The 240,808-nt window shown below is 45.8% G+C and overlaps 2 protein-coding genes across 6 annotated transcripts; both read left to right on the top strand.

Annotated features, from left to right (window-relative positions):
- Window positions 1-18,270: 18,270 nt before the first annotated feature.
- Window positions 18,271-109,005, top strand: slc17a8 (solute carrier family 17 member 8). Its single transcript, XM_072269313.1, has 12 exons — window positions 18,271-18,347; window positions 32,861-33,119; window positions 42,987-43,105; window positions 62,298-62,412; window positions 66,872-66,959; window positions 73,379-73,465; window positions 78,049-78,191; window positions 82,702-82,851; window positions 89,277-89,409; window positions 95,456-95,566; window positions 99,873-100,000; window positions 108,652-109,005. The coding sequence occupies exons 1-12, from the start codon at window positions 18,271-18,273 to the stop codon at window positions 109,003-109,005; spliced, it is 1,764 nt and encodes a 587-aa protein (XP_072125414.1).
- Window positions 109,006-142,427: 33,422 nt separating this feature from the next.
- nr1h4 (nuclear receptor subfamily 1, group H, member 4) lies at window positions 142,428-240,427 on the top strand. Of its 5 annotated transcripts, none has more exons than XM_072267373.1 (10): window positions 142,428-142,530; window positions 161,744-161,865; window positions 178,053-178,415; window positions 200,360-200,500; window positions 204,555-204,688; window positions 206,651-206,746; window positions 208,400-208,499; window positions 210,662-210,808; window positions 234,288-234,401; window positions 239,823-240,427. In XM_072267373.1, the coding sequence occupies exons 2-10, from the start codon at window positions 161,802-161,804 to the stop codon at window positions 240,059-240,061; spliced, it is 1,398 nt and encodes a 465-aa protein (XP_072123474.1). In that variant the 5' UTR covers window positions 142,428-142,530; window positions 161,744-161,801; the 3' UTR covers window positions 240,062-240,427. The 5 variants fall into 5 exon arrangements, with proteins under 5 accessions (XP_072123474.1, XP_072123477.1, XP_072123476.1 ...); XM_072267372.1 differs by having other exon boundaries at window positions 142,429-142,530; window positions 206,648-206,746; XM_072267376.1 differs by lacking the exon at window positions 200,360-200,500 and having other exon boundaries at window positions 206,648-206,746.
- The last annotated feature ends 381 nt before the right edge of the window (window positions 240,428-240,808 follow it).

Below are 240,808 nucleotides of genomic sequence, written 5' to 3'. Positions count from 1 at the left end.
GAGGGGGCGCTATAAGGCTGACGACCACGTTCAGTATCGTTTATTTCAGCGTGAATCATTCTGGGGAGGCTTAGGTCTTATGTAAACCAGGCTGGGAGACCAGATGGATGTTTAGTGTAACCCAGTAACATTAAAATGGGAATGGAACTCACATTCCTGGATTGCGGATCTACTAATCTGACCACTGAAGAATGTGGGAGGAAACCAGAGTACCTGGACGGGACGAAATCTACGTGATCATGGGGAAAACGTACAAACTTCTTACAGATGGCATCGGAATTGAACTCTGAACTCTGACGCCCTGCTCTGTCATAGTTCACACCAACCATTATGCTCCTATGGCACCCACAATACGTGTTACTCTGGATTTCCAGCATCTGCTGAATCTCTTGTGTTTAAAATATCCCCGTCATCTTATCAACCTGTGCTGCCACCTTCAGGGCTTGTAAGACTTGTGTACCAAGGACCTTCAGCACCACATAGCGACTAATCTTTTTGTGCATTAAATCCTCCCAATGTGTACTGTTTCTCACTCATCAGAATTAAATTCCATCTGTCACTGCTCTGCCCACCTTAACACTGATCATTTATCCATCTATCTATCTGTCTGTTTAACCATCTATCTGTCTGTCTATCTGTATCTATCCATCTATCTGTCTATATCTATCAGTCTATCTATCTATATGTATCTCTCTGCTTGTCTGTCTATCTATGTATACCTATTTGTTTACTTATCCATCTATTTACCTGACCCCCGGTTCCTTTCCTCCTCTCTCTCTCCCCTGACCTCTGGTTCCTATCATCCTCTCACTCTCTCCCAGACCCCCAGTTCCTTTCCTCCTCTTTCTCTCTCTTGCCCCCCCCGACTCCCACTTCCTTTCCTCCTCTCTCCCCCACCGAGCCCCGGTTCCTTTCCTTTCCTCCCCTCTCTCTCCCCATGATTCCCAGTTCCTTTCCTCCTCTCTCTCCCCCAACCCTACTTCCTTTCCTCCCCACTCTCCCCCCAACCCCCAGTTCCTTTCTTCCTCTTCCCCTTGACCCCTGGTTCCTTTCCTCCCCTCTCTCTCCCCGACCCGCTTCCTTTCCTCCTCTCTCTATCAGAATCAGAATGAGAATCAGGTTTAATATCACTGACATACGGCATGAAATTTGTTCTTTCACAACAGCAGTACAATGCAATACATCATTTAAAAACTATAGATTGGGATAAGAAAGATATACAGTGCATTCCGGTTAATTGGGCCAACAGTTAATCAGGACATCTTATTTGGGACAACTCTTAAGGAACAAAAATTAATTGAGAAAATAGCTGGGATTCCCCCATTTATTTGGGACACTATGCTGCTTAATTGGGACAGCTGACTGTTGCCAAACAGTTTCTATCTAGTGTCAGTCGCATGAACTTGTGTGGTCATTAGAAACTACACCATGCTCAAAGCAAACAGGTTTTAAATAGCATCAGTCGTATGTATTTGTATTCAAAAAGCAGTGATTTTTGTCACTGATAGTTGGTGAGAAATAAGCAGTAAGATAATTTGCTCACTGTGAGTTCAAGTTTTCAGGCTTGGAGATGCCAGAAATGGCCAGGAGTGAAAATTAGGTGACTTCACTACTTCAACACATTAGTAACTATGAGGAATTTGAAGGTATCGATAATCATCTTGAATATGAAGATTTGAAGGATGCAATTGTTGAGAGGATTGTATGAAGGCAGTCCATTATCCGCACGGGTGTCTGCGTGCTAATTTTGCATCCTGTGGAAGAATCTTGGCCTGAAACATTGACTGTGCTCTTTGCCATAGATGCTGCCTGGCCTGTCGAGTTCCTCCAGCCCTTTGTGTGTGTGTTACTCAGATTTCCAGCATCTGCATTAATTTTGTTCAGTTACAGTCAATTAAAAAGCATGGTTGTCCGTCATGTCCAACAATGACAGTGAAACTATGAGGGAGAATTGTCAAAGTGGAAAAGCCACTGCAGGGGAGCCGTTCTATTCTCCTAACGTTGGCAGTCGTGTAAGGGAAATCATCACAAACTGGGTTCTCCTTGGCTGCAGCAGATGACCATAACTTCTCCTGTGCCTTGTCATGCTCTTTGTTCTGCTTGAACTGCTTTTTTTGGACGTTAGGTTTTGCTGGCAATCTCATCTATCCAGTCTGCCATTGTTGGCTTCGCATGCTAGGACAGTCATATCCCTATCTCAGTGGGGTATGGGGCCCATTGGCCACCCTCACCTGGTTTAACCCGCCTGTTCAAAGTGTTGTTCCGGGGTGTGGCTGCTGTCACATGCAAACGGCTACTTGGAGCCACAGGTGAGAATGGAGTGTCCGGTGGGGACCCAGGGTGAGTGAGTCACCCTGGAATGGACAGGGAAAGCCCCTTCACTGGTGGTGCTGGACACCCCATACACAGCAGGGTACACAGGATGAATTCCTCCATCAATAAATTATAGGAACGAATACACAGTTTTATAGTGCTGTAATAGCATTTGTATAGTTCCAGTTGTTCTCTATTTCATTTAAGTACATAATTTGTTACACAGTTAAATAGTAGTTTGTCTTTTTTAACCATTGTCATGAAACTTCAGCCAATTGGGCCAAAATGTACTGGTTCTGATGTATCCCAATTAACCGCAAACCACTATATACAGTATATATAAAAATTAAATTAAATAATAGTGCAAAAAGAAAAAAATCAAACTGAGATACTGCTCATGTATCTCCAGTAATCTGATGGCAGTGGGGAAGAAGCTGTTCCTAAAATGTTTCATTTATTTACGCTATTTATCTATCTATCTCTCTCTACCAATCTATCTATTATTAAAATCTTTATTTTATTTTAAAATTATTATCCTGTATCCCATTGCTGTCCTTCTGTAGAAGGAGTGGCACAATAACATTGTGCTTCACAGTGCCAGTGACCCAGGTTCAATTCCCACTGCTGTCTATAAGGAGTATGCATGTTCTTCCAGCAACTGTATGGCTTCCCTCCCAAAGTCCATAGACATACATTTTGGGTTAGTAAGTTGCGGACATGCTACGTTGACACTGAAAGCATAGTGACACTTGCTGGCAGCCCCAAGCACATTCCACAGATAGACTCTTCCTTGGGATTTGCTCCCGAAGCCTTCCCCGTGAGTGGGTATAGGCGTAAGTCAGCAGAGGCTTGAGCTCAGAGTTTTCCTGCTCTTAGATGAGCTACCAACCACGGTTGACGAGTCCCATTTGTTCCTTTTCCTGTCAGTAGAAACAGTTCTGCCGGGCTTAGTTGTCAGGGGCTATTTGAGACGCATGTTGTTGGGAGCATTTAGTCATAGTCATAGTCATAGTCATACTTTATTGATCCGGGGGGAAATTGGTTTTCATTACAGTTGCACCATAAATAATTAATAGTAATAAAACCATAAATAATTAAATAGTAATATGTAAATTATGCCAGGAAATAAGTCCAGGACCAGTCTATTGGCTCAGGGTGTCTGACCCTCCAAGGGAGGAGTTGTAAAGTTTGATGGCCACAGGCAGGAATGACTTCCTATGACATTTTGTGTTGCATCTTGGTGGAATGAGTCTCTGGCTGAATGTACTCCTGCGCCCAACCAGTACATTATGTAGTGGATGGGAGACATTGACCAAGATGGCATGCAACTTGGACAGCATCCTCTTTTCAGACACCACCGTCAGAGAGTCCAGTTCCATTCCCACAACATCACTGGCCTTACGAATGAGTTTGTTGATTCTGTTGGTGTCTGCTACCCTCAGCCTGCTGCCCCAGCACAGAACAGCAAACATGATCGCACTGGCCAATACAGACTCGTAGAACGTCCTCAACATCGTCCGGCAGATGTTAAAGGACCTCAGTCTCCTCAGGAAATAGAGACGGCTCTGACCCTTCTTGTAGACAGCCTCAATGTTCTTTGACCAGTCCAGTTTATTGTCAATTCATATCCCCAGGTATTTGTAATCCTCCACCATGTCCACACTGATCCCCTGGATGGAAACAGGGGTCACCGGTACCTTAGCTCTCCTCAGATCTACCTCCAGCCCCTTAGTCTTTTTCACATTAAACTGCAGATAATTCTGCCTACACCATGTGACAAAGTTTCCTACCGTAGCCCTGTACTCAGCCTCATCTCCCTTGCTGATGCATCCAACTATGGCAGAGTCATCCGAAAACTTCTGAAGGTGACAAGATGGGTAGCGGGAGCTCATTCCCACTACACCTCCACTATGACAACTTTAAGAGAAAAGACCCCATCTGTGCCGCTCATGGTCATTGTTCCGTCTAAGGTGTGTGCCTGTGTGCGTGCACTCATCTTAGCTACTAGTGCACAAAAGGTTGTCACCTTTACCTCATTGGCATGTTGAGTATATTTCATGATCGTACACAATCACATTTCCTTTTCCAGTTTCTGATGCAGACAGTGTTGACAAAGTGGAGTCTGCGATAATTTGTCTGCAGATTTTAGAACTGGCCTATTTATATAGTTTTTATTGATGAAATTATTTAGTCAATTTGTCGAATTCCGAAGAGGCAAAGGGCGTGAAGTGTGAAGGAATTGCTAATTCATTTAAAGTGGTATGGCTTATTATCCTTAGAATAGCTTCAGGTTTACTTCCGCTTGAATACTCAGAGCGCGCATGTTGTTGTCACTGGGCAAAGATTTGACAGCACGAGATTTTTGCGCACACTGGTCATTACAAATTACAGGGAAGATTGCTCATCATTCTGTACAGCTGAATTAAGGTCACCCCTTACCATCTAGGGAATAAAGCTCTAACTTATCTCACCTTTTCCTGTAGCACAGCCCCTCAACTCCTTCCAGCATCCTTGTAAATCTTTTCTGCACACTCCGCGAGTCCGCTGGGGAAGTCCTAGCCCCAGTGCCTGCGAATCCACCAGTGTGCCGGAGGCTGGAGGCCTGGGGGTGAATGACTGTATGTGTGTGGGTGGGTAGGTGGGTGAGTGGGAGGAAAGGGGCTTGTTTTGCTGTTGTTGTTTTGTTACTTGTGTTCTGTATTGTTCGGCCAAGCATTGTGGGGATGCTATGTTGGCGCTGAAATGTGTGGCGACGCCTGCGGGCCTCCCCCAGCACATCATTAGACTGTGTTGACTGTTAACGCAAACAACACATTTCACTGTAAGTTTTGATGTTACGTGATAAATAAATGCATCTGAATCACTTCCCAGTTTAATAACACTGCTGGGACGTGGGCCAAATGCAGGAAGATGGGACTATCTCACGTAGGCATCCTGGTCAGCATGAGATGGGTCAAAAGTTCCCAGGTTGTATAACTCTATGACCCTATGGTAAGACTGGCTGAACAGTCACTTGTGGCATTTGGGCTGTGACATCATGTCTATTTACAAATGGCGAGACTTCAAAGTCAAAATATATTTATTATCAAAGTACATATATGTCACCATTAACAACCCTGAGATTAATTTTACTTACAGGCAATTACAAGAAAATAAAGATATACAATAGATATTTTGAATTGAATTGACTTTATTACTTACATCCTTCATATACATGAGAAGTGAAAATCTTTACGTTACGCCTCCATCTAAATGTGCAATGTGCAATTTATAGTAATTTGTAATAAATAGTACATAGAACAGGACAGTCAATATAACATAGAAATACAATTGTATCAGCGTGAGTTGATCAGTCTGATGGCCTGGTGGAAGAAGCTGGCCTGGAGCCTGCTGGTCTGGTTTTTATGCTGCGGTACCGTTTCCCAGATGGTAGCAGCTGGAATAGATTGTGGTTGGGGTGACTTGGGTCTCCAATGATCCTTCAGGCCCCTCTTACACTCCTGTCTTTGTAAATGTCCTGAATAGTGGGAAGTTCACAACTACAGAGGCACTGGGCTGTCTGCACCACTCTCTGCAGAGTCCTGCGATTGAGGGAGGTACAGTTCCCATACCAGGCAGTGATGCAGCCAGTCAGGATGCTCTCCATTGTGCCCCAGTAGAAAGTTCTTAGGATTTGGGGGCCCGTACCAAACTTCCTCAACCGTCTGAGGTGAAAGAGGCGCTGTTGTGCTTTTTTCACCACACAGCTGGTGTGTACAGACCATGTGAGGTCCTCGTGATGTAGATGCTGAGGAACTTAACGCTGTTCACTCTCTCAACCCCAGATCCATTGATGTCAATAGGGGTTAGCCTGTCTCCATTCCTCCTGTAGTCCACAACCAGCTCCTTTGTTTTTGCGACGTTGAGTGAGAGGTTGTTTTCTTCACACCACTGTGTCGAGGTGATGACTTCTTCTTTGTAGGCTGCCTCATTATTATTTGAGATTAGGCCAATCAGTGTAATGTCGTCAGCAAATTTAATTAGCAAATTAGAGCTGTGGGTGATGACACAGTCATAGGTATACAGAGTGTAAAGGAGGAGGCTTAGTACACAGCCCTGAGGGGCACCTGTGTTGAGAGTCAGAGGGGTGGAGGTGAAGGAGCCCACTCTTGCCACCTGCTGGTGATCTGACAGGAAATCCAGGATCCAGCTGCACAAGGCAGGGGGAAGGCCGAGGTCTTTGAGTTTCTAGTTGAGCCTGGATAGAATTATGGTGTTGAATGCTGAACTGTAGTCCAAGAACAGCATTCTCACATAAGTACCTTTCTTCGCCAGATGCGTAAGGACGGTGCCTATTGCATCATCTGTCGATCGAATGTGTCGGTCGGCGAATTGTAGGGATCCAGTGTGGGTGGTAGCAAGCTGCAGATGTAGTCCTTGACCAGACTCTCAAAGCATTTGATTATTATTGAGGTGAGTGCAACAGGACGCCAGTTGTTCAGGCATGTTACCTTGGTCTTTTTAGGTACCGGAACAATGGTGGATATTTTGAAGCAGGAGGGCTCTACAAATTATACTCAAACGAAGTCTGACAAACAACTAATGCACAGAAGAAGAAAGTAATGCAATTACAGTAATAAATGAAGAATGTTGAGAAGATGAGTTGTAGAGTCCTTGAAAGTGAGTCTATAGGTCGTGCAATCCATTCAGAGTTGAGGTGAGTGAAGTTATCCATTCTGGCTCAGGAGCCTGATGGTTGTAGGGTAATAACTGTTCCTGAGCTGATAATGTGGAACCTAAGGCTCCTCGACCTCCTGCCTGATAGTCAAAGTGGGATAAGAGCATGCCCTGAGTGGTGGAGGTCCTTGATGATGTGCTCAATAGTGAGGAGGGATTTGCCTGTGGTGGACTGGGCTGTATCCATCACCTTTTGTAAAAAATGTACTTAATTTATGTTTTTCGAGTAAATGCTACTCATCTGATGTCATGTGCCATCAGCCTTGCTCCTGCTGACACCTCCCAACCTGAACACGCCACCATCTGTCAGCTTCCACCCAGCTGATAGGATTCACCTGCCACTCACTCCAGACTCGTCACCAGCAGCCTATTTAACCCCGGTTCTCACCCACAGATCCTGTTCACTCATCGAACAAGCTGACCACAACCAGTTGCTCCGAACTTTCCCTCTCACTGCCTAAAGTTTAACTTGTTGCCTGTTTTGTTGAGTTTCTCTTCTCCCTTGTTTTGTGGCCCCTTGTGGCTTGGTATTTTGTTGTTTATTGTTAAGGTTATCGTTTATCACTGAATCGTTTCCTCTGCTCTGCTTTTGGGTCAAGCCTCCTCTACATTCCCTGACAGATGCACCGCAGCAGAAATATACTTGTACATAAGGCAGTAAACTCAATTTGAGATTTGATATACTGGTGTAAAGAGCACTGTCATCAGAAGAGGGCACCAGACAGGAGAGAAGTTTGGCCTATCTACCAGGGCGGTTCCCAGTGGAAGTCCATTGACAAGGATGCTCTCCCCTTGCACATTGGGACCTGGGTGCAGTGTGCCGCGCAGAGCAGTGCCCTATAACAAGCTTTTAAGTTTGTCCACGGATCTCCCAGCTACTGTCACTCTGCGGGCTGGAGGAGACCATATACCATATCTACGTGGAGTGTATGAGGTGGCAACCCCTGTTTGAATTCATGAGGTGGGCTACTCCTCACCTTCTGGCTGCATTCAAGAACAGTGCATTGAGGATGTTACCATAACGAACCTCATCTGGCTGAGGGCAAATCAAACACTATGGCTTACTGCAGAGGCCAGTGCCAGGCGGCGGGATTGTGATGCTGTCTTTGGATCAGAGGATGCAACAACTCTCAGGGAAGCAGGAATTGTGCTTTACAGCTCCATCAAGGAGGTAAAATGGGAGGATTCTCAGAGAATTTACAGTCACTTCTGCAATAGCAGAGGCACGAAGCGATGTGGCAGGGAATTCAGAGGATTACAGACTACAGGTCTACCCTGCACGCCAGTGACCAAGTCGCCTCACTCCCCGGCAGGCTGAGTGTGTTTTGTGCCCGGTTTGGTGCACAGAACATAGTGCTGGTGAGGAAGGCACCCCTCTCCCCAGGGGAGCAGACACTCCGTCTGGCTGAAGCTGAGGTGAGGAAAACCCTGGTCAGAGTCAACCCACACAAAGCTGTGGGCTCGATAACATAGCAGGTGGGTTCTAAAGACTGCGCAGCCCAGCTGACGGAAGTGATGACAGAAATATGTAACATCTCTCTGGAACAATCCACTGTCCCCTCGGATTTCAAGGCAGCAACATCATTCTGGTGCCATAGAAGATGACAGTAACCTGCCTAAATGACTATTGTTCGGTAGCATTAACATCAAATGCTTTGAGCAGCTGGTCATGGAGCACATTAAAGCCTTTCTCCCGGTTACACTGGACCCTTTCCAGTTCGCTTATCACTCAAACCGATCCACTGATGATACAATAGCCTCTGCCCTACACTCTGTCCTGTCCCCCGTGGAAAATGGGGTCTCATATGCCAGACTGCTGTTTATAGACTTCAGTTCAGCGTTCAACACCATCATACCCCAGAAACTGGTGGGGAAACTGTCCTCGCTAGTCTCAACACCTCCCTCTGCAATTGGATTCTGAACTTCTTCACAGTAAGGCCACAGTCAGTCCGTGTGAGCAGCAACGTCTCTGGCCCCATTACGCTGAGCACCGGCGCTCCCCAAGGCTGTGTGTTCAGCCCACTGCTGTTCACACTGGCGAAGCGTGACTGTATCACAGGATCCAGCTCATCGAGCTTGCGGATGACGCAACAGTGGTTGGCCTTATCAAGAATGATGACGAGACGGAAAATGGAGGGAAAGTGGAGCGGCTGGTGGATTGGTGTGAGAAAACAACCTAAACCTGAACATAGAGAAGACAAAGGAAATCATTGTGGACTTGGGAAGGGTCAGACAAACCGTCCCCTCTGCAAGTACATCGCTCCTTGTAGAGAGAGCGAAATGCACCAAGTTCCTGGGAGTTCACATCATGGCTGACCTCATTTGGTCCCATAATATCACTTCCCTGAACAAGAAGGCACAGCAGCAGCTCCACTTCCTAAGAAGATTGAGGCGAACAAGGCTCCATTCTCCTATATTACCTGTGTTTTATGGGAGCACCATTGTGAGCATCCTGACAAGCTGCATCTCCATCTAGTATGGGAGTAGTCGAGCAGAAGTCCCTACCAAGGACCGAGCACAGCTGAGAGGATCATGGGGGTCTCCCCAAAATCCATGGGGGTCATTTATCAGGAGTACTGTGTACACAGGGCCCTTAGTATTATTAAGGATCCCACCCATCCATCCAGCGTCCTCTTTGACTTTCTACCATCAGGCAGGAGACTACAATGCATAAAGACAAGACCGGTCAGGATGAGAAACAGTTTCTTCGTCAGACATGATTTTCCTTTCACAAATCCATGCTGACTTTGTCCGAGGATTTCACCGCTTTCCAAATGTGCTGTTATCACATCTTTGATAACTGACTCCAGCAGTTTCCCCACCACCGACGTTAGGCTAACCGGTCTATAATTCCGTGGTTTCTCTCTCCCTCCTTTTTTAAAAAGTGGGGTTACATTAGCCACCTTCCAATCCTCAAGAACTAGTCCAGAATCTAAAGAGTTTTGAAAAATTATCACTAATACATCCACTATTTCTTGGGCTACTTCCTTAAGCACTCTGGGACGCAGACCATCTGGCCCTGGGGATTTATCCGCCTTTAATCCCTTCAATTTACCTAACACCACTTCCCTACTAACATGTATTTCCCTCAGTTCCTCCATCTTACTGGACCCTCTGTCCCCTACTATTTCTGGAAGATTATTTATGTCCTCCTTAGTGAAGACAGAACCAAAGTAATTATTCAATTGGTCTGCCATGTCCTTGCTCCCCATAATCAATTCACCTGTTTCTGTCTGTAGGGGACCTACATTTGTCTTAACTAATCTTTTTCTTTTCACATATCTATAAAAGCTTTTACAGTCAGTTTTTATGTTCCCTGCCAATTTTCTCTCATAATCTTTTTTCCCTTTCCTAATTAAGCCCTTTGTCCTCCTCTGCTGAACTCTGAATTTCTCCCAGTCCTCAGGTGAGCCACTTTTTCTGGCTAATTTGTATGCTTCTTCTTTGGAATTGATACTATCCCTAATTTCTCTTGTCAGCCACGGGTGCACTACCTTCCTTGATTTATTCTTTTGCCAAACTGGGATGAACAATTGTTGTAGTTCATCCATGCAACCTTTAAATGCTTGCCATTGCATATCCACCGTCAATCCTTTAAGTGTCATTTGCCAGTCTAACTTAGCTAATTCACGTCTCATACCTTCAAAGTTACCCTTCTTTAAGTTCAGAACCCTTGTTTCTGAATTAACTATGTCACTCTCCATCTTAATGAAAAATTCCACCATAGTATGGTCACTCTTACCCAAGGGGCCTCTCACGACAAGATTGCTAATTAACCCTTCCTCATTGCTCAATACCCAGTCCAGAATAGCCTGCTCTCTAGTCGGTTCCTCGACATGTTGGTTCAAAAAACCATCCCGCATACATTCCAAGAAATCCTCTTCCTCAGCACCTTTACCAATTTGGTTCACCCAATCTACATGTAGATTGAAGTCACCCATTATAACTGCTATTCCTTTATTGCACGCATTTCTAATTTCCTGTTTAATACCATCCCCAACCTCACTACTATTGTTAGGTGGCCTGTACACAACTCCCACCAGCGTTTTCTGCCCCTTAGTGTTATGCAGCTCTACCCATATCGATTCCACATCCTCCCGGCTAATGTCCTTCTTTTCTATTGCATTAATCTCCTCTCTAACCAGCAATGCTACCCCACTTCCTTTCCTTTCATGTCTATCCCTCCTGAATATTGAATATCCCTGAATGTTGAGCTCCCATCCTTGGTAACCCTGGAGCCATGTCTCTGTGATCCCCACTATATCATATTCATTAATAACAATCTGCACTTTTAATTCATCCACCTTGTTACGAATGCTCCTTGCATTGACACACAAAGCCTTCAGGCTTGCTTTTACAACTCTCTTAGCCCTTATACAATAATGTTGAAAAGTGGCCCTTTTTGATTTTTGCCCTGGATTTGCCAGCCTTCCCCCCCCATCTCCCCTTCCCCCTTTCCCCACCTCCCCCACTCCCCCTCCATTCTCCCCCTCCTTCTCCCTCCCCCTCTCCCCCTTCTCTCTCTTCCCTGCCCCTCCCTCTCCCTCTACCCCTCCCTCCCCTCTCCCCTCTCCCTCCCCTCCTCCTTACAGGATAACCAAAGAGATAGAGGATGGAGCTAAAATCAAGTCAAATTCAATGTCTTTTAACTATTTGCATGTATATAATACATGTAACCAAGTAATGTATATAAAAATGAGATAACCTTTCTCTGAACCAGGGTGTAAATCACAGTAGTACACATAACACACAATAACTTATGAAGGTAAGGATAAACTCTGGAGATGAATCACACATAAATAATAAACTAATGTGCATTAATATTATATATTGTAAGGCACGGAACAAATTAACCGGTGACACTTCAAATACAATTCACCAGGGACTTCAGAATTTAATGTCGATATATGTGAGGTTATCCACTTTGGTGGCAAAAACAGGAAAACAGATTATTATCTGAATAGTGGCCAATTAGGAAAAGGGGAGGTGCAACGAGACCTGGGTGTCATTATACACCAGTCATTGAAAGTGGGCATGCAGGTACAGCAGGCAGTGAAAAAGGCGAATGGTATGCTGGCATTTATAGCGAGAGGATTCGAGTACAGGAGCAGGGAGGTGCTACTGCAGTTGTACAAGGCCTTGGTGAGACCACACCTGGAGTATTGTGTGCAGTTTTGGTCCCCTAATCTGAGGAAAGACATCCTTGCCATAGAAGGAGTACCAAGAAGGTTCACCAGATTGATTCCTGGGATGGCAGGACTTTCATATGATGAAAGACTGGATTAACTAGGCTTATACTCGTTGGAATTTAGAAGATTGAGGGGGAATCTTATTGAAACGTATAAAATCCTAAAGGGATTGGACAGGCTAGATGCAGGAAGATTGTTCCCGATGTTGGGGAAGTCCAGGATATGTCCTAGTTAACCCAGTGATCTTGGAAGTCACCTGTCCTCCAATGTCGACCTCAATGACAAGATCCAACATCATTTTAAGTGCGCTGGAACAGCTTTTGGACATCTCCGAACAAGAGTCTTTCATGATCGTGACATCCGAACAGACACCAAAATGTTAGTGTACAAAGCAGTGGTAATCCCAACGCTCCTGTATGCATCAGAAACCTGGACAACATACCGACGACATCTGAAGGCACTTGAAAAGCTCCATCAACGCTGTCTTCGAAACATCTTAAATATCAGCTGGGAAGATGAGAACAAAGTCAGTGTGCTAAATGAAGCAAAAACAACAAACATTGAAGCCTACGTCATCAAGAACCAACTAAGATGGAGCGGTCATGTTGTTCGGGTGAAAAACGAACATCTGCTGAAACAAATCTTCTACTCCCAGCTTAAGAAGGCAAACGTAAAAGAGGTGGACAACAGAAGAGATTCAAAGACGTCTTAAAAGCCAACATGAAGAAATGTAACATTGACATCAACAATTGGGAAACCAATGCCAAGGACAGGAAACTCTGGCAAGCCATCATCTGAGAAGGAACAGCAACTTTCGAAGCCGACAGATGTGCAGAATTAGAAGAAAAGAGAAGAAAATGGAAAGAGAGGCAGCAACAACCAAAGCCCGATCTGCCATCTGGAACTACCTGTCCTGAATGTAGAAGAACTTTCAAAGCCAAGATTGGACTCATAAGCCACTTGAGAGCCCATAAGTAGATCAACGGAACGAAGACCATCATCCTCGACCTCGAGGGATAGCCTCGACGACGAGCTAACCTGCTCCTGGGCTGGCTATAACAGCTATCCATGGGTCCTGGAGTTGGACAACGGAGGGTTCATCCAGGCTCACTGACTGGCAATGTACAGGGCGCAGGTAGTTGTAGGAAGATAATACCTGGCATCGATGGGCAGCATAGAGGTGTCTCAGAATTGTTGGACACTGTGAGTGTAACAAGGGGTGGTTGCCAAGCTGAGTAGAACTGGGGTAGTTATCTTTAACCCACAGACAATCAGGAAAGACATACACCAGGTGGACCCAGGTGTACAGGAGACTAAAGACGAGGATGAAGAATGAAGAGTCTTTACTTGTGGATTGGTTTGTAGAGAACTCGAGAACCAGCACTCACACAGAGTAGGTAAACTCAAGACTGGTCAAAGGCCAACTAAACAGAGGGAACTTAAAAAGAGAAACAATTCAGAGTCACAGGTGCACTGTAACTAAAACAAAATACTGATGAAAATAATCAATTAATAATCGGGGAGGAGGAATGTTGGAACCTGAAGGACTCCATCCCCACCTGGTGCTCAGATCAAAGTATGACAGCAGGGATAAGTGCCACCGTCGATAAGGATGGAAATGTGTTAGCTTAGTCTGTGTTAGTCATGATTTTGTCACAATGGGGGGGCATTGGGAGCAAGGGTGGACCCAAATGCAAGACACATCTTGTGAGGTTAATTAAATTGAGTTTATTGTCTGATACCAGGAGAGTAAAACAGAAGCAGGAATAGTGAACTGGACAAGGACTCTGGACTACGACTAGGGTGGGTCTAGGGGTCTGGGCTAGGACTCGGAATTGGATCCCGGAACTAGTAGCGACATGAAGAGGCTACGGTATGGACTCCGAGCCAGAGACTGGACAAGGACCCAGTACCTGGGTCTTGCCCTGGGCTTGGATCCCAGAACCAGCCATGGACATGACATGGGCTAGGGAGAGAAGGAGCATGGAAAAACAGAGTCTCGGTCTTGGGAGAGCAGGTACATGGAACCATGGACTCACACACAGAACAGAGAGCCGGGACCCCTCCTTGGGTACAGGATAAAGGGCCGGGACTCATGTCCCCCCTCAGGGCAATGGCAAGATGGCCTGACTTACCCACGGAGGCGAGGACAAGACACGACAAGACATGACCCCCCATGGGGCAACGGCAAGATGGCCAGACTTACCCCACAGAGGCGAGGACAAGACAAGACCAACACGAAAGAACACCAGACAGTACCCATCTAGCTCCGGCAATAGAACTAGACCAAGGTGCAGGCGAGGGCTGCAGACGAGGGCTAGAGGTGAGAGGGGCAGAGAAGGGATTCAGACAGGGGGGTAGGACAGGAATCACAGACCACCAGGGCCAGGACTTGACTCGGTACTTGGATGCCACCAGGGCCAGGACTTGACTCAGAACTTGGGTGCTACCAGGGCCAGGAATTGACTCGGTACTTGGATGCCGCCAGGGCCAGGACTTGACTTGGTACTTGAATGCCCCCGGAGCCAGGACTTGACTTGGAGTATCCGGGTAGTGGCGAGCTCTCGACTCGGCCCGGGAGCAGTAGACAGCAGTTCTTGATTCCCTCCGGCGGGTTAACTGACGGACCCACCTCGGTGAGGAAACTTTGCAGGCTCGCTTTGGCGAGGTAACGCTAGGGTTGCTTCGGTGAGGAAAGGCGAATTACCTGCACTCGCTTCAGGCGGAGACTAGGCTTGCTCCGGCCAGATGACACTGGCACGCCGTACCTTGGTGACTTTGCAGACGCTCTCGCGCCGAACGGCTGAAAGCCGGAGACTATAAACTACCGGTTCAGCCAAGAGTAAATTGCCTCTAATCACCAAGGCCGAGGGACACAGGAAACAGGGAACCAAAGGGAAACAGGGAGTCAACGGTCCAGATCGTAACATAAACAAAGTAAATTTAAAGAGACCCCGATCCGGACCATGACAGATTTGTTTTTGTTTGTAATGTGATTGTACAATAGTACTGTAGTGGTTTGAATTTATAATAAATGTATTAAAAAAAAAATCTGGTCCTGAAGAACATCCGAGAGACAAGAGGCGAGATGCTCTGGAGCATCACACTAAGTGCCAGAGGAACTTAGCGAGCAGGCAGCATCTGTGGAGGCAAATGGACAGCTGAACGGTCTCAGACCAAAAAACATTGACTGTTCATTTCCCTCCACAGATGCTGGCCGACCTGCTGAGTGTCAAGAAGCATAGAGTATCGGAGACCATTCAGCAATGAAAGATAACTTTAATAGTAGACTTTAATAAGCCACAAGGGGGCACAAAACAAGAGAGAACAGAAACTAAACACAACAGACAACAAGGTCAACTTTAGGCAGGGAGAGGGAAAGTTCGGAGCAACTGATTGAGTCTGGCTGGTTCAATGAGTGAACAAAGACAGTGGATGAGAATGGGTTTAAATAGGCTGCAGGTGATGAGTCTGGAATGAGCGGCTGGTGAATCCTATCAGCTGGGTGGAGACTATGAGATGCCGGTATGTGCATATTGGGAGGTATCAGCAGGAACAGACTGGGAGATGTCAGCAGGAGCAGATTGAGAGGTGTCTGCATGTGCAGACTGAGTAATGTCTGCATGTGCAGATTGGGAGGTGTCAGCGGAGCGGATTGGGAGGTGTCTGCGGGAGCAGATTGGGAGGTGTCAGCGGAGCGGATTGGGAGGTGTCAGCGGAGCGGATTGGGTGGTGTCAGCGGGAGCAGATTGGGAGGTGTCAGCGGAGCGGATTGGGAGGTGTCTGCCTGTGCAGTCTGGGAGGTGTCTGCATGTGCAGACTGGGTGGTGTCAGCGGGAGCAGATTGGGAGGTGTCTGCGGGAGCAGATTGGGAGGTGTCAGCGGAGCGGATTGGGAGGTGTCAGCGGAGCGGATTGGGTGGTGTCAGCGGGAGCAGATTGGGAGGTGTCTGCGGGAGCAGATTGGGAGGTGTCTGCGGGAGCAGATTGGGAGGTGTCTGCGGGAGCAGATTGGGAGGTGTCAGCGGAGCGGATTGGGAGGTGTCAGCGGAGCGGATTGGGAGGTGTCAGCGGAGCGGATTGGGTGGTGTCAGCGGGAGCAGATTGGGAGGTGTCTGCGGGAGCAGATTGGGAGGTGTCTGTATGTGCAGATTGGGTGGTGTCAGCGGGAGCAGATTGGGAGGGTTCCAAACACAATTACCGGTAGTGCTTCAACAGTTTCATTACCGAACTAATTTCCGAGATGTCTCCTAACCATCACACTTTGTAATTTTGCAGGGGCGGGAATTGCCGTTTGTTGATTTGGATCGAGAGGGAAAAATGTTTTTTTCTTGACAAAAATCTGATTCAATGTCTATAAAAGAATCGAACGCAGAAAGAGAAGGTCTTCGCTCTCTGTGGTATGGAACTCTTGTATCTCACTTCCACATCTTGGGGAATTATTCACACACACTCAGAAACTAATAAGACTTGCATTATTAAATGATTCCGCCATCTAGACTACCGCTAAGAGATGTTACCCGAATCAACGTGCGAATTTTAAAAATACGTATTCGTTTAAATAAACTGTCCGAAGTCATAATTATAACGTATAGTTTCGGTACATATTGGAGTTCCTGCTCGAGCTCTCAGGTCCTCTTCCGCTGGTCTCTTAAATTTAAACAATCTTCCTCTGGGTGCTCCGGTTTCCTCCCAAAGTCCAAAGGCGTACCGGTTGGTAGGTTAATTGGTCATTGTAAACTGTCCTGCGGTTAGGCTAGTTGCTGGGCGGCACAGCTCGAAGGGCCGGAAAGGCCTGTCCGCTCTATATCTTAATAAATAAATAACTGGCAGATCTGCTGTTTCAGCTACACTCCTAAACTGTGGAATCCGATACCTAAAATCATAAAAGATACAGACTCAGTTGACACTTTTAAACACCAGCTCAGAACCTACTGATTTAACTTTGCTTTTAACTAACATCTCTTTGTCATTTATTTTCACGTTTGCACTTTATCCCAATGTAAAGACAGTTATCTCGTTTGTATATGAAACTGGTTTGTATAAAGTGCTCTATAAGTGAGTTATTATTTTAATATATTTTTTCTCAGGTCAAGCTGATAAAACCTGAGATTAGGGTACAGCCAAGCACACCCATTTCTCAAATGTTAGGAACTTCCAGACTGTTCCAGAGTTGTTTAGTATTGTGGCTTTCTGGAGATTTACATAAATATTGCTGTGTAGGCCTAATTGTTTAATGTAGTGAGTTCGAGATGACATCGGTTATAGATTAATGTTGTTGTTGTTGGTGTTATTATTACATTGACACGGCGCAGCCGAGGGAAGTGATGGGGCGGGATGGCTGATAGGACTCGGCTGCGAAATAATTTATTGTCGGGAGGAGTGTCTGCGTGTGTCTGAGAGACCGATGAGATGTTCTATCAATACTTCGTCTTAAAAGATTCATGCACGTTCCACTTCAGGGCTGTGGGATTTCACAACGCGTTTCCATTCTGGGTGTCAGTTACACGGACACCAGAGATACAAGCCAGGGTTGCTATCACACCGGACCCGCCTCAATGAGAAGAGCTGCATCACCGTCAATTTTTAATGAAGGTCCCGTCCACCTCCGCTCTCCCGCATCTTGCGTTCTAACAAGGATTTAGGAGGTAGACAAGATCTCCGGCGGTGAAGTTCTTCTGAACCACTTGGCTTATTTTTTTTTGTAGAGGCGGTGGGAGGGCTTTGGCGATCTGCTAATTCTCTGTTGCTCAGTCTCTCCCCGGAGAGTCTCAACAGTCCACACAGCCGATTACTGTAGAAACTGTAACTTTGTCTGGATTCCCACTGTAAACTTCCCAAAGCAACTGGTTGGACAGGGAAAGAGAGGAAGAGAGGGACGGATAGACAGAGAGGGGGAGGGAGAGAGAGAGAGGGGGGACTATCTCACTGAGAACAGTATTCACACAGCAGCTCTAACAAAAGGACCATGGACAGCGCCTTTACACGACCTGTCGAGCATCACTACTAGTGGAGGATAAGAGGAGAGGCTCCTTCCGCGTCAAGCAGCAACGATGTCGTTCGATGGATTTGCAACTCTCAAGGAGAAAGTCAAGTACACGGTGGGAGATTCCTTGGGCCATCTCCGAAGGTACTGAGAGAGAGAGTTTAAAACTAAGTTTATAATGTTGCAACTGTTATAAATCCCGCAGATCCATATCGTCCGGTCATAATTCGCGTTTTATTTATTTGAACAACGCCTTTCTTTAACTGCAGACAGATGATCTTCACAGAAGTTTGTACAATTGCATCGGTGTGATCATAAAACGAACAGACATTCGTAGGAGCAGAATTAAACCGTTTAGTTAATCGAGGCTGCTCGGCTAATTTACTATCCTTCTCAATCCCATTCTCCGGCCCTCTCCCCGTAACCTTTGATACCCTGACTAATCAATAACCTATCAATCTGCGCTTTAAATACATCCAATGACTTGGTCTGATCTCCACGATTGTCTGTAACAAATAATTCCACAGAATCAACACCCTCTGGCTAAATAAACTCCTCCTCATCTCTGTTCTAAAGGCTCGTCCCTCTATTTTGAGGCTGTGCCCTCTAGTCCTAGACTCTCCCACTATAGGAAACATCCTCTCCACATCCACTGTATCTCTGTCCTGCAATATTTGATAGGTTTCAATGAGATCCCCTCTCATTCTTCTAAATTCCAGCCAGTACAGGCTCTGAGCTGTCAAACGTCCCTCATACATTTACCCTTTCATTCCCTGAATCATCATCTTGGTAGAAATCTGTACAAACGAACCGGTGTGTTCACGGTCCCACTGCAAGCGTACATAAACACCAAGACAAAAAGGTAGGAAATGACCCCGTGTACTGCACAAGTTCTCCTACATTTTAACTGATTTATTCACGTGTTTTACCTCAAAAGACAAATATTAATCCTACTCTATTTCTGCTTAAAATAAAAATGATCTAATCTGTAGTCGTTTCCTGTAAAGGAAATGCTTGTAATTGAATGCATTTGAAGTCTAAGCATTTAACCTAGACCATAAAACCATTAGACACGGGAGTAGAATAAGGCCATTCGGCACATCTAGTCTAATCCACCATTCCATCATGGCTGATTTATTATCCCTCTCAACCCCATTCTCCTGTTTCCCTGTGACCTTTGATACCCTTACTAATCAAGAACCTGTCAACCACTTTAAATATCCCCAAAAACTCGGCCTCCTCCTCATCTCTGTTCTAAATGGATGTCCCTCTAAGGCTGTGCCTTCTGGTCCTAGACTCTCCCAATCAACACCAATAATAATCAAAAATCTATCAACCTCCACTTTAAGTGCACCTAGTGACTTGGACAGTCAAAGTTTCAGTTCAAGACCCATCATCTGGACTAAGAGATGGTTGAGGAAGACTCAGTATTAAACTTGGACTAGATTTTATTTTTAAATTAACAGATAATTTAACCAGATAATTCATCCTCTGAATTTTTGGATGGGCACTGAACCCAAGTACACTACCTCACTTTTTTTTTCTTTTTCTTTGCTGTCTGATTGCACTATTCATTGAATTTAATTATAGGATCATAGAAAGGTACAGCAGAGAAACAGGCTCTTCAATGCATCTAGTCCGTGCCGAACCATTTAAACTGCTGACTCCCAACGACCTGCACCTGGGCCCTAGCCCTTCATAGCCCTACCATCCATGTACCTATCCAAACTTCTCTTAAATGTTGAAATCGAGCTTGCATGCACCACTTGTGCTTTGTAGCTCATTCCACACTCTCACTACCCTCTGAGTGAAGAAGTTTCTCCTCATGTTCCCCTTAAACTTTTCACCTTCACACTTAACCCATGATCTATATACTAATATATAATCGACTTTAATAAACAGTGCAAAAAAGAGAACAATAATTGTAGTTAGTAGTTTTTTTCATTATTATGTATTGCAATGTACTGCTGCCACAAAGACGACAAATTTTACGACAAATGCCAGTGGTATTAAACCTGATTCTGATATTACTTACAGGCTGCTGAGATGCGTGAGTAGAAGTGTTTGAATGCAAGGTTATAATTAGATCAATACTAACTGAATAGATTTAGAGTGACAGGGTTATAAAACAGGTAAACAGGCCCTTCAGTCCATCTCACCCATTCTGACCAAAGGTCATCCTGTTTGTCCATGTTGGTCCATATCCCTCCAAATTTTTCCTATTCCATGTACCTGTCCAATTGTCTTTTAAATGTTGTTACTTGTGACAAAAGGTCCTTTTTTGTGCTATAGTTTTCTGTGACTCTATGACTCTCTGGCTTTTAAAGTTCTTGTCCTTGTTTTTATTAAACTCATCCATGATTTCTGTCCCTCCTTTTCTGAAATCTCCTCCACCCTACTAAGCTTTCATGAACTCTGAGTTCCCCCAATTCCAATCTCTGATCATTTCTGAACTAAACCAGTGGTGACTTTGCCCTCAGCTGGCTTCAGTCTGTAACATCTCCCCCAGCTCTCTCTTCCTTTGAGATTCTCCGGCTTGCTGCCAAGTTGGAGCATTCTGTGAAGCTCCTTGGGACATCTCTCCAGCAGCAGCATGTGAAGTTGCTGTTACTGTATTAATGATATTTGGAGTTGGATATTTAAAATGAAATTGATATGTCAATTTGTCCAGTTGAAATAAAGTTGCAGCAGTTCTCCAATGCCATCCAAACCCTGGAGTGTCTTATGCTCCTGAAACCTGCACCTACTGGTGCTATTTATAATTCATAAGTGTTCAGGATGGGTTTCTTAAGGTTGTCATAGCTGGGAAGGTTATTTAATTAACTATTAAATAATCCCAATGGCACACATCTCAAGTAGCCTCTGACAAACAAGCACTAGTCTTCAGGTGTGGCTTAGCTACTAAGCCTGCTGAAACCATTTCTGCTGACAGAAGAAGACCATAAGACCGTAAAACATAGGAGGGATTAGGCCATTTGGCCCATCAAGTCTGCTCTGCCATTCAATCAAGTCTGATCCTTTTATCCCCTCCTCAACCCCACTCCCCGGCCTTCTCCCCATAACCTTTGATGCCATGTCCAATCAAGAACCTATCAATCTGTACCTTAAATACACTCAATGACCTGGCCTCCACAGCTACATGTGGCAATGAATTCTACAAATTCACCACCTTCTGACTAAAGAGATGTCTCTGCATTTGTTTAAAATCAACATCCTAAGGCTGTGCCCTCTTGTCCTAGACTCTCCCACCATGGGAAACATCTTTTCCACATCTACTCTGTCTAGGCCTTTCAACATTTGAAAGGTTTCAATGAGATCCCTCCTCATCCTCCTAAATTCCAACAAGTACAGACCCAGAGTCATCAAACGTTCCTTATATGATCACCCTTTCATTCCCAGAATCATCCTTGTGTACCTCCCTGAATTCTCTCCAATGCCAGCACGTCTTTTCTTAGATGAGGAGCCCAAAACCATTCACAATACTCAAGGTGAGGCCTCACCAGTGCCTTATAAAGCCTCAGCATCACATCCCTGCTCTTGTACTCTAGACCTCTTGAAATGAATGCTAACATTGCATTTGCCTTCCTCACCACCAACTCAACCTGCAAGTTAACCTTTAGGGTGTTCTGCACAAGGACTCCGAAGTCCCTTTGCCCCTCAGATTTTTGGATTTTCTCCCCATTTAGAAAATAGTCTGCACATTTATTTCTTCTACCAGAGTGCATGACCATGCATTTTCCAACACTGTATTTCATTTGCCATTTTCTTCCCCATTCTCCTAATCTGTCAAGTCCTTCTGCAGCCTACCTGCATCTGCAAAGGTGGGTTACTGGCACTTTAAAACCAGTCATTTCAGGCAGAAGGGGCTTGTCAGTTGTGGTTGGCAGCTCATCTAGGAGAAGGAAAACTCTCATCTCAAATTCCCAGTACCTTGCGGCTACACTCATGGCGAAGGCTTCGGGAGTAAACCCCGTGGGAAAAATCCGGAGCTGGAGTCCCTACATTGAGCTGAACACTGACTGGCAACTCCTGCAAAGCCGCTGGTGCCAGACTGTTTTGGTTTCTGCTGTTCGTTTGGATTCAGCAGCTGTATGGAGAATGTGAGCCTGCTACAGGGCAACAGCTTGCTCTGCATATTGTGCTGCCCTGGCTTGTGTATCGACTGCATGGAACAGTAAGGACACAACATCCGTGGTCAACCCTGTTTAAGACGATTGTTATATCCCATCCCATGGGAACCCCAGCTGTTTCCGTGCAGCAGTGTCTGTTCAGATCTCTGAGCCAGCGGTTCCAAACCATGTAAATGACACCCCTGGATCAGTACAGTCAGTATAGCCCCCACCCCGACCCCCGTCAACACCTAGTGACAACACAGACACAGGAGACCACAGGTGCCGACATCTGGAGCAGAAAAGACAAACTGCTGGAGGAACTTGGAACAGCTGGACTATAGAGGTGTACAAGATGGAGGTGTAGAAGACAGTTACCAGGATGCTGCCTGGATTAGAGAGCATGAGCTATTATGAGAGGCTGGACAAACTTGGGTTGTTTTCTCTGGAGTGGTGGAGGCTGGGGGTAGCTGATGGAGGTTTACAAGATTATGAGGGGTATAGATATAACAGTATCTTTTCCGCAGGCTTGAGATGTCTAATACCAGAGGATATCCTTTGAAGGTGAGGGTGGTAATTTTAAAGGAGATATGAGAGGCAGGTTTTTTCTTACATATAGAACATAGAATAGTATAGCACAGTACAGGCCCTTCGGCCCACAATGTTGTGCTGACCCTCAAACCCTCCCATATAAGCCCCCCACCTTAAATTCCTCCATATACCTGTCTAGTAGTCTCTTAAACTTCACTAGTGTATCTGCCTCCACCACTGACTCAGGCAGTGCATTCCACGCACCAACCACTCTCTGAGTAAAAAACCTTCCTCTAATATCCCCCTTGAACTTCCCACCCCTTACCTTAAAGCCATGTCCTCTTGTATTGAGCAGTGGTGCCCTGGGGAAGAGGCACTGGCTATCCACTCTATCTATTCCTCTTACTATCTTGTACACCTCTATCATGTCTCCTCTCATCCTCCTTCTCTCCAAAGAGTAAAGCCCTAGCTCCCTTAATCTCTGATCATACGGAGACTCGTGGGTATCTGGGATGGTGGTAAAGGCAGATACAGTAGGGATTTTTAGGAGCCATTTAAACAAACACCTGAATGTGAGGAAAATGAAAGGAGATGGACATTGTGTAGGCAGAAGAAATTAGCTCAGTTAGCCATTTGATTATTAACTTAATTGGTCCAGCACAACAGCCAAAGGGCCCTTTCCTGTGCTGTACTGTGCCCTATGTTCTATTTTCCTAAGATGATAAGGGCCATCGATCGAGCAGACAGAGTGGAAATGGCTAATATGAGAGGGCATAATATAAAGTTGATTGCAGGGAAGTTCCGGGGGGGATGTCAGGTGTAGGTATTTCACAGAGAGCGGAATGAACTGGCAGGGCTGCTGGTGGTAGATTCATTTCAGAGACTCTTAGATAAACACATGGATGATAGAAAATTGGAGGGCCATGTGTGAGGGTAGGATTAGATTAACCCTAGAGTAGTTTAACAAGTGGGCATAACATTGTGGGCTGAAGTGCTGTAACGTTCTATGTTCTATGAAAGTGTTTGGAAACAGAATTAATAGTTGTCTATAATAGTTGGATGATACAAGTGTAGATGAAGGAAAGGATGGGGAACTAATTGGAAGAGGGCCAGTCTGAATGTTATACTCTCTCAGCTCTTCCACTCTGTTAAGAATCTCATAATTCTCTCCTTCCCCTTGCCTCTTGTATTTGTAGACATAGAGTCATAGAACGCTACAGCACAGAAACAGGCCCTTTGGCCCATCTAGTCCATGCTGAACTGTTTTCCTGGCTACTCCCATCAGCCCGCACCTGGACCATAGCCCTCCAAACTCCTCCCATCCATGTACCTAATGAAACTTCTCATAAATGTTGAAATCAAATCACATCCACCGCTTCCACTGGCAGCTCATTCAACCCTCTCACCACCCTCTGAGTGAAGAAGTTCCCCCTCATGTTCCCCTCATACATTTCACCTTTCACTTGTGACCACTAGATGTAGTCTCATCCAATCTCAGTGGAAAAAGCTGCTTGCATTTACCCTACGTATACTCCTCATAATTTTGTATACCTCTGTCAAATCTCCTCGCAATCTTCTACACCCCAGGGAATAAAGTTCTAACCGATTCAACCTTTCCCTATATTATAAGTCCCAAGTTCTGCAACATCCTTGTAAATTTTCTCTGCACTTTTTCAATCTTATTTACATCTTTCCTGTAGGTAGGTGACCAAAACTACACACAATAATCCAAATTAGGCCTCACCAATGTCTTATACAACTTCAACATAACATCCCGTCTCCTGTATTCAATACTTTGGATTATGAAGGACAATGTTCCTTTGCAGTTAAATGGCTCTCTTCTAGGGGTCCTAGTCAAGATGTCATATGTCAAAGTTCTGGAATTACTGAAGTAACAACTGAAATTCCATTAGGATTTTCGAAAGGACAGGTGCTTGGGAACAAGAAAGGAAATGGGATTCATTTCAAAGAGCCGGTATGACCACGATGCTGTGTGACCTTCTTCAGTGCTGTCAGATAATAGTTGAGTGGAATGAGTCCAATTGAGATCAGCAGTTGTAGAAAGTCCCTCTGTGCTTGCCTTACTGTCCATACTGGTGGGGATATGGAATGAGCTTTCAGAAGAGGTGTTTGAGGTGTGTGCAGCTACAAATGCTTAGTGGTTAGCATTACACTATTACAGCGCCAGTGACCCTGGTTCAATTCCACCGCTGTCTGTAAGGAATATATACATTCTCCCTGTGACTGTGTGAGTTTCCTCCGGGTGCTCCGATTTCCTCCCACATTCCAAATGTACGGATTAGTAGGCTAATTTGTCACATGGGTGTAATAGCACTGGGCGGGCTTGTTTTATTTCTAAATAACTAAAATAGAAGACAGTTTGGACAGGTACATGGAAAGGAATGGTTTAGAGGCATGTTGGCAGATTTGGGCCCTTTAGGGTGTGCTGTCTGGCATTGGAGAGGGTCCAGAGGAGATTCACCAGAATGTTCCCAGGAATGAAAGAATGAAAGGGTTAACATGCGAGGAGTGTTTGATGTCTCTGGGCTTGTTCTTGCTGGAGCTTAGAAGAATGAGGGGGGATCTCATCGAAACCTATCGAATATTGGAAGGCCTAGATAGAGTGAATGTTTCCTACAGTGGCCTAGTCTAGCACCAGAGGCACAGATAGAGTAGATGTGGGGAAGATGTTTCCTATCGTGGGGAGTCCAAGACCAGAGGGCACAGTTTCAGAATAGAGGGGCATCCAGTTAGAACAGAGATGGGGAGAAATGTCTTTAGCTAGAGGGCGATGAATATGTGGAATTCATTACCACAGATGGATGTGGAGGCCAAGTCATTGGATATATTTAAAGTGGAGGTTGATAGATTCTTGATTAGTAAAGGCATCAAAGGTTGTGGGAAAGGGCAGAAGAATGGGGTTGAGAGGGATAATAAATCAGTATTGATGGAATGGTGGAGCAGACTCAATGGGCTGAATGGACTAATTCTTCTCCTATGTCTTATGGTTTTATATGGGCCAAAAAGTGACAAACAAGGCTTGTTCAAGTAGACAACCTGATCAGCATGGAAGAGATGGACAAAAGGGCTATAGACATCAGAGATATTGTAGATGTTGGAAATCCAGAGTAACGCACACAAAATGCTGGAGGGACTCAGCAGGTCAGGCAGCATCTATAAACCGTTGACGTTTCAGGCCCAGACCCTTCTTCAGGACTGGAAAGGAAGGGGGAAGATGCCAGAATAAGAAGGTAGGTGGAGGGGAAAGGAGGACAAACACGAAGCCAGGTGGGTGGAGGAGTGGGGATGAAGTAAGAAGCTGGGAGGTGATATGTGGCAAACGTAAAGGGCTGAAGAAGGAACCCGATAGGAGAGGAGAGTGGACAATGGGAGAAAGGGAAGGAGGAGAGGCACCAAGGAAAGGTGACAGGTAGGTGGGGGTAAAAGGGCAGGTAAGAGAAGGACCAGAGTGGGGAATTGAAGAAGAGGGAAGGGGGAGGGAGAAGGTTACTGGAAGTTGGATTTATACTGCAGCATGTTCCAGAGCTCTTCATAATCAATTGATTAGTTCTGTTTTGGAACTGTGGTTGATGATAGAAAGTGGGAATGTGTCAGGTGACTTTCACTCATGTACAAGTGGTAAAAGCCATCACTGGCTATTGTTAATGTGCTTTCATAAATGCCCACTGATTTGTGACAGCACCACCAATGGAAAGAGTTGACTCTACTTAAGCCCAGAAGACCATTCAGCCCATCCAACCTGCTCTGCCATTCCATCAAAGCTGATTTAATTTCCCTCTCAACCGCATTCTCCTACTTTCTCCCCATTTTCTTTGTCACCCCGACTAGTCAGAAACCCATCAACTTCCGCTTTAAATGTATTCAATGATTTGGCTGCCACAGCCATCGAAGACAACGAATTCCACAGAGCGGGGTTACCATCCTATGGGTCCATGGCATAAAAAAAGGCTGGGATCCCTCGCCATGGATTCACCATTTTCCGTCTAAAGAAATTCCTCCTCATTTCTACTATAAAAGAACTTCCTTGTATTCTGGCGCTGTGCCCTCTGACCCTAGACTCCCCCACTAGAAGAAACATCCTCTTCTCATCCACCTTATCTACGTCTTTCAATATTTGGTAGATTTCAATGAGGTCTCTGCTCATTCTTCTAAACTCCAGTGAGTACACTCTATGCCTTTTCTTATCTTAAATTCCTTCAGCAGGTTCCCTCACCAACTTCCCCTATTCCAAGGCAAACATTCCCAGTTACTCTATTCCATCCACAGAACTAAAGTCCCTCAAACCTGGAATCACTTCAGTAAATTATTTCTGCAACCTTTCCAAAATTTTACATCCTTCCTAAATTGTGGTGGCCAGAATTGGATCTAATACTCCAGATGTGACTGAACCATTTGGCGTATTGGGTGCAGTTTTGCTCACCTACAGAGAGCAAAGATATCAATAAGATTGAAAGAATGCACAGGAAATTTACAAGGATGCTGCCAGCACCTGAGGAGCTGAGTTATAGGGAAAGGTTGAACAGGTTTGGACTTTACTCCCTGGAGTGGAGGAGAATGAGGGGAGATTGGATGCAGGTATACAAAATTATGAGGGATATAGATAGGGTAAATGCAAGCAGGCTTTTTCCACTGAGGTTGGGTAAGACCAGAACTAGAGGCCACGGGTTAAAGGTGAAAGGTGAAATGTTTCAGGGCAACAGGAGGGGGAATGTTTTTGCTCAGAGGGTGGTGAGAACGTGGAATGAGCTGCCAGCAGAAGTGATGGTTACTGGTTTGATTTCAACATTTAAGGGAGGTTTGATTAGGTACGTGGATGGGAGGGATATGGAGGGCTATGGTTCCAGGTGTGAGAGTGAGAATAACAGTTTGGCATGGATTAGGTGGGCTGAGGGGCCTATTTCTGTGCTGTAGTGCATTAGGGTTTCTTAAAGGATATTCAAGACTTCATTGCTCTTCTATAAAGCCCAGGATCTGCTACTTACTTCTAACGACTTTCTCCATCTGCCCCACCCCTTTTAAAGTACTGCAGACACATGCCCATAGATCTTTCTGTTCTATTACCCATCATTGACCCTCACCATCTGGGACATGTCCCCTTCCCATTATTACCATCATGGAGGAGGTACAGGAGCCTGAAGATGCATTTCAGGGACAGCTTCTTCCTTTCCACCGTCAGATTTCTGAACGGTCCATGAACGCATGAACATTACCTTACTATTCCTCGTTCACACCAGTCATTTGCTTTTGGAACTTAACAGTAATTTTTTGTCTTGTACTACTGCTACCAAACAACAAATGCCATAACAGTGATGATAAACCTGATTTTGTTGCCATTACAGGAATCTGCCTTCTGGTTTATATCGCCTTCTTCATGCGTCTGACCGGAATGCACACTCTGTGACTACCATTTCATGTCACCTGGTGACATCTGCCTCCTGTCCGCCCATCTCACCAGCCTGTCTAAGTCTCCTTCGAATACCGGACCATCCTCCTCACCTTCTGTCAGACCTCTGCACCCAAGCTCTGATCAATAATACAAAGCCTGAGGGTGGTAACTACTCTCTGCTTCCTGACACTTCATCAATTTTCCTTCTATGTCATTATAAGTTTCATAAAACCATAAGACAAAGGAGCAGAATTAGGCCATTCAGCCCATCGAGTCTGCTCTGCCATGGCTGATTTATTATCCCTCTCAACCCCATTCTCCTGCCTTCTCCCCATAACCCTTGACACTGTGACTAATCAAGAACCTATCCATCTCCAATTTAAGTATATCCAACGACTTGGCCTCCACAGTTGTCCGTGGCAATGAATTCCACTGATTCACCACCCTCTGGCTAAAGAAATTCCTTCTCATCTCTGACCTAAAGGGACATTCTTCAATTCTGAGGCTCACCCACTGGAAACATCCACTCTCTATCTAGGTCTTTCAATATTTGATAGATTTCAATGAGATCCCTCTCCCCTCATTCTAAACTCCAGCAGCTACAGGCTCAGAGCCATCAAAAAGATGACATATGTTAACCCTTTCATTCCTGGAATCATTCTTGTCAACCTGCTCTGAATGCCCTCCAATGCCATCACGTCCTTTCTTAGGTAAGGGGCCCAAAACTGCTCACAGTACTCAGTGCTGTCTGACCTGTGCCTTATACCTTTTACCTCGGTGTCTTTGCTGTTGATTTTCCTGGAACTCAGTTAGGTATGAACTCTCCTAGGTGAGCTGCCAAGTACGGCTGATGAGCCTCATCTGTCTGGATTGAAGACTCCGAGAACATAGAACATTGGACATAGATCACAGGGCACAGGGCACAGAAGACAGAAGAGAGAGCATAGTAGAGTATCAGATGGGTCCTCCAGCCACAATGTGTTGATTCATATAAACCTACTCCACAACATCGACTGTTGATTTCCTGCCATGGATGCTGCCTGATCTGCTGAGTTCCTCCAGCAGTTTGTGGATTCCCAGCGTCTGCAGAATCTCTTGTTTCTGAGAGTCTGTATATGTGTCCACTCCAGACTGTGTCATAGAAACATAGAAACATAGGAAACCTACGTCACAATACAGGCCCTTCGGCCCACAAAGTTGTGCCGAACATGACCCTACCTTAGAAATTACTAGGCTTACCTATAGCCCTCTATTTTTCTAAGCTCCATGTACCTATCCAAAAGTCTCTTAAAAGACCCTATCATATCTGCCTCCACCACCATTGCCGGCAGCCCATTCCACACACTCACCACTCTCTGAGTAAAAAACTTACCCCTGACATCTCCTCTGTACCTACTCCCCAGCACCTAAAACTTCACCTGTGAGTCGGCTGGGGTGATATACTGCGTCCGGTGCTCCCGATGTGGCCTTTTATATATTGGCGAGACCCGACGCAGACTGAGAGACCGCTTTGCTGAACATCTACGCTCTGTCCGCCAGAGAAAGCAGGATCTCCCAGTGGCCACACATTTTAATTCCACATCCCATTCCCATTCTGACATGTCCATCCACGGCCTCCTCTACTGTAAAGATGAAGCCACACTCAGGTTGGAGGAACAACACCTTATATTCCGTCTGGGTAGCCTCCAACCTGATGGCATGAACATCGACTTTTCTAACTTCCGCTAAGGCCCCACCTCCCCCTCGTACCCCATCTGTTACTTATTTTTATGCACACATTCTTTCTCTCACTCTCCTTTTTCTCCCTCTGTCCTTCTGAATATACCTCTTGCCCATCCTCTGGGTCCCCCCCCCCCCCCCGTCTTTCTTCCCGGACCCTGTCCCGTGATCCTCTCGTATCCCCTTTTGCCAATCACCTGTCCAGCTCTTGGCTCCATCCCTCCCCCTCCTGTCTTCTCCTATCATTTTGGATCTCCCCCTCCCCCTCCAACTTTCAAATCCCTTACTCACTCTTCCTTCAGTTAGTCCTGAAGAAGGGTCTCGGCCTGAAATGTCGACTGCACCTCTTCCTACAGATGCTGCCTGGCCTGCTGCGTTCACCAGCAACTTTGATGTGTGTCACCTAAAACCTGTGTCCTCTTGTGGCAACCACTTCAGCCCTGGGAAAAAGCCTCTGACTATCCACATGATCAATGCCTCTCATCATCTTATACACCTCTATCAGGTCACCTCTCATCCTCTGTCGCTCCAAGGAGTAAAGGCCGAGTTCGCTCAACCTGTTTTCATAAGGCATGCTCCCCAATCCAGGCAACATCCTTGTAAATCTCCTCTACACCCTTTCTATGGCTTCCACATCCTTCCTGTAGTGAGGTGACCAGAACTGAGCACAGTACTCCAAGTGGGGTCTGACCAGGGTCCTATATAGCTGCAACATTACCTCTCAGCTCCTAAACTCAATCCCACGATTGATGAAGGCTAGTACACCATATGCCTTCTTAACCACAGAGTCACCCTGTGCAGCTGCTTTGAGCCCTGAATCTCTCTGGAGCCTGTTTGGGTTCTGGTCATAGAGTTGTACAACAGGGAAACAGGCCCCTTGGCCCATCTACACCATGCCGACCCAAGTCCCCATCTCAGCCAGTCCCATTTACCTGCATTTGTCAATATCCTCTGAACATTTCATATCCAAGTACCTCTTACCTGTTGTTAGTATATCTGCCTTGACCACCTCTCCTGGTAACATTCCACATACTGACCAATCGGCTCATTCCACAAACTGACCACTCGGTTCATTCCACATACTGACCAATCGGCTCATTCCTCATACTGACCAATCAGCTCATTCCACATACTGACCAATCGGCTCATTCCACATACTGACCAATCGGTTCATTCCACATACTGACCACTCGGTTCATTCCACATACTGACCAATCGGCTCATTCCCCATACTGACCAATTGGCTCATTCCACATACTGACCAATCGGCTCATTCCCCATACTGACCAATCGGCTCGTTCCACATACTGACCAATTGGCTCGTTCCACATACTGACCACTCTCTCTATCTCATGGACTAACGGCCACTATCGGTGAAAAAGTTGCCCCTGAGGTTTCTCTCCTCTCTCACCATAAATCTGTTCTCTGGATCTTGGTTCCCCAACCTTGAGAAACAGATTGTGTGCATTCACTCTCTCTATGCCCTTCAGGATTTTATACACCTCCGCAAGGTGCTCCTTAAAGCGTCCCAACCTGCTCACCCTCTCTCCATGATTTCAGACCATAAGATGTTTAGCCGGCCAATGTTGTAGTGGCATCAGCACCAGACTCCCAAATTCAAACTCGGGCAGTCCCTTGCACGCTTCTCTTCCGTGCTGGGTCGAGCATCAAGCTAGCAACTTGGCCTTGTAAAAACCCGATAAATGCTAAAGAAATGGTAAGGTTGCCGTCCGATGCACCACAAGGCATGGAATGGAATAACAGCTATAAGACATAGGAGCAGAATTGAGCCATTCAGTCCATCGAGTCAGATCTACCATTCCATCCTGGCTGATTTACTATCCCTCTGAACCCCATTCTCCTGCCTTCTCCCTGTAACCTTTCACACCCTGACTCTCCTAAACAAATTCCTCCACATCTCTGTTCTATTGGACGTCTGTCTATTCTGTGGCTATGCCCTGTTGTTCTGGACTACCTCACTATAGGAAACATTTTCTCCACATCCACTCTATCTAGGCCTTTCAATATTTGGTAAGTTTCAATGAGATGCTCCCTCAAATCCTGACAACATATTAATATATCTTTGTACCTGCCTCGACCACTTCGTTCCACACACTGGCCACCCTCTGGGTGACAAAGTTGTCCTCAAATAACGTTGATCTTTATTGCTGGTGGATCAAAGTTTAAGAGTAGAGAGGTCCTACTGCAATAACACAGAGCTCTGGTCAGATTACAGTGGAATATCGTGTACTGGACTGGTCTCCCCACCTACATAAGGATATACTTGGAGCAGAGAGGGGATACAGCAAAGGTTCACCCCACTGATTCCTGTATTTGCCCTCTGAGGAGAGCTTCAGCAGATTGGCCAAAGAGTCTCTTGAATTTAGAGGAATGAAAACTAGAAATGTAAGTGGCTTGACAGGAGAGATGGACCAAGGATTGGGGTTTTCACAATCAGACACCACAAAGATAAAGAGCAACACACACAAAATGCTGGAGGAACTCAGCAGGTTGGGCAGCATCTATGGAGAGGAATAGAGTGATGTTTCACATTGAGTCCCTTCGCCTGGACTGGAAAGGAAGGGGGAGGAAGATAAAGGGATGGTGATTTGGAACTGAGATAAAAAGAGGATCCTTCACCCTGGGTGGTAAATTTCTGGAATTCTGCACCCAAGAAGATTGGGGAGTCTCTGAGTCTGAGCATCGTAGGGCTCATTGGGCTGGAAGGGTTTGTTATCATACTGTATCTCTAAATAAAAATCCTCCACCATTTTGTGTGTGTTGCTGCTGATTCCGGCCTCCTGTACCTCGAGATTTCATGTAACATTGTACTGTAATTGAGGGTACGATGCTTCACACACAGACTGACGCCGATATTGTAATCCCTCAAGGGTCGTAGACGGCACCAACGTGGAGGAGGAGGAGGAGATGGAGCTGAACGAGGACGGTCAGCCGGTGAAGGCGGGTGCGCTGAAGCGTCAGCCACTGTGTGATTGTGATTGCTTTGGAATGCCCAAGCGTTACATCATTGCCATCATGAGCGGGCTGGGTTTCTGCATCTCCTTCGGCATCAGATGCAACCTGGGTGTGGCAATCGTGGAAATGGTCAACAACAACACTGTCTACATGAACGGCAAAGCAGAGATCGAGGTGGGTGCCACATTTCTGGGGGAAAGGGGGTAAAAAGAGATATGAAATCCACAGTTACATCAGCGTGGATATCTTCACTCATCTCAATGCTGAATTACTCTCTCCTCACGACTACCATCAGGAAGGAGGTAGAGGAGCCTCTGATCCAAGACCACCAGGTTCAGGAACAGTTATTACCCTTCAATTATCAGGCTCCTGAACCAGTGGGGATAACTTCACTCACCTCAACACTGAACTGATTCCACAACCTACACACTCACTTTCAAGGACCCTATACCTCATGTTGTCAGTATTATTTATTTACTTATTTTTATTTGAATGGTTTGTCCTCTTTTGCACATTAGCTGTTGGTCTTTGCTATGTCTAGCTTTTCATAAATTCTATTATATTTCTGTATTTTCCTGTAAATGTAAGAAAATGAATCTCCAGATACAATGTGGTTACATACACTCAGTGGTGTCTTTATTAGGCACGCCTGTACACCTGTTCGTTAATACGCATATCTAATCAGCCAATCGTGTGGCAGCAACTCAATGCATAAAAGCATGCAGACATGGTCAAGAGGTTCAGTTGTTGTTCAGACCGAACATCAGAATGTGAGTGTATGGTTGGAGCCTAGGAAGTACTGTTTAAGCAGGTGGTGGAGACAGTGACCTCAGAACACTTGAGAAGCATGCATACAGGCACTTGAATCACCAAGGCACACAGGGCTGGGGTCTTAACACACCTTTCGTCCTTCTTCCTTCCGGGAGAAGGTTCAGGAGCTTGAAGACTCGTACGGCCAGATTTGGGAACAGCTTCTTTCCAACTGTGATAAGACTGCTGAACGGATCCTGACCCGGATCTGGGCCGTACCCTCCAAATATCCGGACCTGCCTCTCGGTTTTTTTGCACTACCTTTCTTCCCATTTTTCTATTTTCTATTTATGATTTATAATTTAAATTTTTAATGTTTACTAATTTTAACTATCGTTAGTATTTTTAATATTTAATATTTGTAATCCAGGGAGTGTGAAGCGCAGATTCAAATATCACTGTGATGATTGTACATTCTAGTACCAATTGTTTGGCGACAATAAAGTATAAAGTATAAGGTATAAGTATAAAGTATAATGTGGGTAAGTGGGAGCAGTGTAGTTAGGTACGATAGCTGGTATAGATGTGTTGGACCCAAAGACCAGTTTTCATGCTATACAAGTTTATGATATTTTCAAAAAGACTCGGGTGACTTTTGATGCCTTTAAGGCCATGTTGAATAGACACAGGGTGGAAAGAATAAGAGGTGACGTTGATAGGGTGGAAGCTCCAGGGACTTTGTAAACACGAGCACACAGTGTTCAAGTTAACATATAAGGGGTGTTTGTCAGCTCTGGGCCTGTCCTTGCTGGGGTTTAGGAAAATGAGGGTTACTCTCATTGAAATATTGAAAGGTCTAGATAGAGTTGATGTGGAGAGGATGATTCCTATAGCGGGGGAAGTCTAGGACCCCAGGGGACAGCCTTGAAATAGAGCGATGTCCATTTACAACAGAGACGAGGAGGAATTTCTTTAGTTTGAGAATAGTGAATCTGTGGAATTCATTGTCACAGACAGCTATGGTGGCCAAGTCATTGAGTATATTTAAAGCAGAGATTGATAGTTCTTGATTAGTCAGGGTGTCAAAGATTATGGACAGAAATAGGGTTGGGAAGGACATCAAATTAGCCATGATGGAATGCTGGAGCAGACTCGGTTGGCCGAGTGGCCTAATTATGCATCTCTGTCTTGTGGTAGGGTTCCCAACCTGCAGTCCATGGACCCCTTGCTTAATGGTATTGCTTTGTGACATAAAGAAGTTGGGAACCCCGTCTTATAGCCTTAAGTTGAATATTCTATTTATACTGGGATGTTACGTGGTCTGCTGGACACTTAAGAAGTAACTGGACAATACTTGAATCGCCAAGACAAAAGGAGGATGTGGATGAAGTGCTGGAAAATAGGATCAGTGCAGATTGCATTTTGAGGTTAGCATAGATGCTGTGGGACGAAGGGCCTGCTTTGTGCTGAATGCCTGTATGACTCTGTGAATTTTCAGGGTGTCAGGAAATCCCCAATAGTATCCTCATCCCCCCCCAACCCCCCCACGGCAAGGCCATCAGTGGTGTGACGAGTGGGCAAAGAATGAAGTCAAAGTTTAGTTTATTGTGATCTCCACAATGCCTGTCTGCACAGGTGCAATGAAAAGCTTACCTGTGGTAGCATCACAGGCACTCAACATTTCCAAGAAGAGTAGAAACAAAAATTATACAAGAAAGCACACAATTTGAACAAAAAAACCGTGAAGTGCATTGCAGTACAAAGTGGCCACAGGATTTCTATACTGAGGTATTGATGAAGGTTGTGCTGGTTCAAGAACTGAATGATTAACAGCCAGTAGTTGTTCCTGAACCTGGTGGCATGTGGCTTCAGGCTTCTGTACCTCCTGCGTGATGGTGGTTGTGAGAAGATGGCAAGGCCTGAGTGGTGGGGATCTTTGGTGAGGAATCTTCAGGCAGTGCCTCCTGTAGATACTACCGATGGTGAGGAGGGATATGCCTGTGATGTGTTGGGCAGAGTCCATTACTATCTGCAGTATCAAATTATTTTAGCTGTTCAGGTCTCAGTTTTGAAATATATCCTGCAGACTTTTATTTTGTTAGTGTTACTGCCTTGAATTTTGATATTCAGTTGGACTATGTCAGGAGGGCAGCCATTTTGTCTTTCGGTAGAGTTTCTCGCTCAGATTAAAGTACATGTACACAATCCTCTTTGTTTACACCATTGAAATCATCATCTTTTCACTCTTACTCAATAGTATGTGTGAATCCTTTCATTATTCCTATCTCCTCTGTCTCCGGCACTCTCTACAGTAAATAGGGGTGCTACATATTGTTTATTTATTTACTTTATTGAGATACAAGGTGGAACAGTCTCTTCCGGCCCTTCGAGCCGCATCACTCAGCAATCCCCAAATTAACTCGAGCCTGATCACAGGACAATTTACAATTACAATTTAACCTACCAACATGAATATCTTTGGAATGTGAGAGGAAACCAGAGCACCCGGAGGAAACCCATGCAGTCATGGGGAGAATGTACAAACTCCTTACAGGCAGTGGAGGGAATCGAACCCGGGTCGCTGGGACTGTAAAGCGTTGTGCTAACCACTACACTACCATGCGATGGGAATTGAACCCAGGTCGCTGGTACTGTAAACCGTTGTGCTGACCACTACACTACCGTGCTGCCCTAACACTACCATGCTGCCCCTATTTTTAGGAAGATCTTTCTGGAAAAGTCTCACCATAGAGGCCTCACTCATCTGGCTTGAGTACACCTCGCCAGGGTCACCCCAGCCCATCTCATCTACAGTAAGCAGAGGTGTCTCTGACTGTCTCACTTCAAAGATCTCACTTGACCACTACTGCCCCAGGCTATTCCTGCCTGGACGTTGTCTTCAAACCTTGCCTTACCACAGCCTCCACACCATCGTACCAAATACAAATACAAATACGATTTCCCGGGTGGACGTAACTTTCCCTGGGTATATTTGTGCTTCTGCACACTTCAACATTCATTTCCACACAGCTCTATCTCCCTCGTTTCCACCCTCTTTGGGAATTTCTTCTTCACGCCCCCTCTTAGTTCTGAAGTCATGCATTTAGATGTCTAAGATGGGGGTCAAATCCAGAACCTTATGGTGGCTGAGCGTCACAAGTCACGTAATTCTACAGATGCACAGTAGAGAGCATCCTAACAAACTGCATCACTGCATGGCACGGAAACTGCAGTGTGGCAGACGGGAAGGCTCTAGAACGGGTAGTCAAAACTGCCCAACCCATCACCAGCACCAGCCTAGCCACCATCAAAGAAAGGTGCTGGAGAAAGCGGCCAGTAACATCATGAAGGATCCCACCTACTCTGCTCATGGACTGTGTGTTCCACTCCCATCCGGGAGGAGGCTACATAACATCCATACCAGGGCCACCAGACTCAAAACCAGTTACTTTGCTGATCAACACCTCCACCCACTAACCCACCCCTCCACACCCCAGCCACAACTACTATATCATTTCCTGTCAGTCACCTTATGTACAGACACTCCTGTGCCTAGCATTACTTTATGGACATACAATCAATGTATATAAGCTATCTCATGTATTTATATTATTGTGTTCTTTATCTTACTGTGTTTATTGTGCTGTATTGGATCTGTAGTAACAATTATTTAATTCCCCTTTACACTTGTGTTCTTGAAGTAACATTACTTACAGCTATTGTAACATTCCATCTACAGAAATTGTGCCGTGCAGGTAAGCAGTAAAGTGCAGGGTCACGACAAGGCAGATTGTGAGGTCAAGAGTCCATCTTAATGTACTAGAGAACCATTGAATAATCTTATACCAGTGGGGTAGAAGCTGTCCTTGAGCCTGGTGGGACGTGCTTTCAGGCTTTTGCCTCTTCTGCCTGAAGGGAGAGGAGAGAAGGGAGAATGTCTGGGGTGGGTGGGGTCTGTGGTTACGCTGGCTGTTTTACTGAGGCAGAGAGAAGTGTAGGCAGAGTCCATGGAGGGGAGGCTGGTTTCCATGATGTGCTGAGCTGTGTCCGCAACGCCTTGCAGCACTGTTCCCTCTGAGCTGTGTGGGTGTGCAGCCATGCAGTTACTGAAATGCTCCCGTGCACATAGCCTTTGTTGCCTTTTTACATAGTTAATATAATTGTGAAATACCCTGTAATTAAATATGTGTTAACGAATATATTCCATAATTTTTCTAAATAATTAAGCTTTACTTTGAAACACTTTAGACCTTCAATGTACTTACATTGCCGGTGTTTAAGTTACAACACTGTTACAAATTGTAATAACAAACAGAATGGAAGTCGGTAGCTCATTGTTAACAAACTGCCAATCCACTGGATGCTGACCAAAAACTACTCAACTACTATTACGAGCTACACTGTGTTACACAGCAATACTGAGATTTCAAATTGGTCATTTCTGAAAGTTAAGACTGGTTCAATTAAGACGCTCACTGATATGTTGAACTATGTGCTTAGAAATGAAGAATTTGAAGAACTAACAATCCCTGTTAACATTGTTGGAACATTTCAAACTTCTAGTGCTGATTGCAAACATGGATTCAGTCTTATGAATTCAATAAAATGTAAATCCAGAAACAGACTAGAAGTGGAACATTTGGATGTTCTAATGAGGATTAAGACATATCTTCATCTGGATATGAAATTAGTCTGGACAGTGCTTATAGACAATGCATTTGTAATAAAGACAGAAGAGAAAAAGATTACAAGATGTGAAAGATTTTCTTTGTCATACTAGCTTTCATTATATCCTCCAAAAAAAATCAATCAAAGGTATGCAATTTTTCAATTTTTAGTATGCTTGTTACAAAAGATAAACATTTAAAGAGTTCATGCTGTGTAAACATTTCCTGCTCAGAGCAATATTTGCTCCACAGCTGTAAAAAAATGTAGTGGGAACATTGCCTGCAGTTTGTTGTGGTCAAGGGCAGAGCAGTTGTCGTCAGGGTCCATAAGGCCAGAAGCATAGGAGCAAAATTAGGCCAATCGGACTATTGGCTCTGCTGTGCTCCACATTTGATTAGGGCTGATTTATTATCCCTCTCAACCCCATTCTCCTGCCTTCTCCCCGTAACCTTTGACAACCTTACTAATCAAGAACCCATCAATGCCCACTTTAAATAAACCCAATGACCTGGCCTCCACAGCCGTCTGTGGCAATGAATTCCACAGATTCACCCCCCCCCCTTTGAATAACGAAACTCCTCCTCATCAGTCGTATCGAATTTCTGTGGCTTCCTGAAGAGGTGCAGGTGCTGATGAGGTTTCTTGGCTGTGGCGTTCACATGGTTGGAGCAGGACAGGCTGTTGGGTGATATCCACCGTGAGAAACTTGAAACTCTCAGCCTTCCTGACCTCAGCGCCATTAATATAGAGACGAGCACGTGAAATGCCCCCCTTCCTAAAGTTAATGACCAGCTCTTCAAACATTGAGGGAAAGGTTGTTAGTAGGCTCTCTATTTCCTTCCTGTACTCTGATTCACCGATTGTCTCCCTCCACATCAAAGGACCCATGTTCTCCTGACTTTGACTCCCACTGGCCACTGGACCTTGTCTTTCGCACATTGGTCGTACTCCCAAGTTGGTGCAGTCTTGCATTGGCTTTGTCATAGTCATAGTCATACTTTATTGATCCTGGGGGAAATTGGTTAAATATTCTGTGGATTTATTGAGTATACTTGCAAGGAAATGAATCTCAGGGTTCTATATGGTGACATATATGTACCATGATAATAAATTTACTTTGAACTTTGAAGAACAAACAGTCAGATAGCTTGCTTGTAATCCAGGAACTTCCGTCTCTAATGGCACTGTGGGACCACTGTCCCTACTTGGGAATTTTTCAGCCGCTGAAGCCATAGAGAGTGCGGCCCTGGCATTTCAAAGCGTACACCACATCCATGGCAGTGACCGTCTTGCGCTTGGCGTGTTCAGTGTAGGTGACCGCATCCTGGATCACATTCTCCAGGAAAACCTTCGGCACCCCGCGGGTCTCCTCGTAGATCAGACCCGAGATCTGCTTGACGCCACCACGGCGAGCCAGACGGCGGATGGCCGGTTTGGTGATGCCCTGGATGTTATCACGGAGCACTTTACGGTGCTGCTTGGCTCCGCCTTTGCCTCCTTTCCCTCTGCCAGACATGATGCTGCTTCACTCAGGTCGCTGTTCCCTACTTGGACAGCAGCAGTTTCATTCCTTACCCTGGTAGCTCTCTCTCTTCCCCATCACCGGCCCATGGTGTCACTCCTCCTTCTCCTCCTTCCATGATTCACTCTACTCTCCTATCAGATGCCTTCTTCTTCAGCCCTTTCCCACCTATCACCTCCCAGCTTCTTACTTCGTCCCTCCTACCCCGCCACCTGGCTTCACCTTTCACCTTCTAGCTGGTACTCCTCCCCCTCCCCCCACCTTTTTACTCTGGCTTCTTCCCCCTTCCTTTCCAGTCCCGGTGAAGGGTCTCAGCCCCTCCGTCGATGCCGCCGGGCCTGTTGAGTTCCTGTTTTGTGTGGGTGTTGCAGTGGTACAAGGTGCTAGCCCTCGCCATGTTCCCCAGGGCAAGTAGGGATGTACAAGGAGAGCTGGCCTGCCTCCTCAGAGTGAATTGAAAAAAAATACATTAAACTGTTTTGACAGCTTGTTGCTGAAATGCATCTGAGAGCGCACCTAATTTAGCTTGTTTGGGAAGTGATTCATGTAATCTAATTTGTAGAATGTAATAGAGGTTTCAGAATGGACACTCTGTGATCCATCAGGCGTGGCACCTGGTGGTAATATCTCATGATGAGCTAATGGCATCAGAGAGGAAGCCCCTGGTGTCTGAGTCATGTGCATGGGAGACACACTGGTGAGGGGGTTGCAGAAATCTGGAGCAGTTGTGCTGATAGATGTCACTGAAGTTTTAATTCAGCCTCAATGAGATCAACTGAGATGGAAATCAGGACCAGGCTTGTTATCATGGACGTGTCATGATGTTTGTTTTGCAGATGCACACAGTACAATATATAAAAATTACTATAAATTACAAAACGTTTTTTATAAAGTAGTTAAAAAGAGAGCAAGGCAGTAAGTAACACACACAAAGTGCCAGATGAACTCGGCAGGTCAGTCAGCATCTATAATCAACGTTTTGGGACGAGACCCTTCTCTTCCCTCTTCCATCCCGTTATTGGTGTTGGCCCAAAATGCCAACAGTTTATTCCTCTCCATAGACGTTGCCTGACCCGCTGAATTCCTGCAGGACTTCGTGCCAGTTGCTCAGCACTTCCAGCATCTTCAGAACCTCTTGTGTAAAAAATGAGACGGTGGTTTTGGGTTCATGGAACATTCAGCAGGCTGGCACAGTTCATTTCCACTGCTGTGTGTAAGGAGTTTGTAACCTCTCCCCATGGCCATGGAGGTTTCCTCAGGGTGCTCCAGTTTCCTCCCACAGTCCAAAGACAAACGAGTTAGTAGGTTAATGGGTTACATGGGTGAAATTGGGCAGTGCGGGCTCTGTGAGTGGGAAGGGTCTGTTGCTATTCTGTACCTGTAAATAAATAAATGTGACGGTGGAGGGGAAGAAGCTGTCCCTAAAACACTGAGTGTTCAAGTTCAAGTTTATTGTCATTCAACTGTGCACAGGAATACAGACAAACAGAACAATGTGCCCCAGAGCAAGGTGCACAGCATAGTATGTATAACTCACACACAATTGTCATTCAACTGTACATGAGGATACAGGCAAAGATAAAAAGGTGCCCCCAGAGCAAGGTGCACAGCACACACACAACACATGAAGTAATATTATCACAAATAACAAATAATAAGATGTATATATAACACAAGTTAAGAAATAAACTGAATAACACTACTGGCTTTTCATAAGTGATGAGAGTTGGGTGTTGGCAGGGAGTTCAGTGGTCTTCTGGCCTGGGGGAAGAAGCTGTTTCCCAACCTAACAGTTCTTGTCCTAATGCTGTGGTATTTCCTGCCTGCTGGTGGGGGTGGAAGGGTCAGAGAAACTGTGGGATGGATGGGAGGGATCCTTCACAATGCTAAGGGCCCTGCATATGTGGTGCTCCTGATAAGTACCTGCGATGGGTGAAAGAGAGACCTCTCAGTAGTGAGTGTCTTCATGTTACTGTTTCTCTTCCCTGAGGAGAAGAGGGCATGTCCTGAGGGGGGGGGGGCAAGGGTCCTTTATAGTGGATTCATGATGTTCCAAATTATAATTAGAAATAGAAAATAAATGTATAGCAAAGAGAGATCAGACTAGTGAGGTGGTACTCATGGGTTCATTGTCCATTCAGAAATCTGGTGGCAGAGGGGAAAAACTGTTCCTGAAATGCTGAGTGTGTGTCTTCAGGCTCCCGTGCCTCCTCCCTGATGGCAGCCATGAGAAGAGGGGTGGGGAGAGCCCTTCATACCGGATGCCGCCGCCTTGACGCACCAGCTTGTAGAGAATGTTAGAGAATGCCCGTTGGGAGCTGTGTGGAAACAGAGGACGGCGTGGGTTTTGACGAGGCTGCATGGACCAATAGTCAATGATCAAATGATGTGGAATAATATGGCGAGAAGATTTAACCAGGACATTGTCAGCATTCATTTCGAGAGGACTAGAATACAAAACCAAGAATGGAATGTTGAGGCTTTATAGGGCATTGGTTAGACCACACTTGGAATATTGTGAGCAGTTTTGGCCCCTTAACCTAAGAAAGATTGTGCCAGCATTGGAGAGGGTTCACAGGAGGTTCATGAGAATAATCCTGGGAATGAAAGCGTTAATGTATGAGGAACATTTGAGGTCTCTGAGCCTGTATTTAGAGGAATGGGGGAGGGAAGTGGATCTCTTTGAACCCTCTTGAATATTGAAATTCTAGACTGAGTGGATGTGGAGACTATGTTTCCCATAGTGGGTGAGTCTAAGACCAGAGGGTACAGCCTCAGATAGACGGACATCCATTTAGTACAGAGATGAGGAGGGATTTCTTTAGTCAGAGGATAGTGAATCTGTGGAATTCATTGCCACAGGCAGCTGTGGAGGCAAGTCATTGGGTATATTTAAAGTGGGGGTTGATAGGGTCTTGATTAGTCAGGGCTGCAAAGGTTACGGGGTGAAGGCAGGAGAATGGGGTTGAGAGAGATAATAAATCAGCCACGATGGAATGGCAGAGCAGATTCAATGGGCTGAATGGCCTAATTCTGCTCCTGTGTCTAACAGTCTAATTGCTGGGACACCCATCTCCTTCTTTGCCTATTTCTCTTTCCAGAAACCTCAGTTCAACTGGAACCCGGAGATTGTGGGTCTAATTCACGGCTCCTTCTTCTGGGGTTACATCGTAACTCAGATCCCTGGTGGATTCATCGCCAACAGCTTCGCCGCAAACAGGTAAGACCGTTGTGATAGAGCTGAGCTGCTTCAAGCAGCCGCAGTGGGCTCTTTCAGCAATGTGGAGAGAATACTGGAGCACACGAAATCCAACCCCATTGCTACGGCTTCTAAAGAAAGGTAGTGACATAACTTAAAGAGATCAGCTGGGGTGGGACATCTGGGTCTTCGTGCCTGCTCTCCCAGTCGGTAAGTAGGGTTCCAGTTCCAGGTGAGACACAGTGGCGTAGTGGTTAGCGCAACGCTTGACAGCGTTAGCGCTCAGCGATCAGAGTTCAATTCCCACTGCTGTCTGTACGGAGATTGTACAATCTTCCTGTGACTGCATGAAATTCTTCCCACATTCCAAACGTACCGTAACGGTTAGGGTTAGGAGGTTGCGGGTTTGCTGTGTTGGTGCCAGAAGCATGGTGGTACTTGTGGGCTGCCCCCAGCACGTTCTCTGACCGCGTTGGTCGTTAACGCAAACGATGCATTTCACTGTAAACTTCAGAATCAGAATCAGGTTTAATATCGCCGGCATATGTCGTGAAATTTGTTGTTTTGCGGCGGCAGTACATTGCAATACATAATAATAAAGCTGTAAATTATAGTAAGAAATATATAAAAAATTAAATTAAATAGTAGTGCAAAAAGAAAAAAAGCTAGTGAGGTGGTGTACTTCGGTTCATTGTCTATTCAAAAATATGATGGCAAAGAGGAAGAAGTTGTTCCTGAATCGCTGAGTGTGTGCCTTCAGGCTCCTGTACCTCCTCCATGATGGTAGCGATGAGGAGAGGGCCTGTCCTGGGTGATGGGGGTCCTTAATGATGGACGCTGCCTTTTTGAGGCATCATCTTTTGAAGATGTCCTGGATGGTGGGGAGGCTGGTGCCTGAATATATGTGACTAATAAAGCTAATCTTTATCTTTTCTATCTATTGATAATAATGCCAATCTTTGCGTCCTTTGCAAATTTTGCTAAACCTACCTCTTACATTCACTTAATATATATTATATTATGTATGTATATAATATATATGTACACACACACACACATATATATGTATAAAATATAAATTATTAATGTACATAACAATCAGTAAAGGACACAATTCACTGAATATTTCATGTGACATATGAAGCTAACCCTTATCTCTCATTTATTTATTGAGATAAAGCATGGGACAGCCCTTCTTGCCCTTTGAGCTGTGCTTCCCGGCAACGTCCGATTTAATCCTAGCCTAATCGCAGGAGAATTGGCAAACTCTGATTAACCTACCACTCAGTATGTCTCTGAACCGTGGGAGGAAACAGAAGCGGCCATGGAGTGAACGTACAAACTCCCCCCAGGCCGCGGTGGGAATTGAACCAGGACCCTGTGCTGTAAAGTGCTGTGCTAACAACCACGCTACAATGCTGCCCCATTTTGCACTAAACCCAAATCCCATGATGCACTTGGTTTATTATTTCACATGTACCAAATACAGTGAACAACGTTGTATCCTGTCTCACAAACAGAAGTTCAACAGGGCGGTGTGATAGAAAGAAGACAGAATATAGTTTTCTAGTTATAGAGGAAGCAGTGCGGACGGACAAATCAGGTCTCTATCTTGGTAGAGAACAATAGACATGTTTCTCTCTTCAGGTAGAGAATCAGAATCCAAAGGCTCTCCAGACTCTGGGTGAAGAGATTTGTTGTCAGTATGGTGACCATACATCTACTGGCTTTACTGATGTTCTTTAGTGAAGGAAATCTGCAATCTTTATCTCACCTGACCTATAAGGAACCTCAGAGAGCTGTGGGCACAGCTCAGCACATCATGAAAACCAGCCTCCCCCCCACGGACTCTGTCACCCTCCTCACTGCCTCAGTAAACCAGCCAGCATAATCAAAGACCTCACACAACACGGACAGTCTCTCTTCTCCCCTCTTCCATCAGGCAGAAGATCCCAAAGCTTGAAAGCTCATACCGCTGGGGTTAAGGACAGAAGCTACCCCACCATCATCAGACTGTTGAGCCATCCCCTAGAACATCAAGGTGGACTCTTGACTTCCCAGTCTACTTCGTTGTAGCCTTGCACTTTATTGTCTGCCTGCACTGAGCTTTCTCCATAAATGTTACACGTTATTCTGCCCTCTGTTATTGTTTCCCTTTGTTCTACTTCAATGCTCTGTGTAATGATCTGATCTGTGGTACAGGGACATTTTCTGGTATCACAGCATACATTTCACACCATGGCCCACTCTCAAACTCTATGTGAATTTACCTCCCGATTGGCCCCCAGTGCTTTTAACCTTTCAGTCTCTATTTGTCAGATGTTTCCGATAGTGGAGGAATCTAGGACCAGAGGATGTCAGGACGGAAAGGTGTCCCTTTAGAACAGAGAAGAGGAATTTCTTTAGCCAGAGGGTGGTGAATCTGTGGAATTCATTGCCACAGACGGCTGTGGAGGCCAAGTCATTGGGTGTATTTAAGCGGAGGTTGATAAGTTCTTGATTAGTCAGGGCATCAAAAGTTACAGGGAGAAGGCAGGAGAATGGGATGAGAGGGGTTGTAAACAAACACCTTTTAACTCTACTCCTCAGCTTTTTTACTCCAGTCCTGCTGAGGGGTCTTGGTCTGAAACGTCGACTGTACTCTTTTCCATAGATGCTGCCTGGCCTGTTGAGTTCCTCCAGCATTTTGTGCGTGTGAAGAGGGATTATAAATCAGCCATAATTGCATGGCAGGGCAGAATCGATGGGCTGAATGGCCTAATTCTGCTCCTATGTCTTGTGGTATTATGTATGGATAGTATGTGTAAGAAAGTTTTTCCTTTTACCCCAGATTCAGATTTATTGAACACATGTACATTGAAACACACAATGTAATACGTTGATTGCGTTAACAATAACACAACCTCAGGATGTTCTGGAACGATATATCAGTACATGTGAAAACAATAATCCAATTTTCCAGTGGAAACCCAGGCCACGCCAACATGACTGACTCTGACGTTCACTCTGAAATGGCTCAGTTTCACCAAACCAGTCCATCCCCCTAACCCGGTGCTGTAGGAATATTTGCCATGCCACGGTGACGGTTCTAGGAGGCAGTACCACCCTCTTTTCAGGAACACTTAAAGGTTCACAATAAATACCACAGGCCAGATAATTCCAGAGATTGTCAACCTTCTGCAGAACAAATTCCTTCCATCGCTTTTGCAAACGAGCACAGTGTTATTCTGAAACAACGGCCCCAGTTGTAAATGCATCCACTAAATGAGGCATATGACCACAGGACACAGGAGCACTGTTAAGCTGTTCGGCCCATTGAGTCTGCTCTGCTGTTCCATCATGGCTGATTTATTATCCCTCTCAACCCCATTCTCCTGCCTTCTCCCCATAACCTTTGATGCCTTGACTATTCAAGAACCTATTAACCTCCGCTTTAAATGTACACAATGACTTGGCCTCTACAGCCTTCTATGGTAATGAGTTCCACAGATTCCCCACCCTCCAGCTCATTCCTCCTCATTTCTGTTCGAAAGGGATATCCCTCTATTCTGAGGCTGTGTCCTCCGGTCCTAGACTTCCCCACAACAGGAAACGTCCTCTCCACGTCCACTCTAACTCAGCCTTTCAATATTCAGTCCAATTTCCACCGTATGTTCTGCATTTGTCTGCATGTTCTCCCCATGGCTGACCGGGTTTCCTCCAGGTGCTCCGATTTCCTCCCACTTTCTGAAGATGAATGGCTTAGGGTTAGTAACCTGTGGGCTTGCTATATTGGTGATGGAAGTGGGACAACACTTGCGGGCTGCACTCAGAACATCCTCACTGATTCAATGTGATGTGTTTCAATGTACGTGTGACAAATAAAGCTAGTCGTTATAAATGTTTGGAAAGAAATAGAAACAGATGGATCGAGAGAGAGGGAGAAAGATGGAGATAACAAAAGGCAGAGAAAAATAGATACAAGATTCAGAAGAGGGAGGGAGAGAAGGGATCGGGGTAGAGTGAAGAGGGGAGAACTTTGCTTTAAGATTAATGGCTCCGTTCAGACATACGGAGTTTATCAAAGTCAAAGAATTGATTGTCACTGAGGAATTTCTCACCAGAAGAGACAGCATTTAATTCAGTACTATGTTGGGCAGTCTAACCCCAAAGTCAGCTGCATGAGCAACCTGTCCTTTGGCACTGTCAGTTAAGGGATGACTTTTGGTCCCAGGTCTATTAATGTCTGCAGGGAGAGAAGATGGGCCTTCGCTTTAAGCCTATGATCAATGCCAGTGAGAATGCGCTGCCCCCTCAATATCACACTGAACCATCAGCCGAGATTATTAGCTGCCGTTTCTGTAATGGAGCTGTTGGAATGGAAATGTCACCTCTCTTGACACATCTCAGTTTGAGGAAAATGCGATAAACACAGGCTTGCAAATTTAAATGAGGATGTGATTGTTCCCTCTCCTTGGGCACGGAACAGATCTTGAAACTCCCATTGTCTGAGAGAGACGTCACTTTTCTCCAACCTTGTAAAGAGCAGTGAAACCTTTCTTTTCTACCACGACAACCTGATGTGTGTCTGCACTGGGCAGGCAGCTATTAGCCCTGGGTTTGGTGATTTCTTTTATATTACTTTGTGACTGTCCCTAATTGATTTTGTACTGTGGGCAGGTGAGGATCGATTTAGGATAGATAGATGTTACAGTATACACCTAGTGGCAACCTTATTAGGCATCTCTTCTATCTAATAAAGTGGCCACTGTTTGTATTTCTGTATGTTCATGGTCTTTTGCTGCTGTAGCCCATCCGCTTCACGGTTCAACGTCTTGTGCGTTCAGAGATGCTCTTCTGCACACCACTGTTGTAAGGCATGGTTATTTGAGTTACTGTCACCTTCCTGTCAGCTTGAACCAGTCTATTCACTCCCGTCTGACCTCTCTCATTAACAAGGTGTGTTTGCCCACAAAACTAGATAGTTTTTGTATCTCACACCATTCACTGTAAACTCCAGAGACCATTATGTGTGAAAGTCACTTAGATCACATTTCTACCCCGTTCTGATGTTTGGTCTGAACAACACTGAACCTCTTGACCATGTCTGCATGCTTTCTGCATTGAGTTGCTGTCACACGATTGGCTGACAAGATATTTGTATTAACGGTCAGGTGTACAGGTGAACCTAATAAAGTGGCCACTGAAGGTAGACAGGTAATGGAATCAGATACCATCACAGTGTGTAAGAGGCATTTAGACAGACACTTGAATAGGCATGGCAGAGAAGAGTACAGTGCTAGTGCCGGGCAAATGGGATCAGTGTACAATGGCAATAGAATCACCAGAAACATGATGGGCTGAGTGGCCTGCTTCTGTGCTGATGTCTCTCAAGTTCAAATTTAATTGTCATTCAACCACACTCATGAATACTCACACATGAAACAGTGTCCTCTGGGGCTAGGGTGCAAAACACAGTACTGACAGTCACACACAGCACGAGGCACATATCACACATATAGTTACAATAACAGTAAAACATACAGTTGCAAAAAAAAAGAGAAATAAAAAATAAAATAACCAAAGTCCCTGAGTGTCATGGGCTGTAGACTGATGGTGTATTGGATGTTGTCCTGGAGCCAGGTTTCTGTAGGAACAAGCCCATAGCAGTTTCTCATCACACACTAGTGCAACCACAGACAAACACAACCCAGCTAGTCTTTACCGAGCGAATACTGGAGGGCAGCATTGATGGGAGGGACCAGCCGCCATCCCATCCTCCAGTGTCTCCTCTCCTGAGTGGCTGCACCAGGCAACCCTGCAGTGTCTCCTCTCCCGAGTGGCTGCCTCATCCCACCCTGCAGTGTCTCCTCTCCTGGGTGGCTGCACCAGGCAACCCTGTGGCACGAGGGCCTGGTCCGCACGGCAACCAAGCCCGCGCAGCTCACCGCCGCTGGTCTCGCCGATGAACCAGTGATCACTGGGTCAAAGTCTCAGCCAGATCTGGAAGAGATGGCAGGATTTTTCTCTCCAAGGGATGTTAATGAGCCAGACATGACGTTTCAAAGTGCACCCCAGAAGCAGAATTAGAATCAGGTTTATTATCACCGACATATGTCATGAAATGTGTTGCTTTGTGGCAGCAGTGCCGTGTAATACATGAACATTGCTATAAGTAACAAAAATAAACAGCGCAAAAGAGGGTTAGTGAGGCAGTGACCATGGGTTCACAGACCCTTCGGAAATCTGGTCTGGTGGTGGAGGGGAAGAAGCTGTTCCTGAATTATTGAGTGTGGGTTGTCAGGCTCCCATACCTCCTCCCCGTGGAAGTAACAAGAAGAGGGCATGTCCTGAGGAGAAGGGTCCTTAGTGATGTTTGACACCTTCTTGAACTGCATCTTGAAGATGTCCTCGCTGGCAGGGAGGGTTATGTCCCTGATCGAGCAGGCTGAGTTTACAACCCTCTACAGGCTGAGTCTACAACCCTCTACAGGCTGACTCTACAGCCCTCTACAGGCTGAGTTTACAACCCTCTACAGGCTGAGTTTACAGCCCTCTACAGGCTGAGTCTACAACCCTCTACAGGCTGACTCTACAATTCTCTACAGGCTGACTCTACAGCCCTCTACAGGCTGAGTGTACAACCCTCTACTGGCTGAGTTTACAGCCCTCTACAGGCTGAGTCTACAGCCCTCTACAGGCTGACTCTACAGCCCTCTACAGGCTGAGTCTACAACCCTCTACAGGCTGAGTCTACAACTCTCTACAGCTTCTTGTGATCCTGTACATTGGAGCCTCCATAACCAGACAGTGAAGCAACCAGTCAGAATACTCTGCACCGAAAACCTATAGAAACCTGCAAGAGGCTACGCTGACCCTCTGAATTTTCACAAATCCCTAAGGAAGTTGTAAACGGATGCTGACCAGCTGCCTTTGTGCTTGCCTCAGGGCACTGGGGCCAGGACGGATCCGCTGAGAACAATACACCAGAAACTTGGAGGAACGAGCCACGTTTGTGATTGCCTGATTGCGTTGGGCCCAGGATGGCAATACACACAAAGCGGAACTCAGTAGGTCAGACAGCATCCATGGAAATGAAATGATGTCAAAGACTCAACGCTTTGGGCCGAAAGATTTAATCGGGACCCTTCATCAGATCCTCTAAGACATTGATGCTCAGAAACTGAGGTAATTTCATTGTAAGCATCACAAAGATGAGTGTGTTTACTGCAGATTCATTTAGACAAGAGATAAGATGAGATAAGATGAGATAAAGCTTTATTTAGCCCAAAGGAGATTATTGTTGCAAGGTTACTCAGTCAAAAATATATACTTTAAAATATAAAATGTAACCGTTGAGGTACAGAAGAAAATGCAATCTGTGCATTAAAAAGTAATAGTGCAAAATGCAGATGTGCAATGAAATCAAATAGTTATATACTTTATGATGAGGAGTTGCAGTCTTATAGCCGCAGGGAGAAAGGATCTTCTGTGGGGTTCAGTGGTGGAGTCAGTCTGTTACCAAAGGTGCTCCTCTGTTTGTCCAGTATGTCATGGAGGGGGTGAGAGGGATTGTCCATATTGCTCCGTAGCCTTTGCAGCATCCTCCTCTCAGACATGACCGCCAAGGGATGCAGTTCCACCCCCAGAAAAGAACCAGCCTTCCTGACGAGCTTATCGATCTCCTCAGCATCGCTGCTCTCACCCTGCTGTCCCAGCAGACTGCAGCGTAGAATAGAAAGCTGGCCGCCTCTGAGACGTAGAATATCCGCAGCATAGTACTGCAGACGTTGAATGACTAGAGCCTCCTCAGGAAGCACAGTCGGCTCTGGCTCTTCTTGTACAGAGAGCCCCTGTATTTTCAGTCCAGTCCAGTTTATTGTCCAGGTGATATTTAGTTAACAGCCTTTACATTGCCCAGCCACTGCTCTGGCATTCAGGTTGTTTTTCCAGCTCGGTGACACGTCGCCCAGACCTGCTCCAGAACCACTCCGCTGTTGAAATGTAACCCCAGGTCCTGTTCAATCGGACGCTCTGCTGTCCGGTCTGTGGGCGGCGTGATAACGTAGCGGTTAGTGTAATGCTTCACGGCACCAGCGGCTGGGGAACAATTCCTGACACGTAGAATAGACGTAGATCGTTCTTGCTGTGACTGTGTGGGTTTCCTCTGGGTGCTCTGGTTTCCTTGCACATCACAAGGACACACGGGTTAGTAAGTTGTAGGCATCCAGTGCTGAGCCCAACATATTGGTGCAATTACAAAGAAGGCACGACAGCAGCGATATTTCATTGGGAATTTGAGGAGATTTAGCAGTCTGCAAAGCCTCTCACAATTTTCTACAGATGTACCATTCTAACAGGCTGCATCGCCACTTGCTATCTATCCTGCACAGGATCAGAAAAAGCTGCAGAAAGTTGCAAACGCAACCAACCCCATCATGCACACTCGCCTTCCCAGCATCAAGGACATCTTCAAAAGGCAGCATCCATCACTAAGGACCCCCATCACCCAGAACGTGCCCTCTTCTTGTTGCTGCCATCAGGGAGGAGGCTCAGGAGCCTGAAGACACAGACTCAACATTTCAGGAACAGCTTCTTCCCCTCTGCCATCAGATTTCTGAATGGTCAATCAATCCATGTACACGACCTCACTATTTTTTTTTTGCTTTCTTATTCATTACTTATTTAAATAAATATGTTTCTTATTGTAATTTATAGTGTATTATGTATTGCAATGTACTGCTACTGCAAAACAACACATTTCATGACACATGACGGTGATATTAAACCTGATTCTGACCAGAAGCGTGGCGACACTTGAAAAGACTTTTAAAGAAAGTTTATCACATATACATCAAAGCATCAGAACGTACAGTGAAATGTATCTTGTGTCACTGACCAACACGGTCCGAGGATGTGCTGGGGGCTGCCCACAGGTGTCAATGTGCTTCCAGCACCAACACAACTTAGCAACCCTAACCAGTACATCTTTGAAATGTGGGAGGAAACCAGAGCACCCAGAGAAAATCCACACATTCATGGGAGGAACATACAAACTCCTTACAGACAGTGGCAGGAATCGAACCATGATCGACGATCATTAGCACAGTAAAACAATTGTGCTCATCACTACACTACCGTGCTGCCCTAAGTTGCGGGCTGCCCCCAGTTCATCCTTGGATTGTGTTGGTCGTTGGCGCAAAGCCATGCATTTTACTGTGTGCTTCGATGTTTTGACAAACATGTGACAAATAGAACTAATCTTTCTTTGAAGAAACGTAACGCCTCATTTCGTATGCTCCATGAGAGGAGATGACCGTGTTTTGTCCTTTCCCTTGTCAGACAATATCCCTCTTGTAAGGTGAGCCAGGAGCTGCGAGGGCTGTTAATTATTAACCCATCTTCTTCCCTGGGCAATGCTGACGGATATTAAACTGCTGTTCAGGGAAACTTTGAATTAAAACAGAGGGTTGTATGAAATTATGGCTGGTAGGTACTCACAGGGGGGAGGGCAGATTTTATGATCACAAATGTCTGGAATATATCTGTTAAAGAGGCAGATAAAATCAGTGAAACATTTAATTAGAGCATGATACACTTTGGCAAGAGATCGGTGTCCATCGGAAAATCAATCTCTGAATAATTAGCAGCTGTTGGAATGGAGGGAAACGTATTGTATGGAACAGCATCAAGCCCTTTGATCGCTCTTGTCTCCATCTCAGGAGACAGATTATCCATTGGCATTTACTGCACACCCGCGAGGTAATGTTGCATCTCTGTAAATCTCTGGTTAGACTGCTGAAAGTTATCCTGCCATCAGTCACACTTTCTGCCTCAATAAACAATAGACAATAGGTGCAGGAGTAGACCATTCAGCCCTTCGAGCCAGCACCGCCATTCACTGTGACCATGGCTGATTATCCACAATCAGTACCCTGTTCCTGCCTTCTTCCCATATCCCTTGACTCCATTATCTTTAAGAGCTCTAGCTAACTCTTTCTTGAAAGCATCCAGAGAATTGGACTCCACAGCCTTCTGGGGCAGAGCATTCCACAGATCCACAACTCTCTGGGTGAAAAAATTTTTCCTTAACTCCGTTCTAAATGGCTTACCCCTTATTCTTAAACTGTGGCCTCTGGTTCTGGACTCCCCCAACATCGGGAACATGTTTCCTGCCTCCAGTGTGTCCAATCCCTTAATAATCTTATATGTTTCAATCTGATCCCCTCTCATCCTTCTAAATTCCAGAGTATACAAGCCCAGTCACTCCAATCTTTCAATATATGACAGTCCCGCCATCCCGGGAATTAACCTCGTGAACCTACGCTGCACTCCCTCAATAGCAGGAATGCCCTTCCTCAAATTTGGAGACCAAAACTGCACACAATACTCCAAATGTGGTCTCACCAGGGCCTTGTACAGCTGCAGAAGGACCTCTTTGCTCTTATACTCAGTTCCCCTTGTTATGAAGGCCAGCATGCCATGAGCTTTCTTCACTGCCTGCTGTACTTGCATGCTTGCTTTCAGTGACTGATGAACAAGAACACCTAGATCTCGTTGTCCTTCCCCTTTTCCTAACTTGACACCATTCAGATAGTAATCTGCCTTCCTGTTCTTGCCACCAAAGTGGATAATCTCACATTTATCCACATTAAACTGCATCTGCCATGCATCCGCCCACTCACCCAACCTGTCCAAGTCACCCTGCATTCTCATAACATCCTCCTCACATTTCACACTGTCACCCAGCTTTGTGTCATCTGCAGATTTGCTAATGTTACTTTTAATCCCTTCATCTAAATCATTAATGTATATTGTAAATAGCTGCAGTCCCAGCACTGAGCCTTGCAGTACCCCACTAGTCACTGCCTGCCATCCTGAAAAGGACCCGTTAATCGCTACTCTTTGCTTCCTGTCTGCCAACCAATTTTCTATCCATGTCAGTACCCTACCCCCAATACCATGTGCTCTAATTTTGCCCACTAATCTCTTATGTGGGACTTTATCAAAGGCTTTCTGAAAGTCCAGGTACACTACATCCACCTGCTCTCCCTTGTCCATTTTCATAGTTGTATCCTCAAAAAATTCCAGAAGATTTGTCAAGCATGAATTCCCCTTCGTAAATCCATGCTGACTCGGACCGATCCTGTTACTGCTATCCAGATGTGTCATAATTTCATCTTTTATAATTGACTCCAGCATCTTCCCCACCACTAATGTCAGATAACTGGTCTATAATTCCCTGTTTTCTCTTTCCCTCCTTTCTTAAAAAGTGGGATAACATTAGCTACCCTCCAGTCCTCAGGAACTGATCCTGAATCTATAGAACATTGGAAAATGATTACCAATGCATCCACGATTTCTAGAGCCACCTCCTTAAGTACCCTGGGGTACAGACCATCAGGCCCTGGGGATTTATCAGCCTTCAGTCCCATCAGTCTATCCAACACCACCCTGCCTCATGTGAATTTCCTTCAGTTCCTCCATTACCCCAGGTCCTCTGGCCACTATTACATCTGGGAGGTTGTTTGTGTCTTCCCTAGTGAAGACAGATCCAAAGTACCTGTTCAACTTGTCTGCCAATTCTTTGTTCCCCATAATAAATTCACCCGTTTCTGTCTTCAAGGGCCCAATTTTGGTCTTAACTAATTTTTTCCTCTTCACATACCTAAAGAAATTTTTACTATCCTCCTTTATACTTTTGGCTAGCTTACCTTCATACCTCATCTTTTCCCCCCCGTATTGCCTTTTTAGTTATCTTCTGCTGCTCTTTAAAAGCCTCCCAATCCTCTGGCTTCCCGCTCATCCTTGCTATGTTATACTTCCTCTCTTTTATTTTTATACTGTCCTCGACTTCCCTTGTCATCCACGGCCTCCCCTCACTCCCCTTGTGCATGGGCCATCCGTATTCCCCTGGTCAATTCATCCCTCCCACTCCTCGAGTGCCTTCACCTCCACCTTCTCGTTCACCATCTGTGGCTCTAAATACCCCTCCCAGGCATGGCAGCAATTCACCAGCGCCTCCTCCAACCTGCCCTGTTGTGTCTGATGCTCCCCCCATGGCCTCGACGTCAGTGGCCGTGCACAGCTTCACCGAGCACACCCACTCCATCTGGAACTCCTGGTTGTCAGCCTCTTATTTCCCCTCTCCGTTCCCCCACCGGTCTGTCTGTCCTCAGACTCCTCCACTCCCAGGGTGAGGCCAAGTGCAAACAGAGGCACTGCGCCTCACACTGTCTACGTGAATACTGAATCCTCTAATGTTAAATAACCTGTTCACACTCTGTCCCTCCATCTTCCTGATCTACCAGTTCCTGCTAGAACCCCTGCTCCCACCACCCTGCTTACAACATGGTGGTTGCTTGTCATGTCCGACAACGACAGGAGACCTGTGCAGGAGAGTTTTTCAAATGGAAAAGCTGTTGCACTGGGGCAGTTCCTCTCTCTCGATATCAGAAGTCTGGGTCCAGTGGTACGAGTAGTCGTCACAAACTGGTTACAGTGGATGACCATGACGTCTTCTGGGCCTTGTCAAACTCTCCATGCAGCATTGCAGAACTGTCTTCCTGGCCATTGGATCTCACTGTAGATCTGCCCCCCCAGTCCACCAGAGGTAACTTCAGACGCTAGGACAGGCATGTCCCTATCTCACCGGGGTACGAGGCCTGCCTGCCAAAGTGGCCTCTGTCACATGCAGACAGCTGCTTAGAGCCACGGGTGAGAGCTGAGTGTCCGGTGAAAAATCTGCCAAGATCAATCCTGGTCATTCCCTATGTCATACAACACAACACATAATGAACAAATGAAATGCGTTTGTTAAGACATTGTGGGCTGAATGGCTTGTTCCAGAAATGAATTGACAATCTGCTACGACCAATTGACCAATTAGTTTTTGGACTGTGGGAGGAAACGCACGCAGTCGCGTGAAGGAACGTACCAGCTTACAGAGGATTTCGGAATTGATCTCCAGGCTTTGACGTTGAGCTGTAACAGTGTCACGTTAACCGCTGTGTTACCGTGGCACCCTTCTTGAACTTTTTGGGGAGCATTCCCAAGATTTTCACAGATCTCCATGTGAAGATGAGGTTCCTAGTGTTGTTCCTGGATGGGATGGGTCTGATCTGGTTCTGACACCCCCCCATCACTCCTCTCCCAGCCCCACCACGGGGCATGATTTCTCCCAATTTCAGGATCTAAATAAACATCTTAATACCTTCAACCAGGTCATTGCATGGGAACTGCTCCCAGAGAGTGCAGAATTTTAGGGGGTGGGAAGGAGGTAAGACCACTGGGGGGGGGGGGAGGGGGTTGTAGATTTTTGGAAGATTTCCCTACCCAATTGTAATCCAAGGACTGTACCTTCCATTGTGTCCACTAGGTGGCACAGTGGAGTCAGTCTGGAACCTCCCTGGGCCGTAAGACACGTGGAGCAGAATTAGGCCATTTGGAACAGACCCAGAGCTGTCAAACATTCTTCATGTGATAACCCTTTCATTCCTGGAATCATCCTTGTGAACCTCCTCTGAACCCTCTCCAATGCCAGTACATCTTTTCTTAGCTGAGGAGCCCAAAACTGTTCACAATACTCACGGTGAGGCCTCACCAGGACCTTATAAAACCTCAGCTTTGCAGCCCTGCACTTGCATTCAAGGCCTCTTGAAATGAATGCTAACATTGCATTTGCCTACCTCACTAACGACTCAACCTGCAAGTTAACCCTTAAGGTGTTCTGCACAAGGACTCCCAAATCCCTTTGCATCAGAGATTTCTGGATTTTCTCCCCAATTAGAGAATAGTTTGCACACTTGTTTCTTCTACCAAAGTACTTGACCATGCATTTTCCAACATTGTATTTCATTTGCCACTTTCTTGCCCATTCTCCAAATCTGTCTCAGTCCTTCTGCATCCTACCTGTTTCCTCAACACTACCTGCCCCTCCATCGATCTTCGTATCATCTGCAAACTTGGCAACAAAGCCATCTGTTTCATCATCTAAACCATTGATATACAGTATAAAAAGAAGTGGTCCAAACACTGACCGCTGTGGAACACCACTAGTCACTGGCAGCCAACCAGAAAAGGCTCTTTTTATTCCCACCTGTTGCCTCCTACCAATCAGCCAATGCGTTAACCCGTGCCAGTAACCTTCCTGTAATACCATGGGCTGTTATCTTGGAAAGCAGCCTCATGTGTGGCACCTTGTCAAAGGCCTTCTGAAAGTCCAAATACACCACATCCACTGCATTCCCTTTATCTATCCAACTATCAGTCCCCTCAAAGAATTCCAACAGGTTTGTCAGCCAAGATTTTCCCTTAAGGAAACCATGCTGACTTTGTCCTATCTTGTCCTGTGCCACCAAGTACTTCATCACCTCATCCTTAACAACTGCCTCCAACATCTTCTCAACCACCGAGATCAGGCTAACTGGTCTATAATTCACTTTGTGTAATATCAGGAAGCACTTGTCAAATCCCAAGTAATTCATGCCCAAAAAATCCATTCCCAGATAATTGTGGACTTTGAAACTCAACCCATGGACTATGCGGAGCACATTTGATGGGTCATATGGCTTAATTCAGCTCCTATGTCTTACTCATATCCACCTACAAGTTTGCAGATGATACCACTATAGTGAGTCCTATCTCAGACAACGATGAGTTGGTGTCAAGGAAGGAGATAGAGTGTTTAGTAACAGGGTGTCATGACAACAACCTTTTCCTCAATGTCTGGAAGACAAAAAGAGCTGGTCACTGACTTCAGGAAGGTGTGTGTATCTGTGTGAGTGTATGTATGGGTGTGTGTGTGTGTGTGTGTGTGTGTGTGTGTGTGTGTGTGTGTGTGTGTGTGTGTGTGTTTGAGTGTGTGAGAGTGTGTGAGTATGTATGAGAGTGTGTGTGTGGGCGCGTATGTATGTGTGTACAAGTGTGTGTGTGATTGAGTGTATGTTTGAGCGTGTGAGAGTGTGTGTGTATGTGTGTGAGAGTGTGTGTGTATCTGTGTGAGAGTGAGTGTGTGTGTGTGTGTGTGTGTGTGTGTGTGTGTATGTATGTATGTATGTATGTATGTATAGGGGAGTGGAGTAAGGATGGTGCACTCGATCCTGTCTACATCAACAGCGTTGAGTTTGAGAAGGTTGAGAGCTTCAAGTTCCTTGGAGCGAACATCACCAAGAGCTGATCCAACCGCATGGACACCATGGCCAAGAAAGCTCACCAACACCTCTACCTCCTCAGGAGACTATAGAATTCCTCATGGCCCTGTCGAGCGTTACCGCTCGAAGCACCATAGAAAACATTCTGTGTGAATGCACCACGGGTTGGTACAATACCGGCTCTATATGTGAGCACGAGAAACTGCAGAACGTTGTGGACACAGCTCAGCACATCCCAGGAACCGGCCTCCCCTCCATGAACTCTGTCTACACCCCTCACTGCCTCAGTAAAGTTGGCAGCATAATCAGAGACCCCACCCACCCCGGGCATTCTCTCTTCTCCCCCCTCCCATCAGGCAGAAGATACAAAAGCCTGAAATCACGTACCACCAGGCTCAGGAACAGCCTCTATCCCACGATGAGACTGTTGAATGGTCCCCTTGTATGAGAGGGTGGATACCTGACCTCACACTCTACCTCCTTATGATCTTGGACCTTATTGTCCACCTGCCCAGCACTTTCTGTGTAGCTGTTACACTTCGTTCTGCATACAGTTACTGTTTTCCCTTGTATCAGTTCAGTGCACCGTGTAATGATCTGATCTGCGTGAACAGTACACAAGACAAGATTTTCACTGTATCTTGTTCATGTGGCAATAATAAACTTGTTTAGAGATTAGCTTTATTTCTCACATCTACGTCGAAAGATCGAAACGATCAGTGAAATGCGTCATTTGTGTCAATAACTAACACAGTCCGAGGTTGTGTTGGAGGCAGCCGGCAAGTGTCACCACGTTTCTGGCGCCAAAGTAATATGACCACAATTAACTCTAACTCCATAAGACATAGGAACAGAATTAGGCCATTCAGCCCATCGAGTCTGCTCAGCCATTCTATCATAGCTGATTCTGGATCCGACTCAACCCCATACACCTGTCTTCTCACCTACATCCTTCAATCCATCAGGAAATGATCAACTTCCACCTCAAATATACCCACAGACTGGGCCTCCACCGTAGTCTGTGGTAGAGCATTTCACAGATTCACTATTCTTTGGCTAAAAAATTCCTCCTTACCTCTGTTCTAAAGGGTCGGCCCTCCAATTCTGAGGCAGTGCCCTCTAGTTCTGGATACCCTCACCAGAGCAAATACCTGTCTCCACATCCACCCTGTCTAGTCCTTTCAACATCCAGTGGGTTTCAGTGAGATCTCCCTGCATTCTTCCACATTCCAGTGAGTGCAGGCACAAAGCTGCCAAATGGTCCTCGTATGTTTTTGGACTGTGTGAGGAAACCAGAGCATTTGGAGGAGCAGTCATGGGGACAAATACAAACTCGTTACAGACAGCAGTGGGAGCTGAACCCCTGTTGGCAATGTCGGGTACTGTAAAGTGTAACCACTATGCTTCAGCAATATAGCAACAGCAATTCTAGTCGTCTTCCTCTTCTAAAGCCCATCACCCCTGCTGGGGCACAGGCCGCTGACAGCAGCTCTTCAGAGTACTCTGTCCTGGGCCTGTCTTTTGTGTGGCCCACCATCCTGTCCCAGTGAGGAGGTCTCTGGAGCTCTGTTCTAGGATGGAGTTGCTAGCCCCGTGCCTAGCCCTCTGCCTGGATCGGCTGTGGTGCTGAACTGGCTCCGTGACTGTGGGCTCCCTGTCAGGACCCAACAGTTCATCTTCTGTCTGGTACCTGTTTACTTTTTTATACCTTGCAAGATTTGTTGTTTTCTTGCACACTGGTTGTTTGACAGTCTCTGCTGTGTGTGTGTGTGGGGGGGGGGTTAATGGGTTCTGTGGTGTCTCTGTGCTTTGTGGCTGCCACAAGGCGATGAGTCTCAAGGTTTCATATGGTATAAATAGGTTGATAGTAAATGCATGTTGAACTTTGAACTTTTTGCAGCTGGGCTTGAGACGGCCCATGGCAGATGTCAATTCTAACAGCAATACCAGTGAACTGCTCAGTGATGGTTTGTCAGGTGCAGATGATCACAGACCTGGTGTCCAGAGCTGGTCCACCCAACTGTGTGGAGTAAATGGTTCCCCACCTTCAGTGCCTGCCGGAAGCTCTGAAGTGCTTCGGCCCCTGCTCCAAATACTCCAGCTGTGCAGTCTGTCTCTGGCTGGGATCTGACCTTTTACAAACTGGGCAAATGCAAAAGAAAAATAAATATAATAATAATACATAAGGAAAGGATAGTTGGCGAGAACATGAGATGAAAGTGAGTGCACTTTGAACATTGAACATGGTCAGCTGGCGGAATGGAGACACAGGACTGGGTTATTCACAGCGGCCATCGCCTTTTCAAGACAGAACCTCCCCTTTGAGATGTCCTTGCAAACCTCGTCCATGTGTGTCTCTCCTCCTTCCCCAGCCCCTGTGCTGTGGTGCCTATGAGACTAGCACAGAACTCAGCCTGTTGGTACACAAAGGATTGTTATACAAGGACAAATTAAGCCAGTTGGACTTTGCATTCAATAGATGTTAGAAGATGGAGGGGGAGGGATCCAATTGTTAAATATTGAAGATGAAAGAGCACAAGGTTTCAAGAACATAGAACATTGAACACTAAGCACAGTACAGGCTATTCAGTCCACAATGTTGTGCTGATCTTTTAACTTACTCCAAGATCAATCTAATCCTTCCCTCCCACATAGCCCTCCACTTTTCCATCATCCATGTTCCAATGTAAGAGGATTCCTGGATGCCCCTAATGTATCTACATCTACTACCCTTGGCAGTGCATTTCCTGCACCCACCACTCTCTGTGCAAAAATCCTACCTCTGACATTCTCCTTATACTCCCCCCAAATCACCTCTTGTATTAGTCAATTCTGCTCTGGAATCTGGTGGTCCACTCTGATGTCTTTTATCATCTTGTATACCTCTAGATAACTAAGTTCCCTTCTTCCAAGTGAATGTTGTGCTGTAAACAACCGCATAACTCTCACTGTGTGGATCACCATGGGAACGCCACAATGTAGGTAACCATATGAATGTCATACTGTCAACCACAATGAGATGTGATGTAGGTCACCGTGTGCATAAGACCATAAGACAAAAGAGTAGAATTAGGCCATTTGGCCCATCGAGCCTGCTCTGCTATTTCATCATGGCTGATTTATTGTCCCTTGTATGAATAATAATTTAATGTCATATTGTAGGTCACCATGGGAATGTCACAGTGTAGGTCACCACCTGAATGTCACACTGTAGGTCACCATGGGAATGTTACATTGGAGGTCAATATGAGAACATCATATGGTAGGTCACTATGGGAAGATCATGGTGTAGATCACAACAGGAATGAATTAGGAAACAATGTTTTTATGAAGGACTACAGCTTTGTAAAACTCCAGTTTGGCCACACCTGGAGTATCGTTTACAATTTGGTTTGCGAGGATGATGCCTGGTTTAGAGGGCATGTCCTATAACGAGAGGTTGGAAAAACTTGGGTTGTTTTCTTTGGAACGGTGGAAGCTGCGGGGAGATCTGACAGTGGTTTATAAGATTATGAGAGGTACAGACAGAGTAGACAGGAGTATCTGCCTCCCAGGGTTGAAATATCTGATACCAGAGGGCATGCATTTATGGCTGGGGGGGGGGGGAGGGTAATGTCATGGGAGATGTGAGGGGCAAGTTTTTTTACCCAGAGAGTGGTGGGTGTGTGGAATGTGCTACCAGGGCTGGTGGTGGAGACAAATACATTAGAGACTTTTAAGAGATAGGCACATGAATGAGAGGAAAATGGAAAGATATGGACCTATTGGGTGAGGCCTTTCATTGATTCTATTGTGTTTCTCATATTTACTGTAAATGCCAACAAGTAAATGAACCTCAGGGTTGTATATGATGAGATATATATAGTTTGATGATAAACTTACTTTGAACTTTGTGAAGGCAGAGGGGATTAATTTAGTTGACCACTTGATTACTAATTTAATTGGATCAGCACAACATTGTGGGCCGAAGGGCCTGTTCCTGTACTATACTGTTCTATGTTATATGTAACCACTGAAATAACTGAAAAGATCTTCTCTCCCTGATACCCACTCTTCTAACACATTTTGTGCTTTTCTCCTAGGGTGTTTGGAATCGCAATATTTTTGACCTCAACACTCAACATGCTCATCCCTTCAGCAGCCCGGACCCACTTTGGCTGTGTTCTCTTTGTCAGAATCCTTCAAGGACTGGTTGAGGTAGGGTGTGAGATCTGCCTTATTGGTGGGGTAAACCCTTGCGGAAGTCCGATGCACTGGCCGTGTGGCTCACTCAGGCCAATGCACCATTCAACGATGAACAGAGAGCCTGCTGGCATCTGTGGAGGAGAAATCAGTTAATGTTTTGAGTCAGGGATGCAAGAGGGGCAGAGTGGAGGGTTGACAGTTTACAGTGCAAGACAGAAGACCTACGGTATATCGAGTCTAAGTTAGAAAGGTGCCGATGAGTGGTGACTCTTTGTGCACAGCTCCCATGGGAGTAATCAAATATTCCCATTTTTGGGAATCCACAGTCACAGCCGTGGGTACTTCAGTAAGCACCATTGTTTTAAGACTACACTTTTTTAAAACTTTTTTTTGCATAACGTATTTAATTGACTTTATATATAACAGGAATGGAAAATGGTGAAGGGTGGGGGGAGGTGGTTTGCAATTACTGGAAGTTTGATAAATCTGGTGGGAGGCTAGCCAGGTGGAGTATAAGGTGTGCCATCAGGTTGGCATACAAGGTGTTACTAATAGGGCATTTTTGCCTAAAGAACTGATGCTCACTAGATTTATTTTTTGTTTTTTTTTACACCATTGTTTCTAAACTCTTGAGACTGGTGTGCATGAAAATTCCAGGAGATCAGCATCTGAGATACTGAACCACCCTGTATGGCTTCGAAAATCACTCGATGATCAAAGTCACTTAGATCACATTTCCTCCCCTTTCTGATATTTGGTCTGAACTGCTGAACCTTTTGGCCATGTCTGCACGCTGTGCTGTATAGAGTGGCTGATCAGATATTTGCATTAGTGAGCAGGTGTACAGGCGTAGCTAATAAAGTGGACACTGAGTGTAAGTCAGTGATGATAAATCTAATTCTGCCAAATGAGTGATAGAGCTGTGTTCTTGATGAAGGAAGGTGCAGTTAATCTCCTGATGTGCAGGTTTAAGGAGCACTGGTTAACTAATTAAATTAGTCATATTCCATATCAAACTCACAGTTCAATCATTGAAAATTAAAAGGCAGTTTAGATTCTCTTTAAAGTGTCTGCAGTGTTAAGCAATGATAAAACTGATCGTATTCTTGCCAAAGGCACTAAAGGCCGCTTGTCTGATTGAGTGATGTTTATTATCTTCTCTGCTGTTATCAGCAGTTACTGTAAAACTGGGGTGAGACGATTCGGGCAATTGGATGTAATAAAGTGATAATCTGTTGGATAACAACATCGTCAGGCTTCTTCAGGGGAGTGTGCCTACAACGTCAGGCGCATCAGGAAGAGAATGAGGGATGACCTGGGTCCATTCCTGAAGTAGGGTACTGTAGGACCGCGGAGATCGCCTAACTCCCCAGGGAGTGGTCTGGTCTTAGCTGGGGCTTTGGACAGTTTGCTTTTAGAGTTTTGGGTTCCTGATCGAAGGAAAGATGTGTTGGCAATGGAGAGAGTCCAGAGGAGGTTCACAAGAATGGTTCCTGGAGTGAAAGGGTTAACACATTAGGAGTGTTAGTAGCCACTGGGCCTGTATTTGCTGGAGTTTAGAAGAATGAGTGGGGGTGGGGCAGAGGTTGGAATCTCATTCAAACCTAATGAATATTGAAAAGCCTAGACAGAGTGGATGTGGAGAGGATGTTTCCTATAGTGTGAAAATCTAGGACCTAAGGGTGAAGACTCAGAATACAAGGATGTGTCACAAGGACATGGCTGGGAACAGACCCAAGTTAAAGACACAGACACTGAAGTACTAGGGACAGGACTAGGACACAGGGTGAGAGCAAGGACATGGACACAAAAACCAGGATCCCGGAACAGGACTGGACAAGAGAGCTAGGAGCCTGGGCTTGGACTCCGAGCCAGAGACTGGACAAGGACCCAGCACCTGGGTCTTGCCTCTGGCTTGGACCCCAGACTAGGCAAGGACAAGGCTTGGCTGGCAGGCAGGACAAGGCTGGAGTCTTCAGGCTTGAGGCTAGACACTAGAGGGGAGGCTTGGCAGGAGGCTGGAGGCCAGAGATTTGAAGCTCCTCCTGGGCAGGGCGCAGATCTCCACCCGACAGAGGCAAGGGACATGAAGGGACAGAACCAACTGTAGGTAACAGCAATACAGACTGGCTTACCCAACAGAGGCTAGGGACAGGAAAGGACAGAACCAACCACAGGGTAATGGCAAGACAGCCTGACTTACCTGGCAGAGGCAAGGGACAGGAAGGGAGCTAGGTACGGGGTGGCTCCAGGACAAGACTGCAGGCAAGACAAGGCAAGGCTTCAGGCAATGCAAGGCAAAACGAGAACTTCAGGCAAGGCAAGAGTTACTGGCAAAACAAGGTAAGGCTTCAGGCAAGGGAACAGAAGGCAGAGGAAGGAATACAAGGAGTAAGGACAAGAACAATCCAGCAGCCATGCTCTGGTCTCTGGAGGTATTTATGCAGCCAGCCCCAACCAGCATCAGCTGACTCAATTAGCTCAACAAGAACAGAAACAGGGTAGACAGGAAAACCTGGAGCAAGGGTCGATGGACCGGACTGTGAGCCGGAATACGGACCGGACCACGACAGGATGTCCATTTAGAACAGAGATGAGGAGAGATTCCTTTAGGTAGAGGGTGGTGAATCTGTGGAATTCATTGCCACAGATGGTTGTGGAGGCTGCCCACTCAATCTATGCCTCTTATCTTGCACACCTTTATCAAGTCACCTCTCATCGTCTTTCTCTCCAAAGAGATCAGCTCTAGCTCACTCAACCTAACCTCATAAGACATGCTCTCTAATTCAGGCAGCATCCTGGCAAATTTCCTCTGCACCCTCTCTAAAGCTTCCACATCCGTCCTATAATGAGGCGACCAGAACTGGGCACAATACACAAGTGTGGCCTAAGCAGGGTTTTGTAGAGCTGCAATATTACCTCGTAGTTCTTGAACTCATTCCCTGACTAATGAAGGCTAACATACCATATGCCTTCTTAATCACCTTATCAACTTGCATGGCAACTTTGAGGGATCTGTGGACATGGACCCCAAATCCCTCTGTTCCTACACACTGCTTGAATCCTACCAATAACCCTATGTTCTGCCTTCAAGAATATCATTGCCAGATCTATTCTCAAAGCCTAGGATGTTATACCACGGTTCTGAATGCAGCAACTCACCATTTGCTGGATGAACTCAGCTACTCGAGAGGTGTCTGGAGTTGGGGGTGGGGGTGGAATTGTTCACGTTTTGGGTTAGAACCCTGATCCTGGGTTTCAAATAAAAACTTGCCCAGTGCTGACGCAGGGTCTCGACCCCAGAGAGTTTTTCTCTCCCACACCGATTCTGCTCGACCCACTGTTACTCCAGCAGATTGTGTGTGTTGCTCCGGATTCAGTCACTGGCAACGTCAGTCAGAACTGGGTTCAATATCAATGTTCGTTGTTTTGTGCCAGTAGAGCATCGCCATGTGAGGCTCCATTGGTCATGGTCCACCATGGACATCATGTCCTGGCTGTCTACATAACACACAAGCCAGGGCAGTGCGATATGGAGAGCAGGCAATTGCCCATGCAGTAGGCTCCCTCTCTTCACACTGATGAGTCCAAAGGAACCGCCCTGACCGATACAGTTTGGCATCCGCAGTGTCACAGGAGTTGCCAGCCAGTGTTGAACTGCACGTAGAACTACCTCAGGGACTCCAGCTCCAGAACTTTCCCTGGAGTTTACTGAGTCTAGCACAAGGCAGTGGAGGCTTGAGATCAGAGTTTTCCTTCCCCATCTCCTAGATGAGCTGCCAACCGCGGCTGACGAGCCCCGTCTGTCTGAAGCGACTGGTTTTAAGGCAGCAGTAACCCGCCTTTGCCCCTTCTCCTGGCAGTAGAAATGTTTCCGCCGGGTTTAGTAGCTAAGCCACATGTGAAGACCGGGAGCTGGACATGCATGCTATTGGGAGTATTTAATTGGTAGCAGGAGTTTGTCTCTACATCGCTTCACCCCAGCAATGACAACCTCAGGAACATTACAATACAAAATACTAAAGCTTTAAGTTACAGTAAGAATTATACAGCTAATATTAAATTGAATACGGAGTGCAAAAAGAGAGGAAACATTAGTAAGTTAGTTCTATGAATTCATTGCCCATTCAGAAATTGGATAGGAAAAAGGAAGAAGCTATTCCTGAATCATTGAGTGCATGTCTTGAGGTTCCTGTACCTCTTCTCTGATGGTAGGAATGAGAAGAGGGCATGTCCTGGGTGGTGGGGTCCTTCTTGATGCATCACCTTTGGAAAATATGATGGTGGGGAGAGTAGCTCCCATGATGGAGCTGGCTGCGTTTACAACCCTCTGCAGCTTTTTTCCCTCGAGTCTGCTGATGTTTGTAACTTCCTTGCCAAGGGTACATCGGGGCCAGGGATGGTGTGGTGGTACTGTTTGTTTTGATTACAACTGTGCGTCGGTTCTTAATGTTTGTTGCTGTTTTTACAGGGAGTTACCTACCCAGCATGTCATGGACTGTGGAGCATGTGGGCCCCGCCTTTGGAGAGAAGCCGGCTGGCCACCATCTCTTTCTGTGGTCAGTGTCTCCTTTGTTAGTTCCTCCCCAGGCAGTGATGGACTTAGCAGCTGGACATTAGGGGGGACTCTACCCTTTGGAAGAGTCTAAAATCACAAGAGAATCTGCAGATGCCGAAATTCCAGAGGAACACACACAAAATGCTGGAGGAACTCAGCAGGTCAGGCAGCATCTGTGGAAGGGGGTAAACAGTCAATGCCTCAGGCTGAGACCCTTCATCAGGAATGGAAAGGAAAGGGGAAGAAGCCAGAATAAGGTGGTGGGGGGAGGGGGAAGGAGGAGGAGGACGTTAGAACATGATAGGACAGACCAGGTAAGTGATAGAAAAGGCAGGAACAGATGGATTCTGACCTACGAAGGAGAATAAAGGGTCAACATTTTGGGCCGAGACTCTTCAGCAGGACCAGAAAGGAAGGGGGAAGATGCTGGAATAAGAAGGTGAGAGGAGGGGAAGGAAGACAAGCTAGAAGGAATCTTTTAGCTTGTACTGCTTCCAGCATCTTCCCCCTTCCTTTCCCATCCTGATGAAGGCTCTCATCCTGAAAAGTTGACTTTATTCGTTTGCACGGACGCTGCCCGACCTGCTGAGTTCCTCCAACGTTTTGTGTTTGTTGCTCTGGAAAACTCTTTCAGGTTTTGGACACCGTGGTGTTGGTTCCCAATGCGGATCAGAGTTACCTCCTCCTGGGGAAAGTGAACCAAGAGACTCTGAGAGTTTACTGCAGGAGAGTGTCTTGGTTCCAAAGCCAAGCTGCTCAGGTGCTGGTTAATGCAGAAGGAGTGGAGGTGTGGTGTTGGGAAAGGTCACCGAGAAAAGGTCTTTCTTTATCCAATAATCCAGTCTTTTCTTTGCTCAATTTCTTTCTTATTCTCCACTTCCACTTCCTTATTCACCGCATTCCTTCCCCAACTACACTTTACTATGAACCTCCTCCACCTGATAAACTGACCACTGAGTGTATATTCCTGCTCATCTGCTGCTAGACACCATCCACAACAAGCTTTGATGTGTTGTGGATTCAGAGATGATCTTCTGCACACCGTTGTTGTAACACATGGTTATTTGAGTTACTGTTGCCTTCCTGACAGCTTCAACCTGTCTGACTATCCTTCTCTGACCACCCTCATTAATAAAGTGTTTCCACCCACAGAACTGCCACTCACTGGATGTTTTTTGTGTATTGCACCATTCTCTGTAAACTTTAGAGACTGTTGTGTGTGAAAATCCCAGGAGATTAGCAGTTTCTGAGATACTCAAACCACCCTGTCTGGCACCAACAACCATTCCACGGTCAACCTCACTTAGATCACATTTTCTCCCCAATCTGATGTTTGGTCTGAACAATAACTGAACCTCCTGACCATGTCTGCATGCTTTTATGTATTGAGTTGCTGCCACATGATTGGCTGATTGGACGAGCAGATGTACACATGTAAAGTGTGTGTTATGTTTTATTTCCATATTTCAGGGTGGGTGCCTGGATGTGCTCTAATCAGTGGTGGTGGTGGCACATGTGCTAGAGGCATTTCCATCTACCTTCTCCGTCGGGAAGATGATGGAGAAAGACCCACACAGACATGGTTGGTGCTTTTTAAGCCAAACTGGAGCTGCTGCTCACTCGAGTAGGTTAAGGGACTCGGACAGTCTGCACTCCATGGCACAAAATCTCTGGGAAACAATTGCTGCGGCTACAAACCACCAGGAAATAACCAGCCAGATAATAATGCTATTGCAACAAAGTGCCAATCTGAAGAAAGCACAGTAGCGCCTCTACTTTATTAGAAGTTTGCGAAGATTTGACATGCCATCTAAAACTTTCATAAACTTCTATAGATGTGTGGTGGAGACTATATTGATGGGTTGCATCATGGCCTGGTGTGGAAATATCAATTCCCTTGAATGGGAATGCCTACAAAAAGTAGTAGATACGGCCCAGTCCATCACAGGTAAAGCCCTCCCAACCATTGAGCACATTTACACGTCACAGGAGAGCAGCATCCTTCATCGAGGGTCCCCACCATCCAGGCCATGCTCTCTTCTCACTGCTGCCATCAGGAAGGAGGTACAGGAGCCTCAGGACCCACCCCACCAGGTTCAGGAGCAGTTATTCCTCTCAACCATCAGGCTCCTGCAGTAAATAGGTTAACTTCACTCACCTCAACACTGAACTGTTCCTACAACCTATGGACTCACTTTCAAAGGCTCTTCATCTCATGTTCTCAATATTTATTTATTTATTATTTCGCTTGTGTTCTGTTATTTCTGTGCGCTTACTGTGAATGCCCGCAAAAATGAATCTCATAGTTGTATAGGGTGAAATATGCATATATACTTAGATAACAAATTTACTTTGAAGTTTGATGCTATCACCACAGCCAGTTCTCTGCAGCAATCTCTGACAACAGAACATAGCTGCACTGTTCATTTCCACCCTGTTCTCGACTGGCAGACATGAGGTAAATGTTTGCCTGGTAAACGGTATCTGATGGTAGGGCCGCCTGTTGCTATGGAGACTTATTAATATCGCTCCAAAACGGAAGCTTTTAATACAACCATTGCACATCTAACAATGGGTGAGTTCCAATTTAATCAGCAGTCAGCAATGAGACTCCTATGATGTTACAGAGAGATGAAATTTAAAGGTTTAATATTTTCTTTCACAATGCTGAGAGAACTTTGTCCTATCTGTTGTACACCTGAGTTGAAACAAACCCCTCCTGCCCCAGTTTCAAGTTCCTGGGTGTCAACATCTCTGAAGATCTATCCTGGGCCCAACACACTGGTACAAATACAAAGAAGATACAACAACGGCTATATGTCATTGCGAGTCCGAGGAGACTTGGTATGTCGCCAAAGACCCCAGCAGATTTCTGCAGACGTACCATGGAGAGAATTCTAACTGGTTGCATCACTGTCTGGTATGGTGGGGCCACTGCACAGGATCGGAAAAAGCTGCAGAAAGTTGTAAACTCAGCCAACTCCATCATGGGCACCAGCCTCCCCAGCATCGAAGTCATCTTCATCAGGCGATAGCTCAAGAAGGTGGCATCCATCATTAAGGGCCCCCACATGACCCCCTCTCATTGCTACCATGGAGGAGAAGGTACAGGATCCATAAGACACTCGATCTTTTAGCAACAGCTTCTTCCCCTCTGCCATCAGATTTCGGAACAGACTGTGAACCCATGAACACAACTTCATTATTCTTGCTTTCTTTTTGCAAGAATATTTTCATATCTATTTCTGACTGTAATTTATAGTATACTTTAGGCATTGCACTGTACTGCTGCCACAAAGCAACGAATTTCACATCGTATGTCAGTGATGATTCTGCTACGATCCAGCTGAGATGTAGGGATGTGTGGTAATGGAGGGAGTTGGTTTGATGTGAAGGTTCAGACAAGACACCGATGAATGGTGGTACAGGACTGAAAGGTCTTGACCTTTGACCTTCTCTTAGACGCCATTAGAAAAGGGTTTTTCTCTATGGAGCGAAGGGGAGGGGGGGTGACCTGCTAGACATGTACAAGTTGATATATAGATAAAGTGGGACAGCCAGCGCCTTTTACCTGCGGCAGAAATGGCTAATACAAGGGGGATTGAAAAGAGGCATAATTTTAAGGTGAATGGAGGAAAGTATGGGGGGTGTTGCCCATGTAAGTTCTTTACACGGGATGGTGTGTGAATGTAATGCCCTGCTAGGAGTAGTGGTAGAGGTAGATACATTAGGGGCATTTAAGAGACTCTTAGATAGCTACATGGATGAAAAAATGAAGGGCTATTTACTATTATTTATATATCTCATTTAGAGATACAGCATGGAACAGGCCCCTCAGCCCAACAAGCAGACCACCCAGAAACCCATCAACTTAACCCTAGCCTAATCACAGGACAATTTATAATGACCCATTAACCTACTAGCCTGTACACTTTTGGACTGTGGGAGGAAGCTGGAGCACCCGGAGGAAACCCATGCGGTCATGGGGAGAACATACAAACTCCTTACAGACAGTACTAGAATTAAACTGCGAACTCCAGGACACCCCGACATGTAATGGTGCTGTGCTAACCTCTACGTTACCATGGTGGTCCCATGGCTATGTGGGAGGGCAGGGTTTGTTTGATTTTGGATGAGGTTAATAGGTCAGCACAACAGTGTGGGCTGAAGCACCTGTATATTGTGCTGTAGTATTCTATTGTATGCTCCATGTGCAACTTCCCAACTCTCTCCACAGAGCTCTGCAATTCTCTTTCATGATCTGTAGTTACTTGTTTTATCCCAGCTCTTTGTTTTTAAACAACAGTGTACCATTTAGAGTCTTGTATTCTTCAGGTACCACTATACATCAATATTGTAAGATTGCACAGAAGGCACCTCCCATTCTCCACCCAGCTAACAAGAGTCACCTGTCACTCACTTCCACCTCATCACCTGCAGCCTATTTAAACCCAGCTCTCAGCCACAGACCTTTGTTCACTCATTGAACCAGCCAGCCTCAACTAGTTGCTCCTGGACTTTGGTTACCTTGTTGCTTGTTGGGTTAAGATTCTGTTCTTTCTTGTTTTGTGGCCCTTCATGGCGTGTTCTTTTGCAGTTTATTAGTAAAATATCATCCACTGCTAAATCATCTCCACTGCTCTGCTTTTGGGGCAAATGTCCTCTACATTTCTTGACAAATATCCCTTGAGATTTTTTTTGTATGCTAGGAGCACAATGATTGTTGATGTCATTAGTGAGGAGAAAGGACGCGTTTTCACTGGCAGGGATGTGGGGTATAACTTTAGTAGGGATCTGTGTATCTGGGGCTGTTTTCCTTAGCACAGACAGAGTGAAAAGTAGATTTAGTGGAGATATTCCAGGAACGAAAGTGTTAGTGTATGAGGAGAATTTGATGACTCTGGGATTGTACCCACTGGAGTTTAGAAGAATAAGGGGGGACCTTCTTGAAACCTATTGAATATGGAAAGGCCTAGACAGAGTTGGTGTGAAGGGAATGCTTCCTACAGTATAGTGGGGGAGTCTAGGAGCTGAGAGCACAGCCTCAGAATAGAGAGATGTCCATTTAGAACTGGGATGAGGAGATCTTCCTAGACTCCCCCAATACAGGAATCATCCTTTCCACATCTACTCTACCTAAGCCTTTCAGTATTTCTTTGTGATGTCCTGATGAAGGGTCTTGGCCTGAAACGTCATCTGTACTCTTTTTCCCAAGATGCTGCCTGGCCTGCTGAGTTCGTCCAGCGTTCTGTGTGTTTTGCTTGGACTTCCAGCATCTACAGATTTCTCCTCTTTCAATATTCAATAGGTTTCACAGAGATCCCCCCTCATCATTCTAAACTCCAGCAAGTACAGGCCTAGAACCATTACATGCTCCTTATACATTAACCTTTTCATGAGGGGTATCTTCTTCACTCAGAGAGTGGTGAGAGTGTGGAGCAAGTCTTCAGCAGAAGTGTTGGACGCAGGTTCGATTTCAACATTTAAGAGAAGTTTGGATAAGTACATGGATGGGAGGGGTAAGGAGGGATATGGTCTAACTGTGGGTTAATGGCACTGGACAGAAGGACAGAAGGCATGGATTAGATGGGCCAAAGGGCCTACTTTGCTGTAGTGCTCTATGACTCGATGACTGTGAGTAGTGCCAGTAAATGCTATTTGTGTAAATGGATACTGGATCAAAGATCAACTTTATCCACCATATACATTTACAGGTATCAGAAACTTGCTGTGGTGTGTTGGTCAGGGTGTGACATGCAACAAAAGCAACAATACCCAACTATTATAAAGAGTAAAGAATTATATAAAATAAAGTCAGAATTATGGATATTGATTAAAATGTGCATAAATATATAAATATCAGCATGTGTTTGCAATGTAAACAGCATTATAAGACATGGTTTGAAGTGTTTGTAGTGGTGTACGGTGATGGGGATAATAGATGGTTGGCATAGATAGGATTGCCCGTGCTTTATTGCTAGAGGACTCAGTAACTCTGTTCTATCAGAGCAGTGCTCAGGAAGTGTCGGAAGAAGTATGTATTTATCTTTCTATCTCCTCATCTATCTCTCTCTTCCTCTCTCTCCCCCCCCCCTCTATCTGCCTTCCTATTTGTCTGTATCTGTCTCTCTCTGTCTTTCTATCAATCTATCTATGTATCTTTCTATCCAGGCTAAGAGAGACGTTAATCTAGTCAATTTATGGATGGGGTGAGAATGTTTCCCTCTCCCGCTGTCCATCCACTTTCAGAATCAATCGACCCATGTGGTATGGTGGCTTCACACTGATCCTGTTTGGGTAATCGGTTGTGGGATAACGGTGATTTCCCACCGATCCTGTTTGGGTAATTGATTACGCGCTACGGTTATTTCTCCACGGAGCTGGGCCTTGCTCTCACCCTTTCCTATGTGTTTTCCTCAGGATCCTACGCGGGGGCTGTCGTGGCAATGCCTCTGGCTGGGTTGCTGGTCCAATACAAAGGCTGGTCTTCCGTTTTCTATGTTTACGGTGAGTCCCGGGAGAATCCAGCGGCTGCTAGTTCTGAAGCGTTTGCAAATCGATTTGAATGTTTCAGTTCAATTTCAATGATAAGAGAAGTTTGGATAGGTACATGGATGGGAGGGGTGTGGAGGGTTTCGGTCAAGTGTGGGTCAATGGCACTGGTCAGAAGGCATGGACTAGATGGGCCAAAGGACCATTTCTGTGCTGTAGTGCTCTATGCAGGTCAATACAACTAGTCAGAATAATAGCTTGGCACACACTAGATGGGTCGAAGGGCCTGTTTCTGTGCTGTAGTGTCCTATGACTTTGGGTCTAAATCCTTGTTGCTGAGAGCAGTTACCTTTGTATAGTGCTGGCGGAGTGGGAAAATTCATATTACTATCCTTGAAATTAATCTCTGTATCGATCTACCTATCTACGCCAGTCTATCTTCCTATTTTCCTATCCTTCTATCTGCCTGTCTGTCTGTTGTAGATGATTCGTCAATGGAACTAGTTTAGGAAATTCTCTACACAATTTGTAATTAATCGACGCTCACACTTTATTGTCTCTGCACAATAACAACAGAGCTGTGTTGACCCTGGACCAATAACTTAGGACATGAATTCTACAGTTCCCTCTGTACCAATGCTCACTCAGACCACTTCACAGAAACAGGGGAACTCCATTGGCTATATGATTGATCCTTTCTTCTCCCAGCCCGGCATGGGGCTTCTTCCTCGTGGTGTGATTCTCTGGAGTTATCACTGATAGCACAAATGAAGTGTCCACTTTTATATTCGTTCATCATTTCAGATGTAGTCTTCTAGTGTCACTGGATGCACATCACCTGGTTGGCCCTTAACACCTTTTTATTGGCTCTGGTTCAGGGCTACAACCCACATTGTTCTATGGTTTCTACTCCCCCACCCTCAAGTCTTTGTTTCTTTCAACTCTATTGGTCCTAACAAGCCAAACTAGGTGACTCAGACACACAGCCTAATGAAATTACAGATTGCTTCAGTTTGGCACTTTGCGTAATAAATGGCTAAAGAATGGTCTCAGGTTTAGCAGGTCATTTGCTCCACATTCAATTGCTCTGATTAGATGATCCCAGTTCAGTTCAGAGTCCACAAGGTGGATGAGTGGGGGGTAGGGGGAATGGCAATGACAGTCTCACAAGATGGGCATCTCCATCCCAACCTACTTGACCCATACAATTTCAGCATTTTCTTCCATATTTCAAATCCGCCATGGCCAACACTGTCTGTCTGTCTGACCTAGAAGGGAAATGCTTTCAGTGGTGTCCCCCAAAATCAGAAACCCTTGAGGAGGTCATAGTTTTGTGGGGTGTTGTTGGAATGGGTAACCACAATGAATTTTGTAGATGTCAAAGCCATTTTCCCACTCTGACAGCCACGAAGCTGGGTCAGGTCCTTGTCAGTTGTCAAAGCCATGCTGTAAGGTTGACTGGATGCCACCGTTGAGACATTCCCTGTGGGACGACGGAGGTCCCTGTGGAAGGTCAAACAGGAATGTTCCACAGCAGCAATTTCAGACTCTTATATAACCCCAAGAGCTGTCGTCCTCTTTAGCCACTGTTCTGATGGAAATAAAAAGTCAGTCCCTCATTGGGTCTAAAGCCCAAAACTCCCTCCTCAATAATACCTTCACCAGAAAAACTGCAGTAATTTATATAATTTGAAAAACCACTAACTTCTGAAGAACCATGTTAACATTATGGCAAAGAAAGCTCAGCAGTGACTCTACTTCCTCAGAAGGCTGAGGGAATTTGGCATATTGACTTCGACCCTCACCAATTCTTGTTCATGTACTATAGAAAGCATTCTGTCCAGGTACACCACAGCTTGGTATGGCAACTGCTCTGCACATGACCACAGGAAACTACAGAGAGTTGTGGACACACCTCAGCACATCTCGGCAGCCAGCCTCCCCTCCAAGGGATCAGTCTACACTTCTCACTTCCTCAGTAAAGCAGCCAACATAATCAAAGATGTCACCACTCTGGATGTTCTCTCTTATCTCCCTCCCATCAGGCAGAAGATTCAGCCACTCGAAAGGTGGAAATTTTAGTTGCTGTGTAAGCAAGTTTTGAAGTGACAGTTGGTAACTTTTTGGTTATAAGTAAAATTGTAGGCTGTTGTAGTCTGGCGTACTGACCTCTACTTTGCTGAGGCACAGCGTCAGCTCGCGGATACCTCCTCTTATTTACCCCTCCATCATGACCCCACTAAGGAGCACCAAGCCATTGTCTCCCACACCATCACTGACTTTATCCGCTCAGGGGATCTCCCATCCACTGCTACCAACCTTATAGTTCCCACACCTCGCACTTCCTGCTTCTACCTCCTACCCAAGATCCACAAACCTGCTTGTCCAGGTAGACCCATTGTCTCAGCTTGCTCCTGCCCCACCGAACTCATTTCTGCATACCTCGACATTGTTTTATCCCCCCTTGTTCAATCCCTTCTCACCTATGTTCATGAAACTTCTCACACTCAGAATCTTTTCAATGATGTTAAGTTCCCTGGCCCCCACTGCTTTATTTTCACCATGGATGCTCAGTCTCTATATACCTCCATCCCCCACCAGGAAGGTCTCAAAGCTCTTCACTTCTTTTTGGATTCCAGACCTAACCAGTTCCCCTCTACCACCTCTCTCCTCCGTCTAGCAGAATTAGTCCTTACTCTTAACAATTTTTCCTTTGGCTCCTCCCACTTCCTCCAAACTAGAGGTGTAGCTATGGGCACCCGTATGGGTCCTAGCTATGCCTGTCTTTTTGTTGGCTTTGTGGAACAATCTATGTTCCAAGCCTATACTGGTATCAGTCCCCCTCTTTTCCATCGCTACATCGACGACTGCATTGGCACTGCTTCCTGCACGCATGCTGAGCTCGGTGACTTCATTAACTTTGCCTCCAACTTTCACCTGCCCTCAAGTTTATCTGGTCCATTTCCGACACCCTTCTCCCCTTTCTTGATCTTTCTGTCCCTGTCTCTGGAGACAACTTATCTACTGATGTCTACTATAAGCCTACTGACTCTCACAGCTACCTGGACTATTCCTCTTCTCACCCTGTCTCTTGCAAAAATACCATCCCTTCTCGCAATTCCTCCGTCTCTGCCTCATCTGCTCTCAGGATAAGGCTTTTCATTCCAGGACGAAGAAGATGTCTTCCTTTTTTCAAGAAAGGGGCTTCCCTTCCTCCACCATCAACTCTGCTCTCAAACACATCTCCCCCATTTCACGCACGTCTGCTCTCACCCCATCCTCCCGCCACCCCACTAGGAATAAGGTTCCCCTGGTCCTCACCCACCACCCCACCAGCCCCCGACATATAATTCTCCGTTACTTCCGCCACCTCCAACGGGATCCCACCACTAAGCACGTCTTTCCCTCCCCCCCCCCCCCCTGCATTCCGCAGGGATCGCTCCCTACGTGACTCCCTTGTCCATTCGTCCCCCCCATCCCTTCCCACCGATCTCCCTCTGGCACTTATTCTTGTAAGTGGAACAAGTGCTACACATGCCCTTACACTTCCTCCCTTACCACCATTCAGGGTCCTAGACAGTCCTTCCAGGTGAGGTGACACTTCACCTGTGAGTCGGCTGGGGTGATATACTGCGTGCAGTGCTCCTGGTGCGGCCTTCTATATATTGGTGAGACCTGACGCAGACTGGGAGATCGTTTTACTGAACACCTACGCTCTGTCCGCCAGAGAAAGCAGGATCTCCCAGTGGCCACACATTTTAATTCCACATCCCATTCCCATTCTGATATGTCTATCCACGGCCTCCTCTACGGTAAAGATGAAGCCACACTCAGGTTGGAGGAACAACACCTTATATTCCGTCTGGGTAGCCTCCAACCTGATGGCATGAACAGTGACTTCTCTATCTTCTGTTAATGCCCCTCCTCCCCCTCGTACCCCATCCGTTATCTATCTATCTATCCATTTATTTATTTATCTATCTATTTATTTATTTAATTTTTCTTTTATTTCTCTCTCTTTTTTTTCTCTCTCTCTCTTTTTTCTCCTTCTGTCCCTCTCACTATAACTCCTTGCCTGCTCTCCACCCTCCGGGCTCCCCTCCCTCCTCTCTCTCCCCAGGCTTCCTGTCCCATGATCCTCTCCCTTCTCCAGCCTCGTATCCCTTTTGCCAATCAACTTTCCAGCTCTTAGATCTACCCTCCCCCTCCTGTCTTCTCCTATCATTTTGGATCTCCCACTTTCAAATCTCTTACTATCAGTTAGTCCTGACGAAGGGTCCCGGCCCAAAATGTCGACTGTACCTCTTCCTATAGATGCTGCCTGGCCTGCTGCATTCACCAGCAATTTTTGTATGTGTTGCTTGAATTTCTAGCATCTGCAGATTTCCTCGTGTCTGCATTGTAGGATATTGAAACTATTTTTTTTCTCCATATAATTACATGTCATTCACTTGGTATCACTTTATTGGAGATATTTCTCTTATACTAACTCAGTGCACTGTTGTCATGAAATGATCTGTATGGATGGTAGGCAGGACAAAGTTCTTCACACTACACGTGACATTAATAAACCAGTTTTATCTTTTCCCATTTTCCAGGTATGTTTGGGATGATCTGGTACATATTTTGGCTGCTCCTCGCTTACCAGAGTCCGGCAAAGCATCCGACTATAACCAGTGAAGAGAGAACATACATAGAGAGCAGTATTGGGGAGAGGGCGTCTCTCATCAATACCAGCCAGGTCAGACTGCAGCAAGCACCTACCTGTAGGAAAGATGCCGATAAGATTGAAAGAGCACAGAGAAAATTTACAAGGATGTTGCTGGGACTTGAGGACCTGAGTTATAAGGAAAGATTGCATTAATTAGGTCTTTATTCTTTGGAGCGTAGAAGGTTGAGGGGGGGGCTTGACAGAGGTGTTTAAAATTATGAGGGGGATAGATAGAGTTGATGTGGATAGGCTTTTTCCATTGAGAACGGGGGAGATTCAAACAAGAGGACATGAATTGAGAGTTAAAGGGCAAAAGTTTAGGGGTAACATGAGGGGGAACTTCTTTACTCAGAGAGTGGTAGCTGTGTGGAACGAGCTTCCAGCAGAAGTGGTTGAGGCAGGTTCGATGTTGTCGTTTAAAGTTAAATTGGACAGATATATGGACAGGAAAGGAATGAAGGGTTATGGGCTGAGTGCAGGTCGGTGGGACTAGGTGAGAGTAAGAGTTCGGCACGGACTAGAAGGGCCCAGATGGCCTGTTTCTGTGCTGTAGTTGTTATATGGTTATATAGTTAAATTAGGACTTTATTTCCTGGAGCGTAGGGGAATGAGGGGAGATTTGTTAGAGGTTTACAAAATTATGAAGGGTATAGATAGGGTAAATGCAAGCAGCCTTTTTCCACTGACGTTTGGTGAGACTAGAACTTGAGGTCATGGGTGGAGGGTGAAAGGTGAAATATTCAAGGAGAACCTGAGGGAGATCATATTCACTCAGAGGGTGGTGTTAGTGTGCAATGAGCTACCAGTGGAAGTCGTGGATGTGGGGTTAAATGCAACATTTCAGTGAAGTTTTGGTAGATACGTGGGAGGGGTATAGAGTGAGTAACACGTACTTTGTCACATCCACCTACCAACCCCTACCCCTCCGCAGGCTTCTCACTTCATTCCCATTCACCCGCTCCCTTACTGGTCCATTATTCCCCCTTCTGGATTCACCTATCTTCTGTAGCTCCTTCTCCACTGCTTCCCCCCACATTTTTTACACTGGATATCCCCAGTTCTGATGAAGGTTCTGGACCTGACACATTGACTATCCATTTCCCAGATACTGTCTGACCTGTTAAGTTCCTCCATCACTTTGTGTTACTAACGAATTCAGAGAACCCCCTTTTCCCAGAGAGGTGACAATATGGAGGCCAGTCCCATGGTGAATAGTTGAAGGGTCATGAGCTGACATTCATATTTTCCAATCACATAGAGAGAGGTTACTTGGCCCATCAAATCCATGCTAGTAACCAGCACAATCCGATCAATTGCATTCTCCAACAGTAAGCAAACAGACCTCCCAAGTCTCCCATTTTGGGACCTGGGTGGAAAACAGAGCAGCCAAGAGGAATTCAAATGGTTCACAGGGAGAGCATGCAGACTCCACTTAGACAGCACCAGAGGCCGCATCTGGAGCTTTGATACAGAGATTCTACCTGCAGTGCCACTGGTCACACGAGAGGGAAAAGACATAGGAGTAGAGTTAGGCCATTTGGGCCATCGAGTCTGCTCCTCTAGTCCATAATGGCTGATTTATTATCCTTCTCAACCCCATTTTCATGCCTTCTCCCTGTAACCTTTGATATCCTGACTAATCAAGAACCTATCAATCTCTGCTTTAAATATACCCAATGACTTGGTCTCCACAGTCATCTGGGGCAATAATTCCATAGATTCATCACACTTTGGCTAAATAAATTCCTCCTCAACTCTATTCTAAAGGGACAACCTTGTATTCTAAGGCTGTGCCCTCTGGCCCTAGATTCCCCCACTATAGGTGGTATCTTTTCCACATCCACTCTGTCTAGACCTTTATATATTCAGTAGGCTTCACTGTCACTGCTTATTCTTCTAAACTCCAGCAAGTACAGGCTCAGTGTCATCAAATGCACCTCGTACGTTAAAACTTTCATTACTGGGATCATTCTTGTGAACCTCCTCTGGACCCTCTCCAATGCCAGCACATCTTCTCTTAGATAAGGGATCCAGAACTGCTCACAATACTCCAAGTGTGGCCTGACCAATGCCTTATAAAGCCTCAGCATTACATCCTTGCTTCTGTATTCTAACCTCCTTGAAATGAATGCTAATATCGCATTTGCCTTCCTCGCCACTGACTCAGCCTGCAAGTTAACCTTTACAGAATCATGCACAAGGACCCCCAAGTCCCATTCAACCTCCTGTTTCCAAGTTTGCTCCCATTTCAAAGTTCAAAACGAATTTATTATCTAAGTATGTACATATATGTCACCCTATACAACCCTGAAATTTCTTTTCTTGTGGGCATTCACAATAAGTGCAAGAAACACAACAGAATCAATGAAAGACCACACCCAACAGGATGAACTGCAACCAATGTGAAAAATAAACAACCAAAAGAAATAACAATAATAATAAAATAAATAAATAAGCAATTCAGTGACGGGGAGAGTCCAGTTCCCCCCTCTGGTTCAAGAGGCTGGTGGTTGAGGGGTAATAACTGTTCCTGAACTTGGGGGTGTGGGTCTTGAGTCTTCTGTACCTTTTTCCTGATGGCAACAGTAAGAGGAGGGCATGGCCTGGATGGGGGGGGGTCCCTGATGATGGATATTGATTTCCTGTGACATTGCTCCGTATCGACGTGCTTAATGGTGGGGTGGGCTTTACCGGTGATGGACTGGGCCATATGCACTACTTTATGTAGGCTTTTCTGTACAAATGACAATGGTGTTTCCATATCAGGCCATGATGCAACCAGTCAATATACTCTCCACCACACATCTACAGAGGCTTGTCAAAATTTTAGATGACATGCTGAATCTTTGCAAAGGGCTGAGAAAGTAGAGGGGCTGTCACGGTTTCTTTGTAATGACACTTGTGTGCTGGGCCCAGAACAGATCCTCTGAAAAGATAACACCAAGGAAATTAAAGTTGCTGACCTCTCCACCTCTGATACCCCCCCCCCCCCCCGTTCATGAATCTCTGGTTTCCTTCTCCTGAAGTCAATAATCAACTCGTTGGTCTTGCTGACATCGAGTGAGAGGTTGTTGCTGTGGCACCACTTGGTCAGATTTTCAATCTCCCTCCTGTATGCTGATTCACCAGCACCTTTGATTTGGCCCACAAATTTGAATATGGCATTGGAGCTGTGGTTAGCCACACTGTCCTAAGTATAAAGCAAGTAGAGCAGAGGTTAACTGCATGGCCTTGTGGTGTACCTGTGCTGATGGAGATTGTAGAGGAGATGATGTTTCCAATCCAAACTATTGGGGTGTGCAAATAAGGAAATCCAGGATCCAATTGCACAAGGGGGCATTGAGGCTGAAGTCTTGAAGCTTATTAGTAAGTTTTGAGGGGATAATAGTATTGATAGGGTCATAAAGAGAGCTTTTGGTACATTGGCCTTTATTAATCAAAGTATTGAGTATAAGAGCTAGAATGTTATGATGAGGTTGTATAAGGCATTGGTGAGGCCGAATCTGGAGTATTGTGTTCAGTTTTGGTCACCAAATTACAGGAAGAATATAAATAAGGTTGAAAGAGTGCAGAGAAGGTTTACAAGGATGTTGCCAGGACTTGAGAAACTCAGTTACAGAGAAAGGTTGAATAGGTTAGGACTTTATTCCCTGGAGCGTAGAAGAATGAGGGGAGATTTGATAGAGGTATATAAAATTATGATGGGTATAGATAGAGTGAATGCAAGCAGGCTTTTTCCACTGAGGGAAGGGGAGAAAAAAACCAGAGGACACGGGTTAAGGGTGAGGGGGGAAAAGTTTAAAGGGAACATTAGGGGGGGCTTCTTCACACAGGGAGTGGTGGGAGTATGGAATGAGCTGCCAGACGAGGTGGTAAATGCGGGTTCTTTTTTAACATTTAAGAATAAATTGGACAGATACATGGATGGGAGGTGTATGGAGGGATATGGTCCGTGTGCAGGTCAGTGGGACTAGGTAGAAAATGGTTCGGCACAGCCAAGAAGGGCCAAAAGGCCTGTTTCTGTGCTGTAGTTTTTCTATGGTTTCTATGAATGCTGAGCTGTAGTCAATGAAGAGCATCATGATGTATGCATCTCCGCTGTCCAGATGTTCCAGGACTGTTTACTGCCATGGATAGAAGACTGGCTGATTGGCAAGAGGGAAAGAATGGGAATAAAGGGGGCCTTTTCTGGTTGGCTGCCTTTTTCTAGTGGAGTCCCACAGGGGTCAGTGTTGTAAGCAGTTCTTTTCATGTTATATGTCAATGTCAGAATTGACAGCTTTGTGGAGAGGCAGGTAGTGTTCAGGAAGCAGGGAGTGTGCAGAAGGACTGGGACAGATTGGGAGAATAGACACAGAATAGCAGATGGAATATAATGTATGGAAAGGTATGTTCATGCACTACGGTAGAAAGAAATAAAGGTGTAACTTTCTAAACGGGAAGAAAATTCAAAAGTCAGTGGTGCAAAGGGAGTTGGTAGTTCTTGTGCAGGATTCCCGGAAGGTTGTGACGATGGTACCTGTGTCTGACCCCCGCACAGAAGTTCAGGACACCATGGCTGAAATTCTTCACCTCCATGCCAGTGTATGCTATCATCGTGGCCAATTTCTGCCGCAGTTGGACCTTCTACCTGTTGCTCATCAGCCAGCCTGCCTACTTTGAGGAAGTCTTCGGCTTTCCCATCAGCAAGGTAAGCTAACAAAAAGCCCTCACTCTCCCTCCTTTGGATTTACTCTGTGGGATATGGTCTCAAAGTTCAAAAGTAAACTCATTATCAAAGTACACGTCACCACATAGAGCCTTGAGATTAATTTTCTTGTAGGCATTGACAGTGATAAAAGAAACACAATACAATCAATGGAAAATTGCACAAAGCAAGACACGCAAACTACCACTGTGCAAAAGGCAACAAACTGCAACTACAAAAGAGATAAAAAAAAACAAATAAATAAATAAGCAATAGATATCTAGAACACGAGAAAATGTGTTCTGAGGCTCCTGTACCTCCTTCTTGATCAACTTCAAGTTTAATTGTCATTCAACCACACATGAACGCAGACAAACAAAAATGTGTTACTCTGGGGCCAAGGTGAAAAACACAGTATCAACAGAACAAGACACATACTGTAAAGCAGACATACTGTAAGACAGCAGTAAATTACAGTCACACAAAAATAAGTATATAGTCCAAGCCCCAGAGTCCATGAGTGTTGCAGCAGTCTGCAGTCAAACACCGCACAGCTTGTCTTCTGCTGAGCGAAGACTGGAGAGCAGCACCAGTGACGCCAATATGGATACTCCTCCACACCCCTCCCGCACCGACTCTGACGCCTCTCTCCCGGGTGGCTGAAAACAGGCATCTGGTGGCAGGGTCTCACGTGTTGTCTGGACCACACTGCTTGATCTTACCAGGGACACACAGCGAAGACCTTGAGAGTCGTATTCAGAGTCAAAGGGGTCAACCGTTGACACTCAGCAATAGCGATCCCAGCTTGGGCAATGAAGTTCCATACTGGCTCCTATCAGGATGTCTACCTTTTGGAATTATATTTCTGTCATGCCTTCTCCGACTTTGGAACACTTCGAACATTAGCAGCCAAAACTGTCATTTCTCATAATCTCTTCTCTCTTTTAGTTTCTGTTCTGCTTTTTCCATCAATGTCTCGCTTCTCTTCTCCTCATCTCCCCCTCCCTTTCCCTCCTTATTGTTTTTCCCTTCCTCCATTTCTTTGTCTCTCTCTGTAACCCTATTGCTGTCTCACTCACACACCAGTGTCTTTATCTGTTGGTCCATTTCTCTCTCCCCATCCTTCCCCCTCTCCCTCTTTCCCCCCCTTCCTTTCCCTTCCCTTCTCCCCTCTCCCTCCACCCTCCCCCTCCCCCTCCTTCCCCCTCCCACCCCCTTCCCCGTCCTCCCCCTCCTGCCCCCTTCCCCCTCCTTCCCCCTCCCTACCCGCTCCTTCCCCCCTCCTCCCTCCCCCACATTTCAATTAACAAAACAATTGCTACACTGGATCTGATGCAGTACAAAAATCACAAAAGACAGCGAACACAATAACTAAAAAAACAATAAATATAAATACATTGGATAATTTATATACATAGATTGATTGTATGCCCATAAAGTGGTGCTAGGCTGACAGGATATAATAGAGAAGTGGTGGGTTCGGGAGCAGAGGTGATGCCCAGCCTTACTGCTTGGGGGAAGAAATAGTTTTTGAGTCTGGTGGTCCTGGCATGGTGGGGTGGGATTTTTCACAGAGTCACTGGCCCTTTTCCAGCACCTTTCTGTACATACGCCCTTGACAGTGGGCAGGCAGGTGCTTGTCTGTGAACAGAAATAGTGGGTTAGAATTCTGGCCAAAGATTCATCTGGAATATTACATCCAATGACAGGTAAAGTTAAATTAATAAAAGCATTGAACTCATCTGGTATCTGATCGGAAGAGGACCCAATAACACCACAGAAATCTGTTTCATTAAAAACCCTTCATTATTCTAACTTCCCGTCACGCTGGGCCGGTGCAGTTCCAAGCGATAATATTATCACACACATGACAGGATGACTGTGAGAGATGTAATTAAACAGAAAGCCCAGGACTATGGAAGGAGCAGCCTTAAACACCCAGCATAACAATAAACAATAGGCAATGAAATATCAATCACGGAGAGGGAAAATATGACGAGATATCTCGCCTGGCAGCAGGTTAATGAACTAATGCGGGGGCTGCGTGAGTGAATAGAGGGGAGGAAAGGAAGGAGAATATTCTTGCTGGGTCATTTATAAGGCATTAGTCGGACCACATTAGGAGTATTGTGAGCAGTCTTGGGGCCTCTTATCTCAGAAAGGATGTTCTGGCATCGCAGGGTATCCAGGGGAGGTTACAAGAACGATCCGGGGAATAACATTGTTCATGCTTGAGGTGTGTTTGATGGCTCTGAGCCTGTACTCGCTGAAGTTTAGAAGAATGAGGGGAGAATCTGATTGAAACCTGTCAAATATTGAAAGGTCAAATTGGAGAATGTTTTCTATAGTGACAGTGTCTGTGACCAGAGGGCACAGTCTCAGAATAGAGAGGCATCCATTTCGAGCAGAGATGAGGATTTTTTAGGCAGAGGACAGTGAATCTGTGAAATTCATTGTCAAGTCATTGGGTATATTTAAAGTGGAGGATGATACGTCTTTGATTAGTCAGGGTGTCAAAGATTACAGGGAGAAGGCAGAGGAATGGCGTTGAGAGGAATATTAAATTGGCCATGATGGAATGGCAGAGCAGAGTTGATGAGCTGAATGGCCTAATTCTTCTCCTATGTCTCATGGTCTCATAAAGGAGCATTCTGGCCTTTTTTTTGGAGAGCTGCCTTTAAAATGATTGAAGTTGTTTCCTTTAATGGGTGAAGGATTATAAAGAGAGAAGTCTTCAGTAGTCACGAAGGGTTTTGACGGATTACGTGAGGTGAAGCTTTTCCAGTGCGGTAGAGTTAGATATAAAGACACAGTCAAGGGGATCGGGCAACAAACAATAGAGAAGTAGGAGTAGAATTTCTCTGTATCAAGTTGTGTGATCCGCCATACACTTTCTGAGAGAGTGGTGTGAGCAAACTCAACAGGAACTTATTATCATTATTGTCACATGTACCAAGGTATGTGAAAATCTTTGTTTTGCATGGCTTCCACACAGATCAGATCATTACACAGTGCATTGAGGGAAAGCAAGCTAAAACAATAACAGAATGCAGAATAAAGTGTAACAGCTACAGAGGAAGTGTAGAGCAGGCACACTCTAAGGTGCAAGGCCTTAGCGAGATAGATTGTGAGGTCAACAGTCCATCTCATTGTGCTGAGAAACTATTCCATAGTCTTATAACAGTGGGGTAGATTTGCTCTTGCAGGTAACGAGCTTGCATGTTTTTGACTATGTCCGCAGCAGGTAGGCTCATTGATTGTCTTGGCTGCTTTATCTAGACAGGGAGAAGTGTAGACAGAGTCCATGGAGGAGAGACTGTTTCCTGTGATGTGCTGAGCTGTGTCCACAACTCTGCAGTTTCAAGGCAGAGCGGTTGATGTACCAAGCCGTGATGCATCTGGATGTGAAGCTCTCTGTGGTGCATCGATAAAAATTGATGAGAGATAAAGGGGATATGGCTCATTTCTTTAGTCTCCTGAGGAGTTAGAGGTGTTGGTGAGCTTTCTTGGCCATGGTGTCTATGCGGTTGGATCAGCTCTTGGTGATGTTCACTCCAAAGAACTTGAAGCTCTCAACCTTCTCAAACTCAATACCATTGAAGTAGACAGAAAAACGTGCACCATCCACACTTCTTGAAGTCAGTGTCTATTGTTTTATTGGCATTGAGGGAAAGGTTGTTATGGTACCATGTCACTGAGCTCGCTACCTCTTTCCTGATCAAATCTTCGTAAGGGAGGAAACTGGAGCACATCTGAAAGGGTTAAATTGAGAACTCTTTCAAAGAACTGGCAAAAAATGATCTCCTGGAGGAACTTGACATGCCAGGCAGCATCTGTGGAGGGAAATGGAGTGTGACGTGGATGAACGCCCTTCATCGTGACCAGAACAATTGATACAGTCGATGTTTCAGCCTTGACCTTTCATCAGCTCTGGAAAAGAAAGGTGAAGAAACTTCTTCAGGGTAGATGGGACCATTGCTGCCTGACCAGCTGACATCAGAGGCTGCAGATGCTGGAACCTGAAGGAATACCCAATCTGCTGGAGGTTATTTAGTGGATCGAGCAGCGTCTGTGTAGGAAAGAAATTATCAACGTTCCAGGCAAAACTCCTAACCAGAACTGAGGACAATTTACTTCCTCTCACCAATGTTGTTTGACACTCTGAGCTCCTCTAGCAGATTGTGTGTGTCTCTCTGGGTTAGTACAGTACATGAATAAGAGGGGTTCTGAGGGCTCTCAGCCAAATGTAGGGAGATGGGGCGAGCTCGATGGGCAACGCAGTTGAGCTGAAGGATCTGTTTCTATGCTGTAAGACTCTGTAACCAGGAATCAGTTATTGTTGTTTCTCTGTCTGTCTATCTATCCATCCATCCATTTATCTGATTCTGAGGTACAGCACGGTAACAGGCCCTTCTGACCCAGTGAGCCTGCACTGCCCAATTACACCCGTCATCATCATTACGCGCCGTGTTGTATGGCGTGGGTGATCATGGTCTATCCATCACCATGACCATGATTGTTCTTGACAATTTTTTCTACGGAAGTGGTTTGCCATTGCCTTCCTCTGGGCGGTGTCTTTACATGGTGACCCCAGCCATTATCAATTCTCTTCAGAGATTGTCCGCCTGGTGTCAGTGGTCGCATAACCAGGACTTGTGATCTGTACCAGCTGCTCATTCGACCATCCATCAGCTGCTCCTATAGCTTCACGTGACCCTGTCTGGTGGCGGGTGGGGGGTTGCTAAGCAGGTGCTTCAGGCTAGCGAAGGGAAGGAGCACCTTGCACCACCTTTGGTCAAGATGTATCTCCACCCTGCCATGCACAAATTACAGCCGTGTGAACAATTAACATACTAACTCATACATTTTTGTAATGTGGGAGGAAACTGGATAGCCATGAAAAATGCCATGAGGTCATGGGCTGAATGTACAAACTCCTTACAGACAGAGGTGGGATTTGAACCCGGGTTGCTGGTGTTGTGATAGCATTATACTAACTACTACAATACAGTGCGCTCCTCCCCTAAGTTGGTGGGAGAGAGTTCCAAAATTCTGCCATGTTCTGCATGTTAACAGCAAATAATGGACACAAAAGATTCCACAGATTGGAATTGGTAAATTGGTTTATTATTGTCAGATGTACCGAGATACAGTGAAAACTTGTCTTGCATGCTGTTCGTACAGATCAGATCATCACACAGTGTATTGAGGTAGAACAATGTAAAACAGTAACAGAATGCAGAATAAAGTGTAACAGAAAGTGTAATACAGGTAGACAATAAAGTGCAAGAGGTAGATTGTGAGATCAAGAGACCATTGCATTGTACAAGAGTTCTCTTCAAAGTTCAAAGTAAACTTATTATCAAAGTACATATATGTCACCATGTATAACCCTGAGATTCATTTTCTTGTAGGCATAATAGAATAATAACCATAATAGAATCAATAAAAACGCACTAACTTGAGTACTAATCAGTGTGCAAAAATAACAAAATAGTAATAATAATAAGCAATAAGCAATAAATATCGAAAACATGAGATGAAGAGTCCTTAAGAGCGAGTCCATAGGTTGTGGGAACAGTTCAGTGATGGGACAAGTGAAGTTGAGTGAAGTTATCCCCTCTGGTTCAAGAGCCTGACCATTGAAGGGCAATACCTGTTCCTGCACCTGGTGCTGTGGGTCTATAACAGTGGGATAGAAGCTGTTTTTGAGCCTGGTGGTACGAGCTTTCAGGTTTTTGAATGTTCTACCCGATGGGAGAGTGGAGAAGAGAGAATGTCCAGGGTGGACATCTTCATTCATTCCTGATGAGAGGTCTCCCAAATGTCGACTGTTTATCCCCATCCATCAAAGCTGCCTGACCTGCTAAGTTCCTGCAGTGTTGTGTGTGTGTGTGTGTGTGTGTGTGTGTGTGTGTGTGTGTGTGTGTTTGCTAACAGCACCCAAGTTCTAGAAACAATTCCATTGATCTTCAATACCCTTTGATCAGATCTCCCCTCTGAGTTCCAGGGAATTTCAGGCAATACCTCATAGTTTGACCCTTGAAATCAGGTAATATTGAAATCAATAGGTTCTGTGATAGATAAGATGGACTGAGAACCTCTCTGATTCAATTAAAACACAGGACTGATGAGTTTTTTTTGTGACTGTGGGTGCTATTGTAGGTATATGTGTTCTGTGTGACTGTGCAGTGCTTTGCACCTTGGCCCTGAAAGAATACTGTTGCATTTACCTGTATACCCATCTGTGGCTGAATGACGATTGAACTTAAACCTTTAAAGATTTGAGGAATGATACAACAGTTTGACTAACTGTTGCCATTAACAATATAAAGCAAGCATCTTTATGAAGTTGCCACGTGCAAGCATTTGCTGAATAAGTGATTGGTCAGTGTCTCTGAGAGGATGTTGGACGGTTTTTCGGGCAGGTGGGAATGCTGTCTGCAGTGCCGCACATGGTGATGACCATTGTTGTTCCGATCGGAGGGCAGATCGCTGACTTCCTGAGGAGCCGGAACATCTTGTCCACAACGTCCGTCCGGAAGATCATGAATTGTGGAGGTAAGAGGGAAGTCAGATTCCCAGGCTTTTCCGTAGGATTGCCACCCCATCCTAGACCATAGAGCACAGAGCACGGGGTAGAGAGCACAGTTCAAAGTAAATCTATTATCAAAGTACATACAGTATAAGTCACCGTATTCAATCCAGAGGTTCATTTTCTTGCAGGCATTCACAGGAAATACAAAGAAACACACACAATAGAAAGAATGAAAAACCACGTACAGCAAAGGTGGGCAAACAACCAATGTGCAAAAAGCAACAAACCATGCAAATACAAAGGAAAAAAAAAACTACATAATAATAAGTAGATAATGAATAAATATCGACAACATGGAACAGTATAGTATAGCATAGTACAGGCCCTTCAGCCCACAATGCTGTGCCAAACCTGTCAGGTTTCATTGCACATGTGGTAAATAATTGAATTTGAAATCTGAATTTTCCACCCAAGAGATCCGTGGAGACTCAGATGTTGAGTGCATTCAAGTGCATTCAAGTTGGAAAAAATTTTTAAACATTAAGGAAATCATAAGTTAGGAAGTTAGAACATTAGAACTTTAGAAAGTTTTTGACAAGAACACGTCATTTGGTCCAACAAAGCTTGCCAAATTCCTATTCATAGAGTGTGTTGAAATAACTATCGAGTTTAGACTTGAAAGTCTCTAAAGTATTACCCTCAACTACAAAATTACGTAGTTTGTTCCATGTGTCCACAACTCAGTGTAAAGAAATGCTTCCTGATGTTAGTCTGAAATCTCCCTTTAACCAGTCTGTACCCATGGCCCCGTGTTCTTGTTGATGGGTTAATTTTTAAGTGGCAGCTGACATCCACCCCTAATGATTTTGAACACTTCTACCATGTCTCCTCTCATTCTAATCTACTTCGGCTAACAAGAATTCTTTTAATCTTTTGTCATGGCTCATACCCTGCAGACCTGGAATGAATCTAGTTTCTCCACTTTCTCCAGTGCATTCACATCCCGCTCAAACTATGGAGACCAAAACTGTACACAGTACTCGAGATGTGGCCTCACAAGTGCGTTATACAGCTTAAGGAGAACGTCTCCTGACCTGAACTCCACTGAACGCATTTTATAGCCCAACGTGTTCAGCACAGCATTGTGGGCCAAAGAACCCACATTGTCCTGTAGGTCTTCATGTTTCTATGTGTCTTAACATTCTATTAGACTTCCTAATCACTGTTGTGCATTGTCTAGATGCTGATAGTGAAGAGTCTACCAGGACAGCCAAATCTTCTCATAGAGTGCGCTTTCTAATTCAAGACCCCCCCCATTGTACATTTATATCTAATATTTCTACTTCTTATATGTTTACTTATGTTAAACTTCATCTGCCATTTATTTGACCACATCTGGATTTTGTTCAGCTGTAACTGTATTGATTCTGCTGCCTGAATGTTATTGGCCCATCCCCCTAATTTTGTGTCATTGGCAAACTTTGCTAGTTATTTGTTGTGCTTATCCAAGTCATTAATGTAAATTAAAAACAGCAGAGGCCCCAAAACTGATCCCTGTGGAGCCCCACTTTTAATATCTTCTAGATGTGAAAAAGCTGCTCTCACCATAACTTGTTTTCTTTTTTTTTGTGGCAATTCTGCGCTCATTCGCACATCTTACTCTGAATCTCTACCTCCTGTAATTTGATTATTAATCTCTTGTGGGGTACCTTGTCAAAAGGCTTCTGAAAGTCCATGTAAATGATACCAGCTGCGGTATTGTTATCATAAATTTTAGTTGTCTCTTCATAGAACTCCATTATATAAGTAAAACATGATTTCACCTGTCTGAACCCATGATGGCTTTCTGCTAACATGCCTGTTCTTATCAGCTGATCCCACCTCATTCTTTATGAATGTTTCCATTATCTTACCTACAATACACATTAAGCTTACTGGTCTATAGTTACCAGGGTCAGTGCAGTCACCCTTCTTATATACTGGGACAACATTAGCCCATTTCCAGTCCTTTGGGATTTCACTCGTTTTCAATGACTTTTGAAAATACATGTTGGGGGTTGTTTATATAATCACAAACATCTTTAAGTACCCTTGGATATATGTTGTCTGGCCCTGGAAATTTATTAACTTCCAGCCTTTTCAGCAGAACCTCACTTTCTATGATCTCTAAGTCACTTAAAACGACCTTATTTTTCTCTACACTTATGGGCATATTGCTAACATTTTTGCAGGAGGATACTAACAAAATATGAGTTAAGAGTATCCACTATGTCCTTCTCTGCATAATTTATCACCCTACTATTATTTCTAATTAACTTCTTCCTTGACTTTTCTTTTACTACTAAAGTATTGAAAAACTCTCTTAGGGTCAATCTTGGCATTATCAGCAATATCCTTCCCAACCTTCCTTCTGGCAATCTGAATTTCCCTCTTGACTAGCTCTCATATTTTCATATACCCTATAGTTAATATCATTACTATTTTTCTCTATTCCTTATATAGCTGTCTTTAATAACTTTCAACATGTATCTTTATTCATCCATTTAGTTGATCTATTGTTTTTATTGTTTCTCCCGACCTTGGGTATGAACATTTCCTGCACTTTGTATACTACCTCTTCAAATCGATCCCATTCTTCCTCAGCTGACTCAATCTCAAGCAGTTCCTTCCAGCTTACCTTCTGAAGTCCATGCCATATCTGCACAAATGTTGCTTTTCTGAAATTCAATTTAATGACTTTGGTTTTTTCTGATGTGGCGTAGTGGCATCAGCGCCGGACTTTGGCACGGAAGGTCCCGAGTTCGAATCCAGCCGGCTCCCCCACACGCTTTCCATCCGTGCTGGGTTACAAGCTGGTGATCTCTTTGGAAGCTCACCCAGCAGAAGGCAATGGCAAACCACTGTAGCAACTTGCCTCATACGCGGTTCCCCACGACGTCAGAGAGGCATAGAGAGAAATCATCCGCTAACTGAAGAAACTCCGGATGCGACGTAACTTTCCTTTCCTTTACTCTCCCAAAAAACTTCAAGACTAACAATATTACGAGCATTTGTTCCTGAAGGCTCAACAACTTCCGTACTCAAAATTCTATCCTGATTGTTACAGAATAACAAATCTAGACAGGCCTCCCCTCCCATTGGTGCATCAACATACTTAGTTTAAAAAAAACAATTTAAAGGCATCTGTTAGTCTTGCGAGACCATGGATCTGTGCCTGGAAAGTCTTCACTCTCCAGGGCGCAGGCCTGGGCAATGTTGTAGGGAAGACCAGCAGTTACCCATGCTGCAAGTCTCCCCTCTCCACGACACCGATGTTGTCCAAGGGAAGGGCATTAGGACCCATACAGCTTGGCACCGGTGTCATTGCAGAGCAATGTGTGGTTAAGTGCCTTGCTCAAAGACACAACACGCAGCCTTGGCTGGGGCTTGAACTCACGACCTTCAGATCACTAGTCGAATGCCTTAAGCACTTGGCCACATGCCCACAAAAAAAATTACTGTATTCAATAACTTAATGAATTCACTTTCCTTCTTTCAGTTAGTCCTGACGAAGGGACTCGGCCCGAAACGTCGACTGTACCTCTTCCTAGAAATGCTGCCTGGCCTGCTGCGTTCACCAGCAACTTTGATGTGTGTTGCTTCACTTTCCTGTAGTCCATTCTCTTTCTCAGTATTTGGGAAATTAAAATCACTCATTACTATAACATCATCCTGAGAACTTGCTTTTCTAATATTCTGATAGAGTTGTTTATTAAAATCACTGTCAGCATTAGGGGGTCTAATGTTATTCCTTTATCCTTATAGCTTTTGATTCTCACCCAGATATCTTCACTAAGTCTCAATTCATCTCCTGTTAGAAGCAACCTCATGTTTAAATTCTCTCTTTTGTATATGGGACTCCTCCACCTTTACCATCTTGCTTATCTTTCTAGGTAAAGCATATCTTTTAATACTATATTCATCACCATCCAAGTTAATTCAGAAGAGTGGCTCTGAGATGAAAGATTAAACCATAGTCTTATTGTACATTGAGGCTAGATCAAGGAATGGCCTACTTCTGATTCTGTTTTTAACTCAAGGCCCTGGGTTTAATCCTCTCGTCAAGAGGCACTGTTTTCTTCATACCTGCCCACTGACACCTACAGAGTCACCTATCTGACCCCATGACCTCAGTCATCTGACCCTTCCCTTCCACCAACCAAGCTCCTGCAGATGTTGGGGCAGCTGTGAAGCTTTTGTGTAACTCTCTCCCTGATGGTTTGCCCACCGGGACTCTCTCCTCCAGTGCTTGTAACAATTGGTGAGACAGGGAACTTGTCGAGTCTTCTAACGAGACAATGACCACATCCACTTCTCCATGGCAACCACTGGCAGTGTGAAGCTGAGAGAGCTGACCTTTACATCATTGTGTCCCTTTATCCTGTTCTCATCCCTGCTGAAAATATAGATAGGCTTTATTTGTCACATGTGCATCGAAATATCAAACCATACGCTCAGTGGTCACTTTATTAGGTATCTCCTGTATTAGTGAGTGTCTGTTCGTGGTCTTCTGCTGCTGTAGCCCGTCCACTTCAAGCTTCGACATGTTGTGCAGTCAGAGATGCTCTTCTACCTACCGATGCTCACCACTAAAATCCAGGCGAGAAGACTGCAACTAGCGGGGCACTGTCTACGCCACCCCGAGCTATCTGCCAGCCTAGTCATCATATGGGAGCCCAAGCACGGGAGGATGAACCCTGGGCGCCCTCCCAAGACTATGGCCAACACGCTCCTAGAAGACAGCGGCGCGGCTAATGTAGATGAACTGAACACACTGATGAGGGAGAGGGAGAAGTGGAGGGTCCGTCATCGTGCCCGACGCCGGCCCCCTAGGCCTGAGTCGACGCAGTAGTAGTAGTAGTAGATGCTGTTCTGCACACCACTGTTGTAACGCGTGATTATTTGAGCTTGAACTAGTCTGGCCGTTCTGCTCTGACCCCTCTCTCATTAACAATGTATTTTCACACACAGATTGCTGCTCACCGGATGTTTTTAGTTTTCACACCACCCTCTGTAAACTCTAGAGACTCTTTTGAGCAAACGTCCCAAGGTATTGCCAGTTTCTGAGATACTCAAGCCATGCTGCCTGGCACCATTCCTTGGCCAAAGTCACTTGGATCACATTCCTTCCCATGCTGATATTTGATCTGAACAACAACAGAACCTCCCGTATATCTGACATACTTTTTATTCATTAAGTTGATTGGCTGAGTAGAAATTTGCAATAATGAACAGTGTACGTGTGTACCTAATAAAGTGGCCAGTGTATATAGGCGATGGTCTGAAAATACAAGCAGGCACAGGAAGATCTTGCCCCAGTCTCCGCTGGATGATGTTGACAGAGTGCTTAAGGTGTATGGGATGTTAGCCTTCATTAGTCGGAGGAATGAGTTCAACAGCCGTGAGGTAATGTTGCAGCTCTGTGAGACCCTGCCTAGACCACACTCGGAGTATTGTGTTCAGTTCTGTTTGTCTCATTACAAGGAGGATGTGGAAGCTTTAGAGAGGGTGCAGAGGAGATTTACCAGGGTGCTGCCTGGATTAGAGAGCATGTTTTCTGAGGACAGGTTGAGTGAGCCCGGGCTTTTCTCTTTGAAGTGAAGGAGGATGAGACATGACTTGATAGAGGTGTACAAGATGATGAGAGGCACAGATACAGTGGGCAGTCAGAGACCTTTTCCCAGGGTGGAAATGGCTCATACAAGGTGATTCGAGGGAAGTATGGGGGGAAATTAGAGATAGGTTTTTCACACGGAGAGTGGTGGGTGTGTGGAATGCCAGGGACGATGGTAGAGGCAGATATATCAGGGACATTCAGGAGACCCCTAGGCGGATGATAGAAAACTGGATGGCTATGTGGGAGGGGAGGGTTAGGTTGATCTTGGAGCAGGGTGAGTGGTTGGCACAACACTGTGGGTTGAATGGCCTGTACTGGCTGTGCTGTGCTATGCTCTATGTTCTGCGTCAGTGGTAATAAACCGGATTTGGATTCGGATTCACATGGCTAACGTGATGTTTTCTCTGCTCCAGGTTTTGGCATGGAAGCCACCCTACTACTGATTGTCGGTTACTCCCAAACCAGAGAGGTTGCAATTTCGTTCCTGGTGCTTGCTGTTGGATTCAGTGGATTTGCAATTTCAGGTTAGTTGCTTCAGGTTCCAATGGTCTCCCCCTAAACCAAGTCAAGTGAGATCATTGCCATATGCACAGCTATGGTGAGGGACAGGGACTGGGAGAAACTTACAGCGGCATCACAGGCATGTCAGTACGGACCACACACACAACAGAAATGGCCATACAGTGAAACAGTACATTCTGCAAAAAGCAAGACCCTAGAGCAAATGAAAACAAAGGGGTTTCGAAATTTTACAAAGCTGGCTTGTTTATTTTATTGTATAGATTTATTCATTGGTTGATTGATTTAAGTATTTATTTAATTATTTTTCTATCTATCTAAAACACAAGAGATTCTGCAGATGCTGGGGTCAAAGCAACACTCACAACACGCTGGAGGAACTCAGCAGGTCGGGCAGCATCCGTGGAAACGATCAGTCGACGTTTCGGGTCGGAACCCTTCGTCAGGACTGTAGGGGGAAGGGGCAGAGGCCCTATAAAGAAGTGGGGGGAGGGGAGGAAGGAGAAGGCTGGTAGGTTCCAGGTGAAGAACCAGTAAGGGGAAAGATAAAGAGGTGGGGGAGGGGAGGCAGGGAGATGATAGGCAGGAAAGGTGAAGATGAATAGGGGAAAACACAATGGGTAGTAGAAGGAGGCGGAACCATGAGGGAGGTGATAGGCAGCTGGGGGAGGGGGCAGAGAGACATAGGGATAGGGGAAGGGAGGGGGAGGGAATTACCGGAAGTTGGAGAATTCTATGTTCATTCCAAGGGGCTGTAGACTACCCAGACGGTATATGAGGTGTTGCTCCTCCAACCTGAGTTTAGCCTCATCATGGCAGTAGAGGAGGCCATGTATGGACATAGCAGAGTTGAAGTGGATGGCTACTGGGAGATCCTGTCTGTTTTGGCGGACGGAGCGGAGGTGCTCGACGAAGCAGTCCCCCAACCTGCGTCGGGTTTCACCGATGTAGAGGAGGCCGCACCGGGAGCACCGGATGCAATAGATGACCCTCCCCACGGATCTCCCACCTGACACTTATCCCTGTAAGCGCAAGTGCTACAACTGTCCCTACACCTCCTCTCTTGCCACCATTCAGGGCCCCAAACAGTCCTTCCAGGTGAGGCAACACTTCACTTGTGAGTCTGTTGGGGTCATCTATTTCATCCGGTGCTCCCGATGCGGCCTCCTCCACATCGGTGAAACCCGACGCAGATTGGGGGACTGCTTCGTCGAGCACCTCCGCTCCGTCCGCCACAACAGACAGGATCTCCCGGTAGCCACACACTTCAACTCTGCTTCCCACTCCCATTCAGATATGTCCATACATAGCCTCCTCTACTGCCATGACGAGGCTAAACTCAGGTTGGAGGAGCAACACCTCGTATACCCTCTAGGTAGTCTCCAGCCCCTTGGTATGAACATAGAATTCTCCAACTTCCGGTAATTCCCTCCCCCTCCCTTCCCCTATCCCTATGTCACTCTGCCCCCTCCCCCAGCTGCCTATCACCTTCCTCATGGTTCCGCCTCCTTCTACTACCCATAGTGTTTTCCCCTGTTCCTTCTTCACCTTTCCTGCCTATCCCCTCCCTGCTTCCCCTCCTCCACCCCTTTATCTTTCCCCTTACTGGTTTTTCACCTGGAACCTACCAGCCTTCTCCTTCCCACCCTCCTCCCACCTTCTTTATAGGGCCTTTGCCCCTTCCCTCTACAGTCTTGACGAAGGGTTCCGGCCCGAAACGTCAACCAATCTTTTCCACAGATGCTGCCCGACCTGCTGAGTTCCTCCAGCGTATTGTGAGTGTTGCAATAAACAGTCAACGTTTTGGTCTGAGGCCATCAGGACTAGATATCTATCTTTATATTTATTTATTTAGAGATACACACAGTACCAGGCCCTTCTGGCCCAACGAGTCCGTGCTTCTCAATTACACACGTGACCAATTAATCTACTAACCCGTATATCTTTGGACTGTGGGAGGAAACTGGGGCACCCAGAAGAAACCCACATGGTCATGGGAAGAACTGAACGCAGGTGACCAGAGCTGTGATACACTGCACTAACCGCTGCAATACCGTGTCACCCCTTTTTCGCTCGAGCAGCAGAGACTGAAGGGAGACCTGATAGAGATTTATAAAATTATTAGAGGCATAGAATGGACAGACAGTATCATGTTCCCATGGTTAAAATGTCTAATATCAGAGGACGTGAATTTAAAGTGAGAGGGGAAAGATGGAAAGAGACGTGCAGGGCTGGATTTTCTACACAGAGTGTGGTGGTAGCAGATATGACAGTGGTGTTCAAGACGCTCATGGACAGGCAAATAATTAAGCAAAGAATGGAGGGATATGGACCATGTGCAGGTAGAAGAGATTAGTTTGATTAATTTCTATTAGCTTAATCAGTTCAGCATGACATTATGGGCCGAATGGCCTGTTCCTGTGCTGTACTATTCTACGTTCTAAAGACACAATCTGACACAAGTCCATGGTAGTGCAAGAGGTGGTTCGTAGTGTCCTGCTGCTGCTGAGATAGGTGTAGGGTCTTGCAGTTTGATTCAAGAACCTGACGGTTGTAGGATAAATCAATGCAGCGAGTTAGTATCCTTAACTTGGTGCACATCTCCCTTTGCAAACCTCTTCCTGGTCCCCATCAGTAATTCAGCTCGGGTGTGTTATCCAGTTCTCTTGTGGGGGAAGAATTATTTGCTTTAGGAAGGGTGGAACAGAGGCCGATCAAACTCTCAAAACTAATTTGCAATTTATTTCCCCGGGATTGTAATGCTAATGCATCATGAGGTGTTGGTCAGACTGCACCTGGAGTATCGCAAGCAGTGTTGGGTCCCTTATCTAAGAAAGGATCAGTTGCTTTGTAAAGGGTCGAGAAGAGATTCACGAGGACGATCCCAGGACTGAAAGGCCTAATGTATGAGGAGTAGTTGATGGCTCTGGGACTGTAGTCATTGGATTTTAGAAGAATGAGGGGAGATCTCATTGAAACCTATCAAATATTGAAAAGCTTAGACAGAGTGGATGTGGAGAGAATGTTTCCTCTAGTGAGGGAGTCAAAGACCAGAGGGCACAGCCTCAGAATAGAAGGGTGTGCCTTTAGAGCAGAGAAGAGGAGGAATTTCTTCAGCCAGACAGTGGGGAATCTGTGGAATTCATTAACCCAGACGGCTGTGGAGGCCAAGTCATTGGGTATATTTAACGCGGAGGTTGAGAGGTTCTTGATTAGCCAGGGTATCAAAGGTTATGGGGAGAAGGCAGGAGAATGAGGTTGAGAGGGAAATAGACTGGCCATGATGGAATGGTGGAGCAGATTCGATGGCCTGAGTAGCTTAATTCTGCTCCGATGTCTCATGGTCTTATAGACAGTCAGTCTTTTTCCAAGGGTGGACATATCAGAGGCATAGCTTTAAGGTGAGAGAGGGAAAGTTTAAAAGAAGGTTTTACACAGGGTGTGGCAGGTGCCTGCGACACACTGACGAGGGTGGTGATAGAGTCAGATACATTAGAGACACTCTTAGATAGGCACATAGATAATAGAAGAATAGAGGGTTCTGTACAATGGAAGGGCTAGATTTGTTTTGGAGTAGGTTAACAGTCTGGCAGCACTATTGTAGGTTGAAGCCTGTACTGTGCTGGAATAGACCATAAGACATTGGAACAGATTTAGGTCATTTCATCACAGCTGATTAAATACCCCTCTCAACCCCATTTTCTTGCCTTCTTCCCATATCTTTTGATGCTCTGACTAATCAGGAATTAAATATACCCAATGACTTGACCTTCACATCTGCCTATGGCACTGAATTCTACAGATTCACCACTCTGCCGCTAAAGAAATTCCAGCTCATCTCTGTTGTAAGGGAATATGCTTCTGTGCTGAGGCTGTCCATTGCTCCAAGACTCCCCCACCCCAGGAAACATCCTCTTCACATCCACTCTATCTAGGCCTTACAATATTCGATAGGTTTCAATTAGATCTCCCCCTCATTCTTCTAAACCCTTGTGAGTACAGGCACAGAGCCATCTAATGCGCCTCATAGTTAACTCATTCATTACTGGGATAATTGCTGTGAACCTCCTCTGGTCCCTCTCCAACGCCAGCACATCCTTTCTTAGATAAGGGGCACAAAACTGCTCACAGTACTCCGAGTGTGGTCTGACCAACGCCTTATAAAACCTTATAAAACATAATGTTTGATGTTCTATGTTCTCTGTCAAAGGCAGTTGGCTAAACCTTGAGTACCATCTTTAGGTTACAGTGGAAGGTTTGCAAGTTCCAAACCTCCTCATTGGGATAATCTGCTTTTGTTGTTGACCTCAGGATTCAACGTAAACCACCTGGACATTGCTCCTCGCTATGCCAGCATTCTAATGGGAATATCAAACGGCGTGGGAACCCTGTCAGGAATGATCTGCCCGCTGATTGTTGGAGCAATGACAATACACAAGGTACAATCAAACTCATCATCAACTACCTTCACCTGGACACCAACATGTTCAGAAGAGAGGACCAGAGAGCATAGCCTCAGAATAGGACATCTCTTTGGAACAGAGATGAGGAGGAATTTCTTTAGCCAGAGAGTGGTGAATCTGTGAAATTCATTGCCACAGATGGACGTGCAAGTCAAGTCAATGAGTATATTTAAAGCAGAGGTTGATAGGTTCTTGATTAGTAAGGGTGTTAAAGGTTATGGAGAGAAGGGAGGACAATGGGGTTGGGAGGGGGAGGGGTTGATAGATCAGCCATGGAGGAGCAGACTTTCCTGTTCCTATGTCCTATTGTCTTATGGTTCAAAGGTCCAAAGGTTCATTTTTTAATCAGAGTATGTGTGCAGTATACAACTCTGAGATTCGTCTTCTCGAAAATGCCATGAAACAATGAAAAACCGTGGAAGGCATTCAAAGAAAAACACCAAAAACACATCTCGCAAAAGCCCCCTCCATCACACATAAAAACTAACAGATCGAACCAACCGACAACAAGAACATCAAACCCCAAATCCAACCCCCTCCCTCACACAAAAAACTAACAGATTGAAACAACTGACAACAGAAGATCAAACCTCAAATCTAAACCCCCTCCCTCACACAAAAAACTAACAGATCGAGCCAACCGACAACAGAGATCAAACTCCAAATCCAACCCCCTCCCTCACACAAAAAACTAACAGATCGAGCCAACCGACAACAGATGGTCAAACTTCAAATGCAACCTTTCCCTCACAAAAAAACCTAACAGATCGGGCCAACTAACAACAGAAGATCAAACCTCAAATCCAAACCCCCTCCCCCACACAAAAAACTAACAGATCGAGCCAACTAACAACAGAAGATCAAATCCAAATCTCCTCCCTCACACAAGAAACTAACAGATCGAGCCAATAGACAACAAGAACATCAAACTCCAAATCCAGACCCTCTCCTCACACAAAAAACTAACAGATCGGGCCAACCGACAACAGAACATCAAACCCCAAATCCAAACCCTGGATTGGAGAAAGGCAAACATCACTCCTGTCTTTAAGAAGGGTCCAACCACCAACCCAGCAAATTATCGTACTATTTCTTTAACAGGCACTTGCTGTAAACTCTTGGAGCATATAATTGACAGCAATCTGATGAGGTATTTTAGCAGACACAATATTCTTGCTGACAACCAAAATGCTTTTAGGAAGCATAGATCATGCGAGTCTCAGCTTATCCTGACAATTAATGACCTGGCCAAGAATTTTGATAACAATGTCATTGATGATTTAGTAGTGCTCGACTTCTCCAAAGCATTTGATGTTATTCCCCACCAAAGATTACTTAGGAAGCTCAACTTCTATGGTGTTTGCTCCAATACTAAAAGATGGATTTCCAGTTTCTTGACAAAATGTCTTCAACGTGTGTACGTGAATGGAAAATGTTCTAAATGGCGTCCATTGTTAAGTGGTACACCCCAGGGCACAGTGCTGGGCCCACATTTGTTTTTACTTTATATTAATGACATCCATGAAAAAGTCACAAGCACTACCAGACTTTTTGCTGATGATTGTTTGATATACTGGCCAATTAAGTCAGCTGATGATGAAGATGCTCTCCAAAAAGATCTTGATAGTATGGTTGAGTGGTCTCAACAATGGGGCATGCAGTTCAATCCTCCCAAATGTGAAACCATGCGTGTCTGCAGGAAGAGAAAACCAGGTAAAACATCATATAAAATCCTAGGTGTCACCCTTGAAGAAACCAAACATATCGAGTATCTTGATATTAAAATCCAGAATGATCTGCGCTGGAACAGTCAGACGCATCACGCAACAGCAGTCCTAAATTTTTTGAGATGCAATTTTCATCATTGTTCAGCTTCAGTTAAGGGGAAGTTGTACCTCACCCTTGTTAGGCCACATTTGGAATATGCAGTTGCTGCATGGGACCCATCCACAGACAAAAACACTACTTCCATCGAGCGAGTCCAAAGACTGGCCGACCGATTTGTCACAAATACCTATGAGTTGCTCAACTTTTAAATTCATTAAAGTGGAACTCTCTCCAAGATAGACGTGAAGCACACTGCCTGACCTGTTTTTACAAAATGTTAAATGGTCAGCTCAACATAGACTACCAATCCCACATCAAACCCAAACCTATTAGGAGCAGACGAGGGCACTCAACTCAATTTGAAATACTGACTACCAAGTCAGATGTGTACAGCAATTCATTTTTCCCCCACACAATTAAAGCACGGAATAATCTTCATCCTACCACGGTCACACAACCAAACCCAATTAAATTTAAGGCAGCTTTTCTACTTCAAAAATCTCCTTCTTAAGCCCACCCTCCGCCACCTCCAGTTTAAATTTCATGCAGAATATTTTGGAGGATCAAGAACCAAGAACCAAAACACCCCCTCCCTCACGCAAAAAACTAACAGACCGATCCAACTGACAACAGAAGGTCAAACCTCAAATCCAACCCCCTCCCTCACACAAAAAACTAACAGATTGAGCCAACCAGCAACAAGAACATCAAACCCCAAACCCCAAACGAAATCAAACCCAAGCCCGTTAAAGAAGATAGAAAAAATGATTCATTAGGGACTGCTGTAGGGGTGAGGGAGTTCTGTAACATGGTGAAAAAGCCAAAGTTTTTGAGAGAGAAGGTTAAGGGAGAGCTGTTCAGGGATTTTGATGGAGTGGATGGCAGAGAGGGTGGGAACCAATGGAAACAAATATGAAGCCATAGCAACCAAGGAAGATCAGAAGGGATAGGTTCACCAGCTGGGTTGTAGAGTTAGGAAAACATTGCCTGAATGTGGACTGCGGTGCAGCCAAGAGTGACGAGCAAAGGAGAAATTACATCTCTGCCTAAAAACGAGGAAGTTTGCTGATCTGGAGAGGAGATTCAAAAAATATTGCAGATTAAATCTGATAGAAGGGCCTCCATAAATTAGAGTACAAGAGTCGGGTTGTAATGTTGAAGATGTGTAAGATGTTAGCGAGGCCTAATTTGGAGCATTGTGTGCATTTCTGTTCACCTACCTACAGAAAAAAATGCCAATAAGATTGAAAGAGTGCAGAGAAAATTTGCAAAAATGTTGCCAGGACTTGAGGACACGTTTTAGGGAAAGTTTACATATATTAGGACTTTATTCCCTGGAGCATAGGGAATGAGGGAAGATTTGACAGTGGCACACAGAATTATGAGGGTATAGATAGGGTAAATGCAAGTAGGCTTTTTCCACTGAGGTTGGGTGGGACTACAACTAGAGGTCATGGGTTAAGGGTGAAAGGTGAAATGTTTAATGGGAACATGAGAGGGAACAACTTCACTCAGAGGGTGGTGAGAGTGTGGAGTGAGCTGCCAGCAGAAGTGGTGGATGAAGGTTAGATTTAAAAATTTAAGAGAAATTTGGATAGGTACATGGATGGGAGGGGTTTGGAGGACATTGACTAGGTGCAGGTCAGTAGGATTAGGCAGAATAATAGTATGGCACAGACTAAGTGGGCCAAAGAGCCTGTTTCTGTGCTGGAGTATGCTGCTTGCCTTGCATTAACTTCCATCTGCCATTTTGAGCCTGTTTTCCCAGCCGATACAAATCCCACTGCAAGCTTTGATAGTCTTCTTCACTGTCCACTACGCCCCGAGTCAAATTTGTTGATCCAATGATCATCCTGGTCATTGGTAAGGATGCAAAGCAATAGCGGACCCAGCACTGATCTGTGCAATATTCCACTAGTCACAGGCCTCCAGTCAGTGAGGCAACCATCTACACCCACTGCCTAGCTTCTCCCATGAAGCCAATGTCTAATCCAATTTTCTACCTCATCTTGAATGCAGAGCGACTGAACCATCTTCACCAGGCTCTCATGCATGACCTTGTCGAATGCCCTGCTAAGGTCCACGTAGACAACATCCGCTGCCTTGCCTTCATCCACTTTCCTGGTAACTTCCTTGAAACTCTATAAGATTGGTTAGATATGACCTACCCTGTATGAAGCCATGTTAACTATCCCTAATCAGTGCCTGTCTATCCAATTACGTATATATCCGGTCCCTTAGAATACCTTCTAATAACTTTCCCACTCCTGATATCAGGCTCACCGGCCTATAATTTCCTGGCTTATTCTTAAAGACTTTCTTAAACAACAGAACAACAGTAGCTATCCTCCAATCCTCCAGCACCTCACCCATTGCTAAGGATTTTTAAAATATAACTGCTAGGGCCCCTATAATTTCTGCACTTGCCTCCCACAGGGTCCGGGGGAACACATTGACAGACCTTAGGGATTTATCCACTCTGATTTGCCTCAGGACAACAAACACCTCCTCCTGTGTAACCTGTAGAGAGTCCATGAAGTTGTTGCCGCTTTGCCTCACTTCTATAGACTCTGTCTCCATCTCCTGAGTAAATACAGATGCAAAGAATCCATTTACGATTTCCACCATCTCACAAGAACACAAAAGAACACAAGATATAGGAGCAGGAGTAGGCCATCCGGCCCATCGAGCCTGCCCCACCATTCAGTAAGATCATGGCTGATCTGTCCGTAAACTCAGCTCCATCTACCTGCCTTTTCCCGATAATCATTAATTCCCTTACTATGCAAAAACCTATCTAACTGTTTCTTAAATATACTTAGTGAAGAAGCCTCAACTGCTTCCCTGGGCAGAGAGTTCCACAGATTCACCACTCTCTGGGAAAAACAGTTTCTCCTCGTTTCTGTCCTAAACCTTCTCCCCCTGAATCTGTCCCCTAGTTCTGGTCTCACCTACCAATGGAAACAACTTTCCTACTTCTATCTTATCTATCCCTTTCAAAATCTTGTATCTTTCTATAAGATCCCCTCTCATTTTTCTGAACTTCAGAGAGTATAGTCCCAGGGGACTCAATCTCTCCTCATAGGTTAACCCCTTCATCCCTGGAATCAACCTGGTGAACCTCCTCTGCACTGCCTCCAAAGCCAGTATATCCTTCCTCAAGTATGGAGACCAGAACTGCACACAGTACTCCAGGTGCGGCCTCACCAGTACCCTGTATAGTTGCAGCATGACCTCCCTGCTCTTGAATTCAATCCCTCTAGCAATGAAGGCCAACATTCCGTTTGCCTTCTTAATAACCTGTTGTACCTGCAAGCCAACTTTTTGTGATTCATGAACAAGCACTCCCAAGTCCCTCTGCACAACTGCATGCTGCAATCTTTCACCATTTAAATAATAATCTGCTTTTCTATTATTCCTTCCAAAGTGGATGATCTCGCATTTACCAACGTTGTATTCCATCTGCCAGACCTTGGCCCATTCACTTAACCTATCTATATCCCTCTGCAGACTCTCCATATTCTCTGTACAATTTGCTTTTCCACTCAGTTTAGTGTCATCAGCAAATTTTGCTATACCGCACTCAGTCCCCGCTTCCAAATCATCAATGTAAATGGTAAACAGCTGCGGGCCCAGCACCGACCCCTGTGGCACCCCACTCACCACTGACTGCCAACCGGAGAAACACCCATTTATACCAACTCTCTGCCTTCTACTGGTTAACCAATCCACTATCCATGCCAAACACTTCCTCTGACTCCATGCATCCGTATCTTATTCATAAGTCTCTTGTGCGGCGCCTTCTGGAAATCCAAGTATACGACATCCACCTGTTCCCCTCTATTCACTGCACTCATTATGTCCTCAAAGTACTTCAGTAAGTTTGTCAAACAGGACCTGCCCTTTCTGAATCCATGCTGCGTCTGTCTAATGGAACCACTCCTTTCTAAATGTGTTGCTATTTCTTCCTTAATGACAGCTTCAAGCATTTTCCCGACTACAGATGTTAAGCTAACTGGCCTGTAGTTGCCTGTCTTTTGCCTACATCCTTTTTTAAAAAGTGGCGTGACAATTGCTGTCTTCCAATCCGCCGGGACCTACCCAGAGTCTAGGGAGTTTTGATAAATGATTACCAACATGTCTACTATAACCTCCGCCAGTTCCCTCAACACCATGGGGTGCTTCCCATCAGGACCAGGGGACTTATCTACCTTCAGGCCCTCTAGTTTTCTCATCACTATCTCTTTAGTGACAGTGATTTTATCAAGGTCTTCACCTCCCATTTCGTCCATAACATCCTTCTTTGGCATATTAGACCGTGATGACCGACAGAAAATAGTCGTTCAATGCCTCGGCCATTTCCTTATCACCCAATATCAATTTCACCTTCTCGTCTTCCAAGGGACCTATGTTGACTTTAGCCACCCTCTTCCGCTTTATATATTTATAAAAACTTTTGCTATCTGTTTTTATATTTTGTGCTAATTTACTTTCATACTCTTATCTTCCCTTTCCTTATTTCTTGTTTAGTTGTTCTTTGTTGCTTTTTAAAGTTTTCCTAATCCTCCAGTCTCCCACTACTCTTTGTGACTTTGTACACACGAGCTTTTAATTTGTCACTACCTTTTATTTCCTTAGTTTTCCAAGGTTGACTCTCCCCACACTTACTGTCCTTACTTTTGACTGGAATATACTTTTCTTGAGCACTGTGAAAAATCTCTTTGAAAGTATTCCACTGTTCCTCAACTGTCCTACCAAATAGCCTGTGCTCCCAATCCACACTAGTCATCTCCTCCCTCATCCTGTTGTAGTCTCCCTTGTTCAAGCATAATACACTAGTTTTAGTTCTAACTATTTCATTCTTCATCTGAATGCGAAATTCAATCATACTATGATCACTCTTTTCAAGAGGTTCCTGACTACAAGATCGTTAATCTTACCTGTCTCATTGCACAGGACTAGATCTAAGATAGCATTTTCCCTTGTAGGTTCACTAACATGCTGCTCAAGAAAGCCATCACGGATGCATCCTCCTCAAGACTTCCTTGACCAACCTGATTCACCCAATCTATGTGGAAGTTGAAATCCCCCATAACGACTGTCGTTCCGTTCTTACAAGCCTCAGTTATTTCTTGGTTAATCGCCTCTGCCACTGCAATATTTTTATTAGGTGGCCTAAAGACAACTCCCACCAGTGATTTTTTTCCCTTTACTATTCTTAATCTCTACCCAGATGGACTCAACACTCTGCTCCATAGATCTTATATCATCTCACAATCGCCCTGATCTCATACCTAATCAAAAGCGCCACTTGACCTCCTCTGCCTTCCTGCCTATCTTTCCGTATTATCTGATACCCTTGGATATTTAATTCCCAGTCATCTCCACCTTGCAACCAGGTTTCTGTAACAGCCACTAAGTCATATGCCTTGGTACGGATCTGTGCCACAAGTTCACTAACCTTGTTTCTAATTCTACAGGCATTTAGATAAGGTGCCCTTATACTCATTGTCCTTTTAGAATCTAGTGACCTATGCGATTTTTGCTTTATACTTTTATGCACTCTACTTTTACTTTTTTCTTCACTAACTCTAGCTTTGGTCTCTGCATCACTTCCCTCTTCTTTTCTGTGTGGGTTCCCATCCCCCTGCCATATTACCTTAAAGCCTCCTCAACAGCACTAGCAAACAATCTCCATAGGATATTGATCTTGGCCCTGCCCAGATGTAGACCGTCCGGATGGTACTGGTCCCACCTCCCCCAGAAGCGGTTCCAATGCTCCAATAATCTGAAACCCTCCCTCCTGCACCACCGCTCAAGCAACATATTCATTCCAGCTATCCTGCTATTCCAACTCTGGCTAGTATGTGGCACCGGTAATAATCCTGAGATGATTACCTTTCAGGTCCTACTCTTTAATTTATCTCCTAGCTCCCTAAATTCAGCTTATAGGACCTCATCCCACATTCTTCCTATATCGTTAGTACCTACATGCACCACGACAGTTGGCTGCTCACCCTCCCCTTTCAGAATGCCCTGCCGCCTCTCCGAGACATCTCTGACCCTTGCACCCAGGAGGCCACACACCATGCGTGAGACCTTGGGATTCCCCTTCACCTTGTCTGCTTGAGCAACCTCATGCCTTCTTTCAGCCTTCCTGATTTCTCTCTTAAGTGTTCTCTTGCATTTCCTATCCACCTGCAGTACCTCATTTTTAATCTATGCCCTAGGAGAAAAACAGTGACCCTTTGCCTTGTTGATGCCCACTCTGTAAACCTCCTCTCAGCATCTTTGCTTTAACAGCTTGTTTTGCTGTTGTTGCTTTGCTGATTGTGATGTTCCGTGTTGTTCTGCTGAACGTGGTGATTACGCTCTGCTGCACTGGGATGGGTGGCAGTACTGTACTTGCACATTTCTAGGTGTGCTGGTTGTTAATGCAGATGACGGGTTTCATAGTCCGTTTCGATGTACGCCTGATAAATAAATCTGAATGTGAAATCTGGCATGGACTTGATGGGCTGAAGGGCCTCATTCTCAGCTGTATAACTTTAGCAGAAAATCTGCTCAGTCACAGGGACCAGATGCAAACTGCACACACTTAACACTGGAAGTTGTGATTGTACCTGGGTTTCTGGCACTGTTCACCATGACACAGTGGGTCTACCTTCTCCCTCCCCAATTTCCCTTGGGATTAATAAAGTATATCTATCTATCTATCTATCTCTCCATCTCTCCCTGCCCCTGTCCGTGATGTCTTTAGCGCTGAGACTCAGCTTTCTTTGTTCATTGTGTGTCCCCAGACTCGGCAGGAGTGGCAGAACGTGTTTCTGATTGCCTCAGTCGTCCATTTCAGCGGCGTGATCTTCTACGGGGTCTTTGCCTCGGGGGAGAAGCAGGATTGGGCAGACCCTGAAGAGACGCAGGAGGACAAGTGTGGGATTATAGATCAGGACGAGCTGGCAGAGGAGACGGAACTCAATGACAGCACCTTCATTGGCGCAAAGAAGAAGACCTCCTACGGCGCGACCAGCCAAGTCGACGGCTCCCGGAGGGAGGACTGGAGGAGGAAGCGGGCTGGAGCACAGGAGGAGCCCGAGGAGGAACCCAGCAGCTACCACCGTGAGAATGGCAACTCTCGAGACGTGCCACAGTGAGATCACGGAAGCTGCTTGCACACTGTGACAGCTTGACTAAGTATCAAAGTTCAAGGAGAAACTGTTTTATTGAGTTATAAACATCATATTTAACAACTTCATAAAAACTATTGGACTTTTTGGGATTCCATTTGTAGAAATGGCAATCCCTCAATCTGTACAAATGGTTATTGACGGCTATAAATGCTCTAAAATATTTCGGTCCATGAAATTATATTGCCTTGATGTCGCATTATATGAACAGGCCTGTGTAGGTGTACTGTACACACGAGTCTCTCTCTTTACTAATACGTTTGTAGGATGTGGACGTTACTGGCATTTTAACCCCTTCACCCCCACTGGGGCTTAGACTACCAACAGCAGCTCAGCAAAGTCATGTGTCCTGGTCCTGTCTTTCAAGCTGTCCCCAGGTGTGGTGCATCTTCCTGCTGTATCCTTCCTCTCCCAGGGATGAGGACTTTGGAGCTTCTGTTGGTGTTTCCGTAGCTCCAGGTATTTACGGGATGGTGTTGCTAGCCCAAAGCCCAACCCTCCTCGTTTCACAGCAGGGCTTGGGACCATCCAGGGTAAAGTTATTGCCGGCAATACTCATGTTTGTTGTCCATCCTATTCACCCAGAAACTGAGGGAGTTAAGAATCAATCACATGGGTGCAACTATAATTCCATGTGTAAGGTTTGTAGAGTTCCTTCCTTAAAGAACTTCAGAGAGACAGTCCTGTGGTACATGACTCCCTGGATTTTTCCTTTAAATTTAAAATTCAAAGATTAGCTTTAGCTGTCACATGTACATCAAAACATACAGTGAAATGTGTCAACGACCAGCGCAGTCCAAGCATTGTACTGGGGAGAGCCCGCAAGTGTCACTGTGCTCCCAGCACCAACATAACACGCCCACAACTATTTGACCTCACCTGGGTGTCTTTGGAATGTGGGAGGAACCCAGAGCACCTGGAGGAAACCACATGGTCACAGGGCGAACATACAAACTCCCTACAGACATGAGCAGAAAGTAAACCCCTATTAGTAGCACTCTAAAGCGCTGGCACCAGCCACCAAAAATCCCTCAGCTGCATGAGGTGTGATTTGAGCTCCTTTCCTTGGATTCATGTTCCACAACTCAACTGAAGTCCAGTAACTTAATCACAAACAAGGGGCAATCTGCAGGTGCAACACACACCAAATGCTGGAGGAACTCAGCAGGCCAGGCAGCATCTATGGAAAAGAGTAAACAGTTAATGTTACGAGTCAGCCCGAAACATTGATTCTACTCTTTTCCATAGATGCTGCCTTGCTTGCTGAGTTCCTCCAGCATTTTGTGTGTCTTCTAGTAATTTAATGATCACCCCACAGAGTCCTGTTCACCTCCCCTTCCCCATCTCATTCGCCTCCTTCCTCCCTCATGGGCTTATCCTGAAACCCCTTGACAGCGTAAACATTGAATTCTTGAAATTCTGATAATTTCTCGCCCTCCCCATTCTGGATCTCCTCCAACTCCTTCTCCTCACCCGCCTGTCTCCTCTTTCTCATAGTCCATGCTCCTCTCCTATCAGACTTCTTCAGCCCTTTACCTTTCCATCTATCACCTTCTACCCACCACATCCTCTCTCACCTGGTCTCACCTTATCAACTGCCAATTTGTACTCCTACCATTCCACCCACCTACGTAGTCTGACTTCTTCGCCCTTCCTGATGAAGAATCTCGTCCTGACCTGTAGACTGTTTAATCATTTCCATAGGTGCTGCGTGACCTGCTGAGTTCCTCCAGCATTCCCTTTACACCTCAACAATGTTTCTCTCACGTATCCATTAACATCCCTTTGATTCCTGTTTCCCGCTAACCTACACTAGGGTTCACTTACAGAAGCTGATTTACCCCTCCCTTGGGATGTGGGAGGTATTTGGGGGAAATCGATGCGGTCACAGGGAGAACCTGTCTCCACACAGACAGAACCCAAGGTTTGTGTCAAACCTGAGTCTCTGGAACTGTAAAGCAAAAGAAATTCCCTGTCGGATTTATTAGAGGCCATCTCACATAGTGGCCTTTAGGTCCGAGTATCCCTGGTAGTGAAGCTTGTCTCTCACCCCTGCCTTGTCAAACACTGCATGAGTTTACTGACCTTCCTCTCTCCTGCAAAAGCAGAAAGAACTCATGTCAATGAAAACAAACCACACTCTGCTTAGACAATGTACACAACCTACAGACAATCTCTTCCCTTCAGAAACTCTTCTCAGAGCCACCTGTGTGTCCCTCACCAGCCTCTAACACAACAAGGACAAAGCATGTGAATACAACATGTCTGATTCAGGAATGAATTCTGTAACGTTAGGGTTGATAGCATGTTAAACTGTGTCTTCTGATTGGCTTACAGTGCCATGCATGCCTGTACAGCCCACCTCTTGTACTGTTATTACTAGGCTGGTCGAATTTAGATGTGAGCTGTTCTTCGGATTTATTGATCTTGGTGTGAGTTTCACCATAATAAAGAAGCTATGTGTCGTAACACTGGACAATACTGACGTTATGTGAAAAGCAGAATTAATAAGTAACGTTGCTGAGTGAGCACAAGGCCAAACATCAGATGAGGTACGTTGGTAGTCCTTTTGGGTGGACTGTGGTCTTATTCGATGGACGTTCGGTTTTCCAATTCAGGTAACTGTCATCCCTGGTTTCCTCCCCACCACTCTTTTACTTTTTCCAGATCTTCTATTTTATTCTCCTCTCCCACACACACCTTCCACCTTTCCCATCAGCCATTTCTGTCCTTCTTCCCATCAGCCATTTCTGTCCTTCCCCTTGCTCTATCTACTCATTGGCCATTTTATTATGTACCTCTTGTATCGAGTACAGTGGCCACAGGGTGTGTGTTCATGGTCTTCGGCTGCTGTAGCACATCCACTTCAAGGGTCAACAGGTTGTGGGTTCAGAGATGCTCTTCTGCAAACCACTGTGGTAAAAAAGATTCAAAGTACAGTTATTATCAAAGTATGAATGCAGTATAAAACCCTGAGATTTGTCTTCCCACAGACAGCCACAAAACAAGGAAACACCATGGAACCTGTTCAAAGAAAATCATCAACCCCCACCCCATGTGCAGAAAAAAATCATGCAGACAGCAAAAAATGAACAAAGAAACACAGAATATAAAACACTTGAGTCCAGACACTTTCAGTTCAGCTTAGTGTTCATTATCTGCAGGCTGCCCCGATTCAAAATTACCCAAAATACAATAACACAAAAAGGAGCAACCAGAAACCGGAAACACATCATAACGTGAACCACAGAGCCCAGACCGCAAACCATATTGATCAAACCCTGCCCAAGACCCAGGGCTCTGGCACCACCCTCCAACAGCATCGAGGGAGAGAGGGACCATTCAAACGCAGGGACCTTCCACTGGGAGCAGCGAGTGAGATGCTGGTGAACGGTGCTGATTACCCGCTCGCCTTCTCCTCTTTCCTTGATGATTTTAATTTTCCTCAACACTTTAATCGGCTAGTTCAATGAGAAATGGAGTCAACTGTGGGCTTACACCCCACCTCCAGGCTTCCTGGCTCTGAGGCTGTACGCTTTGCTCAAAACTCTATGGAACCCCTCAGGGACAGCAAAGCACCAGATCACTCAATCGGCCTGGTAACACACCGCCAATGTATCGATTACAGGCTCCAACAGTAGCAGAACCACATTTGAAAGAAAAAGAAGACTTAAACGAAGTGAAAGGAGTAGTTTTGTGACCCTTCTGGAGGATGTTGCCTTTGGTGTGTTGTTTGCTGGTGTCATCTTCCTCCAGACAAGTAGCACATTAGTTATTTGAGTTACTTTCACCTTTCCGTCAGCTTGAACCGCTCCAGCCATTTTCTTTGACCTCTCTCACTTACAAGCCGTTTCTGCTCAATGATTTTTTTTTGTTTTTTCACACCATTCTCTTAAATTCTCAAGACTGCTGTGTACGAAAACCCCAGAAGATCGGCAGTTTCTGAGATACTCAAAGTACCCTGTCTATCATTAGCAATCATTCCACAGTGAAAGTCACTAGGATCACATTTCTTCCCCATTCTGATGTTTGGTCTGAACGGGAACTGAGCCTCTTGACCATGTCTGCATGCTTCTGTGTATTGAGTTGCTGCCACATAATTGGCTGATTAGGTATTTGCATGAACAAGCAGGTGTACAGGTGTACTGAGTAAAGTGGCTACTGAGCGTGTGACTAAATAGCCCATGAGGAATGTTGGTATTCCACCTACTTGGTCTACAGTCCCTTGGGATGAATATTAAACTTCCAGTTTCAGGTAACCCTTCCTCCCCCTGATTCACATGCCAACTTTCTCTCTCCCTCAATCTCCCTCCCTCCCCTTCCCTCTCTCCTCCTCCCTCTTCCCTTCTGCTCCCCCTCTCCTCTCCCTTTCTCCTCTCACTCCCCTCTTCCTTCCCTCTCCCTCCCCCACTCCCCATCTCCCCACTCCCCCTCTCCCTCTCTCCCCACTCCCCTCTCTTCCTCTCTCCCCTTCTTCACCACTCCACCATTCTCCCCCCTCCTCCCTCTCCTCCAGTCTTCCTATCTGTGTTCCCCCTCCATCCTTCCCATCAGTCAATTCTGTCCTTCTTCCCCTAGCTCCGTCTCTCTGCTGCCCAGCAGATCTCCTCCCTCCCCACCTGATCGTGGTCCCACTCTACAGTGCTTCCCATTGTCACCTCCCTCACTGATCATTATTGTGTTCCTCCACCCTCTGTATTCATCTTCCCCCTCCCCTCTCATCTCCTGACTCCTCCTTCCTCCTTTTCTTTTGTCTTCATCCCTCTATCATGTCTTCCCCACTGCAGCTCCTCCCCCTTCCTTGCCAGGGTCTGACACAGATGTGTGACAATGGCCCAATTGCAGAGTGGGAAACACTGAAGCCCATTGAATGGTTCAAACAACTGTGCAGAACAAACAGAAAATAATAAACACTAGGCCAACAAAAACTCTCAAACTAAAACCTAAAGTCATCACTGCGGCTCAGAATCTGCAACTTAATATGAAATGAACTCCACTCCTTTACTGCACAAATTGAAACTGTAGTCTTTTTCCAGGATGAGGACTAAGGTAAGCAGGGAGGGTGCTATCGCTGTGGTTCAGTACAGACTCGACAAGACGAAATGAAAGGAAGGGGGGTTAAGTGCAGTCACAAAGAAGCCTTAATTAGCTTTATATGCATACTCATTGCTGATTGCTGATTCCTTCCAGTTGCCCACCTGCGAGTGTGCTCAAACTCTCTAATTGTGACAGGCTCAATCTAGCTATCATCTTTCAAAGCCCCCTCCCCTCCTAAATCCACCCATCATCCCTGGCCTGTGTCCCATCATGCCCCCCCTCTCTCCTTTATACCAGCCCTCTCCCCTCTCAGCCCAGATGAAGGGGCTTGACCCAAAACGTCAACAGTCCCTTTCCTTCCACAGATCCTGCTCGACATGCTGAGTTCCTCCAGCAGTTTGTTGTGTTGGACTTTGGGAATCGTTGTTCTGGCTTCCAATCACATGAGACAGATTATCCCTGTGTGGACCAAGATGTCCCATTAACAATGAACAAAGGCAAAAGGCGATGGTTCGATTGCTCCTGCAGTAACACAGGTTTAGTTTGTTGTGCATGATGGGACAGCATGTTATTCAGTCTGAGGAGGCACGGGGGTGCAGTAGTTACCTGATGTCTCTGTGCTTGGCTGTAGATTGGGGCTACTCTTGGATGTTCCAATTCCCTCCCTCAATCCAAAGATGCACTCAGCAGATCAGGCAGCATCTATGGAAATGAATAAACAGATCGACATTTTGGGTTGAGACAATTCTTCAGGACTGGAAGACAAGGATTTTTTGTCCCCTTTCTTTCCAATGCTGATGAAGACCCTTAGCCTGAAACGTTGGCTGTTCATTCATTTCCATGTAGGCTGCCTGGCCTGCTAAGTTCCTCCAACATTTTGTGTGTAAACACAAAATACTCTGCAGATGCTGGGGTCAAAGCAACACTCACAACACGCTGGAGGAACTCAGCAGGTCGGGCAGCATCTGTGGAAAAGATCCGTCGACGTTTCAGGCCGGAACCCTTCGTCAGGACTGAAGAGGCAGGGGGCAGAGGCCCTATAAAGAAGTGGGGGGAGGGTGGGAAGGAGAAGGCTGGTAGATTCCAGGTGAAAAACCAGTAAGGGGAAAGATAAAGGGGTGGGGGAGGGGAAGCAGGGAGATGATAGGCAGGAAAGGTGAAGAAGGAATAGGGGAAAACACAATGGGTAGTAGAAGGAGGTGGAACCAAGAGGGAGGTGGTAGGCAGCTGGGGGAGGGGGCAGAGAGACATAGGGATAGGGGAAGGGAGGGGGAGGGAATTACCAGAAGTTGGAGAATTCTATGTTCATTCCAAGGGGCTGGAGACTACCTAGACGGTATATGAGGTGTTGCTCCTCCAACCTGAGTTTAGCCTCATCATGGCAGTAGAGGAGGCCATGTATGGACATATCTGAATGGAAGTGGGAAGCAGAGTTGAAGTGGGTGGCTACTGGGAGATCCTGTCTATTGTGCCAGACGGAGCGGAGGTGCTCGACGAAGCGGTCCCCCAATCTGCGTCGGGTTTCACCGATGTAGAGGAGGCTGCACCGGGAGCACCGGATGCAATAGATGACCCAAACAGACTCACAAGTGAAGTCTTGCCTCACTTGGAAGGACTGTTTGGGGCCCTGAATGGTGGCAAGAGAGGAGGTGTAGGGACAGGTGTAGCACTTGTGCTTACAGGGATAAGTGTCAGGTGGGAGATCCGTGGGGATTGTCCTTTTTACATAAACTGCTTCTGATTTTTTCCACATCTGGGTTTAAAACCCAGCCTGCCTGCACTGGCTCAGACTTCAACCTCGGCCACCTCCAGCTCTGGTTCCAATTCCAGTTCCAGCTCCGGTTTCAACCTCCAGGCTGAGCGCTTTCTCACTGTCACTGGATACTACTGTTCTCCTTTTCCATCACTAATCCCCTTGCACCTCTGGCACTTCTCTAGCCCTCGCCCTCTCTTCATTGCTCCTACCCAACTTTCCCTGAACACCTCAACCCTCTTTCTTCTGACGTTTCCAACACTCTACCGTTCTCCAACCATATCCTCAGACCCTGCTTTGTCTTCACAATTCCCTCTAACCAGCTCCTCTCTGAGTGGTGTGTTCTGTCCTCAGCAAGGGAATTAGCTATGTCCCCCTGTACCCACACCTCAACGAGTTCCACAACCGCCATATTGCCCACCTCTTCTTCCATGGTCTCCGTCTCTAAGCCTACTTAAAACATAGGAGCAAAATTAGAACATTCAACCCAACAGTCTGCCCACCATTTGGTATGACTGATTTATTTTCCCTCAATGCAATTCTCCTCACTCTCCTCATTACCTTTGATGCCATTTCGAATCAAGAACCAATCAACCACTGCTTTAAGTCTACACAATGACTTGGCCTCCCCAGCCTTCTGTGGCAATGAATTCCACAGATTCATCACTCTCTGGCTAAGGGAACATATCTGTATTCTGAGGCTGAGCCCTCTGGTTCTGGGCTCTTCCACTATGGAAACATCCTCTTCACATCCACTCTACCTAAGCCTATCAATAATTGATAGGTTTCAATGAGATCCCTCCTCATTCTTCTGAACTCCAGCGAGTACAGGCCCAGAGCCATCAAACGCTCCTTATGTCAACCCTTTCATTCCCAGGATCGTTCTCATGAACCTCCTGTGGACCCTCTCCAACGCAGCACATACCTTCTCAGATGAGGACACAAAAATTCTCACAATTCTCCAAATGCGGCCTGACCAATGCCTTATAAAATCTCAGTATTACATTCTTGCTTTTATATTCTAATCCTCTCAAAATGAATGCGAACATTGCATTGCCTTCCTCACCACCAGCTGAACCTGTAAGTTATCCTTAGGGGATTCTTCCCTTGGTTCAGTCCCTTCCTACTTAAATCCATGACATTTCACATTCCCTCCATCACTTCAATCATTTTCACTTCCCTGACTCGGATTGGCTTCCTTGCTTAATGGATGTCCAGTCCCAATACACTCCCACCCCCCCATCAGGAAGGCGTTAAAACCTTTCACTTCTTTCTAGACAACAGACCTAACCAGTTCCCCGCTACCATCACCCTCCACCGTCGAGCGCAACAATTTCTCTTTCAGCTCCTCCCACTTTCTTCAAATCCAAACCTCAGGCATAGCCATGGGCGCCTGCGCTGTCTGCCTTATCATTGGCTATGTGGAACAGCCCCTGTTCCAAGCCTTCCCTGGTAATGCTCCCCAACTCTTTCTGCACTACATTGATGACTGCATTGGTGCTGCTTCCTGCACCCACACAGAGCTCATCAATTTAATTAACTTTGCCTCCAACTTCCACCCCGCCCTCAAGTTTGGTCCATTTCTGATCCCTCGCTCCCCATCCTCAATCTGTCTGTCTTCATCTCTGGAGACAGACTGCCTACTGATATCTTTTACAAATCTACTGACTCTCACAGCAATTGTAACTATACCTCCTCCCACCCTGTCACTTGTAAAAATACTTTTCCCTTTTCTCAGGTCCCTCGTCTATGCCATTGTATCCACTACCTTCTGCAGTATTTTCCATTCAAGGGTATTGGTGTTTTCATACCAGACCATGATGTAACCAGTCAATATATTCTCCACCACACATCTATAGAAGTTTGTCAAAGTTTTTGATGTCATGCCAAATCTTCGTAAACTTCTAAGAAAATAGAGGCACTGCCATGTTTTCTTAGTAATAGTACCTTTGTGCTGGGCCCAGGACAGATCCTCTGAAATGACACTGAGGAACTTAAAATTGCTGCCCCCCCCCCCCCGTAGGACTGGCTTATTAAGGAGAGAGGGAGCCTGTGGTATGTCGAATGCCGGGTGAATGATGTAGTCTTTGGAGTACTGCAAGTCGGTGTCTTCGCTGTTGCCTTGCTCATGCTTCAGTGCTCAGTGGCGGGTGCTGACGCTTTTCTTGCGGGTGGGGGCTCGCTGTCGCTTATGCGTGGGACGGAGGGGAGCTGGGGGGGTACTTTGGGGTTCTAACATTTAACTGTCATTCGTTCTTTGAGGGCACTCCTCTGTTTTCGTGGATGGTTGTGAAGAAAAAGCATTTCAGGATGTATATTGTATACATTTCTCTGACATTAAATGTACCTTCGAAACCTCTGGTTTTCTCCTCCTGAAGTCAATAAACAGCCCCTTGTTCTTGCAGACATTAAGTGAGTGGTTATTGTGGCACCATTCCACAGATCTACAATCTCCCTCCTATATGCTAACGCGCCCCCACCTTTGATTCGGCCAGCAAATCAAAAGAACCTGTGACCCTTAACAGTGCTGATGATCAGCAGGATCTTGGAGGTTCAAGTTCATAGCTCCCTGAAACTGGAAGAAAAAACTTTAAATGAGACACGTACAGTATGTATGATGTGGCAGTGTAATGGCGTATTTCATACATTTAACCATAATGAGTTATTTAAACAAACTAAGAATGCTTAATCTAAATATTTACAACATTACTCCAATATTACTGAAATATTAAAAACACAATGTCCGTATCCTTCCATTTTCCTTACATCCACGTGCCTATCTAAACGTCTCTTAAAAGTCCCTAACATATCCGCCTCGGCCACCACCCCAGGCAGCACATCCCAAGCTCCCACCACTCTCTGTGTAAGAAAACAGTTGCCCCTTACATCTCCTTTGAAATGACCTTCGCTCACCTTAGATGCATACCCTCTTTTATTAGGCATTCCAACCCTGGGAAATGATACTCTATCTATGCCGCTCATAATCTTATAAACCTTCCCGCCACTCCAGCAAAAACAAGCCAATTTGTCCAACCTCTTCCCTTATTTAGGTTTGACTGGTCAGCAAATTAATATAGGTTAGTTCTGTTGCCATGGCATCTGCTTCCCTGTTGCGTAACTAATAATGTCATACCTACTTTAGACTGCGTGAACCTCAATCTATAATGTTCTTAAATAATTAAAGTGAACTCGGGCTGCAGACGGAAACTGTCTGTGTGCAAAGACTGACTGTAATCGTGTAAAGTTACAGTACTTCTGTGTCTTATTAGTGCAAGTAACTCAAAATGGATCATAGCTGCCTCAGTTAGTAGGCTCCCTGTTTGTTGGGTCGACCATGTGCCCGTAGCTGCCTATGTCAGCCAGTAGGCAGGCCGTGGCAGTTCGATATGGAGAGTAAGCTGTTGCCCATGCAGCAAGCTCCCCCTCTCCACACAGCTGATGAATCCAAAGGAACGGTAGAGACCAATACAGTTTGGTACAGTGTCACAGGAGTTGCCAGTCAGCGTTGAACTCAGTGTAGGATTGCCTTAAGGCCTCCAGGTCTGGATGTTTCCTTGGGATTTACTCCTAAAGTCTTTCCCATGAGTGGGTTTAGCCACAAGGCACTGGAGGTTTAAGATCAGAGTTTTCCTTCTCCTAGACGAGTTGCCACCCACAGCCGATGGGCCCCATCTGCCACGAGTGCCATCTTAAAGGTGCCAGTAGCCCACCTTTGCCCTGTCTCCTGTCGGTAGAAACTGGGCTTAGTGGCTAAGCCACATGTGAAGGCCACGAGCTGGACTTGATTGCCAGAGGCTGTACGAGACGCAACCTTAGAGAAGCGCTGTCTTGCTGTTTCAAAGGAAAACATTAAAAGGTGTCGTCTTTGTACTGAGGTTTTCCCAGCCTCAGTTGTTGCTGAGCACTTTAAGAGTTTCACTATGAAATCTGTTGTAAAAGAACAGAAATGATAGAAAATGGAGGCTATGTAGGAGTGAAGAGTTAGATTGACCTTGAAGTAGGATAAAAGGCCGGCACAAACTTGTGGCTCAAAGGGCCTGTACTGTACAGTACTCTACAGGCAGACCCTTCAGCCCATCGTCCATTGTCTCTACTGATCATTAGACACCCTTTTGCACTAATCCCATTTTATGGCATGTAAAGAAGGCAAAACAGTGCCTATACTTCCTTAGAAGTTTGTGAAGATTCAGCAAGAAAACTTCCACAAATTTCAATAGATGTGTGGTGGAGAGTACACTGACTGGTTGCATCACAGTCTTGTACGGAAGCACCAATGCCCTCGAATGGAAAATCTTACAAAAAGCAGTGGATACGGCCCAGTCCATCACGGGTAAAGCCCCCCCCACTGTTGAGCAAATCTAGAAGACCACTGTCGCAGGAAAGCAGCATCCATTGTTAAGGACCCCCCCCCCCCCATCAAACATCTAGACCATGCTGTCTTCTCGCTGCTACCATCAGGAAGGAGGTACAGGAGTCTCAGGACCCACACTGCCAGGTTCAGGAACAGTAACCATCAGGCTCCTGAACGAGAAGGGATAACTTCACTCACATTATCACTGAACTGGCTCCACAACCCATGTTGATTCTGTTGTGGTTCTTCATAGTTATTGTGAATGCCTGCAAGAAAATGGACCTCAGGGTTGTATATGGTGACATATACTGTATGTACTTTGATAATAAATTTACTTTGAACTTTAGTACTTTGGTTTTCTTTTCTTTTCTTCTGTTTTATTTAGAGAAACTGCCCAGATGGACCGTTCTGGCCCTTTGAGCTGCACTGACGAGCAATCCCCGATAACCCCAATTAACCCTAAACTAATCACAGGACAATGCGCGCTGACTAATTAACCTGCTTGGTGGGTCTTTGTACTGTGGGAGGAATGTGGAGCCCCCAGAGAAAGCCCACGTGTTCTTCAGGGAGGACATAAGCATTCCTACAGAGTGTGCCCCTGCCCCAAGCTGTAATGGCATTGCTCTGCGGGTTACGTAACCAAAGTCTCTCCACGTTCTCGTTGGCTCCCTGCAGATTCCACCCGACCTACAGGGGAACTGTGTTCTGCAGAGGAGAATTAACCCCATGTCTTTGTGATGTCGGAGGAACGTGGAGCATCTGGGGAGCAACCACACTGTCACAGGAAGAACGTGCAAACTTCACACAGACAGCAGGCGAGGTGAGGATTGAACCTGGGTTGCTGTCGATGTGAGGAACTGGCTCTACCAACTGTACAACTCACGGAACTAGTGTGAATCTAAACATGGACGTTTCTCTGATCAGCACACACGAAACGCTGGAAGAACTCGACAAGGTCCACCTTCTAAACGGTATCACTTCACACTTTTCTGCTTGAACTCCATCTGCCTCTTCTCATAAGGTCATAGAGTCAGAGAGCAATGCAGTCCAGAAACAGCCCTTCGGCTCTTCAAGTCCATGCCAAATTCTTAACCTGCCTAGTCCCATCCGTTTGCACCGGGACCATACCCCTCTCATCCATGTACTTATCCAAACTTCTCTTAAAGGTTGACATCGAACCTGCAAACACCTCTTCCACTGGTAGCTCATTCCACACTCTCACCATCCTCTGAGCGAAGAAGTTCTCAGCCCAGGTCAGGATTCTATCAATGAATCTTAGTTTTGTATATTTATTTTATTCAATGTTCAGAATAAATACATAAAAATATAAAAGGCTTGCTCAGAGCCTTTTGCTCTGTAGCAGATCTGCAGTACTGAATGGTTAGAAGCCAAGTTACTGGAAAGATACAGTACACGTGGATCTGGGAGACTAGAGAATACCCATGGACTTCGGAGGGACAACAGAGCCTATGTTTCAGACTGCAGGAGTTGAGTGTTTTAATGAGTCTGTTCAAACTGAGGAGGCGCCAGGGGCAGCAGACACTGGAATCTGGAGCAGCTGGAGGAGCTGAGAGCTGTGGGGAGGAAAGAATCATCACTGTTTCAGATTGAAACCCAGCATCATAGCTGAGAGGAGAAAGGTGAGGTGAATGAATCACCTAGGCCAGGGGCTCCAAATCTCTTTTATGCCGTGGACCCTTGCTGTTAAACCAGGAGTCGGTAAATGCCAGATGAGGAATCCTGACCTAAGGAGTTGCTGGGGGGATGGTGGGGGAGATCAGGGTTACAACATAGAACACAGAACATTATAGCACAGTACAGGCTTCATGGCCCATGACGTTGTGCTGGCCTTTTAACCTACTCCAAGGCCAAAGTAAACCTTCCCTTTTACATAACCTTCCATTCTCCTGTCATCCATGTTCCTATCTAAGAGGCTCTTAAGTGTCTGTAAAGTATCTGTCTCTACCACCAGCCCTGGCAGTGTGATCCACACAGCCACCACTCTCTGTGTAAACACCTTCCTCTCACCTTCGCTCCAATACTTTCCTCAAGTTATAACCCTTGTATTAGCCTTTCTGCCCTGGGAAAAAGCCTCTGGCTATTCACTTGATCTATGCCTCTTATCATCTTATGCACCTCCATCAATTCACATCTCATCCTCGCCCTAGCTCCCTCAACCTATCCTCATAAGACACTCAGATTGTAAGGACGTAGAACTACAAGGCATGGTATAGTTGTAAACTTGGTCCTTGCCATTTCTCAAAGGGAGATCAGACAAGCATGAGTTTAATGGTTGCCATGGTAGCATAGTGGTCAGCGCGTCGCTATTACGGCTCGGGATGTCAGAGTGCGGATTTCCATTCCACGTCACCTGTAAGGGGTCTGTACATCCTCCCTGTGGAATGCGTAGGTTTTCTCCCACAGTCCAAAAGCGTACCAGTTAGTAGGTTAATTGTTCATTGTAAATTGCCCTGTGATTAAGCTAGAGTTAAATATCCTAGCAAGGGTGGGTTGTAGGCAGTGCAGTTCGAAGGTCCAGACAGGCTTGTTCCATACTGTATTTCAATAAATAAGTATATACATATGTACATACCTAAATATATACATACATACGTACCTACATAAAAACATACATACTCAAATAGACAGATAGACTGTTTCACAGGGACCAGTAAAAGTGAGAAGTCCGACATTGACACATTTTACAATGCAGGACAGCTGAAGAGCCAGTGAGAACTGTTTAGTAATTTAAATATTAGGACTGTTTCTCGCCAGTCAACAGCTGGGAGGTTCTTGCAAGAGTATTGATTCCGTAAGTAAGTGGACATTTCAGGAGAGGGGAGCCCAAATGGGGAGAAAGTCAGCCAAAAAATAAGTATTTTGCCAAAATGATTTCGAAAGAGAAATTGGTTTGAACAGCTGCTTAATTATTGACAGCTTGCTGCGTCATTGTGTGTCTGATGGCTGCTGAAATTCAGCAAATATGAGTTGTGGAGAATTCAACCTTTGTCACAGGACAGCATTATCCACCCTCCCAACGTTTTTGCCAGGGCAGCCTCACCACTGCCACGATGTTATTGAACAAATTTTGAAACTTATCAACACCTCTGACATTCAGCACTGATAAACGTTGCCCAATTCTCTGAAACAGAGTTTGTTTTTTTCCATTTTTTCTTGAGGTTTGAGTTCAGTTTCTTTCTAAGGATTTTTTTTTCAAATCAGCCTGGATGGAATGGCAAGGCAGACTCGATGGGCTGAGTGGCCTAATTCTGCTCCAGTGTTTTAGACCATAGACCATTAGGCATAGGAGCAGAAATGGGACGTTCGGCCCATTCAGACTGCTTCACCATTCCATCGTGGCTGATCCGAGATCCCAATCAAACCCATACACCTGCCCTCTCAACATATCCCTTGAAGCCCCAACCAATCAGGAATCTATTAACTTCTGCTTTAAATATACCCACGGACTTCGCCTCAGAGCATTCTACAGATTCAGCACTAAAAAAATCCTCCTTACTTCTGTTCTAAAAGGTTGCCCCTCAATTCTGAGGCTGTACCCTGTAGTTCTGGATATCTCCACCACAGGAAACATCCTCTCCACAACCACCTTATCTAGCCCTTTCAACATTCGGTAGGCTTCTATGAGATCCCCACACATTCTTTTAAATCCAGTGAGTATAGGCCCAACGCCACCAAATACTCCTCTTATGTTAACCCCTTCATTCCCAGAATCATCCTTGTGAACCTCCTCTGGACTCTCTCCAATGACAATACATCCTTTCTGAGATAAGGGGCCCAAAACTGTTGACAATACTCCAAGTATTATGGTCTTAAACTCAATGGTGTTGGTACTGAGAACATCTTGCAATTCATGGTCCAAGCTGGCTCCCACTCACCCATCACCCCAGTGGCCACTGGCTTCTGTTCATCACCCATCACTCCAGTGGCCACTGTTTCTTTTCTCTACACATCACCCCAGTGACCACCGGTTTCTGCTTGTCACCCATCACTCCAGTGGCTACTGGCTTCTGTTCTCGGCACATCACCCTAGTGGCCACTGGATTCTGTTTTTTTTCCCCAGCCATCACTGCAGTGGCCACTAGCTTTTGTTCTCTACTCATTACGCCAGTAGCCACTGGGTTCCGTTCATCACCCAACACTCCAGTGACCACTGGCTTCTGTTCTCTGCCCACCTACCTAAACATAGAGGACAAAATCTTCTGCCTTATAGAAAAGACGTCAGTGAACTGGAGAGAGTGCAGGTTTATGAGAATGATACCAGGACTCGAGAGCCTGAGTTCGAGGGAGAGACTGGGCGAGTTAGGATTTTATTCCTTGGAGAGTGAGAGATGACCTTATAGGGGTATCATGAAGGGCATAGATATGGTGAAAGCCCAATGTCTTTTAATCAGGCAAGAGGAAGTAATAACTAGAAGGTTTAAGGTGAGAGGAGAAAGATTTAAAGAGAACCTGAGCGGCAACAGCTTCTCACAGAGGATATGTGGAATGAGCTGCCAGAGGAAGTGGTTGAGGCAGGAAAAGATATTGGGATGAGTAAATGGATAGAAATGGTTTAGAGAGATATGGATATGGGTCCAAATGCAGGCAGGTGGGGTGATGTAGTCAGCATTGCAGGAAAAGATATTGGGCTGGGTGGTCTATTTCTGTGATGTATGACTCTCCTTCTGTCTGTTATTGAATGACTATAGGTTGTAGCATGAGATTTGTCGTGGTGGCTATCCCTCGAGGTCGAGAATGATGGTCTTCATTCTGAAGAAGTGGCCCACAGAGTGAAGATGCCTGTGCGTGTATTTGTTTAAGGTGTACTTGATGTTGCACTCCAAGAAGCACACGATACTTCACAAATCAACCAACTGATTCCAATAGAATGGAAACCACGACGATTGGAGCTGATGGATTTGTTGCAGCCTTCATCCGCCTTCACAGCCGTTGAGTTCGAAATAACTTTGTCCGCCTGTTCCACCGTTGAGGTCTTGGTTGGATTGTTCTTTGTCAGGGACCTCACCGTCGACCTTAGCGCCATGGGTGATCTTACCAGGATCATAGCTCCAGACGACATCGCTCTGGGGATCTCAAGACCACACAAGCCTCTCCACCGCGACAAGGTGACAATCCACAGAGAAGAGCATTAGATTAGATTAGATTAGATTCAACTTTATTGTCATTGTGTCGAGTACAGATACAAAGCCAATGAAATGCAGTTAGCATCTAACCAGAAATGCGAAGAGTAATGTTATTTACAAAATAACTGCGAATAAAAAGTGCTACAGCACACAAATATAAAAGTACTGAGACAGTACAATATGGGTGCAATACTGCTTAGCGCTGTGATGTGAGGTTCAGCAGGGTCACAGCCTCAGGGAAGAAGCTCTTCCTGTGCCTGCTGGTGTGGGAACAGAGGCTGCTGTAGCGCCTACCGGATGGGAGCAGAGTAAAAAGACCATGGTTAGGGTGAGATGCATCCTTGATAATGCTTTTCGTCCTGCCCAGGCAGCGTTTATGGTAGATGTTCTCAATGGTGGGCAACTGGGTGCCAATAATCCTCTGGACAGTTTTCACCACTCGCTAGAGTGCTTTGCGGTCCAATACAGGACAATTGCCATATCACACTGAGATGAGCATCAGGCTCATTTGGAAAGGTTTAAGCGATATTGTCCAAACAAGGGTTCCTTAAGGGTTGTCATACCCTAGGAGATGAGGATATGTAGTGGAAATGAGCTCCCACTACCTATGAAACACCCCCAATGACATGCACCTCAAATAGCCTCTGACAACCAAGTCGAGCTCCTGGCCTTCATGCGTGGCTCAGTTTCCAAGCCCGGTGGAACCATTTCTGCTGTCAGGAGAAAGAGCAAAGGTGGGCTACCATTGCCTAACACCAGTCACTTCAGGCAGATGGAGCGTATCAGCCATGGTTGGCAGCTCATCTAGGAGAAGAAAGCTCTGATCTCAAACATCCTGTGCCCCTGTGGACTCAGGGGAAGGCTTTGTGACTAAACCCCGTGGGAAAAATCTGGAGCTGGATTCTTACATTGAATTCAATGCTGACTGTCAACTACTGGGGTGCTGCTCGCACCAAACTGTATCGTTCCCTGCTGTTCATTGGATTTATCAGCTGTATGAAGAGGGCATACTGTGTTGGCTTGCGTATTGGCTTGCATATGACAGCTTGGACACGGGGGTGGGGGGTGGGGTGTGAAATGGGACTAGCATGGACCAGTTGGGTTGAAGGGCTGGCTATGATGGTCTAAGTCTTTATGACTCCAGTCTCCATAGGACTGAAACTTCCCATCATTTCGTTGAAGACCAAACATTATCTCATTAATGATCATGTTTGCTGTTGTGTGCTGGGGCAGCAGGCTGAGGGTAGCAGACACCAACAGAATCAACAAACTCATTCGTAAGGCCAGTGATGTTGTGGGGATGGAACTGGACTCTGACGGTGGTGTCTGAAAAGAGGATGCTGTCCAAGTTGTATGCCATCTTGGACAATGTCTCCCATCCACTACATAATGTACTGGTTGGGCACAGGAGTACATTCAGCCAGAGACTCATTCCACTGAGATGCAACACAGAGCGTCATAGGAAGTCATTCCTGCCTGTGGCCATCAAACTTTACAACTCATCCCTTGGAGGGTCAGACGCCCTGAGCCAATAGGCTGGTCCTGGACTTATTTCCTGGCAGAATTTACATATTATTATTTAATTATTTATGGTTTTATTACTATTTAATTATTTATGGTGCAACTGTAACGAAAACCAATTTCCCCCGGGATCAATAAAGTATGACTGTGACTATGTCTATGACTATTTAAACCACAGTAGACACTTGTCACAGAACTTGGAGGGCTATGGTCCAGGTGCAGGTCGATGAAAACTAGGCAGAATAACAGTTTGATACAGACTAGATGGGTGGAGGGCTTATTTTTGTGTTGAGCATTCTATGATTATGACTCTATAACCTTGTCTCCTTCCACATGGCTTTTTCCATTCCCCATTCTGGTTTTCCTCTTCTCATCAGCCCATCACCTTCCTCACAGGTTCTTGATTAGTCAGAGCATGATAGGTTAAGGGGAGAAGGCAGGAAAATGGGCCATGATGGAATGGCAGAGAAGATTCGATGGGCCGAATGGCCTAATTATGTTCTTATATCTTATGGCCGTATGGTCTTATGGTCTATTGCCTGCCAGCCTGTACTCCTTCAACTCCCCCCACCTTCTTGTTCTGGCCTCATCCCCTTTCCTTTCCAGCCCTGATGAAAGTCTTGGCCCAAAATGGAGACAGTTTATTCCCTTTAGGATATCAGTTCTAAAACTCTTCTTCATGCTTTCAAATCCCTGCAGGTCCACACCCCCACCTCTAACATCCTCCAACACCAATCGTCCACAATACATGCACAGAATTAGAATCAGGTTTACTATCACTGGCATCCATCGTGGAATTTGTTGTTAGGTGGCAGCTGTACATTGAAATACACAACAATTGCGATAGGTATAAAGTACAAAAGTTACACAAATAAATAAAAAGTTCAAAGGAGGAACAGTGAGGTAGTGTTCATGGACTGTTCAAAATTTGATGGCGGTGGAGAAGAAGCTGTTCCTAAATTGTTGAGTGTGTATCTTCAGGCTGTTGTAACAGCTTCCTGATTGTAGTAATGAGAAGAAGGCAAGCCCTGGGTGGTGGGTCCTTCATGACGGATGATGCCTTCCTGAGGCATTGCATTTTGTAGGAGCCCTCAGCGGTGGGGAGGGTTGTGCCAGTGACGGGGCAGTGATGCATCCTCTTGTGATCCTGTGCACTGGAGCCTCCATACACCAGGCTGTGATGCAACCAGTCAGAATGCCCTTCACTGTACATCTGTAGAAATTTTCAAGAGTCTTTGATGAGTTACTAAATCTCTTCAAGCCACTGCGGTGCCTTCTCCACGACTGTATCAATGTGGAGATTCCCTGAGCTACTGAACACCCAGGAACTTGAAGTTTCTGACTGCCCCACTGTTGATCCCTTGATTAGAACTGATGTGGACTCTCCTAACTTCTCCTTCCTGAAGTGCACAATCAAATCCTTGCTCTTATTGACATTGACCGTGAGGTTGTTGTAGTGATATTACCCAACCAGCCAATTACCCAATCTATCTCATACCTGTAGGCCTCCTTGTCACCAACTGAGATTCTGCTGACAACTATATCTCAGATTCAGACTTATTTATCACAGGACCATAAGATACAGGAGCAGAATTAGGCCATTTTGCCCATCACTTGCCTTCTTCCTATATCCCTTCATGCCCCAACCAATCAAGAACCTATCAACCTCTGCCTTAAACATACATAAAAACAACCTCCACAGATGCCTATGGCAAAGAATTCCACAGATTCACCACTCTCTGGCTGAAGAAATCCCTCCTCATCTCCATTTTAAAAGGACGTCCCTCTATTATGAAGCTGAGTCCTCTGGTCTTAGACTTTCTCCCACCATAGGAAGCATCCTCTCCACGTCCACTCTATCAAGGCCTTTCACCATTCGATAGGTTTCAATGAGGTCACCACTTATTCTTCTGAATTCCAGTGAGTACAGGCCCAGAGCCATCAGACGCTCTTCATATGACAAGCCATTCAATCCTGGAATCATTTTCTTGAACCTCCTTAGAACCTCCTCCAGTGTCAGCACATCCTTTCTAAGATAAGGGGCTCAAAACTGCCCACAATACTCCAGGTGAGGCCCCACCAGTGCTTCATAAAATCTCAACATTACATCCTTGCTTTTATATTCTAGTTCTCCAGAAATGAATGCTAACATCACAGTTGCTTTCCTCACCATAGACTCAACCCGCAAATTAACCTTTAGGGAATCCAGCAGAAGGACTCCCAAGATCCTTTGCACCTCAGTTTTTTTGTATTTTCTCTCTGTTCAGAAAATAGTCTATCCCTTCATTTCTTCTACCAAAGTGCATGACCATACACTTCCCAACACTATATTCCATCTGCCATTTCTTTGCCCATTCTCCTAATCTGTTTGTTCTTCTGTAGCCTCTCTACTTCCTCAAAACTATCTGCCTCTCCACTCATCCTCATATCACCTGCAAACTTTGCAACAGAGCCATCAATTCATTCATCCAAATCATTGACATATAATGTAAAAAGAATCAGTCCCAACACAGATCCTGGTGGAACACCACTAGTCATTGGCAGCCAACCAGAAAAGGTTCCCTTCATTCCCACTCTTTGCTTTTTTCCAATCAGCCACTGCTTTATCCACGCTAGTGTATTTCCAGTAATAGCATGGGATTTTAAGCAGCCTCATGTGTGGCACCTTGTCAAAGGCCTTCTGAAACTCCAAGTACACAACATCAAGCCATTCTCCTTTGTCTATCCTGCTTGGTATTTGATTGCTTAGACTATAAGACACTGGAGCAGAATCAGGCCATTCAGCCCATCGAGTCTGCTCTGCATTCCATCATGGTTGATTGCTGATCCCAGAACCCACTCAACCCCATACATCTCCCTATCTCTTCAAAGATTTCCAATAGATTTGTCAGGCCAGATTTCCCCTTTAGGGAACCATTGGCTATGGCCTATTTTATCATGTGCTTTTAGGTACACTGAGCCCACAGCCTAATGATCAACTCCAACGTCTTTCTAACCACTGAGGTCAGACTAACTGCCTATAGTTTCCTTTCTTCTGCTTCTCTCTCTTCTTGAAGAGTGGAGTGACATTTGCAATGAACTCATGTACGCTGAAACACACAGTGAACTGTCATTTGTGTTAACCATGTGCTGGGGACAGCCCACAAATCTTACCATGCATTCCAGTGCCAACGTAGCCGGCCCACCATGGTCAGCAGAACAGAATCAGAACACAACGAGCGACCAAACAACAGGAAAAACGCCCCTTACCTCCCACACATCCATGCACAGACCGAGTCCTCCAACTGTAGAACAGACCTCTTCAGTCTCCAGCCTCCAGTGATCTCAGACTTGCAGAAATTGGGTCTTTGATTTCCCCACTGGAATCACAGAGATTTTCAATAGGTTTCAATGGGTACATTTAATGTCAGAGAAATGTATACAATATACATCCTAAAATTCTTTTTCTTTGCAAACATCCTCAAAAACAGAGGAGTGCCCTAAAGAATGAATGACAGTTAAATGTTAGAACCCAAAGCACCCCCAGCTCCCCCCTCCCACACATAAGCAGCAGCAAAACAATGACCCCCCCCTCCCCCACCAGCAAAGAAAGCAAAGGCACCCCCCACCAGGCACTCAAGCGTGCAGCAAAGCATCAATAAAGACACAGACTTTCGGTACCCCAAAGATTACTCATTCACCTGGTAACTCGACATACCAACAGCTCTCTCTCTCTCTAATAAGGGAAAAAGAGATGTCCCTGTTTCACTGCGAGAGGGGAGACATAACAAACAACTCACTGATTTATGGTGTTAAGTGTTTGTTGAGTGGCTTTTTCCGAGCTCTGTGCCTTAGGAACTTGAGTCTTCAGACTCAAGGCGCCGTCCATTGAGCCTCGACTTCTGAGTCCAAGAGCCACGAGGTAATGTTGCAACTCCATAAACTGTGATTACTGTGTTCAGTTTTGGTCACCTCATTATCGGAAATATGTAGAAGCTTTAGAGAGGGTACAGAGAAGATTTATCAGGATGCTGCCTGGATTAGAGAGCATGTCTTTTAAGGATAGGTTGAATGAGCTAGGGTCTTTCTCTTTGGATTGAAGGAGGATGAGAGATGATTTGACCTTTAGGCTTTGAACATTGGTATTGACCCCAGGACTTACAGAACATTGAAAATAGACCACAGTCCAGGCCCTTCGGCTGATGATGTTTATTTTTTTTTTCATTTTATTTATTTAGAGATGCATCGTGGAAGAGGCCCTTCCAGCCCAATGAGCCCAGGCTGCCCAGCGACCCTAGCCCAATCACAGGACAATTTACAATGACCAACTAACCTATCAACCGGTAAATCTTTGGATTGTAGGAGGAAACTGGAGCACCAAAGAAAACCCACAATGCCACAGGAGAACATACAAAAACCCCTGCAGTACGGCGCCGGAACTGAACTCCAAACTCCGAAGCCCCCAAACTGTAAGAACATCGCACTAACTGCTATGCTACTGTGGCAACCCATGATCAATCTAATGTTGACCAAAAAACAATCCAACCCTTCCCCCCTACATAGCCCTCTATTTTTCTGTCATCCATGTGTTGTCCAAAGACCCAGCAGTGAGAATGACATCATGGAACTTTCTTCTAACATGTAAGATATTGACTGACCTTGTATTTGACCCCACAGAAGAGAAAATTAAAGGGAACGTAGCCTGAGCTGCAAACTGATCTTGGCCCTACACTAAATACATATTGTACAACTTGATATTTACTTAACACGCACAGTTATGCTTTCTGACATTTCAGCTGATAATAGTTAGGCCCAAGTTTTGAACTTTGTTTAACACAATATATTAACAAAATTTCAGAAAACCACCTTACTAATGTTCAGTTCAGTAACTTTGTGTGTAAACTACCTTCAGCTGTGGCTGACTGCTTTAGCATATGGACTGAATTAATTGCAGAACGAGAGGATCTGGGTTGAGGGGGAGAGTTTTATAAGATTTAAAGGGGGATCTGAGGAGCCTCTGTTTTCACCCAGAAGGTGGTAAATATTTTTATGTTTTATTTTATTTGGAGATAGTGTGGAACGAGTTCTCCCAGCCTCTGCACCCAGCAGCCCACCAATTTAACCCTATCCACAGGACCTTTTACAATGATCAATTAACCTACCAACTGGTACACTTTGGACTGTGGGAGGAAACCAGAGCACCTGGAGGGGACGCACGCACACACGGGAGGAACGTGCAAACTTCCTTACACCACATTACCGTGGCACCCCCACCCCAGCTACACGACTGTGTTGCCCTACAGAGAGGGGTGAGTGCTGGGGGTGGTGAGAGAGGGTGACACATTATGTGGAACGATCTGCCAGAGGACATGCAGCCGCAGTAACATCTAAAACAGATTTAATTGTCTTTTAGCCAACCAAGCCAAGTGGATGCCATGCCCAAGGAAGCTCGACACAGGCTCTACTTCCTCAGGAGGCTAAAGAAATTCAGCATGGTCCTTGACCCTTACTGATTTTTCTCACTGCACCATCAAAAGCATCTTGTCAGGATGCATCATGGCTTTGCTACGGCAACTGCTCTGTCACTGACTGCAGAGAGTCGTGGAGACAGCTGAGCACGTCACAGAAACCAGCCTCCTCTCCATGGACTCTGTCTACACATCCCTCTGCCTCAGTAAAGCAGCCAGCATAATCACAGACCCCACACAACCCTGGCATTCTCTCTTCTTCACCTTTCCATTGGGCAGATACAAAAGCCTGAAAGCACATATCACCAGGCTCCAGGACAATTTCTGCCCCGAGAACATTAGTCTGGACCCTTGACCTCGCAATCTCCCTTGTTATGATCTTGCTCCTTATTTTCTGTCTGCACTGCACTTTCTCTGTAGCTGCTACACTTTATTCTGCATTCTGTTACTGTTTTACCTTGTTCTACCTCAATCCACTGTGTAATGATTTGATCTGTATGAACAGAGGGCAAGACAAACTTTTCACTGTATCTCGGAATAGGTGACCATGATCAACCAAATCCAATTCGAACAGTTGGACAGGTACATGGATTGGAAAGGTTTAGATGGATATGGGCCAAACTTGCATTGAGGTGAATTTATGAAGTTACAGAGATACGTAAGCAAGTGCTTTTTACCAGAGAGTGCTGGGTGCCTGCAACCGGCTGTCAGGGTTGGTGGCCTCAGTTATAGCATGTACTAGGCCCTCATGCCGCGAGGTTGCCTGCTGCAGCTGCCCAGGGGAGGAGCTGTCGGAGGCAGTGTGGCACAGCGTCCGTGCTGGGTGGGGGGCTGACCCTTCCCACTGGTGCTGCCCTCCAGTGTTCACTTGATGAAGGACACGTGTTCGCCTGCGGTTGTGCTTGTGCATGATGATCAGGCTGCCGTGGGATTGTTCCTGCTGATAACACCCATGCAGCATCAATCTACAGGACATAACACCCAGGGACTTGGGCTGTATTATGATTGTTTTTGTGTGACTGTATGTTTACTACTATCAAAATTATATGTGTTATCTGCACCTTGTGCTGTGTGCGACTGTCTTGCACCTTGTTCTGCACCTTGGCCCCCGAGGAACACTGATTCATTTGACTGTGTTCATGGTTGATAGTTCAACTTAAACTTGAAACTAAAATTGGCCTTGAAGTGGTGGAGGCATCTAAGAGGCTTTTAGACAGACGCATGGGACATGGAGACAGAAGGAATTTAGTTTAATATGTTTGGCACAGACAACATAGGCCAAAGGGTCTGTTCCTGTGCTAAGTTTTATTTCCACCTCTGCGTAACTAAGTGATTATTTAGTAATTTACAGCAACTCCTGAGAATAGTGATGTTTTTTATTTAGAGATACAGCACAGTAAGAGACCCTAAGTGGAACGCAGCAGGCTAGACAACATCTATAGGAAGAAGTACAGTCGACGTTTCAGGCCAGGACCCTTCAGGCTGATGAAGGGTTTCGGCCCAAAACATCGACTGTACTTCTTCCTATGGATGCTGTCTGGCCTGCTGCGTTCCACCAGCATTTTGTGTGTGTTGCTTGAATTTCCAGCACCTGCAGATTTCCTCGTGTTTGTGAGAGACCCTAAGTGATTACTTAGTAATTCAGCAACTCCTGAGAATAGTGATGTTTTTATTTAGAGATACAGCACAGCAAGAGACCCTAAGAGGCCCTTCTGGTCCAACGAGCCTCTGCTGCCCACCTACACCCATGTGACTTTGGAATGTGGGAGGAAACCAGAGCACCCGGAGGAAACCCAGGTGATCACGGGAGAACATACACCCTCCTTACGTTAGCGGGAATCGAACCTGGGTTGCTGGCACAGTCATAGCGTAATGCTAGCCGCTACGGTACTGTGACACCCAGTTCAGCCCACCCCACCTCCCCCACAGGGGCATAAACCACTGAAAGTAGCCCAGCAGTGCTCTCTTTCCTGGGCCAGTCTTGTCCCGAGGTGTAACCCGCCTTCCTAGTGAACATGCTTCCTCTCCCAGGGATAAGCTCTTCGGAGCTTCTGTTGCCGTTTCTGTAGTTCTGAGTTTTTACAGGATTGGATTACTACCCCATGTCCAACCCTCTTCCTTTCACAGCCGGGCCTGGGACCATCCATGTCGGAGTTTCTGTAATGATTGCCATCGCCTTATTGGCTCAGTATCAAACGCTTTCTCGTGGAAACTTTAGTTCTGTTGAAGGCAATGTGTAATTGCACATTGTGGGATGCTGTCTCCTACAATCCAGACTTGGTGCTGTTCACTGTGTAAACGTACAAGCCATCTTCAGTTCTGGAGCTTGGGAGGTCAAGGTTACGCAGGAGGAGTTCTTGCTTTGGCTGAATCATTGTTTGCACTGCAGAATTCTTTTAGCATGCTTTGCATATTGCGTTGTAAACTGCATTAACCTGCTCACCACCAGCCGTAACTCACGTTCACTCCCAAGCTCACCCCTCAGTGGCCACTGCCATTGAAGGCAGTGGTATGGGGGTATGAGTGGCACTGTGGCACAGCGAGTAGAGCCACTGCCCACAGCTCTATCCTGTCCTTGGGTGCTGCCTGTGTGGGGTTTTCACGCTCTCCCTGTGCTCACGTGGGTTTTCCCCAGGTACTGCAGTTTCCTCTCAGATCCCCAAAGACCTGTGGCCTGCTGGGTTGCTTGGCCATGGTAACCCTCTCCTACTGTGTGGTTCAGGGGGAGATTCTAGTTGTTCATTGCCACAGACGACTGTGCAGACCAAGTCGTTGGGTATATTTATAGCTGAGGTAAATAGGTACTTAATTAGTAAAGTGGTCAAAGGTCACGGGGAGAAGGCAGGAGAATGGGGTTGAGAGGGATAGTAAATCAGGCATGGTGGAATTGAGCAGACTCAATGGGCTGAATGGCCTTATTCTGTTCCTATGTTTTACGGTCTATGGTATGTACAGCAGCTAATACCAGGCACATTGTTAATTTATAATATAAAACAGAGAGAGCTTTTTAAAGATGTGGGATTAATGCATTGTTGGATCATGGACATCACTGAACAGTTCTGTTGGGCTGAATGAGTCACACCTTCCTGTGACTGGAATGCAAAGACTGAGTTAGCCACTGGGGGAGGAGTAAGATGGAAAGAGTCTCCGATAATGGAGGGTGGAGGGATGGGGGAGGTCAGGCGACGGACGCCTCCAAGCCCGCTGAGGATCTGACCATCGGGGTGCGAGGAAGGCCAATAGGCCAATAGCCTGAGCCTGCAGAGGCTTCGGGGAGGGGGGGCAGACAGTGATGGGTCAGCTGGCTGTGAGCTTCTTGATGTGTGTGATAGTCCTGGGATTTTCCCACTGACTTAGAGCCCAGATGTCCAACACGTTAAAGCCTGCAGGCCATTCCCTCCTGCTAACTCTGTGCTAGCCTGTGAGCAAGCCCAGGGTCTCCCAGCCTGCCTCGTTGTTTGTGTATGCTGTGCGTGTGAGGGAGGAAAGGGGATTGCTTTGCCTTTGATGTTTTGTTGCTTGTTGTGTTCAGTGTTGTTCTGCAGAGCATTGTGGGCATGCTATGTTGGCACTGGAATACGTGGTGACACTTGTGGGTTGCCCTCAGCACACAGTTACGTTGTGTTGATTGTGAACACAAATGACACACGCATATGAAATAAATAGACCATTAAATGTAGGAGCAGAATTAGGCCACTCAGCCCATCACCCTCCTCCCTGATGGTAAAATAAATCAAAGTCAGCATGGTTTCTGTGAAGGGAAATCTTGCATGGCAAATCTGTTAGAGATCTTCGAGGAAGTAACAAGCAGGTTGGACAAAGGAGAGGCAGTGGATGTCATTTACTTGGATTTTCAGAAGCCATTTGATAAGGTGCCACACATGAGGCTGCTTAACAAGATAAATTCCTATGGCACTACAGGAAAGAGACTGGCACAGATAACAGAATGGCTGACAGGCAGGAGGCAGCGAGTGGGAATAAAAGGGGCCTTTCCTGGTTAGCTGCCAGTGCGTAGTGGTGTTCCTCAGGGGTCAGCATTGGGACCACTACTTTTCAAATTGTTTGTCAATGATTTGGATAATAGAATTGATGGCTTTGTGGCAAAGTTTACAGATGATACAAAGATAGGTGGGGTAGGTATTGCTGAGGAAGCAATGCGATTGCAGCAGGACTTAGACAAATTGGAAGAATGGGCAAAAAAGTGGCAGATGGAATACAGTGTTGGGAAATGTTTGATAATGCATTTTGGTAAAAGGAACAACAATGTGGACTGTTATCTAAATTGGGAGAAGATTCAAACATCAGAGGTGCAGAGGGACTTAGGAGTCCTCGTGCAAGACTCCCAGAAGGTTAATTTACAGGTGGTAAAGAAGGCAAATGCAATGTTGGAATTTATTTCAAGGGGAACAGATTATAAAAGCAAGGAGATAATACTGAGCCTTTATAAGACACTAGTTAGGCCGCACTTGGAGTAGCGTCAACAGTTTTGGGCCCCATATCTCAGGATGGATGTGTTGTCATTGGAGAGAGTCCAGAGGACGTCCATGAGGATGATTCTGAGACTGAAGGGGTTAACATGTGAGGAGCGTTTGGCAGCTTTGGGCCTGTACTCACTGGAATTTAGAATAATGTGTGGGGATCTCATAGAAACTTACCGAATGTTGAAAAGGACTAGATAAGGTGGATGTGAAGAGGATGTTTCCTATGGTGGGGGTATCCAGAACTAGAGGGCACAGCCTCAAAATTGAGGGGCAATGCTTTAGAACAGAGGTAAGGAGAAATTTTTTTGGCCAGAAAGCAGCGAATCTGTGGAATGTTCTGATAAAGACTGTGGTGGAGGCCAAGTCCATGGGTATATTTTCAGTGAAAATTGATCATTTCCTGATCGATCAGGGCATCAAAGGATATGGCGAGAGGGCAGGTGAATGGGGTTGAGTGGGATCCGGGATCAGCCATGATGGAATGGCGGAGCAGACTCGATGGGCTGAATGGCCCAAATCTGTTTCTATGTCTTGTGGTCTTATGATCCAAGATGTCTTCTGAAATCCCACATCTTTGACAGAATGGTACTTGAACACATAATCTTGTGATCCTGAGACAGCCTGTGACCTCCGAACCACTGGAGAGATCTTTCTGAAAATGTTAATTCTGACCAAGTATATCTTCTGCCCAGAGATGGAGAGGTTACTATTAAAATACACTCCAAGGCAAGACTTCCTGAGGGGACAAGAACAAACCTTTGGATCGGTGACCTCCCTGCAGACATCATTACTTGCATTTTGACAGGGTGGTTAAGAAGGTGTCTGCTGTGTAGGCCTTCATTAGTCAGGGGATTGAGTTTAAGAGCTGTGAGATAATGTTGTAGCTGGTTAGAATTTGGAATATTGTGTTCTGTTCTGGTCACCTCATTACAGGAAGGATGTGGAAGCTTTAGAGAGGGGGCAAAGGAGATTTAACGGGAAGCTGCCTGGATTGGAGAGCATGTCTTTTGAGCCTAATCACGGGCAATTTCCAATGACCAATTAACCTATCAACCGGTACGTTTTTGGAGTGTGGGAGGAAACTGGAGCATTGGGAGGAAGCCCACGCAGTCTTGGGGAGAACGTACAAACTCCTTACAGCAGCCTATAGTCGGGAATTGAACCCCAGCTACTGGTACTACAAAGCATTGTGCTCTACAGTTGAGTTGCTATGCTATCATGCTGGGTAATATTAGGGGGCATAATTTTAAGGTGTCGGCATGTGGCCAAGTGGTTAAGGCATTGGACTAGCGACCTGAAGGTCGTGAGTTCGAGCCCCAGCCGAGGCAACATGTGTTGTGTCCTTGAGCAAGGCACTTAATCACACATTGCTCTGCGACGACACTGGTGCCAAGCTGTATGGGTCCTAATGCCCTTCCCTTGGACAACAAAAAGGACCTGTACAAAAAGGACGGGTTGCACTTGAATCCTAGGGGGACCAATATCCTGGCAGGGAGATTAGCGGGGGCTACTGAGGTGACTTTAAACTAGAATGGTTGGGGGGTGGGAATCAAATTAAAGAGGCTAGGCGTGAGGAGGTTAGTTCACTACAGGGGGATGGGAACCAGTGCAGAGAGGCAGAGGGGTGTAAAGTGAGGGTAGAAACAAAAAGTACTATGGAGAAAAGTAAAAGTGGCAGGCCGACAAATCCAGGGCAAGCATTAAAAAGGGCCACTTTTCAACATAATTGTATAAGGGCTAAGAGAGTTGTAAAAGAGCGCCTGAAGGCTTTGTGTGTCAATGCAAGGGACATTCGTAATAAGGTGGATGAATTGAAAGTGCAGATTGTTATTAATGATTATGAAATAGTTGGGATCACAGAGACATGGCTCCAGGGTGACCAGGGATGGGAGCTCAACGTTCAGGGATATTCAATATTCAGGAGGGATAGACATGAAGGAAGGGGAGGTGGGGTGGCGTTGCTGGTTAAAGAAGAGATTAACGCAATAGAAAGGAAGGACATAAGCCGGGAAGATGTGGAATCGATATGGGTAGAGCTGCGTAACACTAAGGGGCAGAAGACGCTGGTGGGAGTTGTGTACAGGCCACCTAACAGTAGTAGTGAGGTCGGAGATGGTATTAAACAGGAAATTAGAAATGTGTGCAATAAAGGAACAGCAGTTATAATGGGTGACTTCAATCTACATGTAGATTGGATGAACCAAATTGGTAAAGGTGCTGAGGAAGAGGATTTCTTGGAATGTATGCGGGATGGTTTTTTGAACCAACATGTCGAGGAACCAACTAGAGAGCAGGCTATTCTGGACTGGGTTTTGAGCAATGAGGAAGGGTTAATTAGCAATCTTGTCGTGAGAGGCCCCTTGGGTAAGAGTGATCATAATATGGTGGAATTCTTCATTAAGATGGAGAGTGACATAGTTAATTCAGAAACAAAGGTTCTGAACTTAAAGAGGGGTAACTTTGAAGGTATGAGATGTGAATTAGCTAAGATAGACTGGCAAATGACACTTAAAGGATTGATGGTGGATATGCAATGGCAAGCATTTAAAGGTTGCATGGATGAACTGCAACAAATGTTCATCCCAGTTTGGCAAAAGAATAAATCAAGGAAGGTAGTGCACCCGTGGCTGACAAGAGAAATTAGGGATAGTATCAATTCCAAAGAAGAAGCATACAAATTAGCCAGAGAAAGTGGCTCACCTGAGGACTGGGAGAAATTCAGAGTTCAGCAGAGGAGGACAAAGGGTTTGATTAGGAAGGGGGAAAAAAGATTATGAGAGAAAACTGGCAGGCAACATAAAAACGGACTGTAAAAGCTTTTATAGATATGTAAAAAGGAAAAGACTGGTAAAGACAAATGTAGGTCCTCTGCAGACAGAAACAGGTGAATTGATTATGGGGAGCAAGGACATGGCAGACCAATTGAATAATTACTTTGGTTCTGTCTTCACTAAGGAGGACATAAATAATCTTCCAGAAATAGTAGGGGACAGAGGGTCCAGTGAGATGGAGGAACTGAGCGAAATACATGTTAGTAGGGAAGTGGTGTTAGGTAAATTGAAGGGATTGAAGGCAGATAAATCCCCAGGGCCAGATGGTCTGCATCCCAGGGTGCTTAAGGAAGTAGCCCAAGAAATAGTGGATGCATTAGTGATAATTTTTCAAAACTCGTTAGATTCTGGACTAGTTCCTGAGGATTGGAGGGTGGCTAATGTAACTCCACTTTTTAAAAAAGGAGGGAGAGAGAAACCGGGGAATTATAGACCGGTTAGCCTAACGTCGGTGGTGGGGAAACTGCTGGAGTCAGTTATCAAGGATGTGATAACAGCACATTTGGAAAGCGGTGAAATGATCGGACAAAGTCAGCATGGATTTGTGAAAGGAAAATCATGTCTGACGAATCTCATAGAATTTTTTGAGGATGTAACTAGCAGAGTGGATAGGGGAGAACCAGTGGATGTGGTATATTTGGATTTTCAGAAGGCTTTTGACAAGGTCCCACACAGGAGATTAGTGTGCAAACTTAAAGCACACGGTATTGGGGGTAAGGTATTGGTGTGGGTGGAGAGTTGGTTAGCAGACAGGAAGCAAAGAGTGCGAATAAACGGGACCTTTTCAGAATGGCAGGCGGTGACTAGTGGGGTACCGCAAGGCTCAGTGCTGGGACCCCAGTTGTTTACAATATATATTAATGACTTGGATGAGGGAATTAAATGCAGCATCTCCAAGTTTGCGGATGACACGAAGCTGGGTGGTGGTGTTAGCTGTGAGGAGGATGCTAAGAGGATGCAGGGTGACTTGGATAGGTTGGGTGAGTGAGCAAATTCATGGCAGATGCAATTTAATGTGGATAAATGTGAAGTTATCCACTTTGGTGGCAAAAATAGGAAAACAGATTATTATCTGAATGGTGGCCGATTAGGAAAAGGGGAGGTGTAATGAGACCTGGGTGTCATTATACACCAGTCATTGAAAGTGGGCATGCAGGTACAGCAGGCGGTGAAAAAGGCGAATGGTATGCTGGCATTTATAGCGAGAGGATTCGAGTACAGGAGCAGGGAGGTACTACTGCAGTTGTACAAGGCCTTGGTGAGACCACACCTGGAGTATTGTGTGCAGTTTTGGTCCCCTAATCTGAGGAAAGACATCCTTGCCATAGAGGGAGTACAGAGAAGGTTCACCAGATTGATTCCTGGGATGGCAGGACTTTCATATGAAGAAAGACTGGATGAACTGGGCTTGTACTCGTTGGAATTTAGAAGATTGAGGGGGGATCTGATTGAAACGTATAAGATCCTAAAGGGATTGGACAGGCTAGATGCAGGAAGATTGTTCCCGATGTTGGGGAAGTCCAGAACGAGGGGTCACAGTTTGAGGATAGAGGGGAAGCCTTTTAGGACTGAGATTAGGAAAAACTTCTTCACACAGAGAGTGGTGAATCTGTGGAATTCTCTGCCACAGGAAACAGTTGAGGCCAGTTCATTGGCTGTATTTAAGAGGGAGTTAGATATGGCCCTTGTGGCTACGGGGGTCAGGGGGTATGGAGGGAAGGCTGGGGCGGTGTTCTGAGTTGGATGATCAGCCATGATCATAATAAATGGCGGTGCAGGCTCGAAGGGCCGAATGGCCTACTCCTGCACCTATTTTCTATGTTTCTATTGGTGTTGTGGAGAGGGGAGACTTGCAGCATGGGCAACTGCTGGTCTTCCATAAAACCTTGCCCGGGCCTGCACCCTGGACAGTGAAGACTTTCCAGGCGCAGATCCATGGTCTCGCAAGACTAATGGATGCCTGTATAATAATTTTAGGGTGATAGGAGGAATGTACATGGGTATGTCAGAGGTAGGTTCTTTATACACAAAGCACTGAAAGCATGAAATGTGCTGCCAGGGATGGTAGAAGAGGCAGATCCACTGGGGGCATTTAAGGGACTCTTAGATAGACACATGGGTGTAAGAGAGATGGAGGGTTATGTTGCAGGGAGGAGTTAGATTGATCTTAGAGTAGGTTAGAAGGTTGGCACAACATTGTGATCCAGAGGGCCTGTTCTGTTCTGTGGTATATACAATGCTAAATGTTCTATGTTTCATCTGTGGTGCCTTACCCTCAGTTTCCTCCACCCCTCTCTAGACCTGCTGCACTCGCACCATTCTCTCATCTTCTACTCTGAGCTTTTGTGTATGGTTGAGTTTTTCTTTCAATGTTATTTATCCTGGCGGATGTGTGTGCTTCTTAATCACATTAGTGCGGACCATGTTCAGTCTGATAGGATCCTTGTCCATGTACTAACATATAAATAGCCAACTGTATAGTTAATCATTTAATTTCTGCAGCTATTTCTTTGTTTTAATTGTTGGTCCCATATCAATCACTCCTTCCCAGTCAGTTACTGTATATTCTACTTCCCAACATTTTTTAATGATTTCTTTCTTCTTCCTAGTCTGCCTGATCTCACAGCCCTGGTTCCAACCGCTCAGCTTTAGCTGTCTCCCCTCCACCACGTCACAGTAATGTCAAAAGCCACTCCCGGGCAGAAGGTGTTTTAGAGAGCATTGGGTGAATTGTTTAATGAATAATCCTCATGTTTACCCTTGAGTGCTTTACAGAGGAGGTTTAATCTGACCATTGCATAAAGATTTCTGTTGAATGCCTGTGGGAACTCTTCAGCTGGGAAGGAGCTACAGACGTACACCCTGAACAATAATATTTCTTTCATCTGTGGAATTTACCACCTTGTTAGCTACTGACGTCTGCATTTGTAAGTATATATTTATTTAAAATGTAACCTTGCTTTTGTTCAGTGTATGCAAGACTGCTGTTTATGGTTGGATCTTGTTAACCATTAGCAGGAGTCCAATCATGAAGTCTACAGAAAGTGATAGAATTGGCCCAGTCCATCACAGGGAAAGCGCTCCCCATCAAGGAGTACATCTACAAAGAGTGCTGCCACAAGAAAGCAGCGTCCATCAATGAAGACACTCACTATCCAGGCCATGTTCTCTTTTTGATATCACCATTAGGTAGCAGGTACCTCAGGTCCCACACCACCTGGAACAGTTATTAGCTACAACCATCAGGCTCCTGAACCAGTGTGGATAACCTCAGTCACCTCAACACTGAACTGATTCCACATCCTATAGACTCACTTTCAAGGATTCAACCACTCATGGTCTCAGTATTATTATTTTTGTATTTGTACAATTTCTTTTTACATGTAGGTTATTTATGAATAGTTTTTCATAAATTCTATTGTAGGGAGTCGCAAGGTATTATACGGTGACGTGCACGTACTTCAATAATAAATTTAGTTTGACTTTAATGTTGATGAAGCCAGGAGTTGTTGAGAACTGTAGTATGGTCCTTACGTTACTGGACCAGTGGTCCATAGTCTAAGATTAATAATCCCGAGATGTCAATAATGCCCAAGGGTATTGTGAACAAACCTGGTCTCTCTACCTTAGCAGGGATGCACTCTGAGATGGGGGAAGTGCAGGAAAGGTTCACCAGCAGATTGATTTCTAAGAAGATGGGGGTGGTTGTCCAACCAGCAGAGATGAAGTAGATCGGGGTTGTGCTCTGTAGTTCAGAATAAGGAGAGGTAATCTCATTGAACCACACCACCAGGTTCAGGAACAGTTACTACCCCTCAAACATCAGGCTCTTGAACCAGAGAGGATAACTTCACTCACAACACCACTGAACTGTTCCCACAACCTATGGACTCACTTTCAAGGACTCTTCATCTAATATTCTCAATATTTATTGCTTATTTATTTATTATTTTTATTTTTGTTCTATATTAACTATTTCAGTAATGTTTGAGTAAACATTCTTGTTCATTTAAATAATTCAATACAGGTTTTATATATATCTATAAATACGTGAATTGCATACAGTCCATCATCACACTACTCTAAGACCATAAGAAACTGAAGCAGAATTAGGCCATTTGGCCCATCAAATCCACCATTCTATCATGGCTGATCCTAATTTCCTCTCAGCCTCAAACTCCTACTTTATCCCTTCATGCCCTGACTGATCAAGAATCTATCAACTTCTCTGCCTTAAATATATACTAAGACTGGCCTCCACAGCTGTCCGTGGCAAAGAATTCTACAAATTTTAAAGACGCAAACACGAGGAATTCTGCAGATGCTGGAAATTCAAGCAACACACTTCAAAGTTGCTGGTGAACGTACCAGGCCAGGCAGCATCTCTAGGAAGAGGTACAGTCGATGTTTCAGGCCGAGACCTTTCGTCAGGACACCTACAGGAATTCTACAGATTTACCATTCTCTGGCTAAAGAAGCTACTCCTCATTTCCTTTCTAAAAGGATGCCCCTCTATTCTGAAGCTGTGTCTTCTGATCTTAAACCCTCCCACCATAGGAAACATCCTCTCCACATCCACTGTATCAAGGCCTTTCACCATTTGATAGGTTTCAATTCAGTTATCCCTCATTCTTCTGAATTCTAGTGAGTACAGGCCCAGAGCTATCAGATGCTCTTCATATGACAAGCCATTCAATCCTGGAATCATTTTCATGAACTTCATTTGAATCCTCTCCAGTTTCAGCACATCCTTTCCAAGATAAGAGGCCCAAAACTGTGTAAAATTCTCACCAGTGAGTATTCACCAGTGCTTTATAAAGACTCAACATTACATTCTTGCTTTTATATCCTAGTCCTCTTGAAATGATTGCTAATATCGCATTTGCCTTCCTCACCACAGACTCAACCTGTAAATTAACCTTTAGGGAATCCTGCACAAGGACTCCCAAGTCCCTTTGCATCTCAGTTTTTTGTACTTTCTCTCCAATTAGAAAATAGTCAACCCTTTCACCAAAGAGCATGACCATGCACTTCCCAACACTGTATTCCAGCTGCAACTTCTTTGCCTATTCTCCTAATCTGTCTAAGTCCTTGTTAACCTCTCTACTTCCTCAAAACTACCTGCCCCTGCACCTACCTTCATATCATCTGCAAACTTTGCAACAAAGCCATCAATTCCATCATCCAAATCATTGACATATAAGGTAAGAAGAACTGGTCCCAATGCAGATCCCTGTGGAACACCCTAGCCACAGGCAGCCAATCAGAAAAGGCTCCCTCTCTGCCACCTGCCAATCAGCCACTATCACATGACATGTGGGCCCCTCTCTTAAAGAACAAACTACGACTCGCATCTTTTGGCTCTCTTATTTTCCTTTGAATTAGTTTAATGTTTTAAAGCTACAAATCATAACAGGTCTCGGCCTGAAACGTCGACTGCACCTCTTCCTAGAGATGCTGCCTGGCCTGCTGCGTTCACCAGCAACTTTGATGTGTGAAACATAACAGTTTTCTTTTTTGTATTTCCAGTTCAATGTTGTTTGCACATTGGTTGTTTGTCCAGTTTGTTCTGTGCAGTCTTTCATGAATTCTATGATGTTTATTTGTACTTACTGTGAATGCCCACAAGAAAATGAATCTCAGGGTTGTATATTGTGACGTATGCACTTGGATAATAAATTTACTTTGAACTTTGAAATTAAAGATTGTTAATGATCCTGATGGGGAGGACATGGGGCATATCATTTCCCCAGTTTGGGTCTGAGTCAGGAGTCATTGTTTCAAAACAAGGGATTGCCCATTTGGGACTGAGATCAGCAATTGTCTCTTTACCCAGAGGTCACCTTAAAGAGAAATATTAGATTAGATTTATTTGTCACACATACTTCAAAATGTTCAGTGAAATGTGTCATTTGCTTCAAATCAAATCAGAGAGGATTGTGCTGGGCAGCCAGCAAGGTCCCTGCACTTCAAGCACCAACATATCATGCCCACAACTTACTAACCCTAACCCATGTGTCTTTGGAGTGTGGGAGGAAACCAGAGAATCTGGAGGAAACCCACGTGGTCGCAGGGAGAATGTAAAACTCCTTACAGACAGAATCAAGCCCCAATTTGGCACTGTAAAGTGTTACGCTAACTACAATGCTACCAACCTGCCCTGCTTGGTAGGATTCTTTAGAATTTGTTCCCCAAGAGGACTGTGCAGGTTCATGGAGTATAGCAAGGCAGCTGGATTCCCAGAAACCCAGGGAATCGAGGAATATGGGATTACTGCAGGAAGGTGGTGCCAAGGTAGAAGATCATGCAAGGCGATTGTCCAACCTGCACTTGGTTTCTCCAGTGCAGAGGAAGCCCCAAATGTGAACATCAGATACAGTACATTGGAAGTGTAGATGAAACACTGCTTCACTTTGAAGATCTATGAGGATCCATTGATGGTGGAGGGACAGCTGTAGTATCTGCTGATGTTGCATTGGAAAATGATTAACTTTGGGTGGCACCTTTGTTGGCAAGGATGAACCTAGTTAACAGATTTCACAACACATGCCGCTGATAATAAACTTGATTCTGATCTAGAGCATGGAAGATGACTATCGAACAGAGAACATGGAACATAATACATAGAACAGTAAAGCTCAGTACAGGCAGGTCAGCCTATGATGTTGTGCCAAAATTTTAACCTACTCGAAGATCAATCTAATCCTTCCCTCTAATGTATTTGCCTCTACCAGCACCCCTGGCAATGCATTCCACGCACCCACCTCACTCAGAGTAAAACACTCTACTGGCGGCACGGGAGCGTAGCAGTTACAGAGACAGTAAACAGTGCCGCTGTCTGTAAAGGGTTTGTGTGTTCCCTCCCCTATTCCAAAGACGCACAGATCAGGAGGTTAGTTGGTCCCATGAGTGCAGCTGGGCAGCGTGGACTCTTTGGAATGGAAGGGCCTTTTGCCGTCCTCTTAGTCTAATTAAATGCTTTTCTCCAATCACCTTAAAATTATGCCCCCTCATATTCTGTGAAGAGATGTGCTGCATTGGAGAGGGTCCAGAGGAGGTTCACGAGAATTATCCCAGGAATGAAAGGGTTGACATATGAGGAGCATTTGATGACTCTGAGCCTGTATTCGCTGGAGTTTCGAAGAGTAGTGGGGGATGTCATTGAAAGCTGTGGAATATTGAAACACAGAGTGGATGTGGAGAGGATGTTTACCATAGTTAGGGAGTCTAGGACCAGAGGGCGCATCTTCTGACTTGAAGAACATCCATTTAGAACAGAGAAGAGAAAGAATTTCTTTAGCTGGGGGGTAGTGAATCTGTGGAATTCATTGCCACAGACGGCTGTGGAGACAAGGTCAATCAGTATACTTAAGGGGGAGGTTGATCGGTTCTTGGGGTGCCAATGGTTGCAGGGAGCTGGCAAGAGAATAAGACCATAAGACGTAGGAGCAGAATTAGGCCATTTGGGCCATAGAGTCTGCTCCACCATTCAGAGCTAATTCTTTCCTCTTTTCCTCAACCCTACTCCCCGGCCTTCTCCCCATAGCCTTTGATGCTGCATCTAATCATGAACCTATCAATCACTGCCTTAAATACACCCAATGACCTGGCCTCCACAGCTGCTTGAGGTAACAAATTCCACAAATTCACTACCCTCTGGCTGAAGAAATTCCTCTGCATCTCTGCTCTAAATGGATGCGCCTCTATCCTGAGGCCGTGCTCTCTCACCCTAGACTCCCCCAGCATGGGAAACAGCCTTTCTACACCTACTCAACATTCAACAGGCCTTTCAACATTTGAAAGATTTCAATGAGATCCCCCCCCCTCATCCTTCTAAATTCCAGCAAGTACAGACCCAGAGCCATCAAATGTTCCTCGTATGATAACCCTTTGATTCCCAGGATCATCCTACTGAACCTCCTCTGGACCCTCTCCAATGCCAGCACATCTTTTCTTAGATGAGGAACCCAAAACTGTTCACAATACTCATGGTGAGGCTCCACCAGTGCCTTATAAAGCCTCAGCATCACATCCCTGCTCTTGTATTCTAGACCTCTTGAAATAAATGCAAACATTACATTTGTCTTTCTCACCACTGACTCAACCTGCAAGTTACCCTTTAGAATGTTCTGCACAAGGACTCCCAAGTCCCTTTGCATCTCAGACTTTTAGATTTTCTCCACATTTGGAAGATAGTCCGCACATTTATTTCTTCTACCAAAGTGCATGACCATGCATTTTCCAACATTGTATTTCATTTGCCACTTTCTTGCGCAATGTCCTATTCTGTCTAAGTCCTGCAACCTTTCTGTTTCCTCAACACTACCTGCCCCTCCACCAATCTTCGTATCATCTGCAACCTTGACAACAAAGCCATCTATTCCATCATCTAAATTATTGATATACAGTATAAAAAGAAGTGGTCCCAACACCGACCCCAGTGAAACACCACTAGTCGCTGGCTGCCAACCAGAAAAAGATCCTTTTATTCCCAGTTGTTGCCCCCTACCAATCAGCCAATGCTCTAACAATGCCAGTAACATTCCTGTAATACCATGGGCTCTTAACTTGGTAAGCAGCCTCATGTGTGGCACCTTATTAAAGGCCTTCTGAAAATCCAAATATACAACATCCACTGCATCCTCTTTATCTATCCTACTTGTAATCTCCTCAAAGAATTCCAACAGGTTTGTCAGGCAGGATTTTCCCTTAAGAAAACCATGCTGACTTTGTCCTATCTTGTCCAGTGTCACAAAGTACTCCATAACCTCATCCTTAACAATTGACTCCAACATCTTCCCAAACACTGAGGTCAGGCTAAATGGTCTATAATTTCCTTTCTGCTGCCTCCCTCCTTTCTTAAGGAGTGGTGGGAGATTTGCAATTTTCCAGTCCTCTGGCATCAGTCCAATGATTGTTGAAAGATCATTGCTAATGCCTCCACAATCTCTACCACTACCTCTTTCAGAACCTCAGGGTACAGTTCATCTAGTCCAGGTGACTTCTGTACCCTTAGCTCTTTCAGCTTTTTGAGCACCTTCTCCCTTGTAATAGTAACTGCACCCACTTCTCTTCCTTCACACACTACAACATCTGGCATACTGCTAGTGTCTTCCACAGAGTGAATAGTAAAAGCTTTTTTCAAGTTTGTATAAAATAAAAGAGAGAGTGGATATAGGACCGTTAGAAAATGAGGCCAGAGAAATAATAACGGAGGACAAGGAGAGAGCAGATGAACTAAATGAGTATTTTGCATCTGAGTTGAGCCAAAGGACCTGTTTCCATGCTCTAAGACTTTCTTACTTGATGGGAGCTGAGAAGAGGACCAGAGGGGCACAAAGGGAAGGATCTTATTGAAAAAACATTTCAGGATGTATTGTATACAATTCTACGACATTTAATGTACCTTTGAAACCTTTGAAATGCAGAAAGGAAAAACAGACACGTTGGTGGTATCTTGTTGGTACCAGAGGAGATTGTACAGGGTGTCGGGCTGAATGCAGAGGAGATTGTACAGGGTGTCGGGCTGAATGCAGAGGAGATTGTACAGGGTGTTGGGCTGAATGCAGAGGAGATTGTACAGGGTGTCGGGCTGAATGCAGAGGAGATTGTACAGGGTGTCGGGCTGAATGCAGAGGAGATTGTACAGGGTGTCTTGTTGGTACCAGAAGAGATTGTACAGGGTGTCGGGCTGAATGCAGAGGAGATTGTACAGGGTGTCTTGTTGGTACCAGAGGAGATTGTACAGGGTGTCTGGCTGAATGCAGAGGTGGTAGGTGGAAGGAGGGGAACAGAGAACTCTGGCCTTATTCTGTTCAGGAGGAGAGGAATGAGGGAGGAGCGGACCTAGGAATGGAACTGAGACAGTGAATGACCGCCAGCTATGGCAGGGGAAGAAGGGAGGCACAGGATTAAAAAGCCTCGAAATAGAAGGATGTCCATTTAGAACAAAGATGAGGAGGAGTTTCTTTAGCCAGAGAGTGATGAAGCTGTGGAATTCATTGCCACAGGTGGCTGTGGAGGCCAAGTCATTGATTGTATTTAAATGGAAGTTGATAGGTTTTTGGTTAGACAGGGGGTCAAAGTTTCTGGGGAGAAAGCAGGAGAATGGGGCTGAGAGGGATAGTAAATCACCCATGATGAGATGGTGGAACAGACTCAATGGGCTGAATGGCCTAATTCAGCTCTTACATATTATGATCTGAGTCAAGGTCTAGTTTACTGTCAGATGCACAAGTCCATGTGTGCACTGGTGCAATGAAAAACCAGCTTGCAGCAGCATTATGGGCACAGAGCATCAGATAAGCAGAGTTCACAAGAAAAACAGAGATTGAACATAAATTGTACTCAGTTTTCCAAGAAAGAATGCAACCAGAACAAAAAAAATAATACATTGTCATGCAGTGATCAAAGTTAGTGTTGCTAACCCGTAAGTGATGGGATTGCTTTGAGAGCTAGTAGAGGTTCGATGGGCTGAGTAGGCTCATCCTGTGTTGGAAACAAATGAAGTCTGGATATTGTCTGTTCTGCCAGTAACAGTTGAAGTGCCTTATCCCACACACTCTTCAAACTTCCCCTGCCTCTCTCTCTTTCTCTTGCATACTCTTTCTTCCTTTCTTTTTCTTCCTCATTTTTCTCTTTCTTTCAATTCCCCCTTTGTCTCTGTCTTCCCTTTTTTCTCTCTCGTTCTCTGTTTCTATCTCTTTCTATCTCCCTTTCCCTCTATCACTTTCTCTATATTTTTTCTCTTCCTGTTCCTCTCCCTTTTCTTTCGCCCTTTCTCTCTGTCACTAACAGGAAAGAATTTGCCCCCTACGCCAATGCACGTGTGAACCTTGCCTATCTCCATGACGTTGACACTGGTCCTTTTATCAGTGACGGAGCAGGGAATCTAATCTTGTCCCCTTGTTAAATGGCTTCCCTTTTTACGATAACGATGATGAATGTGATTGTTTTTCTCGGGGCTACAAGTGGAATGCGAGGAGCAATATCTAATCCTGCCATGTGCAATATATTCCCAGATAAAACAGACAATTGCCTTATTGATTGGTGCCTTTTAGCAAGATCTGACAGAATACTGAGTTAAATAAAGATAAGTGGAAATGGAGGTGATTGAAGGAGTTTAAATCCTCAGCCAAAGATGTTCTAGAAGAGGGTTGATCAAAGAGACCTTTAGCTTGTGGGTTGAGGGACGTGGGGAGGGTAGATGTGGGTTAATGGATGTGGGGAGGGTAGAGGTGGGTTAAGGGACGTGGGGAGGGTAGATGTGGGTTGAGGGACGTGGGGAGAGTAGATGTGGGTTAATGGACGTGAGGAGGGTAGATGTGGGTTAGGGATGTGGGTTAGGGATGTGGGGAGGGTAGATGTGGGTTGAGGGACGTGGGGAGGGTAGATGTGGGTTGAGGGACGTGGGGAGGGTAGATGTGGGTTAATGAACGAGGGGAGGGTAGATGTGGGTTGAGGGACATGGGGAGGGTAGATGTGGGTTAATGGACATGGGGAGAGTAGATGTGGGTTGAGGGATGTGGGGAGGGTAGATGTGGGTTAGGGATGTGGGGAGGGTAGATGTGGGTTAATGGACATGGGGAGGGTAGATATGGGTTGAGGGATGTGGGGAGGGTAGATGTGGGTTGAGGAACGTGGGGAGGGTAGATGTGGGTTAATGAACGTGGGGAGGGTAGATGTGGGTTAGTGAACGTGGAGAGGGTAGATGTTGGGCAAAGGGCAGGTTCTTTACTTTGTGAGATCCGTTAGTTCTACAATGCCTCAGTTCAATTAGACTTCTTAGCAACACACACAAATTGCAGGAGGAACTGAGCAGGCCAGGTAGCATCTATGTAAAATAGTAAGACCCTAAGACATAGGAGCAAAATTAGGCCATTCATCCCATCTAATCTGCTCCGCCATTCCATCATGTCTGATCCCGGATTGCACTCAACTCCATTCAGCTGCCCTCTCACTATACACTGATGCCTTGTCCAATCAGGAAACGATCAACTTCCACCTGAAAAATATACCCATGCTCTTGGCCTCTACCGCAGTCAGTGGCAGAGCAGAGCATTCCGCAGATTCAGTATTCTCTGGCTAAAAAATTCCTCCTTACCTCTGTTTTAAAAGGTTATCCCTCAGTTTTGAGTCTGTGCCCTCTAGTTCTGGATACCCCCATCAGAGGAAACATCCTCTCCACATCCACCCTATCCCGTCCCTGTAACTTTCGGTATGTTTCAATGAGATTCTCCACCCACCCCCGTCCGCATTCTTCTGAATTCCTGCGCGTACAGGCCCAGAGTTGCCAAACGCTGCTCATATGTTAACCCCTTCATTCCCGGAATTATCCTTGTGAACCTCCTTTGGACTCTCTCCAATGACAATACACCCTTTCTGAGATATGGGGCCCAAATCTGTTGACAATACTCCAAGTGCAGCCTGACCAGTGTCATCAATATTATTCCGTATACTGCGTGTATTCAAATATAACACCTTTAGTCCTGTCTTTTCGAATTTGTCCGCCTTTTACATTGCAACTCCTCCTATTGACTGCAAGTTTGCCCCATCATCAGCCCCTCCTTGCGAGGAGTCTCTCTCAGAGTCATTGCCTCTGTTTCTAAACCAGCTATCTCATACGCAGCACTAACACTCCAGTTCCCATTCCCCTGCCAAATTAGTTTAAACCCAGCCGGACAAACAACCCTAGACAACCTGACTGCAAGGATATTGGACCTCCTCGGGTTCAGGTGTAACCCTTCCCTTTTGTACCTTCTCCAGAAGAGATCCCAATGATCCACAAATATGAACCCCTGGCCTCTGCACCAATTCCTCAGTCACTCATCCACCTGCCAAATCAGCCTATTCTTGCCCTCAGTGGCATGTGACACAGGCAACAATCCAGAGATTACTATCCTGGATGTCCTGCTTCTCAGCTTTCTACCTAGCTCCCTAAAATCTCTTAGTCATAGTCATAGTCATACTTTATTGATCCCGAGGGAAATTGGGTTTCGTTACAGTTGCACCAACCAAGAATAGATTATAGATACAGGAATATAAAACCATAAATAATTAAATAAAAGTATGTAAATTATGCCAGGAAATAAGTCCAGGACCATCCTATTGGCTCAGTGTGTCTGACCCTCCAAGAGAGGAGTTGTACATTTTGATGGTCACAGGCAGGAATGACTTCCTACGACGCTCAGTGTTGCATCTCGGTGGAATGAGTCTCTGGCTGAATGTACTCCTGTGCCCAACCAGTACATTATGTAGTGGATGGGAGACATTGTCCAAGATGGCATGCAACTTGGACAGCATCCTCTTTTCAGACACCACCATCAGAGAGTCCAGTTCCATTCCCACAACATCACTGGCCTTACGAATGAGTTTGTTGATTCTGTTGGTGTCTGCTACCCTCAGCCTGCTGCCCCAGTACACAACAGCAAACATGATCGCACTGGCCACCACAGACTCGTAGAACATCCTCAGCATCGTCCGGCAGATGTCAAAGGACCTCAGTCTGCTCAGGAAATAGAGACAGCTCTGACCCTTCTTGTAGACAGCCTCAGTGTTCTTTGACCAGTCCAGTTTATTGTCAATTCGTATGCCCAGGTATTTGTAATTCTCCACCATGTCCACACTGACCCCCTGGATGGAAACAGGATCTTCAGGGTCTCCTCACCTTGCCTACCTGTGTCTTGGTGCTAATATGCACCAAGACTTCTGGCTGCTCACCCCCACCCTTGAGAATGCCATGGACCCAATCCAAGACATCCCTGATCCTGGCCCCAGGGAGGCAACTTACCATCTGGGTGTCTCTATCACGCCCACCGACCTTGTCTCTGTTCCTCTGACTGAAGAATCTCCTATCAACACCGCAGTCCTCTTCATCCCTCTGCCCTTCTGAGCCACAGTGTCAGAGACCAGTCATTGTGACTCCCCCCGGTAGATCAACCCCCTCAATAATTCCAAAGCTGTATACTTATTATTGAGGGGAACGGCCACAGGTGTACTCTGCACTGGCTGTGCATTTCACCTCCTTCTCCTGACAGTCACCCAGCTACCCATCTCTTGCAAGCCAGGGGTAGCTACCTCCCTGTAGTTCCTAACGATCACCACCTCATTCTCCCGTACTAATCAAAGGTCATCGGGCTGCAGCTCCAGTTCCTTAATAGGTTCTCTCAGGAGCTGCAGCTGGGTGCACCTGGTGCAGGTGTGTTTAACTGAGAGACTGGGAGTCTCCCAGACTTCCCACATCCCTCACAGAGTACAAGACACTGCCCCAGAGCCATTCTCACTGTACTAAATAGATGAAGAATGAATCGAATAAGAACACAGAGACTATAACTTATAAAATAATTTAGTCATAGTCATAGTCATACTTTATTAATCCCGGGGGAAATTGGTTTTTGTTACAGTTGCTCCATAAATAATAAATAGTAATAAAACCATAAATAGTTAAATAGTAATATGTAAATGATGTCAGTAAACTATGAAATAAGTCCAGGACCAGCCTAGTGGCTCAGGGTGTCTGACCCTCCAAGGGAGGAGTTGTATAGTTTAATGGACATAGGCAGGAATGACTTCCTATGACGCTCTGTGCTGCATCTCGGTGGAATGAGTCTCTGGTTGAATGTACTCCCGTGCCCACCCAGTACATTATGTAGTGGATGGGAGACATTGACCAAGATGGCATGCAATTTAGACAGCATCCTCTTTTCAGACACCACCGTGAGAGAGTCCAGTTCCATCCCCACAACATCACTGGCCTTACGAATGAGTTTGTTGATTCTGTTGGTGTCTGCTACCCTCAACCTGCTGCCCCAGCTCACAACAGCAAACATAATCGCACTGGCCACCACAGACTCGTAGAACATCCTCAGCATTGTCCGGCAGATGTTAAAGGACCTCAGTCTCCTCAGGAAATAGAGACGGCTCTGACCCTTCTTGTACACAGCCTCAGTGTTCTTTGACCGGTCCAGTTTATTGTCAATTCGTATCCCCAGGTATTTGTAATCCTCCACCATGGTATTACACCATTGTAATACCTCACCCCAGCCTGCTCTCATCGAAGCCTGATGAGCCAAAGCCACTCTAAGGACAGGCACCGAAAAGAATGGCTGCTCTGCTTGCACCTGCGTTACCTGTATTTCCCCTTTCTAAAAAACTCTTCTGGCTTGATTGGTCACTCCTCAACTCAGAGAATCTGCCGCAAAACTCTGCCTTTGAAACCTTAGTCACCGTTTGCTCTTTCCCTGCACCGCTGGTGTGGATTGTTCAACTCCTACAAGCAGAGGTAGTGTGTAGTGAGATTGTCAGGAAGGACAGGCAGATGATGGGGCAAAATTGCAGTCAGTGAGATGAGCTGAAGTATAACATGGGGGTCAAAATTGAAAAGAGTGGTGAATACAGGACTGAAGATGTTATATTCCTAAGGAGACTGAGGTCCTTTAACATCTGCTGGACAATGCTGAGGATGTTCTACGAGTCTGTGGTGGCCAGTGCGATCATGTTTGCTGTTGTGTGCTGGGGCAGCAGGCTGAGGGTAGCAGACACCAACAGAATCAACAAACTCATTCGTAAGGCCAGTGATGTTGTGGGGATGGAACTGGACTCTCTGACGGTGGTGTCTGAAAAGAGGATGCTGTCTAAGTTGCATGCCATCTTGGACAATGTCTCCCATCCACTACATAATGTACTGGTTGGGCACAGGAGTACATTCAGCCAGAGACTCATTCCACCGAGATGCAGCACTGAGTGTCATAGGAAGTCATTCCTGCCTGTGGCTATCAAACTTTACAACTCCTCCCTTGGAGGGTCAGACACCCTGAGCGAATAGGCTGGTCCTGACTTATTTCCCGGCTTAATTTACATATTACTATTTAATTATTTGTGGTACAACTGTAACGAAAACCAGTTTCCCCTGGGATCAGTAAAGTATGACTATGACTATGACTATGTTTGAATGCACACAGTATACAGAATTAGGTAGATGATCTTGTAGCACATTTAGAGATTGGCAGGTATGATTTTGTGGGCATCACTGAGTCGTGGCCGAAAGAAGATCATAGTCAACGTCCAAGGATACACATTGCATCGAAGGGACAGGCAGGTAGACAGTGGGAGTGGGTGGCTCTGTTGGTAAAAACTGAAATCAAATCCTTAGAAAGAAGTGACATAGGCTCAGAAGATGTAGAATCCTTGTGGGTAGAGTTAAGAAACTGCAAGGGTAAAAAGACCCTAATGGGAGTTATAAACAGGCCTGCAAATAGTAGCCTGGATGTGAGCTACAAATTACAATGGGAAATAGAAAAAGCATGTCAAAAGGGAAATGTTATGATAGTCATGGGGGATTTCAATATGCAGAAAGATTGGCAAAATTAGGTTGGTGCTGGATCCAAACAAGGAATCTGCAGAATGCCTAAGAGTTGGCTTTTTAGAGCCTACTAGGGGAACAGCTATTCTTGACTGGGTGTTGTGTAATGAACCAAATCTGATTAGGGAGCTTAAGGTAAAGGAATTCTTAGGAAGCAGTAATCATAATATGATAGAATTCACCTTGTGGTTTGAGAAGGAGAAGCTAAAGTCTGGTGCATCAATATTACAATGGAGTAACAGAGGCGTGAGAGAGGAGCTGACCAAAGTTAATTGGAAGAGGACACTATTAGGAATGTTTGCAGAACAGCAATGGCTGGTGTTTCTGGAAGCAACTTGGAAGGGGCAGGATGGAGACATCCCAAAAGATGAAGTTTTCTAAAAGGAGGAGGAAGCAATAAGGGAAGTCAAAGTCAGCATGAAAGAAAGAGTGAGACCATACAATATAGCAAAAATTAGTTGAAAGCTGAAGTTAGGGAAGCTTTAAAAAAAAACAAAAGTCAACTAAAAAAGCTGTAGGAGCGAAAAGATGAAATATGAAGGTAATAAATGAGAATACCAAAAGCTTTTTCCAAATATATAAAGAGTAAAATAGATATGAGTGGATTTCAGGCCATTGGGGCATTATGCTGCAGGGCATAATGGCTGACAAAGAAGTAGCAGGGGAACTTAATAAGTGTTTTGCAACAGTCTTCACTATGGAAGACACGAGCAGTTTGCCAGAAATTTGAGAGCATCAGAGGGCAGAAGTGAGTGTTATTGCTATTACAAAGGAGAAAGTGCTTGGGAAGGTATGAGGTATGAGGACTGAGTCACCTGGACCAGATGGACTACACCCCAGGGTTCTCAGAGAGGTAGCTGAAGAGATTGTGGAGGCATTGATAAAGATCTTTCAAGAATCACAAGATAATAGAATGGATCTGAAAGACTGGAAAATTGCAAACGTCACTTCACTCTTTAAAGAGGGAGGGAGGCAGAAGGAAAGAAGTCATAGGCCAGTTAGCCTGGCAAATCTTTTGGAATTCTTGTCAAGCAAGATAGACAAAGGAGAGTTGGTAGATGTTGTGTACTTGGATTTTCAGAAGGCCTTTGACAAGCTGCCACACATGAGGCTGCTTAACTAGTTAAGAGCCCATGGTATTACAGGAAAGATACTAACAGGTATAACGCATTGGCTGATTGGCAGGAAGCAAAGAGTGGGAATAAAGGGAGACTTTTTTGTTGGCTGCCGGTGTCTAGTGGTGTTCCACAGGGGTCTGTGTTGGGACCGATTATTTTTACACTGTATGTCGATGACTTGGATGGTGGAATTGATGGCTTTGCGGATGATACAAAGGTAGGTGGATTGGCGGACAGTGTCGAGGAAGTAGGAAGTCTGCAAAAGGACGTAACAAATTAGGAGAATGAGCAAAGAAGTGGCAGGTGGAATATAGTGTCGGGAAGTGTGTGGTCATTGGGACAGAACATAGAAATAGCTGGTACTTTTGCCAACCAGAGAACTCCCCGGAAAGTTTTACAGCCAAAGGAATTTCCTTCTTATGCAATCAGAATGGCATAGGAGTAGCACAGCAGTTAGCCTAATGCTTTACATCTCCAGCGATCAGGGTTCAGTACCCACTGCTGTCTCTCAGGCGTTTGTACATTCCCTCCGTGACGTGCGTTTTCTCCCGGTGTTCCAGTTTCCTCTCACATTCAAAAGAAGTATGAGTCAGGGTTGGTGAGTTGTCGATATGCTGCTTTAGTGCCAGAAGCATGCGCTGCACCCAGCACCTCCTCAGACTGTGTTGGTCGATGAAGCAAATGACACATTCCACTCTATATTTTGATGTACATGTACAAATAAAACTAAACTTTATCTTTATGTAAACAAAATCTTTATACTCCTATAATGCAGGGAACATGGTTGATAATATGTGCCTGACAATTGCCCTAGAAACAACTACATAATATTGACTAGGTAAATAACTGTAACGTTATCTGTTTTCCCTTTGTATGACTTCCATGTAGAGAATTGTGCAAAAATCTTAGACACATACATATAGTTAGGGTGCCTAAGACTTGTATTTATCAACATGGAGCAAAGAGCGAGTTTTTAAATCTGACAGGAGCAAGGGATGCTGGGAGGGGTGGGAGACAGGTGGCAGAGAAGGAATGTCCAGGCAGGGAGTGACATGGGTGCAGACACACCCAGCCCTGAGACACCAGGCAAATTCACTTGATTCCAAACAACTGACTTACTGATCATCACAGAATGTCTCTCTGATGCTTCCCGCTCCCTCCCCTCTCCCTTCCCCTTTCCAACCATGATCCCCCTCTTCCTGCCCCATTCCCAGTCTTAGACCACAGTACAGACCCATATAAGATCAAGTTTATCATCATTCACGTACAGTATATAATGAAATTTGCTTTTTTCAGCAGTACAGTGTAATACATAAAATTACACGGTACTGTGCGAAGGTCATAGGGACGCTAGGTATATATGTGTGACTGAGACTTTTGCACAGAACTGTGCTTATGCATGGAATGGTCTTTCAGGATGGCATGCAGACAAAGGCTTTTAACTGTATCTCACTGCATGTTACAGTAGTAAACCAACTGTGAATTGCTAATGAAAATGATGTTGTCTGAGGTGTGAACATTGGCCAGTGTTCATAGTCATAGTCATACTTTATTGATCCCAGGGGGAAATTGGTTTTCATTACAGTTGCACCATAAATAATAAATAGTAATAGAACCATTAGTAGTTAAATAGTAATATGTAAATTACGCCAGTAAATTATGAAATAAGTCCAGGACCAGCCTATCGGCACAGGGTGTCTGACCCTCCAAGGGAGGAGTTGTAAAGTTTGATGGCCACAGGCAGGAATGACTTCCTATAATGCTCTGTGCTGCATCTCGGAGGAATGAGTCTCTGGCTGAATGTACTTCCGTGCCCACCCAGTACATTATGTAGTGGATGGGAGACATTGACCAAGATGGCATGCAACTTGGACAGCATCCTCTTTTCAGACACCACCGTCAGAGAGTCCAGTTCCATCCCCACAACATCACTGGCCTTACGAATGAGTTTGTTGATTCTGTTGGTGTCTGCTACCCTCAGCCTGCTGCCCCAACTCACAACAGCAAACATGATCGCACTGGCCACCACAGACTCGTAGAACATCCTCAGCATCATCCGGCAGATGTTAAAGGACCTCATTCTCCTCAGGAAATAGAGACGGCTCTGACCCTTCTTGTAGACAGCCTCAGTGTTCTTTGACCAGTCCAGTTTATTGTCAATACGTATCCCCAGGTATTTGTAATCCTCCACCATGTCCACACTGACCCCCTGGATGGAAACAAGGGTCACCGGTACCTTAGCTCTCCTCAGATCTACCTCCAGCTCCTTAGTCTTTTTCACATTAAGCTGCATATAATTCTGCTCACACCATGTGACAAAGTTTCCTACAGTAGCCCTGTACTCAACCTCATCTCCCTTGTTGATGCATCCAACTATGGCAGAGTCATCCGAAAACTTCTGAAGATGACAAGACTTTGAGCAGTAGTTGAAGTCCGAGGTGTAAATGGTGAAGAGAAAGGGAGACAAGACAGTCCCCTGTGGAGCCCCAGTGCTGCTGATCACTCTGTCGGACACACAGTGTTGCAAGCACATGTACTGTGGTCTGCCAGTCAGGTAATCAAGAATCCATGACACCAGGGAAGCATCCACCTGCATCGCTATCAGCTTCTCCCCCAGCAGAGCAGGGCGGATGGTGTTGAACGCACTGGAGAAGTCAAAAAACATGACCCTCACAGTGCTCGCTGGCTTGTCCAGGTGGGCATAGACACGGTTTAGCAGGTAGACGATGGCATCCTCAACTCCTAGTCGGGGCTGGTAGGCGAACTGGAGGGGATCTAAGTGTGGCCTGACCATAGGCCGGAGCAGCCCCAGAACAAGTCTCTCCAGGGTCTTCATGATGTGGGAGGTCAATGCTACCGGTCTGTAGTCATTGAGGCCGCTGGGGTGCGGCGTCTTCGGCACAGGGACGAGGCAGGACATCTTCCACAGTACAGGAACCCTCCGGAGCCTCAGGCTCAGGTTGAATACATGGCGAAGTACTCCACATAGCTGAGGGACACAGGCTTTAAGCACCCTGGTACTGACATCATTCGGTCCTGCAGCCTTGCTTGGGTTGAGATGTTTCAGCTGTCTTCTCACCTGTTCAGCTGTGAAGCCCACCGTGGTGGTTTCGTGTGGGGGAGGGGTATAGTCATGAGAGCAGGGTGAGGGACTGTGAGCAGGGGTAGGAGGGGAGAGTGGAATATGTGTTGGTTGGGGGCCGACAACAGATGGCTCATGTGGGGGATGGGCAGGGGTCACAATGTCAAATCTGTTAAAGAACAGGTTAAGTTCGCTGGCCCTGTCCACACTGCCTTCAGCTCCTCTGTTGCTAGTTTGCCGGAACCCAGTGATAGTCCTCATCCCACTCCAGACCTCTCTCATGTTGTTCTGCTGGAGTTTCCACTCAAGCTTCCTCCTGTACCAGTCTTCAGCCTCCCTGATCCTGGCAGGAGATTCACTGCAGGAGATTGATAACTGACTGGCATCGATACCACTGACTGATACTGGAATTATACTGAGGAACATAACAGTCAGGAGCAATGCCTGGGCCCTCGCCTCTTTGTGTGAAAGGAATTTTTGAGTGGATATTACTGATCAGGGTTCAATTCCTGCCGTGGTCTGTAGGAGTTTGTACGTTCTCCCCGTGACTGTGTGGGTTTCCTCCTACAGCCCAAACTCATATGGTTGAGGGTTAATGAGGTCTGGGCATGCTCTGTTGGTAATGGATGTGTGATCATAATGTCAACACAAAGGCTTGTGTCCCTGTCACAAGCTACCCTGCACACTCCGAGATCTCACCACTCAAAGTAAATCTATTATTCAAGTGCATTTGCACTCTGTGGTACTTTACTGGGCACCTCATGTACCTAATGAAATGGCCACTGAGTGCATGTTTGTGGTCCTGCTGCTGTAGCCCATAGTCATAGTCATAGTCATAGTCATACTTTATTGATCCCAAGGGAAATTGGTTTTCATTACAGTTGCACCATAAATAATAAATAGTAATAGAACCATAAATAGTTAAATAGTAATATGTAAATTATGCCAGGAAATAAGTCCAGGACCAGCCTATTGGCTCAGGGTGTCTGACCCTCCAAGGGAGGAGTTGTAAAGTTTGATGGCCACAGGCAGGAATGACTTCCTGTGACGCTCAGTGTTGCATCTCGGAGGAATGAGTCTCTGGCTGAATGTACTCCTGTGTCCACCCAGTACATTATGTAGTGGATAGGAGACATTGTCCAAGATGACATGCAACTTGGACAGCATCCTCTCTTCAGACACCACCGTCAGAGTCCAGTTCCATCCCCACAACATCACTTGCAGCACAATATTCACCGATTTGATGCAAATGACGCATTTTGCTGTAAATTCTTGTGTACATGACAAATAAAAAATCTACTACATCAGTGTCTGGATTCTGTTACCACACAACCAGAGAGATAATTACCCCCGCCCTTCTTATTCTGGCTTCTTCCCTCTTCCTATCCAGTCCTGATGAAGGATCTCAGCCCAAAACATCAACTGCTCATTCCTCTCCATAGACACTGCCTGACCTGCTGTTCCTCCAGCACTGTGTGTGAGTTGATCTGGATTTCCAGCATCTGTAGAACCTCTTGCTTCTGTAAGTAAAGCAGATGTATGAAGTGCCCCGGTAACGTGTTGTATGACCTGTGTTGCAGAATTGCTGCCACTGGGCCGATACGCCTGGATGAAGAGGTGGATGAGCCTGCGCTGAAGATGATGGGACATGGCCAGTTTCCAGCGTCAGAAGGACTTTGCCTCACAGATTCATCGTTCTTCGGTAAGATCATAATGACAACACAAAGATTTGTGTCCCTGTCACAAGCTACCCTGCACACTCCAAGATCTCACCACTCAAAGTAAATCTATTATTCAAGTGCATTTGCACTCTGTGGTATTTTACTGGGCACCTCATGTACCTAATGAAATGGCCAATGAGTGCGTGTTTGTGGTCTTCTGCAGCTGTAGCCCGTCCACTTCAAGTTTCAACGTGTTGTGCATTCAGAGATGCTCGACTGTACACCACTGTTGTAATGTGTGTTCACTTAAGTTAAAGTCACCTTCCTGTGAGCTTGAACCAGTCTGGCCATTCTCCTCTGACCTCTCTCATTAACAAGGCATCTTCACCCACAGAAATGCTGCTCACTAGATTTTTCTGTTTGTTTTTTTTTGCACTATTCTCTGTAAACTCTAGAGATTGTTGTGTGTGAAAATCCCGGGAGATCAGCAATTTCTGAGATACTCAAACCACCCCATCTGGCACCAACAGTCATTCCACTGTCAAAGTCACTGAGATCACATTTCTTCCCCATTCTGATGTTTGGTATGAACAACAACTGAACCTCTTGACCACATCTGCATGCTTTGATGCATTGAGTTGCTGCCACATGATTGGCTGATTAGATATTTGCATTAATGAGCAGCTGTACAGGTGTATCTAACAAAGTGACCACGGGAGTTTAAAGCTACAAACGGAGGTCATGGGTTAAGGGTGAAAGGTGAAATATTTAAGGGGAACATGAGGGGAAACTTCTTCATTCAGGGGGTTATGCGAATGTGGAGTGAGATGCCAGCACAAATGGAGGATGTGAGCTCAATTTCAATGTTTAAGAAAAGTTTAGATAGGTACAGGGATGGAAGAAGTATGGAGGGCTAAGGTTCTGGTGCGGTCAAAGGGGTTAGGCAGTATAAATGTTTCTGCATGGACTAGATGGGCTGAAGGGCCTGTTTCTGTGCTGTAGTTGTCTATGACTCAACGACTCTAATCTTCTTAGCTCCTAACCAAAACGTTGGAGGGATAATGGTTAGGTTAGCATCTTCCCTGGTGCCACCTGAGGTCATGATTATCCAGAACACAAAGAACACTCCTGTCCTGTGTTTACTGGGATCTCCCACCCTCATTCCGGGAGGAATTCCAGCTGGAGGGTTTAGCTGGGTGCATTGTTCAGGTGTCACCCCGGGTTACGGAATTCAGGTGACTGATCAGAGCCACAAGTTACGTTGTTCTCTGATACTTGGTGTAAATGTTCCAAAATGGCATTAACTCCAAACTTCAACACACCCACTCTGACTTCAAGGTATTTTTACTATCAAAGTACATCTATATCACCATATACAACCTTGAGGTTTATTTTCTAGCAGGCATTAATGATAGAACAAAGAAATACAATGGAATCAATGAAAGCCTACATCACAAAGCGTCACGGTAACGTAACGGTTTGTGCGACACTGTTACAGCTCGGATGCTGGAAATCCATAGTAACACACACAAAATGGTGGAGGCACTCAGCAGGTCAGGCAGAACCTATGGAACTGAATAAACGGTTGACCTTTCAAGCCAAGGTCCTCCTTCAGGAGTGGGAAGGAAGGGGGAAGATGCCAGAATAAAAAGGTGGGATGGCCAGAATTCAGATTTCAATTCCGATACCCTCTGTAAGGAGTTTGTATGACCCCCCCATGGAATGCGTGGTTCTTCTCTGGGTGCTCCAGTTTCCTCCCACAGTCCAAAGACATACCTGTTAGTTGGTTAATTGGTTATTGGAAATTGACCTGTGACTAGGTTAGGGTTAAATTGGGGGTTGCTGGGCAGCGCGCTCGCAGGGCTGGAAAGTACCTCTAAACAAGTAAGTAAAATAGAATGAAACGACTGTTCCTGAACGTGGAGGTGTGAGACCCGAGGCTCTGCTCAGGCTGGCTCTGAACGCATGGATGAGTGAGAGGAATTCCAATGTCAGGTGTTCCCAGCAGCCTGATATCATTGCCTGTGTAGAGTGAGTTAATGAGTAATCTTCAGTAACCTTTCGTCTCTGACCTAATCAAACAATCAATCTGAGGAAGTCATTTAAAAAGCTTTAGGCAGGGAAGATTTCTTTTCTCGTTCTCCAAACTGTGAAGGGTTTACAAAATTCCTGCGGCCTGGAATAAAATCCTGCCGGCAGCAGCTATTTGTCGGAAGTAAGCGGTTTCAGAAGGCAGCATTCATACTCACCCAGTGGCCTACGATGAAGACTCTGGAAGGTAGGGGCTGTTCCAACACCAGCCTGTACAAGGCATAGATTAGTGTCAGATTGTCACATGAGGCAGTGGTTGCCAATGTGGTTAACACTCTTTACAGCGTAAAACAGATCCAAAAGTTTCACAAAGGCTTTTTATTGATTTTGACCATTGAATAACACTGTTTATACAGTTTTATTTTTAATTTGGTGAAATTTATCTTTCAGTGATAGAATGTTCATAATGATAAGCTTAAAGCTGGGAAGAAATATCCTAAACACGAGAGATTCTGCAGATACTGGAAATCCAAAGTAACACACGTATTGTAGGTATATAGACGATGGCTGCGTGGTGTGATACCGGGCAAAGAATGCTGTAATTTACCAGTGGAAAAATATTTCACGATTCTTCTACAAAATCCAAGAGTTCTCCTGGCTGTATAAGTCTCTCACAAGGGAAAATACATCTCAGGTGTTGATTCAGGAATCTGAGAACATCAAGAAAGTCCTGATGAAGGGTCTTGGTCTGAAACTTCGACTTTCTATTCATTTCCATAGATAGAGAAGTACCACACAGAAACAGATGCTTTGGCCCATCTCGTCCATAGACTAGGACCATAGTCTTCCATACCCCTACTGTCCACGAACCTATCAAAACTTCTCTTAAGAGTTGAGATCGAGCTTGCGTGCGCCACTTGTGCTGGCTGCTCATTCCACACTCTCAGCACCCTCTGAGTGAAGCAGTTTCCCTCACGTTCCCCTTAAACCATTCACCCTTCACTCTGTTATAGTCCCACTCAACCTCAGTGGATGCTGCCTGGCCTGCTGAATTCCTCCAGAATTTTGTGTGTGTTGCTCTGGATTTCCAGCGTCTGCAGAACCTCTTGTGAGCAAGCTGGCATCTCTGGTAACATCTCTACATCCCAACTCCTCACAATAACCCCTCACCCCCTTGTTTATCAACAATCACTCAATCTCTACCTTGAAGATATTCTAATATTCTGGTTCCAAAGGAAAAAGGTTCCAAAGCCTTTTTTTTACCTCATCTCCAACAATGAGTGATGATTTAATGTGTCAACCTCAAATTCAAAGTATGTTTATTATCAAAGTAACATATATTATCATATATACCACACATATTTGATATTATATGTTACCATATACTAGAGATACATTTTTTGCAGGCATTTCAAGATTTTAAGATTTGAGATTCAAGATTGTTTAATGTCATTTTCAGAACACAAATCTAAAGGAGGATGAAATAATTGTTACTTTGCAGCACAAAAACACAACAAGATAAAGAACACAATAATCAGAAGAAAACACAATAAATATAAATCCACCAGATAGCTTCTATACATAGATTGATTGTATATTCACAAAGTGCCCCTTGGCACGGGAGTGTCTGTATGTAAGGTGACTGACGGGAAGTGGTAAAGTAGTGGTGGTTGGGAGGGTGGAGGTGTTGATCAGCCTTACTGCTTGGGGAAAGTAACGGTTTTTGAGTCTGATGGTCCTGGTGTGGGTGTTATGTAGCCTCCTCCCTGATGGGAGTGGGACACAGGAAAATTTACATCCACATTCAGACGGTTACTAGTCTGTTGTAATTTATAAGATTTATTTTATATTTAAACTTGTTTTTTCCTTTTTACTTATTGTGTTACTTTGTGCTGCTTCGGATCCAGAGTAGCAATCTTTTACACTCGTGCATGGAAGAAACAATCTTGAATCCTGAATCTTGAAAATCAAGAAATGCAATAGAATTTATGAAAAACTATAAATAAACAGAGATTGACAAACAAGCAATGTGCAAAAGGAGATAAATTTGCAAATTAATAATCATACTGAGAAGATGAGTTGTAGAAACTTTGAAAGAGAGTCTGTAGGTTGTGGAATCAGTTCAGTGTTGAGGTGAGTGAAGTTATCCACACTGGTTCAGGAGCCTGATTGTTGAGGGGTAATAACTGTAACTGAACCTGGTGGTGTGGGGCCTAAGTACCTCCTTCCTGATAGCAGCAGTGAGAAGGGAGAATGGTCTGGATGGAGGGGGTCCTTGATGATGGATGGCTCTTTCTTGTGGCAGCTCTCCTTGTAACTGCTCTCAATGGTGGTGAAGGCTTTGCCTGTGACGGACTGGACCGCATCGACCATGTGGTGTAGACTTTTCCATTCCTGGTCACTGGCGTTTCCATATCAGGCTGTGATGCGACCTGATACTCTTTACTGTGCATCGATATTTAGGTGACAAGCCGAATCTGTACTAACTCATAAGAAACTAGAGGCACCCTGAGTATCTGCTACCCCTGACAGAGGAAACATCCAACGAGCTTAAGATGTTTTAATCAACTCTTGCTCTTGCTCATTGGAACCCCACCTTCTACAGGCCTGTCCCACCCAACCAGGCCTCCCCGCTGCCCATCCCAGGTATTGATCTAGCAAATCTTTTCTGAATTGCTGCCAAATAATTTACATCCATCCCTTCATATGGAGACTAGCCAGCACTGCACACAATAGTACACCCACAGTCCCGCCAATGCCCTCGATTACTCAAGCAGAAATTCTTTACTTTTGAAATCAAAGCCCATGGCAACAATAAGTTTATTCTTTGCTTTCCAAATTATTCACTGTTTCCTGTATGTGACTCCTTTGTGAACTGAGCAGTAACACACATTTCCTTCTGATAAAGGGAGGCTTCTTTACCTACTGAGTTCATGCCAGTTCAATCCCTATTAATTATCCCTGTAACTTCCTCTCCCCAAATTAGACCATCAAGTCATGTAGCCTATGGCCCAACTCGTCCATGCTTGTCAAGATATTGCTCTGTGCTGTCCCATTTCCCTGTGTTGGGCCCAAATTCTTCTAAATCTTCCCTATCCATGTACCTGTCCCAATATCTTTTCAAAGTCCTAATGAGGAGTCTTGAAATGTTGACTGCCTATTCATTTCCATAGATGCTGTTCCTCCAGCATTTTGTGTGTGTTGCTCTGGATTTCCAGCATCTGCAGAATATCTTATGTCTTAGTCAAGACTTTAGTTGGTATTGGTGAAGTGCCCTTCAAATAGAGCAGGAACAAACAGCGGAAAGAACTCAGCAGGTCAAACAACATCTGTGGAAGGAGTCACAACACCCAATAAGTTAGCACAAAACCCTGCAGACTGGAAAGGAAGGGTGCAGAAGCCAGAAGAAGCAGATAGGGGAAGAGGGGGGAGTACATGCCAGCAGGTGATAGGTGAGAAGCATCTTTGTCTAAATTGTCAACCGTTGACTTCCCTCCATGGATGCTGCCTGGCCTGCTGAGTTGCTGCAGCATTTTGTGCCTGTTGCTCTGGAATTCCTGAATCGCTGAGTGTGTGCCTTCAGGCTTCTGTACCTCCTTCCAGATGGTAACAATGAGAAGAGGGTGATGGGAATCCTTAATAATGGACGTCGCCTTCCTGAGGTACCGCTCCTTGAAGATGTCCTGGGTACTATGGATGCTAGTACCCAATATGGGGCTGACTAACCTTAAAACTTTCTGCAGCTTCTTTTTGGTCCTGTGCAGTAGTGTCCCCCCTCCACCGCCCAATACCAGGCGGTGATATAGCCTGTCAGAATGCTCTCCACGGTACATCTATAGAAGTTATTGAGCATTTTAGTTGACAAACCAAATCTCTTCAAACTCTTAATGAAGTATAGCTGCTGTCTTGCCTTCTTTATAGCTGCATCAATATGTTGGGACCAGGTTAGATCCTCAGAGATCTTGACACCGAGGAATTGAAGTTGCTCACTATCTCCTCTTTTGACCCCCGTGTGAGAATTCGTTCGTATTCCCTCATCTTATCCTTCCTGAAGTCTACAATCAGCTCTTACTGAAACTCAGTGCAAGGATTTTGTTGCAACCCCACTCAACTAGCTAGTATATCTCGCTCCTGTACACCCTCTCATCTCCATCTGAGATTCTACCAACAATGGCTGTATCATCAGCAAATTTATAGATATACTTAGCCACACAGTCATGGATATAGAGAGAGTAGAGCAGTGGGTTAACCACACACCCCTGAGTGTTCATTGTCAGCGAGGAGGATATGTTATCACCAATCCGCACAGACTGTGGTCTTCTGGTTAGGAAGTTGAGGATCCAATTGCAGAGGGAGGTACAGAGGCCCAGGTTCTGTAGCTTATCGATCAGGACTATAGGAATGATTGTATTAAATGCTGAGCTATAGTCAATGAAAGGCATCCTGACATAGGTGCTTGTATTGTCCAGGTGATCTAGGGCCGTGTAAAGAGCCACTGACTGGCAATAGGTGCATTGAAGTGGGTCCAGGTCTTTGTTGCGACAGGTGTTGATTCTAGACATGACCAACCTCTCACTGCATTTCATCACTGTAGATGTGATGGCTACTGGGCGATTAGTCACTAAGGCAGCTCACACTACTCTTCTTAGGTACTGGTACAATTGTTGCCTTTTTGAAGCAGGTGGGAACTTCTGCCCGTAGCAGTGAGAGGTTGAGAATGTCCTTGAATAGTTCCAATGAGGGGAGATTTGATAGAGATATACAAATTTATGATGGATATAGATAGGATATGGATGGCAGGGTGGAGGTTGGTGTGAGGTGCTCCTTCCCTGCGCTAGGCTGCAGATCACCATTGGGTGAGGTAGAGATACGCCTCTAACAAAGAAGGTGTAAGACCATAAGATATAGGAGCAGAATTAGGCTATTTGGCCCATCGAGTCTGCTCTGTCATTTCATCATGGCTGATCCAATCTTCCTCTCAGCCCCAATCTTCTGCCTTCTCTCCGTAACCCTTCATGCCCTGACCAATCAAGAATCCATCAACCTCTGCGTTAAATATACATAATGACTTGGCCTCCACAGTTGCCTGTGGCTATGAATTTCACAGATTCACCACCCTCTGGCTAAAGAAATTCCTCCTCATCTCCGTAAAAGGACGTCCCTCTGTTCTGAGGCTGTGTCCTCTGGTCTTAGACTCTCCCACCATAGGAAACATCTTCTCCACATCCACTCTATCAAGGCCTTGCAGCATTTGATAGATTTCAATTAGGTCACCCCTCATGTTTCTGAATTCTTCTCTCCACCAGCCTGTAGGTCACCCTTGGCCAAGGAGTAGTACCTGTTTAGCACCCCTCCACCCCCACCACATATCACATATCAGGGTCATGTGAAACCATGGGAGCAGGTGTGTATCACAAGTCCTGGTTATGCAACCATCGATGCCAGCCGGATAATCTCTGAAGAGTATTGATAATGGCTAGAGTCTCCTATCTTTTGAAGACGCTGCCCAGAAGAAGGCAATGCCAGTATGGTGGAAGTTCCATGAACTGTTAAGTCATCATAACTAGAGAGAAGGTTCTTGGGAAACTGAAAGGTCTGAAGGTGGATAAGTCATAAAGACCAGATAGATGACACTCAAAAATTCTGAAAGAGGTGGCTGAAGAGATTGTGGAGGCACTAGGACCTACAGCGCGATTGTTACACCAAAGATACCGGAAGAGAGAAGGGGGGTGGGTGACAATGAGGAAGGGATGGATGCTTGGAGTACAGGAGACCCCGGGGGATGTGCCTCTTGAAAACAGGTTCACCCTCTTGGAAGCTGTCGGGACAGAAGACACTGCCAGCCTGAGAGACGGACAGGTCTGCGAGTCAAAAATTGGCACTGAAACAAAGCCGAGGAGACAGACGTCAGGCAGAGCCGTGGTAGTAGGGGACTCCATAGTGAGAGGTACAGAAAGGGGTTTCTGTGGCAACAGGCGGGATTTAAAGATGGTGTGTTGCCTCCCTGGTGCCAGGATCCAGGACATCACTGACCGGGATCCTCAAGGCTGAAGGAGAACATCCGGAAGTGGTGGTGCATGTCGGCACAAATGACGTTGGGAGGAAGAGGAAAGAAATTCTGCAGCGTGACTTCAGAGAACTCGGAAGAAGGCTGAAAAGCAGGACCTCCAGGATAGTTATCTTGGGTTTGCATCCAGTTCCTTGTGCTGGTGAGGGCAGGAACAGGGAGATAGGGGATCTGAATGTGTGGCTGAGGAGCTGCTGCGGGAGGCAGGGATTTAGATTCTTGGACCACTGGGATCTGTTTTGGGGTAAGGATGAATTGTACAGAAGGGACAGGTTGCATCTTAACAGGTGGGGGACCAGCATTCTGGCAGACAGGTTTGCCACTGCTATACGGGTGTGTTTAAACCAAGTAGTGGAGGGGAGGGGGCGAACTGGAAATATAAGAATGGAGTTAAAGGGAATGAGAGAGTAAGGAAAGTTAAGAAAGACAACAGAATTAGAGGGGCAGAAAGATCAGGAAGGGATTGGAGAGTATGGCCAAGTGCAATAGGATTCGATGTGAAAGGTGAGGGGAGTAAAAGTATTGCTTTAAATGGATTAAAGGTATTATATATGAATGCACGGAGTATAAGAAATAAAGTAGATGAGCTTGAGGCTCAGTTGGAAATTGGCAAGTATGATGTTGTGGGAATAACAGACATGGCTGCAAGAGGACCAGGGCAGGGAAATGAATATTCAGGGGTATACGTCCTATCGAAAGGACAGACAGGTGGGCAGAGGGGGTGGGGTGGCTCCGTTGGTGAGGAATGAAATTCAGTCCCTTGCGAGGGGGCACAAAGAATCAGGAGATGTAGAGTCAGTATGGATAGAACTGAGAAACTGTAAGGGCAAAAAGACCCTGATGGGAGTTATCTACAGACCCCCAAACAGTAGCCTGGATATAGAGTGCAAGTTAAATCAAGAGTTAAAATTGGCATGTCGCAAAGGTAATTCTACGGTTGTTATGGGGGATTTTAACATGCAGGTAGACTGGGAAAACCGGGTTGGTACTGGACCCCAAGAAAAGGAGTTTGTGGAATGCCTCAGAGATGGATTCTTAGAGCAGCTTGTATTAGAGCCTACCAGGGAGAAGGCAATTCTGGATTTAGTGTTGTGTAATGAGCCAGATTTGATAAGAGAACCCGAGGTAAACGAGCCATTAGGAGGTAGTGACCATAATATGATAAGTTTTAATACACAATTTGAGAGGGAGAAGGGAAGATCGGAAGTGTCAGTATTACAGTTGAACAAAGGGGACTATAGACCCATGAGGGAGGAGCTGGCCAAAGTTGACTGGAAAGATACCCTAGCAGGGATGACAGTGGAACAACAATGGCAGGTATTTCTGGGAATAATACAGAAGGTGCAGGATCAGTTCATTCCAAAGAGGAAGAAAGGTTCTAAAGGAAGTAAGGGGAGGCCGTGAATGACAAGGGAAGTCAAGGACAGTATAAAAATAAAAGAGAGGAAGTATAACATTGCAAGGATGAGTGGGAAGCCAGAGGATTTGGGAGACTTTTAAGGAGCAACAGAAGATAGCTAAAAAGGCAATACGGGGGGAAAAGATGAGGTACGAAGGTAAGCTAGCCAAGAATATAAAGGAGGATAGTAAAAGCTTCTTTAAGTATGTGAAGAGGAAAAAATTAGTTGAGACCAAAGTTGGGCCCTTAAAGACAGAAACAGGCGAAATTATTATGGGGAACAAGGAAATGGCAGACCAACTGAACAGAAACTTTAGATCTGTCTTCACTAGGGAAGACACAAACAATCTCCCAGATGTAATAGTGGCCAGAGGACCTAGGGTAACAGAGGAACTGAAGGAAATTCGCATCAGGCAGAAAATGGTGTTGGGTAAACTGATGGGACAGAAGATTGATAAATCCCCAGGGCCTGATGGTCTGCATCCCAGGGTACTTAAAGAGGTGGCTCTAGAAATCATGGATGCATTGGTAATCATTTTCCAATGTTCTATGGATTCAGGATCAGTTCCTGCGGATTGGAGGGTAGCTAATGTTATCCCACTTTTTAAGAAAGGAGGGAAAGAGAAAACAGGCAATTATAGACCAGTTATCTGACATCAGTGGTGGGGAAGATGCTGGAATCAATTGTAAAAGATGAAATAGCGGCATATTTGGATAACAGTAACAGGATTGGTCAGAGTCAGCATGGATTTATGAAGGGGAAATCATGCTTGACTAATCTTCTAGAATTTTTTTGAGGATGTAACTATGAAAATGGACGTGGGAATGCCGGTGGATGCAGTGTACCTGGACTTTCAGAAAGCCTTTGATAAGGTCCCACATAGGAGGTTAGTGGGCAAAATTAGAGCACATGGTATTGGGGGTAGGGTACTGACATGGATAGAAAATTGGTTGGCAGACAGGGAACAAAGAGTAGGGATTAACGGGTCCCTTTCGGAACGGCACGTAGTGACTAGTGGGGTACCGCAAGGCTCAGTGCTGGGACTACAGCTATTTACAAGACACATTAATGATTTAGATGAAGGGATTAAAAGTAACATTAGCAAATGTGCAGATGACACAAAGCTGGGTGACAGTGTGAAATGTGAGGAGGATGTTATGAGAATGCAGGGTGACTTGGACAGGTTGGGTGAGTGGGCAGATACAGTTTAATATGGACAAATGTGAGTTTATCCACTTTGGTGGCAAGAACAGGAAGGCAGGTTACTGTCTGAATGGTGTCAAGTTAGGAAGAGGGGAAGTACAATGGGATTTGGGTGTCCTTGTTCATCAGTCACTGAAAGTAAGCATGCAGGTACAGCAGGCAGTGAAGAACGCTAATGGTATGTTGGCCTTCATAACAAGGAGAATTGAGTATAGGAGTAAAGAGGTCCTTCTGCAGTTGGACAAGGCCCTGGTGAGACCCCACCTGGAGTATTGTGTGCAGTTTTGGTCTCCAAATTTGAGGAAGGACATTCTTGCTATGGAGGGAGTGCAGCTTATGTTCACTGGGTTAATTCCAGGGAAGATGGGAATGTCATATGTTGAAAGATTGGAGCGACTGGGCTTGTATACACTGGAATTTAGAAGGATGAGAGGGGATCTGATTGAAACATATAAGATTATTAAGGGAATGGACACGCTAGAGGCAGGAAACATGTTCCCGATGTTGGGGGAGTCCAGAACCAGAGGCCACAGTTTAAGAATAAGGGGTAGACCATTTAGAAAGGAGTTGAGGAAAAACTTTTTCACCCAGAGAGTTGTGGTTCTGTGGAATGTTCTGCCTCAGAAGGCAGTGGAGGCCAATTCTCTGGATTCTTTCAAGAAAGAGTTAGATAGAGCTCTTAATGATAGTGGAGTCAAGGGATATGGAGAGAAGGCAGGAACAGGTTGTGGATGATCAGCCATGATCACAGTGAATGGCGGTGCTGGCACGAAGGGCCAAATGTCCTACTCCTGCACCTATTGTCTATTGTATATTAGTAATGATCTTTCAAGAATCACTAGATTCTGGAATGGTTCTGGAAGGTTGGAAACTTGCAAATGTCATTCTACTGTTCAAGAAGGGGGAGAGACAGAAGAAAGGAAACTGTAGGCCAGTTAGTCTGACCTCTGTGGTTGGGAAGATGTTGGAGTTGATTATGAAGGATGAGGGCTCAGAGTACTTGGAGACACATGATAAAATAGGCTGTAGTCAGCATGGTGTCTTCAAAGGAAAATCTTGCCTGACAAATCTGTTGGAATTCTTTGAAGAAATAACAAGCAAGAAAGACAAGGAGAATCGGTGGATGTTGTATACTTGGATTTTCAGAAGGCATTTGACAAGGTGCCGCACATGAAGCTGCTTAACAGGCTACAGGAAAGATTCTAACATGGATACAGCTGTGGCTGACTGGCAGGAGGCAAAGAGTTGGATTAAAGGGAGCCTCTTCTGGTTGGCTGATGGTCTCTAGTGGTGTTCCACAGGGTTTGTGTTGGGACTGATTCTTTTTATGTTATATGTCAAAGATTTGGATGATAGAATTGATGGCTTTGTTGCAAAGTTTGCAGACAATACTAAGATAGGTGGAGGGGCAGGTAGCTCTGAGGAAATAGGGAGGCCTCAGAAGGACTTGGACAGATTAGGAGAAAGGGCAAAGAAGAGGCAGATGGAAGTGTATGTTCATGCACTTTGGTAGATGGAATGAAAGGGTTGACTATTTTCTGAATGGAGAGAAAATACAAAAATCTGAGGTGCAAAGTGATTTGGGAGTGCTTGAGCAGAATTCCCTAAAGGCTATTTTGCTGTTTGAATTTGTGGTGATGAAGGAAATACGATGTTAGCTTTCATTTTGAGAGAACTAGAATATAAAAGCAAGGATGTAATGTTGAGACTTTATAAAGCACTGGTGAGGTCTCACCTGAAGTATTGTGAGCAGTTTTGGGCCACTTACCTTACAAAAGATGAGCTGAAAGTAGAGAGGATTCAAAGGAGGTTCCCGAAATGATTCCAGGATTAAATGGCTTGTCATATGAAGAGTGTTTAATGACTCCGGGCCTCTGTTCATTGGAAGAATGAGGGTGACCTAATTGAAACCTATCAAATGGTGAAACCTATCGAATGGACACTGCTTCAAATTAGAGGGGCATCCTTTTAGAACAGAATTGAGGAGGAATTTCTTTAGCCAGGCAGTAGTAAATCTGTGGAATTCTTCATGTGTACTTACGGCAGAGGTTGGTAGAATTGTGACTGGTTGATTGGTAGGGGCATGAAGGGATACAGGGAGAAGGCAGGAGATTGGGACTGAGAGTAAAAAATGGATCAGCCATGATGAAATGGCGGAGCAGACTCAATGGGCCAAATGGCCTAATTCTGCTGCTATATCTTATGGTCTTATGGTCAAACCACTTCTGTAAAAAAAATTGCCAAGAACAATCACGGTCACGGATAGACCATGATCACCCATTTCATACAACATGGCACATTTTGATGATGATGATAGATAGGGTAAATGCAGGCAGTCTTTTTGCACTGAGGTTGGGTGATACTAGAGCTGGAGGTCATGGGTTAAGGGTGAAAGATGAACTATTTAAGGAGAACATGAGGGGGAACTTCTTCACTCAGAGGGTGGTGAAAGTGTGGAATGAGCTGCCAGTGTAAGTGGAGGATGTGGGATCATTTTTAACATTTAAGAGAAGTTTGGATAGGTACGTGGATAGTGGGGTGTGGAGGGCTATTGTGGGTGCAGTTTGATGTGACTAGGCAGGTTAATAATTCAGCATGGACTAGATGGGTCAAAGGGCCTGTTTCTGAGCTGTAGTGTTCTATGTCTCTATGAGTCTAGAACTTGGTGGCTACATCTAATTCATTAACAAGGAATTAACAAAGACAAAGAAAGAGGAGTAGTGGTTGTCTCAAACTCTGACTGGAGATAAAGCTCATCCCATTGATGAGATGTTACCTATAAAATAGCCAGAGTCAAGTGGCATGACACCTGCTACAGAAAAGAACCAGAGAAGCTTCCAGAAAAGGCAGAATCAGCTATGCAATTGCTGGAAAAAATACTGAACAATTAGGTGATTATATACAATTAGAAGCAAGCACAGCAAAGTTCGTCTACAAGAAAAATAACAATTCTACACTCTAATCCAACATTCCTAAATTTATCACTCTAGTCCTAGTTTCAGCCAACCTGAGGGGAGAAGGTCTGTTTGCATTCAACTGATCTACTGTATACCCCTCATCATTCTGTATTCCTCTTCAAGATCTTCTCTCATTCTCTTGCGCCCTAGCGAATAATGTCCTTGCCATAAGATCATAAGAGCAGAAGACAATAAAGTATAGGATTAGAATTAGGATATTTGGCAGAATTAGGCCAATTGGCCCATCAAGTCTGCTCCGCCATTTCATCATGGCTGATCCATTTTCTCTCTCAACCCCACTCTCCTGCCTTCTCCCCATATCTCTTCATGTCAGACTAATCAAGAATCTATCAACCTCTGCCTTAAATATGTGTAAAGACTTGCCCTCCACAGCCACCTGTGGCAACAAATTCACCAGATTCACCACTCTCTGGCTAAAGAAATCCCTCTTCATCTCCATTCTAAATGGACACTCCTTTACTCTGAGGCAAGGTCCTCTGGCTTTAGACTCCCTCACCTTAGGAAACAACCTCTTCACACATCTACTCTATCAGGCCTCTCACATTCGATAGGTTTCAATGAGGTCACCCCTCGTTCAGCTGGATTCCAGTGAGTACATGCTCAGAGCTCTTCATATGACGTCTTTCAATCCCGGAATTATTTTCGTCAACCTCCTTTGAACCCTTTCCATGTCAGCGCATCCTTTCTTAGATAAGGGGCCCAAAACTGCTCACAATACTCCAAGTGAGGCCTCACCAGAGAAGGGTGGTCAGATGTTTCACCAGACAGATGTTGCCTGACCTGCTGAGTTCCTCCAGCATTTCTTTAGCTGTTCCAGATCCTATCTGTCTCATTTGTCTCCACCCTGTCCTTTGGCCACAGGGGAGCCATGACAGAATTAAAACTGGGGCCAATTGTCCCCTCCTGTTTCTGGACACCATAAGGTCACTACCCAAGTGTCTCATACTGAAGGAAAAATGACAGCCATCCAGATCTCTTTAACCTTGTAGCTCTGTCCCTTGTGAAGCATGACTCCCTTTGCAAAACACCTACCTGATGCTCTCCACCCCCACTTGCTGACATAGAAAGGCCACAAATTAATGCTGAAACATTAAGTGTTTCTTTAACACATGATCCCCAGTGCAATCTTCACCCTGGTACAGAATCAGGTTTATTTTCACTGCCATATGTTGTGAAATTTGTTGTTTTGTGGCAGCAGTACAGTGCAATACATATAAAACTCTATAGGTTACAATAAGAAATACTGTATATATAAACATAAATCGGCAGTTCAAACAGAGAGCAAAAGCAAGGTGGTGTTCATGGCTCCATGGTCTGTTCAGAAACCTGGTGGCGGAGATCCTGAGATGCTCTGGCTAAGTTTGATCATCAGGGCAACTCCTTACTGCCCGCTACACTGCTGGCACCTTGAACAGCAATGAAGGTCCTCCATCTCCATTGCTGTTTCTGTAACAATTTTTTGACCAGTCAGGGTTATTAGCCCTGAGCTGAACCCCCAGACCTGGAGGGCTGGTGGACCACTGTTAGTCAGGCCTCAACCCTTTGACCTGTTGGGCATGGGTGACCCTCCTAAGGGTAAAAGCACACTGCATCAGGGCGACGGTATCGCATTTTCAGTACAAATAAACACAAGGTGTCCATATGGCTGAGGCTTCATAAAACATTAGTAAGAGTGCACTGGGAGCACCAAGAGCAGATTTGGGCCCCTTAACTAAGAAAGGATGCGTTGACAAAAAACACAAAATGCTGGAGGAACTCAGCAGGCCGGACAGCGTCTATGGAAAAGAGTAAATGTCTGAACTGCTGAGGCCCTCCAGCATTGCGTGCCTGTGTCACTTTGGATATTCAGCATCTGCAGACGTTCTCCTGTTAAGGGTGTGCAGACATTGGGTAATGCAAAAGAGGAATAATGAGGCAGAGTCCATGGGTTCATGGGTAGTGATGGCAGAGGAGAAGAAGCTGTTGCTAAAATGTTGAGTGTGTGGCCTCAGGCTTGTGTACCTGCCCCCTGATGGTAGCGATGACAAGAGGTTATGCTCTGGGTGATGGGGTCCTTATTAATGGATGCTGCCTTTTTGAGGCTTTACTTTTTGGAGATGCTGTCATTGCTGATGAGGGTAGTGACCGTGATGCAATCGGCTGAGCTTGCAACTTTTTGCAGCTTTTTCTGATCCTGTGCATCAGCCCCTCCATCCCAGACGGTGTTGCAACTGGCTAGAATGCACCTCATGGTACTTTTGAAGACATTTGTGAGAGTCTCTGGTGACATACCAAATCTCCTCAAACTCCAAATGAATTATGGCCACTGTCATACCTTCCTTGGAATTGCATCAATTTGTTGGGCCCGGGATAGATCTTCAGAATTTTTATAAACGTGGAACACCAATGGTCCCAGCACTGGTCCCTGTGACACACCACCAGTGACAGGTCTCCAGTTCAAAGAGCCACCTTTCACCATCACCTTCTGCCTCCTACCATCAAGTGAACAGTTTATCCTGTGTGGTCAATGGTTGAGTGACTGATTATCTGTCTGTTTCATTTGTACAAAGATGTCGTGACTGACCAGCTCAGCCTGTCGCTGCCGGATCCAGATGTTTCTGCCTACATGCAGTACCCCAACACGCCCCTGCCCTCGATGCAGCTGTGTGGATCGGTCCCTCCCTATTACTCCAACAACAGCTACTACAACCAGTACTCCGAGGACTGGTACTCCTCGCCCATGTATGACATGAAGGCGTTAACCTGGGACAGGGCCTTCCCCAGAGACTCAGAAGACTGCGATGTCCCTGTCGCCAAGAAGCCACGGCTGGGCACTATCCCAGGCAAGATGAAGGGCGATGAACTTTGTGTCGTGTGTGGAGACAAGGCTTCTGGATATCACTACAATGCTCTCACCTGCGAAGGATGTAAAGGTAAGAATGGAGGAGGGGATAAGGTCAAAATGTTGGAGAAACAGAGGCTATCTCGTGATTGGAGAGGTTAGAACCAAGAGGAGGTTCTCCTGCACGTCAGACACCATCTGAACAAGGAAATATATCTGTTTATCCATTACCAGAAGCAATAAACAATAAGATATAGGAGCAGAATTAGGCCATTTAGCCCATCGAATGTGCACCACCATTTGATCACGGCTGATTTTAAAGATAAAGATTAGATTAACTTCATTTGTCACATGTACAGTACATCAAAACACCTAAACATGCAGTGAAATGAGTCCTTTGTGTGAACGACAAACACAGTCCGAAGATGTCCGGGGGACAGCCCTTCGGTGTCGCCATGTACACGTCACTAACCCTAACCAATTCATCTTTGAGGTGTGGGAGGAAACCAGAGCACCAGGAGGAAATCCACGCAGTCATGGGGAGAACATCTAATCTCCTTACAGACAGCAACGGGAATTGATCCCCGATCGATGATGTTCTAAAGTGTTGTGGTAGCCTACGCTATCGTGCAACACTCTCAATCCCATTCTCCTTTCTCAACGTAATCTTTGATGCGCTTGCTAAACAAGAACTTACCAATCTTTGCTTTAAATATATCGAATGACTTGGCCTGCACAGCCATCCGTGGCAAAGATAGGTGGAGGAGCGGGTACTGTTGAGGAAACAGAAAGTCTCAGAGAGATTTAGATAGTTTAGGGGAATGAGCAAATGAAATACAATGTTGGAAAGTGTATGGTCATGAACTTCGGTGGAAGAAATCAACAGGCAGACTATTATTTAGATGGGGAGAGAATTCAAAATGCAGAGATGCAAAGGGACTTGGGTCCCTGTGCAAGATACCCTAAAGGTTAATCTCCAGGTTGAGTCGGTGGTGAAGAAGGCGAATGCAATGTTGGCATTCATTTCTAGAGGTATAGAATATAAGAGCAGGGATGTGATGTTGAGGCTCTATAAGGAACTTGTGAGACCACACTTGGAGTATTGTGTGCAGTTTTGGGCTCCTTATTTTAAAAAGGATATACTTACATTGGAGAGGGTTCAGAGAAGATTCACAAAAATGATTCCAGGAATGAAAGGGTTACCGTGTGAGGAACGTCTGGCAGCTCTTGGGCTGTATTCCCTGGAGTTCAGGAGAATGAAGGGGGATCTCATAGAAACATTCCGAATGTTAAAAGGCCTGAACAGATTAGATATGGCAAAGTTATTTCCCGTGGTAGGGGAGTCTAGGACAAGAGGGCACGACTTTAGGATTGAAGGACTTCCCTTTAGAACAGAGACGTGAAGAAATTACTTTAGCCAGATGGTGGTAAATCTGTAGAATTTGTTGCCATGAGCGGCTATGGAGGCCAAGTCATTGGGTGCATTTAAGGCAGAGATAGATAGGTTCTCGATTAACCAGGGTATCAAAGGGTATGGGGAGAAAGTAGGGGAGTGTGGATGACTGGAAGAATTGGATCAGCCCATGATTAAATGGTGGATCAGACTCGATGGGCCGAATGGCCTACTTCTACTCCTATATTTTATGGTCTTATGGTCTTAATTCCATAGATTCACCACCCTTTGGTCAAAGAAATTCTTCCTCATCTCTCTTCTAAAGAGATGTCCCTCTATTCTGAGGCTGTGCCCTCTGGTCCTAGACTTTCCCGTTATAGGAATCATCCTTTCCATGTGCACTCTGTCTCGGCCTCATCTTCTGAGGCTGCCCGCTCTGGTCCTAGAGGGAGCTCAGTAGCACCTTCTCAACGAGAAATAAGCACTAAGCTCCCTAACGACATCCGCAATTTAATAATCTCAGGAGAACATGAGTGGCTGGGACAGCATTCCTGCATAGCAGATAGCAAAACTCTTTATAGCACCCGCTGTAAGTCTGGGGTTCAATTCACTCGATTGTCTGTAAGGAGTTTGGACATTCTTCCTGTAAAAGCGGGGTTTCCTCCGGGTGCTCCTGTTTCCTCCCACATTCCAAAGTGTATGGTTAAGGTTAGTGAATTGTGGGCATGCTATGCTGACAACATGGCAACATATATATTTATATAAATATATGTGTGTGTGTGTGTGTGTGTGTGTGTGTGTGTGAGTGTGTGTGTGTGTGAGTGTGTGTGTGTGTGTGTGCGTGCGTGTGTGTGCGTGTGCGTGTGTGTGCGTGTGTGTGTGTGTGCGTGTGTGTGTGTGTGCGTGCGTGTGCGTGTGAGTGTGTGTGCGTGTGTGTGTGTGCGCGTGTGTGTGTGTGTGTGTGTGCGTGTGTGTGTGTGTGTGTGTGTGTGTGTAGTTTTTTTTTACACAGTGGTGATTACGTGGAACACACTGCCAGGGGTGGTGGTGGAGCAAGTAGATCAGGAGGGACTCTTAGCTAGGTACATAGATGAGAGGAAAATGGAGGGCCATGTGGGAGGGAAGGGTTAGATTGATCTTAGAGTAGGTTAAGATGTCGGCACAACATTGTGGGCCAAAGGGCTTTAGTGACTTGCTTTAATGTTCTATGTTCCATGCTCCATGTTCTAACTCCTCCCGCCTGCTCAGTGAAAAGATAACCTTGTTTACGGTTTGCCCCCGTGGTCGCCCCAGTTTTACTCCATCAGAGACATTGCCTGCCCTCACCAACCTGCAGTTTAACCAGTTCCCCTTTCCCTTGTCTCCTCCCAGTTCTGGTATGGGGACTTCAGCCTGAAACATGAACCCTGTTTCAAAAATCAGGAGGGCTACAAGAGCGTATGAGATGGATCTGGCAGGAAAGGTTAAAGAAATTAAATATCCCAAGAAGTTCTTTAACTATATTAAGAGTAAAGTGCAGCTCGGGAGAGAGTTAGTCCCCTTAGAGATCAGCAGTGTTACTTACCTCTTGAACTGTAGGGGATGGCTGGCACTTTTAACAAATATTTCTCCTTGGTGTATACTGAGGAGAAAGTAATGGTTGCTCAAGAGATAAGGGAAACAAGCAATAACATTTTGGATTTCCATGGAGGAGATATTTGCAGCTTTACAAGTGAATCATCAGAGCCGGGCCAAGCACATCCTTGGACTTTGTGGGAGGCTGGGGAAGAAATTGCGGAGGCACCCACAGAGATACTTGCTTCATTGTCAGCCGGAGAAGAGGAAGAAGTACGAAGTAGTAGGTGATAGATGAAACCAGGAGAAGGGGAGGGGGTGAAGTAATGAGCTGGGAAGTTGATAGGTGAAAGATATAAAGGGCTGGAGAAGGGGGAATCTGATAGGAGGGAACAGAAGACTATGGAAGAAAGGGAAGGGGGAGGAGCACCAAAGGGAGGTGATGGGCAGGTAAGGAGAGGGAACAGACGTTTGAGAAATCGATGTTCATGCCCTCACATTGGAGGATACTGAGACAGAATATAAGGTGTGGCTCCTCCACCCTCTTCACTATAGCTCAGCTGAAGCCCCCAAACCTCAAAGTACACTCATTATCAGAGTACACATGTATACATTACACTCATTATCAGAGTACATACATATACATTTCACTCATTATCAGAGTACGTACGTATGCATCACACTATCAGTGCACACGTATACCTTACACATTATCAGAGTACCTACGTATACATCACACTATCAGTGCACACATATACATTACACATTATCAGAGTGCGCACGTATACATCACACTCACTATCAGAGTGCGCACGTATACATTACTTGAGATTTCATCTCCCAACAGGCAGCCATGAAACAAAGAAAACTCAAAATAGGCCATAAAAAACACCCAAGCCTTGGGAAGCTGATGAAACAGCAAGTAGAGAGACCCTTTCATGCTTGCTCACCCTCCTCCAGGGTCCCACTCCCTTCCTCATCTGTAATGCACTCCAATGGCCCCAGCACTCCCTGATCTCCTGATCATTGGCTGAGCTCTGAACTCTGGAATTCCCTTCCTGAACTTCTCCCCAGCCCCTCCAACTTTAAACAAATCCAGAAAACCACCTCCTTTGACCAGGCTTCAGATTATCTGTTCTAATAACTGAGCAGCTTGAGATAAGGTAAAGTAAATTTTGTTATCAGAGTACCTATATGTCACTATATACAACCCTGAGATTCATGTTCCTGTGGGCTTACTCAGCAAATCTATAGAATAGTATCTAGAACAGGATCAATGAAAGATCAACCAGAGTGCAGAAGACAACAAACTGTGCAAATGCAAATACAAATAAATAGCAATAAATAACAAGAACATGAGATAATGGGATAAAGAGTCCTTAGAGTGAGATCATTGGTTGTGGGAACATCTCAATGGCTGGGCAAGTGTCTGTAGTTATCCCCTTTGTTCAAGAGCCTGATGGTTATGTTCGTGAACCTGGTGGTGTGAATCCTGAGGCTCTTGTACCTTCTGCCTGATGGCAATAGCGAGAAAAGAACATGTCCTGAGTGGTGGGGATCTCTGATGATGGATGCTGCTTTTATGTGACAACGCTCCATGTAGATCTTCACAATGATGGATGGTCTTTACCTGTGATGTACTTTCTGTAGGATTTTCTTTTCAAGGACATACCAGTCTGTGTGCAGCCAATCAGTTCACTCTCCACTGCACATCTACAGAAGTTTGACAAAGCTTTAGATGTCATGCTGAATCTCCGCACACTCCTAAGGAAGTAAAGACACTGCCATGCTTTCTTCACCTACACGCTGTGTCCAGAACAGGTCCTCTGAAATAGTAACACCTACGAATTTAAAGCTTCTGACCCTCTCAGTACGTGGCCAAGTGGTAAAGGCATTGGTCGTGAGTTCGAGCCCCAGCTGAGGCAGCGTGTTGTGTCTTTGAGCAAGGCACTTAATCACACATTGCTCTGCGACGACACTGGTGCCAAGCTGTATGGGTCCTAATGCCCTTCCCTTGGACAACATCGGTGTCGTGGAGAGGGGAGACTTGCAGCATGGGCAACTGCCGGTCTTCCATACAACCTTGCCCAGGCCTGTGCCCTGGAGAGCGAAGACTTTCCAGGCACAGATCCATGGTCTCGCAAGACCAATAGTTGCCTAAAAAGACCCCCTCCACCTCTGATCCTCCAATGAGGACGGGCACTTTTCCTTTTCCTGCAGTCTATAGTCGGTTTCTTGAGACCTCTGAGATATTCAGAATTATAATCCCTCAACAAATAACATGTCATGAAATTCATTGTTTTACAGCAGCAGGAGAGTGCAAAGACATAAAATTACTGCATCAATAAGTAATACATAAGAAGGAACAGCAAAATCATGTTCATTGGTTTGCGGACCATCCAGAAATCTGATGGCGGAGGGGAGGAAGCTGTTCCTAAGTCACTGAGTGTGTGCCTCCAGGCTCCCGTGCCTCCCTTACTACCCACTACAGTATAATGAAAAGAGAGCATGCTCCAGATGATGAGGGTCCTTGGAGATGGATGCCTCCTTCTTGAGGTACTCTCTCCCGAAGATGTCCTTGATGGAGGGGAGGACTGTGCCTGTGATGGACCTGGCTGAGTTTACAGCTCTCTGCAGGCTCCTCATAATCCTGCGCAGTGAAACCTCTATACCAGGTAGTGTTGCAACCAGTCAGATAGGCTGTGCCTCAGAGCCAATTTTTGTCCTCCTGATAAAGCTCCCGTTGAGTGCCTTGGGATCATCTGCCACTGTGTGCATTGAAGTTGTGTTGCTGCTATTATATAGCAAGGTTAGGAGATAAAGAAGTGCCCTGCTATCTATGGTTGCATTGCCAGGTTGAGTAGAGTGGCCTTGGGACTGTGGCCAGGGCTTTGGTGATAGGTTTACAGCGAGATAACGGCTTGTGCAACCTTGCCCAGGATCTGAGATGATGCTGCTGTAAACAACAGTGCCAGACCAATAAAATAGGGCATGTGTGACTCAACCAGTAGACCAGTTATCCGTGACAAGTATATAAATCCCTCGCAACATCCATAATCAGTCCATTATAGATAAAGCCTGAATCTTGATTGAAAGTTACCGTACTGGTAAATTGGTAAATTGGTTCATTATTGTCACGTGTGCTGAGGTACAGTGAAAGGCTTGTCTTGTATACGTTCATACAAGGTCAGCTGATTATACAATGCAGAACAAGGTCAAACAATGACAAAATGCAAAAGACAGTTTTACAGCTACAGAGAGAGTGCAGTACAGGTAAACAATAAGGCCATAATGAGGTAGATTATGAAGTCAAGAATCCAGAGGACCAGACTTACTTATTTAAGCACTTGACCCCTACTGAGGCACAGGCTGCCAACAGTAGCTTAGCAGAGCCCTCTGTCCTGGGTCACTTTCATACTGTCTCCAGGGGTAACCCATCTTCCTGGTGGCTCCTTCTTCTCCCAGGGATGAGGCCTTTGGAGCTCCTGTTGGTGTTTCGTAGCTCTGGGTTTTATGGGATGAGGCTGCCAGCCCTCATTCTATCTCAACCGAGAAAAATACAAGAGTCTTACAACATTGGGGTAGAAGTTGTCATTGAGCATGGTGGTATGTGCTTACAGGGCTTTGTATCTTCTGCCCGATGGGACAGGGGAGAACAGAAAACGTCCGGGTGGGAAGGGTCTTTAATTGTTTTCACTACTTTACTGAGGCAGCGAGGCATAGACAGGGTCTGTGCAGGAGACGTTGGGTTCCACGATGTGTTGGTTGGGTGGCACAATAGCAATCAGTGCAACTCTTTACAACACCAGCTATAGATCAGGGTTCAATTCCCACCACTGTCTGTAAGGAGTCTATACCTTCTCCCCGAGACCGTCTGAGTTTCTACTGGGTGCACTGGTTTCACCTGCATTCTACCGACGGAGACGTTAGTGTTAGTCAGTTGTGGCCTGGCACCTGAAGCCTGGCGACTTTTGCAGGCTGCCCAGCACAATCCTCGATGTACATCTCACTGTGCATTTTGATGTACATGTGACAAATAAAATTAATCTTTAATCTTTGAACTGCATCCACAACTCCCTGCAGTTTCTTGTGGTTGCTGTATTGTGCACTTTTCTACCAGAAGCTAAAGAGGCAGAGTCACACAGCATCGATACAACCCTCCTATTCCCTAACTCCCTTCAGAGACCCATTTACACTGATCTTATTGAGTTTCTTTTTGATCTTATTGAGGTACTGACTTAGAACAACTAACAATTAAATGTAGACCATTCTATTTGCCTTGGGTGTTCCTGACCACAGCTTATATGCCACGAGCGGCCGATTATAAGCAAGCACCCACAAAACTGCACAATGTTGTGTGTAAACAAGAAACAGCTCATCCTAATTCATTTCAAATTAGAATTGGCAACTTTAACCAGGCCTGTCTGAAGAAAACACTGACCAATTATCACCAGCACGTAACCTGTCGCACCAGTGGTCCCGACACACTAGACCACTGCTACACTACGTTAAGGAACGCCTATCGTTCCTTCCCGAGACCACATTTTGACAAGTCAGATCATTTGGCTATACTCCTACTACCTGCACACAGACAGAGCTTAAAGAACAAGGCTCCAGAGATCAGAACAACAGGAGGCACAGGAACGGTTACAGGATTTCCTTGAGTCAGTGCACTGGGCAGGGTCTGAGGACCTGAATGAACACATCAGTGTCATTACAGACTTTATTAAACAGCTGTGGATGACTGTGTCCCCACAACGTAGTTCAGGGTTTTCCCCAATCAGAAGCCCCGGATGAACAATGAAATTCGGAATCTGCTGAGAGCCAGATCAGAGGCATTCAAGTCTGGAGATGAAGAATGCTACAAGAGGTGCAGGTCCGATCTCTGGAAGGCCATCTCTCGGCCAAGTGGAGAATCCGGACTCGACTGGAATCGATGAGGGATGGTTAACAGTTGCGGTGGGGTTTGAATGCCAGAACCGCCTACAAAGTTAAATCTTGTGACATGGGGGACAGCAGAACTTCGCTTCCAGATGAGCTCAATGCCTTCTAGAACAGGAGGAACCATCGCGCACCCCTGAGTCTCCCAATGATGGTTTGGTCTCGGTATTTGAAGATGAAGTGCAGAGTGAATCCAAGGAAAGCATCCGGTCTGGACGGATACCTGGCCGAGTGTTGAAGACCTGTGCTGACCAACTGGCTGGTCTATTCACAGATATCTTCAACCCTCTGCTCTGGCAGTGTGTGGTACCCATCTGCTTCAAGCAGGCTTCAATCGTACCTCTGCCCAAGAAGAATGTGGTAACCTGTCTAAATAACTATCTCCCAGTGTCACTCACATCCACAGTGATGAAGTGTTTTGAGAGGCTGGTGTTGAAGCACATCAGCTCCTGTATGAGTCGCGACTTGGATCCACTCCAATCTGCCTACCAAAGCAACAGGTCTAGAGCAGATGCCATGTAGTTGGCTCTTCGTACAACCCTGGAACATCTGGGCAGCAAAAATGTATACATCAGTATGCTCTTTATTGATTATACCTCGGCATTTAACACCATCATCCCCTTTAAGTCCTGGGCTTCAATATCACCTTGTGCAGATCCCAGTCAGTTCGGGTTGGCAAAAACATCTCCTCCACAATCTCCATCAGGACAGGAGCACCACAGGAACATGTACTTAGCCCCCTGCTCTACTTGTTTTACACCTATAACTCTGTGGTCAAGTACAGCTCCAAAACCATATTCCAGTTTGCTGGTGACACCACTGTTGTGGGCTGTATCAAAGGGAGTGATGAATCAGTATACTAAAGGAGATTGAACACCTGGCTGAGTGGTGCAATAACAACAACCTCTCACTCAATGATAATAAGACCAGGGAACTGATTGTAGACTTCTGGAGAGGGAAACTGGAGGTCCATGAGCCAATAGTCACTGGAGGATCAGAGGTGGAGTGGGTCAGCAACTTTAAGTTCCTGGGTGTCACTCTCAGGACCTGTCCAGGACCCGTCATATAAATATAATTGCAAAGAAACCATGATAGTGCCTCTACTTCCTCAGGAGTCTGCAGAGATTCGGCATGTCATCAAAAACTTGGCAAACTTCTATAGATGTGTGGTGGAAAGTGTGCTGACTGGCTGCAATATGGCCTGGTATGGAAACACCAGTGCCTTTGAGTGAAAAATCCTACAAAAGGTGGTGGATTCAGCCCAGTATATCATTGGTAAAGCCCCCCCCCCCAAACATTTAGCGGATCTACCTGAAACATTGCCGTAGGAAAGAAACATCCATCATCAAAGATCCTCACCACCCAGGCCATGCCCTTTTCTCACTGCTGCCATCAGGTAGAAGGTACAGGAGCCTCAGGACTCGCACCATCAGGTTCAAAACAGTTACTACCCCTCAACCATCAGCCTCTTGATCAAAAGGGGATAACTACACTCATTTAAGAACTCTTTTCTCTTGTTATTTCATGATCGTTATTTATTGCTATTTATTTATTATCTGCATTTGCAGTTTATTCACAGTTTACAGTTTACAGATCCTGTTTAATCTTTGAATTTCATCCACAACTCCCTGCCATTTCCTATGGTTGTTGTATTGTCTACTTCTCTACCAGAGACCAAAGAGGTAGAGTCACACAGCATTGATACAACCCTCCTATTCTGTAGCTCCTTCAGGGACCCATTTACACTGATCTTAGCAACACCCATCAAAGTTGCTGGTGAACGCAGCAGACCAGGCAGCCTCTCTAGGAAGAGGCACAGTTGACGTTTCGGGCCAAGACCCTTTGTCAGGACTAACTGAAAGAAGAGCTAGTAAGAGATTTGAAAGTGGGAAGGGGAGGTGGAGATCCAAAATGATAGGAGAAGACAGGAGGGGGGGGGATGGAGCCAAGAGCTGGACAGGTGATTGGCAAAAGGGATATGAGAGGATCATGGGACAGGAGGTCCGGGGAGAAAGACAAGGGGGGGGGACCCAGAGGATGGGCAAGGGGTATAGTGAGAGGGACAGAAGGAGAAAAAGGAGAGAGAGAAAAAGAATGTGTGTATATAAATAAATAAATAGTGGATGGGGTACGAGGGGGAGGTGGGGCATTAGCGGAAGTTAGAGAAGTCAATGTTCATGCCATCAGGTTGGAGGCTACCCAGAGGGAATATAAGGTGTTGTTCCTCCAACCTGAGTGTGGCTTCATCTTTACAGTAGAGGAGGCCGTGGATAGACATGTCAGAATGGGAATGGGATGTGGAATTAAAATGTGTGGCCACTCTTGTATATTCCTTCACCTTCCCATCATCTCTCCCCAGACTCACTCTGACAGGCACCACGGTGGCTCAGTAGTTAGCACAACACTATTACAGCTCAGGGCATCAGGGTTGAAAGATCAATTCTGTCACCTTCTGTAAGAAAGCTTGTATGTTCGTCTTGTGTGTGCGTGGGTTTCCCCCAGGGGCTCCAGTTTCCTCCCACAGTCCAGAGATGTACCAGTTAGTGTTGCAATAGAGCACAAATTGTGCAAAGGAATCTTGTGATCCGGTTTGTAGCTCCCTGAAAGTGGATATACAGGTTGAGAGGATAACCAAGAAGGCATACAGTATGCCTGCACTGAGTTCATGTTGCAGCTTTATAAAACTCTAGTTAGTCTGCATCTGGAGTGATTGCCTCTTTATAGGAAGGATGTTAAAGCTTTGGAGAGGATGCAGAAGAGGTTTACCAAGATGCTGCCTGGATTAGAGGGCATGAGCTAGAACAAGAGGTTGGACAAACTTGGGCTGTTTTCTTTGGAATGGTGGAGGCTGTGGGGAGATCTGATAGTGGTTTATAACAATTTGAAAGGCATCAATAGGGTAGACAGCTGATAACTTTTTCTCCAGGGAAACGTCTAATATCAGAGTGATATTAAAGTGAGAGGGGGTAATGTTAAAGAAGGTATCTGGGAAGTTTTATTTTTTACACAATCTATGGAGAGAAATAAATAGTCAACGTTTTGGGCTGGGACCCTTCATTGTGACCTGTTTATTCCCCTCCTCTGATGCTGCCTGACCTGCTTAGTTCCTCACGGAAAAACAGGCAGCCCAAACTTGAGGATCCAAAAGGGCAATTGCTATTCCAGGACATTCTACATGCTGTCTGTGTGGAGTTTGCATGTTCTCCCTGTGATTGCATGGGTTTCTGGGTTCTTCCCACATCGCTAAGTCATACCAGTGGTGGTGAATTAGCCGCTGCAAATTGGCCCTCGGTCACAGAGTCACAAGAACATGCCTCTGGGCCCAACCTGTTCATGCCAAACGAGATTTCTCTCTGAGCTCGTCCCACTTGTGTATGTTTGGCCCGAATCCCTGTAAACCTTTTATTAACTTACTTCAAGATACAGCATGGAACAAGCCTTTCCAGCCCTTCAAACCGCCCTTCAGCCTTTCCAGCCCTTTCCAGCCCTTCAGCCCAGTAACCCATCGATTTAACCCTCACCCAATCACAGGACAATCGAGTGCTGCCTGGACTGCTGAGTTCCTCCAGCATTTTGTGTGTGTTGCTGTAGATTTCCAGCATCGGCAGAATCTCGTGTTTACCAATTGTCCTCATATTAGTTGTACAATTTGTCCTCTTTTGCACATCGAATGTTTGTATATCTGTTCAGTACAGCTTCATATAAATTCTAATGTACAGTATCTCTTTATTTTCCTGTAAATGTCAAAGTTCAAAGTAAATCTTACTATCAAAGTACCTATATGTCACCATATACAACCCTGAGATTCATTTTCCTGTGGGCATACTCAGCAAATCTATAGAATAGTGATTATAACAGGATCAATGAAAGATCAACTGGAGTGCTGAAGACAGCAAACACTGCAAATGCAAATGTAAACAAATAGCAATAAATATCGAGAACGAGATAAAGAATCTTCAACATGTCTGCACGAAAATGAATTTTTAAGACAGCATATAGTGATATATACATACTTTGAAAATAAATGTACTTTGAACTTTGAATGTCAACACTGTGAAGGGTCTTGCCATTAATGGCGTACTCTCCCCTTGTATTTTAACTTCCCAAAATACATCACTTCACAATTACCCCATTTAAACCACATCTCCCACATCTCCCACTTTCCCAGTAGATTCAAATCCCATGGTAAGTTTAGACAACCTTAGACAGAATGTTGTGGAAAACAAAATAAAAATTTTGAGTGAGGGGAAATTCTGTAGGCAAAAACACCTTGTTAGTGAGAGATCCTGGGGAGAATGGCCAGACTGGTTCAAGCTGACAGTAACTCAAATAACCAAGCATTACATCAGTGGTGCGCAGAAGCGCAGCTCTGAACATACAGCACGTCAAACCTCGAGGTGCGTGAGCTACAGCAGCAAAAGCCCGTGAATGTGCACTCAGTGACCACGTTATCAGGTACAGGAGGTACTGCACAATACTTTGTGACTCAGAGATGCCAGCTGCCATCAGGTCTGACCTGCCTCTGTAGCAGTAATTAGGGGGAAGGATATTTTACAGAGCTTAAACATTATGAACGGCCATGAAGCGTAAAATATTTACTACATCTGAGGTAGACTATGTCCATTATTTTAATGAAAGCACAACTGACGCATATAGTCCTGGGGGCAATGCAACCTTCGAGTTAGCCAACAGCACAGCTCTTCAATGCCTGCTGTACCCAGGTGCCAGTTGCTGAGCAGTGAGATTGTATCATGGACATGGATGATTTTGTTTCACTGGGGACTGACACCAGGTCAACAATTCCTAACTCTTCCTTTGTTAATTTGCTAATCTGATGTCGGGTGGTTTCACTGCAGTGTCGGTTTGACCTGGTCTGTGGAGGAACAGGGGGATCGTGGAGTTCAAGTCTACGAATCCCATGTGGCTGTGCAAGTTGATAGGGTGGTTTAGAGGGTGTATAGTGTGTTGGCCTGCATTACTCAGGGGATTGAGTTTAGGAGCCACAAGGTAATATTGCAGCTCAAAAGACTCTGGTGAGACCACACTTGGAGTATTGTGTTCAGTTCTAGTCACCTCATTATAGGGAGGATGAGGAAGCTTTAGGGAGGCTGTAGAGGAGATTTACCAGGATGCTGCTTGGATTAGAGAGCATGTCTTATGAGGAGAGGTTGAATTGACTTGTGTTTTTTTCTCTTTGGAGTGAAGGAGGGTAAGGGGTGTCTTGATAGAGGTGTATAAGAGTGGCATAGATAGAGTGTGCTGCCAGCACCTTTAATTCTCAGGGCTGCCAGGGGATACTAGATACCAGGGGACATCTATTTAAGGTAAGTTGAAGAAAGTTCAGGGGAGATGTCAGAGATTTTTTTTAAAGTGGTAGGTGCGTGGAATGCACTGCCAAGGAAGGTGAGAGAGGCAGATGTTATGGTTTTTAACTTCAATACAGTACATGAAACAAATTCAAAGCAAAACAAGAGAGCTGAGGGATGAGGGTCTAAATTCGAGTTTATGTGAGGTAGTGTGAGGTAGTGTCACGTACTTTTACATATAACCATAATGAATTATATAAACAACAAAGAATGCTTAATCACACAACATATTTACAATATTACTGAAATATGAAGTACACAAAAGCAGATACAATATGGACATTTAAGACATTCTCAGATAGGCACACGGAAGTAAGAAAAATGGAGGGTTATGGGTAGTGTGGGATGGAAGGACTAGATTGATTGTGGAGTGGACTTCCAGCATTATGGGCCGAAGGGCCTGTACTGAACTGTACTGTCTTATGTTCATTGTTCTAGTCATGAGAGAGTGAACAGGTTATTGGGAAACAAGAGGGTGTGGGATTGATGGGGTTGCTCTGAGAGCTGGCACAGACTGATGGGCTGAGTGTCCTGTGTTGTAAGGGATTAATGACTCTATAGTATCATATAATGTACCTTCCTCACTATCAGTCACCTGGCCTACAGACAGCTGTAGGAACAGGGAGAATCAAAGGGGAGAGGTCAAACATTTGCGGGGGATGTGAGTGGTGGGTGTGTAGAATGCACTGCCAGGGAAATCCTGATGGAGCGTCTCAACCCGAAACCCTGACTGTTTATTCGTTTCCATAGATGGTGCCTGCGCTGCTGGGTTCCCACAGCATTCTGTGTGTGTTCTTTAGCAGGTGATGTGAGTGGCAAGTTTATTTACACAGAGTCTAGTGGGTAAATGGAGCTGCCAGAGAAGGTGATAAAGGAGACTACAATTAGATTAATTTGGATTAGATTAGTTTATTATTGGCATATATACCAAAATACAGTAAAAACTTTTGCTTTACACAACATGCAGGCACATATTTTCACAGGTAAATACCTTGATGCGGGAAAAAGAAAACAGAATGCGGAATATAGTGTTTTACTTGCAGAGAAGGTGCGGCTGACTAGAGACAGTCCTGATGAAGGGTCTCGGACTGAAACGTCAGCTGTTCATTCATTTCTGTAGATGCTGCCTGACCTGCTGAGTTCCTCTAGCATTTTATATGTGTTGCTCTGGATTTCCAGCACCTGCAGATTCTCTTGTGTTTAAGACAAATACAGTGCAAGGTCACGGAGGTAGATTAGGAGATAAGAATAGAGATCAGTGTGTGAGAGGTCCAATCAATAGTCTGACAAAGTGGAGTAGAAGCTGTCGTTGAGCCTGGCGGAACATGCTTTCAGGGCTTTGTATCTTCTGCCCAGTGGGAGGGGGGAGAAGAGAGAATGTCTGAGTGAGTCCAGGACCCCACTAAGGAACACCAGGCCATTGTCTCCCACACCATCACCAAGCGTATTGACCCTCCCATCCATCACCACCAACCTCATAGTTCCCACCACACGCACCTCCCATTTTACCTCTTACCCAAGATCCACAAGCACACTTGTCCAGGTAGATATGTTGTTCCTGCTCGTTCCTGCTCCACTGACGAAGGAAACAATATTCATGATGCTACATGGGGTGGCAGTTTGATGGGCTGATTTGTCCTGAGTCCTGCTGAGCCAGACAGGTGGAGAATGTTTCATCACACTCCAGGCTTGTGGCTTCTGTTGTGTTGTCAGGAAGTGAGTCACTTACCCCAGGGAACCCAGTCTCTGACCTGCCCTGATACACAGCGCTGATCTAGGCGAGATTCTGGTCAATGGTGTCTGCCAGGGTGTTGATGATGGGGGAGCCAGTGATGATATTTCCATTCAATGCCAAGGCTAGGTGGTCAGACTCGCTGGTTAAAAATCCCAGTGTTCTGATGCTATTTGTCATGTCAGCCCGTACCTTTTTGTTGGTCCGTAGGGACTGCATCAATTGCTCAGTGAAGCATTCTGGAGCCAGAATTGGTTCTTGGCCAAGCGTTGGACAGGTTTAAGGCCTCCTATAGTTGTGACATCGTCATCACAGCATCTGATATGGCACGGTACTGGGATGCTGTTACAGCTTGGGGTTTCGGGGTTCAGAGTTCAATTCGAGCATCCACTGTAAGAAAGTTTGTACGTTCCCTACTGTGTGTGCGTGGGTTTCCTTCGGGTCTTCCCAATTCCTTCCCCAGTTCACAGTCGTACTGGTTGGTTGGTTAATTGGTCATTGTAAATTGTCTCGTGATTAGCTTAGGGTTAAGTTGGTGGATTGCTGGGTGGTGTGGCTCGTTGGGCCAGAGGCCTGTTCAACATTGTATCTCTAAGTAAAATAATTTTTTAAAATCTAGAATAACCATGATACAGACAGAAGAGATCAGAATCAAGTTTATGTTGAGAAATTTGTTATTTCGTGGCAGCACTACAGTGCATGACATAAAAATTGCTATAAATGACAATAAGAAATTGATAAAAACAATAAGTAAGTAATGCAACAAGAGGGCAGCAAGTGAAGTCCTGTGCAGAGCCTGTTTGGCAATTTAATGGTGGAGAGGAAGAAGCTGCTCCTAAAACGTGTGTGTGTGTGTGTGTGTGTGTGTGTGTGTGTGTGTGTGTATACTCTAAGTAATTAATAATTGGTGTAATTAAGCATCATTAGCTTAATTAGTCTGGTGCTAGGTTGTGTTGGTTGTTACACACGTGACGCATTTCACAGTCTGTTTCAATGAACGAGTGATAAATAGACCTGAATCTGAACATGGTGGGCCAAAGGGCATGTTCTTGTTCTGATCTCTCTTCTGTGATGATACCACAAAACTATAAAACTTAGGAGCAGAATTATTTTATTCAGCCCATCGTGACTGCTCTATCATTCTACCATGGCTGATTTATTATCCCTCTCAACCCCATTCTCCTACCTTCTCCCTGTAACCTTTGGTGCCCTGTCTAATTAAGACAGGGCATCTTTAAATATATCCAAAAACTTGACCTCCACAGCTATCTGTGGCAACGAGTTCCACAGGTGCACCACCCTCTGTGTTCTAGAGGGACGTCCTTTGCTCCTGAGGCTGTGCCCAGTGGTCCTAGACTCTCTTACTATGGGAAACATCCTCTCCACATCCACTCTACGTAGGCCTTTCAATATTTGATATGTTTCAATGAGATCGCTCCCCACTCTAAATTCCTGCACACACAGCCCAGAGCCATCAAATGGTAACTTTTTCATTCCTGGAATCATTTTTTCTGAACCCTTTCCATGCCAGTGCATCCTTTCCCAGATAAGAGGCCCAAATCTGCTCAAAATACTCAGATGTGGTCTGACCAGTGCCTTATAAAGCCTCAGCATTAACATCCTTGCTTTTATATCCTAGTCCGCTCAAAATGAATGCTAACTTTGCATTTGCCTTCCTTACCACTGTCTCAGCTTGCGAGCTAATCTCGAGGGATCCCTTCACAAGAACACCCGTCCCTTTGCACCTCGGATTTCTGAATTTTCTCCCCATTTTGAAAATAGTTTACACCTTAATTCCTTCTACCAAAGTGCCTGACTGTACGCTTCCCAATACTGTACGCCTTAGCTATGGGGACGATTCCATCTCCGTTGTGGCTGCTTCTCTTTGCAAATCAATGTTTAATCATGAAGAGAAGTCAAGAGTTCTACCCAGTGAATCTGGTGATTTCACACAATGTGAACTGAGGCATAGTTTACAGAGCACGTAGGGATAACGTTAGTCACCTGGGGACAGAGAGGGAAATAAAAAGGTTTATAAGGAAAATTAAAATTTAAAATGGCTTAGGTTTAAAGCAGTTTAAACTTTAACAGCACTTCAGATTTGATTTTATTGGACCTGCGGTAGTTATTGATAAAGGCAGCTCTACTTGACGGAGTGGTTTAATATTTGATTAGAAATGTTATAATCCCCAGTGAGAAGGACACATGTGTTGGAGATTGTGCCTCATTGGAGAGGGACAGCTTTAGTGCTTCCTTCTGCCTTGCTTCACTGAGGCTGGACACCGGCCCTGGGCATTTAACACAAAGCTGCCCTTCATTGGAGCACTGTCCTTGTTCTTACCACGTCAACAGAATGGGGTCAAGAATCATTGAGTGTTCTGGGCAATTAGGAGAAACCAGTGTTTCTTCTCCAACCCTAATCATAATAGGAGATCAATAACAACACACACAAAGTGCTGGAGGAACTCAGCAGGTTAGGCAGCATCTATGGAGGGGTATAAACATTCAATGTTTTGGGTCAAGACCCTTCATCAGGACATAGATGCTGCCTGACTCAATGAGCTCCTCCAGCATTTTGTGCGTTACGCTGGATTTCCAGCATTTGCAGAGTCTCTTGTGTTTATAAAGTAGAGGATGCTATTATTGGAGAGAGGGCAGGGAGCTTTATATTCTGGTCCTCTCAGAATTAGTGCTAACAGAGCATTTGCCTTCCTTCCCACCGACTTGACCTGCAAGTTAACCTTTAGGGAATTCTGCATGAGGACTCCCAATTCCTTTTATACCTCTGATTTTTGAATTCCTGCTGAGTTATATGTGTTACTACAGATTTCCGGCACCTGCAGACCTCTTTGTGTTTACAGGAGGTTCCCAACTGAGTGGGAGTCAAGACATGATTAAATTTTGGCTCTGTAAGTATGACAGACAAATAAGGCACTCTATTGTGTGCAGCAAGACCCCACGAAAACAATGAGGAGCCCATCACCAGGGTGTTGCTGGGGCAGGAGGGATCGGACAGGGGAACTGGGGAGTGGAATACTGCAAGTCCAGTTCACTATTTTAGTAAGGAAGCTGCGTGGATCTGATTGTAGTGGGGACCGAGCCTCAAGCCGCGATGTTGCCTGTTTACAGCCACCTAGGAGAGAGTTGTCAGAGTCGATGCACTCCACCGGAGGGGGTGTGGCCTGGCGCAGTTCCATGTTGCAGCCGCTGCCGCTCTCTGCTGCTTGCTCAGCAGAAGACGAGCTGTATTGTGTTTGACTGCGGACCGTTGCAACATTCATAGACTCAGCGACTTGGACTATGTATTGTTTTGTATTTGACTGTATTTTTACTGTTGTCTTATATGAGCTATGTGTGCCTTGTGCTGTGAGTGACTTTTGGTGTTGTGTTTTGCATCTTGGTCGCAAGGTGATGCTGCTTCATTTGGCTGAAGACATGGACGTTCAGATAGGGTTGAATGGCAACTGAACTTGAACTTGACCTTGAGCGACCTAGGCTGCCAGGGAAAGATAAAATGGCATCAAAACCGTGAAAATTTTGGATTTTATTATTAATTAGTAAATTGGTTTATTATTGTCACATGTACCAAGATACAGTGAAAATCTTGCCTTACATACGGTTCATACAGATCAGATCATTACACAGTGTATTGAGTAGAACAAGGTACCTCAATAACAGAAACACTGAGATTCTGCAGGTAATGGGAATCTAGAGTAACACACACAAAACGCTGGAGGAACTCAGCAGGTCAGGTAGCATCTCCAGAGGTGAATAAACAGTTGAAGTTTCGGGCCGAGACCTTTCATCAGGACATAGATGCTGACTGACCCGCTAAGTTCCTCCAGCATTTTGTGTGCATTTCTACAGATTTTCCTGTGCTTACAGGGGGTCCCCCATGGAGAGAGAGTCAAGACGTTATTACATTTTGGCAGAGAAGTAGGGCACTTGATTGTGAACAGCAAGGTCCCACTAAAACAACGAGGAACCCATCACCAGCATGTCGCTGGGATAGGAGGGTTTGCATCATAAGGAGAGATTGGACAGGATGGGGCTGCTTTCCCTGGACCGAAGGAGGGGTGAGGTGTATAGGTAAGGCTTATATAATGTGAGGGCGTAGGTAAGGTTTATATAATGTGAGGGGTGTAGGTAAGGTTTATTTAGTGTGAGGGGCGTAGGTAAGGTTTATATAATCTTGAGGGTGCAGGTAAGGTCTATGTAATCCTCAGGAGTGTAAATAAACTGGAGAGTGACTGTCTAAAATAAGAGTGCAGAGGTTTAAGGTAAGAGGAGGGAGATTTAAAGAAGTCCTGCGTGCAGATCTTTCACAGCGAGGGTGATGGGTGTATGGGCCAAGCTGTCAGAGGTTCTAGAGAAGAGTACAATTATTGTATCTCAAAGACATTTGGAATGGATTGACACCAAGACTGAGGGTGTAATAGACAGCAATGAAGACTGTCAGAGCTTGCAGTGGGATCTGGACCAGCTGGAAAAATGGGCTGAAAAATGGCAGATGGAATTTAATGCAGATAAGTGTGAGGTGTTGCACTTTGGGAGGACAAACCAGTGTAGGTCTTACACAGCGGATGGTAGGGCACTGTGGAGTATAATGTAATGTAAGGATCTGAGAATACAGATCCATAATTCCTTGTAGGTGGTGTCACAGGTAGATGGGGTCACAATGAAAACTTTTGGCACATTGACCTTCATAAATCAAAGTACTGACTACAAGAGATGGGATGTTATGTTGAAGTTGTATAAGACACTGGTGAGGCCTAATTTGGAGTATTCTGTGCAGTTTTGTTCACCTATCTACAGGAAAGATGTCAATAAGATTGAAAGAGTACAGAAAAATTTATGAGTTAGTTGCCAGAACTTGAAGAACTGTGTGTCAGGAAATGTTGTTTAGGTTCGGAATTCATTCCCCAGAGTGCAGGAGATTGAGGGGAGATTTGATGGAGATGTACAAAACTATGAAGGGTATAGACAGGGTAAATACAAGCAGAATTATTCCACTGAGGTTGGGTGAGACTAGAATTAGAGGCCATGGGTTAAAGGTGAAAGGTTAAATGTTTAAAGAGAACATGAGGGACAACTTTTTCTCTCAGACGGGGGTGAGAGTGCGGAATGAGCTGCCAGTGGAAGTCCTGGATGCTGGTTTGATTTCAACACTTAAGAAAAATTTAGATAGGTACATAGGTGGGAGGGATATGGATCAGATCGATGGGATGAGGCAGATAAATGGTTCAGCATGGACTAGACGGGCTGAAGGGCCTGTTTTTGTGCTGTAGTGCTCTATGACTGTGACCCTATGGATAGGAATCAGAATCCAGATCAGGTTTAATATCACTGGCATATGTCGTGAAAATCGTTTTCTTTGCGGCTGCAGTACATTGCAATACATAATAATAGAGAAAAGTACAGTGAATCATAGTAAGTATACGTTAGGTAGCATGTAGCGTAGTGGTTAGCACAATACTTTAGAGTACAGTCAACCTGGGAGTCAATTCCCATCGTTGTCTGTGAGCAGTTTGTACATTCTCCCCATGACCATATGGGCTTCTTCCGGTCTCCTCCCAAAGACGTACCGGTTGGTAGGTTAATTGGTCATTGTAGATTGTCCCGTGGTTAGGCTAGGGTTAAACTGGGGGGATTGCCGGGTGGTGTGACTCGAAGGGCCAGAAGGGCCGTCTCTGCACTGTATCTCAATAAACAAATAAATAGTGCAAAAAACGGGAAATTTTTAAAAAGTACGTAGTGATGTAGTGTTCATGGGTTCAATGTCCATTCAGAAATTGGATGACAGAGGGTCAGGAAGTGCTTAGAGCAGAGCAGAGGTTCCCAACATAGTGTCCATGGACCCTTTGCTGAATGATATTGGTCCCTGGCGTAACAAAGGTTGGGGACCCATGGTTTAGAGGAATGAGGTCCAAACACAGTCCAGCTCAGGAAGGCACATTGGTTGGCAAATGCATGTCAGGCCAAAAGGCCTGTTTCTGTGCTTCACAGCAACTAATTATGAACTCTGCCTGACAGAGTTTTAATTCATCACTTTTTAGGCAAGCAAGACTGATGTGTAAATATGGTCGATTAACAGGTGGTTATTATGCTGTTTAAGCATTAGTTACCAGTTATCTCTTTCTGCAAGTGGTTGTATAAATACAGACAGCCAATGGAAGCTGACGTGAGGTACTTGTGAAATCAGTGGTGACAAAGTAGCCAACTGCTGCCGAAGGTTTGCAATGTGCCCAAGGCCTTCGCATTATCTGATTTAAAGACCATTGTACATAAGAACCATAAGACATAGAAGCATAATTAAGCCATTTGGCCCATCGAGTCTGCTCTGCTATTCCATATTGGCTGATTTATTATCCCTCTCAACCCATTCTCTTGCCCTCCCTCTGTATCCTTTGTTGCCCTGACTAATCAAGTACCTATGAACCTCCACTTTAAATACACCCAGTGACTTGGCCTTCACAGCTGTCTGTGCAATGAATTCCACAGATTCACGAGCCTCTGGCTACAGAAATTCCTCCTCATATCTGTTCCAAAGGGACATCCTTCTATTCTGAGATTGTGCCCTCTGGTCCGAGACTCTCCCACTAATAGAATCATCCTCTCCAAGTCCACTCTATCTAGGCCTTTCAATAGTCAATTAATTTCAATGAGAAACCCCCTTATTCTTCTAAACTCCTGTGAATACAGGCTCAGGGTTATCAAACATTCCTCATACATTAACTCTTCCATTCTCAATAACCTTTGAAGCCATCACTAATCACGAACTATCAAACTCCACTTTAGGTACACCCAATGACTTGGCCTCCACAGCCATCTGTGGTAATGAATTTCACAGATTCACCAGCTTCTGGCTAAAGAAATTCCTCTGAGTGTCTGATCCCATGCCTTGGTAGGGCTGAGGCCCAGGACAGAGGACTCTGGCGGGCTGCTGTCGGCAGCCCATGGCTCAGTAGTGATGCAAAGTTAGTAAGTGATCAGTTGGAATGGAGCAACCTGACACAGCTACTCGGTCTTCTCTCCCTGCCCTTGCCCAGGGTTCTTCCGGCGCAGTGTCACCAAGAACGCAGTGTACAAGTGCAAGAACGGAGGCAACTGCGAGATGGACATGTACATGAGGAGGAAATGTCAGGAATGCCGCCTCCGGAAGTGCAAGGAAGTGGGGATGCTTGCCGAATGTGAGTACCCTCACCACCAACACTACGCTTCAGGGAACAGCCTCACCTGGTCAATGCCAACCCCAGTACTGTCTCTCACCACAGTCACTCCTTCCACCCAACGCCCACCAGCACCTCTGCTGGGGAGGAGAGATCAGGGACATTACTGGATTTGGGCAGAGAGGGGGAGGGAAAGAGTCAGTGTCGGGGTGGGGGGGAGTCAAAGGATTGGTAGCTGGTGGAGGACATTCAGAATATTCAGGCCAGAACCAGAGCCTTTGAAAGATGTAAGGTTAAGGAAGGCCGATAGAGATGATAGGGGCAGAGAGGGCACAGAGATGGGAAAGGTGGTAGGAACAGGGAGTAGGGTAGAGACAAGGGAGGGGATAGGGATGAGAAGAGGGTTACAGATGGGGAGAAGAGTAGAGATGGGGAGAAGGATAGAGACGGGGGTTTGTTACACATGGGGGAGGGGTGTTGGGATGGGAAGGAGAGTATAGAGACAGGGGAAGTGAGGGGTAGAGATGTGGGGGAAGGGTCAGTGATGGAGGAGGGAAGGGTCAGTGATGGAGGAGGGATTTAGAGATGAGAGGGGCGAAGGGATGTGGGAATGGGGTTAGGTTTGATGGGTGGTGCTGTGCTAACCTTGCCTTCGGTCTTATACTGTTGGATTAGCTCAACACAGACCAGGACTAAAGCTTTGACAGAGGAACTCTTCCCCTCGCTTTGCCTTTGCCGAGCCACCCTGAAACATGCACACACACAAATACACACACACACACACGCACACACACACACATGCAGGTATGTACTTTATGAGATTGGCAAAGTTGAGGTTGCAGTTTGTAAGGGTTTGAATATTGGGAGATTTGGGATTCGCAAACAGGAATTGTTCCTCTGAAGTTTGTGCAGGTTGGTACCGAGGTGGAGAGGAAGCTGTTTTACTCTAGTGCGGACAGCAATGGAAATATTGAGCTTCTAAAGAGGCTGCTCAAGTGACTCATGAATTGAACATCAAGTGTTATTTATAAATATTGTAGCGAGTCATTTATTCCCGTCCCGTCCTGGCTCGCTGCCTGTACAAAACCCTTCAACAACATCAGCTTACCCTACAACGCTGCCACACTGATCTTAAGCTTTCCAGCCTTGTTCATCCATCAGCTCTTTGTTCAATGACCCAGACTGGCTTCCTCGTCCAAGAAAGGCTCACGTTTAGGGTCTCAGCTCAAAACGTCCAATGCTTATTCCTTTCCATGGATGCTGCCTGACCTGCTGAGTTCCTCCAATATTTTGTGTGTGTTGCTCTGAAATTCCAGCGTTTGTGTTGTCATCTTTCTCCTTTCTTCCCAATCTGTGCACTGTTTTGACCTTGTTATAAACAATACTGACGTACTTTGTATCTTTCAAGGTTCAAAATTCAAAGTAAGTTTATTATCAAAGTACATGTATGTCACCCTGAGCTTCATTTTATTGCGGACACACTCAATAAATCCAATAATCATAATAGAACCTATGAAAGACCACACCAACAGGGCCGACAACCAATGTGCAAATATAAACAGAAAGAGGAAAAAAAGTAATAATAATAAGAAGAAAATAAGCAATAAATATCAAGAACATGTGAAGAGTCCTTGACATTGTTGTGGGAACAATTCGGTGATGGGGCAAGTAAAGTTGAATGAAGTTATCCCCTCTGGTTCAGGAGCCTGATGGTTGAGGGGTAATAACTGTTTCTGAGCCTGGTGGTGTGAGTCCTGAGGCTCCTGTACCTTCTTCCTGATGGCAGCAGTGAGAAGAGATCATGTCCTGGATGGTGGGGGTCCCTGATGGTGGATGCTGCTTTCCTGTAGATGTGCTCAGTGGAGTGGAGGATTTTACCCGTATCCATTAGTTTGTGTAGGATTTCCGTTCAAAGACATTGGTGTTTCCGTGACAGGGTGTGAAGCAGCCAGTCAATGTACTCTCCACTACACATCTATAGAAGTTTGTCAAAGGTATGGATTCATGCCGAATCTTCGCAAGCTCCTATGGAAGTAGAGGCGCTGCCGTGGTTTCTTCATAATTTCAGTTTCATGCTGGACCCAGGACAGGTCCTTTGAAATGATAACACTGAGGAATTTAAAGTTCCTGACCCTCTCCAGCCCTGATCCCCTGATGAGGACTGTCTCACGGATCTCCGGTTTCCTCTCAAGTCAATAATCAGCTCCTTGGTCTTACTGATACTGAGTGAGAGGATGTTGTTGTGGCACCACTCAGCCAGAATTTCAATCTCCCTCCTAGGTGCTGATTCATTACCACCTTTGATTCGGCCAATGACAGTGGTGTCATCACCACGTTTAAGTATGGCATTGGAGCTGTGCTTAGTCACACAGTCATAAGGGTAAAGTGAATAAAGCAGAGTGCTGTTCATACAGCCTTGTAGTGATGGAGATCATGGAGAAGATGTTGTTGCCAATCTGAATGATTCAGGTCTGCAAGTGAGGAAATCTAATTGCACAAGGAGGTATTCAGGCCGAGGTCTTGAAGCTTATTGATTATTTGGAGGGGATGATAGTCCATAAAGAGCATCCTGATGTATGTATCTTTGCTGTCCAGATGTTGCAGGGCTGAGTGAAGAGCCAATGGAATGGCACCTGCTGGGCACCTGTTGCTCCAGTAGGCAAATTGGATTGGATCTAATCACTTCTCAGGCAGGAGTTGATGTGTTTCTTGACCAGTCTCTCAAAGCACTTCATCACCGTGGCTGCACATGTCATTGGACGGTGGTTATTGAGTCAGGTTATTACTACTTTGATTGAAGCCTGCTTGAAGCAGGTGTGTATGTCAGACTGCCAAAGTGAGAAGTTAAAGATCTCAGTGAACACTCCATCCAGTGGTCAGCACAGGTCTTTAGCACTCGGCCAGGTACAGTACTCCATCTGGGCCGGATGCTGCCCATGGGTGCACCCTCCGGAATGATGCTCTCACATCGTCCTCAAAGACTGAAATCACAGGGTCACTGGGGTCTGTGTAAGCATTAAGGAGATTGCAATATGTAGATAGGATCTTCATAAGTAAGAGTGTGATTGGTTATTGTGGTTAAAGTCAGAGTCAAGGTTGAGTTTACTGCTGTCTGTACATGGGCATGCATGTGTGAAATGTAAAGCTCGCTTACAGCAGCATCACAGTCAGAGCAGCAGTCACCAGGAAAACATAAATTAAACATATTTATACACAATTTTCATCAAAGAACACAATTAGGACAAAAGGGACCATTTTAGTGTCAAAGTGGTCATAGTGTTACTGAACTGTAGTAATCAGGGATCAGAATAAGAACTTGGCATATGGTTCAAATGTGACATAGTCAAGTATACGACAGTATAATGCTACTGGACTCTCATATATAATGCTACTGGACTCTCCTGTATAATGTTACTGGACTCTCATGTATAATGCTACTGGACTCTCCTGTATAATGCTACTGGACTCTCATATATAATGCTACTGGACTCTCCTGTATAATGTTACTGGACTCTCATGTATAATGCTACTGGACTCTCCTGTATAATGCTACTGGACTCTCATATATAATGCTACTGGACTCTCCTGTATAATGCTACTGGACTCTCATGTATAATGTTACTGGACTCTCCTGTATAATGCTACTGGACTCTCATGTATAATGCTACTGGACTCTCATGTATAATGCTTCTGGACTCTCATGTATAATGCTTCTGGACTCTCATGTATAATGCTACTGGACTCTCCTGTATAATGCTTCTGGACTCTCATGTATAATGCTACTGGACTCTCCTGTATAATGCTTCTGGACTCTCCTGTATAATGCTACTGGACTCTCCTGTATAATGCTTCTGGACTCTCCTGTATAATGTGGACTAGGTGCTAGCAGGGATTTGAGAGGAAGCTTTGTCACTCAGAGAGAGGTGAGGATCTGAATCACACTGCCAGAGAGAGTGGGGAAGCAGGGTCACTGACGGTATTTCAGACATATCTAGACAGGTAGTGGGACCACCAGTGTACTGGGATTGTTCAGAGAGGAGTGAGTAATCCAGGTACCTGCCTTCTGCTCTTGCAGGTCTGCTAACAGAAATTCAATGCAAGTCGAAACGACTAAGGAAGTGCCCCTCACTGCCCCCCGATCCGCCGGAAAGGGAGACCACGGACGGACTGGATTCCAAGCAAGTGACGTCCACAACCAGGCACATCAAAGTAAATCTGCTCTTATCATGCTTCCCGGCGATGGGGGAAGGGGCGCGATGGTTATTATATCTTCCCAAAGGCACAGTCTGATCTTACACTGGGTAGCAGTTAGCACAATGCTATTACAGCTCAGCACATTGCAATTTGGCATTCAGTTATGTCAGCATCTGAAAGGATATTCACACAAATTACTGGAGGAACTCAGCAGCTCAGGCAGCATCTATGGAAATGAATAAACAGTCAATGTTTTGGGCCGAGACCCCTCATCAGGACTGGAAAGGAAGGGGCAAGATGCCAGAATAAAAAGGTGGGGGTAGGGGACGGAGGACTAGCTAGAAGATGATAGGTGAAGAGTGGATCTGACTGTAAGGAGTTTGTCTGTTCTCACCATGACTGTGTGGGTTTCCTCCGGGTGCTCTGGTTTCCTCCCACATTCCAAAGGCATACTATTTAGTAGGTTGATTGGTCATTGTAAGTTGTCCTGTGATTAGGCCAGGGTTAAATGGGTGGGTTGCTGGGCAGCATGGCTCGGTGGACCAGAAGGGTGTGTTCCACAAAGTATCTCTAAATAAAATAAAAATAAATTGAAATGGGGAAATGGGTGAAGGGGTGAGTAATGGTGGGTGTGAGGGGTCAGGAGTGGGGGCGATGGAGTGGAGAGCAGGGTAGTCGGAGGGTGGGGAAGAGCAAGCTGGGAGGAGTGGGGGTGGAGCAAGGGACCGGTGGTCTGGGAGATGATTGGATGGAGGGAGAAATGAGGAACAGGGAGTTCTATTTTTATATGGAGAGAGCACATTATCAGGGTCTTTCTGGCCCAATGAGTTCGTGCTGCCCAATGACACTCATGTGACCAATTAACACACTAATCTGTATGTTTTAGGAAACCGGAGCACTCGGAGGATACCCACACGGTCATGGGGAGAACGTGCAGATGGGGGAGGGAATTGAATTCAGGTCACTGGTGCAGTAATAGCCTTACACTAACCGCCACACTGCCACGCTGCCCCTAACGCTTCTGTCAGCTGTGTGGAGATGCCAGGGATTGAACCTGGGACCTCGCATTATAAGCACTTGCTTTGCCTCTGAGCTCCGTCTCCTCAGCTGAACCATGGTAGAGGAGATAGTGTCTAAACCCTGTGATTAACACCCTATGGTCAGACATCAGTGAGGGAACTTATCTCAGCGGAGAGCTTTGGGTACCAAAAAAACCTCCCTCAGAATGGTTTCCAAGCCGGCACCTCTACCTCCTGGAAAGGGAACAGGAACACAAGAACGGTGAATTCCTGCAGGTCTCCTTACACTCTGACTTGAAACCTACCACTGGTCCTCAATTGTCACTTGGTCTAAACCCTGGAACTCCTTCCCCTGTGGGAGCACCTTTTCCTGAAGGACTGCAATATTCAAAGTGATTTATAAAGGTAAACATTAGCTGGTGCATCGAAATATGGAAATATACAGTAATCACATCAGCAACCAGCACCATCTGAGGATGACTTGGTGTTAGGCTGCAAGTGTCATCACACTTCCAGAGCCAACATAACACACACACAACTCACTAGCCCTAAGCCCGTTCGTCTTAGGAATCGATACGTGGGAGGGAACTGGAGAAGCTGAAGGAAATGATGTGGTCATGGGGAGAATGTACAAACTCTGTGGGTTACAGAGAGTGGTGGGTTACCGGTGCTCTAAAGCATTGCATTAACTGCTACGCTATGGTGCGGCCCACCCCCAGCTTCTTGAGGGGCAGATAGTGCAAACGATAGAAGGGTACAGTCGGCTGATCTTACCAACCATGCCCTTGTACTATTGTCAGGGTCACTTACAGCACAGGGGCAGCACATTCTCATTCTCGTGCCATCTGCCCCAGTCACTGAGTACACACTGAGGGTCTACGGTATGGCCGATTGTCCGAAAGCTCTGGTTAATTTTTGAGCCAGGGGTTTGACTGTTCCAATTCTGTCACTTCAGCAGAAAATAGAGTTTACCCCAAAGCAACAAGATCTCCTGAAGCACATCCTTGATGCCTTCTCCAAGTACCGCGTCCCTCAGGAGCTGACCAAGAAACTGGTAAGTGTTGGAAAGGGCCCTCCAAGGGTTTACAGCACAGACACAGATCCTTCCTTTTTCCCATCAGCACTGATCCCATTTGCCCGAATTACAACCATTTCTTTCTTTGTTTTGCCTCTTAAACGTAGAGATAGTTTCTGACTGTCACCTCCTCTAGGATGTGTCATACAATTGTCTCATGAAGGTATGGGACCATTTCCTCACCCAGAATGGGCCAGAGATAGATTCCACAAGGTTAGAGCCGTAAGTTTATACAACAGGGATCTTCAGCCCATCAGATCTCTTTTAACCACTAGTGATAATCTTTTTTATTAGAATATAGAAAATTATATCACAGAACAGACCCTTTGGCCCACAATGTTGTGCCAACCTTTTAACCTACTCCAAGATCAACCTAACCTTCCCTCTCACACAACCCTCCATTTTTCTGTCATGCATGTGTCTATCTAAGAGTTTTATCTGCCTCTCCCACCACCCCTGGCAGTGCTTTTCATGCACTCTGAGTAAAAAAAACACCTACCTCTGACATTCCCTCTACACTTTCCTCCAATCCCCTTAAAATTATACCCTCATTCTAGCCATTTCTGCCCTGGGAAAAAGTCTCTGGCTGTCCACCTTATCATCTTGTACATCTCCATCAAGTCACCTCACTCCTTTGCTCCAAAGAGAAAAGTCTTAGTTTTCTCAACCCCTACTGATAAAGCATGCTGTCTAATCCAGGCTGCTCGCTCCCTGCAGCTTCCACATTGCTCCTGTAATGAGAGCTGAACACAATACTCCCAGTGTGGTCTGACCAGAGCTGTAACACTACCTCGAGTCTCCTCAGTTCAGTCCCCTGACTAAACGGGGCAACACACCATATGCCTACTTAACAACTTTCCCTAAATTCCCACCAGTTCACCCCCCCAATCCTACCCTTCACCAACACACTGGGGGCAATTTACCCACCGACCTGCATGTTGCTTGGCTGTGGGAGGAAACCAAAGCTGAAGGAGGAAACCCACATGGTCACAGGGAGAACATGCAAACTCCACACAGACAGCACCGAAGTTGGGATCCCAAAAATGAAAAGTTTAACGCCTGAGAAATGATATATGGTTCTGGGTCTGTAAATGCTGGAGTTTAGAAGAATGAGGTGGAAGCTTATTGTTTTCAACAGTGGGGGAGTCTAGGACCAGAGTGCACAGACTCAGGATAGAGGACCATCCCTTTAGACCAGAGCGGAGGAGGAATTTCTTAAGTCAGATGGTGGCGAATCTATGGAATTCATTGTTACAGATAGCTGTGGCCAAGTCATAGGGTATATTTGAAGTGGAGATCGATATGTTCTTGATAAGTACGGATGTTGAAGTTTATGGGGAGAAGTCAGCAGAATTGGATTGAGAAGTACAATTAATGAGCCATGATGGGATGGCAGAGCTGTCATGAGGGGCTGAATGGCCTAATTCTGTTCCTATCCCTTGTGGTCTCATGGTCTTTGAGGCTGTGAGTCAGCAACTCTGTACTCTGAGCTAAGATCACTGTTGGAGAGGCTGGGGATTGGGGGACGGTACAAAGGGGCCCTCCGTGGGTTGACATACTGAACTGTTTGGGTTCCATCTCTGAGTGAGCTGCTAATGCGATGGTCTGACAGTGCTCTCTACATCTCTCCAGCTGCAGCAACGATGCAGTCCCGAGGAAAACTTCCTGCTCCTCACTGAAACCGCAACCAGTCATGTCCAGCTACTGGTGGAGTTCACCAAGAAACTACCTGGTGAGTGGGTCTAAGTCCAGCTCCTTTCACTGAAAGTCAACCTCGAGTTTATTTTCATGTGCACTGTTGCAATGAGAAAGCTACTTTTAGCGGCAACACAGGCAGATTGCATCAGATCTGCAGGAAACATACACAAAATGCTGGAGAAACTCAGCAGGTCACTCAACATCTGTGGAAATGACGTTTCGTACTGAGACTGTTCCTCAGGACTGGAAAGGAAGAGGGAAGAAGCCAGAGTAAGATGGTGGGCAGAAGGGAAGGAGGCAATAGAGCCACTGCCTGACAAGCAGGGGGTTGAAGGAGGAAGCTAGAGGGTTCTAGCACAACGTTCTGTAGATACCACTGATTGTGGGGAGGGATGGGCCTGTGATGTACGAGTCCACTACTCTCTGCACTTCTTACGCTCCTGCATTTTTGAATTGCCATACCAGACCATGATGTAACCAGTCAGCCCACTTTCGGCAGTACATCTGTAGGAATTTGTTGGAGTGTTGGGTGACCAGCTGGGCCTCCTTAACTTCCTGAGAAGGTAAAGACACCGGTGCATTTTGACACTGGTTTGTGATTGTATCTGTGTGACGGTCCCAGGATAATTTATCCAATATCTTGACACAGGAGACTCTGCAGATGCTGGAAATGTTGAATAACACACACAAAATGCATTTCTCCAGTATTGTGCGTGAGTTATTCATGCAGTGCTCAGAAATTTCAAGTTTCAGTTCAAAGTACATTTATTGTCAAAGTATGTATGTACAACCTTGAGATTCATCTGCTTACAGGCAGCCGCAAAACAAGAAACCCGAAAGAGTTCACTTTAAAAGAGACCAACACCCACTATGGATAGAGATAGAGAGAGAGAGATAAAATCGTACAAACAATGAAACAAGCAACAGCATTCCGAACTGAATTGAACCCATAGATCGGAAGCCTGGAGCAGCGGGAGTGGGTCCATTGCTGTAGTCTCAGTTTATCACACAGTGGGGCCAGTCACTGCGAAGCTCGCAGACACTAAGCTGGGAGCAGCCAGAGCACGACACAGCCTCAGCCTCAGCACCGAGGAGAGCGAAGTAAACCGTCACGGAGCAAAAATGGCCCTGACTCTTGCTTCCCAGTCCCGACACCCTGCCCTTCAGTCTATCAGGCCTGGCATTTCAATTGTCCAAGTGCCGGGTCATCCCCGCACTCAGACCCACGTCCCGCTGCAGCGACACGCTCTGGGCTGGTTCCAGGCCATGCTGGACTTTCCTAAAACGGCCTGATGCTTAGGTGGATCTGACCTTGCTCCCAGTTTAGTGTGAAAAAAACCTGCTCTAGTTGCTTTTTTAGGTTCGTGGGGATGGTTTTGGGCAGTTTGGGGTCAGGTGAGGGTTTAGAGACGGTGATGTGGGGTAATTAGAAGTCAAGCCATGAATCTAAGCACCTGCTGTGTGTCCAGCCAGCAACTCAGCTGTGGGGCATCCGTGGTTGGGTGTTGAGCTTGCACGCCAGCTGGGCTGAGAGCCAGTGGTACCCAACGGTCAGTGAGTTGCCCACTGGTTCCAGAGTTCTGTGAAGGCAAGAGGAACGAGGTTCGATGACCACCCCCGTCCCCACCAGTACACAAATCGGTGAGACCAGAGTTTGCGGCCTAGTGTTCCGAGTTTCAGATTCAAGTTCATTATCTGACCATAAAACAAAATAAACCAGCGTTCCTCTGGACCACAGTACACCCACAAAACGTGTCACACAGCACATAAACCAAAATATCACCATAAATAATTAATGAAATATAATTCAAAATGAACGTACTGCATGGCACAGGTAAACAGTAAACAGCTCATTCTCCTAGAAATGAGACCTCGGTGATGGCAGGGTATTCGTTAGTCTCACAGCCTGAGGGAAGAAGCTGTTCCCCAGTCTAACAGTCCTAGTCCTGATGCTCCTGTACCTCCTTCCTGATGGTAGTGGTCAGAGAGATTTCGTGTTCACTGTATGCTTTCACGTACACATGATAAATAAATTTGAATCTTACGTTCACACCAAACTCTGGGACTTTGAATGGTTTTACTGCAAGGAGTCCACTGAATGTGCGGTGGATACACAAAGAGAACTGTTGTCCGGTCAGTGAAGGTTGCACAGAGGAGTGAGACAGATGTGCGTGACCCTGGCTCTGTTGTCTACAGGCTTCCAGATGTTGGATCACGAGGATCAGATTGCCTTGTTAAAGGGCTCAGCAGTGGAAGCCATGTTCCTTCGCTCTGCCCAGATATTCAGCAAGAAGATTCCTTGTCAACAGAGCAAGTTGTTGGAAGATCGTATAAGACACAGTGGTGAGTACAGAATGTCCCTTCACTGTTAGAAATCTCAGCTGGTCTGTACAGTACATCACACTGTCGGAGTGTCACACTGAGGGAGGGTCACACTGTGGGAGGGGCGGTACTGAGGGAGGGTCACACTGTGGAAGGTGTGGTACTGAGGCAGGGTCACACTGTGGGAGGGGTGGTACTGAAGGAGGGTCACACTGTGGGAGGGATGGTACTGAGGGAGGGTCACACTGTGGGAGGGATGGTACTGAGGGAGGTTCACACTGTGGGAGGGGTGGTACTGAAGGAGGGTCACACTGTGGGAGGGATGGTACTGAGGGAGGGTCACACTGTGGGAGGGGTGGCACTGAGGGAGGGTCACACTGTGGGAGGGGTGGTACTGAGGGAGAGTCACACTGTGGGAGGGGCAGTACTGAGGGAGGGTCACACTGTGGGAGGGGCGGTACTGAGGGAGGGTCACATTGTGGGAGGGGCGGTACTGCGGGACGGTCACACTGAGGGAGGGGTGGTACAGAGGGAGGATCACACTGTGTGTGGGGTGATACTGAGGGAGAGTCACACTGTGGGAGGGGCGGTACTGAGGGAGGGTCACACTGTCGGAGTGTCACAGTGAGGGAGGGTCACACTGTGGGAGGGGTGGCACTGAGGGAGTGTCACACTGTGGGAGGGTGGTACTGAGGGAGGGTCACACTGAGGGAGGGGTGGTACAGAGGGAGGATCACACTGTGTGTGGGGTGATACTGAGGGAGAGTCACACTGTGGGAGAGGCGGTACTGAGGGAGGGTCACAGTGAGGGAGGGTCACACTGTGGGAGGGGTGGCACTGAGGGAGTGTCACACTGTGGGAGGGTGGTACTGAGGGAGGGTCACACTGAGGGAGGGGTGGTACAGAGGGAGGATCACACTGTGTGTGGGGTGATACTGAGGGAGGGTCACACTGTCGGAGTGTCACAGTGAGGGAGGGTCACACTGTGGGAGGGGTGGCACTGAGGGAGTGTCACACTGTGGGAGGGTGGTACTGAGGGAGGGTCACACTGTGGGAGGGGTGGTACTGAGGGAGAGTCACATTGTTGGAGGGGTGGTACTGAGGGAGGTTCACACTGTGGGAGGGGCGGTACTGAGGGAGGGTCACACTGTAGGAGGGGTGGTACCGAGGGAGGGTCACACTGTGGGAGGGGCGGTACCGAGGGAGGGTCACACTGTGGGAGGGGTGGCACTGAGGGAAGGTCACACTGTGGGAGGGGTGGCACTGAGGGAGGGTCACACTGTGGGAGGGGTGGTACTGAGGGAGGGTCACACTGTGGGAGGGGTGGTACTGAGGGAGGGTCACACTGTGTGAGGGGTGGTACTGAGGGAGGGTCACACTGTGGGAGGGGCGGTACTGAGGGAGAGTCACACTGTGGGAGGGGTGGTACAGAGGGAGGGTCACACTGTGGGAGGGGTGGTACTGAGGGAGGGTCACACTGTGGGAGGGGTGGTGTTGAGGAAGAGTCACACTGTGGGAGGGGTGGTACTGAGGGAGAGTCACACTGTGGGAGGGGTGGTACTGAGGGTCACACTGTGGGAGGGGTGGTGTACTGAGGGAAGGTCACACTGTGGAAGGGGTGGTACTGAGAGAGAGAGTCACACTGTGGGAGGGGTGGTGTACTGAGGGAAGGTCACACTGTGGAAGGGGTGGTACTGAGGGAGGGTCACACTGTGGGAGGGTGGTACAGAGGGAGGATCACACTGTGGGAGGGGTGGTACTGAGGAGAGTCAAACGGATGTCATGGCATACGCACAGGAAGTCTCTACAACAGGTCGTCAAAACTGCCCAACGCATCACCAGCACCAGCCTCCCCACCATCAAGGACGTGTGTACAGAAAGGTGCCATGGAAAGGGCCAGGAACATCATGAAGGATCCCACCCACCCTGCTCAGGAGCTGATAGTCCCACTTCCACCAGGGAGGAAGCTACAAAGCATCCACTATGGACCACCAGATTCAAAAGCAGTTACTTTCCCCAAGCAGTAAGGCTGATCAATACGTCCAGCGTTCCATACCGCCAAGCACATCAGTAACTCCACTCCACAGCCCCTCAGCCGCCCACCCCCCCATGCACTGAAACTTTACTCGTTTCTCTGTGTTTTATCAGATTGCTTTTATATTAATATTTAGGGTGTTCTTTATGCTTATTGTGTTTTTTTAAGCTGTATCTGATCAGGAGTAACAATCATTTTGTTTTCCTTTCTGCCCGTGTACTCTTGAATGACGATAAACAATCTTAAACCTTAAATCTGATTCTGGTTCTTGAGCAGAGAGTCTCACTGAGTCTATACCTGCACGTTCATACGGGCTGGATGTGAACTGTACCCTTTGTAGACGTAAAGCAGGTCAGAGGGAGGATAAATATTGAAGTGTACGTACTGTCCCCGTGCCAGTTGGTACCAGCGTCACTGGGAGAGGATGAGAGGAGGTATCAGTTGTTAAGCTGGGATTCAATTTCCCCTTCTTTCACTGTGAGCTTTTCACTAGTGCTCCAGAGAACTGGGCCACAGAAAAAGTAATGAAGTGATTTAATTTAATTTTATTTATTTAGAGATTCAGCATGGAACAAGCCTTTCCTGCCCAATGAGCCACACCACCCAGCAACCCACCAATTCAACCCTAGCCTACTCACAGGACAATGGCATTGACTAATTCACCTACTATCCTGTACGTCTTTGGGCTGTGTGAGGAAACCGAACCACCCAGGCGAAACCCATGCATTCACGGAGTGGATGTACAAACTCCTTACAGAGAATACCAGAAGTGAACTCTGAACTCCGATGCCCTAAGCTGTAATAGGCTCCGTACTAACTGCTGCACCACCATCGCACCCCCTTGTGATCATGTGCTCAGCCAACCCGGAGGCAGAGAGTGACTCTGATGCATTTGGTGAGAGAAAGCCTGGGATTAAATTCTTCACACTCGAGTTAAAGCTTCACTCAATTCACTCACTCCATCTACTCATTTTGTAGTTGTAGGGAAGACACAAACAATCTCCCAGGTATAATAGTGGCCAAAGGACCTAGGGTAATGGATGAACTGAAGGAAATTTATATGGAAATGGTGTTGGATAGACTGTTGGGTCTGAAGGCTGATAAGTCCCCGGGACCTGATGGTCTGCATCTCGGGGTAGTTAAGGAGGTGGCTTTAGAAATCGTGGACGCATTGGTAATCATTTTCCAATGTTCTATAGATTCAGGATCAGTTCCTGTGGATTGGAGGGTGGCTAATGTTGTCCTTCTCTTCAAGAGGGGAGGAAGAGAGAAAACAGGGAATTATAGACCAGTTAGCCTGACGTCGGTGGTGGGAAAGATGCTGGAGTCAATTATAAAAGATGAAATTACGACACATCTGGATAGCAGTAACAGGATCGGTCCCAGTCAGAATGCATTTACAAAGCGGAAATCGTGCTTGACTAATCTTCTGGAATTTTTTGAGGATGTAACTATGAAAATGGACAAGGGAGAGCCAGTGGATGTAGTGTACCTGGACTTTCAGAAAGCCTTTGATAAAGTCCCACATAGGAGATCAGTGGGCAAAATTAGGGCACATGGTATTGGGGGCAGAGTACTGACATGGATTGAAAATTGGCTGGCTGACAGAAAACAAAGAGTAGCGATTAACGGGTCCCTTTCGGAATGGCAGGCGGTGACCAGTGGGGTAGCAGGGTTTACTGCTGGGACTGCAGCTGTTTACAATATATATTAATGATTTAGATGAGGGAATTGAAAGTAACATTAGCAAATTTGCCGATGGCACAAAGCTGGGTGGCAGTGTGAAATGTAAGGAGGACGTTATGAGAATGCAGGGTGACTTGGACAGGCTGGGTGAGTGGGCAGATGCATGGCAGATGCAGTTTAATGTGGATAAATGTGAGGTTATCCACTTTGGTGGTAAGAACAGGAAGGCAGATTATTATCTAAATGGAGTCAAGTTCGGAAAAGGGGAAGCACAACGAGATCTAGGTGTTCTTGTTCATCAGTCACTGAAAGCAAGCATGCAAGTACAGCAGGCAGTGAAGGAAGCTAATGGCATGCTGGCCTTCATAACAAGGGGAATTGAATATAAGAGCAAAGAGGTCCTTCTGCAGCTGTACAGGGCCCTGGTGAGACCACACCTGGAGTACTGTGTGCAGTTTTGGTCTCCAAATTTGAGGAAGGACATTCTTGCTATTGAGGGAGTGCAGCGTAGGTTCACAAGGTTAATTCCTGGGATGGCAGGACTGTCATATGTCAAAAGATTGGAGCAACTGGGCTTGTATACTCTGGAATTTAGAAGGCTGAGAGGGGATCTTATTGAAACATATAAGATTATTAAGGGATTGGACACGCTGGAGGCAGGAAGCATATTCCCGCTGATGGGTGAGTCCAGAACCAGAGGCCACAGTTTAAGAATAAGGGGTAGGCCATTTAGAACGGAGTTGAGGAAAAACGTTTTCACCCAGAGAGTGGTGGATATATGGAATGCTCTGCCCCAGAAGGCTGTGGAGGCCAAGTCTCTGGATACTTTCAAGAAAGAGATGGATAGAGCTCTTAAAGATAGCGGAATCAAAGGTTATGGGGATAAGGCAGGGACTGGATACTGATTGTGGATGATCAGTCATGATCACAGTGAATGGCGGTGCTGGCTCGAAGGACCGAATGGCCTACTCCTGCACCTATTGTCTATTGTCACCCCTTCCACAGTGTGACCCTCCCTCAGCACCACCCCTCCCACAGTGTGACTCTCCCTCAGTACCACCCCTCCCACAGTGTGACCCTCCCTCAGTACCACCCCTCCCACAGTGTGACTCTCCCTCAGTACCACCCCTCCCTCAGTGTGACCCTCCCTCAGTACCACCCCTCCCACAGTGTGACCCTTCCTCAGTACCACCCCTCCCACAGTGTGACCCTCCCTCAACACCACCCCTCCCACAGTGTGACCCTCCCTCAGTACCACCCCTCCCTCAGTGTGACACTTCCCCAGTACCACCCCTCCCTCAGTGTGACCCTCCCTCGGTACCACCCCTCCCACAGTGTGACCCTCCCTCAGTACCACCCTTCCCACAGTGTGACTATCCCTCAGTACCACCCCTCCCACAGTGTGACCCTCCCTCGGTACCACCCCTCCCACAGTGTGACCCTCCCTCAGTACCACCCTTCCCACAGTGTGACTCTCCCTCAGTACCACCCCTCCCACAGTGTGACTCTCCCTCGGTACCACCCCTCCCATAGTGTGACCCTCCCTCAGTACTGCACCAGAACCTTTCTCTCCAGCCCAGAGTATGGACACCTCCTCCTGTTAGTTCCCAGTGTCTGCCCGTCTCTCTGGTCTAGGGTCCGTACTGTGGGGACCATCTGCTTTGAATTCTGCTGTTGGTACTATAGTTTTCCAGATATAAAGGAACAGATCATTCTGATTTACTTTGGACATTGAAAGGCTGCATATCTTTAGTTCCTTTGTGTGGAAGTGTCAGTCTAGATGTGATAACTGGATGATTTGTGGCTGTACGTCCCTCTCAAAGTTCTCACTTTGTCCTCTATCAACTTTTAACTTAAGGGCATTTTGTTGCATTATTCATCTGTGTGTCTTGGATTATCAGAGAGACCATAATGAATTCATACTCCTCCGTGAAATGACTGGTCAGTGTCTGACAATGGCCTTTCTGTAGAAGGTTTCATTCACATGCAGATGTGGGATAACATCGAGGCAGCAGATTTTTTTAACCCAACCCTAGTTCCAATGGCGGTGGATAAATCATCTGATGTGCACTGAGCAGATAACCCTGTATTGATCACTGTGAGCACTGAGCAGGTAACCCTGTATTGATCACTGTGAGCACTGAGCAGGTAACCCTGTATTGATCACTGTGAGCACTGAGCAGATAGCCCTGTGTTGATCACTGTGAGCACTGTGCAGATAACCCTGTATTGATCACTGAGCACTGAGCAGGTATACCTGTATTGATCAATGAGCACTGAGCAGATAGCCCTGTATTGATCACTGAGCACTGAGCAGATAACCCTGTATTGATCACTGTGAGCACTGAGCAGATAGCCCTGTATTGATCACTGAGCACTGAGCAGATAACCCTGTATTGATCACTGTGAGCACTGAGCAGGTAACCCTGTATTGATCACTGTGAGCACTGAGCAGATAACCCCGTATTGATCACTGTGAGCACTGAGCAGATACCCCTGTATTGATCACTGTGAGCACTGAGCAGATAGCCCTGTATTGATCACTGAGCACTGAGCAGATAACCCTGTATTGATCACTGAGCACTGAGCAGATAACCCTGTATTGTTCACTGTGAGCACTGAGCAGATAGCCCTGTATTGATCACTGTGAGCACAGAGCAGATAGCCCTGTGTTGATCACTGTGAGCACTGTGCAGATAACCCTGTATTGATCACTGAGCACTGAGCAGGTATACCTGTATTGATCAGAGCACTCAGATAGCCCTGTATTGATCACTGAGCACTGAACAGATAACCCTGTATTGATCACTGTGAGCACTGAGCAGATAGCCCTGTATTGATCACTGAGCACTGAGCAGATAACCCTGTATTGATCACTGTGAGCACTGAGCAGGTAACCCTGTATTGGTCACTGTGAGCACTGAGCAGATAACCCCGTATTGATCACTGTGAGCACTGTGCAGATAATCCTGTATTGATCACTGTGAGCACTGAGCAGATAGCCCTGTGTTGATCACTGTGAGCACTGAGCAGGTAACCCTGTATTGATCACTGTGAGCACTGAGCAGATAACCCCGTATTGTTCACTGTGAGCACTGAGCAGGTAACCCCGTATTGATCACTGTGAGCACTGAGCAGATAACCCCGTATTGATCACTGTGAGCACTGAGCAGGTAACCCCGTATTGCTCACTGTGAGCACTGGGGGACTTCAAAGGTTTTCAAAATGTCGACCTTTCATTTGTCACTGGCCTTTCTTCAACCTGACGACGGCATTCCACAAAGAGCTCTTCTTGCAAGTTCGCCCTGAGTTTAAATTGGTGGTACGGCAACGTGAGAAAGACTGCAGACACCAGAGTCTGAAGCGACACAAGGTCAGCTGGAAAAACTCAGTGGGTTGGGCAGCATCTGTGAGAGGAAAGGAAATCCTGATGAAGGGTCTCGGCCCAAAACATCGACTGTTTATTCCTCTCCATAGATACTGCCTGACCTGCTGAGTTCCTCCAGCATTTTGTGTGTTGCCCTGGATCTCTCGCGGTTGTGTTGAGGCCTTCTCTGAGGATTGCCACCTTGTCACGGTGTAGTGGCTTCCAAGTCCCTGAGATTCTGAGAGCAATGGCTTCAGGAGTTTAGCTGTCTGGCACCGAGCTCCTGGTGGGGTCACCCATGGCAGTAAGGTCAAGGGAGAGGTTCCAGACAAATGATGATCCAACCAAGACTTGTACGGTGGAGTTGGTGGACGATGATGTCACATCAGAATGGCAGCGAAGGGGGAGGAAGGCTACAGCAGTGAAAGGTCCCCAGTCATCTTGTATTCCAGGCCACTGGACCCTGACCCCAGTCTGCCCAAGGACAGTGTGGTGGCTGCCAAGCATCAGCCTCCCCACTTTAAACAAAGTCACTCACAGGAGTATTCCATTAAGGGAATACACCCTAACATTACCAGATCAGCCTCTATAGCTGCCTGAGGACCCACCAACTGACACCCCTTAGGAGAACATCATACTCGTCTCCAGTCATTGCACTGCTGTTATGGAGGATGGGACTACAACTAGAGGTTATGGGTTAAGGGTGAAAGGTGAAATGTTTAAGGGGAACAAAAGGAGAATCTTCTTCACTCAGAGAGTTGGAATGAGCTGCAACGCAAGTGGTGCATGCAAGCTCGATATCGAGATTTAAGAGAGGTTTGGATGGGTACATGGACGGTAGGGGTGTGGAGGGCGATGGTCCCAGTGCAGGCTGATGGGAGTAGGCAGTTTAAATGGTGTGGCATGGACTGGTTGGGCTGAGGGTCTGTTTCTATGCTGTACTTTTCTATGACTCTATGTGTTGAGGAAAGGAATAGTTCCCTCAGTCCTGCTCGTCCCACATTGGGGGCTTTATGTGCCTCTGCCCCTCCCACAGAGGGGTTATCTCTGTCCCTGTCCCCCCCCCACAGAGGTACACTCATACAGACATCTGTTTGACAGCAGGTGACAATAACTAGACAACAGTTTCCAAGTCTCCTTGAGAGTTCTTCACTCTCTCTGTCCCATGTCGATGACCTCCACGCCAGTTAGGGACCATTTCCACAACTGATTTGGACAACACCACTGACCACTCACTTTCTCCTATGTCATTCAACTACCCCCCACCCCCCCCACCCCAGGCACTTATCTGCCAATGTGTCTACAGCTCCATGTTGATATGCTCAGGATTTAGAACTTCCAATCAAACCGCAGGAGGTTGTAAAGTCCGTGTAGTGACACACACAGAGTGCTGGAGGAACTCGGCAGGTCAGGCAGCGTCTATGGAGAGGAATAACTAGTCAATGTTTCGAGCTGAGACCCTTCAACAGGACTGCTCTTGAGTTCTTGCATCAGTGGAATCTCTTGTGTTTAAATAATATTGAGAATCACAACTGCTTCCAAGGTCTGTACATTTAATAAAGATGTTTCAAGGGGATTGAACAATCTATCGCTGCTTAAAACTGATGAAAACAATGCTAATTGTGGCTGTAGTTCTTGTTGGACTCCTCGAAGGAAACGTGGCTGCCGATCAGGGATACTGCTGTGTTTTCAACTCTACGTCCACACTTTGGAAAAACTGATCACCTGGCTGGTTTTCTACTCCCTGAGTATAGGCAGAGACTGAAGACTGCAGCACCAGCAGTGAGGACCAAGAAGGTTTGGACAAGGGAAACACAGGAGTGCCTACAGGATTGCTTTGAATCGGTAGACTGAACTGCATTCAGTGATTCATCTTCAAATCTAATTGAGTATTCTGCAGTTGTTACCGACTTCATTAAAGCCTGTCTGGATGAGGGCGTGCCTATGAAAACTTCTTATACACTCCCAAAGCCAAAGCCGTTGTCTGCTGTAGGCTAGATCTGCAGCATTTAAGTCTAGTGACCCAGCTCTGTACAAGACAACCAGGTATGACTTGCAAAGGAACACACACAAAATGCTGGAGGAACTCAGCAGGCCAGGCAGCATCAATGGAAAAGAGTACAGTCAACGGTTCGGGCCGAAACCCTTCGGCAGGATCGGAGAAAAAAGCTGAGGCGTGATTTTGAAAGATGGGGAGAGGGGAAAGAGAAACACCAGGTGATAGGTGAAACTTGGAGGGGGAGGGATGAAGTAAAGAGCTGGGAGGTTGATTGGTGAAAGAGAAAGAAGGAAATGGAAGAAAGAAAAGGAAGGGGGAGCACCAGACGATGAGTGGGCAAGGAGTTAAGGTGAGAGGGGGAAGAAGGTATGGGAAACGGTACAGGGGGGTGTTGGGGTCTTTACCGTAAGTTAGAGAAGTCAATGTTCATGCCACCAGGTTGGAGGCTACCCAAACGGAATATAGTGTGGCCTCATCACGACAATGAAGGAGGTCATAGATGGACATATCAGAATGGGAATGGGAAGTGGAATTAAAATGGGTGGCCACTGGGAGATCCTGCTTTTTCTGACAGTAGGTGCTCAACAAAGTGGTCTCCCAATCTACATCAGGTCTCACCGATATAGAGGAGGCCACACCAGGAGCACCAGGAGGCCACACGCGTGCTTACCCGGACCCCCGCCCCTACAGCCATGTATCCTCTCTGGGAGCATTTTCCATTCCCAGGAGCGAGATATACCAGCTAGTAGAGTGTGTCACAGCAACAGCCTCGCACTCAACATCAGTAACGCGAAGGAGCAGATTGTGAACTTCAGGAAGGGTAAGAGGAGGGAACACATACCAATCCTCACAGAGGGATCAGAAGTGGAGAGAGTGAGCATTCAAGTTCCTGGGTGTCAAGATTTCTGAGGATCCAACCTGGTCCCAAAATATCAATGCAGTTATAGAGAAGGCAAGATAGTGGCTATATTTCATTAGAAGTTTGAAGAGATTTGCTTTGTCAACTAAAACACTCAAAAACCTTTATATATTGGGGAGAGCATTCTGACAGGCTGCATCATTGTCTGGTATGGGGAGGGGCTACTGCACAGGACCTAAATAAACTATAGAAAGTTGTAAAATTTGTCAGCTTCATCTTGGCTCCTGGCAACTGTAGTATCCAAAATATCTTCAAGGAGCGGTACCTCAGAAAAGTGGCGTCCATTATTAAGGACCCCCAGCCCCCAGGGCATGCCCTCTTCTACAGTCAGGTAGGAGGTACAGAAGCCTGAAGGCACACACTCAGTGATTCAGGAACAGCTTCTTCCTCCTCTATCATCCGATTCCTGAATGGACATTGAACCCGTGAACACTACCTCACTTTTTTTCTGTTTTGGCACTATTTTTTAATTTAACTATTTAATATACATATATACTTGGTGTAATTGAGTTATTAGCTTATTTATTTTTCTATATTTATCATGTATTGCTCTGTACTGCTACTGCTAAGTTAACAAATTTCCATAAGACCATTACATACAGGAGCAGAATTAGACCATTTGGCCCATCAAGTCTACTCCACGATTTCATCATGTTGGACCCAATTTCCCTCTCAGCCCCAATTTCCTGCCTTCTCCCCGTATCCCTTCATGCCCCAACCAATCAAGAATCGATCAACCTCTGCCTTAAATATACATAACGACTTGGCCTCCAAAGCTGCCGGTAGTAAAGAATTCTACAAATTCACCACTCTCTGACTAAAGATAATCTGAAATCTTAGAATCAGAATCCAAATCAGGTTTAATATCACTGGCATGTCGTGAAATTTGTTGTTTTGTGTGAGCAGTACATTGCAATACATAATTTAAAAAATCTGTAAATTACAGTAAGTATATACAGTTCCTCTAAAAAGTATTCACCCCCCCCCAGAAGTTTTCATGTTTTATTGTTTTACAACATTGAATCACAGTGGATTTAATTTGGCTTTTTTGACACTGATCAACAGAAGTATCTTTTGTATCAAAGTGAAAACAGATCTCTACAAAGTGATCTAAATTATTTACAAATATAAAACACAAAATAATTGACTGTATAAGTATTCACCCTCTTTAATGTGACACACCAAATCATCACTGGTGCAGCCAATCAGTTTTAGAAGTTATATAATTAGTTAAATGGAGATCACCTCCACATCTCCAAAGGGAAAGTCAAGGTGTTTCAATTGATTGTAGTACAAATACACCTGTATCTGGAAGGTCCAACTGCTGGTGAGTCAGTATCCTGGCAAAAATTATACCACGAAGACAAAAGAACACTCCAAGCAACTCCACGAAAAGGTTATTGAAAAGCACAAGTCAGGAGATGGATACAAGAACATTTCCAAGTCACTGAATATCCCTTGGAGTACAGTTAAGTCAATCATCAAGAAATGGAAAGAATATGACACAGCTGTAAATCTGCCTAGAGCAGGCCGTCCTCAAAAACTGAGTGACCGTGCAAGAAGGGAACGAATGAGGAAGGCCAGCAAGAGACCTATGCAACTCCGGAGGAGTTACAAACGTCAGCCGCTGAGATGTGAGAGACTGCGCATACAACTGTTGTCCAGGTGCTTTGCCAGTCGCAGCTTTATGGGAGAGTGGCAAAAAGGAAAACACTGATGAGAAAAACTCCCATGGGAGACTCTGAGGCAGGTTGTCTGATGAAACCAGCATTGAGCTGTTTGACCATCAGACTAAACACTATGTTTGGCGTAAGCCAAACACCACACAGCATCAAAAACACACCATCCTACCATGACGCATGGTGGTGGCTGCATCATGCTGTGGGGATCCTTCACAGCAGCAGCCCTGGCAGGCTTGTGAAGGTAGAGGGTAAAATGAATGCAGCAAAATACAAGGAAATCCTGGAGCAATACCTGATGCAGTTTGCAAGAGAATTGTGACTTGGTACAAGATTTGTTTTCTAGCAAGACAATAACTCTAAGCATGAAGTCAAAACCACACAGGAATGGCTTAAAAACAGCAAAGTTAATGTGCTGGACTGGCCAAGTCAGAGTCCAGACCTGAATCCAATTGAGAATTTGAGGTAGGACTTGAAAAGGGCTGTTCACTCATGATCCCCATGCAATCTGACAGAGCTTGAGCAGTTTTGTAAAGAAGAGTGGGGAAAAATTGCAGTGTCTCAATATATAAAGCTGATAGAAACCTATCCACACAGACTCAAGGCTGTAATTGCGGCCAAAGGTGCATCGACTAAATACTGACTTGAAGAGGGTGTGAGTAATTATGCAATCAATTATTTTGTGTTTAATGAATGTAATACATTTAGACCAATTTGTTTTCACTTTGACACAAAAGAGTCAAATTAAATCCACTGTGATTCAATGTTGTAAAACAATAAAACATGAAAACCTCCGGGGGCGAGGGAGGAATACTTTTTATAGGCGTTGTATATATATAAAGCTGCCCCTGAAAATTTGCAGTGAGAGCAAGGCACGTACTGGGTGATGGGAGACCTTAATGATGAATGCCACCTTTTGAGGCATTGCTCCTTGAAGATGTCCTGGATGCTACAGAGGCTGGTGCCCATGATAGAGCTGACTGAGTTTATGTCTCGCAACCTATTGCCATCCTGTGACCTACCAAATCTCCTCAAACTCCTAATGAAATATAATCACTGTCGTGGCTTCTTTATAACTACATAGATGTATTGGACCCAGGATAGATCTTCAGAGATGTTGACAAACACGAACTTGAAATCGCTCGCTCTGATCCTTCAAAGAGGACTGGTATGTGTTCCCTCACCTTACCCTTTCTGAAGTCCACAATCAGTTCTTAGGTCTTATTGATGTGGGCATGTGGCCAAGTGGTTTAAGCTTTCGTCTAGTGATCTGAAGGTCACCAGTTCGAGCCTTCGCTGAGGCAGCGTGTTGTGTCCTTGAGCAAGGCACTTATCCACACATTGCTCTAGTCTGTGTGAGGAGTGGCACGCCACACAGTCTTTTGTTCCGCACCTTGTAAGGCATGAAAATGCCCAGTGCTGGCCTCTTAGGCCTGAGTCGACAATCCCTCCCCGTTGATGTTGACTGCAGGGTTGTTGCTGCAATACCACTCAATCAGCTAATCTATCTTGCTCCTGTACACCTCCCCTCGCCATCATAAATTCTGCCAACAATAGTTGTATTGTCAGCAAATTTATAGATGGCATTTGAGCTGTGCAGTCATAGGTGTAGAGACGGTAGAGCTGTGGGCTAAGCACATGTGCATCAGTGGAGATGGAGATGTCATTTCCAGTCCACACAGATTGCCGTCTTCCGGTGAGGAAGGCTAGAATCCAGTTGCAGAGGGAGGTACAGAGGCCCAGGTTTTGGAGCTTCTTGATCAGACCTGTAGGAATGATTGTATTAATCACTGAACTGTAATCAATAAAGATTACAGAAGCCTGACGTAAGTATTCGTAATGTCCAGGGAATCCAAGGCCGCGTGAAGAGGCAATGAGGTTGCATCCGCTGTACACCTACAAATTGCAGTATTATCTGAAAGTCGAGATATTGGTCTGATCAACAGTTGGAGATTGTTTTATAGTTATTCAACCATCACGGCTGTTTCAGGGATTTTACTGAACTGGCATCCTGAGTGACAACTTGTGTGAAAATGTTGATCCAGTTAGATCCCAGCGATGCAGGATGCAGGCTGGAATGACAGTAATCACTGCCGTCTGCTGGTCTCTATGACAACTGCAGGGGCTTCGGATCTCATCTCGAAATTCAAAGTTGAGTTTATTAGAAACACAAGAGATACTGCAGATTCTTGAAATCTTGAGCAACACGATTCATGGCCCAAATGTTTGCTCCCAGGTTTACTGCTTATCACTCTCCGTTGATGCTGCCTGACTTGCTGCATTCCTCCAATATTCTGTGTTGAGTTTATTGCCATCTGCACAACTACAATGAAAAACTTACTTACAGCAGTATTACAGGCACGGAGTATCAGATAAGCGGTATTCACAAAAATTAAAGAAATGTTACCAAATTTTTACATGTAGAAAACTTTATTTGAACAGAAAAAAAGCCTGTTTTAGTACGAAGTGAACAAAAGGGTCACATTGTTGTTGCACTGTAGTGATTAGGGTTGTGCTGGTCGGTTCAAGAACAAGATAGTTGAAGGAAGGTAATGACCCTCACCGCCAGGCGAGGAACATTCCGGTTTCTGTACCTCTTGCCTGATGTTAACTGTGAGAAGATGGTATGGTGCTCTTTGATGGATGTTGCCTTATGAAGCAGCACTCTCTGTAAGTACTGTTGATGGTGGGAAGGGATGTGCCCATGATGTAGTGAGACTATAACACCATCAGACATAGGAGCAGAATTAGACCATTTGGCCCATCAAGTCTGCTCTGTCACTCAATCATGGTTGATTTATTTTCACTCTCAACCCCATTCTCCTGCCCTCTCTCTGTAACCTTTGATGACCTGACTAATCAAGAACCTATCAAACACCGTTTTAATTATGCCCAAAGACTTGGCCTCCACAGTCATCTGTGGCAATGAATTCCACAGATTCACTGCCCTCTGGCTAAAGAAATTCCTCCTCATCTCTGTTCCAAAGGGACGTCCTTGTATTCTGAGGTTGTACCTTCTGGTCCTAGATTTCCCCCCACTGCACTAAAGGAAACAACCTCTCTACATTCACTCTATCTAGTCCTTGCAATATTCAATAGGTTTCATTCATTCTTCTAAACTCCAGCAAGTACAAACCCAGAGCCATCAAATGCTCCTCACGTTAACCCTTTCATTCTCGTGAACTTGACACCCAGGAACTTGAAGCTGCTCACTCTCTCCACTTCCAATCCCTCTATGAGGATTGGTATGTGTTCCTTAATCTTACCCTTCCTGAAGTCCACAATCATCTCTTTCGCCTTACTGACGTTGAGTGCCAGGTTGTTGCTGCGACACCATTCCACTAGTTGGCATATCTCACTCCTGTACTCCCTCTCGACAACACCTGAGATTCTACTAATGGTTGTATTGTCAGCAGATTTGTAGACGGTATTTGAGCCATGCCTAGCCACACAGTCATGTGTATACAGAGAGCAGAGCAGTGGGCTAAGCACACACCCGAGTTGCGCTAGTGTTGATTGTCAGCCAGGAGGATATGTTATCACCAATCTGCACAGATTGTGGTCTTCCTGTTAGGAAGTTGAGAATCCAATTGCAGAGGGAGGTACAGAGGCTCAGGATCTGCAACTTCTCAATCAGGATTGTGGGAATGATGCTATTAAATGCTGAGCTATTGTTGTAGGAGCTTGTGTTGTCTTGATGGTCTAAGGCCGTGTGAAGAGCCATTGAGATTGTATCTGCCATTGACCTATTGTGACAATAGGCAAATTGCAATGGTTCCAGGTCCTCGCTGAGGCAGGAGTTCAGTCTAGTCATGACCAACCTCTCAAAGTATTTCATCACTGTCGATGTGAGTGCTACCGGGCGATAGTCATTAAGGCAGATCACATTATTCTTCTTAGGCACTGGTGTAATTGTTGCTTTTTTGAAGGAAGTGGGAACTTCCACCCGTAGCAGTGAGAGGTTGAAAATGTCCTTGAAGACTCTCGTTAGTTGGCTGGCACAGGTTTTCAGAGTCTTAACAGGTACTCCATCAGGACCTTCTGCCTTGCGAGGGTTCACTCTCTTTAAAGACAGCCTAACATCGGTCTCTGAGACAGAGATCACAGGGCCATCAGGTGCAGCAGGGGTCTTCACAGCTGTAGTTGTGTTCTCCCTTTCAAAGCGTGCACAGAAGGTGTTGAGTTCATCTGGTAGTGAAGCATCGCTGCCATTCAGGCTATGGGGTTTCACTTTGTAGGAAGTAATGTCTTGCAGACCCTGCCAGAGTTGCTGTGCATCTGATATCGCCTCCAATCTCGTTCAGAATTGTCTCTTCACCCTCGAATCATACCTGGTTTTCTGATACAGACCTGGGTGGCCAGACTTGAATGCCACTGATCTAGCCTTCAGCAGACGACGTACCTCCTGGTTCATCCACAGCTTTTGGTTTGGGAATGTACTGTAAGTCTTTGTAGGCACACACTCATCCACACAGGTTTTAATGAAGTCGGTAACAGCTGCAGCATTATCATCCAGATTCAAAGACGAATCCCTGAATACAGTCCAGTCCACCGATTCAAAGCGGTCCTGTAGGCGCTCCTGTGCTTCCCTTGTCCAAACCTTCTTGGTCTTCACTGCTGGTGCTGCAGCCTTCAGTCTCTGCCTATACTCAGGGAGTAGAAGTACAGCCAGGTGATCAGACTTCCCGAAGTGAGGGTGTGGAATAGCACGGTAGGCATTCTTGATGGTGGTGTAACAATGGTCCAGTGGGTTGTTTCCTCTGGTATTGTAAGTGATCTGTTGATTGTAATTGCTTAGTGATTTTTTCCAGACTGACCTTGTTAAAGTCTCCCAAAACGATGGTGAAGGTGTTAGGATGCGCTGTTTCATGCATGTTGATCCCATTACTCAGATCATCTAAAGCCTGATTGACATTGGCCTGAAGTGGAATGTATACCACTACCAGAATGACCCCAGAGAACTCCCGTGGTAGGTAAAAAGGATGATACTTAACCGCTAGATATTCCAGGTCCGGTGAGCAGAATTGGGACAGCACTGATATATTTGTGCAGCAAGAAGAGTTGATCATGAGGCATACTCCTCCACCTCTGCTTTTGAGAGACTCTATAGACTTATCCCAATGGTGTATAGTAAACCAGTGTATAGTTCCCCTGTGGTTGTTGTTCTGTTCCACAGTGAGAGGCCATTCACCCACTACTTGTACTGTCTGGGAGCAGGTAGAAGGTGACAGGAAATCACTGTGGGGTGACGCCACCTGGCGTCCTTGCTCAGGGATGCAGTGATGCCTCGGCACTGGGCATACACCGAGCCACAGTAACATGACAAATGTACTCCCTGCAGGTATTTGGAAGCTGCAGTGTTTCTGGGGAAGGACAGTGATGAGGGCCACAAGCTGGATTTGAACCAGACCACTGGGCAATGTCTTCAGGAGAGCGTTACAAAAGGGGGTGTTTCCTCAGGGGCACAGCAAGTAGTTCTGCTGTCCCACAGTCCCAGAGACCCAGGTTCCATCCTGACATACGGAGCTGTCTGTGCAGAGTTTGCAGGTTCTTCCCATGACTGTGTCAGGAAATGTAGAGGAGGTTTGATACAAAAGCTGAGTGATGGAGATGATTCAGCCATGACCAATAACTTTAATAATAGACCACAAAATAACAAAATAGCAAGCCATGTGGAACCACAAAACAAGAGAGAACAGAAACTCAACACAACAGGCAACAAGGTAAACTTTAGGCAGGGAGAGGGAAAGGTCGGGGCAACTGGTTGTGATCAGCTTCTTCGATGAGTGAACAAAGTCTGTGTGTGAGAACGGGGGTTAAATAGGCTGCCGGTGACGAGCCTGGAATGAGTGACAGGTGAATCCTATCAGCTGGGTGCAGACTGGGAGGTGCCGGTATGTGCAGGCTGGGAGATGTCAGCAGGAACAGGCCTGACAAAACTCCTCCTAGCCACATAATTATCCAAATGCCTTTTAAATGTTGTTATTGAACAACTGCCCCTCTATTCAATATGATCACTGCTGATCTAAACTGCATGTCAGTTCCCCATCAACCAGTCCCCATTCCCTATTTCCTATCCTCCTTCTATTCCTCAATCTTTCAAATATTTATCCCTCCCCACCTTCAACATGGTTCTATGGTTCAATTTTGTGCCTACAGTTTACAACCTGAAATTCACACTCTTCACAGTCATTCACAAAGCAAAAAAAGAATGATCTACAGAAAACATTAAACCTCAAAGCCCCTTCCCCCTCCCACACAGAGGCAATAACAAAAGCATCAACCTTCCCCACCATGATCCAGAAAAAGCATCAATCCCCCCCCACCTTGATCCAGCAAAAGCATCAACCCCCCCCCCCTTGATCCAGCAGAAACATCAACCTCCCACCACCCACCATTCAAGCAACAGCAAAGCCCCCAGAGACCACGGTCTAGAGTCCATCAAACACGACTGTCCGTCCCAACACTTCAACACCTCAGGCAGGCTCTGTCTCTTTCTAGTGAGGGGAAGAGAGATATCAGCCCTCCATCCAATGATCCAACCTCCACCATCCTCGGGACCAGAGAATTCTAGAGATTCCCCTCCCTCTGAGGGAAAATATTTCTACAGGCCTCAGCCTTAAGTGACCGGCCTTTACCCAGGGGTTATGTCCCTGGTTTGTGAGCCTCACACTAGAGAAATCATCCTAACATCTACCCTGTCAAACCCCCTGAGGATTTGTGATGTCTGAGGAGGGTCATCCTCATTCTTCTAAACCCCAGAGAGTACAAACACAAACTATCCAGTCTCTTTTGATAAGATAACCCTCTCATCTCAAGAATTACTTCAGTGAATCTACTTTGGAGTGGCCCCACGTTGATTGCTTCTCAGTCTCTGTTTATGTATAGTTTTCATAAATTCTTCTGCATTTCTTTACTTACCTGTACTTGCCAGGAAAGTGAATCCTAGTAACCTGGTGGAGACTGGGAGGTACCGGCACGTGCAGGCTGCTGGGTGACAGCCGGAACAGTCCTGACACCCGGGTGCTCCAAATTCTTCCCCATCAGAAGATGCGTTGGGTCAGTGAGTTAGTTGCCCCCTTGTGTATGGGTGACAGGGAGGAACCAAAAGGGGGTTGGCGGGAATACGTTGTAGGAGCCACGTTCCTGGAATGGACATCAGCAACAGCCTGTCATGGCCAAGAAAGTTTGCCCATGCCTCTACTTCCTCAAGAGGCTAAAGAAATTTGGCAAGTCCCCCATCAACTCTTACTATTTTTTATTGATGCAACATAGAAAGCTTCCAATCCAACTGCATCGGGGCTTGGCATGGCAACAGCTCTAACTGTAACCACAGGAATGCACAGGGAGTTATGGACACATCTCAGCACATCACAGAAACCAGCCTCCTCTCCATGGACTCTGTCTGCACGTCTCTCTGCCTCAGTAAGGCAAGCAGCATAATGAAAGACCCCACCCACCCCAGAAAGGTTCTCTTCGACCCCATCCTGAAGGGCAGAGGATACAAAAGTCTGAAAGCACGTACCTCCGGGGTCAAGTACAGTTCTAACCTGTTGTTATAGGTGTGGCACAGTAATTTGGCATTAATGTAAGGCTATTACATCCCCTCCCACAGTGTGACTCTCCCTCAGTACCACCCCTCCCACAGTGTGACCCTCCCTCAGTACCGCCCCCTCCCACAGTTTGACCCTCCCTCAGTACCACCCCTCCCACAGTGTGACCCTCCCTCAGTACCACCCCCTCCCACAGTTTGACCCTCCCTCAGTACCACCCCTCCCACAGTACAAGTAAACAAGCACAGGAGTGACAGGCATAAAACCATAAGACCATTAGATGTAGGAGCAGAATTAGGCCATTTGGCCCATCGAGTCTGCTCCACCATTTCATCATGGCTGATCCAATTTTCCTCGGAGCCCCAATCTCCTGCCTTCTCCCCATATCCCTTCTTGCCCTGACCAATCAAGAATCGATCAACCTCTGCCTTAAGTATACATAAAGACTTGGCCTCCAAAGCTGTCACCAGGTTCGGACATGGTCCAAGTGCGGAGTGAGAGACACTGAAGCAGGTTAATAGTTCATAAACTTTAATGTGAACAGTGTTAAAGGGAAAATAAAACAATAAACGCTAGGCCAAACAAGGCCGTTAACTAGAACTCTCAAACGGGAAACTCAAAAGAACATCTAAATATTAAACAACTACCAGTTGTCTTCAGAGTCAGTTGACTCGACAGTCCAATTTCTCAGGAAAGGCCAATGCAAGCAGGCAGCAAAGCATTGCTGTGCTCTGTCTGAGTCTCAACAAGCACTACGACCACAAGTATGGAGTTAAGTACTATCATAATTAAATAATAATTAGCTGTCATGTGCATTTTGACAAGCGCAATTGCCGTACCTACTGCACTGCCGAATCTGTGGTTGTGATATAAGCTGCCGGTAGTAAAGAATTCTACAGATTCACCACCCTCTGGTTAAAGAAATTCCTCCTCATCTCTGTTCTAGGAGGTCGTCCCTCTATTCTGAAACTATATCCTTTGGCCTTAGACTCTCTCACCATAGGAAACATCTTCTCCACATTCATTCACCATTTGATGGGTCACCCCTCATTCTTCAAAATACCAGTGAATACAGTCCCAGAGCCACCAAACATTCTTTATATGACAAGCCATTCAATCCTGGAATCATTTTCATGAACCTCCTTTGAACCCTATCCAATGTCAGCACATCCTGTCTAAGAATTCCAACCAATTTGTCAGGCAAGATTTTCCCCTGAGGAAACTACGCTGACAACAGCCTATTTTATCATGTGCCTCTAAATACCCTGAGACCTCATCCTTAGTAATCAACTCCAACATCTTCCCAATCACTAAGGTCAAGCTAACTGGCCTATAGTTTCCTTTCTTCTCCCTCTCTCCCTTCTTAAGAGTGGAGCGACATTTGCATTTTTACAGTCTTCTGGAATATTCCATAATCCAGTGATTCTTGAAAGATCATTACTAATGCCTCCACAATCTCTTCAGCCATCTTTTTCAGAACTCTGGAGTGTACACTATCTGATCCACGTGACTTACTTACCTTCAGACCTTACAGTTTCCAAGAACTTTCTCTCTAATTATGGCAATTTCACACAGTTCTGACCTCAGACACTCTGGAACTTCCACCGTACTGCTATTGTCTTCTATAGTGAAGACTGACGCAAAATTCAAGTTATCCAGTTTGTCTGTCATTTCAACCTTTCCAGCATCAATTTCCAGTGGTCCAATATTCACTCTCACCTCTCTTTTACACTTTGTATATCTGAAGAAACTTTTGGTATCTTCTTTAATATTATTGGATAGCTTACTCTCATATTCAGTCTTTACTTTCTTAATGAATTTCTAGTTGCCTTCTGTTGCTTTTTAAAAGCTTCTCAATCCTATAACTTTTAATTCACTAATTTTTTTCTCTATTATATGCCCTCTCTTTGGATTTTATGTTGGCTTTGACTTCTCTTGTTAGCCACAGTTGTGCCACTTTCCTTTAGAGTACTTCTCTTTGGGATGCATATATCCTGTGTCTTCCAAATTGCTTCCAGAAATTTGAGCTATTGCTGCTCTGCTGTCAACCTGCCAGTGTTCTTGTCCAGTCAGTTCTGGCCATCTCCTCTCTCATGCTTCTGTACTCCACTGTAATACTGAAATATCTGACTTTAGCTTCTCCTTCTCAAATTTCAGGGTGAATTCGTTCATATTTTGATCACTTACCCCTAAGGATTCTTTTACCTTAAGCTCTCTAATCAATTCTAGTTCATTGCACGTCACCCAGTCCAGAATAGCTGATTCTAGACTCAACCACGGGCTGCTCTTTAAAAAAAAGACATCTCGTAAACACTCTAGAAATTCCCCTCCTGGAATCCAGCACCAACCTGATTTTCCCAATCTACCTGTACGTTGAAATTCCCATGGCTATTGTAACATTACTCTTTTGACATGCGGTTTCTATCTCCTATCGTGATCTGTAGACCACATCCTTACGAGTGTCTGTGGGCCTGTATACAACTCCCCTCAGGGTCTTTTTACCGTTGCAGTTCCTTATCTCTATCCACAGTGATTCTTCTGCCTTCCTGCCTGTCCTTTTGATACAACGTGTATCCTTGGACATTAAGCTCCCAGCTACACACACAAAATGCTTGAGGAACTCAGCAGGCCAAGCAAGCTAGGTCAGGCTCCCAGCTATAATCAGCGATGGCTACAACATCACGCATGCCAATCTGTAGCTGCCACAAGTTCACCTACCTTATGCCATACACTGCACACCTTCAGCCCTGTGTTCACCCTTTTCGATTCTGCCCACCTTTTACGTTGCAACTCATCCTGTTGACTGTAATTTTGCCCTGTCATCAGCCCCTCCTCACTACACATTGCCTCTGTTTGTAAACCAACTCCCTCATCTTCAGCACTATCATCGGCCTTTCCTACGATACCTCATGCATCGAAACATATGCAGCTTACAGCACTAGTCGAACCATGCTCAACCTTTTGATTCCGAATTAAGGATTCCTAACTTACCAACATCTGTCTCCACAACCTCTCCACTAACTGTTCTGGCACTCTGGTTACCATCCCCCTGCATCTCTAGTTTAAACCCCCCCAGCACACCTTCAAACCTTCCCGGTAGGATATTAGACCCCTCCAGTTCAGGTACAAACCGTCCCTTTCTGTACAGGTCCCACCTTCCCTGGAGAAGAGCCCAATGACAGAAAATCCTTATGCCCTCCCTCCTACATGAACTCCTTTGCCACATATTAAACTATAATCTTCCTAGCTCTAGCCTCACTAGCTCGTGGCACGGGTAGCAATCCTGAGATCACAACCCTGGAGGTCCTGTCCTTTAACTTAGCACCTAACTCCCTCAGATCCCTATGCAGAACCTCGTCACTCATCCTACCCACGTCATTGGTACCTACATGGACCATGACCTCTGGCTGTTCAGCCTCCCACTTAAGAGTGCTGAGAACTCGATCCGAGATATCCCGGAATCTGGCACCTGGGACGTAACATTCTATCTGGGAATCTCATTCTCTCCCACCTCCTGTCCATTCCCCTAATTAATGGATCCCCTGTCACCACAGCGCGCCTCTTCTCCCACCATCCTTCCTGAGTCACAGTGCCAGAGACAGGCCCGCTGTGACTCTCCTCTGTTAGATCAACCCTCCCCCAACGGTACTCAAGGTGATATACCTGTTGCTGAGGGGGATGGCCGTAGGGGTACGCTGCACTGGCTCCTTAACCACTTTCCCCTTTCTGAATGTCACCCAGTTTCCTGGGTTCTGCACCTTGGGTGTAACTACCTCTCTATCTGTCCCATCTATCACCTCCTCAGCCTCCCGAATGATCCAGAGTTCATCCAGTTCCAGCTCCAACTCTTCAACATGGATTGTTAGAAGCTGCAGCTGGATGCACTTCTCATGTTTGTAGTCGTCAGGGTCACTGGAGGTTTCCCTGCCTTTCCACATCCTGCAAGAGAAACATTGCACTAACCTGCCTGCAATCTCTACTGTCTGAGCTGAGCTGATATAAAGGGGAAAAAGTAACCTAGAGCTTTTCTTTTCTTTGCCTGCTCTGACTGAAACCTCTCTTTGCAGAAGTTTCAAAGGGTTGTCACCACTCGGACTCTGTCCACTCAGACAATGCTCGCCCCTGCCTTCCTTTGGTTTGCTCTTGTGATGTGATATGAAGTTTACAGCTTTGAATGAATTGTTTTGCATCTCAGTAGCCTATTGTGAATGGAGGTAGTTAGTGACGTGCCTCTAACCTGTGATGGTTTCTGTGTTGCGCAGGCATCGCTGAGGAATATATCACACCCATGTTTAACTTCTACCGGAGTATCGGCGAGCTGAAGATGACCCAGGAGGAATACAGTCTTCTGACAGCCATCACCATTCTCTCTCCAGGTAGGGGCTGCTCTCGGGCACAGCCCGTGTCAGTTATGGAGCACAGGACAATGCAGGAACAGGCCCTGTGGACCCCAATCCCAAATTACACAAAAACCCTCAGCCTGCACGTGACCCAATACCACAACCCCTCCTCCTCCCCCAACATCCTTTGTATTTCCATATTGAGCTGTACTGTTCCATGTCTCTTATGTAGTGTGCTTCTCCAACAAGTAAAATTTCATGGTATTTTCACTGTTTAATTGTCTTTTTACATGAATACAGCCAAATGAAACAGCGTTACTCAGGGATAAAAGGGGCAAAACACAGTGCCAACAGTCACACACAGCACAAGGCACATCTACTGTAGCACATGTAAAATTTCAAGCTTGTATAAAATGCAGACACAAACAAAAAATATATGTAGTCTAGGACCCTGAGTCCATGAAAGTTGAGGCAATCTGCAGTCGAACACAATTCAGCTTCTGTTCTGATGACAAACACTGGGGAGTAGCCGTGGCTTTGGCTCAGATGCTACACCACATCGCACCCACTCGTACCTCGTGCGACACACCATCGCCTCTGGTAGTGTGCACCGACCCGTAACTCGTGCGACACCATCACCGCTGGTAGTGTGCACGGACTCATACTTTGTGCAACACACCATTGCCTCTGGTAGTGTGCACGGACTCATACCTCGTGCCACACCACATCGCCTCTGGTAGTGTGCACTGAGTCGTAACTCCTGCGACACCATCACCGCTGGTAGTGTGCACCGACTCATACTTTGTGCAACACACCACCGCCTCTGGTAGTGTGCACTGAGTCGTAACTCGTGCGACACCATCACCTCTGGTAGTGTGCACGGACTCATACTTTGTGCAACACACCATCGCCTCTGGTAGTGTGCACCGACCCGTAACTCGTGCGACACCATCACCTCTGGTAGTGTGCACGGACTCATACTTTGTGCAACACACCATTGCCTCTGGTAGTGTGCACGGACTCATACCTCGTGCCACACCACATCGCCTCTGGTAGTGTGCACTGAGTCGTAACTCCTGCGACACCATCACCGCTGGTAGTGTGCACTGACTCATACTTTGTGCAACACACCATCGCCTCTGGTAGTGTGCACTGAGTCGTAACTCGTGCGACACCATCACCTCTGGCAGTGTGCACCGACTCATAACTTGTGCGACACCACATCGCCCCTGGTCTCGTACCTCGGGGACCAATGATAAACTCGAACTTGAATGCAGGTGCTGGTGTGTGGTTGCAGAATGCCCTGCTCCTACCTTGTCTTGTCAACTTCAACAGTGACATAGTAGGGATCTGGGTCTGAAGAAAGGGTTAAACCTCTTGCAGCAACTGTTTCAGAACCCTAATATTTTGGCGAACATTCAGCTGCCATCCGCTGTGGATGACTGACACAATGTTCCTCCGATCTTTCCCTCTCCAACGGGCAACGTTCCTCCATCAATGGTGACCCCTGACCCTCTGCAACAAGGAGTTGTGCTGCTGAGGACAGAGGCGTTCTGTGCCCCTGACAAAGCTGCTCTGAAACTCCTGTGCGTGGGGGAGTCGATGAATGCCATGGCCTGGGTCCATAACCTTTCTGTGGAGCGCAGGCATGACCTCCAGCTGTGATCAACGTCGTCCCTGCATTGTGGAGTGGGAATGATTTCTGAATGTCAGATGGGCAGATTATTGGACAGGGAAAGGGCATAAGAAAGATGGATTTTGGACACCAGTGTCCATTGCCTGACTTTGGCCGAGTTTGAAACAGAAGGTCAACACGAGCTTCTCCGTTAAATGGAAAACAAACATGACTCCCACACCTGCAACAGGCAGGGGGAGATGTCAATCTAGCAACAGATGATATTCACAAACTTGTGCACTTTGGATAATCCTGTAGATGGTACACCCAGTACAGTGTGGACACTGCATGTGGCCTGTGCACTGTACAATCTCCGCTCCTGTGGGGCACAGGGCACTCATGGAGGTTTCTCCTCTCCTCACCTCTCTCTGCCCACTGGCTCTCTCCCTGTCTGTATCAGGTATGAGGCACCCTCTCCCAACCTTGCACAGGCGAGGCTATGATTCAGGGACGATTCTGAAAACCTGCACTCGTTCCTCAACCACTCGCAAATTTCCACAGATGTACCGTGGACGGCGTTCTAACTGGCTGCATCACCGTCTGGTTTGGGGCGGGGGTAGACACTGCATGGGATCAAAAGGAGCTGCAGAGAGTTGTAAACTTGGCTCCATCAGGAACACTGGTCTCCACAGTGTCCAGGTCATCTTCAAGGAGTGATGGCTCAAAATGTGATGTCCATCATTAAGGACCCCAATCACCCAGGACTTGCCCCCTCCTCGTTGCTACCATCAGGGAGGGGGTTAAACTCCTGAAGCCACCCACTCAGTGTTCCAGGAACAACTTCTTCCCCTCTGCCACCCAATTTCTGAATGGACATTGAACCCATGAACATTACCTCACTACTTTTTTATTTTCTATTTTTGCACTTTTTTTTAGTTTTGCTGTTTTTTATATATACTCACCTACCGTAATTCACATTTTTTCTATTATTATGTACTGCTGCCGCAGAGATGACAAGTTTCACGACGTTTGCCAGTGATATTAAACCTGACTCCGATCCTGGTTTAATTACTTGTGCACGAGAAGGACAGCCCAGCTCCTGACACCACACTGAAATCAGAATAAAGAAACGCCATATTTATATGGAAATTTACTAGTTGGATACAAATATTGACCAATTGGGAACCTTGTGGAGAACATTCCCTCTAATTATTTTCATGGCTGTAATGATACCGGTGTTACTAGCCAATAGGTTCCTTCAGTTTGTTTTTGCTGTCGTGCTGAGGTGGGGGTGGGGGTTGTAATAAGGATGAACCCCCACTACCTATTAAATACTCCCAACTGTGTGCATCTCAAATAGCCTCTGACAACCATGTCCAGCTCCTGGCCTCCACGTGTGGTTTAGCTACTAAGCCCAGCAGAACCATTTCTACTGACAGGAGTGGTTTAGCTACTAAGCCCAGCAGAACCATTTCTACTGAAAGGCGGGCTGCTGGTGCCCTAAAACCAGTCGCTTCAGGCAGGTGGGGCTCATATCAGACAGATAGTTGGCATCTTATGAGGAAGGCTTTGGCAGTAAACCCAAGGAAAAACCTGGAGCGGGAGTCTCTGAGGCAGTCCCACGTTGAGTTCGACACTGACGGGCAACTCCTGCAACACCGCTGGTGCCAGACTGCATCGGTGTCTACCATTGCTTTTGGTTCATCAGATGTGTGGAGAGGGGGAGTCTGCTGCCTAGGCAACAGCTTGCTCTCCATATTGTACTGCCCTGGCTTGTGTATTGCGCAATATTCAAGATAGACCTCAAACAATGGAGGGCCTCAAATAGCCAATAGAATCTTCACATTAAAGGCCAATAATACTTCCCAATTAGTAAGGTAACCAGTGAATAATAAACGACACCTTACAATCCTTCATTTGCGTCCTTACCCTGTCTCCGTATGCTAAAAGGCTCTGGTCCCCTGCTGTCCAAAGGAAAGCTGTGCTCTTCAAAGGCCTCATTTGCTTGGTTGCCTACACTTTATCTGTAAACGATCCTTGCCTGGACCCTACCTTATCCCTCACCTTGTTGGAACTTCCACAGTGTTACTGTGTACCGGAGAAGTAATGTGCACCAAGTAGTCAAAACTGCCCAACGCATCACCAGCACCAGCCTACCCGCTATCATGGACAAATATACAGAAGGGTGCTGGAAAAGGGCCAGTAACATCATAAAGGATCCCGTACACCCTGCTCCTGGACTGTCCGTCCCACTCCCATCAGTGAGGAGGCTACGTAGCATCCACACCAGGGCCACCAGACTCAAAACCAGTTACTTTCCCCAAGCAGTACACCTCCACCCACTGACCCACCCCTCCACACCCCAATCACCCACTAACCCACACCTCCACACCCCCAATCACCCACTAACCCACACCTCCACACCCCCAATCACCCACTGACCCACCCCTCCACACCCCCAATCACCCACTGACCCACCCCTCCACACCCCAATCACCCACTGACCCACCCCTCCACACCCCCAATCACCCACTGACCCACCCCTCCGCACCCCCAAACACCCACTGACCCACCCCTCTGCACCCCCAATCACCCACTGACCCACCCCTCCGCACCCTCAATCACCCACTGACCCACCCCTCCACACCCCCAATCACCCACTGACCCACCCCTCCACACCCCCAATCACCCACTAACCCACCCCCCACACCCCCAATCACCCACTGACCCACCCCCCACACCCCCAACCACCCACTGACCCACCCCTCCACACACACCCCCAACCGCCCACTGACCCACCCGTCCACATCCCCAATCACCCACTGACCCACCCCTCCACACCCCCAATCACCCACTTACCCACCCTTCCACACACCCCCAAACACCCACCGACCCACCCCTCCACACCCCCAAACACCCACTGACCCACCCCTCCACACCCCCAATCACCCACTGACCCACCCCTCCGCACCTTCAACCACCCACTGACCCACCCCTCCACACACCCCCAATCACCCACTGGCCCACCCCCCACACCCCCAACCACCCACTGACCCACCCCTCCACACACACCCCCAACCGCCCACTGACCCACCCATCCACATCCCCAATCACCCACTGACCCACCCCTCTACACCCCCAAACACCCACCGACCCACCCTTCCACACACCCCCAATCACCCACTGACCCACCCCCACACCCCCAATCACCCACTAACCCACCCCTCCACACCCCCAATCACCCACTGACCCACCCCTCCACACCCCCAATCACCCACTGACCCACCCCTCCACACCCCCAACCACCCACTGACCCACCCATCCATACCCCCGATCACCCACCGACCCACCCCTCCACACCCCCAACCACCCACTGACCCACCCATCCATACCCCCGATCACCCACCGACCCACCCCTCCACACCCCCAATCACCCACTGACCCACCCATCCATACCCCCAATCACCCACCGACCCACCCCTCCACACCCCCAATCACCCACCGACCCACTCCTCCACACCCCCAATCACCCACCGACCCACCCCCCCACACCCCCAACCACCCACTAGTTAATCATTTCCCATCAGTCACTTTATGTACAGACACTCCCGTGCTTAGCATCACTTTATGGACATACAATCTGTCTATGCATATAAGTGATCTTATGTGGGTCAATAATTATTACATTTTTAAAAATTATTATTGTGTTCTTTATCTTATTAAGTTTCTTTTTGTGCTGCATTGAATCCAGAGTAACAATTATTTCATTCTCCTTTACACGTGTGTATTGGAAATGATATTAAACAATTGTGAATCTTCAGCCGTCTTTCTCTTTGACATAGATCGGTTGTACGTGAAGGATCGGGACGCCATCGACAGGCTTCAGGAGCCGCTGCTGGACATCCTGCAGAAGTATTGCAAGATCAACCACCCCGGTGACCCTCAGCACTTCGCCCGGCTGCTGGGGAGGCTGACTGAGCTCAGGACCTTCAACCACCACCACGCGGACATGTTGATGTCCTGGAGGAGTAACGACCAGAAATTCACTCCTCTCCTTTGTGAGATCTGGGACGTACAATGAGGCCCACGCCTGCAGCAGGAGCAGGGCATCTCAACCATATGACCGTGAGACCAGAAGACTCAGGAGCAGTGGTAGGCCATTCAGCCCATCGAGCCTGCTCTGCCATTCTATCATGGCTGATTTATTATCCATGTCAACCGAGAGACCTGAGAGCTGGTCTCCGTCTCCAAAGCCCTCAGAAAGGCCATGCAGTGCTAACAGGGACAAGTCTCCAAGGTTGACCCCTAGCGACCAAATGTGAGGCTTACCCAGATTCATCCAATCACCTATTTAAATAAACCTTCATGGCCTTGTGTAACTTTCAATGTTTCAATGTACATGTGACAAATAAAATTAATCTTTATTATTATTATTATCTTTAACGCATCAATGTCACTTTGAGCTTGTTCCTTATGTTGTTTTTCTGTGGACAGCATGGTTTAGCATAACACTTTACAGCATGCAGGCTGTGACAATGTTTCAGTTCCCACCACTGTCTGTAAGGAGTTTGTCCATCCTCTGTGTGACCGTGTGGATTTCCTCCCACAACCCAACCGCGTATGGGTTGTGTTAGTGAGTTGTCGGCATGCCAGAATGCGTGCTGACACATGCTGGCTGCCCCCCCAGTTGATCCCCAACACCAGCAACACGCTTCACTGCATGTTTCGATACACATGCGACAAATAAAGTTAAATTTTCTTTCTTCTGTTGGTTCCCCGTGCTTGGAATCCGACGGTGGCTGTGCTGTTATTCTCTATTATAAAGGAC

This window comes from Mobula birostris, chromosome 9 (assembly GCF_030028105.1).
Source record: "Mobula birostris isolate sMobBir1 chromosome 9, sMobBir1.hap1, whole genome shotgun sequence".
NCBI lineage: Eukaryota > Metazoa > Chordata > Chondrichthyes > Myliobatiformes > Myliobatidae > Mobula > Mobula birostris.
The sequence above is the reverse complement of the archived record's forward strand: the minus strand, read 5'-3'. Positions and strand labels throughout refer to the sequence as shown.

What these genes read in the sequence shown, in the direction of transcription:
- slc17a8 (XM_072269313.1), top strand. Translation starts at nt 18,271, where the DNA reads ATGTCGTTCGATGGATTTGCAACTCTCAAGGAGAAAGTCAAGTACACG. An exon ending in TCCTTCAAGGACTGGTTGAG is followed by an intron (nt 62,413 to 66,871) that starts GTAGGGTGTGAG and finishes CTGTTTTTACAG; the next exon opens with GGAGTTACCTACCCAGCATG. An exon ending in GAAGATCATGAATTGTGGAG is followed by an intron (nt 89,410 to 95,455) that starts GTAAGAGGGAAG and finishes TCTCTGCTCCAG; the next exon opens with GTTTTGGCATGGAAGCCACC.
- nr1h4 (XM_072267372.1), top strand. Translation starts at nt 161,802, where the DNA reads ATGATGGGACATGGCCAGTTTCCAGCGTCAGAAGGACTTTGCCTCACA. An exon ending in CACCTGCGAAGGATGTAAAG is followed by an intron (nt 178,416 to 200,359) that starts GTAAGAATGGAG and finishes GCCCTTGCCCAG; the next exon opens with GGTTCTTCCGGCGCAGTGTC. An exon ending in GTTCACCAAGAAACTACCTG is followed by an intron (nt 208,500 to 210,661) that starts GTGAGTGGGTCT and finishes TGTTGTCTACAG; the next exon opens with GCTTCCAGATGTTGGATCAC.